This window comes from Anabas testudineus, chromosome 5 (genome assembly GCF_900324465.2).
Source record: "Anabas testudineus chromosome 5, fAnaTes1.2, whole genome shotgun sequence".
Classification (NCBI taxonomy): Eukaryota; Metazoa; Chordata; class Actinopteri; order Anabantiformes; family Anabantidae; genus Anabas; species Anabas testudineus.
The window spans coordinates 14,020,650-14,295,969 of record NC_046614.1 but is presented as its reverse complement, the minus strand read 5'-3'; the positions used below and the strand labels follow the sequence as shown (position 1 = coordinate 14,295,969).

At 38.7% G+C, this 275,320-nt stretch overlaps 31 protein-coding genes and 1 long non-coding RNA gene across 53 annotated transcripts in view; 18 read left to right on the top strand and 14 right to left on the bottom strand.

Moving 5' to 3' along the window:
- Positions 1-18,185, top strand: part of LOC113153385 (sodium- and chloride-dependent GABA transporter 2-like) — a 20,300-nt gene extending 2,115 nt beyond the window's left edge. The window contains exons 1-15 of one of the 2 annotated variants that reach the window (XM_026346986.1): positions 3,005-3,297; positions 7,194-7,378; positions 7,963-8,097; positions 8,629-8,769; positions 9,504-9,591; positions 9,680-9,812; positions 10,548-10,682; positions 11,771-11,874; positions 12,144-12,268; positions 12,588-12,700; positions 13,125-13,262; positions 13,357-13,459; positions 13,537-13,637; positions 15,031-15,201; positions 15,290-18,185. In XM_026346986.1, coding sequence (XP_026202771.1) covers positions 7,198-7,378; positions 7,963-8,097; positions 8,629-8,769; positions 9,504-9,591; positions 9,680-9,812; positions 10,548-10,682; positions 11,771-11,874; positions 12,144-12,268; positions 12,588-12,700; positions 13,125-13,262; positions 13,357-13,459; positions 13,537-13,637; positions 15,031-15,201; positions 15,290-15,400 — 1,779 coding nt within the window. In that variant the 5' untranslated portion in view covers positions 3,005-3,297; positions 7,194-7,197 and the 3' untranslated portion in view covers positions 15,401-18,185. Of the gene's footprint in view, positions 1-3,004; positions 3,298-7,193; positions 7,379-7,962; positions 8,098-8,628; positions 8,770-9,503; positions 9,592-9,679; positions 9,813-10,547; positions 10,683-11,770; positions 11,875-12,143; positions 12,269-12,587; positions 12,701-13,124; positions 13,263-13,356; positions 13,460-13,536; positions 13,638-15,030; positions 15,202-15,289 lie in introns of those variants that run through there. The other variant, XM_026346985.1, reaches the window with a different exon arrangement.
- A 45-nt stretch (positions 18,186-18,230) lies between these two features.
- fkbp5 (FKBP prolyl isomerase 5) lies at positions 18,231-30,877 on the bottom strand. Its single transcript, XM_026346987.1, has 11 exons — positions 30,570-30,877; positions 25,676-25,808; positions 25,414-25,558; positions 24,944-25,086; positions 24,547-24,661; positions 24,286-24,442; positions 22,206-22,296; positions 22,008-22,091; positions 21,739-21,924; positions 21,372-21,611; positions 18,231-20,176 (listed from the first exon to the last, which is right to left on the bottom strand). Exons 2-11 carry the CDS (start codon positions 25,778-25,780, stop codon positions 20,075-20,077), a joined length of 1,368 nt encoding a protein of 455 aa, XP_026202772.1. The 5' UTR covers positions 25,781-25,808; positions 30,570-30,877; the 3' UTR covers positions 18,231-20,074.
- A 6,349-nt stretch (positions 30,878-37,226) lies between these two features.
- Positions 37,227-44,690, top strand: srsf3a (serine and arginine rich splicing factor 3a). 7 transcript variants are annotated; one of them, XM_026346994.1, is made up of 8 exons: positions 37,227-37,370; positions 38,835-38,945; positions 39,857-39,908; positions 41,254-41,464; positions 41,551-41,685; positions 43,692-43,730; positions 43,828-43,914; positions 44,003-44,690. In XM_026346994.1, the coding sequence occupies exons 3-8, from the start codon at positions 39,902-39,904 to the stop codon at positions 44,028-44,030; spliced, it is 507 nt and encodes a 168-aa protein (XP_026202779.1). In that variant the 5' UTR covers positions 37,227-37,370; positions 38,835-38,945; positions 39,857-39,901; the 3' UTR covers positions 44,031-44,690. The 7 variants fall into 7 exon arrangements, 6 of the variants coding, with proteins under 6 accessions (XP_026202779.1, XP_026202775.1, XP_026202778.1 ...); XM_026346990.1 differs by having other exon boundaries at positions 37,243-37,370; positions 38,835-39,018; XM_026346993.1 differs by lacking the exon at positions 38,835-38,945 and having other exon boundaries at positions 37,259-37,370.
- A 554-nt stretch (positions 44,691-45,244) lies between these two features.
- Positions 45,245-49,938, top strand: LOC113153437. Its single transcript, XM_026347065.1, has 3 exons — positions 45,245-45,301; positions 45,561-47,306; positions 48,382-49,938. Exons 2-3 carry the CDS (start codon positions 45,576-45,578, stop codon positions 49,936-49,938), a joined length of 3,288 nt encoding a protein of 1,095 aa, XP_026202850.1. The 5' UTR covers positions 45,245-45,301; positions 45,561-45,575.
- A 3,864-nt stretch (positions 49,939-53,802) lies between these two features.
- Positions 53,803-66,499, top strand: rab44 (RAB44, member RAS oncogene family). The gene is made up of 9 exons (XM_026349007.1): positions 53,803-61,166; positions 61,830-61,903; positions 63,353-63,429; positions 63,515-63,652; positions 63,736-63,817; positions 64,760-64,874; positions 65,250-65,348; positions 65,463-65,539; positions 65,639-66,499. The coding sequence occupies exons 1-9, from the start codon at positions 54,261-54,263 to the stop codon at positions 65,724-65,726; spliced, it is 7,656 nt and encodes a 2,551-aa protein (XP_026204792.1). The 5' UTR covers positions 53,803-54,260; the 3' UTR covers positions 65,727-66,499.
- A 384-nt stretch (positions 66,500-66,883) lies between these two features.
- Positions 66,884-70,492, bottom strand: trub2 (TruB pseudouridine (psi) synthase family member 2). The gene is made up of 8 exons (XM_026350225.1): positions 70,008-70,492; positions 69,720-69,854; positions 69,196-69,270; positions 68,786-68,847; positions 68,602-68,683; positions 68,294-68,366; positions 68,020-68,156; positions 66,884-67,931 (listed from the first exon to the last, which is right to left on the bottom strand). Exons 1-8 carry the CDS (start codon positions 70,123-70,125, stop codon positions 67,705-67,707), a joined length of 909 nt encoding a protein of 302 aa, XP_026206010.1. The 5' UTR covers positions 70,126-70,492; the 3' UTR covers positions 66,884-67,704.
- Positions 70,493-70,572: 80 nt separating this feature from the next.
- hdhd3 (haloacid dehalogenase-like hydrolase domain containing 3) lies at positions 70,573-72,390 on the top strand. 2 transcript variants are annotated; one of them, XM_026350226.1, is made up of 3 exons: positions 70,573-70,650; positions 71,137-71,471; positions 71,787-72,390. In XM_026350226.1, the coding sequence occupies exons 2-3, from the start codon at positions 71,142-71,144 to the stop codon at positions 72,177-72,179; spliced, it is 723 nt and encodes a 240-aa protein (XP_026206011.1). In that variant the 5' UTR covers positions 70,573-70,650; positions 71,137-71,141; the 3' UTR covers positions 72,180-72,390. The 2 variants fall into 2 exon arrangements, with proteins under 2 accessions (XP_026206011.1, XP_026206012.1); XM_026350227.1 differs by having other exon boundaries at positions 70,584-70,650; positions 71,087-71,471.
- Positions 72,391-73,691: 1,301 nt separating this feature from the next.
- Positions 73,692-80,216, bottom strand: tgfa (transforming growth factor, alpha). 2 transcript variants are annotated; one of them, XM_026346582.1, is made up of 8 exons: positions 79,911-80,216; positions 79,163-79,192; positions 78,861-79,034; positions 78,469-78,630; positions 76,959-77,073; positions 76,292-76,441; positions 76,031-76,122; positions 73,692-75,260 (listed from the first exon to the last, which is right to left on the bottom strand). In XM_026346582.1, the coding sequence occupies exons 1-8, from the start codon at positions 79,948-79,950 to the stop codon at positions 75,253-75,255; spliced, it is 771 nt and encodes a 256-aa protein (XP_026202367.1). In that variant the 5' UTR covers positions 79,951-80,216; the 3' UTR covers positions 73,692-75,252. The 2 variants fall into 2 exon arrangements, with proteins under 2 accessions (XP_026202367.1, XP_026202368.1); XM_026346583.1 differs by lacking the exon at positions 79,163-79,192 and having other exon boundaries at positions 73,693-75,260; positions 79,911-80,215.
- Positions 80,217-82,125: 1,909 nt separating this feature from the next.
- On the top strand, positions 82,126-91,146 carry slc2a11a (solute carrier family 2 member 11a). Its single transcript, XM_026347822.1, has 12 exons — positions 82,126-82,384; positions 82,780-82,878; positions 83,635-83,795; positions 84,358-84,482; positions 84,650-84,779; positions 84,860-85,008; positions 85,152-85,339; positions 85,907-86,017; positions 86,550-86,651; positions 87,894-87,969; positions 88,216-88,343; positions 89,513-91,146. Exons 1-12 carry the CDS (start codon positions 82,361-82,363, stop codon positions 89,729-89,731), a joined length of 1,512 nt encoding a protein of 503 aa, XP_026203607.1. The 5' UTR covers positions 82,126-82,360; the 3' UTR covers positions 89,732-91,146.
- Positions 91,147-93,608: 2,462 nt separating this feature from the next.
- patz1 (POZ/BTB and AT hook containing zinc finger 1) lies at positions 93,609-101,445 on the bottom strand. 4 transcript variants are annotated; one of them, XM_026347818.1, is made up of 6 exons: positions 99,843-101,445; positions 99,017-99,080; positions 98,730-98,901; positions 98,139-98,297; positions 95,618-95,830; positions 93,609-95,198 (listed from the first exon to the last, which is right to left on the bottom strand). In XM_026347818.1, the coding sequence occupies exons 1-6, from the start codon at positions 101,087-101,089 to the stop codon at positions 94,720-94,722; spliced, it is 2,334 nt and encodes a 777-aa protein (XP_026203603.1). In that variant the 5' UTR covers positions 101,090-101,445; the 3' UTR covers positions 93,609-94,719. The 4 variants fall into 4 exon arrangements, with proteins under 4 accessions (XP_026203603.1, XP_026203605.1, XP_026203604.1 ...); XM_026347820.1 differs by lacking the exon at positions 95,618-95,830; XM_026347819.1 differs by lacking the exon at positions 98,139-98,297.
- A 943-nt stretch (positions 101,446-102,388) lies between these two features.
- Positions 102,389-113,045, bottom strand: eif4enif1 (eukaryotic translation initiation factor 4E nuclear import factor 1). Its single transcript, XM_026349065.1, has 19 exons — positions 112,682-113,045; positions 111,872-112,017; positions 111,678-111,751; positions 110,261-110,388; positions 109,645-109,919; positions 109,237-109,435; positions 108,933-109,090; positions 108,170-108,308; positions 107,595-107,768; positions 106,599-106,870; positions 105,894-105,968; positions 105,505-105,691; positions 105,130-105,218; positions 104,817-104,953; positions 104,521-104,602; positions 104,304-104,427; positions 103,906-104,220; positions 103,612-103,782; positions 102,389-103,300 (listed from the first exon to the last, which is right to left on the bottom strand). Exons 2-19 carry the CDS (start codon positions 111,968-111,970, stop codon positions 103,113-103,115), a joined length of 2,886 nt encoding a protein of 961 aa, XP_026204850.1. The 5' UTR covers positions 111,971-112,017; positions 112,682-113,045; the 3' UTR covers positions 102,389-103,112.
- Positions 113,046-113,658: 613 nt separating this feature from the next.
- On the top strand, positions 113,659-123,286 carry sfi1 (SFI1 centrin binding protein). Its single transcript, XM_026349270.1, has 31 exons — positions 113,659-113,991; positions 114,075-114,146; positions 114,243-114,353; positions 114,725-114,819; positions 114,918-115,035; positions 115,145-115,247; positions 115,340-115,496; positions 115,651-115,812; positions 115,931-116,001; positions 116,094-116,186; positions 116,282-116,379; positions 116,551-116,617; positions 116,985-117,115; positions 117,649-117,730; positions 117,800-117,978; positions 118,091-118,166; positions 118,517-118,612; positions 118,721-118,797; positions 118,908-119,010; positions 119,111-119,207; positions 119,459-119,619; positions 119,691-119,765; positions 120,016-120,090; positions 120,182-120,358; positions 120,447-120,658; positions 120,747-120,830; positions 121,020-121,287; positions 121,387-121,456; positions 121,546-121,690; positions 121,780-121,879; positions 122,283-123,286. Exons 1-31 carry the CDS (start codon positions 113,813-113,815, stop codon positions 122,454-122,456), a joined length of 3,708 nt encoding a protein of 1,235 aa, XP_026205055.1. The 5' UTR covers positions 113,659-113,812; the 3' UTR covers positions 122,457-123,286.
- zgc:172271 (PBP2_transferrin domain-containing protein) lies at positions 122,945-129,121 on the top strand. Of its 2 annotated transcripts, XM_026349271.1 has the most exons (17): positions 122,945-123,054; positions 123,438-123,601; positions 123,736-123,835; positions 123,932-124,108; positions 124,231-124,393; positions 124,504-124,568; positions 124,836-124,993; positions 125,115-125,301; positions 125,409-125,557; positions 125,668-125,758; positions 126,495-126,542; positions 126,635-126,817; positions 126,922-127,069; positions 127,461-127,543; positions 127,630-127,814; positions 128,251-128,431; positions 128,517-129,121. In XM_026349271.1, exons 1-17 carry the CDS (start codon positions 123,000-123,002, stop codon positions 128,558-128,560), a joined length of 2,181 nt encoding a protein of 726 aa, XP_026205056.1. In that variant the 5' UTR covers positions 122,945-122,999; the 3' UTR covers positions 128,561-129,121. The 2 variants fall into 2 exon arrangements, with proteins under 2 accessions (XP_026205056.1, XP_026205057.1); XM_026349272.1 differs by lacking the exons at positions 122,945-123,054; positions 123,438-123,601 and having other exon boundaries at positions 123,676-123,835; positions 124,250-124,393; positions 128,517-129,120.
- A 206-nt stretch (positions 129,122-129,327) lies between these two features.
- Positions 129,328-131,810, top strand: sirt4 (sirtuin 4). Its single transcript, XM_026347042.1, has 4 exons — positions 129,328-129,470; positions 129,900-130,390; positions 130,673-130,967; positions 131,054-131,810. The coding sequence occupies exons 2-4, from the start codon at positions 129,900-129,902 to the stop codon at positions 131,204-131,206; spliced, it is 939 nt and encodes a 312-aa protein (XP_026202827.1). The 5' UTR covers positions 129,328-129,470; the 3' UTR covers positions 131,207-131,810.
- A 329-nt stretch (positions 131,811-132,139) lies between these two features.
- Positions 132,140-132,996, bottom strand: c5h1orf74 (chromosome 5 C1orf74 homolog). Its single transcript, XM_026348783.1, has one exon. It carries the CDS (start codon positions 132,961-132,963, stop codon positions 132,172-132,174), a length of 792 nt encoding a protein of 263 aa, XP_026204568.1. The 5' UTR covers positions 132,964-132,996; the 3' UTR covers positions 132,140-132,171.
- Positions 132,997-133,113: 117 nt separating this feature from the next.
- On the bottom strand, positions 133,114-134,491 carry tomm6 (translocase of outer mitochondrial membrane 6 homolog (yeast)). The gene is made up of 3 exons (XM_026348787.1): positions 134,355-134,491; positions 133,406-133,540; positions 133,114-133,257 (listed from the first exon to the last, which is right to left on the bottom strand). The coding sequence occupies exons 1-2, from the start codon at positions 134,450-134,452 to the stop codon at positions 133,444-133,446; spliced, it is 195 nt and encodes a 64-aa protein (XP_026204572.1). The 5' UTR covers positions 134,453-134,491; the 3' UTR covers positions 133,114-133,257; positions 133,406-133,443.
- LOC113154528 (ubiquinol-cytochrome-c reductase complex assembly factor 2) lies at positions 134,452-136,322 on the top strand. Its single transcript, XM_026348784.1, has 4 exons — positions 134,452-134,740; positions 135,411-135,485; positions 135,787-135,853; positions 135,929-136,322. The coding sequence occupies exons 1-4, from the start codon at positions 134,462-134,464 to the stop codon at positions 136,033-136,035; spliced, it is 528 nt and encodes a 175-aa protein (XP_026204569.1). The 5' UTR covers positions 134,452-134,461; the 3' UTR covers positions 136,036-136,322.
- A 218-nt stretch (positions 136,323-136,540) lies between these two features.
- Positions 136,541-139,136, bottom strand: tspo (translocator protein). Its single transcript, XM_026348785.1, has 5 exons — positions 139,010-139,136; positions 138,702-138,926; positions 137,504-137,679; positions 137,283-137,421; positions 136,541-137,149 (listed from the first exon to the last, which is right to left on the bottom strand). Exons 3-5 carry the CDS (start codon positions 137,674-137,676, stop codon positions 136,976-136,978), a joined length of 486 nt encoding a protein of 161 aa, XP_026204570.1. The 5' UTR covers positions 137,677-137,679; positions 138,702-138,926; positions 139,010-139,136; the 3' UTR covers positions 136,541-136,975.
- A 2,809-nt stretch (positions 139,137-141,945) lies between these two features.
- On the top strand, positions 141,946-163,069 carry LOC113155064 (sodium- and chloride-dependent GABA transporter 2-like). Its single transcript, XM_026349560.1, has 21 exons — positions 141,946-142,009; positions 143,364-143,489; positions 143,996-144,135; positions 144,309-144,495; positions 145,206-145,367; positions 146,173-146,294; positions 146,376-147,148; positions 155,725-155,843; positions 157,397-157,531; positions 157,613-157,753; positions 158,000-158,081; positions 159,235-159,367; positions 160,355-160,489; positions 160,580-160,683; positions 161,015-161,139; positions 161,361-161,473; positions 161,572-161,709; positions 161,863-161,965; positions 162,465-162,565; positions 162,665-162,835; positions 162,918-163,069. Exons 3-21 carry the CDS (start codon positions 144,070-144,072, stop codon positions 163,032-163,034), a joined length of 3,027 nt encoding a protein of 1,008 aa, XP_026205345.1. The 5' UTR covers positions 141,946-142,009; positions 143,364-143,489; positions 143,996-144,069; the 3' UTR covers positions 163,035-163,069.
- A 1,549-nt stretch (positions 163,070-164,618) lies between these two features.
- ppil1 (peptidylprolyl isomerase (cyclophilin)-like 1) lies at positions 164,619-166,661 on the bottom strand. Its single transcript, XM_026348815.1, has 4 exons — positions 166,384-166,661; positions 165,965-166,119; positions 165,364-165,432; positions 164,619-164,958 (listed from the first exon to the last, which is right to left on the bottom strand). The coding sequence occupies exons 1-4, from the start codon at positions 166,437-166,439 to the stop codon at positions 164,738-164,740; spliced, it is 501 nt and encodes a 166-aa protein (XP_026204600.1). The 5' UTR covers positions 166,440-166,661; the 3' UTR covers positions 164,619-164,737.
- Positions 166,662-166,835: 174 nt separating this feature from the next.
- Positions 166,836-173,723, top strand: eno1b (enolase 1b, (alpha)). Its single transcript, XM_026350090.1, has 12 exons — positions 166,836-167,714; positions 168,976-169,070; positions 169,295-169,390; positions 169,997-170,055; positions 170,144-170,213; positions 170,747-170,880; positions 171,005-171,227; positions 171,645-171,842; positions 172,263-172,464; positions 172,736-172,844; positions 172,991-173,049; positions 173,354-173,723. Exons 2-12 carry the CDS (start codon positions 168,986-168,988, stop codon positions 173,421-173,423), a joined length of 1,305 nt encoding a protein of 434 aa, XP_026205875.1. The 5' UTR covers positions 166,836-167,714; positions 168,976-168,985; the 3' UTR covers positions 173,424-173,723.
- Positions 173,724-174,646: 923 nt separating this feature from the next.
- On the top strand, positions 174,647-186,078 carry rereb (arginine-glutamic acid dipeptide (RE) repeats b). 2 transcript variants are annotated; one of them, XM_026348225.1, is made up of 17 exons: positions 174,647-174,955; positions 175,862-175,910; positions 177,763-177,887; positions 178,139-178,238; positions 178,330-178,428; positions 178,744-178,824; positions 178,933-179,086; positions 179,215-179,301; positions 179,434-179,627; positions 179,793-179,951; positions 180,581-180,691; positions 180,906-181,999; positions 182,756-182,954; positions 183,048-183,750; positions 183,867-184,007; positions 184,118-184,292; positions 185,076-186,078. In XM_026348225.1, the coding sequence occupies exons 1-17, from the start codon at positions 174,930-174,932 to the stop codon at positions 185,107-185,109; spliced, it is 3,531 nt and encodes a 1,176-aa protein (XP_026204010.1). In that variant the 5' UTR covers positions 174,647-174,929; the 3' UTR covers positions 185,110-186,078. The 2 variants fall into 2 exon arrangements, with proteins under 2 accessions (XP_026204010.1, XP_026204009.1); XM_026348224.1 differs by having other exon boundaries at positions 174,648-174,955; positions 179,790-179,951.
- A 59-nt stretch (positions 186,079-186,137) lies between these two features.
- On the bottom strand, positions 186,138-194,024 carry si:ch211-157b11.14 (uncharacterized protein LOC799552 homolog). Of its 2 annotated transcripts, none has more exons than XM_026349067.1 (4): positions 193,940-194,024; positions 187,774-190,649; positions 187,564-187,680; positions 186,138-187,258 (listed from the first exon to the last, which is right to left on the bottom strand). In XM_026349067.1, exons 2-4 carry the CDS (start codon positions 190,622-190,624, stop codon positions 187,176-187,178), a joined length of 3,051 nt encoding a protein of 1,016 aa, XP_026204852.1. In that variant the 5' UTR covers positions 190,625-190,649; positions 193,940-194,024; the 3' UTR covers positions 186,138-187,175. The 2 variants fall into 2 exon arrangements, with proteins under 2 accessions (XP_026204852.1, XP_026204851.1); XM_026349066.1 differs by lacking the exon at positions 193,940-194,024 and adding an exon at positions 191,136-191,299.
- Positions 192,131-198,037, bottom strand: c5h1orf159 (chromosome 5 C1orf159 homolog). Its single transcript, XM_026349069.1, has 9 exons — positions 197,822-198,037; positions 196,374-196,454; positions 196,203-196,287; positions 195,182-195,274; positions 195,037-195,093; positions 194,683-194,817; positions 194,516-194,541; positions 194,396-194,420; positions 192,131-194,069 (listed from the first exon to the last, which is right to left on the bottom strand). The coding sequence occupies exons 2-9, from the start codon at positions 196,443-196,445 to the stop codon at positions 193,966-193,968; spliced, it is 597 nt and encodes a 198-aa protein (XP_026204854.1). The 5' UTR covers positions 196,446-196,454; positions 197,822-198,037; the 3' UTR covers positions 192,131-193,965.
- A 1,242-nt stretch (positions 198,038-199,279) lies between these two features.
- On the top strand, positions 199,280-202,610 carry iho1 (interactor of HORMAD1 1). Of its 3 annotated transcripts, none has more exons than XM_026347111.1 (8): positions 199,280-199,336; positions 199,649-199,714; positions 199,961-200,099; positions 200,584-200,720; positions 200,814-200,862; positions 200,933-201,017; positions 201,321-201,436; positions 201,533-202,610. In XM_026347111.1, exons 2-8 carry the CDS (start codon positions 199,662-199,664, stop codon positions 202,004-202,006), a joined length of 1,053 nt encoding a protein of 350 aa, XP_026202896.1. In that variant the 5' UTR covers positions 199,280-199,336; positions 199,649-199,661; the 3' UTR covers positions 202,007-202,610. The 3 variants fall into 3 exon arrangements, with proteins under 3 accessions (XP_026202896.1, XP_026202897.1, XP_033181857.1); XM_026347112.1 differs by having other exon boundaries at positions 199,295-199,336; positions 199,953-200,099; XM_033325966.1 differs by lacking the exons at positions 199,280-199,336; positions 199,649-199,714 and having other exon boundaries at positions 199,721-200,099.
- Positions 202,611-202,971: 361 nt separating this feature from the next.
- On the bottom strand, positions 202,972-206,525 carry kbtbd12 (kelch repeat and BTB (POZ) domain containing 12). 2 transcript variants are annotated; one of them, XM_026347091.1, is made up of 6 exons: positions 206,424-206,525; positions 204,749-205,908; positions 204,405-204,675; positions 204,097-204,247; positions 203,692-203,889; positions 202,972-203,584 (listed from the first exon to the last, which is right to left on the bottom strand). In XM_026347091.1, the coding sequence occupies exons 2-6, from the start codon at positions 205,819-205,821 to the stop codon at positions 203,415-203,417; spliced, it is 1,863 nt and encodes a 620-aa protein (XP_026202876.1). In that variant the 5' UTR covers positions 205,822-205,908; positions 206,424-206,525; the 3' UTR covers positions 202,972-203,414. The 2 variants fall into 2 exon arrangements, with proteins under 2 accessions (XP_026202876.1, XP_026202877.1); XM_026347092.1 differs by lacking the exons at positions 202,972-203,584; positions 203,692-203,889 and adding an exon at positions 203,909-203,995.
- Positions 206,526-207,335: 810 nt separating this feature from the next.
- slc26a6l (solute carrier family 26 member 6, like) lies at positions 207,336-213,163 on the top strand. The gene is made up of 19 exons (XM_026350073.1): positions 207,336-207,602; positions 207,734-207,873; positions 208,009-208,119; positions 208,194-208,369; positions 208,449-208,613; positions 208,869-209,021; positions 209,339-209,421; positions 209,517-209,664; positions 209,776-209,889; positions 210,119-210,196; positions 210,300-210,395; positions 210,476-210,582; positions 210,745-210,814; positions 210,892-210,984; positions 211,327-211,437; positions 211,638-212,066; positions 212,477-212,531; positions 212,628-212,773; positions 213,043-213,163. Exons 1-19 carry the CDS (start codon positions 207,463-207,465, stop codon positions 213,067-213,069), a joined length of 2,442 nt encoding a protein of 813 aa, XP_026205858.1. The 5' UTR covers positions 207,336-207,462; the 3' UTR covers positions 213,070-213,163.
- On the bottom strand, positions 213,163-218,394 carry p4htm (prolyl 4-hydroxylase, transmembrane (endoplasmic reticulum)). 3 transcript variants are annotated; one of them, XM_026350071.1, is made up of 10 exons: positions 218,237-218,394; positions 217,610-217,989; positions 217,421-217,502; positions 216,554-216,744; positions 216,365-216,461; positions 215,802-215,964; positions 215,404-215,589; positions 215,048-215,138; positions 214,758-214,881; positions 213,163-214,126 (listed from the first exon to the last, which is right to left on the bottom strand). In XM_026350071.1, the coding sequence occupies exons 2-10, from the start codon at positions 217,940-217,942 to the stop codon at positions 213,909-213,911; spliced, it is 1,485 nt and encodes a 494-aa protein (XP_026205856.1). In that variant the 5' UTR covers positions 217,943-217,989; positions 218,237-218,394; the 3' UTR covers positions 213,163-213,908. The 3 variants fall into 3 exon arrangements, with proteins under 3 accessions (XP_026205856.1, XP_026205857.1, XP_026205855.1); XM_026350072.1 differs by having other exon boundaries at positions 218,241-218,394; XM_026350070.1 differs by having other exon boundaries at positions 217,610-218,394.
- A 2,278-nt stretch (positions 218,395-220,672) lies between these two features.
- Positions 220,673-232,894, bottom strand: LOC113153179 (myosin heavy chain, fast skeletal muscle-like). Its single transcript, XM_026346664.2, has 41 exons — positions 232,875-232,894; positions 232,628-232,681; positions 232,120-232,335; positions 231,675-231,818; positions 231,434-231,590; positions 231,311-231,338; positions 231,108-231,222; positions 230,926-231,018; positions 230,769-230,832; positions 230,580-230,678; positions 230,398-230,501; positions 230,123-230,261; positions 229,892-230,010; positions 229,570-229,719; positions 229,291-229,461; positions 228,900-229,206; positions 228,331-228,401; positions 228,142-228,229; positions 227,936-228,053; positions 227,715-227,838; positions 227,490-227,626; positions 227,117-227,372; positions 226,780-227,022; positions 226,498-226,674; positions 226,263-226,408; positions 225,959-226,049; positions 225,298-225,687; positions 225,089-225,215; positions 224,864-224,982; positions 224,576-224,772; positions 223,408-223,591; positions 223,158-223,323; positions 222,817-222,941; positions 222,420-222,728; positions 222,004-222,207; positions 221,802-221,927; positions 221,552-221,722; positions 221,357-221,461; positions 221,141-221,236; positions 220,923-221,054; positions 220,673-220,825 (listed from the first exon to the last, which is right to left on the bottom strand). Exons 3-41 carry the CDS (start codon positions 232,321-232,323, stop codon positions 220,805-220,807), a joined length of 5,817 nt encoding a protein of 1,938 aa, XP_026202449.1. The 5' UTR covers positions 232,324-232,335; positions 232,628-232,681; positions 232,875-232,894; the 3' UTR covers positions 220,673-220,804.
- A 1,015-nt stretch (positions 232,895-233,909) lies between these two features.
- Positions 233,910-236,478, top strand: LOC113155151. The gene is made up of 4 exons (XR_003298107.1): positions 233,910-234,059; positions 234,232-234,276; positions 235,196-235,271; positions 236,252-236,478. It is a non-coding gene; the product is annotated as an uncharacterized LOC113155151 (long non-coding RNA).
- Positions 236,479-240,377: 3,899 nt separating this feature from the next.
- On the top strand, positions 240,378-252,823 carry LOC113153759 (myosin heavy chain, fast skeletal muscle-like). Its single transcript, XM_026347538.1, has 41 exons — positions 240,378-240,385; positions 240,549-240,585; positions 240,713-240,923; positions 241,052-241,195; positions 241,279-241,435; positions 241,558-241,585; positions 241,687-241,798; positions 241,889-241,981; positions 242,098-242,161; positions 242,250-242,348; positions 242,442-242,545; positions 242,697-242,835; positions 243,149-243,267; positions 243,355-243,504; positions 243,643-243,813; positions 243,898-244,204; positions 244,466-244,536; positions 244,932-245,019; positions 245,251-245,368; positions 245,455-245,578; positions 245,687-245,823; positions 246,756-247,011; positions 247,119-247,361; positions 247,448-247,624; positions 247,745-247,890; positions 247,977-248,067; positions 248,181-248,570; positions 248,679-248,805; positions 248,909-249,027; positions 249,124-249,320; positions 249,402-249,585; positions 249,666-249,831; positions 250,015-250,139; positions 250,262-250,570; positions 250,653-250,856; positions 250,954-251,079; positions 251,300-251,470; positions 251,661-251,765; positions 252,184-252,279; positions 252,441-252,572; positions 252,712-252,823. The coding sequence occupies exons 3-41, from the start codon at positions 240,720-240,722 to the stop codon at positions 252,730-252,732; spliced, it is 5,814 nt and encodes a 1,937-aa protein (XP_026203323.1). The 5' UTR covers positions 240,378-240,385; positions 240,549-240,585; positions 240,713-240,719; the 3' UTR covers positions 252,733-252,823.
- Positions 252,824-260,181: 7,358 nt separating this feature from the next.
- Positions 260,182-271,725, top strand: LOC113153758 (myosin heavy chain, fast skeletal muscle-like). Of its 2 annotated transcripts, none has more exons than XM_026347537.1 (41): positions 260,182-260,211; positions 260,418-260,466; positions 260,893-261,108; positions 261,705-261,848; positions 261,933-262,089; positions 262,185-262,212; positions 262,300-262,414; positions 262,510-262,602; positions 262,696-262,759; positions 262,850-262,948; positions 263,042-263,145; positions 263,501-263,639; positions 263,756-263,874; positions 264,005-264,154; positions 264,304-264,474; positions 264,559-264,865; positions 264,967-265,031; positions 265,122-265,209; positions 265,309-265,426; positions 265,517-265,640; positions 265,727-265,863; positions 265,943-266,198; positions 266,283-266,525; positions 266,620-266,796; positions 266,886-267,031; positions 267,136-267,226; positions 267,307-267,696; positions 267,773-267,899; positions 268,192-268,310; positions 268,394-268,590; positions 268,672-268,855; positions 268,936-269,101; positions 269,227-269,351; positions 269,732-270,040; positions 270,128-270,331; positions 270,417-270,542; positions 270,620-270,790; positions 270,889-270,993; positions 271,071-271,166; positions 271,321-271,452; positions 271,595-271,725. In XM_026347537.1, exons 3-41 carry the CDS (start codon positions 260,905-260,907, stop codon positions 271,613-271,615), a joined length of 5,811 nt encoding a protein of 1,936 aa, XP_026203322.1. In that variant the 5' UTR covers positions 260,182-260,211; positions 260,418-260,466; positions 260,893-260,904; the 3' UTR covers positions 271,616-271,725. The 2 variants fall into 2 exon arrangements, with proteins under 2 accessions (XP_026203322.1, XP_026203321.1); XM_026347536.1 differs by having other exon boundaries at positions 264,964-265,031.
- Positions 271,726-275,320: the final 3,595 nt, after the last annotated feature.

The window sequence follows — 275,320 nt, the reverse complement described above, 5'->3', positions numbered from 1 at the left end:
TTCCACTTTTGACTCTCTTTTCTGCTTATTTTCAGCCATCAATGTGTATGATATACAGTTTAATAGTTTGAATGATTATACTTTGTGTTGCTGTAACTTGTATAAGTTTGATACATTACCTATTATTTGTACTTAAAATTGAGTTAAAAGAAATTGCTCAAAATAACTCTTGATAAAAAAAGAAACATGTCCTAACACAAAAGAGAGGTGTTTCCATCCTGTTCGAGCAACTCTGTAGATAGGTTGGTAAGATAACTAACAAAACATTAGATCTGATTTCCCATTTTACTCTCACGCAAACACTGTGGTAATGTTTTTTCAAACCACTAACATCTTTGTTTCTGATTATGTATGTAAATAGAAAATCTAACTTGTTGGTGAGAGGAAACTTATAAAATCAGTTTTTTCTATTCTAATTGACATTAGTGCCAGGTCTGTCAGTTCAGCAGTATAACTATTATGGTTTAACCACCTGGCTGTGGTTAAAGTGGTTAAAATCAGCTCCATATATTGTTCGGCATAGCTGTACTGTAGAGACTACTGTACCGTCATCTTAAGATTCATTTACTAGTTGATTCCTGAGCATTTACATGTTTCTCACATTTTCCCATCTGCTGAAAAAACTAGTACATGGACGTTAAGATTACTATTACAGCAGGATTGCAAAACTAAATAACTAAAAGTTAAGTTAAATTAAAAATTAAGTTTACTATCAGCACCATTGTGGACTGGTTATAGATATCTGGTGTCTAGACTACACAACAGTAAAGTAATGGTCTCTGATTTAGATTGGCGTGAATCTTGATACTAGTCCTATAGACAAGAGGCTCTGACGGAGGCTCATGGAAACCAACAAACCTTCAACGTGCCATTAGTGCATTTTTCATGCTGTGCAGTGAAGTAAATTCATAGTACGGCAGCATAGCTTGAATAGTTGAATCTGCTTACAGCACAGCTTGCCACAGGTACAGAACAACCACCCCCTTTAAAATATAGGCCCAGAGCAAAGTTGTCGTGGGAGACACACTCTCCTATACAACTTTGCAATTACACTACATATAATTATATGTAGTTACATATAAATAAAAGAAAAACTAATTTCTCTATAACAAAGGATTACACTCACACACAGAAACAAACAGCAATCAATTTTTTTTTTTTTATGTTTCTTCCAGTTTCCTTAATCTAGCTCTTTCACCTGGCAAGACATAGTCCATAATATGACACCAGCTATTGTAATGTCCCACTTTCCTCTAATGCACCACTCCTGTGTTAACAGACACCGTGAGGTCACCCCACAGCAAGTTTAGTAAGTGTAACTGACAATACACTCATCCTCAGCTGTGGAAAAACGCTTACAATACTACAACACCCATTTTCATCATTTTGGGGCAATGACGAGAATATACTAAAATTAGAAAGCTGGATAAAACCACTGTACTGAACAAGTATGACATGATAAAGCACCATAGGATAATTGTCAAAGTGTTTCACTTAGTAAACGTGTCTGGTGGTCTCATCAGAGCAAAGCTGCTGTTAGTTTCTAATGCTGTTTTAATTTGTGTAATACAGTGTGTGTAAAGTGTTGAATGTAATATACTGTTATTGTAGAGCATTGTGGACTGGGCTTCAGGCTGACGCAGAGGGAGGGAAAGAAAGCATGATCTGGGGTCACCAGCTGTGGTTATGGTCTGTGATATAAGAGGCACCAAAGCCTGCATGGCGGCATACAGAGAATGCCCACTGTCGACCAATAATACCAATCATCAGTCAACACTAATATCAGTTTACTTTGGCACTGCCTGCCACCATCCCTGCAGCTCGTACAGCTTCCAAGGAGGCTGGGAGTTTAAAGTTCCATACGAGAATAGAGTTTACTTAAAAGAATATTTCAAAATGACACACTCAGTTGTTGTCCCTCAGAAGACTTTAACACCATGTGATTTAACATGTCCTCATAATTATAATGAGTTAATATTATAATATTTTTGTTATTCACTTATTCATTTCTTGTACAGTACATTTGTGTGTTAACCCTTTTTTATTATAACAAAATACATATTAGTTCCACAATCACATTTCTGATTATTTTAAACACAGCAAATAAAAACAGAAAGTTTCTGTATTAGTTATTTTGCTCTGACCCCAGTTGGCTGGCTAACTAGATCAATTCATAAAACAAACTACTGACTTAACCCAGTGTCCAGGCTGGTTTGCAGTGAATGCAGTCCTTCTTATATCTTATCTTATTAAGAAGCACCACAAAAGCAAAGATATCTATTAGTAGTAGTGGTAGTAGTAGTATGAATTTCAAACTTAACCATTATCATAACCTGTAGTTTTGCTTCTGTTGCTTACAGACATTAGATCACAGTCCACACAAAAAGTAAATTAACACATGTTCAATTTTAGGTGTTATGTATGTGAAGTTTTATTAACAGCATCCTGTCACGTGACAGCTCGGTCAGCTGATCTTCCTCTGTCTGATCTTGTTTCCTCTTTCTTTCTTTCTTGTCGTTAAAATGTTCTGGCGGTTTCCGTGCCTTCTTGCAAAGGGCTATTTCTCCTTTGTCTGTCATTAATATAATTGGAACCAGGTTTACCATGTTTAGCGTTGTTGCTAGCCTAGCTAGCTGCTTCTCTGTAGCTACCGTAAAGTCGCAACTACACACCGGAAGTAGTACTACAAAATAAGAGGTGGCACCGGAAATCCGGTAGACCTCAAAATAAAGTGGGCAGCCACTGTGATAGAGGAACAAAAAATGTTGATTCATTTAAATTGATTTAATTTTTTGTTTTTATTTCAATAGATTTAACAACAGGTAATTTTATCTTTACCTGTGTACAATTTCAACAATAATAGCAGTACTTTTACTTTAAGGTAATTCAGTACTGTTTCCTCCTATGGCGGCTGACAAAACCATGTGGCCGTTACAGGCAAAATGCAAATGGCCTGGCTGTGCTCTCTGCTGTGAGATCATAAGGCCCGGTGGAACAGTCCCCGCCTTAAGTTGCTCATTCAGAAACCCACAGCACCCGCCCCTCCTGCCTCACTCTGTTCCTCTTAATGCTGTCTCTCCTCCTCACTGTCACACAAACACAGCCCTCTGAAACTCAACACATGGACTCACTCTGGGCAGCTGGGAAGAACACTTGTCTCTGAGAGGCTTTTCTACACTTGCATTTCTCCTGAAAAAAAAAAAAAAAAAAAAAGAGGCACCAGATGATTTTCCCCTTGAGCTAAATGGAAGCATAACACAGAACCACAGTCTACAGCAGTGTGGGCATCTTTGTCAGGTATTCTTTACCAATTCCCTAAATGTCACAAGCATTTCTTTGTGTTTGTGATTTTTCTGATTGTGCACTACTGTGGTTTGCCTTTTTTGAATGGAAACAGCTTTAGAGACAGCTGGGCTTTTCTAGTTGCACTTATGGTTAGCTCTTGTAGCTGAATTAAGTAGGCCAAAGGTTACTGGTTACACAGCAGCTATTTCCCTTGTTTAGACTAACTGCAGGCTGCTTTGTGATCATGGCTAAGCTAATGCTAATGTTGTATTACACCAATTTGTTTGCTGTGTGCTATTATTTGCATAATACACTTTTTTAGAGACAACCATGTTTCCAGAGACAACACTGGAATGATTATTGATTTTGATCTTTTAGGAAAACATGCAGCTTCTGCACATGCCAGTATCTGAAACCTAAAGACTAATCAGCTTGTTATGTTAATAACCAGCACAGCAGCAGACGGGAATTTAACAATACTACAGTTAACGGGGTTGTTTTTGGTTTGTTTGTTTGTTCAGCTACCTCATCTGTTAAGATGAGATAATCAAACTAAAGGCAGAAAATATTTACCACTGAGCTTTTGCTTCCCTCTCATCATGGGGCTGGAATTAAAAAAAGGAACATAGTCAGTAGGTGTGATCAACAAGTTTTCCTCTCACCGCCAGGTTTCTCAACATTTGGTTACAAAAGTATCACAGGTGATATTTAAAAAAAAACCATGTCAGGTTGTTCCTGGAACCTGGCCCCCTTAAATCTGGCCTCCTGCTTATATATTTACCCACCTGTCAGGTCAGTTATTTTAGGTGTAAATAAGCTGATAGGGAGAGAGGGTCTACCCTGTCTCCCACAGATCAGCATGTCTAGAGGCAGCACAGGTTGACCATTTTGGTCCAGACTAAAATATCTGGACCATCACTGCATAGATTGACTTGCAATTTTGTACAAAAAAAAATCATGGCCCTAGGTTTATTTATGTTTTCCTCTGTATAGCACATTGTGAGTGTCTCACATTTGTGAGTGCTTAACTTTTTTGTAACACTATAAGCAGGTGGAAATTCAAATGTCCTCATTACTTTATTATATGACTAGTTGTAGTTTTGAGCTATTTTAGTTTTAAATTTTTTATAAGTGTTAAGTACCACAAGTGATAACACACTAATTAACATTGCTTCAATGACGTCAGCTCGTTAGCATTGCCATTGTGAATATGAACGCATTCTAACATTAACATTTAGTCATGCGGCTTCACAGAACTCTTTGTCTTGTGTTAACCTGTATATGCGTCAAACTGTGATGGACAGATTGTAGCTTTGTTTTGATTTATGATTAAAAGTGTAATGGAAAATGATTGGAAATGGGCTTCAATCACATTGTGGAGGGAACTTAAGTACTTACTATCATGCAGACATGAAGTGCAATCTCATGCTTTTATCATCAAAGTAAAGAAAGTTCATCAACCAGGTTACTCTAGGTTAAAACATCTAACACCCGAGTGTTGTCCTCAGCTCCTATATTCATGTTGCATAATTCATGTGCTGGAGCCAGATAAAAATATCTGGATCAAAATAGTGTCAGGCAGTAGAAAAACATGTACTGTATGAAGTCTTCTCTGATGCCCACGACCAACTGGCCTGAAAATGTAAAGCAGTCACTATAGTCAACAACTTCTACTGCAGCTGTTATTTTATATACTGTATTATGGGATGTTGATTTGGGTGGTGGCAAGCAAACAGGCACAACTGAGTTTTATAGACACAAGCAATTTGCAATTTTACACCTTTAGACAAACTTAAATTTGAATGGTCTCAAACATTAACCATGTATGTGACTATTTGGAAGCTGTATCAACATCATTTTCTCTATCTTACTGCTTTTGACTTCATGCACCCAGCAACATATAAATGTCTCATTCTCTGGCCCCTGTGTTTGATCAAGTTTGTAGTTTTATTATTACTAAATATAGTTTTTAAAGTGTTTTACTGTTCCTTGTGTTTCATAGTCAATGTTTTTATAGTCTTAGTCTAGACAAAACCTCTTTCTGGTCCACATGATTTTTTTTTTTACCTCTTTGTGCTGGACACTGGGACAAAAGACAGACTTGGTTGGTTCACATTAGGCAGCGGAGAGCTGCAGTTTGCCTAATGAGTGAAAAATATTTTTGATTACAGGTAGTTTTGTAGCTAATGTAGTGTCTAGTACTGCAGAGTCCTTGAGATACAAGATTTGAGGTTGCTGCTTTCGTTTGGAGCTCTAATCTGTCACCTTCAGCACAAGAAAGCTTATGATATCTTCAAGCAGTCATCACAGTAAAACATCTGGGGCCCTATTTTCCTGCAGGCGCAATGCCAGCAATTGTTCAAACATAGCTCTTATGCAATTTTCCTCGGTAGTGTGTGTTTTTTTTTTTTTTTTTTTTAGGTTAAGCCTGCTGTTTTTTTCCCAAAACAATTTTCCAAACTTGATTCCTCTGCTCCAAAAACAATACACAACTTTCACTTATCAGGTGTGGTTTCTTTCCATTGGCTGCACTTTTGATTAACTTCTGATTAATACATGCTTGAAAAGACTCAACTAAAAAACAAAAATACCAACTATTTCATAGTTATGAGTTTGATTCTGTGGAGACAGCTGCTCTGAGTGGTGACGTTGTAGAACGTTGGGCTTTTTTGTTGAGTTGGTTAAATACTTTTTTTGTGTTGTTTTTTAATCACACAGCAATTGAAAATATATACAGAAACTATATCTAATCTCATATGCAATCTCTGATTTGGCAGCGAGGCCTTAATTTTGGCACAGCAGCCTGATTTCATTCATTCTAACCATTACTACAATACCTGACTTGTAAATGAATACAGGCTCAGAGCTGCTGCTATAAATAGTTCTGAATAAAGTACAGAGCACAGGACACTGTCAGGGGTATCAATGAGATAAATAAAAGAAAACATATAAAAACACACTCATAGTTCAGGTGAAGAAACACCTCCATAATTTCAGTGGATTAAGTTCACTTGTTTTTCCTTCCAGTCAGCATCATGGTCCCTCTCTAAAATCCTTCTGACCTTATGCACTGCAAGCACATGCATGTCTGGACTGGACCTAGTCAAAAAACACACAATATACTATTTTCTACAACTTAAAACATTTGTATTTGTTAACATGTGCATCATTTGCTATTTGTGCATAAAATAAGACCTTATGTACAAAAACATAAAGGAAAGAGGCCTAATGTTACTCAGCCTACATGCCGACAGCTAGGCCATTTGCTGTTATTCACTCACTCAGATGCAGCATCAGAAATGACCTGGCAAAAGGTCTTTCAAACATCACACAGTGCAGTAGATGTTGTTATTACAAAAAAAATGATAAAATTGTTATGATGAAAAACTCTCTTCTTGTTGATCCCAGAAAAACTACATTTCGTACATACATATAATTACAGTCTACTGGAATTAATAACCCTTATCCTGATTTTCTTAATTCTCCTTTTGGTGGACGCACTAAAGCACTTCAGGAAAGTTGTTTTTAGCGTCTGATGATTTAAAGCTTTTTAGCAGTAATATAGTAGCACACATATTTTCCAGTCTATTTGCTTCTCTCCCACATCAAATCCACAGCAGCAACACAAATGCAGCATTGATAAAAGCATTACCCTTGTGCCAAGCAGCAGTGGCCCTCTGTTGACCTAATGCAGTAAGACTGCTGGCATTGTGTGGATTGTAACCGTTATTAAACAGTGATTAAATCATGTCACTATTCCTTCTGTGGTTAATTATTGCAGTGTTACGTGGTCTGACTTCACTCCACAAAAGTGACTTGTGAACACTGTTTTTTAGCCATTGAATGCTTCTGAAATGTTCTGTATCCCAAATAATGGTATATTCTCTTAATGTTTCTACTTTTCAAAGTGTGATGAATAAGGACCCAGGGCCAGAGTTCAAGTTTAAGCTGGACATGGAGCACCCTGCACACAGCACACTGCCCAGAGGACAGTGGTCTAACAAAATGGAGTTCCTCTTGGCTGTTGCGGGACAAATTATAGGCCTGGGAAACGTCTGGAGGTTTCCATACCTGTGTTATAAAAACGGAGGAGGTGAGTGTCATTATATTCAAAGATTAAATATTTCTTCAGTCTCAGAACTACTATGTTAATATTAGATTCATTTTACGTACACAGTAGTTGTCACAAACTATAAAGTTAGTTCTTGTCAAAACCCATGAAATCTGTCAGGATCATCAAACTAAACAATCCAAAGTGACTAAATATCTGTTGGTGTTATAAAGTCATGTACAATCGCAATACACTTGATGCAACTTGATGATGAAGCCTTCGGGATGGAAGGTAACGGATCTTTAAGAACTTAAAGCAGGTCCAGTTGCCACCGAACTGCAATTTTTGGGATTACTGTGCCACATTACACTATAGAGTGTGGGAAAGTTAAATACACCACACCTGGACACTTCACACCCACATCACACCGAGCTGTGATGACGTTTTACAGTATCTACGACTACTCCCAGGACTGCAGTTTACGAAACCTTAAGAAAATAGACAAAACATGAGCATCTAAAGAAAACATCTACACTATTTTAACAGCGCAAACATTGTATTTAAGATAAAACTTAATATTCAGTTTATTTCTATTGATTACGGTTGTAACTTTCCATTTTCCCAAGGTGTGTTCTTCATCCCGTATGTACTCTTCCTCTTCACTTGCGGCATCCCCTTGTTTCTGCTCGAAACGTCTCTCGGCCAGTATACCCAACAGGGAGGTATTACATGCTGGAAGAAGATTTGTCCCCTGTTTTCAGGTAAAGATCTAGAAATACTCATCATGTGAAAATACACACTGAACTGTGAGTGTATTTAAACGTTTTATAACTTGTGTGCCCACATTTGCCACAAATGTGGGATGTGAGATGTAATTCGCCTATACAGAACAGGAATCTCAGAAATGACCTGTCATTTATCTCAGGTTTATAATAAGCGATGTACTGTACATTCCACACCAACATGTCTGTGGGACATATTATTTACCAGAGCAATTGTTAAAGTTAAACTTCATTCAGCTTCATCCAGTTTCACACTGGAGCAAAAAATCCATCAGGTCTGGTGAAAACCTGTGACGGCATTTCATCTGTGACCTGCATTGACTAAGTATTACCTCATCTCAACTACAGCATTTGGATACAAATTCAATAACACTTTGTTGTACCTGTATTATGTGAATTATCATATATCAGTTGTTTTATAATGTAAGGGAGGAAACCCAGTAAGGTGTAATGGATGATGGATGAAGGCTTTCTGTTTAGTTTTTATGTGCTTGTTTGTATGTTTTTCAGGGATGGGTTATGGCAGTCAGGTGGTTGTTTTATACTCCAGCATCTATTATATCATCATATTAGCCTGGGCTTTCCTGTATCTCTTTTCCTCTTTTACTTCTGAACTACCCTGGGCAAGTTGCAGAAACAGCTGGAACACAGGTATGTCCAAACAAGCGTACTGTATAACTGGATTATCATAAACCAAGAATAACTCATTGCACTTTACCAAACTGTAACTGTAAGGAAATTATTATGTTACTGGATGATTAATTCATTTTCAGTGAGTCATATTATTGGCTGTGTTTCAGCTCATTTTAGGAGCTGATTTCAGACCTTGAGAACAAAGTTCAGGTGCTATGAACATGTTAAGTTATGACTTGGCATGTTTGCTCTGTCTATTACATAAGACACTTAGAGGTCCTAGGCACATGTGTTTAAGTATACAGTCTAAAAGTTTGTTTTGTTTTGTTTGTTTGTTTTTTCACAACATGTTGCAAAGGTAGAAAGTCTGAACATTGTGTTCACTGAAATCCCCAAATCCATTTTAAAGCCGCTGGACTGCTTCTTATCTCACTGAAAGTCAATTGTCACTGTCTCTGTACTAGAGGTTTCCACATTACTTTTCTAAGCTGATTACTGGACCACGACAGGCCAAAATTGCTCAAAGTAAATTCATGTCTTAAACAGTCAAATGCTGCATGAGCATCGTCCATCACAATGAAAGTCAATACAATATAAACTGTAGGCTAAAAGAAAATACAAGACTTGAAGTACAACAGACTTTTCCATTATTCAAAGTGAAAATGTTGCTAAATGTTTAAATGCTTTGACAAAAAATTTAATTTGATTGTATTTGTCTGTAACTTTTAATTGCCTGTACGTTTTTGCTACAGGGAACTGTGTGGAGTTCGATCACAAAGATCAGTATTTAAACTGGACTGTGGAAGGCAATGCTACCTCACCAGTGAGAGAGTTTTGGGAGTGAGTATAAAAAACAAAATCCAGAATCAAATAATCAAGAATGACAACATTAATGAGTATTAATGATACCCGGACATGTGGTTTGCAGGAGAAGAGTACTGAATGTCACAGGAAGTATCCATGAGTTAGGAGGTCTACGATGGGAGCTAGCTCTGTGTCTTCTGTTATCCTGGATTATCTGTTACTTTTGTGTCTGGAGAGGAGTAAAGTCCACTGGGAAGGTACGAGGCAGAGAAAATTTTTATTATTATTATTATAAAATATGTTACCAATCATTATTTAACATTTATTATTATTACATAATACACAAGCCTGAAATAACAAACCTTGTTAGCTGAGTTTTTACACATTGCACAAATTTTGCATCTATCATTACTAATTATTCACAGAGTGAGAATACAAAAATAAAATAAAGAATACAGTTTTAAAATAAAAGTTTAGTTAAATAACACCCCTACAAAGGAGTTAATTGTTACTTAACACTGACATTTGCGGAGTATTTACAGTTCAGCAGCTGTAGAATTGATTGTTATCATCTCTGATGCTCACTTTTACGAGCTCTTCTGGATGAATTGTAATGCGGCCCTCTAATTTAATGTATGAAATTCTATTACATTAAAATGGTAAAACACCCACATCTTACCATTGACACTGTTACATGCTGTTATCTACTTCTATAACTGCAGCTGATTGTCTGGAAGATGCTTCAAATAAGACAGTAATCTCTAAATACAATGTGTTTATTAATAAATAAAATACCTAAACATTTCAACTGTACCATTAGGTTTTTAATCTGTGTACTGTACCTGTGATTCCTATATTTCTGCAGACTCCACAGGATACAGTGTAAGTGAGGATTATTAGAGTGGCTTTAATTCATGCCGGAATATATACATATACACATTAAAACCATCCTAACACAGCCAGCATGACCTCATCTCTGACCTTTTCCACAGGTGGTTTACTTTACGGCTACATTTCCGTACGTGATGCTGGTGGCGTTGCTTGTTCGTGGGCTGACATTACCAGGAGCCATAGATGGGATTGTGTTCTACCTCTACCCAGATCCATCACGCCTCACTGACCCTCAGGTATGAACAGGTTTTTATCTGATCATTTGTTTACTTAACCCACAGACACATTGCAATATCGCAAACACATGTTGTTTCAACAAGCACTGTTCAAACACAGCAACATAGCTTGAAATGTTTCCAAGTTACAAAGCTGAATTATACTTATTTAAACAGTGTGATATATTCTATATAATATTTCTATATGAATTTATGATGGAACCATACAACTTGTACTTTGAGTTCATCCATATAATCATTATCAATGTAAAAATACTGCAATACTTCTATTGGAAACACCTACACGCTTGGTTTTATTCAATGAAATGGTTGTAAACACAAAAAAATGAACATCAATTAATTTGTAAGCATATCTGAGCACAGCATAATTGTCAGATTTTGCCTGTTAACTTTACTTTGACTGAAAGAAATCCCCCTTTGCAGCAATAACTGCACATTAAATCTGTGACATTCTACTGATCAGTTTTTCCAGACATTCTGGTGCAATTTCTTCAGCACCTACCAAAGGTCTGTGCTGGCTGGGCAGTGTTACTGAACTTTTCAGTCCATCTTCTCCGACACTCATTGGGGTTCAGATCTGGTGATGAGCAATCATAGAGTTTTTCAGCTGCTACATTCAAGAATGCTTGGAGTCAATGTCCTGCTTCAGAATGAAGTTATCCCAAATCAATCACTGCCCAGAGAGAATGTCATGTCTCTTCAGTATGGAGTGGTCTCTGTGCTGAGGATGTTTTGCATGTGATGCAGGTCGCCCACTCTCCCATTGATAATTAATAATCCCCAGATCATCGCGTTTCCACCTCCATGCTTCGCTGATAGTGTTAAGCAGACATGTATTATAATTTCCATGAGTCTGGCATCTGTGCTGTTCGTTCTTTGCTAAGACCATGCAGTACTTTTTGTTAAAACCTTCAAGTTTAACACTGACTGAGTAGCAGATTATTCTTTCACTGAGTTGCTTAAGTCCACAGTGTAAAACATTTACAAATGTTCATGAGCTGGTTCAGTCTTGACCCACAGCCAACACCCACCAAATGCTCGTTTGTTACGTATTGTAGATGTAAAAAATTCCTTTGTTTGTCTTGCAGGTGTGGATGGACGCTGGCACACAAATATTTTACTCCTATGCTATTTGCATTGGGTGTCTAACTGCACTTGGCAGTTATAATAAATACAACAATAACTGTTACAGGTAAGAATTATATATCTACTAAGATGTTTTTTTTTAACACTAGACACATACCAGAGCAATGTTGTCACATGGCACCTTAAACTGATCTCTTTCAAGAGCAAGAATACTTCAAGATAGAAAACACACTCCATTTGTAGTACCTTAAAAATTTAACTAATATAAAAATTATTTTTAATTAAGCTGTTTATGAAAAACACCTTGTTTAAAATTTGGGACTATGACCCAAAGAGGTGTAAAAGTTGATACAAAATAATGTTGTTTGTTTTTAGGGATTGTGTGTACCTGTGCCTTCTGAACAGTGGGACCAGTTTTGTTGCTGGATTTGCCATTTTCTCAGCACTTGGATTCATGGCATATGAGCAAAATACAGACATATCAAAAGTAGCAGAGTCAGGTCAGTAATTCTAAATAAATGTTTAGTTCATAAATGATTTAGGACTCCACTGTGGGGCAGTGGTGAGCAGCATTACCTCATAGTGAGAAGGTTCTGGTTATAAATCTGCCTCATGTGTGGTTGTTTGCATGTTTGTGAGTTTCCATGGGTACACAGTTTTTCTTCCCAAAGAAGTAACGGATGAATGGATAAATTAATTAATCAATTAATGATTGAATCAATTAACATTGTACCTAAATACACTTAGACTTACAGGTAGGAAATATTTTGGAAGAAATTGGCCGGATGTCCATTATTACTTTTGAATATCTTGTTGTAGGACCGGGTTTGGCGTTCATTGCCTATCCCCGAGCAGTTGCCATGATGCCTTTTCCTCAGCTCTGGGCAATTTTCTTTTTCATTATGATTATCCTCCTGGGACTGGATAGTGAGGTAGGCTGACTCATCTTGACTAAAACAAATACAGGCAGACGTTTTAAGTTTCAACGCAGAGTAATTTCAAACCAAGAGAATGGGAAACAATATGCAACAGATATTTTTGAAATATATATGAAGCCGGAATATTGTTGTTACGGTCAATCAATATGATGTCAAAGGAGCAAACTGGGATAATTGTGCACTTAATGACTTGTTACTCTAAAGGACTGAGGCTAAGGCTGCATGCTTGATATTTGTTTTAAAAGACAACAATATTTTTCTCTATTGCTTTGTGCAGCCTTGGTGGAGGTATTCACTCTGTGAGTTACTGCTGAACTACTCAACTACCCATATTCTGTGATCAGCTCTGCAACATTTTAATCCTACAGAGCGGGGTGCATGGTGTCTTTACTGTGTAGCTGAGAAGTCTGTGTTTTAGTTTGTAGGTCTGGAGGCTCTCGCAACAGCAATTTCTGACATGAATCCTTCGTTCTTCCACGTTGGCCATCGACGTAAAGTTCTTCTTCTTGCTATCAGTGTTGTCAGTTTCTTCATCGGCCTTGTTATGGTCACAGAAGTAAGACCTAATTTAAATGTCACTTTGTTTGTTGACAATATCATTTTACTTATGCTAAGAGACCATTATGATATATATCCCATATCACAAACAGGGTGGACTATACATCTTCCAGTTGTTTGACTACTATGCCTGCAGTGGGATGACTCTGCTTCTCTTTGCCATTCTGCAGTCTGTCTGTATTGGATGGGTTTACGGTGAGTTAATAAACACTGTCGATGGCATATCCACAGTGAATTTTGATTTACTGACCAGTGTTTTTATTCACTTATAGGTGCGGACCGATTTTATGAAAATCTGGAGGATATGATTGGATACAAGCCGTTACCCATAATTAAGTACTGTTTGAAATACGTCACTCCAGTAATATGCATGGTGAGTTACAGTGAAAGTTGACATAATTTACACAGCACATGATTGAATTATTCCTTGATTTGGGTCATAAGCAAACACAACAGGTTTCTCAACTCTGGAGTGCAGCCATTAATTTTACTCGCTGAAACAGCAGCTGTTGCTGGAAGACTGTCTGTAACTAAGAAGTTTTAAGCTAATATTGGCTCCAGTAAGTTAAACACTATCTCTCATATTTTCCACAGGTGACAGGTTTAGAGTGAGTGAATAAACAATGATAGGTGTGGTGATGCAGGCAGTGGGGCCATCTTGTGGCTGGGAGTGCCAAAATGTGACGATTAGGCACATGATGGTTGCTTCAATCAGAGGCAACATCTAGTTTTTAGGAAAAGGAGTAATTCATGTTTTAATTTTTTTAACACTATCTCAAAAAGAGAGACTTTGGTAAACAGGCAAAGGCAGATATGTTAATTTTAGCCTAAACTATGTCAGACCACATTTCACATAGTCGGGAAACACTACACTAACATGAGCATGTTTTTACATAACCTATAGCCCCACAAAGTAGTGGTGTCAGCTAATGATGTTCTAACTTTTGGCCTTTCAACTAACACTGGTTAAAGCCTGGAACATGCTTCCTACAGAGGACCATTAGTGTAGGTCAAACATTAGCTGCATGTAGGAACAATTACAGATTACATTAAAGGAGATAAACACACTGTTTCCTCATGTTTCCCTCACATTTTGGTTCTGGAAAGATTAAAAACAACATTTTCTGCTATGTCTGGTCTGACTCCTTAGAGAAGAGATTTACCCCTATAAATGACATGCTGATTTAGTCTTTAACTTGTCATAAATTGTTTTGCTTTATCTGCTTTCAATCAATCAAACACACTTGCTTTACAGTTGACTGAGAAGTTAAGAACAAGACACAGCAAATGAGGGCAGTAAAACATATAACTGAGATAAATGGCACACTAACATAACGATAATAAAACAAATTATGACAGACTAGATAAAACATTAAAACTCAGAATTAGTAGAATATAGGTGAAGATCAGTAAGACCTGGTCCTGATCAGGACTCAAGCAGCAGAGTTTTGAATTAGCTGTAACTGATTTATAATGTTTTTTTGGGTTTTTTTTGTGTAGACCAGATAGGGGAGCATTAAACCAGCTCAGTCTGCTGAATATAAAAAGCAGGCATTAGTGTCTCTGTGTTGCTCCGAGAATAAAGGCTGCAGCTTGGTAACATTTTTAAGATGACGGTAAACAGATTTGGTGACAAACTCCACATAAGTCTTCAAGTTGAATCATAAACTTAAGTTATATAGTTAGTTATATATAAAATGTATTTAAAACATTGAGTAGACTGTTCCAGAGAATTAAAAAGCTTTTTTTCTCCTGACTATTTACAGGGAACATTTATTTTCTCCTTGGTCAAATACACTCCTCTGAAGTTCAACAACACAACTGAGTATCCATGGTGGGGTTATGCTCTTGGTTGGTGGTTCACTCTCTCCTCAACACTCTTAGTTCCCATATTGATGCTGTACAATCTGAGTGTCACTCCTGGTACACTGAGACAGGTGAGCTGTTATTATATAAAAATATGTCTCCAGAACTCCATATGCTTGTTGTTATTTTTATTAAAAACACAATATTCTCCTTTGTTAGAGGTTCTCCATCCTATGTACACCAGCTGAAGACCTTGCTTTCTCCAGATCAGAGAAGAAAGCTCTCGAACTGCTCGACTTGGCCTCATCTCCTGACACCATGGTGTCCTAGTGTGAACAGAGAAGTGAAGCAGCTTTACATAGGCTACATTTGAGAAAACCAGTACAACAGTACAATGGCACTATGCCAAGTTTCTTATAAAATCACAATATCTTTTGTTTTTACCCCTTAAAACAAATAAGTTCTGTAACCACCCAAGTCACTGATTGGATGCATATTCTGTTGACAACACGTTCAACCAAAGACTCATTTTTTCTTTAAATGATTCTGTGAGAAAAAATAAACTTTGTGCAGTATAATTTACTTCTTGATATACGGTCGAACATGGCAATGACATGTTGTTTAACATGTTGTTTAACATGTTGCCACTCCATAAAGCACTGAAAAGGAAGCAAGGAGAGTCTAAACAGACACATCTTATGGTTTTTCGTGCACAAAGTGATGTGTTATGTGTTATCATGTGTTTCAATCAGTGACAGACAATTTTACTATTGATTTATATTGATATTCAATAATGTGTTAACCCTTTATTTATAATACTGTTTTTATAAAGGCCTTAAACAATCAGTTATTAAAACTGTTGCTGAGGAGAATAACAGCTTCCTAACTGGCCTCTTTCACTTGCAAGTGGCCTCAGAAGCTTAGATTTTCTTAATGAAACTAAGTTTGAGGGTTCATTGGCCTATTTTAATTTGTCAATCATTTATAAAAAGGGCTGTTTGTCAATGTCGCATTGTAACCGTCTATTGACTATTGGTCACACCCTGAATGCTGTGTGCTCCTTAGATTGAGCCACGAGACTGTGTCAACATTATGTAAGCGTTACTGTCATGTACTGACATAAACAGTTACTGTAAAACCTACACTGCTCACACACGTGCTCTTAGATATTTTTGATGGCAGTAAGAACAAGGTCAATTGTAATGGTGGAAGCACCAAATGCAGGAAGTTATATAGATTATATTTTTACTGTAGCTCCAGCTTTAAACATTTAATTAATTAAATCTAGTTTTTATATAGAATATGCATTTATTTAAGTGTGTTTATGATATTCTGTATTGATTTAAAAAATCTTTTTAATTGAAATGTGTGATATTTGTTATTTTTGTAACAGATACATGCTGTAATATGATATTTTTCAGATTTAAGGATCAGTTAGTCATTTTTGTTTTTGAAACAAAATGTCTGTTCTAAACATCTGTCTTTTGCATTTGTAACATAAAATTGTGTAAATTCATTCGTCGTCATTTTAGCCTATTTTAATAGTAAATCCAACATGAACAACCAGCTAATGTAATGTTAATGATTATGTGTGTGAATCATTGAGTTGTTATTGTATAGAATAGAAGAATTCAACTGTATGGTTTTAGTTCTAGTAAAAAAAATGAACCATTCTTTAAATACTCTCCATTACTAAGGGAACAGGTTTTATGTCATTGCTCATTAACAGGTTTCAATAAACTGATAGCACATCATTATTAGTTATTTAGTAAATACTGACATAAAGTATTTTAGATTTGATTTTTGAAATAGATATAAATTATGATTTAGTAAATAATGTTTGGCAACATTACAAGTTGCTTGAGAGAAATGTTTTGTTTTGTTTTTTTGTTTTGTTTTTTTTAATGAAATGCAAGAACATTAACAATCTTTAAATACAATATATAATAAAGTGTTATCATAATTGAAAAATGATTTGTGAACACTACTGTAACACTGCATAAAAGTTATCTCTGTGTTAACTCAAGCAAAAAACAGCTAAAAAAGTCTACAAGAGAAAGAATATTACAAAATGAACAAACTGCGGTCTTGAAAAATAGCTTGATGTCCATTTATTTTGTCAGTTCCTTTCCATGTAGGCTCAGTGTCTTTAGTGTATACATAGTTTCTGTACACTATGATATGGTAACATATTAGTTATGTATATCTCACGACAACAGGACATTGCTACATTGCTTGCAGATGAGGGATATGCTCACTGTAATGTCTTTAGCTCAGATAAGTCGCCTGAACAGCATCTGAAGTCTGAAGAGTTTGTTGATCTTGGCATGTTAAATGTGATATCTTTTTTTTTTGCCCCTGTAATTTTTAATGGGTCTGTAAGGCTGAATATAGTTTACTTGCAGCATCTGCTATGTGAAGGGGATTTAGGCTTGAAAGAAGTCAATGATCTGCTATACGAACATCACAAGTATACATCTACAAAGCTGCATAAAACCTTTACATTTTCTTAAAAGCCTAAAATCTGATTGATGTAATCTGAGATGGAAATGGACTTTTGATCCCAAAGTTAAGAATAGCTGACAAAATGAGCTATACCTTGAAATATGACATGTTTCTTTAGTTGCATCTTTTGGATTTATTTAACATTGTAAAGTGCAAAAAATAAAAAATATATATAAAGAAGACATGAACAAAGGTACCATACATGTTGTTTGTCTGAAAATATTTCTTTTGCATAAATGTTGGTTTAAAACATTGACCACATTTTGCTTTACGCAACAATTATCTTTTGAATACATGTAAACATTTTGTATGACAACACTTCGGTTTCTAATAAAATCAATTTAACATCGGCCGTGCTGCAGCTTAGCCACCCTGCTAGTTTATCAGATTTTTCCAAATTATTAGAATAATTAACATTTTCAATTTATATAGAGGCCTGTAAATATTTTAATATTTGACTGTAGGTTCTTAAATACAATTCATTACATCTTGGAAAAAAAGTACATCATGCTCATTTCCACTGTACAAAATATTTGAATGTTTAGAGCCAGCATTACTTGAAAACATTTACCTACAAGCTGTTTAAAAACCTTGCTAACATACATAACAATATATAATTACCACGCACACACACACAGATAGACACACTGATTAGATTTTTTTTTTTTTTTTTTTTACACAAAATGTTTAAGACAGCTATGGTTTTCATTCTGAACCAACCAATGTTTATAAAACATTGTGAGATTATTGTCTGGATTTCATCCAGATAAGTCATGAAACGATAACAGTTGGTTTGACAGTCACCAAAGTTCATCATTGTCCACCATTCACTGACATTCACACATTGGAAAAAAAAATGAAATAGTGAAATAAAGAGACTCCTTTTCTGAGGCAAAAGGAACCCCACAGATGTACAATGATGTAGTTAATCACACCATCGGCGCTGTTAAATGCATGAAATTTGTGAACGGTGCCTAATTTAAACTTGATTTGTGTCCCTCTGCCACCTGCACTCATAGAGTCAATACTAGCGCGTCTGTCCTGTCAGATTGGGTGGTTTCATCATCCCTCCTTTTGTGGGAAGTTTGAATCATGAGGATTTCTGACAGTCACTACAAGTAATGCTGCATGTATTCACTTGTTTAATGCAGATTTTGTGTGCACTGAAGATTGTGCCGTGCTGTTAGCTGACAGAGCCACGTACAATGAGTGCGACAGATATACAGTCCATAAAAACAATGTTGTCATCTGTTCTCACTCCTGCAGAAGCTTGTTTTACTTGATCAACTACAATACCAGACTGTCATTAAAACGTTATGTACTGCTTGATGTGTTGTTGTAGAGAAAATACAAGATGACAACAAATGAGTAATGATCTACCATGCATGCATTCATGAATAAATTATTTTAGTGCATGTTCGTTAACCCATCTTATTAAAACAGTGCCTTATTTTTGCCGAAAACATTTGACTACATTAGAATTGTTTTTCTGTAAATAATCTCTTTACACATCAATTAAAAAAAATGATTTGGCTTTATAGGTAGTAGCTAACCAAATACAGTAAACTGTGATATTGCCAGAATTACACATTTACAGCTGTTTTGGTATTACTTAGTATTTGTACATTTAGTTTGTGCCTTTTTCACACTCTACTCTGTGCCTCTGATGTCCGACATATGGAAACTTGTGCCAGTACTTTAATACAACATTTAATAATTCATGGAGGAACTAGGAGTATGATTCAGTTTTGTTAATTTGCAGATTTGTAGTTTGTTATTAGTCTGTATTTCCAAACTGAATAATTTCAGGTTTGTGTGGACACCTACATTGTGATTATTCATTATGTAGCAATACTTTGTTAAACCTTTTATCCAAAGTACATATTGCACATTTAATAAGTAGTAAATGTTTAAGTCTGAATCCCAAACACCTTTTTATACATGCAGACTGTGGGAATCACACAGTACAGTGGCAGACCTGCACAGCCTGATTATCATCACATCTATGTATTTGAAACTAAATGCATGCGCTTATCACAGCACACTGTGATAGGCACATGCAGCTGCCCAAGAAAATGTTTATTACCAAAGACAAGTCAGAGGTTTGAAACCAGAATATAGTTTTGGAATCTGAAACACACTGGAGGCACAGCTCAACTCTACACAGTAGCCTAATCACAAAGAAAGTGGACTTTTTTTTTTTTTTTTCAAAATGAAAGTTGTGCAAACTAGAAGTGTTCAGTTTGCTGATTCTACAGTACTAAATCCACTGGGAGGTTCATCCTGGCAGTTGCGCAGTCCATGCAACAAGGGCAATGCTGTTTGGCTTGCAAACGTCCCTGCTTAAACTGTTTTATATGCAGGAATGGTAACGCTGGATTTTGGGATAAAGAGGTTTGGATTAGAGGCTTTTATGCGACTTCACTCCTGCCTCTGCTCTGTGGGCTTGGAAAGCCAAGGGAGGCATGTCTTTCTCTTTCTCCCATTCAAATGCCACTGTTACGATGGACAGTCCCGACTTCTCCTCCGTCGTTTAATGCCCACTTCACCATTCATGCTGCTCTTCAGACTCTCATCCCGCCTCCTCCTTGTCAGCCCAGTCTGTTGAAAAGAGACAGTCTTTTAAGAAGCGCAAATTAAAACATTTCACCAAACAGGACATAGTGATGGAGAAAAATATTCTGAAAATTACTAAACTGATTAACTCTACACGTCCCGTGAATCTAGGAAATGCATTTAAAACAACAAAAACTCAAATAAGTTGTTTTAGTAAAAGAAAATCCTCATAGAGGCATGATTTCTTCATTCACTGAGAAAATAAACAAATCCATGAGTGAACACTAGAGGTCAGTAGTATATTACTAAAGGACTAGAAAGGACAGAGGCACACAAGAGGACAAAACACCAGACAATTTATACTGTGAAAATGTAACTGAAATATTAGTAAGAAACAACAAAATCAGCCACATTAATGCAATAAATTTGTTTTTAAGGTAATTAGTATCAAAATATTTTAAAGTACATTTAAATTAGTGGTGGGATGGATCTTCATTTTTATCAGTAATTTATCATACAGTAAATGTATGATAAATAGTTAACTATAAACATGCACAATAATATTAGTCAAATACATTTAAATTTTAGTGACTGTACATAAGGAGGATAAATAAGGCAGCAGGACCAAAGATATCCCACCCCGGTAAATCTACAGTTTGGTGAGTAAGAAATGTGAAAGAAAAATTCTCATTTTCTGGGATACAAAACACAAAACAAAATTCCCTCATAGTTCACATAGTTTGAATAAGTGATTCATTAAAATGTTTCTACTTGTTTTAATGTTAAATCATACAAATACATTTGCTTTTCTCCTGTTGTCGAAAAAATAAATGTCGATGTCAGTGGAAAATTATTACGATGAGTCGTTTTTTCAGCAACACAATATTTTTGTGACAAAACTGTGGAAAACAAGATGATTTCCTAAATGACTGCAAATAACTGCGTGTGTGTGTGTGTGTGTGTGTGTGTGTGTGTGTGTGTGTGTGTGTGTGTGTGTGTGTGTGTGTGTGTGTGTGTGTGTGTTGAGGGCGGTGATGACAACCACATGTTAGTATAAATGACTGTAATTAAATAAGATTAGAGCTAATATGTAATTCACTTAGAAAACAGAAAAGAAAAGAAAAGAAAAGAAAAGAAAAGAAAAGAAAAGAAAAGAAAAGAAAAGAAAAGAAAAGAGCAAAACATAGAAACAAGTGAGACTGCTTTTCAACATTTAGCCAAGAACAGTGCATTTACAGACCTTGGCGTCCCGCTCTGCAAATTTCTGGAACATGTTGGCGTAGGTCTTCTTGTCCTGTTCATGATGTTCCTTAATCTTGTTCTGGCAGTTGGAAATCTGAGCACGAGCCGCTCGATTTGAGGGGTTCACTTGAAGCACTTGCTGAAAGTCTTCCATGGCCAGGCTGAACTCATTTCGGAGGAGACGTGCCTCCCCACGGCGATACAAAGCCTTCTCATTATTCTCATCAAGCTCAATCACCTTGTAAAAAACACATACAGGGTAATTAATTAGAGATATCTCCAGAGCAGCACCAGCTACAGAGGGACACCCTTGTGACATTAAATGGCATTTAGATGTGGACTATGATCAGGGGCGTGAAGCTCACCTTATTGCAATTCTCCACTACTTGTGAGAACTCTTTTATCCGGAGGAAACACAAAGCTAAATTGAGGTGGGCTGTCAAAACAAAGTCCTGAATCCTCTTCTGCTGCTCTCTTCCAGTACCACACTCCATCTCTAACCAGCAGATGATGCGCTGGTACTGGACGAGGGCCTGGTAGTATCGCCCTGCCTAATAACAGACAATTTAAAGCAATTAATGACCATGTGAACAAGAACAAAATCATCTGCTGAGGTAAAAGAGTGAGACTGTACCTTAAAATACTGATTCCCTTTATGTTTCACTCCAACCACCAAATCCAGCTTTTCATTTAAGTCCATTTCCCATGATTCTTTAGCCTTAGGAAAACAAAGTATAACAGAAAGTGAGCAGAACAACACATGTATTGATCTCAATCCACTCTTCTATAATGTAAAATTTAGCTGTTTTTTTCATGAAAAAACAATTCTCACCCTCTGAAAGTCTTTGAGGGTAACTTCATATACAACATCTTTGTCTGGTCCAATTTTGTACTCCGCTTTACCTTCACTTCCAAAACCATACCTGCAAGACAAGAGAAACTGTGAAAAGTCTGTTGGCGATACTGTTCACAGGAGCAATTAGAAACAAAAATAACTGTTAAACCTGTATTTTGGAAAACTTCAGTTCTACATATCATTCAGCCAAACTGGGTACAAGGATAGTGTCAACAGTCAACTCAAACCATTTGACATTTTAGGTACAACAAGAATGTTGTGACAAGTAACAGTGAAAGTTCCCTCATCAAAATTCATAACATTTATAGATATATAAAGGAACATGTTTACAGGAGAGAAAAAAAAGCACTAGAGAAGAGCTTGTTTCAATGAATCTATACTAACAGCACCAGAATGTACAGCAAACAAAGAGGCTGTAAAAAGTATATGTTAGTGACACGGATTATATTCATTATGGCATCAGAAGAAAAACAACACTGATACTGATAAAAAAAAAAGGATTAGAGCAAATATCACTACTGCTATCAGTAGCTGTAATTTGTCTGTATGTTGTTCTGCCAGACTTTCCTGTGTTAGTTTTCTACGTGTGGGCATGTGCTCTGTTAAAATGTTAGTGTCCTATGAGTTCCTGGTACTTATCACCAGTACTTTGTATTGCATTTGCCTGAGGGTATAATGGGGAGGGTTGGCGTAGGCGGGGTTAAGGCAATGATACAATGGGTTTTGGATAGAACAATATGTTCTATTCATTTTTATAACTCTATTATATCTCTATTACATTTATGCTCAAATGTTTGTTTTTTCTTTTAATTAGGAGAATGATGTGAGGCAGGTTTGGTTCGACTGCATGTTCTCTTTTTATGTTTAAAACAGGAACATACATTTTAAAAATGAATAGAGAAATTGATTTAGTTTAGAAAAGCACATAAGTCTGTTTTTATATGATCAGCTCAGAACAGTAAAGAGGAAACAGTAAGCATTTAATAATATTAATTGTCTTTATTTTTTATTTTTCAGTCAGTATCTAGATCACGCATGTTCCTTTATGTATCAAGAGACTGATTTGAAACTTAACATTTAAAATATTCAAGGCAATGTACAGTATATGTAGGTTATTGACTAATACAGTATGTCATTCCCACTAGACCAGGTACCATAATCACACTATTATCGAGCAGACGTTAGCCGTTCAGTGCTCATACTGCTACTGTCAGTGATGTGTCTTCATCCTCTGAGAAGACAGATACAACACTGTTCAATAATATCTGATAATGTGATTAATATCTGATAATGTGATAAAAGTACTGTGGAACTGTGACCACAAAATTTACAAATTTACAAATGATGTACTATGGAAGTAACAGCTGTTTTTAAATGCCTTTTTGTCAGCTAAGACAAACACTACTGCATTTGAGAGTCATCAGATGAAGTTCTAAAATGCAGTTTTCAACTATGGTTGATATGATATGCTTCCTAAGGATGTAATTGTATTTTGGCTTTCAAGTTAGGGAAGGACAATGTTATGACATTTTTGAAGCCTCACTTTTTTCTTTTCTTAGCTGAAGTGAGACGAGATGATAGATACTATTTTTGTGTGCACAATAAGCAGAAAAGTGGAACCTGCAGCCTAGATTGGTCTGTGGCTCTGCCCAAACAAGCCAAACAAAAATCTTCTAACCAGCACCTCTAAACTGTAAACTGTAATTAATACTAATTATATCTATGTTTTTTTTATGTACAAAAACATTTTGTAAAATGTAAAAGCAACTTTGGTTACGTCCAGAGAGGTTCAGACCAAGAAGTGGTCTGCACTCTGTAAAAACCACAACTTGTTTCACACTTAAATTTCTATGACCATTAAACAAAGACAGTTTTAAGGGAGCTGGATTAGGACGAGGCTAGCTGTCTTCTCCCTCTTCAAGTCTTCATGGTAAGCTAAAATAATTAGCTGCTGACTATAGCTTAATATATGTGACAGTGGTTGCCTGACCTAATCTAGCTTGTTGCAAGAATTTGAACAAGCATTTTTTTCTCTTTATTATTTTTAGTCACTTACTTTGGTTTTAAGTAAAGTATACAGCACTCTCCTTTCTGCATTTTGTCCATGGCTCGATCCACTCCCAGAGGAACGCCTTTATCTTCACCCTCACCAACAATAAAGCTGACGTCCCTGCTGTCGAACAGTCGACCACCACAGCTGCCCTCCAAGTGCACTGTGGGACACACATGACAAATCATGACACGATTTAACCTCTGATGTAATCTACTGGATATACGGCCCAATATCAATATTTATCCATGGAGAGAAGAACGTTACCATCAACACTTGCTCCATCGTTGGGATTAGAGTAACCGTCACCTTTGACCTTTATCCTTCTCACGATGCCACCGTCGTCTGTGAGCATCTCTCCCTCGAACTTGAGTAGCTCCATCTGTTTTGTTGCAAACATTTATTTAATCATTCCACTAAAAGCATAATACAAACTTAGCTCTCGAAAACTAGAGTTATGATGTTACAGCAAGTGTGGGAAGAGAATATCAAATGCATGACAAAAAAAACAAGTAGGTGTCATTTAACATTTAAATTGTTTATAACACTTTATAAACATCAACACCTGACACATTCAGACTATCGCAGGCAGTGATGCGCTTTATCATCATCATTTAGATGTATTTTGATGTAGAAGTACAAATAGCACCACTGGAATACATACCTCAAATATTACTGTGGAACTGGGAGGAATTTTGTTGGGGTTTCCAGCAGGTCCATATGCATAATCTGGTTTACAGAGAAATGTGCAAACTTCCCCTTTCTGCATGGACAACACACCAATGTCCCAGGCCCTCAGGACTTGTCCTGCGAGTGGACGGAGCAAAACAATAAGAGAAGATCTTGCTAGTCCTCTGTCTGTTACGTGTGAAGGTGGGGCCAGCAACTGGTTAGCTTAGCTTAGTAAAAACAGTCGCCAGACCATCAGCAGTGACTTGAGGAGCAAATAAATAGTCTGACACATAACCACAAAACCCTCTGCACAACCAGAACTTGTCCTGTTTTCAATTTAGGCTTCTTACAGACACTACAAACATGACTGTACATTATTAGTCTTGTCTTTTAACTCTCAGCTAGAGTTGAAGTACCTCGTTAGGTAACCTAATCTAAAGGACTATGTATAAAGTCACCTACCTTTGCCTACATTGAAGCAAAAAGGTTCTTTGCGATCTCGACTGCAGTCAAACTTCTTCCCACTGAGCAGCTTTCCAGAGTAGTGGACAGTCACTCGGTCCCCAATCATTGGTCGCTCTCCATCTAGTCCCGGATGTTTCACAACCTACAGAGAAAAAGACCAGAGTCCAACATTTTGGGCATAATAGGAGCTGGTAGATCCATAAAGAGACAAAAATCAAAAGTCATTTAGTGTTGAAATTACAGCAGTGACAATAAGTACCTTGATAACTCCTTGGTCTTTATTGGGTGTTACATCAATGCCTTTTGCAGCAAACACGGCTGTGGCTGACTGGGCATCCATTGGCAAATCCTGATCAGTGGTCATTTCTGCGTGTGGGCATCACACAGTAACACTGCGAAAAACATGAACAAGCCTACGTGTTAACAATCTGAGCACCACAAATAACATGTCCTTATGTCTCATGTTTTCACATTGGGACAAACTGGTAACAGGGAAAATGACACATGCAACAGCTCTAATGTGTGGATTTTGATTCACAAATCATCATCTTAGACAAGAGCATCACACTAAATATTACGTTTCCCTTAAATTATGTAACTTGTAGCTATTTAAGTACACATCTTGTAAATTCATGTACTCCCCTCAAGATACGGTTTTGCTGCATTAACACTGGTCCTAGTTGTATGTGAAACTTTACTTTGCACTGGAGATGACTTTATATCACACCTTGTCTGATCCCCCACAGATGAAGCAATTACATAACCACAAATCTATGTAAAATGCACAGTTGCTTACTTTCATTTCATCTTGTAACAAGCTACACTACTACTAAGGTACAGTGTGTTCAGGACTGTCATTTTATGGCCTTTTGACAATATGTAAATAGGACCTGGATGAATTCACCAAATGATATCTGCAGTACAGTAGAAGCTCATTTAGATATCTGCACTGTTCATTTTTAGGAGTTATAAGCATTCGTCTGCTTTGTGAAATCATCGGACGCGCAAGAAAAGTGTGGGCTCAACTCCACTCACACACACTCACTGATGAAGCTGCGCCATCACAAATTCAACTCATTTAAATCATGTATGTCTCTCAATGTGTGTGAGAGGCAGGTGAAAATCTTAAATGCGATCACACTGGTAACAAAATATGTACCTGTTGTGGCTTTCAAGCTGTTACATAAAAGTGATCCAGTTTTTTTAACAGGCCTCCAATTTTATGAAAGTAATATCCACATTTATCCTCTAAAACCTCATAAATTAAAACTGACCCACTGTTGGGTCAATGCTGCACCAACATAGGGTTACATTTACCCAGTACTATGGGTGGAAAATTACCCATGGGTAGAAAATGGGTTCTTTTGATCCAGTGACCCAGTGGTGATATATAAATAAACTAACACTGGGTCACAACAACCCAGTAGTCCCACTGGTGCTTTTTCATAATGTATCATTAACTTATCTATATTAAAGAATTATGTCAAAAGCCTACATTTGCTTTTTGTGTACTTTTTCTATGTCATAGAAATGTCACAGAAACAGACAGACAAAACAGACAAATAAGCTCAGTCATTATTAGAACAAGTACAAATACATCGTCATGTTCAAGAAGCAGAATTATGATTGTTGGTGCCTTACTTTGAAAAACACAAAAGCTTTTTTTCTAATAAATAAAAGACCCAACACAAACAGCTTAAAGAATATGTGCAGCTTATGAACTATAGTATCTGATTAAAGAATAACTAAAGAAGACTAGCAAGAATGTCAGAATATCTGACCATTAGATACTTGGCTAGTTTTTGGTCTGTATAAATATTGCTGGTTTAAGACCCAGACATTTGATGCTCTGTGCTTTCACACAAACAGATAAAAACAGAAATGTGTCAAATTTTTTTTAACATTAGATGAAGAATTTTAATATTAACAAAAACAAAACAAGCAAGTACAGTTTAGAGTCAGACAGAACCTGGGGGGAGTTTTTCCTGTTCTGATTCAGGGGACTAAGGACAGAGGGTGACATATGTTGCACATTTTGAAAAGCCTCGTGAGGCAAATCTGCTCCGTGCTACGGTTGCTGGTACCAAAAAATGTAGTGAGACTTGACACCGAGCCCTGACACACTGACAGACAGGCACACAGACATATTACTCATGTTTGCTGCCTCTGTCTCACACATTCATGTAGAAGAAAGAATTTCACCAGCAGCTTCGCCAGAGCAATAAAACTGTAATGACCTGTTGGTGTTGGAGCTGCTAAACGCTGCCTCTTTCATCAGAGCAGCAATGGTTGTCGACATGCATAATTACTGCCTCGGTACACGTGGCTGCAGGCATTTTCAGTCTGCTCTTGCACAATAATCTTGACATTGTTTGCAAACAATGAAAAAGCCAGTTGTTAGCCAGTTAGTTATGTGCCCAAGCTGGCAAACACTATTCGGTGATTGTTATCACACGCAACGACTAAGATGTTAACACTTGCTCACATAGCGTCAGATGACAGGTGTTCTGGGACTGTGTCGGGATGTTATAGGCACGTTCGGCTGGACTCACGAAGTATGATTACAAATAAAAACATATGTGATGTGACACAAAACAAAGCGGAAGGCATTCCTTTAAAACATTTCTAACTTACAAAAGAAGTAGGCTACAACATTTCACGTTCAAAGCAGGTTCATTATCAGATACACACATCTCAAGCCAAATTAATGTAAGCCAAGCAGAAAATGTTACATGCTGATAACCCACCAGGTAAATGAGGTTTATATAAAGACAGTGTTTTGTTTGTGTTGTCAGTGTTTGTCTATGTAGTAACTATATAAATAAAGATAAGCGAGTAGCCAATGTCGCAAGCACAACTTTTATCACATCACACCTTCGACCATCATTCAAGCTCCTGGAGCACTGGAGATCGTTAAGGACAAGTTTAGGTACACACGGACCTTCTCTGCTCTATTTGCCCTATTTATATCGCATTTAAATCAGCTTTTTATTTGGCAGCCTAAGTCGACTCATACTCATATTTACTGCAAAAGCTAAGGGGAATAATGTGGCTACTTAACATTTCCACGCAGATGATTTAAGGCTTTGCTCAAGGCGGTGTGATCTGACAGTGAGGAACAGCAGGTCTCACTAACAAATCGTTTTTCTAGATTTTTCCATCAGTTGACTTTCACACTGTGTTCCTAAAAGGCCTGTAAATATGAATATTAAGCAAGATCTTGGCGTGTAATGTACTATAATGTTAATATGCTCATAAATATTGAGGGAAAAATAGATTTTAACATCATTTTTTGATCTTAAGAGCAGTAAGAGCTCAGGCCAGTCATGCCTTAAACCACAGGGTAAAACCATTGAGATGTTTTTTAATGATATCGGGTCAATTTCTTCTGCTTCTTCAATTCTGTGTCACCCTCAAAGATTAAGTAACTCTTCAACGCTAGCACAAGCACAAAATGTCCATCTCCTCTGCAGCTACACCTTGTCTTGTGTGTTTTAAATTTCATGGTTTTCATTTTAGATGTAACTCTGTGTCTGTGTGTGAGTGTGTGTGTGTATGAGTGTGTGTGTGTGTGTCTGAACAAAATGTTCCTTCTATTCACAGTTCCCCGCTGGCAAAGCCTGATGGTGTTCACCAATCTAAGACCCCCTCACATACAAGCCAGCTTACATTTTTTGGATGAAGACAAGCATATTGTAATTAGTCAAACTGACCACACCTTCACTTTTACATTAACACATGGTTTTAAATGAAATAAAGCAAGTGGAGTAGCACATAGAGAATCACCATCATTACTGAAATCACACAATTAAAAGTTGCTCATTCCACCAGGTTTGTCATTTAACTTTGCAGTTTTTCCTCTGTGAAAATAGTATTTATAACAAAAGGCAAAGTAGCTACAAATAGTTATGACACAGATAAGATGACATGTAGGCTACATGTACCTAAACTCAGATACCCTGCGTAGGAATGCAGGAACAGACTACAACGAGGCAAAGACCATGGCCACAGTGTATAGATGTGTACATTCTGTTTCACATCTGTACTGCTGATTCATATATGTACATGTGAGTACACAATGTTCGTGACAAATCTTAAACACAGACGTCCTTAAGCGGAGCATTATCTGATATGGGAGACTCTCTTTTAGCCCCACCAATACATCACAGGGTGTTTAAAAGCAAAAAAAAAAAAAAAAAAGACAAGATGGCAAAGTTGCCTTTTGTCTATGTCTCTTTTTGAGAATGTTGCACTGTGCAGCTTGGTGCTGTACGTACTCTGGACGTGAAATGACTTAGCAAAACCTTAAACTATTTTTGTCATGTTTTTGGCCAAGGTAAAGAGCTCGTCACCCTTGACTTTGCTCGTCAGTGTATTTGGACGAGAGGTTATGTATCTTCACAAATATCTCCCTAAGACAGTCTGCCAGTCATCTCTGGGACTTTGCCTCAGCCCATATGCATTTCAGTAGGCCTGTGTTTCCATCTCACCCCCTCATCTAAATGCAAAATCCATGTGTGATAACAGCTGTATTTAAGTTATTCAGAGGCTACCTTTACACCCTGTAATGCACACTTTGCTCCAGAGTGAATAACAATCAGCATCAGCAAAATGAACTACAATTAATGTTACTCATTCTCCGAAACATAGTTATACAGTACGGCCTGTCATTTATGAAGATACACCTAAGCCTAAAGGGATTCTGGATATAAACTGTTGTCCTCATCCGCCTCCACTGGGAGCCACAGCCAAATGCCACATTCACATACACACTCACCTATAAAGACACACACACACAGACACACACACACACACACACGGAGGGAGTCTTATCAGCCCCTATTTTCCAGAGCTGTAACCTCAAATGTCCCCACACATGTTCAACATTAACATCCAACCCATTACACCTTACAACAAGACAACCTCAGCTGCACATCTAGGTTTTTTATTTTGTTTTGTTTTGTTTTTTTTTTTTTGTCACTATCTAGTTTCATGCTCCAGACAAAGGGTACATCTTTATAATGTAGAACAAGTGTCCCTTTAACTCAGCCAGGCATGTACAGAAAGCACCAGAAAGCCGGTAAGCCCTATGTCTTAATTAACTCCTCAAGTAAGTCTTAAAGCAACAGAATAAAGGAAATTATAACACTTACATATCCTTGCGCTCCTGTTTTGAAATTCTTGACCCGCTGAAATCTCCACCACGCGTCTATTCGTCCAAATTCAAGAGCGCCTCTCTCATCTAACATCCAGGGTACTTCATGTTCTGCCTTTGTGATTAGTATGTGCCGCTGTTTTTGTCTCCCCCCCCTCCTCCTCTCCTCTCCTCTCCTCTCCTCTCCTCTCCTCTCCTCTCCTCTCCTGCCTTTATCTGTGCGCTCTGCAGACGCGCCGGTGTAGCAGCCACATGGAGCTCAGACTTCAAAATGACACTGGAGTGAAAGAGAGGCGGACACACAGAGAGCATAAAAAGACAGAGAGAGAGAGAGAGAGAGAGCAGAGTTGTAGGAGGGCGTTTAGTGTAAAATTAAGGGCAGGTCTTGGAGAGCAGCCACAAAGTAACACAATGTTCCGGCTGTACTGTAGCTGTGCCGCTGCCGCTGCTGATGAGAACACTGTGTTCCAATAGACACCCTGACCTGTAACCCGTTCTGTGCCGAGCAGGCCGGGAACAGCCTGTACCGCAGCAGGCTGTCCTCTCCGCTCAGCTGACAACACATATCATCAACACTGCCGTGCACCAGCCTGCAACACACACACACACACACACGCACGCACATGCTCACACACACACACACACACACACATACACGGGGCGTGTAGGCACCGAAATAAAAGCACAACTCACAGCGCGGTAAGACGCGCAGCGACACGGATTACTGTTTCAGTAGGAGACGGTAAAAACTGCTTTTTATTTTTACTGACCGGACGGTTTTTTTTAATGCTTTAAGTGGTGTTTCTGTAACTTATGTGAAGGTAGGGATTTTTTTAAAGCGTGTTTTAATGTTTGCTTTCTAGCGTCAGTGGCCTGGTTGCACTTGCTTGGGGGTTAATTTCAGTGTGAATTGGGATTTTTACTGGGTGTCACTTGTTACCCCCAGAAAACTGTGTTTATATTGCTGCAAGTATTAAAATCCTGTATGTAAAGGTTGAAATACTGCAATAAAAATACTATTACAAGAGAAACATGCACAAGCCATAATTTGGACTTGATTAAATGTGCATACATTTATTAAAATGACTCACCAAGAAGGATAGTTGGTGTATTAAGTAGCCTAATAAACACGTGTTTTTGTAATTTGAGGAAGTGTAATTTGTAGAGTTAATTCTTAATATACAAAGAAAATATTAGCAGAATGTCAAAACTTTAAGTTCACAAGTTTTCACCTCCCACTCTACCTGGTTCTGTAGTCTAATTATGTTCTCCCTTGGAAGTACAAGTAAATATTAAGGCATTTACAGTGAACAATTGTCACTAATAAAGTATTAAATGACTACTTAAGGTGTCTGAGTAACCACTCCAAGATAATAATTTCAAATAAGACTGGAAATGAATAATTAATCATATAACTGTTATGTCCGACAATAAATATCAGTAAAATGTTAGTAAGTAAAGTAAAAACTGAAAAGGAAAGTACCAGCATGTCAGTAAACCATAACCAAAATATGTTTGGTTACTTCCCACCTTAATCCCTTAGGCTACCTGTCATTGTTAATTTAATCATCCTAATGAGATCAGATAACAAATATTAAGCACAGGCATGTATTTATAAAAGTATAATTAATGCTGTAATTAAAAGGACTTACTGAAGAAGTAATAAACAGTGTGTTCAGTTTAATTACTTAATTATACGGTTTGATAATTGTCATTAGGAAAAACAATAAAAAAGAGGAACTTCCTGTTCTAGAGTCAAAGATGAAAACCATTGGGAATTAGTAAAGAGCTCACAACTTTACTTATAAGTAAACATGTTTATTTCCTTCCTTACTGACCTGTTAGTGTAACTTAATTCTTTTTTCTAAGTTAGATGTGTTCAGGATTAGAAAGGTATTTGGTGTAAGTGCAGTTCCTGTCAACTTTGTAATAAAGTAATAAACCTGTGCCAGGTGTTATCATGGGCAATTAGTGCTTGTAATTGTGGGAAGAAACATGAGTTCTCATTTTGCAAGTAAAATCTTAATCTGCAAAGAAAACACTGAAGCTATTTGTGTGCACGTGTGCAATGTTGCAACAAACCCTTTATAAAGGTAATGGAATGGATGAATATATCATGAGGAGTTTTGGCTAAAATGTCCTAATTATTATCAAATGATTGGACGTGTGCAGGGTTTGGGTCTGCACAGCATGTTTGTAGTATGCAGTATTAGTCTGGACGTGTGGATTTTGTCTGTATATATTTGTGCTACACTTTAAAGAAAGAGTATTTTACCAATGGTTGAATACAAGTTGAGATGTTTTAAAAATGAAAACTCATGCTGAGATTCTCTTTGATGAACTCAAAGAGCTCTAACTGCAGCAGGACTTCTACTTTGTGGAAATGTGCAGGAGCAGCCGAATTTCCCATAAAAGTCATAAAATATTTTTACTGCTTCGCTTTTATGGTCTGAGGATACTGATATTGTATGTTGTTATACCCATATACAGATGTTTGTTGTACACAGTGTTTTATTGCTGCTATCTGTGTTCATCATACCTTTGCATTAAAATGTTTAAAAACCCAAATATGTGACATCAGTTCTTGGTGTGTGCATCTCTGTGGCACTAACAGAAACAAAACAGCCACTTCATGTGCAGAACTTAAACCTCTGTCCGTTCCTTGTGCTTTCAGGCAGTTTTTATTGCAGCTTACTAGTTACTACTTACTAGAATCCCACAGTCATAGATGGTAAAGACGCTGACTGTCCACACTGATGGCAGATGGCCAGGCCAGCTATTGAGGGGAACATAATGATCCCATTAATTATAAAGGTGACATAACAACACAGGCAAACCTGACTGCAAATCCGCTCAGATGCTGTCACCCTGATGAGTAATCTTCTGAGCACTCACTTATCGGAAGAAAGTGGGTTTCACACCTAGTCACGTTTGAACATTTTATTTACATTCAGAGCAGAAAGTAGCACAGACGCCGAACAACCGCGTTGTTGTGATCTAATAGCCCAAGCAGCCTTCGCCACCTGCAACGCAGCCCACCTGCTGCTAATAACAATAAGCCCACACAGCATCAATTTTCTTTTAACTAAACTCGTTGAGATGGTTGACTGCAGCTCATGCAGACATTTGTTTATTTTCCTAACCTCTTGGCCTGGTAGCTTTGTTGGTTCTTCCTCCAGCTTGTATGCTAAAGTTGAGATCAAAAAAAGAAACCAAAGTGACCTTAGCTGAACTGAAATGCATGAATAGATTTTTTTATTGACACATGGTCGGAGCTGGTGTTTCCTTCCTGAAACACGGTGAACATCTTGTTTCTTTTCTGGTTAAACCACCGACCCGGTAGGAAACAGGAAAATTAGATGGTTGAGGTTGTTCGAAAAGGCTAACTTAGCAAAATGTTCACTAAAAAGGACATGTCTTCATGTTAAAACGGTCTTCCTGGTAATTGGTTAACACGTTTGTTGTTGTATGTTGTATGTAGTACTACAGTCTGACAGACAGTCGTGAGAATATGTCAGTCTGACTGAGTGTCTCAGTGTAACCAGAAGCACGCGTCTGAGTTCATACAGGGATACAGGCTGCACAGTCATCAGGAAGTGAAACAGAACAGAATGTGCTGTACTAATCTGATTGAAAAACACTGCCCAGAGTGGATGCACGAAAAAAATAGATGTTTCATTTAAACAGCTAAAAGGAGAATCCTGCAACACAAGGGGGATACGCACAAAGAAAACTATCTAATCCTAACCCTGGCGATTTAAAAGACCAGTGAGGATAAGGTTAGAGGAGGACTGTCCCTCACAAACATGCACACTTCAACTAAAATAACGCTGAGTAACGTAATGCTCTTTGTTTGTGTTCTAGGCATCCGCGTTACGTACATTTGAGTAATCTCCTGAGTGATCCCATTTATCCATGAACCTTTGCCCCATGAAGCAAGAGTTCTTTACTGTTCCTCAGCCGTGGACCCTAAATAAATGACAAAAACTTGGACTCTAAAAGATTTTATTTCCTTAGATCATCAGTAAAGATGAGTGTTTTAAAAATAACATTGAAATCATGACGATCGAGATTAAATTCATGTGACGTTTGTGGTCACACCGTACATTCATAAGCCTGTGTGTATTTAAAGAGAAGATATGTAGCAACATACTATAAATATCATTTGGTGCAACATTCATTCGAAGTTGTTATGTTTGCTGCAGGTTGGTTTGGTTGTTTGGTATCTTTGGCACCTTGTTACGCTCATGCCTGATGGCTCCACAGTTAGATTAGACGAGTGAAAGTCTTCCAGATGTGCGGCTCCTTTTGTCTTGATGCTTTTATGTTTTGTCTGACGTTTTGTCAGTTCATACTTTTTAACTCATTTTACTTTTAAAAGACAAAGAAACTTAATTTCTATGATGAGTTTGCAGGTCTGGACATCACTTAACTCAAACAATGCTTAAGGAATTTTAGCAATTTTATGACTATTGCAAATAAATGTGAACTGAACTATTTCAGAAAATGATGCATATTCCACTTCTGCATATTGATTTGAATGTGGTCTCTGTATACAGTATGTGATTGGTGTTGATGCAACATTTTATGCCCCCTCAAAAAACCAACCTAATATGTTTTTTCATATTTCTACAGAGATGTGTTTCTACAGATTATTGCAGGACTTTTTTTACTATGCATTTACTCTGCAGCATTATTTTTACATACAGTAGATCTAGCTGCACCTACTTGACTTCTGTGCTCATGCTTTTGTCATGTAACACATAAAACATGACATGTTTCCTTATTTGGTGTAAAAAAATATGTTTAGAAAAAAAAAATGTTTATTTCCCAATTTTTGGGTGAACACAGTTTGTGGCCATGGAGAGTTACCACTTCCCTACTTTTATATGTACTGGGTTTTAAAAAGAAATAAAAATGTTTAACAACAAATGGATTGATTTTGCGGTAATTATTTTTAACTATTACACATTCAGCTATTTTTTGTAGCTCACAGCAATGAGGAAGAAAACACAAAGGTTGAAGTCTGAAATTGAAACAACTGCCTTCTTCATGGGGGTATAACTTTCATCAGACCTGCGCTATTGGGAGGCTATTATTCTTCATTAAAGTATCTGGCATCTGTTGCAGGGAAGCCTAGCAAGTAGCAATTTCATCCACCACATTAGGTAATCATTAATCTAAGCCTGGGATGAGTGACTAATTGCTTAATTATAAATCTGACTCCTCACAAAGGCAGTTATTGCCCCATCCAGAGCCTTGTTAGCAAGTACGTACAGTAAACAATTACCACGAACAAGACGTGTCAATTTGGTTTACAAAAGAAATCACAATGAAGGTCACCAACATGTGTTTGTTTAGCGCTAATGTGGTGATGAACAGGTGAAGGCAGACTGAATGTAGATTTCCACTGACGTGAACAGACAATGTTCCTTAGTCTGATGTTTCATTTTGCGATGTCCAGATTGCTCTGTGAGTCGAGGCTCATGGTCAGAGACACACAAAGGCTTCTTTTGCTTCTTGATGTCTGTGCAGAAAGCGTGCATACCGTATCTAACCACCTGAACACGTACAAGGGGTCATTTGTGGTGTTGTCTCCTGTTGAGCAATAACCCTCCCGCTCTGTTGACTTGCTTATGTTCCCGGCAAAGTAGTCAGTAGCTGTTTTCTATTTTTAAGGTCAAGCTGTATGAGTAAAATTCATACTTCCTGTCAATATGAAGCATAACAACTGAATGACATAGTGCATGTATGCAAGGCCATGAATTTCCTCAGGGACACTGTTAAGTTCATAGAGTTATTACTGAAATGTGAATAGTTTCTTATACAAAATTAGAGTGTTGTTTGTAGTTGAATCTCAATGATTCAGAACTTATGGAAGTAATTTTCCTATTCCTCTTATTATAGTTAGAAAGTACTCAAATACTTTATCATGTAAAATACCCCTTAAGGAGTACTGAAAAAGTATTGCATTAAAACCCTAAGTAAATTATTGTCAGCCAAATGTAATACTTGTTTTACATAAAACAAGCCCATGTGAGAGATCTAATAATTTACAGTACTGGAGGAGAACACGCATTTAAATACAGCTTGGTAGTTTAATGCCAGACTGATGTTTCTCAGAGGTTTGTGAGATGATAAATGTGCAGATGTTTCTTTTTCTTTTACTTGAAATAAACAGTATTCAGTGTTTTACTCTAACTAGTGAAGTAGAACTGTGAAGTAGTATAAAATGGAACTGACCTCTACAGCCACCTCAAAATTGCCAAACAGTACAAATAGTACTTCTGTGCTGTTTTTAAGCATTATTTTTTCCTATTTTGTTTTCTATCATGTCAGTATCGCTGTTGAACATGTTTATTGTTTTTTTGTAACAAAACAGAGTTTGATGTATTACAGAAATATGAGTATTCTCAAAAATAAAAGGTCGACATGGAAGAGAAACCACATGGTAATGTAGTATTTGACTTAATACAGTGACAAAACAAGTATGTGAACCCTTTGAAATTTCACAAACAACCATAACTATCCACTATCACTATGAAGTTCATAGTGATAGTGGAAAAAGTATGTGAATCCTTAGAATTAATAACCAGTTGACCCCCCCTTAGCAGCAATAACCTCAACCAGGTGCTTCCTGTAGCTGTGGATCGGATCTGCACATTGTTCAGGAGGTATTTTAGCCCATTCTTCCTGCAGAACTGCTTTAGCTCTGTCATATTCTAGCTCTGTCTCGTGTGTGGCTCACGGTTTCAAGTGGTTCCATTGCATCTCTATTGGGCTACTGCAACTGCAAAAGGTAGATTTTATTTTTCTGGTTAGTTTTCTAGTTCAATGTTTCACCTGCTGTAGACTCATGAACACAGATGTGAGCTAGTTCCAATGACGCCGTCAAATCTTTAGCCGTCACTCAGGGTTGTGTCTTTACCTCACTGATGTGTTTTTGTGGTCCAAGGATTCACATACTTTTTCCACTCGCAATATGAGGTTTTATGGTTGTTCTCAATTTTTTTTGTGTTATCATTTTAGGCACATTATATGTGTTAATACTCTTTATTTAGATGAAGATCAGGTCATGTTTTTAAAAAAAGAGTAATGCAGAAAACTATGAAATTCCAAATGGTTCACATACTTTTTTTTACCACTGTATTTAAAAACAAACACACACACAAGGCCGGTACACAGGAAGAAAAAGGAGAGTGACATTTGCCAAGAGAACACCCTGTCTGTCACGTTGCATTGTAACCTACTTGCAATAATGTGAAGTGCACTCTCCCACTGTAGTTGTTCAATGTGCATCAAATACATATCAGGGAGTTAGGAGTTCTGCCTTTTAGTTGAGCCTCTGTCCCATGTTGATTGTTGATTATTTATAGCTTTATTTGGATTGAGGGTTTTTACCTCTTTTGTTATGTGATTTATTCAACTGGGTTGTTGTAATTCTACAAAACCACTCTACTGTAACTATCTACCTACGGTATCTATGAACAGAGGGTGGTGGATGGAGATGGGAGAAAATATCTCTGGTCGCTTTGAGGGGAAAAGAGATATTGTTGGTTGAATAATTAGTAAAGCACATTAACATTAAAAGGTCTGTGTACAGCCCAGGTTTTGTTTTGTGTTAAAACATCAACATATTATAAAGTTGAGCCCTGTTTGTTCACTAGTTGAATAAATGCTGTGTATGATTTAGAAGGAATTCCAGATTTGCTTATTCATGGACTGATTAAGAGATAATGTGTCTCTTAGAGTCCATGTCTTAACAGACTGGAATGAAAATGCTGCAAGGGGGCTGTCAGCCTTTAGTTCTTGAGCAAGGTTAGTTACTTTATCATGTGCAGGATAATGTTGCAAATCTTCTACCACTCTGTTGTGGCCAGTGCAGGGACAGCAGCATCAGAGTCAATGAACAAGGAGTACAGATAGTGGCTAAGCAACCACACATTTGATAGGAGACATGGAAGAGAAGGCAACAGCGGTGACAGTATAGCAGCTCCAAGTGACAGCAACATTAGGAAAAAGAAGAATTAGAACAAGATTATAAAATAAAAATTAAATAGATGCTGGAGAAGTACCAGAGTCTGAAAGAGGAACTGGAGAGAATGTGGAAAGCGAAGGTTAAAGTGCCACCAATGCTGCACTTTACTTTATAGCTTTTTAAAACTATCAAATGCATTCACAGTCTCACTAACATGCAGTGTAACATTAAGTAGTTTAGTATCTACCTATGATTACATGTAATGTGACAAACTGTCCACTCCAGTCCAGTGGGTGGCGGTGTGAACACACAACAGTCGTTTACAGTTCACCAATAAATGCAGAAGAAGAAAAGGGGCCTGTTCTCTTCCGCTCAGCGCCCAGTGCTAACAACAAGGTAAGCTAGCAGCCGGAGCACACGGCGTGAAGTCTCCAGCTCACGCCTTTGTCGAACTGCAGCTAAAGACAAGGTAAACTATTATTTTCACATATTAGCCTGTTTGGTTCCTTCTACGATAACTATTTTATAATGATGATTGCTGATAGATATTAGTTGAATTAAAAAGTCGTTTGTTTCTACTCTTTCGTCGTGGTAAAATGCTATGTTTGCTAGCGGCTACATTCTCCGCTCGGTAGCTTAGCTTGATGTGTGCATGGCTGGCTGTTCCTCTGGAGATCCTGGCTCGATAAATGTTGAGAGATACTTTAGATACAAGTAATGGCTTGTATTGTGAATGTATAAATCAAACCAATACACGTCTTAATAATCAAAAATGATCAAAATAAAGCTAGTAGCATTTGCTAACGAAACCAAATCACCGCTAGCTACTTTAGTATCTGGGCCTCTTTACCGTAAGAATATGGAGCCAAAGATACAAGTTAAATAAACTTTTACTTTATTCTAATTAAGTCTATTTCTACACTACAATATAACATCATTAGGAATACAGTGAGCAGTTTCTATCTATACAGACTGAAAACTGTTGATTCAGTGTTAACATACATGCTTTGCCTTGTACAGAGAGATGTTGCTGTTTAGCCCAATTTCATTGATATGGTCGGAGTTGATAAAACAGACACTGTCATATTGTAGTAGAGTTTAACAGCAGCCTCCAGAATTACCATTTGATTGAGCGTATAATGGATTTCCATTTATTGTGGTCAAACATGCCCTTGATCAAGCTATTTATGTGTAATCAAGCTCTAATACTGGGACTCAGATAACCCCAGGATAAACCTAAGACAACTGTATTTATTGTAATAAAAGGTCGGGCTCCAACAAAACCATATGCCTTTCTTTTCTTTTAGACACACTGGACTGCAGGACTCTTAACTCTTAAGAAGATACACAAAATGGGAGGTATGTAAACTATACTTCTTTTGTTTTTAGTTCAACACACTACAGGCTTTTCCCCATGAAATTGTATAAGAAATGTATGCACTCCTTAAATATAGATATGCCAGCGTGAAATAAAAGTAAAATTGTGCTTTTCATCATTTTTAAATCAGAGGTCGACTTCCTCTGACTGACATAATTCACAATACATGCAGCATTAACACAGACACAGCAAGGCTACCAGGTGTTGCCTCATTTGAATCAACATTAGATAATCGGTGACAATGTTGTCATAAAGCAGTGTTTCTGCAGAACTGCCAAGTCTGCACATTTTATCACAGTTTTTTTTATTTATCAAAATGACTGCCAGTAAATTTTCTTTTGATTGCTTATTCGATTAACTAATTAGTTGTACACACATGCAAACAAGAATCGCACTATCTTGCAACTAGGTATAAAAATGGCTAAGAATGTTTTGTTATTGCCTTATTCACTTGCTAGTATATTTGTTATTTTTAAAAATTGCAGTTTTTCTTTTGTTTTGTTTTTTTAAGTTGAGCCGGTTAACTGTTGTCTTGATCATGATAATTAAACCACACATCACCACTACTGCCGTGTCACACAGACTTCCTCCATCCATCAGATTATTTTCATGTAGTGGTTTCACGTGGCTGTATAACTAATTTGCTTTAATAAAATGTTCTGACAGTATCTCTCTCAGTATGTTCTATTGATGTTTAAATTTATATCATGAAGCTAAATTCCCTGGCCATCAATGTCATAAACTGATAATAGAAGAAATAACTAGGTAGAAATTTATGCTAACATCTTGTAAATGAAGTGATGTCATTCAACAGTTCTGCTGAATATTGCTTTATATAGCCAGAGGCAAGAAACATGTACCCACTGCAGTATAAACGGTATGACTAAATATGTGATGGGTTACAAATGTTTCACAGTGCTTATTGTCACATTGCCTAATACTAATTTTAACACTTCCGTGGTAGCCTTCAGTGTAGATGGCACAGAAAGCCTAAACTTTGAGCAATTGGCAAGTACAATAAACCTGGGTAAGCCAGACAGCGGCCTATTGCAGTAGCTCTCTTTCTTAATCACATTTCTTGATGGTTCATAAACGAAAATTAAGAATTTTCGTTTATTTTTTTTTTTTACAGTCAGCCTTCATAACAGATACTTAATACTTTAGGGTAACATTTGAGAAAGGATACAAGTCTCGTCATGTGGATTATATATGATTGTCCACCTGTTCACAATAAACTTTAGAGAAGTCTTAAATGGATGTAATAAAATCCTGTATAGATAACATTTATTATATTGCTCTCTGTTTTTGTTTCTCTTTTTGTTCCAGACCCTTCTCTTAACAGAGACTGTCCACTTGACTGTAAGGTGTATGTTGGAAATCTGGGAAACAATGGAAATAAGACAGAACTAGAAAGGGCTTTTGGATACTATGGTCCATTAAGAAGTGTTTGGGTCGCCAGGAATCCCCCAGGTTTTGCTTTTGTAGAGTTTGAAGATCCCAGAGACGCATCTGATGCTGTGAGAGAACTGGATGGAAGGTAACTCAGTGAACACATTTCTTATGTCTTAGTTCTTTTTGTAGTGTTTTTTATGCTCTATCTCACCTAAGAAAACTTCTTTTTAGAACTATGTGTGGCTGTCGTGTGCGTGTTGAGCTGTCCACTGGGGAAAAGCGCTCCAGGAGCCGCGGCCCTCCCCCATCCTGGAGTAGACGCCCTCGAGATGACCTTAGGCGACGAAGTCCTCCAGTCAGGCGCAGGTATGTACTTCACGGCTGATGATGCATTTCAACATTTTAATGATCTGTCTCAGTTGCAGACTAACATATATTTCCCACACACTGTGTGAATCAGCTTTTTTTTTTTACTCAAATCAAAATATGATTTTGGTAAAGCTGTTTAAATCTGCCAACCACTTTGGCAAAAGTCTCAAAATTCTGCTGGACATCGTCATAACCTAATTGTTAGCATTCCTAGGACTGCAGATCACATTGGTACAATGAAATTAATATTAGCTCACATACAATGAGTTCATCAATAGATAATCAGTGGATCTGGCTGCATTATGTTTGACATGTTGATGTCACCTCCTTTGTTTAAAATTTTAATCCTACTTTTAATGTAGTGACACCCTGTAAGCAGGATTTATGAATTATATTAGGTTATTATAAGGTTATTTTTATCTTTACTACATTTGAAAGCCAAGTCCAATGGCAGCTTGTGTCAGTTTTTGACTATTTATGAACTCTTACAACGCTCCACCAGAGTGAAATTGCATTACGGGGACGAGGCACAGTTAGCACTTCATCATCCATCAAACATTTGAAGGTACTTATTAGAATGGCTTTCTGCAGGTGTAAGTTTTGTTTTCTTTATGAGTTCAGTTGCCATTTATTAATAAAACTGAACCCCGTTGCAGAGTCACCACCACGCTTCTCACCATCTGAGTCAGTCAACTAGTCCTCTTTCAGCATCATGTGACTGCTGACCAGCGAGCCCCAATCAGCTTGGCTGGTGTTGTCACATGACCCAGGCGCACCGCCAGTCGTCAGGTTCCACCAACCTTTTGGTTCCTGAGCATGCAGTTCCCAGCATCCTCCTCTTCTTCCTCCAACCTTAACCCAATCGTCAGCGGTCCACTTCACATTATCAACCAATCAGCGTCTTTACTCGTTATATTCTCCACACAACTACTGTATCAACGGGGACAGCCCTTGGCTTACATCCCTCCCCATCCTTCCCCCCAAAAAAGGCAGGGAAAAGCTACAACTACCCCCTCCAACCAGCCACCAAGCAACTTCATATCTCCAACATTTGCATCATGTGGCAAATCCTCTCTGCAATTCGACCTCCCTCACCATCAGTCTGGCTTCCTTGCGTCATTTCTATCTTGTCCAAACCCCCCAAAATAGTAAGTTGCTTTTATCCTGCTCTTTGTAGTTGTTATGCATAATCTAACTTTCAGCACTGCTTGACAGTTTTCCCTCAGCAGTTATGTCATTTAGAGCAGAGCAAAAATCTAAAAGTCCAAACTTATGGTCAAGGAACTTGAATAAGAACAGTATTTTAATTTTCATTTACAAATATTAACTATATTTATTGGACATTCAGTGTAATTGTGCTGCTGAGTGCATTTTCATGGCTCGACATTAAGCCATCATCTCTGAGAATCCATTGGAATAAACTTTTTTTTTTGTAGTGTTAATGCTTTCCTCCTTTCCACTGAAAATAACATTTAATGTCAAGTACATGTCTCCTAATTTTAGAAGTATATACATTTTTGTGTTCTCAGGGTTGAGTTGCAGCAGTCTTTAGCTCTAACACACATTTTGCCACAGTCACAAGTCTCCAGGTTTCTTTAAACTAAAAGTAACAATACTACTGCTAGTGTAACAGTAGGCAATAACCATGTTTTCTTTTTCAAAATATATAAAATGCCTCATATTTTATTTGGTGTTTCTTCCAGGCGAGCCTTAATGTCGAGCCCTGATTTTTGTTCTATATTCTCAAATCTGGCTCCATGAGTGATCCTTATTGGACCAAGTTTGCTTGTAATGAGTTGATCTTGATGCAGTTCTTGGATGCAGATGATCATTCTATTAAGAGACAAGTAACTGCGTGTAATCACATTCCAACTGTAACCCATGTCTCTTTACGGATCAAAGAGTACCAAAGGTTTCATTACTGATGGGGAGGATTCAATTATCTGTCCTAATTTTGGTCTGTTTTTTATTTTTATTTTTTTATAATTTCACCTGCAACATAGATCGCCGAGGAGAAGGAGCCTCAGCCGCAGTCGAAGCAGGTACGCCTGTAACCAATCTTCTTTCTTTTTTTTTTTTTAACTGCATTAATGATTAATAACAAATTCAGACAATGTGTCTTTTAATTTTGTTCCCAAGGTCTCTTTCAAAAGACAGGCGCAGATATCGGTCTCTCTCCAGAGATAAATACCGTAAGCGATCAAGATCTTTCTCACGGTCAAGGAGGCAAGTATTATTCCTCACTGATAATTTACTGTACAACTTAAATGTGATTTTTGATTCATGGTCATTTACTTGTTAATTTATTTTACAGTCGTTCCAGGTCTAACGAGAGGAAATAAAGACATCGACAGGATGGTTCATCTGCAGAGTCCTGCTATTATTGTGAAAATAAAGATTTTTATAGTCATTAGATTTTCTTTTTAGATTATGATTGCCAGCTCAAGCCAGCCTAAGTATGGCATGTTTATGTAAGGTGTATTAGCAGGATGCTGGATTAACAACAACGGGCTGAAACGTTTTCTCCTTTTCTCAGTTCTCATGGCAAGTTTTTCCCTTTTGCTGAAACAGTTTTTTGACTTCGAATTTACTGTTCACATAAATCATTCTGGATAATTTTCTGCATGTTGAAATAGAGTTCTGAATTTAGTTTCACGTTACCAACGCGTTATTTTAACTGTTGAATTAAAGTACATATGTTTTTTTATTTGGTTTTTGTTTTGTTGTTTTTCTTACTCTTGGGTGGCTCTTAAAACTACTTTCATTGGGTTACTGTGACATGCATCACTAGTGGGCGGAACATATTCTATACCAGTGACAGCAGACTCAACATGCAACACTGGTACTGTTATTTGCAGACTATCCTTGAAGTCTAAACATCATCTGTAATTCTGTTTTTTAACTGTCACTTTTGCAAAGACAGATATTTCTGTGCTTCTAAGCTCTGACAATTGTGATGTCATTACAGTTGGTTTAATAAATGTTTTTCCAGTGTGGCTTTATCTTCTTGTTGCTCGTGTTTTAAATGTATTACTAGTTTAGGCTAATAAAAACATAAGTGAAAATCTCATCATGTAGAATAATGAAATGAGATTCTATTAAATATGCTTGACTATACGTTTAAATTTAATCATTTGGCAGACAATTTTATCCAAAGTGACTAATAAGTGACTTACAAGGCAAGCAGAATATCTAAGTGCTGTAGGAGGAAATGTTTACGTTTTATGAGATGTGAAAAGATTTATTATTTAGATATAAGGGCCCAGAAAGTTGGGCAAGAGTTCTTTCTTCAGCAGATTTTTGAAAAGTGGGAGCGAGTCTTGTCTCTGATCGTGCAGAGTTAGGTAGGTTCCCCCATCGTGGAACCACCGACTGAAAGCTTCCTGTGTACAGTAAATATGGAAAATTGAGGTTGATTCAGTTGAGGAAGTGCTGCATGCTAATGCTGTTTGCTGAAAAATAATGTTGCAAGCAAGCAAAGCCCACACAGGAAGCGATCAGTCATGGTTGCAATATAGATACACCCCCATGTGTGAAATGTAAGTACTTTTCAGGCGGGGAGGCTGATGACATTACAACGCAGCAGAAACGACAGAGGTGCCATATTTTGGTGGTATGTACATGTGGTATCATAGCTATTTTATAGTACTATTAGTGAGTTTTGCTTTGAAGTTAATATAATTGTTAGAGTTTAGTGAGGTCCTTTTGAAACAGGAAGCAGTTTTCACTCAATTGCGTTTGTGGGTACTGTGGGTTGTTGGGGAAACTATTGTTTTGAACATTTAGAATTTTCTTTAAATTCAGTTATAACCTGATGTTTAGTAGAATTGAGCTTGATTTGCTGACATATGACTAAATGTCTTACACTTTAGGTGAGTTAAAAAATTATGTCTGCTCCAAGAACAAAAAAGGACAACAAAAAAAAGAGACTTGGTTCACGTCGCTACGTAGCAACTCAAAATGAACCACTTGAGGATGAGTGTAATATGGACAGTGCTTCTGTTGCACAACACCACACATCAGAAGAAAATACTGAATCATTAAATGTATTATCTAAACCTGATAAGTCACAATTTGAAGACCAACAGCAGCTATCATCAAGACAGTCAGAGAACAGAAGAAGGCTCGGGTCTAGTAGAATAAATAAAGGAAGGCAGCATGTAAAGGACCCTGAAACTGAATCATACTACAAACCTAGAGAGGAAGTCGAGGAAAGAACCAGAGGTAATGAAGGACTTGAAACAACACACATGTCACTGGCAACACAGTTTGAGAAACAAGAAGAAGTAAGTCAAGAGAGAGAGCATGATCCACCTGCAAAACATGACTTTTCCTTGTATTCAACCACTATGTCAGATTTTTCTTCTGAGATTGAGAACGCCACTGTAAACTATCCAGAAGATGTCCTGAAAATGTCTATTCCTCAAAGTAAAACTCTGCAAGCAGAAGACACAAAGTGCAAAGTGGTGTCTGATTCTTGTAAAGCAGTTGAAACCGTAGGGGCTGATAAATCTGACACTCTTCAGAGTGAGGGAGCCAAAGAAAATGCACATCATGATGATGTCTCTGACATAACTAGTTTAAGTCTAATTTCATGTCCCACAATAGATCTGCAAGTAATTGATCGGTCAGATTTGAGGAACATTACAAAAGAAGTGTATTCTGACACAGAAATAGAAAGAGATGCAGAGCTGCTACCACAGGATGGAAATTTGCACAGCGCTTATTTGACAAGTGAGTCACAAGTGGAATCAGTTATACAGTTTTCTGCCACAGCAAAGATGGTGAGCCCCACACAAACAGAGGCGTTGCCTGCAGAAGATTATTTCTCCGCTTCTTTGGCCTCCCAGTTTTCAGAAACATCAGTGAGCGCAGCTGAACATGCTGACACCATCAGCTTCAACCCCCATGGGGACAAGAGAAGATTGCGTGATAAGAACTCTGTTGCTGCATCATACCACAAAACTAAAGAGGAAGTTGCAAAAAGTGTTAATGGTAACGTGGCCTTTGAAACTGAAAAAAATGTACTAATACAGACAGTGGAGCAGGTAGAATCAACGGAAAACAGCTTGGAAGGAATGGATGGGGAGAAGCCTGATAAAGTTCCCACTGTGTATTCTGTAATAGAAAAAGAAAGCAAGGAAAGAGACGACACAGACTTTTTAAGAGAGCAGGCAGTTTTACAGGCTGGTGGTTTCATGAGTAAGTCACATGTGAATTCAGAAAATATAGAATGTCCTATCACACCAGAGATAACCACAGAAATAAGCAGTTCTGGAGAACGTAAAGGGCTTGAGTGCAGTGTTGAGCAAGCAATGGCTGCATCAAAAAAAGGGTTACCTAGAAGTGAGGAAGAAAATGAGCATTTGAACTTATCTGAAGTCAGAGGAGCATGTCATTCTGAAGATGCTGTAAATAAAGTGCATGAACAAGAGCTTAAGCCAACACAAATACAAGAAAAACATGAAATTGATTACTTCTTTGAAAACACAATACATGATATTATGGAAATGTTTGATAACGGTTCTGGAAACCTGCAAGAACAAGCTGAATTCAAGGACACACAACAATCTGAGTTGATTGTGCAAAGTAGTTCTAACCCTTATGTCATTCAGAAAGTTTCATATTCTGATGAAAACCAAGCTGAGAATTCTCACAGAAGAAAACAACTCTGAGCCTTTAGACCAGCTAAATGAAGTTTATCATACATATGATACACACACCAGAGATACAGAAAGAGTGGACACTGGACTGAGTCAGGTGTATGAGATTGAATGCCAAGTAGAGGATGAAATAAAGCCCAGTGCACAACATATCAGTCACGAAGAGAAGGAAGGACTCCTCTCCAAAGGTGAGGAGAGGGAATCTTCTTTGCAAACTCTGGAATCAGAAATTCATACTACGTTTGGCTCACAGCTTCAGGACACTTCTGTGAGCATAGAGAAGCAACATGACACTGATTCCAACCCCATTGGGAACAGAAGGAAACTGGGATCTAGACGTAGAAATAGAGGACAACACCAAGTCAAAGAGTCTTTGGCTGAATCATATCGTGAACACACAGAGGAAGATGAAGCAAATAACACAGTCAATGATGCCCTTGAAACACAAAAAATGGAATTAGCATTAGAGACAAAGGGGCAGGAAGAGTTAGGTGAAGCTAATGAGCACAATGTTATCATCTCTACCACAAATGACAGCTCTTTGTCTATAGTGTCTATGTCTGGTTCTTCATCTGATGTTCAGGACCCCACAACAACAGACTCTGCAGAGACTGACCTGGAAGGGTTAAGTAATACAAGTGAAAATGTTCAAGAAAAACATTATAAAAAAGAAGCTGACTTTAAAGTGGAGGCATTTGATGAATCAGTGGAAGTCAGACTGGAAAAGGACGAATCTAATAAAATTCAGAGTGATGTGGAGTGGTCAACAAATGAAGAAAAACAAGAGCATTTCATTCAAGTCAGAGGAGCTTCTCATTCTGAAGATGCTGTAAATAAAGTGCATGAACAAGAGCTTAAGCCAACACAAATGCAAGAAATGCATGAAACTAATTACATGTTTGAAAATACAATAGAGGACACGATGGAAAATCTGGATGCCCGCTCTGGAAATCTGAAAGACCAAGCTGAATTCAAGGACACACAACAATCTGAGTTGATTGTGAGAAGTAGTTCTTATGTCCTTCAGAAGGTTTCATATTCTGATGAAAACCAAGCTGAACATCTCACAGAAGAAAACAACTCGGAGCCTTTAGACCAGCTAAATGAAGTTTATCATACATATGATACACACACCAGAGATACAGAAAGAGTGGACACTGGACTGAGTCAGGTGTATGAGATTGAATGCCAAGTAGAGGATGAAATAAAGCCCAGTGCAGAACAAAGCAGTCAGCAGGAGAAGGAAGGACTTATCTCCAAAGGTGAGGAGAGTGAATCTTTGATAACTCTGGAATCAGAAATTCATACTACGTTTGGCTCACAGTCTCAGGACACTTCTGTGAGCATAGAGAAGCAACATGACACTGATTCCAACCCCATTGGGAACAGAAGGAAACTGGGATCTAGACGCAGAAATAAAGGACAACACCAAGTCAAGGAGTCTTTGGCTGAATCATATCGTGAACACACAGAGGAAGATGAAGCAAATAACACAGTCAATGATGTCCTTGAAACACAAAAAATGGAATTAGCATTAGAGACAAAGAGGCAGGAAGAGTTAGGTGAAACTAATGAGCACAATGTTATCATCTCTACCACAAATGACAGCTCTTTGTCTTCAGTGTCTATATCTGGTTCTTCATCTGATGTTCAGGACCCCACAACAACAGACTCTGCAGAGACTGACCTGGAAGGGTTAAGTAATACAAGTGAAAATGTTCAAGAAAAACATTATGAAAAAGAAGCTGACTTTAAAGTGGAGGCATTTGATGAATCAGTGGAAGTCAGACTGGAAAAGGACGAATCTAATACTATTCAGAGGGACGTGGAGTGGTCAACAAATGAAGAAAAACAAGAGCATTTCATTCAAGTCAGAGGAGCTTCTCATTCTGAAGATGCTGTAAATAAAGTGCATGAACAAGAGCTTAAGCCAACACAAATGCAAGAAATGCATGAAACTGATTACATGTTTGAAAATACAATAGAGGACACGATGGAAAATCTGGATACCCGCTCTGGAAATCTGAAAGACCAAGCTGAATTCAAGGACACACAGCAATCTGACTTGATTGTGAGAAGTAGTTCTTATGTCATTCAGAAGGTTTCATATTCTGATAAAAACCAAGCTGAACATCTCACAGAAGAAAACAACTCGGAGCCTTTAGACCAGCTAAATGAAGTTTATCATACATATGATACACACACCAGAGATACAGAAAGAGTGGACACTGGACTGAGTCAGGTGTATGAGATTGAATGCCAAGTAGAGGATGAAATAAAGCCCAGTGCAGAACAAAGCAGTCAGCAGGAGAAGGAAGGACTCCTCTCCAAAGGTGAGGAGAGTGAATCTTCTTTGCAAACTCTGGAATCAGAAATTCATACTACGTTTGGCTCACAGTCTCAGGACACTTCTGTGAGCATAGAGAAGCAACATGACACTGATTCCAACCCCATTGGGAACAGAAGGAAACTGGGATCTAGACGCAGAAATGAAGGACAACACCAAGTCAAGGAGTCTTTGGCTGAATCATATCGTGAACACACAGAGGAAGATGAAGCAAATAACACAGTCAATGATGTCCCTTGAAACACAAAAAATGGAATTAGCATTAGAGACAAAGAGGCAGGAAGAGTTAGGTGAAGCTAATGAGCACAATGTTATCATCTCTACCACAAATGACAGCTCTTTGTCTTCAGTGTCTATGTCTGGTTCTTCATCTGATGTTCAGGACCCCCCAACAACAGACTCTGCAGAGACTGTCCTGGAAGGGTTAAGTAATACAAGTGAAAATGTTCAAGAAAAACATTATGAAAAAGAAGCTGACTTTAAAGTGGAGGCATTTGATGAATCAGTGGAAGTCAGACTGGAAATGGACGAATCTAATACTATTCAGAGGGACGTGGAGTGGTCAACAAATGAAGAAAAACAAGAGCATTTCAACTTATCTGAAGTCAGTGAAGCTTCTCATTCTGAAGATGCTGTAAATAAAGTGTATGAACAAGAGCTTAAGCCAACACAAATGCAAGAAATGCATGAAACTGATTACATGTTTGAACATACAATAGAGGACACGATGGAAAATCTGGATACCTGCTCTGGAAATCTGAAAGACCAAGCTGAATTCAAGGACACACAACAATCTGACTTGATGGTGAGAAGTAGTTCTTATGTCATTCAGAAGGTTTCATATTCTGATGAAAACCAAGCTGAACATCTCACAGAAGAAAACAACTCGGAGCCTTTAGACCAGCTAAATGAAGTTTATCATACATATGATACACACACCAGAGATACAGAAAGAGTGGACACTGGACTGAGTCAGGTGTATGAGATTGAATGCCAAGTAGAGGATGAAATAAAGCCCAGTGAAGAACAAAGCAGTCAGCAGGAGAAGGAAGGACTTATCTCCAAAAGTGAGGAGAGTGAATCTTTGATAACTCTGGAATCAGAAATTCATACTACTTTTGGCTCACAGCTTCAGGACACTTCTGTGAGCATAGAGAAGCAACATGACACTGATTCCAACCCCATTGGGAACAGAAGGAAACTGGGATCTAGACGCAGAAATAAAGGACAACACCAAGTCAAGGAGTCTTTGGCTGAATCATATCGTGAACACACAGAGGAAGATGAAGCAAATAACACAGTCAATGATGCCCTTGAAACACAAAAAATGGAATTAGCATTAGAGACAAAGGGGCAGGAAGAGTTAGGTGAAGCTAATGAGCACAATGTTATCATCTCTACCACAAATGACAGCTCTTTGTCTATAGTGTCTATGTCTGGTTCTTCCTCTGATGTTCAGGACCCCACAACAACAGACTCTTCAGAGACTGACCTGGAAGGGTTAAGTAATACAAGTGAAAATGTTCAAGAAAAACATTATGAAAAAGAAGCTGACTTTAAAGTGGAGGCATTTGATGAATCAGTGGAAGTCAGACTGGAAAAGGACGAATCTAATACTATTCAGAGGGACGTGGAGTGGTCAACAAATGAAGAAAAACAAGAGCATTTCATTCAAGTCAGAGGAGCTTCTCATTCTGAAGATGCTGTAAATAAAGTGCATGAACAAGAGCTTAAGCCAACACAAATGCAAGAAATGCATGAAACTGATTACATGTTTGAAAATACAATAGAGGACACGATGGAAAATCTGGATACCTGCTCTGGAAACCTGAAAGACCAAGCTGAATTCAAGGACACACAGCAATCTGACTTGATTGTGAGAAGTAGTTCTTATGTCATTCAGAAGGTTTCATATTCTGATGAAAACCAAGCTGAACATCCCACAGAAGAAAACAGCTCTGAGCCTTTAGACCAGCTAAATGAAGTTTATCATACATATGATACACACACCAGAGATACAGAAAGAGTGGACACTGGACTGAGTCAGGTGTATGAGATTGAATGCCAAGTAGAGGATGAAATAAAGCCCAGTGCAGAACAAAGCAGTCAGCAGGAGAAGGAAGGACTTATCTCCAAAGGTGAGGAGAGGGAATCTTTTTTGCAAACTCTGGAATCAGAAATTCTTACTACTTTTGGCTCACAGCTTCAGGACACTTCTGTGAGCATAGAGAAGCAACATGACACTGATTCCAACCCCATTGGGAACAGAAGGAAACTGGGATCTAGACGTAGAAATAAAGGACAACACCAAGTCAAGGAGTCTTTGGCTGAATCACACTATGGAGACCAAGACGAAGATGCAGAACAAAGCAAGGCCAATAAAGTCCTTGAAACAACAAAAATGACATTAGCATTACAGACAAAGGGACAGGAGGAGTTTGATAATGCTTATGGAAACCTGCAAGACCAAGCTGAATTCAAGGACACACAACAATCTGAGTTGCTTGTGAAAAGTAGTTCTAACCCTTATGTCATTCAGAAAGTTTCATATTCTGATGAAAACCAAGCTGAACATCTCACAGAAGAAAACAACTCGGAGCCTTTAGACCAGCTAAATGAAGTTTATCATACATATGATACACACACCAGAGATACAGAAAGAGTAGACACTGGACTGAGTCAGGTGTATGAGATTGAATGCCAAGTAGAGGATGAAATAAAGCCCAGTGCAGAACAAAGCAGTCAGCAGGAGAAGGAAGGACTTATCTCCAAAGGTGAGGAGAGGGAATCTTTTTTGCAAACTCTGGAATCAGAAATTCTTACTACTTTTGGCTCACAGCTTCAGGACACTTCTGTGAGCATAGAGAAGCAACATGACACTGATTCCAACCCCATTGGGAACAGAAGGAAACTGGGATCTAGACGCAGAAATAAAGGACAACACCAAGTCAAGGAGTCTTTGGCTGAATCATATCATGAACACACAGAGGAAGATGAAGCAAATAACACAGTCAATGATGCCCTTGAAACACAAAAAATGGAATTAGCATTAGAGACAAAGGGGCAGGAAGAGTTAGGTGAAGCTAATGAGCACAATGTTATCATCTCTACCACAAATGACAGCTCTTTGTCTTCAGTGTCTATGTCTGGTTCTTCATCTGATGTTCAGGACCCCACAACAACAGACTCTGCAGAGACTGACCTGGAAGGGTTAAGTAATACAAGTGAAAATGTTCAAGAAAAACATTATGAAAAAGAAGCTGACTTTAAAGTGGAGGCATTTGATGAATCAGTGGAAGTCAGACTGGAAATGGACGAATTTAATACTATTCAGAGGGACGTGGAGTGGTCAACATATGAAGAAAAACAAGAGCATTTCATTCAAGTCAGAGGAGCTTCTCATTCTGAAGATGCTGTAAATAAAGTGCATGAACAAGAGCTTAAGCCAACACAAATACAAGAAATGCATGAAACTGATTACATGTTTGAACATACAATGGAGGACACGGTGGAAAATCTGGATGCCTGCTCTGGAAATCTGAAAGACCAAGCTGAATTCAAGGACACACAACAATCTGAGTTGATTGTGAAAAGTAGTTCTAACCCTTATGTCATTCAGAAAGTTTCATATTCTGATGAAAACCAAGCTGAACATCTCACAGAAGAAAACAACTCGGAGCCTTTAGACCAGCTAAATGAAGTTTATCATACATATGATACACACACCAGAGATACAGAAAGAGTAGACACTGGACTGAGTCAGGTGTATGAGATTGAATGCCAAGTAGAGGATGAAATAAAGCCCAGTGCAGAACAAAGCAGTCAGCAGGAGAAGGAAGGACTTATCTCCAAAGGTGAGGAGAGGGAATCTTTGCAAACTCTGGAATCAGAAATTCATACTACGTTTGGCTCACAGCTTCAGGACACTTCTGTGAGCATAGAGAAGCAACATGACACTGATTCCAACCCCATTGGGAACAGAAGGAAACTGGGATCTAGACGCAGAAATGAAGGACAACACCAAGTCAAGGAGTCTTTGGCTGAATCATATCGTGAACACACAGAGGAAGATGAAGCAAATAACACAGTCAATGATGTCCCTTGAAACACAAAAAATGGAATTAGCATTAGAGACAAAGAGGCAGGAAGAGTTAGGTGAAACTAATGAGCACAATGTTATCATCTCTACCACAAATGACAGCTCTTTGTCTTCAGTGTCTATGTCTGGTTCTTCATCTGATGTTCAGGACCCCCCAACAACAGACTCTGCAGAGACTGACCTGGAAGGGTTAAGTAATACAAGTGAAAATGTTCAAGAAAAACATTATGAAAAAGAAGCTGACTTTAATGTGGAGGCATTTGATGAATCAGTGGAAGTCAGACTGGAAATGGACGAATCTAATACTATTCAGAGGGACGTGGAGTGGTCAACAAATGAAGAAAAACAAGAGCATTTCACTATCTAAGTCAGAGGAGCTTCTCATTCTGAAGATGCTGTAAATAAAGTGCATGAACAAGAGCTTAAGCCAACACAAATACAAGAAATACATGAAACTGATTACATGTTTGAACATACAATAGAGGACACGGTGGAAAATCTGGATGCCTGCTCTGGAAACCTGAAAGACCAAGCTGAATTCAAGGACACACAACAATCTGAGTTGATTGTGAAAAGTAGTTCTAACCCTTATGTCATTCAGAAAGTTTCATATTCTGATGAAAACCAAGCTGAACATCTCACAGAAGAAAACAACTCGGAGCCTTTAGACCAGCTAAATGAAGTTTATCATACATATGATACACACACCAGAGATACAGAAAGAGTGGACACTGGACTGAGTCAGGTGTATGAGATTGAATGCCAAGTAGAGGATGAAATAAAGCCCAGTGCAGAACAAAGCAGTCAGCAGGAGAAGGAAGGACTTATCTCCAAAGGTGAGGAGAGTGAATCTTTCATAACTCTGGAATCAGAAATTCATACTACGTTTGGCTCACAGCTTCAGGACACTTCTGTGAGCATAGAGAAGCAACATGACACTGATTCCAACCCCATTGCGAACAGAAGGAAACTGGGATCTAGACGCAGAAATAAAGGACAACACCAAGTCAAGGAGTCTTTGGCTGAATCAGATCGTGAACACACAGAGGAAGATGAAGCAAATAACACAGTCAATGATGCCCTTGAAACACAAAAAATGGAATTAGCATTAGAGACAAAGGGGCAGGAAGAGTTAGGTGAAGCTAATGAGCACAATGTTATCATCTCTACCACAAATGACAGCTCTTTGTCTTCAGTGTCTATGTCTGGTTCTTCATCTGATGTTCAGGACCCCACAACAACAGACTCTGCAGAGACTGTCCTGGAAGGGTTAAGTAATACAAGCGAAAATGTTCAAGAAAAACATTATGAAAAAGAAGCTGACTTTAAAGTGGAGGCATTTGATGAATCAGTGGAAGTCAGACTGGAAATGGACGAATCTAATACTATTCAGAGGGACGTGGAGTGGTCAACAAATGGAAACATGAAAACAGAAGGACTCCTCTCCAAAGGTGAGGAGAGTGAATCTTTGCAAAATCTGGAATCAGAAATTCATACTACTTTTGGCTCACAGTCTCAGGACACTTCTGTGAGCATAGAGAAGCAACATGACACTGATTCCAACCCCATTGGGAACAGAAGGAAACTGGGATCTAGACGTAGAAATAAAGGACCACACCATTTTAAGGACTCTACTCCTGAGTCACACCATACACCCAAGGAAGAAGACATAGAAAATATTAGGGTTAGTGAGGCCCCTGAAATAACAACAGCATCGGCATTACAGGCAAAGGGGCTGGAAGAAACAACTCAAGATGATATTGTCATGTCTATCACAGATAACAGCTCTTTATATTCTGTGTCTATGCCGGGTCATTTATCAGAGGTTCTGAACTCAACAAGAGCAAACTGTCCAGAGGCTGGCCTTGAAGGATTAATTAATACAAATAAAAAGGTTCATGAAACCCATAATGAAAAAGACACTGATTTTGAAGTGCAGGCATTTAACGAATCAGTGGAAGACACATTAGGAGGAATGGACAAATCTGACATTCTTCAGAGTGAAGAAGTCAGAGAAGTTATTTATTCAGGCAACGGTTTAATTAATGTGCATGACGAGGATGTAAGGCCAACACAGATACAAAAAATGTCTGAGACTGATAAGTCAAGTCTGAGGAATGATGCCACAGAAAATTATGAAACAAATTCTGTCACATCAGAGCTCAAGGGCACTCACCAATCTGAAACACAGATCAGTGACATAGAAAGTCTAGACACTGTACTGTTCCAGGTGATTGAAGGTCATCAGGAGAAAAAAGGACTCTGGAGCTTTGGAGAATCTGAATGTAGTATTGAGCAAGCAATGTATTCATCAATACAAGAGGAGTTGTCTACAAATGAGGAACAAAATGAGCATTTCAACTTATCTGAAGTTAGAGGAGCTCAACACTCAGAAGAAGTCGTAAATAAAGTGGATGAACATGAAGTTAAGCCAAAAGAAGCACAAGAAATATCTCAAATTGATTATTCATCTGAGAGTGTGGCAAATAATGCCACAGAAGATTCTGCAATCCTTTCTGTAGACCAAGAAGGCCAAACTGAATTCAAGGACACGCACCAATCTGCGTTGAGTGTGAAAAGTATTGAAGATCCTGGTAACAAACAAGAAGTTTTAAATCTTAGCAAATATACAAATCCCACAGTAGAAGACAACTTTGAGGCTTTAGAACAGATGAGTGAAGACACTGCTGAATGCACAAATCATCAGGAGAAGGAGGGACTCTTCTCTGAAGTTTGGGAGAGTGAATGTTCTTTACAAACCCCGAGGTCAGAAGTACATGCATGTCTGAACCCCCTGACTCAGGACAACTCTTTGAACGCAGAAGAGCAAAACAACACAGACTTCAAAGCGATGGGAAACAGAAGAAAACTGGGTTCTAGCCGTAGAAATAAGGGAAAGCATGCTAAGAACACTGTTACTAAATCATACCAGAGACCTTCAGAAGTTAGAAATACTGTGGCTAATGAATCATTTGAAACTACAAAAATAGCATCCACAAAAGAGGCAGTAAATCAGGAAATATCAACGGGAACCATGATGAAAGCAATGGACACTCATACAGCTGAAGATGTTAGTGATAATGTAGAAGAAGATGCACATGTTGGCACCTCTGACTTAACTAGGATTCATGATCATCCAAGTTTTACAGTAGAGGAACAGGTCAAATCAAATTTCATAGAAATGCATGATGAGGATGTGGAATGTCCCCATGTGTCTTCTGTAACAGAAACGAATGACGCAGTATTGTTAAAGCAGTGGGGGATTTTACAGGGCAAAAGTTATGAGAGTGAGTTAAATTTGAAATTAGAGGATATAAAGCCTTCTGTCACACTGGAGAAAGCCACGGATAAAAGCAGCCCTGGGGAACATATAAAACTTGAACTGCCTGTTGAGCAAGCAACATTTCCATCACCAAAAGAGGAGTTGTCTACAAATGAGGAACAAACTGATGCCAGCTTATCTGAAGTCACAGTAGCTCAACATACAGAGAATGCTGGAATGAAAGTGCATGAAGAGGAGCTGAAGACAACACTGATGGAAGAGATGCATCAAATTAATTACATCCCAGACGAGGAGAAAAGATTATCTGTTCAAACTCTGCAGTCAGAAGTCCATACGCCTTTGGACTCTGAGCCACAGGACCATTCTCAGAGTATCAAAGAGGAAATTCACACCTACTTCAAACTTGCAGCACACAAAAGAAAACTGGGGTCAAGTCGAAGGAATAAAGGAAAACAACATGAACTCGACTCTGCTACTGAAACATGCCATAAAAATAAAGATGATGTTACTTCAAACACAGAGAAAGATGACTTTTTCAAATTCAGTGAAGAAGTCAATAAGGAGGAACAGAAACACACAGAAGAAACAAGTAATTTAACTCCACTTACAGGCTATGGCATGGCCAAAGTGGATTTGACACAATCACCACAAGTCATCAAATTGGATTCAGAAATACAGAATATTCCATATCATTATGACAATGTCACCTCCAGGTCACCTCCTCAGTTTAGACAAGAAAACACTTTCAAAGCCCAAACTATGGAAGCTTTATCTTATGACAGAGCCTTACTGGAACAGGAAATCGATGTACAAACAACACAACAATCAAATGACATGATAGAAACTGTGGGGGTTGTCACAATGAAAGTCTGTAGTCCAGGAGCAGGGAGTTCAGTGGATGTACGAGGTCCTGAACAGGATGACGTGGGAGAAAAATGTGAAGGTCCCACAAAGGAAGAGCAAAGAAAGGTTAATGAAGCTCTGGAAACAGCAAAAATATCAGTATTAGAGACAATGAGGAAGGAAGAATTAAGTAAGGACATTGACCATGATACTATCATGTCTGTGACACGTGACAGCTCTTTGTATTCAGCATCTATGCCTGGTTATTCTTCTGAGGATCAAAACCCCAACACAACAAAGCATCCAGAGGCCTACCTGGAAATTTTGATTGATAAAGGTGAAACTGACTTTAAAGAGGAGACACTGGAAGATAAAGGCAAGTCGGACCACCTTTTGAGTGAAGAGATGGGAGGAGCCAATAATTCAGATAAGGCTGTAAATAAAGATGTTGTGAGCCTACAGAGCAGTGACATAGAAAAAGTAGAGACTGGACAGAGTCAAGTTAATGAGACTGAATGCCAAGTAGAGGATCATATAAAATGTAATGCTAAACAAGCAGATCATCAGGAGAAGGAAGGCCTTATCTCTATTCAAGACAATTCTGTGAGGAAAGATGAGCAAAATAATGCAGAATTCAGTACCATTGGGAGCAGAAGAAAACTGGGGTCTAGCCGTAGAAATAAGGGACAACGGCATGTTAAGAAGTCTGAATCATACCAGAGACCTACACAGGAAGTTGTTAGAAATACTGTGTGTAAAGAACTCTATGAAACAACAACATCTTTAACAGTAGAGACAGCAAATAAGGAATTATCAATGGGAACCATGCTGGAAGCAACGAATGCCCTTCAGACTGAAGAAGCTAGTGATCGGGTAGAAGAAGATGCACACATTGGCACCTCTGAATTAACTAATTTTTGTGTAAATTCAAGTTCCACAGTGGACCAACAGGTAAATGATCAATCAAATTTCATGATGACAATTCATGATGAGGAACATTCCCATTTGTTAACAGATACAGGCGATAGAAAGCCTTCTGTCACCCTGGATAAAAGCAGCCCTGGGGAACATACAGAACCTGAACAGGCTGTTGAGCAAGCAACACTTTCATCATCAAAAGAGGAGTTGTCGACAAATGAGGAACAAAATGAGTATTTGAGCTTATCTGAAGTCACAGTAGCTGAACAGTTAGAGAGTGCTGCCAAGAAAGTGCATGAAGAGGATCTTAAAACATCACCGATGGAAGAGATGCATCAAATGAATCACTCGTCGGTTGAGGAGAAGAAGTTGTCTGTTCGAACTCTGAAGTCAGAAGTCCATACGCCTTTGGACTCTGAGCCACAGGACCATTCTCAGAGTATCAAAGAGGAAATTCATACAGGCTTCAAACTTGCAGCACACAGAAGGAAACTGGGGTCAAGTCGAAGGAATAAAGGAAAACAACAGGAGCTAGAATCTGCTGAAAATACTTGGGGTGATGAAGCGTCTGCAGAAACACAAGTGTCAGTGGCAACAGAGATAACAATGCCGGAAGAATTAAAACAGCGAACTAATCCAGGTGTCAAGACTACTGAGAAAATAAAAAGCATTAATGACGGAGAAACCACAAAAAAGATAACAGAGGAAAAGATATACGCAGAAGAAACAGCTAATATAACTCCACTTACAGGCTATGGCATGGCCAAAGTGGACTCAGAGGTCTCTGTCTGCAAAAGTGATTCAGCTTCAAATCATCATGACAATGTCATCTCCATTTTTGATATAGAAGCTTTATCGTGTGAGAAAACCTTACTAGAACATGATACTGACGTGGATGTGTCTAAGAAAAGTGGAGTTTTTACGGCAGTGGATGTCCAACAAGATGTACAAGAAAAAACTCATCTAGATAGCACTGGACCTTTGGAAGGAACATCCAAGCAGAAGAGGAGAAAGATGGGCTCCTCTCGCAAGGTACAACTGAACAGAAAACAAGACGGAGAAATGGACGACAAAGATGATACAAAACATAGAAACGTGGACACAGACACTGACGAGGCAAAAGCTGTGGAGGAATCTCAGAAGGGAAAAGCACAACCATCACTGAGTAATGAATATCAAAAACAGCAGGAAACTGATGATATAAGTTCTGTTTGTGATGAAGGACAAAAGCTGGGAAGCACTACTTCTGACCTGCACATTGTAGAGAGTAATGTGACACTAGCAACAGATCATTTAATGTGTCCTGACCAGTCTGCCTCCCACAGTGAGGATGTTATTCCTATTACGTTTGTCCAACAAGATGATGCTAAGTATAGTGAGAAAAATGTTGGTGTGGAGCCACCACAGCCAAATGAGTTTTCAAGCACTGAGATGCAAATAACCTCTGTTGTTACTGGAAGAAAGAGACGCTCAGCAAATGAGTTGCTGCTTCCACACACTGAGGATGCTATAAACCCTGAATGTAGTACTTTTTGTGAGACTGCACAAAGTTCACGCACTGACGAGCAAGGTCCAGAGGACATAAACATGACACAGGACCACGTTTTGAAATCAGCTGGAGCACCTGGTGTGGTGGTGGCAGATTTGGAAAAAGAGAAATCCATAATAATCCATAAGACTGCCCAGGCAAGTGAAGGAGAAGAAGCTCACAACGCAAGCTTTGATATGAAGGATGCAAGCCCGAATTTTAATTCAACCAACAGGAGAAGAAAGATGGGCTCCACTCGCAGAAATCTTGGATCACAATTGAAAAGGGAAGACTTGAATCAAAAGCAGGAGATGGATATTGAAATGCCTCAAACAGTTGGAGATAATGTAGATGTTTTGAGTGAAAATGCCTCCGAAACCAAAGAGCTCCACACTCACAAAGAACACCAAGACTCTGAACAAAGGAAAGAAAAAGAAAGAGTGGAGGACAGCCATGTTAGTAAGTCTCCATTAAAACCTCTGACTCAACTGACAGGTGAAATAAATCCTGTTTCCATCAGCCACGTAGCAGAAACAGAGTCTCACGTGAGTCCAGATCTACCTGCAAAACTGTCCACTTCTCCCAAACAAGATGACATGTCGGAGTCATTGTATGAAGGGAGAAGAAGAAAGCTGGGATCTCATCGGAAGTCACGTGGAAATCCTAACGCCGCAAGAGAGGACAGAATAACAGAAGCAGAAAAAGGCCAAGATCTTGGAAGTCTCACAGAAGAAAGTGGCATCAAGACAACTGGAGAGTACAGCGAAGAATCTTTGGTCCTGGACAAAACATCTGAGGTAAGCAGCAAACCAAATATTCATTCAGACCTTTTTCTTTTTCAACAACAAACAGCTTTCCCTGCATTTTAATTAGTGTGTGTAACTTGTGTAATGAGTGAAGTTACTTGTTTCAACTTTTTGTTGTTCAAATTATCTTGATTAAAAATCTTTTCTAATTAAATAAAAATATTTTAACCTAAATATTGCTGGCATTACACAGTACCATAACAGTATAGGTGTATTTGTACAGTGGGTATAATTTCATACAGTTAAACTTAACTGGGTTCTTACTTTAGTGCCTGTATTCTGCAGTGAATTATTGTCTATTTGTAGCAGTAGCCATGTTTTTTTCTTGCATATTGATCAAGTGTTTTTGCAAAAAGAACTAAATGACACAGTGAATCACAATGAGGAACATGTGGTCTACACTACACCACACCACAGGTTTCACATGTTGAAAAGAAGAACACAAACATATCTGTGTTCTTGATCTGAAGGCCGGTTTCCCAGTTTAGCATTTATTCTGTAACATGACAAAAAAAGAGTCACCCAATGTTTTTTTCTTGTAAAGCACGTGTTTAACAAGTCATCTATTTTGTTCTTGTCCTTGTACACTGAATATAACAGAGTGAGGATTACAGTAGAATCTCCCAATTAGATTCAGTGGTTTTGTCTCTGCAGATAGGTGAACGTGACAAAACACCTTTATCTAACATCAGCTCCTCAAAGATAGAAGAGGCATCTAGGCCTGTGAGGTAAGTCCAACACTTACTGTTCAACACTGTTCAACAGAGATACAAACACTGTGGCAGCCTAGTAAAATACATTTTAAGTCTGCCTGTTTTGTGTTTCTAATAATCTTTTTTCATTTTGTTATAACTTTAATTAAGGGCCTTTTGGACTTGGAGTACTGTGCAAACATTGTTGGTTGTATGTGTCAATTAACAAAAAAACTAAATCAAATTACTATTTAGTTACCATCCTTTGATTTTAAACAAGTACCAAATCAGGAACACGTGCCCAGTTTCACAAAGTACATGGCAGGAAGGTTATTCCAAGCATCATGGAGAAAGCCTGATAGTTTTTTTAAATGTAACTTCATCACAGGCTGATTAAATGTCTACAGGGAATTTCTTTTGAAGGGATATAGTGAAATACATGTACAGTGGCAAGAAACAGTTTGCTCTACTAAGTGGGCGGCCAATCAAAATGACCCCAAGAGCACAACAAACACTCATTAATGAGATAAAGACACAACTCTGAGAGACAGCCAAAGGTTGGAAGGCATCATTGGAACTAGTTAACATCTGTGTTCATGAGTCTACAGCAGGTAAAACATTGAACTAGCAGTGTCTAAGGCAGGGGACCATGAAGAAAGCTGCTGCTTACTGAAAAGAATATTGCTGCATGCCTGAAGTTTGTGAAAGAGCACATTGACACTCCAGAGCAGTATTGGCAAAATGTTTTGTGGACTGATGAAACAAAGTTTGAACTATTTGGAAAGAACAGGCATCACTACATTTGGTGTAAAGAGGGCACTCTCAGTAAAGACATGAAATATCAGATTGTTTTGTGTTATTATTTTAGGCACATTATATTTATTAATACTCTTGACTTTGATAAAGATCAGATCACATTTAATAATAATGCAAATCATGCAAAAACACATGAAATTCCAAGAGGTTCACATATACTTTTTTTTGCCACCGTATATAGTGTGAAAGTCTAACCAGCTTAAACGTAGGGATGTAAGCGGTTGTGAAAATTTTTAATTTGTTCTTCTATCAATGAAACCTGCAGCTAATGGAGGATAGATGAAAGAATAGGTGACAGGTAAATAATGTGTCCTCACAAATCTAATTTTATGCAGCACTGAATACAACCCAAGACCTATTTCCCATTTGAGGGACAGTGACAGCATTTATTTATCTGTATTTATATTTATTTATTTAGTTTTTTATGTTACAGTACTTGTTTTCAACACGATTCTTAATTTAAGTTGATTATGGCCCTGAGTTTTAAAACACAATTATATCACAATTTAAGTGAGCAATAGATTTAAACCACAAACCAAATCATACATTACATTGTTATTTTCTCAAATTCAAATAAAGGTTGATGGTTATGTCATTAGTATCAAAAAGAAACATAAATGTGGTTTATAACATGATGTTCATTTTATTTTACCGCTGTTTGTTCCACAGTGAGAAGGCACCTAAACAAGTGACTCCTCATGCTGAAATCCACCTGGGTCAAGAGAGTCATAAGAACCTTTCTTTAGGTAAACATAACTGACTAAACAGTCCAGTCAGCTGATTGTGTTGTATAGACAAATAGAAATATGTATGTTTTCATTTTCCTTTCAGTGGGTGATTCCACGGGAGCAGATGTCAAATCAAACGGTTACAATGTTTTGATGGTTGGAGACACGAGTGTTGGAAAGACCTCCTTCATGAAAAGAGCTCAGAGTGGAAAGTTTTCTTTAGATTTACCTGCCTCTGTTGGTAAGATCCCGATCTTTACCCAATGCGAATTCTACAAATATGCAGAAATAGACAGATGAATGTTACATAAATATGTTTTGTAGGCCTTGATTCTTGCAAGTGGACTGTGGTTGTGGATGGAAAACCAGTAGTGCTATATTTATGGGATACAGCCGGTCAAGAAAGGTGAGTTTCCTCTTTTTGCTTTTACAAAATATTGAGATACTCGTACTTTTAAATGTTGCAGTTTCAGTTAAATATATTTATACTGACACGGACCAAGTGCACATTTATGGTGCACATTAGTTTACTGTCTTCCTCTTCGGGCACATAGATTCTGAACATGTGTGAGAAACCGCCTTCCAGTAAATTGTGATTATCATGAGCAGTGTATTAAGAGAGATTCTAAGTGGTTGGGCAAGTTTTTTAGCCCTAGAAGTCAGTTTTTCGTTTACACTTCACTTGCTATATGAAAAAATATAATCATGCTGGTGATTCTGACCCGATCCACAACCTGAAAGATGTCAGTAAGAAGAAACTAAAGCTGATCAGATCATTTCCTGAACAAAAGTACATTTTGATGTCAGACAGCCTGATGTGGGTTCTCTTGATGTCTGCTGTGGGTAAGCAGAGCACTTAGACAGTGGCACAAGGGAAGGTCACAGGCGAGAACAGGCATTGCTCACCAAAGTACAGGGTTTTATTCTTTATGACAGCCTGACTGTTCATCCATATGCATGTCGTTTTTTATCCCAGGAAGTGATGTTGGTTTGGTGTAGGTGTACTTTGCTTCTCTAGTGGTTTAGGGTAGGATGTTTCTCTGTCTTGGAGGCTTGTCCTTAAATCTCACAGCAGCCTCCTGCATTTTCAGCGTTATGTACACCTCATCCGTCAGAGAAATCTCAGCAGTGATTACTAGAATTAGCCCAGCACACTTGGTCCCAGCAGTGGAGGTTGGCTGGTTGTACATATAGTAGGAAAATGTCACACTTTCTAGTGATGGTACAGTGTTTCTCACTGCAATGGGATGGTCACTCTTGAGTGTTATGTTTATTAGCTTCCTTTTTATTAAAATGAATTACATCTTATGCAGAATGTCTTTAATTAAATAGTTTACTGTCATTAAAGGTTTCACAGCATTACAAGACAGATCTTTCACAAAGCCCAGGCATTTGTCTTGATGTACGACATCACTTCGTCTAAGAGCTTCTCTGCAGTCAGCTACTGGGCAAACTGTATTCAGGTACGGAGCATTTACAGCTTCAGTCTGTGTGTGTGAAATGCTGAAATGTGAAATGTTGCTAATGCGGTATATGTTTTTTTTTTCTTTTTGTTTTACAGGAATATACTTAGTATGTTAAAATAGAAAATGTGTGTAGATATGTTTGCAGTGACTGCAACACTACACTGAGTCGATGCTGTTCTCTTAGATTTAGTTGTGGAACTTGCTTCTAAAAGCAGGCAGAGTTTGACCCACAGACAAACGTCAGATTTATTATACAGTTATTTTATTTATATATCATATAAGTTATACTGTAAATATAAATAATACAGTTCAATATGTCTGTTGTACAGTTTCTGGAGCATCAAAATATTTAAACTCATCCATATTTTGCAGGAGGGAGCTGGGGAGAATGTGACCATTTTGCTCCTTGGAAATAAGAGTGATCGCACAGAACGGCAGATTAAAACTCAGCAAGGAGAAATTCTAGCTAAGGTATAAATAAGGGGTATTGGTTGTTTCATGCATTCAGTTAATCCAGTTACACCAGATTATAATAAAATTGTTTTATCAAACACCGCACTAAAAGCAGCTGCTCTATTTACACAGGAGTACAACTTTGAATTCATGGAGTGTAGCGCTGCCACAGGTGAAAACGTGATTGAGTGTTTGGAAACTATGGCCAGGTAACACAGCTCACACATACCTCACTATTTTCTCATGTTTTTTAATGTCACTTACCAAGAAATCGGCTGACTGTGTTCTTGTTGTTGTGTTGTTGCCAGAATATTGAGTCAAAAAGCTGACACAAAACAGGAAGCCGTGGTGTTAAACCAAGAGCCCCAACAGAAGAAGAGATCAGGATGTTGCTGAAATGAGACAGAACAAGTGGTGAAATCCTGCACACAGTGAACTTTATGTACTGGCTGAACTGTTCTTTCATTGTTTTTCTTTTAGATATTTTTTTTCCTACTAAACCTAAACAATTAAATTATTCATTTCAAGGATGACATTGCATTTTGCACACTGATACACCATATCCTTTTGCACTTGCTGGATTATTTTTCTTTCTAAAATATTCATTACTGGCAGTACAGTACCTTGTGCAATTTCAAATAGTCCCCTGATAATTCACTATTTATAGAAAGATTTGAAGCTCTGTTAACTAAACTCAAAGACTAAAAACTAAAAGTTTGGTATTCTGGCACTTTATGTTCAGACGTTTGTCAGAGAAATATTTGTAAAAAAAAAAAATCCACAAAGAGAATCTGTACAAACTCTGTTGTATATATCAATGTTTCAAAGCAACTTGTGCAATTTTCGTGTAAACAAGGGCAACGTTCACTTAGTACTGTCTTGTCCAATCATTACATTGAGTTTGTTATGATTGTGTGTTTACCATCTGTTCTAAATGAATGTCTTGGCAGTCGTTCTGCTTGCAGCTGTCATGTAGCTGCCAGAGAATCATAAATCAATTTCATGCCTCCATAGTCTAATGTAGAGGTAGTAAAATATTAACAGGCTTTCAATATAAATGTTGTTATTTTTTATGTTTTGCCTAATACCCTGAAACCTGTACTGTTGAATACATGTAATCAAATTGTTCTGATGTCATGTCTCATGCTTAATAAACCCTGAGCACAATAGTTTGTGTGCCAACGTAGTTAATTTGCGTTCTCGTGGAAGTTGTGTGATTCCAGACTGACAAAGACAACAGTGTTCCCACTGGAGCAACAAGTCTGTCAATGGAATGAAGAGCATGACAATAACGGCGCCACAGCAATAACCTCATAACAACCCCAAGGAGCTTTGGTCAGAAGCAGAAAACAGCGAGACAGCATCTTCCCAATGTCATCCAGATGATAACACCAAATCTGATATTAGTGGTTGGCTCAGACTTCATTGGTTACATTTAAACACCAGAAAAGTAATTTTGCCTGCCTCCAGCTGTTCAGATAATTGTTTTAGGCTCCAACATGTTAACACTGTAACTCTGGTAAACATCAGGCATCAGAAAAACTCACCACACTTTATTTTACGGGTTTGTAATGTCAGAAAACATATAACTTAATGTGGTTTAAATATGGCTTTCATTTTATTATGTTATTTATTCAGTCAATCATTTAAAACAGAGCATCTATTATTATCTGTCTGTTAGTCTAAACGTTATCATTGTTTTGAGATGACTGGTTGAAAACAGCATCAGACAAGTCACTGGCATTTCAGTATAATAAGTGAATACAGGAAGCAGTTTTTGCCACTTGGGGGAGTAATTGTGCTGATAAAGCAGGAAGAGTGTTAACTTAACTTCACAGCTTATTTCATGGCACTGACCACATTTTACAAATGCACTGTTCCACTTCGACTCTGTACATATTGAAACAAGCTCAAAGTGTCTAAGTACAGCAATGAAACAACATAAATTACACACATTTTAGAGAAATTCTTAGTTTTTTAATTAAAAAAAAAAAAAAAACATAAATAATTTTGAAATTAAGTCAGTATTAGATAAACTACATGTTACAAGTAAAGTATAAACATTCATAAGAGAAGGAATGTTTCTCTGTAGATGGAGAGAAGTATACATACTATATATACATAGTACATATTAAACATATGCATAATGAATGAAATCCTGTCCAGTTTGATAGTTACTCCCTCTTTTAGGATCTCAGAAGTTCGGGATCATAGAGTCATTGATGTAGTAACGTCTTTTGTGAAATTTCTGAAGATGGCAACATGTCTCAGCTCAAGTTATTTAACTCTACCTGCTGCTTCTTTTGTTGACTGACTGATGTATCCTCCTATCCATCCTATCCTATAAGGTTTGGCATCCTGGTTTGTTTCGAATCTACGAATGGGAGTGGTTTATATCTTTCTTAGAGGAGTGGTAGTGCCGGATGGCCTGCATGATATCAGTAGCAGTCCAGTGGTGATGGATCAGGGCGTCCTGCAGCATGAAAGGTCCATCTCTGGTCCGTCTAACTCCTTTACACACTGCTGTGCTGCGCAGCTCAAGTCCTATCTCATGAACAACTTTGCGCAAATATTTTTGAGTTTCATTTAGACACTGCACCTCTGTAAGCAAATAGAAAAATATCAAACAAGATCAGCACGTAAACAAGTGAAATTTGATTTCATCTGTAATCAATTGAAGACCATTTACCTATGGTGAAGCTGGGAGGCTCAAAGTGAACGCAGCGCAGGCCTGTCAAAATAGGGACTGACTTCCCCTCCGGACCCAATAAACCTTGCGCGGCCTTTTCATAGGCTTCCTGTGAGCGCATGTCTACATTGGAATACCTATATGTGGAAAAAAACAATCAATAAGACATTGACAGTCTAAGCAACGGTGAAGTCACATTCTTAAGCAAAACTGTGAAAAACTGCCAAACAAGAGGGAACTTGTCAACGTTTATGAAAAAATATAATTGGCATACATTAATAAGGCTTTTTGATTGGCTCCTTGCAGAATTGCCAAAACCCTGTCCAGCTTATCCTGTGTGATGTGACCTGTTGAATACAGCAATGTTTCAGGTTCAGATCAAAAGAAATGGGAAAACAAAGAAAGCAAGGTATTCAAGTTACCTTAATATAATAGATAAATAATATACCAGATAAATTTACAGTATCTCAGTCAGGCTCAAGTTCTTTTAGATGTCATACTACTCAAATCTATTTTCTTAAAATATATGACTTTAGGTGAATGAACTCAGGTAACAAAAAAGTTTAAAGCAAAGTCTCCTACCATAGGTGGACCTTTCCACAACTCGACCCGTGTGAGAGAAATCATGTGTTGCAATCCCAAATTCACCCTCCAGTGTATAATCCTGAAACATGTCAAGCAGCATTAATACCATCTAATGTTTATTCTATTAACTTAACTCCAGCTTTTAATTTCTAATAAATAGCCAGCGGAAAAAAAAAATTACCCTTGTGATTCGTGTTTTGTAGAGATCATTCAGGACCTTGCTTCCATTCCCAACTGCAAGAACTTAAGAAAAAAAATGGGTTAAATATTCTGAGTGATATATAAAATAATACAACAGTGAAACAGGAGCACACTGGTAGCTCAATAGTTACAGTGTCATGTAACCACAGTGAACCTGGGTTGAGTCCAGCTGAGGATCTGTGCTACATGTCATGTATCCTGCCTGCTCACTAATAATATCAAATAAAGGCAAAAATGCCTTTAAAAAATGAATGGCAATTAAAGACATTCAAATATATACATGACATAACTTTACATAAGATTCTTGGTCGCCCTTGTAAAGAGGATCTCTACTCAGTGGGATCTCTACCTGGTTAATTGAAGGTTAAATACATAAATTTAAAATAATACCTAGAACGCCAGAAGAAAAAGCATCCAGGCGGTGTCCGACTCCAACTCGAATATTACGGAATTCAGGTCCAGTTACTAAAATGAATCAAATAAAAAAATACATTTGTTTTACTCATATCCAGTCCTTAATTATTTGTTCACAGACGTAACGAAGCACTAACATCAGTGTAAGTAATATAATATTTTATATTATTTAAATGCTGAAACAAAGTAATCATTTATGTTATTAGACTTTTTTTAGCTTTGGCCCCACAAGCATGTTGAATCAGTTCATACATTAAGCACAATTTAACTGAATTTAAGGACAGAGATTATAGTGGTAGAGGTGCTGTCAGTCTCCTTGGGTGGTTTATCAGACAATAAAAGAATTAAAGTGTTACATTTACACCCAATTGCAAGCCGCCTCTCACCACTCCTCTCATCCTTCATGATGAGCTCCCTGAAGAGGGTCCAAAAAGAACAAACACGTGAAAAACTAAAAACAGGAGATGGAGCTACACATGCAGGAAAGTAGACACACATACCAAGAGTGTGATGGGACAGCACAGGCACAGAGACTGCAGACAGCCTGAGTCCCTTGGATTCTTCAGTATTAACTCCTGGCTGTGCCAAGAAGCGGACCTCCTGAGGAAGGGGCTGGGGGGGTGTAGCGTTTATACCTGTAGGGTGATGGATACAGAAGTATCCAAGGTTAAATACTGTTCAAGTGCTGATGTGAGCATTAGCTGTATGGTGCCTCTCTGTCAGAGCAAACGCAGCTTTTAAATATGTTTGAGGTAGAATATAGTGAGTCCTAAGGATACGTTAATTACCTTTAAGAAGATTTGTCTCGATGCTGTCTCGTACGAGTTTCCAGTGAACACCTGGGGGTTTGTAAACACAAAACACACCCTCTAACTTCCGAAACATGCGAACGGCTGCAGTTGCCATCCTGTTAGTTCCGTCTGGTCCTCCAGATTTCTTGTTCTTGTGTTAAGTTACATATTCTAATACGTTTCCGAGTGTTATCACTAAGACGTGTTTTGCTTCTGCTCCACTTGACCTCACTACATGTGCACCTCTGACATGCGCACTAGGCTGGCGCAGCAGCTAACGTTAGCTCGGAACATAACGTTACCGCCGCCTGCTGCACTGGATGTATGAAGGGCAGGAAAAAATGCAGAAAAAGTAGATACTAGGCTGTAAATAAAGCATTTAGTGTTGCGAACATGAAGTAGGATTAAAAATGATGTGATGTGTCGCTTTAGATAAAAGCGTCTGCTAAATGACTCGATGTCAATGTCCAGAAGGTGGCAGCAGCTGGTGTACAACCCCAGAGACGACGACGAAGAAGAAGAAGAAGAAGAAGAAGAAGAAGCAGCAGCAGCAGCTGAAGAAGAAGAAGAAGAAGCTGAAGAAGAAGAAGAAGAAGATAAACTTCCCCTTGTTTACACTTTTTGACGCTCTCTGTCTTCGGTAGGTTAAACCTGTTGGTGATTAGGGTTCTTTAACCCCATGTGCAAAAGCAGACAAGCACATAAATTAATAATCGATATGTGTATTTAACGTCCAGAACCAAAACCAGCACTAAGACGGCTGTGACGGTGGTTTGTAGTTAAATGACGTCACGTAGGGTTAGTTACTGTTACGAAGAAGCTGCAACATGTGTCTTTACATGGGTTCAAATACGTTTCCAACTTCCTCTGCATATTAATATATGACAATTTAGAGAGAGACAATTTACACTATTTATACTGTCCACGGCCAGATAATCCCTAGTGGGCCTTTTGCAGTTTGACTCGACTGTATATTGTTTAATAAGAAACACTACAAAACACAGTGAAGTAGACTGTAAAAAAAAGGTTATGACATTAAGCCTTTTGAGGAACATTGCTAACTAATTACTTAACAGTTTCTTGTCAAATTCTGAAGTGAAGCGGTCCTGTGGTCTTACCTGTGCAGGTAAAATGCGAGCTCCTCTGCGCTGGGTGCTATGGGATGTGAAGGACACCTTGCTAAAGGTGCGTTTGTCTGTGGGAGAGCAGTACTGCAAGGAGGCTGAACGAATGGGGTTGAGCCTCAATCCTGAGGAGGTCACCGCTGCTTTCCACCAGGTGTATCGACATTATTCCAGCAAATATCCAAACTATGGCCTCGCACAGGGCCTGAATGGACAGTCTTGGTGGATAGGAGTGGTGCGGGACACTTTCTCCCATTGCAGGGTACAGGATCCATCCCTGCTAAATACAATGGCTCAGAAACTTTATTTGAATTTCTCAAATGCAGAGAACTGGGAGGTAAGTGACCTTTGATAGATTCATACATATACTCTTTGTTGTGTATAGTGATCATATATTTAAATTTTTTCTAGCAAACTTTATAAAATGTATACTTCTGATTAATTGTAAGGATATGCTGTAAGTATATATTTTCTATTCAAAATCTCTTACTAATGCAGGAAGGCAGTATACACAGACATGGATCTGTTTAAATATATAGCTTTGTAGAGCAGTTTTGCACGTTACTTCTGATTTTTGCCTCTTCAGCTTGTCTACAGTAGTGGATACACTGGAAAATGGCAGCTTTAATTGTATTATGTTCTTTTGTTTCAGGTATTTCCAGACTCAGTAAAAGCCCTGGAGAGTTGTACTGCTTTAGGACTAAAACTGGGTGTTGTATCCAACTTTGACAACCGCTTAGAAACTATTTTACGTGTTTGTGGCCTGCTGCCTCACTTCAGTTTTCTGATTACTTCAGAGAAAGCAGGAGTAGCAAAACCTACTCCAGCCATATTTGTTCAGGCTCTACAAAAATGTGGTGTACCAGCTGCTAGTATAGCTCATATTGGAGACCATTATGTGAATGATTACCTCTGCTCTCGGTCACTGGGCATCCATGGTTTTCTTTTAGACAGACACAACAAAAATTATCCTGATGTTCCTCAGGAGCATCGGCTGAGCTCACTGGAGGAGCTACCGTCCCGGCTTCAGCAGCACATAAGTTGATGCCAAATAGTCATGTGCTCAAATGCAAAGCTATGCAGTCTGACTGTGGTTCAGTAAAGGAACTCATTACTGGGACGTAACCATAACTCAACCTTGTGTACATGTAACAAAATGAGTTGTAATGCATAACCTTTGTGTATAGTGTGTAATTATCACACATTTGTTGTAAACAAATAAGCAGCAATGAATATATATTAAATTGTACAGAGTCTGTCATGTGAAACTTCTTTTTTTTCATCTCATGACAGGGTTTTTGAAGGGGAAATGATATGAAGAAATCACATTATAGGAATGCTAAAAATATATATGATGTAGTTTTAAGTGTCCACCGCACCATGGTGAGAGGCCACCAAGGTTGCAGATTTACTAACTCAATGAATCATTTTGGTCAACAAAGATGATTTATCTATTTTATAGATTTTTATAGAACAATCATGACACATTCATGTTCTCAGTAACCAGTGAAAATTACCTTCCTTTGCACCTTTTAACTGGAACTACTTAGCTTTCATCATTCCTAATGATTTGTTTCAAAGCTTAGCAGTGAGGAGAGCAAGGCAAGGTTGCTTATCCCTAATACCTTTGTAAATACTCCTGTTTGAAACCATCTGTTTAGAGGGAGATACTGTGAATGTTGGGCAGAGAATCTAAAGGACTAGAGGAAGTAAAAGACCAGAATGGCATTGTAATTCAAAGCAGCACTCCAGCCTCTTATGGGGAATAGGGATTGACACTTGTCCAAATCAGATTTAAAGAGTGTAAAAGAATTTCCTGATGTTCACAAACCTGCCTTCTACTTTCACAAGATGTGAACAAACGGTCTACACTGCGACTTTATTTCCATTTTCTTTGCCTTGTCACTGGTTTTTAATTCGTTTCTTCTTGCACATCTTTGTATGTTGAGGTTTCGTGTATCTTTAGGGAGTGCCCATAAGAGCTGCTTAATTCAAAGCTGGTTTAGAAGCTCAGCCAGACGGCTCTAAAGAGCTCCAAAGAAATCCAATTGCTGACATAATGGGATTGCAAAACAAAACGAAGCTTCTCGTGCAGAGAGTAAAAGGAAGAGCGCACAAGAGATGCAGCACAGTATGAGGAAAGATGCCAGCCCAATGATATATAATGCCAATGAAAACAGTATGTATATAGCACAGTAGACAAATGCTTTAACATGAATGAGTATAGATTCTGTAAACTCTAAAGACAAATAAATAAACTGAGTGGCAGCATAGAAGAGTGAATTATTTCCTTCAGCTATAAAAGCACTCAAGAGTTCAACCCTTTGTTCAGTTGTGCCTGGGGTTCAGGATTTCATGTTGGCATTTGCGCATCTTGAAATATTCAGTGGAAGAAAAAAAAATAGAGCATCGTGTCAGAAAATCAGAAGGGAGCAGGAAAAGCTTGAAAAGAAGGTCACGCAATAGATGGATAACACACTTGAGATGGAACAGCAATTATTAAGCACATAAAAAAAATATATGAACACACGCACGTGTACATTTGCATTTTTAATTCTTCATCGGAAAACAAATGTATACAATGAAGGCTTTCCAATTGCAACAACATAAATCTGACAATGCAAAGGGTCAAACATCATGAGGATCTCCTTTTCAGATGATTCTGCACTGACACTATTTACACACAGAATATTTTTGTTTTCGATATTTACACATCAATGCTGTAATAATAAACATATATACATATTTTGAAGGTAAATATCACAGGCTGTAAACAAAGACAATCATATGATCCCCTCAGAATCTTTTGGCATATAAATACCATCACATTAGTTTCATGGTGAATTTTCTTTTTGTCACACAAAGCTTGTACACATTTTTTTTATCTCTGCCAGTTTGTAATCAACGTTTTATATTACTTCACATACTACTACTCCAGTATTTAGAAAATCTTACACATTTAGTTTTAAATGGATCTTCAGAGGCCCTTCTCACTTTAAAATTTACTTTAAATTCAAAGCAGAGGCAATACTATAACACACTTTAAATAAAAAAAAAAAAATCTTGTGCCTACATTTAAAAACCATGTCCCGCTTCCCATCTGTGCTTATTCAGGCAAAGTTACAAAAGAGTGTATTTGGACACTTCTTCAAGTGACTACATCGTGTATTAAGGGAATTCCAATTCATGATGAGCAAGCAAGCTTGCAGAAAAGTGCAATATTATAATTGTACAATAGAACAATGTGGCCACCCAGGTTGTGCGTGTGTCAGCGTAGTTATAGCTTGCAAATCAAGAAACCTCTGAGGCAGGAACATGTTCAAGTACAGCTCAGGACTAAAAAATAAAACTGGATTATAGCTTCAGTAGCAATACTGGAGTCATCAAATCAAATCACCAATATACAGTATATCAAGTTTAAGTTTCAACCTTTGTGTATAGCTAATGGAAGTCCAGGTACAGTATATCCAGGATCTTTAATTCATTAGCAGTCAGTCCAATTACAATTCCTATTCGTGTCAGGTAAAGTGAACGACTTTAAAAACAGAAAAGCATCAGTTTCCCCACCACCATATTACCTTTAAAAAGTCCGCTGTGTTTGTAGAGTTCATGAAAAGTGCACATAGATATTAAAAGACAAAAATAGGAATTGGAGTCTTCTGACTTAAGTATGTGAATAATTGTTGTCCTGTAGCCCAAAATAAACTTCTTTAACATCCACACAGGATGATTAACAGCCTTGTAGATCATTTCTCATGTTCTCTAGGCCAGCTATTAAGAGTAATCAGGACACAGGCAGTTCTTCCTGTGTAGGATTTGGCAGCAGCGTCATCCCCAGAGCTTCATACAGACTGTTGCAGTTCTGCCTATATTTCCACAGAATCAAAGTAAACACGTTCCTAGGTTGCTGCCGTCCAAAAGTCCCAGTCAGTAGGAAAAAGATGTCATGGAACATTTCACCTCCCACATCAAGGAGGCCTACCTTAGTCACTTTGATGATAATGCTGCTTCTCATCTGGCCAAGTCTGCTTGATCTGAACATGCAATGCAGGCCAGACAGATGAGGAAAACTAAACACGCCACGGTGCAAACTGCTCGTGTTCCAGCAAGATGTCTTCTCAAACCACTGGAAGGCATAAACAGTAGATAAATATTAGTAGAAGTTCAGGATTATTAAAAGATAAGGCTGCTAAAATACTAAATTGTTCATTAAATCACAAAATGCGTCTGGCCTGTAGCTAATTCCTCTGTGCCTACAAAACCTCCATTGTTGTCTTAAACTACTACATGTCGCCTCAAACTGCATTTTAATGTTTTTTCATTCATACTGATAAATTCTATTGAGGTTAAAAAAACTTTTTCCACAGGGATATTTGGTCAAGACAATCCAATAAGAAACATGTAATAGCAGAACCAGGCAACAATGCAGCAACTAATACAGATAAGCAGATAAATACATAATTTATTCCTGTACAAGTTGTGTCTTTTTCAAAAGGAAACATAAACTTAATACTTTTACAGGTTTGGACTGCTGAGAGCAGAGTAGAGTAGGGAGAGAGAGTAGGAAATGGATTGAGATGAGCACATCGTTGTTTTTTCAGATAAAAATAAACACACAAAATAATGTTACCTTTATACTCTCTACGAGTCTACAACATAATAATTCACCTTTGCAACCACATATTAAAAAAGTATGACATACAGATCTGTCCTATTTGTATTACATGCAGTAAATGCTGGGCTCTTCACTCTTTTCCTAAAGTCAACCAGTATAAGCAATACATACTGAACATGCACATTCATACAATTCTTCACTGCTATGCCTTCATTTAATGTAGTTATTTACATCCACAACTTTGGGAAGTGCACTTTTTACACAAGAATTAAGAAAAGTACCACTCTCAGACGGATAGCAGGCTGCTCCATGCTTCTCTGGGGCATAGTGATGTGCATGGCTCCTCCTGCGACAGTCCTGCCTCCACCAACAGCTGCATGAGAGAGGTAAATACTCAAAATCCTGAAAATCATCAAGTCATCACTTAATTACAAGAAAAATGCACTAACCTCATATTACTCTGTTTGTCATCATGAGTATGTACATCAAGTATATACAGTATGTATCAAGGGACGAAAGAAAAAAAAAGTCTTGTTACTTACTGTAAAAGTGTACACAACACCATGATCAGAACACACCCGATCACACACAACACCAGCATTGTGGCAACCGTCTGTTGCCTGTGATTAGTTGCTACTACAGCCAGCAGGTCCGCATGCTCACACCTCATCCCAACAAAGCCTGGATGACACCTGCAACATGGGCAGTGGATAATGGGTTTTTATGTAGATGACAGGTGGAGATTTTAATACGCATTTCATCATGTTGAGGCTCCGTCCCTGAGAAATGCTTCAAGTGCTACAGTTTACACACAGATATGTTAGGTAAACAAATAATCTAATTTATAGTAATCATAATCACTTCTGTTTAAGCCTTGGTGACTTTAGATGATTAGATTTTACTAATGCTCCTTTTTAAAGATGGAAGCACTTCATCTTTAGCTCATAAGGTAAATTTCAGATTTTTAAACTGTCTAGTAGCCAGACCACAGTGTTGAACAAAGTTTAGTCCATCAGTTAGATAATAAATATAAGGTGCTCGCTTTTTTATGTCTAAAAAAGTATAAGATGATAGTGCATATTGCTTTTTTCAGTATATGTGGAAAATTAATGTACTAAACAGTGTTTATATTTCCAAAGGTTTGACTTCAAAATTCAAAAAAAAGATTAAAAAAAAAACTTTATTAATCCCAGAGGGAAATTGACTTACACACATGCAGGCGTCTCCTCCATTATCAGGAAGCGACACGTGCCATGGAAGCAGAAGTGACGGTGGGAGTCTGGACAGTCATCGAAATGAGACCGAACAGCAGCAGCCACAAACTCTAAAGACGTACAAGACATTTTCAGAAACATGTACAGAGGGTTTTAAAAGTTTAGGCCAGTGACTTAGACTTTTTGGCAAACCTCAAATCCTTGTAACCAGCAGAAATGTAATCATTGTACTCTAGCTGATTGGCCAGTTCTCTTTCACAGTAAACAAGAAACGTGTGTCAATAACTAGGTGAACTTCTGAAATTACATTAACCAGAACTGGAACATTTCTATGTATAGCGGTCTTTCAGTCTTGCACGGACTCTACCCTTATTTACAACATAAGATGTAATCTAAGACCAAGAATACACAATATGACACATGTGGATATCATAAATCTAAAAATAACTTAAGCCTGCAGATACCTGAAACACCAACATGCATTAAATCCTAAAGCTGACACCCACGCCACCTACGACATAGACTTTTGTTCTCACTCACACATGATGGCTCACATCTCTTACTGTACCTGGGAGGGATAATCAGAGACCAGAAAACTCAAAGAAAACTGACACTGCAAACAAAACAAACTCTATCCATCAACCTGGGTTAGAACTAAGGAAAGGCACATCCCTGCAGGAGCCCTAATTCTTTAGGAGAAACGTAAGCCTTTACTGTGAGTGGCATTTTCTCCTGGCAACCATCTCAGTTTTCACTCTGACAAACAAAATAACCAGACAAAATGTCTTAATAAGTGAATTCCCAGACAAAACAGGACATTTCTTAAACGTAAGCTGTACAGTCAGACAAATTCTTAAGTTACTGACTCAAACAAAAGTCGATTTTCTACAAGCAGCCAAAACAGATGCCACAGTGTAGTATTCAGGGTGAGGAGGAGGATGAGCATCCAGACAGATAGCTGCATTACAGCCTTCGTCACACACTTCATTCCAACGGTAAATGGGCTTTTGGATTGCAGCCTACATGTATTGTCTCCTGCTTTCAGACTGTGAAAGCCCTCTGTTGTCCCTGAGGCATCTGCCTACGAACCCCTCTCTCTTTCCATGTGATTCTGGCAGTCGAATGACAACAATATTGAGACAGAGACTGGCCTTTGGGGCAACTAAGGTTCTTTTCACATAATAATTCAATACTGTAGGTGCATCTTTTGGGAAATTGCTGAATGTACTGCTCATAATCTTTTATATACCACAATTGCTGCCCTCACTCACGCTAAGAGGATCAATTATCAGTGTGCGCCACACTGTCTGCATAATGTTGATGCACTGCAGCTCAATGCGAAGCTTTACAATGTAGAGAACTCCTGCTGAGAAGCGCTGTAGTGAGAGTGGATCAGGGAGTGCACAGAGGACAAGTGGCACATTTTCTCTGAAATACAGTGTTTGTTGTTCTTTTAATGCACTTTTCCTTGCATCTTGGCATGGCATCGCTGTACGGAAACTTACTTTTAACTGGGGGGATGCCAGTAGTGGTAGCTGCAGTAGTGGTGGTACTTTGTTCGCTGTTTGTTGAGATGTATGGTGTTTCAGAGGAATCAGAATCAGTGGAAACGCCAGTATCAGTGATTGTTGAATTGGTGTGCCCAGCTCCAAATGTAAAGAGGGAGCCTGTACAGAAATACATAACCACCTGTTAAAATATATAAAATTATAGGAATAACAAGCAGTGCAGGAACAACATCAAATAAAGAACTCAGTCCAGGACAGTGGATTGACTCACAGAAGGTCAGAGAATATTTCAAGCATAAAATGGGGATTTTTTTTTTCCATAAATAGGTTGATGATGACCTTGAACCTCCATTTGTATCATCACAAAACATGAACGTTCTGAGACTCACTATTATCCACAGGGATGTCAGTAGCAGGTGCAAGCGTTGTAGCTCTTCTGCTGCTGGTGGTTGTAACGCTGCTCGTGGAGGGGCTTGGAACAGCAGTGGAGTTTGTATCAATGGAAATGTGAGGTTCAGTCAATGTGATATTGCTCGGCCCTGCTCCAAATGTAAAGAGGGAACCTGCAACAAGGGAAATCACCCTCTGTTAGAATGCAACATAGTCTTGATGCCAACAAATATGAGAATAACTACAAAACCCTGGAGGAGTCAAACAAAAAATAACAAAAGTAAGTTCACTGTAAACTCACCATTTAGCATCACAGACATACTAAAAGTACCTAAAGAAATATAAAAAATAAATATTACTATAGTGTTTTTCTTCGGGTGTCTTGTATCCTACTATATGATGAACAACCTGAGGGTTATACCCATCTGCCCCCTGCTGCTATAATCATGCGATCTGGTCTTCAATGAGATATTGATACTTCATTGAGTAACTGGTACCAAACACTATAACAGGCTCAAGCCCCCACTAAAAGGATGAGACCAAAGCACTATAAATACACGAGGTCCTGCAAAGACACGCAATCACAACTAGAGACCAGAAACTGTTCAGAAACACAACGTACAAGAGAAGTTTGTTGTAGAAACAGAAATCCATCTAAATAACACACCGACCTCAATTTATACACATATATACACACACACACGAACATATATATATAGAGAGAGAGAGAGAGAGTTCCCTGCTGAAGGCAGATTAATGAGACCATGAACAAGACTATGAAGTACCGACAAGTCAAACAATAAAATCAATATGGGGTCCCACGGACACAGTAAAAGGCTTAATATTATAATAAAAGTATTGTCGTGAGTGATTACAAGTCCTAAAGTGAACCACAGAATTAATGTCAATTAATCAATCAGGGAACAACGCTGAGTTACGTCATACTACATTCAACTCTTTAATCAGTACTTTCTAAATGACGTTCACGATCATTTCACAGGTCAAAGTAAGATGTAGACTCAAGTTAAAACATTTTTCCTGCTACTCACCGCTTATGAGAAAAATTGTATCCCAGAAAATCCGAGTCATCCTGAAGCCCTGAGGTCTAAACGACAGTAACCTGACGAGCAGCTTCTCTGAAATGCGGGCGTGTGTTGAGAAACCGCATTAGTGTTTGGTGTTGCGGGCTCCGGGACGAGCAGCGGCCACCATCAGCACAGGAAGCATCTAATCCGTGATCAAACAGCAGACCTGTGGACTAATGTCAAGCACAAGCATCTGATCACCTCACGGTTCGGACGTAGTCGCCGTGTTTCCCTCCTTCTCCAGGATGTCCGAGCGTTTAACTTCACTGTGTTCAATTGAGGAAACTCGTGTAATCCTGTCAGAGGCTGACCAATTAGAGACAGGGAGGCAGTTGGGGGGGGGGGGGGGGGTCCTCATCGCATTATGACCTCAATATGACCTCAACATAAGTGGAAATTATTATTATTATGTGTGTGATGCACCCCAGTCTAATTATCTGATCGTCTAAATAATTCAATTTAAAGGCAACTAAAGTTTATCTGAAATTATTTTAAATTAAATCAATTTGAATTTAACATGCTCATATGAATCAGTTTTCTCTCTCTCTCTCTCTTTTGTTTGCTTGTTTTCCATTACTGCAGTAAGGTCTAAGAATAGCTGTGCTGCTCTGTCTGTCTGTTCATTCGTCTGTCAAACGTTTGGTCCAAAGTTTCTACACACAACTTGGCCACTCTCTTGTGAAATGTGTAGATGACATTCATAGGCTCCAAAGGACAAGTTGTAATGTTTGATTGATTTTTTAACTTGCTGTCTATTTGTGTCACTGTGTCTTCTATCAGTAAAATGTTTTGAGACAAATTCTCTGACACGTCTGTTTCTTCTCCACAACACCAGCAGAACTTATTCTCCACAGTCCACAGTGTGTCTCCATCCCTAATTTGATTTGCAGTTTTGACAGTTTTATCGCTGTAAGAGAGGAAAACATTCCCAGGTGGGACAGATTCAGCTAAATATTCTCGTTGCTTCTTCACTTATGTTTAAAACAATCAGCTGAAAACGCACATAGAAGGTATCAGAGGGGAAGTAATCGTAGTCCTTGTGTTGAGATCTGAAGTTTGAAATGCAGCTGAAACTGCTGATTGCTCCCTTTAATTGTGATGTGCCCTCTTTGATGATGTAGGTTGGGGACTTTTCACAGTTCTACACAGTTGTTTAATTTTGGGGCCAAGTCTCGTAGAGAGGTCCTGTGTCCACATCTGTAATTGACATCTTCACTATTTCAGTTTACAATGTAACTTTGCATTTTGCTGAATGAAGTTGTGTTTAATTAAATTACCACCACTAAAGAGGAAGGACTACTCACAAGAACACTGCCTAGTACACATACAGAAAGTGTTTGCTGCAGGTCAACAGGGTATTTACAGTTTTTCTCTTTTGAAACAGTTTGACTTTACTTTTTCAACACAGTTAACACGGAGACTGAAAAAGAAGTCAACTAAACAAAAGGACTCAGTGATCTCACACTAACAAAATATTCACCTTCAAACAACACAACTTGAGATTAATCCTAGTCTTTCAAACAAAGGACATAAAGATACAAAATACAGCCAGCAATATAAACCTCTTCAACCATAACGGCTTCTTTTCCACCTCCGATAACATGAATTATAGCTGAATCGGTGACTCTAAATTACCCATAGCTGTGAGTCTGAATGGTTGTCTGTGTCTTGATGTCAGCTCTGTGATCAACTGTGTGTACTCTGCTGCCCAATGACAGGTTGAATAGGGTTCAGCACTTCCTGACCCTTAAGAGGGAAAATTAGTTAGGATGATCGATGGATGGATGAATATGACACAGTGTCCAAAGTTAGAAAACTATTTTTATTATGTTGTACTCATCAGATTTCATTATTTAATTGGATAATTATTTGCAGACTGTTCCATATACAGTGGCAAGAATTTCATATAGGCAAATTACATTAGATCACATTAGACAAAAACATAAACTAGATATTTTTATGAACGTTCAACAAGAGATAAAGGTATAAGTGGTGATGAAATCATGTTTAATTAACTTTATCCAGTGAAATCACAGCACCCACCTGGTCGTGCACCACCTGAACACTATTCCTCTATGTGGTTGATGGGAAAACCCTCATTTACCACACTGCGCATGTGTGACTGTCCTTACAGTATGTGTAAGGACGCACATGTGTCACCACACAGTTGAACAAAGAGCAAGTGCCTTCAGTAAATCATCAGACATCAGATTAGTATTTGGCCACTTGCGCGTTAACCGGCTGATTGTGTAACTGCGGCCAATCCTGAGAGGCGGACCGGCGCCTCACGCACGCTCCTGGGCACGTGTGTGGTGCTGTGCAGCGGAGGATTGGTATTTGGGAGGTGGACTGCACCTGTTGTCGGGCTTCATCGACTCACTTCACACCTCTTTTACTGCCACCTTCGATTAGCAATGACGTATTCTGCTGCGCCAAAGGTAAATGAGCTAATTCTGTTTTTCAAAAAGTGATCTGATGTAAAGTGGAATTGTTTGTTTTGGACTAACAAGTAGCATTATGCAGAGAAGTGCGGTTAGAATTTAGTTTTAGTTTCTTACTTACTACAAAGTAGATGAGACAACATTAATGAATTATGATGCTGCAAATATATACTTATAATCGACAATAAAACAATGAAGAACAAACCAAGGAGAAAAATTAGGTCAGAGTGATGCGTCATATCATATATATGTCATATTGACAAGTTTACAGTCAACAAAAAAACCCAACATCCTTTGGCATATGTAATTCTGCAGCAAATTGAGGCCTTGATCAGATGTTAATGTATGTGGTGATTAGCCTACATTTAATAACTATTTGTGTGTGTTAACAGAGTGGTACTCTGACACTGGTGCTGATGGTTGCTTCTGCAGCCATTGGAGGAACTCTTCAGTATGGCTATAACCTGGCCATAATGAACGCCCCCACAACTGTAAGTTTATTGAGTTTCACAGCCACTTTTTCTGAATTGACTCTAAATGTTTGCGTGTCACCACTTGTCTGATTATTCAGTGAAATATACAAATTGTTTCATGAAATGTGATCTGATGTTTACCAAAGTAACAAATATCAACAAACACAATATTCCTAAGCTGATAAACACAAACAGTGTGTTTATATAGTAAAGGATGTATTTAAATAGGTCAACTGGTTCAGCAGTGTTGATCAGTATGGTTTTCCATTTATGCTGGTGTTGTTATTTATACAGTATGAGTGTTTTGTATTGCTTGTGCAGACCAGCATCAACATTATTTCACATTTAGGTCACAGTGTAAATTGGCCAAACACAAAGTAGGCTATTTGTATCGGTGATTATTGCTCTTATCAGTAGCAAGAGGAGTAGTAGGTGTAGAGTTGGTCTGCTCAATGTTTTGCTACAGCACTTTGTTTTATTTTTGATTTCTTTTAACGTTTATTAATATTTCAGCTGCTGTAATATCTGACTTCTGTAGAAACTAATTCTTCTTCTATCCCAGTATTGAATAAATAGAATTATAATAAACAAACACAGGCTTCCATCACAAAACATTTTTTATCCTGTGTTAAACAAGTCAACACTTCAAATCACAAAAACTCCTTTGGTTAAGGTAATAAGTAAGTGTCAGATTTAACTGGCGCTCTAGTAGGCATGTGTGTTTAGTGAATCCAGTGAAACTTTAATAGTTGACTGTCTTGTCTTTTGTCACAGTTTGTTCAAACCTTTATCAACGAGACATTCCTGGAGCGATGGGACATACAGTTGGAGAACTACCAGGTCACACTGGTGTGGACAATAATTGTGTCCATCTTCTCTTTAGGAGGTCTTGCAGGAGCTCTTATTGCAGGGCCTATGACAATACGCTTTGGAAGGTAAAATATAAAATACCGTATCGTGCTCCTGTTTGTAAACGTACTTAATGTAGAAGTGCAGCCGATTACAAGTTAAGAGTTTCACAGCAACGTGCAGATAGTGAATGATCAACCTGTTGACAACCACTTGGATAAATGCATAACCGTTATTAATTTACTGTCATCTGTCATGTTTGTACATGTAAATTATGCTGGTTTGTGTTTTGATCAGTTACACACAAAAAGTGTGTATCAATTAATGGTAGCACACTAAAAAACCTAAGTCATTTCCATCTCAACATAAATTACTCAAAGATGAGTAAATGGTGCAATTGTTGGGGCTATTTTTAAAGATAGACAACAACAATGTTCTATGTTATTAAGAACACAGATAGTGCAGTAGTTGTTGGTACACTCTATTTATTGCTAGCCTGGACATTATATTAATGATTGTAATGCAACAAATCTACCCACATGTTCCTGCAAGATGGCCTTCAAGAGGGCCAGAAAATTAGGTCCAGCATTTCTTCACACATCAAACTGTTAATGGTCTAATAAGTTTGTCCACTTTTCCCTTCCCAAGGAAGAAATGTCTGCTGTTGAACAACATTTTCCTCATGAGTGGTGCACTCTTAGCTCTGTCAAGTAGAGCTGCCAAGTCCTTTGAGATGATCATTATCTCACGTTTCCTGGTTGGAATAAATTCTGGTATGTTAGTTATGCTAAACAGATGGACAGTTTTTCCTCTTAAATGACCTGCTTGCAGTAGACTAAAATTAGAAATAAACTAAATTGAGACATATAAAGATAATAGAGCCATGGAAACCAGAAGGTAAAAATCTAAATTTGACATAAAGCTGTTTTGTGTTTTGCAGGAATCAGCATGAATGTGCAGCCCATGTACTTTGGAGAAAGTGCACCGGTGCACTTACGAGGAGCGATCTCCTTGTCATCATGCGTTTTTACATCGTTTGGTGTAGTTTTGGGACAGGTTGTTGGCCTTAGGTATGGGGAATACACAATAAAATGTTTGATATGTGATTTCAAAGATTTCTGCAGTAACACTCTGGATTATTTATTATTAGAGAGATTTTGGGCAGCGAGCCATGTTGGCAGTACCTTCTTGCCAGTAATGCCATTCCTGGCTTCATTCAGCTCCTGACGTTGCCGTGGTTCCCAGAAAGCCCCAGATACCTGCTCATCGACAAGGGTGACAAAGAAGCTTGTATCATTGGTGGGTACTGTGATGTGTCAACCAAATATTTATTTCTGTTCCACTACATTTCAGAGGAAAATAATTATGTAGAAGAACCGCCTAGAGGGACCTAAACAAAACATCCTCAAGTATTAAAGTAGCGTTTTTTTTTTTCTGGTTAGCTCTGAGGCGTCTGCGTGGTTGTGAGGTGGAGAACAGCGAACTCGATGAGCTCCTTGAGGAACGGGCTCAAGTCAGAGGCATGAAGCCCAGGAATCCTTTGGAGCTTTTCACTGACCGCTCAGTGCGCTGGCAGCTTATATCCGTCATGGTCATCAGCAGCGCCATGCAGCTCTGTGGCAATGACTCGGTAAGCAGAACTGGCATTAATGTTATGATTTTTTTGAATACGTGGTGGACAGTCTTCTTTTAGAAAACGATGCTTCGGTATGTAACAAAAGTGGACCAGTGTTACTAATACTGCTCTGCAGTAAAGATATCAGATGTCCCCTGCTAGGACAGCTGATGAGAAATGTGATCTATCAGCAATTTGTTTGTCGTGCCTGTGTATCTTTACATTCCTGCAGGTTTTATTAATAATGCATATTAGTGGTGCATCATCCCTCGCCCATGGAATAAAAGGCTTTTAGTATAAGGCCATTATATTATTGACATTGAATCGTCACGTTTTAGCTCTTTTATAACAGATCTAAGCTAAGTTTCAGAGCTGCCTTCTTATCAGAAAATGCTGAATAAATAAATACTCCTGTGTTTCAGGGCTTATAACCACATGCTTGGCAGGTTTAGGGAGGGGGCTGGGTTGCTCTGTGTATTGTGTACAAAATGTTTGCATAATCAGCTTTAACAATTGTTACACGCTTAAAACAAGCAATGAAGCTCTGCAGTAATCATAGCTTCCTCTGTTCTTATCTTTCAGATTTACTTCTACGCATCCTATGTATTTAAAGAAGCTGGGATACCTGATGATAAAATCCAGTATATTACAATTGGCACGGGTACATGTGAGTTCACAGCCTGTATATTGTGTGTAAGTATACATTATTAAAGCATATGTTATGTAAGCAGCTAAAGGAAAAGATTGATCATTGCATGCTGTATGGCGTAGACTAGATATGTGAGAACAACCCTGTGCACTGTTCGGGTAGTCGTTTTGACATTTGTTTTTATTGTTGAAAAGACTTGATGTTATACTAACATGATACTTTAACACTTTAGAACAGAATTCATTGTTCAGAACACACAAAAAAGATATAGCACGTTAATTAAGCCAGGTACAAAATGTCAAACTAGGCTTTTAATAAAACACTGTCTGTAAATCTACCCACCAAACATATTCTGTTTATCAGTCATAAATAACTAAGTAAGTGAATTAGTTTTATCACCAGGTTCAGAGTATCTATACTGTACATTATAATTAGCTACTCGTTCAACAACACTAAGTTCCTGCTTTGCTCTTTACCCATTCAGTGGTTACTACTACTGCTACTAGTGGATTGCACAATAAATACTTCACCTTAAGGCTTTGAATATAACAAGAACAAACTCTGGTGTATTTTCAGAACCTACTGATCGAGCTCAAGGGTCGGAGGTTCATGCTGATGGGAGGATTCATCCTCATGACCATCTGGGCTATTGTCTTCACAGTGGCTCTGTTGGCTGCGGTAAATCATTTCATCATGTAATACTCATAAAATTAAATGACATATACTTAATCATATTGTTGTACATAACAAACATTTAGTAATGACTTATTGGTAATTGTCTGGATAGCATTAAAACAAACCAGGGATTTCTGGAATAGTCAAAACTCAAGCAACAAGGTATATGTGTGAGCAGCTTTATTGGAGAGTTAGACTTTGTTGTTAGACCTGGCACCATATTAATAATCAACACCGAGTTTCAAGTGAAGCTGATTTGCATTCTGATAGAAATTCAGCTCAGGTTACTTTGTGCAACCGTGTGTTCTTCTTCATGGAGCAACCGCATCCTGCACAGAGCTGTCACAGAGCTGTAAAAGATCTGTGTCATTAAGTATAAGAAACATCTCCGTCACACATTTCTGCCTAATGCCATCTCTGGACTCGTACACCTACATTTTGGTGGAGATAGGAGGTGATTTCCTAAGTAAAATTTATACTCCTACTCCTAAAACTATGCCCACAATTGCATCACTCTGAAATTTTTTTCTTGGCCAGTTAAGAGTGGTTTCCTACTATGAGATGCTTGGTAAATTCAGCCACTGGCTGCTCTAAAAACACATTTGTTCAAGAGGTTACTTCAAGTTTTGCCTTAGGGGTCTGTTTTCAAGGGTGTTTATTGACTTTGTGGGTACCTTTGACCAAATACTAACAACAGGACTGGTGGACAAACAGTAATGAATACAGGAAAACCTGCAGGTTTTCTGACTGACTGCGGACTGAGCAAAGGTTTATTACTCATTGGTCTGTCTCACTTGCTGTTTATGAAATCACATTACGCAGCTGTATACAGGAACACACTAATCATAAGAACTGGGAAATCTGATGATGTTGCTCACACATTGCTCACATAGACCAGGGCAGTTAGTGCACCAGGAGACATCACCAGTCAACATTTAGACATCAGTTGATGTTTATATGAATACATGCGTACAGTATGTAAGACAATTCTTGGTTGGTTTACTGTAAATAAGTTCATAGCTTGATTTCACCCCAGTAGAAAAGGTTATTGTTCTAGTTAAGCAGAATATTTACATGACAATGTTCGTAATGTGAGGAATTTAATGTCCATACTAACATAAAGGCATAAATCTATGGCTAACCGTTGAAATATAAAAGTGACAGAATGTCTAATCTGGTTTATCTTCTTCTTACTTGGAAGTTGTTCATTGTGGCGGTTTTACTTTCCTGCCCACATGCAAACAGAACTATGTATCCTGGATGCCGTACCTGAGCATGATGTGCATCTTTACCTACATTCTCAGCTTTGGCATAGGACCAGGTCAGTTTAACACTTTGGAGACTTTTCTCATTATTTGCTACTACAGTAAACTCTTTAAACACTAATGTATCCACATAAGCTTTCAGAAACTTTCAAATGAGCCATAAGCAAATTCTCAGTCTCAAACTGTGATCATAACAGGTGACAGATGAATATCTTATTATTATTATTATTAGGAACCATTACGGCCTCTTGTTCACCTGTACTTCAACTCTGATCAGTATGTATTTTTTGTATTTTTCTCAGCTGGGGTGACCGGTATTCTGCCCACAGAGATCTTCAATCAGAGCGCTCGCCCAGCAGCCTACATGATCGCTGGCTCCATGATGTGGCTCAACCTTTTCATTATTGGAATGATCTTCCCGTTTCTCGTGGTCAGTCTGTCCATCCATACATCATCAAGGCCTGTCCTTTGTTTAAACCAGCATTTGTTTAAACCAGAGTGGTGTATTGAGGCTTCCTGATACCAAGCTGATGAAGGACACGGTGTCTGCCACATTATTCTCTTTCCATCTCTGTTTCCTACCTTTATCTCTGGTATATTATATTAAAATGAGGGAATGTCAAAACAATGAATATATATTATACATATATACAAGCAGGGTAGTAGAGTTAAAAATAACTTCTTGAATGAATTTCTGTCCATCCATCCATTATCCTATTTCCCGGTTATAGGGAGCCAATCCAAGCTGTCATTGGATGAGACTAAACGTAAACTCTGGACAGCTCGCCAGTCTATCAGAAGGCTGACGTAGAGAGTCAGACAAACATTCACACTCACATTCACACCTATGGGCAATTTAGAGTCACTAGTCACCCTAACTGCATGTCTTTGGATGGTAGAAGCTGAAGTCCTGGAGGAAACTGGGGAGAACATGCAAACTGCAAAGGACAGGCGCCTGGCCACTTCAACGTCAGAATTTTAATAGATTGGGATACTAGCACCAATGCTTCACAAGAAGCTCTTTGTTTGAATAGCTCAGGTCTTTCTTTGTTTCTCTCTTTGCCTGCATGTGTTTCATCTGAGTACTCAGATCGTCTTTTCAGTCAAAAGACGTGCAGTTAGGTTCATGGGTGACTCTGAATACTCGTTTGTTGTGACTGTGAAGGTTTTTTTGAGTGCAGGCTAACTGGAAGGCTAACTAACATCACAAAATGTAAAATGTGAAATTTGCAATAGTGACCTTTACAATCTGCTCACAGTGACATCTCCTGTCCTTAAACTCTCAAATAGAGTAACTCCCCAAAAAACCTAACGGATAAAAAGATGCCCTATGGCGCCTCCTTCAGTTCAGGGTCTCAAACTGAGTAAATAAATCTTTTCTGGACAATTGTCAAGATGCCCATTTCTTTGCCAAGATATGAAATCTAAGTTTTATTTAATCTGCAGTTCAGCTCATATTCACACAAAGTATTAGAATTAATATACAGATTTAAGGGAAAACTGTTGAATTTAATAAATTAAACAGTTCATTGCAAATAAAGCACATTTGAATTAAGTCATACATCAGTCTGACAGTTTCCCTTTACCTTTCTTTCACAGAATGGGTTGAGTGAGTTCTGCTTTGTGCCTTTTGGATTTGTCTGCCTGTTGTCTGCGCTGTATGTCGGCGTGTTTCTGCCAGAGACCCAGGGAAAGTCGCTGTCAGTCATCACAAGTGAATTCCACGAGCTCAACTTCAAAGGCCAGGACAAAAAGTGTCCACTACAGAATCAAGCAGTGTTTCAGAAGGGCACAGTGTGTTTCTCCACTGCTTTGTAGAAAACCTTTATCTGCCAAAACACTTTGACTTACTTTGACCTGAGCTTCTCGATCTAAAAGATGTCATGAACAGTCTGGCAGGTATAAAGTTTCACTTCTCCGAGGCCGCCCTCTGTGGAAGTTACTTTGAGAACAACTTTGCAAGCTGAAGTTCCTTCACAACATAAGAAACTGAACTATAGAAAATCTATTCTAAGCGGAAATCTGCTGTAGTTTGGTCGACTAATACTACTTAGAAAAAGTACTTCGAACTTTATTTAAAAAAACAACAACAAAAAAACAAATTTAATGACGTGTAGATGAAATTAAAATACAAAAAGTCCATCAGTCAGACCCCTGCCTGCCAGAAACAAAAGTCAGTGCAAAAACCAGTATCACTAGATTAGTCAGGTAACATTTAAAATGGCATGCAACAACTCCTCTGAACATTTGCCAATAAATAGCATAAATACTAAATACTGATATTCTTCGCATAAAAGCTAAGAATCCAGTTTAGTGTGAGAAAACCACTGCGACCAAAATGGGTCCTAAACCAAACTATCCCATTTCTGTGTAGTTTTAATAGTTAACTACACAAAAAATGGCAAAAACTATTTGAATCACTATGCAAATACTAATAGTTATTAGTTTAACTACTAGTTCAATTACATGTAGCTCACTATTGTCCAAAACTGACTATAACTATTCTATACGGTGTGTTTTCTGTGTTATTGAGAGGAATTGTGATTAGCAAATGAACAGCATTTCACTTTTTGATATCTCACAGATTTTCTTGTAATGTAGAAAGAAAACAAAAAAAGAAAACACTAGGCTTCCATGTCACCACAGATTGCTATTTCCTTTTACTTGGAATAAAATAAAATCTACCTCTACTTCTACTACTTTATCGTGTTTGGGAGGTCAAAGGTCAGACTGTGGCAGATGGAGTGTGTTTTCTTTGGTCACTTTAAAAATGGTGCCTTTGTACAGTGCATATTGAACTATTTTTCATTTATTAAAGGTACTTTTATCAAACAGAATTGTTGAACAAGTCAGTTTAACTGATTTTACGTTTTTTAATGCTAATTACTATATTCTGTATCAGTACTATGCAATAACCTTCACTCAAGCCTAAAATAATTTACATCACAGCATATATTGAAAAATGGCCTTGAAAAGATTTTTCCTTGGCTTGATTTGAATAATGAAGGGAGTTCAGAACATGCAGGCCATGCTACTTTATCACTGTAAGCTTTGCTTTTAAGTACGGTATGTAGCCTATGTATTTATCCCATGTTGTTTCTTTTCATATTGTTATATGTGAAGGACAACAATGGAAATAAGCCTTATTTTTTATTTATGATTATTGTGACTGTTAAATAATCAATTACCTCAAATAAAAAAAATCGAAACGTGAAAATGTATTTAAAAGGAAATTCTCATGCTGTTGAGTATTATTGACCCACTGTTTACACATTGAACTGGAATATGTTGTTTTCAAAATGGTGACAAGTCAATGAATCACTGTTGCATGGCATGAATGTGTTAGTTTGAATATATATATAAACCAGTAAATGAATTCAATGTTTTTCACATCTACCAGCAATAATTACACACAACTGTTAGGAGCTTTTTCATGTGCAATTTATTTGACACTCATCTCTGTACCAACAAAAGAGATGAGGCTCAATAACAGAGTACAAAAACAAATATCTATAGAAAAGTATGCTTATATTGAAATATGTCCAAAGACGTTATAACAAAACATGTGGCTCACATGTTTTAAGAGCAATCTTGTTGATTATGATGATAAAATACCAAGTTAACATATTGTACATTTTCTGTGTTTTTATACAAAAGCGTCAATGTAAGTCACTCTGTACAATTCTTAACCTTTAGAAAAGAGGACCTTTTTTAATCCACTGCTGTGCACAATCAGTATTTGGAAGGCACTTTGCAACAGACCAAAAGCAGAAAGCAAAACATTTAGTCCTAAATAATCCATGAAAATATTGTTTACACTTTAGTACCAACATGAGCGAAACAAATCATTCATTGCAGTGAAGAAACCACTGAAACAAGGGCTCATATTTCCTAACTTTTTCCACTTGATTTCAAATAATACCAACAACACAACCCTTATCTTTTAAAGAGTAAATGCTAGTGCAGAGTGGATCAAATAAAAAAAAAAAAAAAAAGAGGAAACAATTGGTGAAAGATGTGAGTCATGCAGCTAGCAGTGTGAGCGCTACCAGAGCAGAGTGACAGTACAGTGAACAGAGAAATTATTACTGCCACCAACCAGTGATCGACATTCAGCCCCCAGTTCAGCTCACAGGCCAGAACATGCAGTCTACACTTTAAATCAAAATGGCCATGACTTAACATCCCTCCACAAAACAGACAAGAAAAAAATGTCAATATGTACAGGACCACCACTGACAGACACTGATCATATTGGTTGGTTCATATATATTTATATAATATTTATATTTATAGAATGTGTATATGAATGGTATATACACTTGTTACAATCACAATAAAGCCATAAATAATATAGGAATGTACTGAATTTAAGAGACTACTTACAAATAATAATTAAACAGAAAGCAGGGAACACAGAGACAAACAGGCGACACTGTTTTTTACAGTCACCTTCTCTCTCTCACACACACACACGCGCGCACACACACAATTGGACAGTTTGACTTGCATCATGTTACAAACTTTACAACAAAAATCTGTTCATTAACTCGTGTGTTTTGTATGGGAGGTCCATATGGCACCAAGTAATTACATTTTGCAACTGTATTCGAATATAATGCTGACCTAAACAGGTCAGGTCAAAGATAAACAGGACGAGGAGGGAGCATCGTGAATCATGATTATGAAAAGAGTGTTTGCACTTTTTAATCCTTTAACGGTAACCGAAGTAGAGCTGCAGCAATTACGCAACTAACAGTTATTCATCAAGACGCTTTTTATAATACAATAAATTAGTGATTTAATTTAGTTTATTTTTTTGTAAACCCATTCTCTAGATTCAGCTTCCCAATTAAAAAAAATGCTAAGATGGTATATAAATATCTTTGGGTTTTGGATTGTTAGTAGGAGAATCAATTTAGAAAACAATTGAGGATCCCATTCAGAAAGTGTTCACTTAAGACAGGGATTACGTGAATTCAAGAATATGAATTAAACCCATTGTCAACAATACACCCAGATGATCATATGTGGTTTCACTTTGCGACCACTAGTGTGAACTCAAGACACGTGGTCTAGGAACAGCACAAGTAACTCTGACAGACAGGGCAATGATTACTACAAGAAATGCAGGTAAGGAAACAACACTGCAGGATTAAAGTGAGCTGCTTCACTGGACTCTGTAACAGTTACGTTATGTTTGAGGGGCAGTGGATCCAGGATTGAATCCTTTATCTAACCCTCTACCTGTTACACAGCGCGCGCACACACACACACACACACACACACACAGCAATACACATTTAAATTTAACATAATTTAGAATGAACAGTTAACAAAACAAGCAAATCACAAGACTTTTGTTTTGACAAAAAAAAAAAAAAAAGAACCTGTACACAAAACCGTGGGCATGAATAAGTTAATAAAATATAATCTACATTTCTCAAAATATATACTGAAAATATACCTGACCTTGGTCCCTGTTCCTTTTACACAACTGATTTAACACCTAACAAACAATATTTGGAAACATTGTCATTAATATTGGGGCAGGAGGTGCAAAGCTGATTCCGAACAAGCTCGAGGCATGTTTCATCACCAGTTGTACATTATAGATCACAATAGCAAACACCTTTCCTCTCTTTACTTCCAGAAATGTACAGTTTATGAATAATCACATAGAAAAATAAAACAAAGGGAGTTTTACATACAAACAAGCTGCCAGTAGAGTTGCTTCATATAGATCAAAGATTAATAAAGATATTTTGAAAAATAATTAGGCAAAAGAAACAAAACAAATGTATTGTGAAAGCACTTTTAGACTCTATAGTTGCTTCATTTTCATTGTGACTTTTTATTGTCTAAATTTTATTATGCTAGTAGAGAAATTAACCCTGCCAAAAACACCAGGGTGTCATTTTGTTCTATGAGGTAGCTTAATTATTCATTTGTGTCAGGCTTAATAAAGATTTCTGCCAGTTTATGGTGCCAAATAAATTGTGTAGATGCTGTAACAATTCAAATCAAAGTTTTAATCTTTTTTTTTTCTTAAGTGCTTGCGAACTGTCTGTCGCGACTACAATCCCTAATAGTCAAGGACCAGAGCTTGTCAAGGACTACAGTGAATTACCAGAATTGAATTATCAGCACTGCTCAGCAGCATTCACTGTGTCTGTACAAAGCCTTTGCTTATAACAAATGGGTAAATGAAACATGCCATGAGCCTGTTAGGGATGTGGTACACTATTAACACCTAAAGTCCAAGCAAAGCCTGTCATCAAGCGCGGCCAATTGAAACCCCTGTCCTTAGGAAAAACAAAAGAAGCACAGAACAACATAAATACAGATCTCAGCCCTCTTGTTGCTCTGAGGTAATGACAGTTACAGCCTTTAGGGGAATGAGAAATATTAAACTGTTGTAATGGCCAAGGGTTGATTTACCAAGTACATCAGAGCAGTTAAAGTGGGCAACAAGACACCATATTAAGAACGCAGTAAATAATTCATCTCATGTCAATAACATATGTGCAGCTAAGAAAGTTAAGTTACACACAAGCCAGAAATACACTGACAGCCTACCAAACAGAAATTCAACAGATCCACACGAGATAAAGGAAAAAAACCCTTCATGTCATTTCTTTATAAACAAAATTAACACCATACACACACTTTTCATACTCTGAAAAAGTAGAAAAATGAACAGAGAAAGTAGTCTTGAGGCAAAGTTATTCCCAAATACAGAGGATCTTCTGTAGCCTGGCTTTGTCCAGCAAACAAGAAACTTTGTTAGAACTCTAACAAATGTGTCACTTCCCTCCAAAGTCAATTCCACTTTGACCTGCCTCAGCGTCCACAAGTGATGAGGCAAAAGCAGACTGGACAATCTGAAAGCCAAAGGACTCAAGCAGAGACATGTTTTGTTGAGGTGAGAAGGGAGAGGTCAAGGATGGGGCCAGCTCACTTAAACCAGACCCTGAAATCCCCTGGACTTTCTGGGCTTTGTGAACTCTGTGCTGGTGCTTGTTGAGGTAGGACTTAGTGCGGAAGGCCTGACCGCAGATACCGCAGGTAAACTTCTTCTCAGGGTCTGTCTTGGCTTTGGATCCCTCCGGAGACCCCAAGGACCCAGCAGATGCTCCATTACAGGCTAAAGAGGGCATCTCGAGCTCTGGCCCGTCAGGTTTGTGTGGAGATTTAAGCTCATCACCGTTAGGTAATTCCCCAAATGAAGGATCGGATTCTTCTGATTCCAGATGAGGACATTTCCCAGCGTTTTCCCGCCCATCTAAGGTAAACACAGCACGGACAGGAAGTGGGGAGTGAGGTAGAAGGACGAAAGACGGAAAATGGGAGAAAAGAGAGGCATCAGTTAGGACAAATGCATAATAAAGAAGTATATGCCAAGTACAACTTTAATCCAGTTGCTTGTTCCCTCCTGTAAATGTCATGTGGTAAGTGAGGAGACAGCAAACACAAGCAGAACAAATTGTAAGAGTTGATTTTACACATCAAGAACTAAATATAGAAAAAAAGCTCATCACACAAAAAAACAAGAACAAAAATACTGGCTGTAGCATTAAACCAAAAAATCATCTAGCTCAGTCCATTTGCCCAGTGTCCACTGACAACTGTACTTTGCTCATCCAAGCAGTGGGTCATGCTTGCACCATGCCCCAACCCACCCTCCTGCTGGACTGTACTGACCTGCGACAGGCCCATGGACGGGGAAGCCAGGCACCCCGCCAGAGCGACACTCCCAGAAATATGGACCCCCACCTGGCTTCCCCATGAGCAGCTCAGGCTGCAGGCCCAAGGCTGGAGGGCCAGGCTGGGGAAGAACTGGGTGTCCAGAGAGCCCATGAAAGCGACCCTCTGCCTCAGACGAGGTGAGAAGCAGCTGGCGACTGGCACACAGGTCTACACGACACGCAGCCGAGGAGAAAGGAAGGGGGAAGGACAGGGAAAACAGGCCAGCGGAAACCATACAGACAGAATTACCTTCATTTCATCACTAGTATTTGAAATGCTGTCTGTAAACACAGTATGCTACACAGGTTTACTAATATGAGTAGTATTTGTGCTGCCTGAATCCCATCACTATGCTGCCAGTGACAGATTAATTTAATTATTCCCCTTTTCCCTTTCAGCAAATACCAAATGAATGAACTTGGTTCATAATTATCAAATAATGTGAAATAGTTGAGGCCTGGGAATAATATGCTGGATGTGAATCATCCACCTTTTTAAAATTGAAGTACAAAAATTGAGTGTACTTTGAGTACAGGCCTTTCTCACAGTCGACATCTTGACTTTTTAGATAGAATTAAAAACTATGCCAGTACCCCAGTACTGTATGTACTGGCTCACTGATAGATCCGTCATTTTTGTTCTTAGTACCCTGTGTATCTTGCTGAATACGTCAGAATATGTTTCTGAGAGAAGCCAGTACTCTGTATGACAAACTACAATGCTCACATACACGCAGTTTGTTTAACACATGGTATGACACTAAATGAAGACTACAGTGAAAACTGCAGTAAATATAGTGACAGTACACATTTGCTGTAAATCATATTTTAGCCGTTTCTTCTCACGCATGAATTTAATAATTTAACACAATTATTTCCACTTCTTGTGAGTTATAAGTTTGCCTAATGTTAATTTTTAGTCATTGTGTCTTTCTGTTTCTGCCATTAGTTTTAGAGAAACTCCAGACGGATGCTCAGCTGTACTTTAGCTGTTGGTGGCTTAGCTAAAATCTGCAAGGTGACTGTCAACCTTGCACTCATTTATAGTGCCCGAATTGCTGAAGGAAAACATATTTACTATATACTAAGTGTAACAAAAGACCTGTCAATTTAGTGGCACAATACTGGAAGAGTCACCAAAACCAAAGGAAAAACACTAACTTGCATAAAACAAATAAAGAAGCTGCCAAAACTACAACCATAATAACCACGACTACTTACACGTAACAAATAGAGAGCTCTAAGCCAAGATAAAAACTAATTCATGTTCCAACACCTCCTCTTTTGCTACCGGTAAAATATACAGATAGTTTCAGTAACAAGTTTATTTTATGAATGCTTTCAAAGCATAAATATAAAAAAATACTTTACTTTCTACTAAAATGGTGAATAAAATTCAACTACATAAAACGCACACACAGCCTGCAATAAATCACTTAGCTTACTGTGCACCAGGCCCAACACTGGAGACAAGATACCTTGTCTCCAGTGTCCAGTTTACTGTGCAGGTTATCCCCTCAGTTACTGACTTACTGACTCATCATTTCAACTACACTTAATCAGTAGAAAAAAAAATTCTAACATTGTTTTGTGGTTGTGGTTTATGGTTTGCTGTGCACTGTCTCTATGCTACTGGTTCTCCCACAAGATGGCATAGCTGTAAATATTTCAATGAATACAGGGTAAATGGAGCACATATTAGACAATCATGCAACATTGTGCATTGCTGAAAAAACGTCTGATTGACCAGCCAAGCAGGAACAAACACTGTTAACCATATGCGGCCATGGCCATGCTGAACACACATACAAAACAATAAAGACAAGGTGAGTCAGCACTCCATATTCTCATGTGGGTACATGTAATAACGACTGACTAGAATAACTACATGCTCAGTGATGTTGTGAACTTAAAATCTGACCACATTATATTCTCAATTTCAGCATCACTCTAAGTAGGAGGGATTTAGGAGAATATAAGGGGAGAGAGTAACAGGTGTCCCTACTTGAGTGAGTTAATGAACTATATGCTTATTCACTTATATTTGTTCTCAAGCAATATATGCATTGCTTATAGCCTAGGAGAGTCTGTGAAAATACTGTGTTATCCAACAGTCTTCCAGTTCTCCATATGAGAAACTCTGGAGTTAATTGTGGGCTAATTAAGCTGCAGTTCGTAATACAAATCACATAAAATGTCCACATGGAGATGTGCAATTCTCCCCTTTTACAGAAATCATATGCAAGTACTGCCCCAACTGAGTGAAAGACTCCTAAAGTTACCCAACTGAAAGACAACCAAGAGATGAAATTGCACAGTAGTGTAAATGATTAAGCGAAAAATCTTGGCAGCAAAGATCAATGTATGCTTGTGTTTAAAACATACACAAAGATGCAGCAGCATGTTTCTCCAAAAAGCAGCAGAGCAAATGAAAGCCAGAAACATGAAAATCTGGGATGGGGCGGGCGGCTGCTTGCCTTCCACTGAGCACTGGCGTCCTATGTGGTAAGGGGTGCCGTTGTGCATCTGCAGTTCTCCCCTTGGCTCAGGGAAGGTGTGCATTGTGGCAGAGGGGGGCAGTGGAGAGCCATGGTGTGTCTTTATATGTACCTTAAGGTAGGACGCAGTGGAGAAACCTGGGACCAGAAGAACAAAGAACAAGGAAGTTGTTTCACACACTCAGGGCCTTGGCTTTGAGTGGGGCATCCTGTCAACAAGGACAGGCTTTCAAATGCCAAGTGAATGGTTTGGAGACACATTCAAAGTGATGAAGGCCAGAAAAACTCTGGAAGACTGATGGTTAATCAGAGGTGTTCAATTAATATCCATTTCTTTGAATCGTAAATCAAAGAAATAATGAATAGTAAAAGGCAAGGTCCCACCACAAACGGACAAATTCTTCTCAAATGTCTTATGCCCAATATTTTCCACTGAGCATAAAGCCCTGCCAACCACAAAATGGCATCCTTTAAATGCTCACACCTACAGATGACAATCTCTGAATCAGGACAATGGGGCAGAGTTGTCTGTGTGTCTGTATATAGTGTGGTGTATGCTGAAAAGACTACCTTTGTTGCAAATGCCACAGTAGTTATGAGTTCCTTCACTGTGTTTCTTGAGGTGGTCCGTCATGTAGGCAGCTCGCAGAAACTTGCCACAGACTTTGCAGGGGATTTTGTCCTCATGGCATGCAAGGTGTGACCGGAGGCGATCTCTTGTAGCAAAAGAGGCATTACAAATCTGTAATAGAGAAATTACCTTGTTAACACATTTCTGAAAAACAATGATAAAAAAAACAACATTCACAGAGGGCTTTCGCAACACATTAATTCTAATAAATGGAGCCTAACGTTACCTGGCACTTGTGGGGTCTCTCTGTTGTGTGAACTTGCTTGATATGTCCATTCAGGTGGTCTGGTCTGAAAGGGGAAAAAATTAAAAAGCTTACTGTGTCTGTCGTCCAAGGTAATTCTGGTGGGACTCGACCACAAAAATTGTGACGATTCTACCACAAACATTAACTCTCTTGATGGATTTGTTTTTGCTGGATGGCTGTGTTTTTATTCTGTCCTGTATTTAAACCTCCAAAGCAGTAGGTGGTGACACAGAGTCTGTAAAAAAGCCCAATGAACACTGACTGAGCCTGGGAAACTGGTGTTTTTGTTGAAGCCATGATGACAGTCACTCCAACAAATCTGAAGCTATTAAAATACAGAAACAGAAAGCGGTCACAACTTTACTGTTGTAATATTTGCGACGTATTGTCACACAATGAGTTGTGCAGTGGCCTTAAAATGACTTTAAAAATACCTAAAAGCCTTTCCCTTGAGAATTTAAATTTTTGTTTCTATTAATTCTACCAACTCAAGAATGCATATCTATTTATTTGTTTTTTACTTCTTGCAGCTGGTAATGAGGTAGCCAAGTGCATTGTGTGCATCTGTGCATCTCAAACGTTGACTCACAGATTAGAGTTGTTGCTGAACTGTGGTGTCGGTTTTAAGGTCGTGAAACTCACTTCATTCGTGGTTCATCTCTAGAACTGTATTTGGAAACCACAGTGCAGCTTGTGCATGTGTCCTGGATTTTTTTTTTTATTTTTTTTTTAATAACAGACAACAAAGCAGTCACGTGTTTACAACCCATCAAAACACATTTGGTGGGTGTAAAGCTCAACTCACCTTGAAAAGCCTTTTCCACAACTTTGGCACACATATGGTTTTCCCACAGACCCGTCGTGGGACCGCACATGGTAAGACATCCTGTCCTTGCGTTTGAACCGGAGTCCGCACACATGGCAGGCGTACGGCTTCTCGCCGGAGTGGGACAGCTTGTGTCGGTTCAGGTGGTAAACGTCGCGGAAAACTTTCCCGCAAATGTCACAGCCGACGTGCCGCCTGGTCCTTTCCCGTTTGCGCCCGTTATCCAGCGGCAGCCCTCCGTGCAACAGCACGCCGTTCTCCACCAACCCTGGCTGAGACATCAGAGACATGGCTCCCGCCGCTGACAGGCTGTCACCGACATTGTTTACACCGCCGACGGAGGCTCCGTGCTGCGCCTCGTGGTTCTTCAAGCGGGAAGCTTCTGTGAAAGCTTTACCGCACGTCCCGCAAGGAAACAGCCCATTGTCTTTCTGTGTGCCGTGATTGAAGTGCACAGCCTCCACTAGTCCGCCAGCTTTCTTTGGTCTCCCCCTACCTCTCTTTGACCCCGGGGAGCCAGCGTCGTGATGAAATGTGTTCCCCGTTATTTCCGCTGATGGGGACACCGACAGTCTCTCCACAGGCTCCAACATTGGCACCGACGACGCGCCGCCATCCTCCAGCAAGACAGCGGCGGTCTCCTCACTCCCATCCACATGCATCTGTGCATTGTTAGCGAGGCTCTGACCGTTCACCAGCATTCCCGTTCCGTTCACCAGATCCTGCTGTGCCACCGGGAAACCCAGCTCCGTGGCCCCCGTGGCCTGGAAAAGGCTGGCGTCTCCCCCCCGTGAGGTCGGGACGAGGATCTGAACATTGGACTGCTTGATCACCTCTTGACAGATCTCGATGACTGACCGCATCAGCAGAAACTTGGCAGCCGTCATCAACTCCGGGAAGCACTCCAGTCGCACCACGATCCTGGAGGTGTAGGCGAAGTCCAAGATGTCTTTAAAAACTTTCGGGCTGATCGTGTGCATCTCCAGCTCCTTGGCGTCGCCGTCGTCCTCCGTCTGGCGGCTGAAGACCGACTCGAAATACTCGCTGCAGGCTGCTAACACAGCCTTGTGGGCAGGGAAGCTCTCCTCGCCGACGCGTAAGACCACATCGCAGAACCTGCCTCCATCTTTCCTCTGAACGTTGAGGTTGTGTAGCATCTCCGCACTGTGCTTGCTCACCTGGTAGGTGTACGAAGAAGTCCAAGACGGCTCCGCTACTTTCTCCATGCCGAATTCATCCAATAACAATGGTTGTTAGCGACAGCAATCGGAGGAATGGCGTGTTTTATGTAACGATTTCGGTGTGTCGATGCCAGCTAGCTTCAAAATCCAAAACCAACCGCCCCTCCCCGTCGGTTTAGCATCTAACGTTAAACGTTAGCAGTAGCAGCAGGGAAAAATGGCAGCCCCCCAGCTTCCTGTGAACTTTGACCCCGGTTTCTTGAGGGGTGGGGGTCGCTCCTGTTCCGTAAAAAAAATGTTTCTCTCGGGTTTGATAATATATCTGTATTGTTTAGTGACCATTTCATGATATTGGCTGTCCCTTAGAGGAATAGAGCCCCAGCACCGCAGGGGTCTTTCACGCCGAAATGTTACCAAGCAGGTCTCTTCCTGCCGGGTGTGTTTGTGAGACAGACCCCTCCCCCCACAGCCAGAAACCCTTTTTCCTCTGAGAGCTCAACATATGTTTAACACGACACTGGACGAGTCGCTCCAGGTAAATCTGGGTCGACTAAAGGGCAATAATGTATAAAAATATATATATATATCAAGTGAGAATGGACGCTCATCAAAAATAACTCCACTACCTGGGCATATAATTTAAGTTTGTTTATAATCTTGGACAAAAAAAATTTAGTTTGTAGATAATTACCTTATTTTGTTCATTTACACCTTGCCTAGCCACCTTGATGCCACTTTTTTTTGAAAAGATACCATTTATATAAAAGTCCAATGAACAATACAGATAAGTTGTGTTAAAAATCCTATAGCATGTAAAGTGTTAATTCATTGTATTGTCTCCTTAATAAAAAGACAAGTTGGCCTACAGAAGCCCCCCCCCCCCCCTCCCCAACATTAGTATATAAAAAAATCCATTAATTATACTGGTGCATTCTCAAATAACCTACAGTGACCAGGAAAATGACCAGTTTTCTCAGCAGCTCTTACAAATTAAAATTTACTAAATCTTTGACAAATGTTCTAATTAACTGTTATTAAGTTTATCCTGGTGTTGTGCCTGACTACATTATGTTGAGAAGGATAATAGTCTGCTACCCTCAAGTAAATGGAAAGGATAAAACAAGCATTTTTGAATCTAATAAAGTCCAGTGCATCACAATCACAAGGTATGTCCCTAAACATAGGTTAATCCCTTAGTGTCACAAGCTTCATGTGCTCTAGAGCTGCTGTATTACATGACATACATTTGTGGTAAGGATCCAGTGCAGATAGTCCAGATAATATCCATCAAGGTTGCAGGACATGCAATAGGTAATAAACAATTTGAAGCAATTAAACAGTTTTACTCAATATTTTATTTATTAATTCTATTGTGCTTTAACTTTATAAGCACAAACTGATTCCCAACCACCCTCAAAAAAACAACAAAAAAAGGAAAAAATGACTGAGCAGTGCTGCCCCCCCTCCCCAGTGACAGGTTGGATGGAGAGGATACAGTTAGAGGGGAAAAAAAAAAAAAGGCACAATCATCCTCTGGAGTTGTCTTGAAATGCTCCAGCCAGTCACCTCTACAGAAAAGAGCCACTACAACAGTAAACACAGAGTTACTACCCAACATTCCTCACTGCCAGTGGCTCTTCCTCAGTGCAGGTCAGGGGAGAAATTAAGGTGGACAAGACAAAGGAATGCTACTAGCTCTTGGTGACCTTGTCTCAGTTTTGAGTTGATTAGCAGAATAGTTTCACCTTCCTGATAGCAAGATAAAGAAACCACATCTATATACAGGGAGAATAAGGTTCTTGGTCTGTACAATAGGGCCTATACATTATTTACTGAGCAATCTAATACAAAACAAAAATTCACTCAATTGCAAAAACAAATCTCCATATCTCGCCTCTTGAAAACTGTGACTTCAAGATTGAAGACACAGAATGGCATGGTTGGACAACACACTTTTGTGCACCGTCTTTCAAATTAAAGTTCACATTTTTAGTGGTAACAAAGAGGTGGAGATGGGCAAAAAAAACAAAAAAAACAACAAAACTCTTGCTATCCAGCATTTATATCCTTACGGTCGGAACTCCAGTTCATCAACACTTATGACCTTGGCTGGCATGGAGGGGAGTGGCTGTTCTAACACATCTGAGCCAAACCATTTTGCAAGGCCTAGAGGGGGGCTGCCTCCATGTCGCTGGGAGCCGTTTGTCCGGTGGGGGCCTTGGCTCTGTGATTGAGAGCCTGGGACACTTGGATGTACTGTAAAAATGAAACAATACTGTTTAATCCAAGAACCAAGTAAAGTTCACACTTTTTTCCTACATAAATATGTAAGTATGAGTATTCACTTTCAGATCTTCATGGTAAGGTGACACCAGGGCTGATATGTCACAAATACCATAGATATGCAAGACAAACCTTAACTATACCAGTTTGAGCAAAGTTATGTTGGCACCTTGTGTAGATAGAGAAAATTACAAAAATACTACAGTCAGAATCTTCGAGGTAACTTAATGCTGCCACTACCATGTACCACATCAGACATAACATTTGACAGTGCTTCAACTCACTTGGTCTCTGTTGCTGAAGTTGCTGTTGCATTACTGCCAATTGCATTTGAGTACTGGCTCTGGGAGGTAGAAGTGCGTGCCCTGTTGCATTTAGAGGGTACAATGGTTGTCCAAGAAGGGCAGGAGGCAAGCCTTGAAGTTGTGCAATGTCAACGTGTTGTGGAAATACACCTGTGAGTACAATTTATAAGTTCCATCAGTTATTAATGTCTGTTTAAGATCAGATATATTAAAATAAGCCTTTATACATAAATAAAGTATTACTACAGATAACAGGTGGGAGACAACACCAACCTGCTTGCACAAGAGCAGGTCCAATTTGCTGGGGCTGGATACCCTGTGCCAGCATTCGCTGAACCACATTTGGGTGGAGCTGGGGATGAGGGCGCACCATAGGCACATGGGACAGCAGGGGTACCGGATAGATGGGTCGAGGGAAAGATGACGAAGGTACTGGTGGTACCATGGTGGGTGTGTTGTGTCCAGCAGAGGCAGGCCTGAGGCGCTCCTGGTCCTTGCTCGGAAATGTCTGCGAGTTGGTCTTTACTGCCCCAGACTGGGCAGCACTCCCATCTATCGCTTCCAGGTAGAGGTTTGGAGAGCTGCCGTCTGTTATCACAACACAAATCACATGTTACAGTTTTGTACTACATCAATTTCAAATCAAGAAGTTCTGGTAAAATTCTCTGTACCATCCTGAGAGTGTGCTGCTTGCTCCTCCTTTGCATCTGGAACACTCAGTGGTTCATCTCTGCTCTTCTCTTTTGTCGCATACATTTTTCGGATCACAGATGTTGGTGTAAATGAAGGGGACAACTGCAAGAAGAAAAACAAAAACAATTGACCAACAACGTGTTTAGAGATTAGACAGTCTTCAATGTGAGATGGGGAAATATAGTTTATGCTCACCATACTGGTGACAGCATTGCCTGGGGAGTTTCTCCCAGCAGGCTGAGGGCCTGGACCAGGGGAGCGATTAACACGCTGTGGTCTGTGGATTACAAACACATCAGCAATACATGACTAGTAAATACCAATCCATCCTTCTTGGGTGGGGTGCATACACTGAGCGCAATTCATTAGAATTAACTGGTAAACATTTGGACCAAAGATCCCAAACCTTTAGGCATAAGATATTTTCCGTATTACATTAGTAATGACAAATTATTAATACTGCAGCATAAATATATGTTTAGAAAACTAACCGATTACGGAAAGACTTGTCCTGTGGTGGCTTGTTATACCCAGACTGGAATGAGTGATGGCCTTGTAGAGCAAGGTCTTGCTGGAATGCCAGAGCTTCCAGATCTGCTGGATTCACCGACATAGAGATCACCCTCATCTGTACAGACAATACAAAGCTGAAATCTCCAATAGCTCTAATCTAACAAATTGTATAATAAAGCAAAAATATATATTGATGTAGCTTAAACTAATACTACAAATAAAAATGTGCCCATAAATGTGGCGTCCGTTCCAATTAAAACTGATACACATACATGGGTATAGTTACGTTACCTGTTGGTGTGCAGCAGTTCCAGGGCTGATAGACCTATGTACATCAGCAAACTGTTCTGGTAGCATTGGCTGAGAACCCACAGGAAATCCTTCAAGTACAAGAGGGAAAAAAAAAAAAAAAAAAAAAAAACTTAGAGAAAAATTATTTTAAACTCAAAATGTCAGATATAAAGGCTACACAAAACCCTAGAATAGCAGACATGCCACAACACCCTCAGAAAACTTTGTTCAACATTTTTGGATAAGGGGAGTTTAGCTTAATGATTAAAACAGATCAGCTCAATGCACTAGACAGTCACATCAATTACATGGTATTCTTTAAGTCTTTTTAACAATGCAACCATAAACATGCAGGTCACTTTTTCACCAACTTACCTGTTGAAGGCTGCAGTCGACTGTTGAAGTAATCAGGTGAAGGCGCCCTTTGTGGAAAGAGAGGTGGTGACGGGCCTTTGTGTAGTAAGCCATGCAGAGGAGCAGAGGCTGATGGGCCTTCAGAGTTACCCAACAGATTGCCAAGCAATTGAGGGGAGCCACTACGAGCAGGACCTCCCAAGAGCTCCTACAATACAAACAAATGCCTTTTCAGTTTTGTGTCTAATTAATTGTCAGACAAATTAATTAAAAATGAATCTGACAGGAACCAACGATGTTTTATTTTGGACCCCACTAGACTGAATAGGAGTCTGTTAGTAGCAACCAATTATACCCATTACACTATAAAAAAATAAATTAGGACTACCCTGAAAAGTCAACATACTTACCTGGAATATATTCTTCTGCTGCTGAGTAGGCACCTGAGCTTCAGACAGTGTCACCACAGCTGGGTCAGAAGGATTCTGTGTCGTTTAAAAGAAAGAATTTGACATGTGCAAACCATTCACATAGTTTCTTGTAAAAACCCATCCCAGTAAGGATTCTGCAGTGTACACAGCTTGTAGTAGGGATTTTGAAGTGCACCAAAATAGCAACTGGGACACAAACTTTCTAATTAATAAATACACGTTAAACTTGGGAAAAACAGTCTTTGCTAAAACCACCAGCTGCAACACTGCACACACACCGAGATGGATTAGTACATGTAAGTCAACAGTGTCTCTCGTGCAAGTCAGTTATGGTTCTATATGATGTAGTGGCACTGTCCTTAATGAACACCTTTCCAAAGATCATTGAGATGTTTAGAGCCTCAAAACGAGGACACCAATTCAGAAACTGACTTGCATAAAAAGGACACTAGCAGGTTTCATACTTCAAACATATTCACAACAAACCAAACAACCTCCAAACAGTGGAGAAGTAAATTTATGCCCATCACTTTCTATTCCATAGACTTTTCTCTGCAACTTGCATGAAGCCAAGATCACACAGGAACAGATTTACCTGTTCCATTTTAACATGCACAATGCTGTTAGTTATCCAGTGTAAGGCAGGGGTTATATAAAGAATACAAAACATGCAGACATACTTACATTGTTTGTGTTGGTTTTGGGATGAGTTGGCAGAGTTCCACTTGCCTTCATGCTGCTAACCAGTTTATTAAAGGCTGACATGTCTGTGTCACGTGACCGGGGGCGGGTGCTGGAGCCACCTGTTAAAGCCTCCTCCAAATGCTCAGCCATGAAGGGTGTGCCATTTCCTCTCTGGGGAGGTGTCACCTTTTGTACTTGTGGTTCTGAGCCCAGCTTCATCCCCTTCATCCCCCCCTCAACCTCCTCTAGGGACAGCACCACTCCTGAGTTAGCTGGGGACAGAAATATAATTCAACTTTAAATAGCTGTTCTAAACAAAAAGGTTACCCAGTGCTTTACAAGTTGAAACAAATTACAAACCAATAAAAATAAGTTTGTGATAAAAATGAGTTTCAAGAAGATTTAACAATTCTCCACACTTGGGAAATCAGCTCAGATCCTTCAACACGATTAACACAAACCCCTTAGCCCATTCTTGCTCACTGTGGACATACCAATGATTGCCACCTGACATTAGCATATGGTTGTAGTAATACCAAAAAACAGGAAATGGTATGTGCCTGCACTTTTATCAGCATTTTACAATTAATTTTGAGAAAGTTCTGCAAGTAAAAAAACATTTTTGTAACAGCAGTGCTGTTACTCCCAGTTTAAAAGTTTGATTTTGGATAATCCAAAACAAGATTTTTCAGATTTTGCAGAATATTTCTACAGAATCAGAAACAGTATTGCAATGCAGTGTCGAAGTTGTTGAGCTGGACAAGTGTATGACAATAATTTAGAGATTTATTGGAGTTTTCATAAATATGAAGCACGGTATTGATATCACCAGATTAGCCAAAAACAACTTCTGCGGATAAATTTATCCAGTTGCATATTCAGTAATGTGATAATCATAAATTCGTTACGTAGGGCACATAGTCCCAGTATAAATTTTGATTCATGGTATAACTCATCTAATCTGATGTTCTAAGGGTTTAGAGAACTGACACTCACTGCTTTCCCGCAGACGAGCTTTGTTGACAGACAGGGTTGAGAGAAGGGGCTTCAAGTCTATTTTGGCCTTGTGCAGAAGCTCCAGGATATCCACCTTCTCCTTGCCTTCTGATTGAATAGGTGTGAAGTATGGGGCAGGACCTTTATTTGGTGAAGTGAGGTGTGGTTCAAGCCCTTGAAAGAAGCAAAGCAGTCGACAAAGCACTTTAAAAACCTGTTGTGGGAGCATGGACATGACATTAATTTAGTAAACTAGCAGTCAGTTGGCATTGAGTGGTCGTTTTAAAATAGCAATGTTCATTTCCAAACCTTTGTACTTAAATCTTTCTCTGCACAAACCTTTATACCTTTATATATTTTAAAGAAAATTTACTCAAATTTAGTCATTTGGATACCTTGAAAACGTAGGATCCTTCAGTTCTAAAGTATGGAAGTTATTCTTTAAGGCAGTGACTAAGTATGGAAGTCAATGCCTTAAATATACTTTAAAAAGGCCTCTGTTCTTGCATACTCCCATATGCATGTCACATAAAGCTCCTTCACAGAAACAGTGAGACAGCAAGAAAATCATTTACCTGCTAGTCTTTCTAGCTCCTCATGGGGAGTGGATCTCAAACTGCTGGACCTGCTGCCCGAGGGGCTCATGTTACTGGAGAACCACTGACTGAAGCGACTAGCAGATACAGGACCCTCACCCAAAACGTCCTCTATCATCTGTAAGACAGAAACAGCTGCCTGTGAAAAAGTTGAGGACACAAAAAATTGCAGGCCGAACAGTATAGGGACAAAGATGGCACTTACGTTTAGAGAGCTTTCCATCGATTTAGCACAAAATGTGCCAGAAGACAGAGCAGTGTCATTGAATGCATTGCTCTTTGGCCTTTCGCTGGCTAAATGTCACAAACCCTTGAGCTCACAGCTTTGTTAAGCTTGTAGCCAATTTATATTCAAATTAGTAACAACTTTAATATAGCTATAGTGATGGGCATAAATTTTACAAAAATATTTCAAATGCACCATTCAGTGACAATACCCAACACCACAGAGCAGGTTAATTGTGATTCAAGCCAGTGCAGCAAAAGGTAATATCTACAAGTCTTCTGCAAACTTAATGGTCAGATTCAAAGAGGCTTGTTGAACTTTGACACGAGTGTCATCTGTCAGATTGAATCTGTGCCTGCAAGATATTTTTAATTATGGTATAATCTTGAAAACCTCTATAGTTTAGTTTACACCATTTAGCATACAGAATAAGGGAGGGGGAAAAAAGAGCCAAGAGCCCGTGAGTGATGTTCACACCCTTAACCCAAATTAACCACAGTGCATCCCAGTACTTACAGAGGCCAGTCCAGGCATGGTCTTTTCCAGATTGAAGAATTCATTAAAGTCAAAGTCTCCAGTGGACTGTTCTGGTAGAACATCAGGGTGGGGAACCTCCTGATCAGCTGTAGACTGCAAACCCACTTGCTCTTCGGCCTGTCCCCCATTACATTCCACTGGTGCACATTAAGACAAAAATCACAATCTTAGGTATCACCAATATGATCATTGTTTACACCATCCCACTAACTGGCTAAAACAAACAAAATGTATTAGGTTGATATAATTTTGAATCACAATTGCACACAAAATTTTGACATGCCTGCTTTCGCCGACTCTGTCCTCTTCCTTGACCGCTTGGACTTGCGCTTGTCATCTTCTAGGATTTTGTCGTCAAATCCAATGAGCTCAATTGTCTCAGACTGGCTTGTGGGACCCCCAGAGAACCACTCTGGCTCCTCCTCTGCATACGAGTCATTCCTTCTTCTTTCGCTAAACACACGTTTGTCACCAAAATCTCTCTGCAAATGACAAGACAAACCCATGTTGCTAAAAATCTGACTTGAGTCAACAGGACTACTGACATGTCTTTAAAAATATGAAGTAACCACACTGATGAAACATGTCTCTAGTCTGAGCAGGACGTTTACAATTTTACTTGTTTTATATAATGCAACAAATATATGAATGAGCCAAAACCCATTAGAAAAAATAAACTGCAAACACCAACCCTGAATCTTTTATCCTTAAAGTCTCTCTCCCGTTCCCTCTCTTTCTCTACACGGGCATCTCTCTCAAACGCTCGAGCAGCAATTATGCGGCCACTGCCGATTCTCCGTGTTCCACCTAGACGAAGAGACTCATTCTCCTTATTTTCCAGAGGGCTGATTGGGCGACGGGTGTGGGGTACAAGTGCAGCATTGCCTTGACATCCACCACCAAAGCTGCGTCGCTGTGGGCTCAGTATGACATCTAGATCATCCTCCTTTAACCGCTCACGAGGATCTGAAACCAAACAGGCCAGGTGTTAAATGTTTTCTGTACACAAGAGTTGAACTACACCTAACAATACAGTGTAAGACTCTGGTTATAAAGAAAATATTTCAGTTCAAGAAATTTAACTTTCTTAACCTTCATATCCCCACATTTATGAATTGAACCATTTAAATAATTGGTCATAACCCAGAGGGCTACATATTCAGTTGTCATGCCAATTACAAAAAACAACCTAGAAAACATTTTCCTGAGTTTCATAACATCCCACAAACATTTTATTACAGATCACAGAATAACTTAATATGGTTTAAATCTAAATCTGTAGACTATGTGTCTTTAACCACGTTTACCTGGGATTCTTCGTTTTAAAGGAACTCTATCGTCCACATACTCCTTTTTAAAACCTTCCACTGGAGAGCTACGCTCTGAAGTAGGATACAGTGAGGCATGCCATTTCTCCGGGTCCCAGACACCATCACTGTAACGGAACATTAAAAAATTAAACAGATTTCCTCTGTTTATTTTTCCTTGTTATTCTGAGAATCATTTATAGTTCAATCCAACTTCTGCCAGAAAGATAAGGACGGACACACACACACTTATATTACTTGTTTTACTTTTCATTTAATTATTTAGTTATATCTATTATATTTTTATTAGATATGTGAACATATAGAGTGGACTCGAACTATTCAGACCCCTTGATATTTCTGTGTGAATTCCACTTGTTTGGCATTTGAAACTGCATATTTCAAATTAATGTTAAAGAAAGCAGAGCAAATTCATCTCAAATCTGAATGTGACCATAGGAAGCAAAAGATATAACTAAAAAGGTAGAGAGATGAAGAGGCCTTCTGAGGGGTGGGAAGAAGGCACCCTCTCTGCTTTAAGACTATCCCCCCCCAAATCTTTTCCTTTTTTATAGAGCTTAAAGTCAGAGCTGGCTCAGGTGACTATAAACCACCTTAATTATGCTGCTATAGACTTTAATTGCTTTCTTAATAATAAATATTCCATGTCATTGCTTACTTTCTTCAGCACTGAACAGGCACTACCAACGTGCACTTAAGCCAACACTGAAAGCATAGAGACTTAGTAGTTGTTTTTAATGTACCTATACTCCCAGAAGGTGTCATCAGAACCCATTTGTCTCTACTCTTCTAACAAGAGACGTGCAACATTGTATGTGCCTAGAATACTTTAACTTTCTGTAGGTTCCACACACATGTGATTTAAGTAAATGATTAAAAAGCAGATTTGCAGATTTCCAGGCCACCTAATTTATAAATTATTTTGGATAATTTAATCAAAGTATGTGAATAGCTAATATGCCAAAAAGCAGTGCACGTCATTGTCATTAATCTACCTGCTGTCCTTCAAAATGTATTTATGCCAAGTGACATTTAAAGAGAACAATCTTATCCTGCGTACAATGGCTGCAGCCCACACACACACCTTTAGACAACGCTATATTTGCTGCATAATTTGATCTCTACACCGATATGTGGGTTTAACTTCAGAGATGTGAGAAAATGTCACTTTGTGATGTATAATTACATCAACCCCTGATGAAAAATCCACAAAACTATAAATAAAGAACTTCAATGGTGTCCCAAAATTAACCTCATTAATAAATGTCCATTATTTTGTCCAACGCAGTCTTTTTGTGGACTCATCACCTCAGATGAAAATAGATATTCCTATAGCGAGGCCACATAAATGCTACAACAGGGTGGATTTCTCTCATTTAAGTCAATAAACTCATACCTGTCATATTTTTCAGAGAGACATTCTGGCCTTTCATTGGAAAGTGGCAGTTCTTTTATTTCCAGAAGCTCTTCCTGTAAAAAAAATAAAAAATATATATATATTATATATAATTTTTTTTTTTTTAATAGGGCAAGTAATGTTAGAAGACCTCTATACAACCTCTCAATCATAGCGTTCATATTTTCCATCACCTTGGTATATCTGTATGGAGATGTGGTTCCTGGCTGTTGCTTCACTTTGACCACGGCAGCGTCATCGTTCTTCTGTGCTACACAGGTATCGTTCTCCATGATTTTTCAGACACTGAGCCGATTCTAGCCAAACAATGATTTTGTTCCTGTTGGAAACAAAGTTAAAGTTAAGCATTAAGAGACTTTTGCCCACTTTACACAATGCAACCTTAAACCTTATCAATGCAATTAAACACGACCTTTAACAAATAACAGCATTTTTCGAAAGCAAGACGGAGTCCCTCTACTTCTGTGCCTACAAAGTTGTTTTGCGTTAGTATGTATGGAAAAGCAAAACATACAAAATGTGGCCTGACCTCAACTATAAGCAAACGTTAACCACAAACAGTAAATACCTGACTGAAACAATTTTGTAAAATCAAGCCAATTTAAGTCGACACATTTTTAGCAAACGACACTAGCTAATTAGCAAGTTAATTGACAACAGCCAGAGACCGCTGGCGTGAGACGTGACATGTCAATTAGCTGTAGCAAATTACGTAGCATTAGCATTTACTGACAAACTGCGTGTAGTATAATGACTGCACTCTAGCAAATACAAAACAAAAAACACAATACAACCGATCCTTAGTGAAATACATTTTTTCACCGAGTTTCAAGCCAATATATGCTATATAATAACCCACAAACTGCTGAGGGTTTGGCTAGGCTAACGTCCCACCAGATTAACATTAAACCCTCGTTTGTGGACCGTTTTGTAAAAACAAACTCATATCTCGCACATGTAGAAAAACACAAAGGCCAACTTACTTTAAATGCTGCGTGGTAAGCTGGTTGCTAACGGCTGAGCAACGGCAGTTCACGTTAGTTAGTTAGTTAGCTAGCTAGCTAAACTAGCCTAGCACTTTAAGCTAGCTAGCTAACTAGCTGGGGAATGGGAATAATGCCCACCCAGCGAGTCCCAAATCTTAAGCCGGTTGAGTTGTTGCAGTGATTTTAGCAAACGCACACTATACTGGGGTAACTTCACAAAATAACACAGGTCCAAATAGCAAATGAATCTACTTGGAGACTGCGTAATCTCAAATAAACGTCTGCTCTTTCTCTGTTTTCTAAATCGTAGCAGCAATATTCCTGAGCACCGCTTTAAGAAGGTCCTTAAGAAGATTACAGTGTGCCCCTGGCGCCTTTGTAGAATTTGTAAGCCTGGTGTGCGTCAGTCGTATTACATTTTCAAATTTAAACAATAATATAGAATGTATACGAGGCGTTTCTATGTGACTGTATATTGGCAATATATTGACAGTGGCAAATATCTAAGTAACTTTTTAGAAGCCTAACGTTAGATTATACAAATTGTAGAACGCTAACAAGGCATTGTTTGGGGCAGCTACTAGCTGTACTGGGGTTTGCTCCATTTATCCGCCTCGTACATGTGACCGGCTACACTTAAAGAGAGACTACAAAGAGCATGACGTTCCCGCCCTCGCGGGCTGTTCAGGACCACATATCGGTTAGTCGTTACTTTGTAAGAATCATGCTTGCGCTGTCGATTTTGAGGACTTTGATTGCGCCTCACTGCGAGAATTAAACACGTTACAGCTGTTGTATAGTGTACATTTTTACGTGTCTCACTTAAGCGCCAGTTTGAAAAGATTATTAGTAATATCGTGAAAACGCCAAAGAGGAACCTCTAATGTCTTAAAACTTAACCAAATGCTACGAGTGTACTGCGCAGAGCGTCGGCGCAGCCTGTTGCCGTTGACAACAGAATCTGTGGAACAAGCCCCGCGTCACGTGACTAGGAAAAACAAACGCGCGGTACCCAAGCAGTGTGTGGTACACACGGATGAAGGATATATATATACAGACAGGCTTTAAAGTACAACAGATTGTTGGCCTTAGTTTCAAATCTGCTGTGCTTCGGTTCTGTAACTTGACATGTCGCGATTCAGCGGCACCAAAAAGCCAGATCTAAGAGGGCCCCGACCGAGCGGCGCTGTCATCGTTGTTCCTGAAGCTGAAACAAAACATGTCCGTAAAGTTCACTACAGAAAAGTTCATTACAGAGTTGGATATAACTGGAACAAAGGAGGACGACTCAAGGAGCTGAGAATAAGGTGCTGTGGCATTTTTTATTATGTATTTCTGTTTCCACTAATTTACCAATAATCACTTAATTTGTCGTTTTTAACTTTTGCAGGCATTTGGCAAGAAAGTTCCTGAAAATATGGATGCAGAATACCTTTGGCAGAATTCTTCCTCACAAGGCCAAGTAGTTTATATCAGTTATTTTCTATTTGGCACTCCAGCAGTAAATGTCCTACCTGAGCCCCACTTCTCTAATTTAAGGAAATATTGCGTTTTGCAGGTCTCACTATGACCGTGTGGTCCTGAGACGAGTGTTTGAGGGATGGAGAGACGAGTGGTGGACGTCCAGGAGGGAGTGGAGTCTCACAATGAGGGCAGAGTGTCACTACAGGTCAGAGAGGCGGTTTATTACAGAATGAAATTTAATGCAAACACTTCATTTGAGTGCTGCAGTCAATTTAGGCTGTTACAGGGCAACAAGCAGGACTTGTAGAAGAACTTGTGTGAGGATAGTGTCACATTCATATGAAGAATGCACTTTCCACTAATCACAGGCCAACAAATCTAAACCTACAGTTGTTTCAGTCAGCTGCAGTCTGAATCCAGTAATAATTAGATGTAATGAAATGTATTTAGATGTTTAAAAAACGGTGCTTTTCTTTTCTTTTCTGTTTTCCTGCAGGGACCTGTCCCTGTCCAGGACATTGGCCTGTTCACAGAACGTGCTGTGAACATATGCTAATTGTGTTTTCTGTGTTTCAGGTATTATCTGTATAACTTGGTAGTCCATAGGTGGCGAACATTTCTCTCTTTGCAGGGGGAAAAGAAGAGGAAACTGCAAAATGCTCAGTCATTTGGTATGATTTCAGTATATCTAACCTTACACAACCTCTTGATATTAGATACAACCAAAAGCTGCTGTGTCGTTAATCACTTTTCTTTTTTCCTTAACCAGCTGACAGACAACAGATGCGTCTTGTTTGGGAAAAGTGGGAGGTTTTCACAGAGATGAGGCGAATGAAGAACAGGATGCTTGAATCAGCTCTTGAGCAAAACAGACTCGCAACTCTGTGGTAAGTTTACTCTATTTACGAAGTAGAGCTGCAATCATAATTCATAGCAAGTTATTAGTTTTAATCCTGTTATATTTTTTGTTTGTTTGTTTTTTTTGTAACTGTGCAGTTCTGCGTGGAGATTATGGCAGACTAGGCTGCAGCAGTGCCATGACCTTTACGTTTTGGAGGACCGAGCCATAAAACAGCGTGCTCTGACTTTACAGAGAAGGGTAAAGATGTCAGACTACCTGAACATATCATATATCTGTCATATTTCCTTTAGTGCTTTGTGTGATGTGTTCCCTGCTACTTTTCTTCTAAGGCTTGGCTTCAGTGGAAAGAAATGCACACAGCTGCCTGTTGTCAGAAAGAGAAAGAGTCCAAGGCTTCATTTCACTTCATTCTCAGACTGAAAAGAAAAACATTGCATCAGTGGATATGTTATGTTTCCTCTTGCCAAACCAAAAAAAACTCTGAAGGTAATTTTTTAATTAACTGGCTTCCTTTCATCTTTAACTGAATTCACAGGATTATACATGCAGTACTTCTCATTTAAATTCTACAGGCTGTACACATTTTATACAGTTACTACATTTTCTCTTACTATTCCCTTGATATGATTTTTTTTATTAGCTGTGGCTCAGCATGCGTATTATCTCCATCTGGTGAGGATGTGTTGGAGTAAGTGGAGCAGTGTTTTGCATCACAGATGGACAGAGGAACAGCGTTTGCAAGCTTCAAGCCATTTGGCCAAACAGAGTACCCAGCGCAGAGCACTGGAGCGATGGAAAGCTTGTATCCTACTAAAACAGAACATTAACAAATCTTTCCTTTTCATCATAAGTGTTCGCTGTAGGATAGTAAGTGCTTGTAATTATCAGTGCAGTTGTTTGATTCTTGAGCTTATCAATAGATGTGATGCTGTGCAGAGAAGAAGCTGAAAGAAACCAGATAGCAAGGCAGCATCACCATCATCATTTACTGGTAAAAAAACAAAAAACAAAAGATAAAGCAACTGCAAATAAGTACGGAGAACAGTTATTTTATGTGTTGATCACTGTACATTGTTGTTGCAGAGTGCTGGATTGCAGGGACTTTCTCTTAATGTCATCTGGAACAGAACACACAGACTGAACAACAACGTGGCTGTGCAACATTACAATCAAACTGTAACTGATGAGCACTCCTCCTAAAATTACATTATAAGTAAAGTTGATGCGAGTTTGCACTGAATGCTAAAGTTTTATGCTTGTGTTTTGTGTAGACGTTAAGTAAGTATTGGAAGCTGTGGCAGGACCGCCTGGAGGAAGCTGAAGACAAGTGTTTTCAGCCACTTACAGAGATGGCGCAGAAAAACTACAGGTACCTTTTACATTTTTTTTTCATTCTGTCTTGTTTTTTTTGTGTGTCTACTCATTGGTATACAGAATTAAAAGTGTGCAATTAAAAGTGTCACAAATATACCTGTATTTCAATAAATTAGTTTTCCTTTAATTTGGAATTTATTACATTCAGTATTTTTTCTCTTGACAGTACGTCCCTGTTGAGCAGCTGTTTTCACTACTGGAGAGAGAAACTTGCTGCACAAAGACACATGCAGGTATTTTAAGAAGGTCAATCAAACACACAGCATTACTTAAAGAGCAGAAATTTATCTGCTCAGAAACACTTAGACCAAATTGGCAGTACAGTATGGTATTGCACTGAGTTACTTCCTCGAATGTAAAATTTCTGAATACTGATATCTTTCAGCTGTAAAGATTCTAACAAATAATGAATCAATCAATTAGTCAATCGTTAAGTTTTTGACTATTAGAACAAGGAATATATGCTTATTGTCAGTCTGACTACAATTCAAACACAGTGTCAACATTAACAATTTCTTCCTAAGTTCTAGTTCAGAAGAAGAGTAGGTAAACACATGAATGATGTCTGTGTGACTGCAGTGCATAAATCATTTTCCACAGGAGTTGGAGCACCATGCAGACGTTTGGTTTGCAGAGCGCATGTTGCCTCGTTGTTTCAACTCATGGGTTGAGTTTACGCTGCAAAGGAGACTTCATAAACGAAGGAGACACACTGCAGAAGTCTACAATCAGTGAGTTACTGTCTGTGCTGTAATTCCTGCCTGTGCCTGTCCATCTTAGACTTCCTTTTTAAATTATTTTCTTTGTTTTTAAATCATCAAATGTTTTTGCCCTGCCCTGACCTCTCTGAGCTGCTATCTGGGCATTTCCCCTCCCTGTCGCCAGCTGACCAGCTGTTCCCCGACGTGCTGAGGACACGGCGTAAGCTCACATGGCTTTTACTGTGGCAGGCGCTAACTTGTGGAATTCACTGCCTTGACAAGTTAGACAGGCCTCTTCACTGTGCATATTTAAATCACAGCTGAAAACCCATTTCTTCTCCATGCCTTTTGACCCAGTATGACCCACCTTTTGGTATTTGTATTATTTTGGTCCTTTTAGGTCTGTGATACTTTTAATTATTTATTCATATTTATTTTAGCCTTCGCTTGCCTTAAGTTCTTTATAAATAGAGTTGGCTTTGCTAATTAATTAACAAGCCAAGTAGAGCAAAGCAATCTGTTGTCTACACAGAACATGATTTGTTTCTCCTCTGTGTTATCAGGCAGCGCCAGTTCACATGGGTATTTTACACCTGGTGGAGACGGTCAGAGAAGCACAAGGCACAGATGCTTTCTGAGCGGATGGTATGCCAGCTGCAGATCAAAACTGTACTGTTGATTAAAATAAGACACTGAGAGACTCATTGTTATCAGGCAATTCTTCATGAGGAACGATGCCACATGCAGAGAGCCTGGTCTCACTGGAGGCAAAGGACAGAGCAGCAGATCAACGAGGAGGAAAAAGAGAAAGCTTCAGACCATCTGTACCTGCGCAGAGTTCTCCACAAGACGATGACACAGTGGAAGGACAACAGTAATGAGATTCGAAACAGGTGAAGCAAACTTATTGCTGCTGAAGAGCTCGTGATCTGCAAGTACATCAGAGCTGTGAGCTTCCAGTGTTGTTGGCTGACAGACCTGTGTGTCTATTTGTTCACATGTTAGAAGATACCGAGAGCAGCAGGCCTGTCAACAGGGTGACCTGAGCTGCAAGAAATGGGCAGTGGAAAAATGGAAAAAGGTGCTTTTTGTGGCCTTTGTCCTATCCGGACTGTACTTGATCTTTTTATTCACCCCTCCTCTGTTTTATTTTAGCTGCAAATAAATTATTTTTATCATCATTTAATTCTTCAAATTAAATTATTTGATTGATTGATTAAACATATAAAATCTGTGAAAATGCATGTAATATTTCCCTCAGCTCACAGTAGCCCTCTTGTTTGTTTTGTGTGCCAACAGAAGTAACAACTAATTGTTATACCCCTTATATACCATTAAAAAAAAAAAAATCAAGGAAGCAGTGGATACAAATGTTATGCTCAGTTATTTGTATCAGGTCTGTGCTTGTCAGTGATTCTTGTGTTTTATCAGTTTGTTCAGAGCCAGCGAGTCACAAAAAGCACACTGGAGCAGATGAAGCGTTACCATGACGTTAAACTTCTCAAACGCACCTTTGATGCCTGGAAGGTACATAAGAATCAGTTACAGGCAATACATGTAATCTCTTAATTTCATAAGGTGGGAGTGATAAAGTAAATGTGAAAGCTGATGGACTGTGACCTTCTATATTCCCAGTTACACCATGTACAGATGTGTCACATCTATGCTCATGCAGAGGAACTTTACAGACGGCAGACACAGCGCTCCCTCAGGTATTAAACACAAATACATACTGTCTAGATTCCCTTTAAGAACCTGAAGTCAGATACTGTCCAATTACAAATCAGTGGTGTATGTCAGCGTCATTAGTTTGTCTCTCCAGGACAGTTCTCCTGGTGTGGAGGGAGAATGCAGTGCTGCTGGCAGAGGTCCAGCTCATGGAGCGACAAGCACAGAATCACTTTAAGCATTTCCTGCAACTGAAGGTTGTAAAGCGGTCTGGTGCTGCCATCCTGATAAACTACTGAAATTCTTCATTTTCAGTGTCTTTGCTAACTACTTTGTTTTTATGTAAAATCTTTTAAGGTGTTTCTTGCTTGGAGAGAAGTAGCAACACATGCAGTGTCAAGACGCCACCAGCAGGCGGAAGCATTCGGCAAAGCTCAGAGGTCCATAAATCAAGGTAACAATTAAACTTGGTACAGGTTAAATGTTTGCAATGTTAATTTCTGAAAACAGATTTAATAGTATTTATTTACAATGTATAGTAAACATCATGTGTAAGTAAAAACTACCCAGTAGTTCTCTCACACTCACAATGATGTTTTCATTTTCTTTCTACAAAATTTGAGCAGTAACATTAGTGTTGTGCTGGAATCCTTGCATTATTGTGTGTATCTGCTCAACTTCAAACTTGATGTCTTCTGTGTTTAGTGAGACTCCTGCAGTATTTCAGACAGTGGAGGAAACAAACCAGAGAGGCTCGGAGGGAGAGGATGCGTATGGAAAAAGCCAGACTTCACCATAACTCCAAAATCCTCTCTAAAGCGCTGAAAGCATGGAATAAACATCACTACCAATACCGGAAATATAAGGTTTATACTTCATTATCACATTAATGTAGCACATGCTGTGACATGCATTGTTAAAATTATACTTTTCACAGGTGATGAAACGACATGGAGTCTTGTTGCTGAAATTAAAGATGTACCAGACCTATTTTGAACAGTGGAGAATAAAGGTTTGTTGATGCTATTTATCACATGCTGAACAAGTAAACATCAGTTTAACTGTCATTAGTAGTACTCAGATAAAAACACAATCTAAATTACAACACAATTAAGAGGTCAAGAGAAGGGAAATTAGAGCATGGGCATTGTTCTCTTTGTATGATGTTGAAGCTAATGGTTTAGTTCACTCTCTGGTGATATTAATACCAGTGGTTTGATTTGGTTCAGTTAACCTGTCTTTGGTTTACGTCCTGCTAACAGCTGCAGCACAGACAGAGAGAAGCTAAACAGACAGAGCGAGCACTCTGGCACTGGTCCCTCACTCTTCAGGCCAAGGTAACACATTCTTTTCCCAGGGCCTCACAAGGAGAGAATTTTAGAGTTAGTGTTTAATGTGTCTTAATGTTTCTTGGCGAACTTTGTGCAGGTGTTGTATGGATGGAAGCTGTGTGTCACAGAGCAACGCAGGAAGCAGGAGCAGGCAGCCAGAGCTGCCCAGGTCTACAGAGACCACCTGCTGAAAGAGGGTGTGACATGCATCCTCACATATGCTGCTCACATGAACGAACTCACAACGAGCCTCACGCAGCACAGCCAAGAGCAGGTGGGCCTTTACTGTGTGCATTTAGTATGTTTAATGTCATTGTAGACTTTTTGAGTACTATTTCATCAAGGCTGTCTGTGTCCTGCAGAGACCACAATCACGTCATCTTCAGAGAGTGGTTAAACGCTGTGCCATGCTGTGGAAGCAGCGAGCACTGTGTAAATCACAGCAGGAGCAAAAGGTCCAAGGGAAACCACCAAAAAAGAGTGTCACTTTCTGTTTGACAACGCCTGGAATCAAGAGCGTTTCCTCATCTGACGCAGTGGAGCAGGAAGCTGAGGATGGAGTGCTTATCAAACTGTGAGTCTGAGACCCTGACCAGCTGTGACTATGCGTTCAACACATGGAATCTTACAATTAATCTTTTTTCTTTGTCTTTTCTTTGCAGGATTCCTCCCCGTACACCTCGGCGTCAGCCACGCCGCCGCGAGGAACTGTTTGAGTCTCCACAGACAATCTTGTCACATAATGGGTAAAGCATTTGTGAATGAAGCAATAACATTTTTATGTTTACTCCTTTCTTTTTTTTAACATTGCATCATTGCAGTATTTATTTAATACGCCACATGTTTTTCATCGTAGAAATGACCTTAAATTGAAACAACATGTTTAAAGTCTTTGAACAGGCATGACAACAGTTTTTTTAAATCATTTTTCCTAGCACCCAAAAGACATCTGACCTCCTTAACACCGAAACAGCTTCGAAACCCATGGAGTTCACTTCTCCTTCACAGGAAAATCATCCCACAGACGTATCCTGCCTCCATCCTGCTACTTCCATAGATCAGAGTACCATCACATCTTTCATGTCACTTTCTGATCCTCACATGCTCAATGTGGACTCTCTTCAACTCAACCAATCCTCAACCCAAACCCAAGACCTTCTTTTACCTCCTTCTGCCTTCATGACGACAGGGACTCAAGTTATGGTAATAATTAGCTTTTGACTTTGACACATATCAATAAGAGCTGAGTGCTAAAATAGGTAACTTGACTTTAATTATATCGTCTGTTTGGTCTTTTTAAAGTTGAGGAAGGCCAGCAGCTCAGGTCGTAGAGATCCTTCACTTGTCACTCCCTTTAACTCAGTTTATCCAGGTATGGTACCTACACTTTTTCTCCCACAGTGATTGGTTTTTGTTTCATAAACACCATGGTCAAAACAACCCTTGTGATGCTTTTTAAAGAGCCACATCTGAGAGCCTCCAGTGGAGAAACTAAGGTTCCTCATATAGGAGATGCAGCAGTAGATCCAGCTTCAGCTCTGACGAGAGAACTGCTAGACATTCAGATGGACATGAAGAGTTTCCAACAGGACAAGAAGCAGCTCCGGTAAGATTAAAAGAAAACATACATTTTCTTCTTGAGTTGTTGAACTTGTCAATATATTAACTGATGTTTTATTATGTGTGTCCATTCAGTGCATGGCAAAAACTGAAAGAGGTTTTGGAAAGCTGGCTGCAGACGAGTGGAAAGGAAGAACAAATGGAAAAAAATGACATTTGTCAAGAGTTGAAGGAGGTAAACAGAATTTTCTTGTGTGTTATTTACAGGACTAGAGTAACATGAATTACAAGAATACAGTCGATCGATACATAGTTAAAAAATATTGGTATTTATATGGTATTTAATTCTTTGTGTTATTTATCACTTCATTTACTAATACTTATATTACTCTGGGAATAAAAGCTGTTTATTGTTCACAAAAAAGTGTTATGTCAGTCTGACGTCTGCGTTAATTGAGATATGTAGAGACACTTTGGGTGCGTTGCCAGTTGCCGATCTACTTCAGTTAAATTTCCCAAATTATTTACACTCATGGTTTAACTTTTGAATGCATTCTTCTGTGGCTTCATTCAAACATTAAATCTCACATGGGAAACTTTATGATGTCACTGTGACTCTTGATGTTTGACGTTGACAGCTGGAGGAGCGCATCAGCAGACTGTCCACCAAACTAGCAAAACAGAAACCAACAATGCTACTGCACGCAGAGAGGATCCAACATCTACAGACAGTCCTCCAGACTTCAGGAGCTTGTCTTCTCCTTCGACAAACAGAAGAGATGGAAAGTGCACACTCTGCTTTTGCAACATGAGAGGAAACAGTGCTGGTCTGCACATACCCGTAAAGTGATCGCACCTGTTGGTTGTTTGGACTGTTGTTCAACAGGCACCATAACATTTCTTAAAATAATGTGAAGACTGACTTGTGAGGAAATGGATATGATAATGTCCAGGAAATGCTGTATATTATTGTTGTTATATAATGCAAATAGTTTTAATATTGACTCAACACATCCAAAAAACATTAAAGCAAAGTACATTAAAGCAACCTTCACCTCTACATCTATGCTTTAAATTTACGAAACATTTCTTAGGGGTCATCTTTTTAGCAGATGGTGCTAAATATTTTCCATATGTGAGCAAAAAGTGATCCTACTGTTTTTTTTTTTTTTTGCAGGCTGCTCTTACGCAATAGGTTTTCTGTTTCCCCGTTTGTATCAGTGCCTGTAACACTTTGGAAAAATCTTTTCGGACAAATTAGTTATTTCAGACGAACACAAAAAGCAGCGGTCTTTTGTGCCCTGCAGACTGCATGAGGTAGATTTGTCTGAATCAGTGAACTACAGCAGAGCAAAATGCGAGGACTTTATCCTGTTGTACTCTTTCTCATCTTTGTCTGCAGCTTCAGGGGTACGTTTTGTTAAGTTTTGTTAAGTTATTGCATGCTCACTTTCATCCTTATTGTGTCAGTGAATGCTGCACATCTGATTGTTTTCTTTTTTATAGCTTTCTACATTTCAACAGACATTAAAACAGATTTTAGCATTGTAAGAATAATTTAATAGTTCACTGTAATGCAAAGTTAACTCTAGATTATCTTGGTAAATTAATGTTGAAATAAATATATCAAATATCTGCATCTTGCAAGTACGTGTGTAGTTGCTGCACAGTTTCTAAATGCTGCATATATATATATATATATATATATATATATATATATATATATATATATACACATATATTACTCTTCTGACTGGCTTCATGGACTATTTCAACTATTTTTTGTATGACAGCTAAGAAGATACGCTGGTGCACAGTGTCGGATGCTGAACAAAGGAAGTGTGCAGAACTAGCTAAAGCTCTGGTTGCAGTGTTGCCACCAGCCAGTGTGGCAGCCTTTGGCAGACTCTCGTGCATAAAAACATTCAGCACAACTCAGTGCATCGATAAGATCAGGGTAAGCCATCTTGGATGTAGTTTCATAGTGTTTGCCCTTGTTATGACTGAGCAAAAGAGTATAGTGATGGTAGAAAACTTTCTACCAGTAAGACAGGCCCACTCACCCACCTACACTTTTTTTGTTGAATTCAGGGAAATGTTGCTGATATTGTGACATTAGATGCAGGTGAAGTCTATTCTGCTGTGAAGCAGTTCGGCCTTACAGTCATCGCCAAGGAGCTGTACCCTGAAGGTTTTTTTTACTTCACTTCTGATTCTGATAGACTTCAGCACCAGTGTCTGAGTCAGTATCCGTGTCTGAGTACGTCCTCGTGTGTCTACACTGCAGGAGGCTGTATTCTCTCCGTGGCTGTGGTGAGAAACAGTAGCTTGGATATACGAAATCTGCAGGGCCACAAAAGTTGTCACAGTGGGGTTCGATGGACGGCTGGATGGAGCCTTCCCCTTGGCTTCCTGTTGTCCCGAAACTTGCTGAACTGGTCAAAGGAGCATCCACTCAGTCAAGGTAATGAGAGCATTATCAGCAGCAACTAATGAAAACAGCACAGTGAGGAAGTGTCCTCTTCCTTTGTTGTCCTCCCATTTCTTTTCTTTTTCCTCGACTTGTTCTTTTCCCCTCATGAGCAGATGTCAGTAACTTTTTTAGTGCCAGCTGTGTTCCTGGAGCAGGTGCCATGGCATCTCCTCTGTGCGCTCTGTGCCAAGGCGAAAAGTCCTACATTCGCCATCAAAATCAACACTGTGAAACATCCCACAATGAGCCCTTCTACGGCAGCCAGGGAGCCCTCAGGTCAGGCATAACAAAAGATCATAGCTTGATCTTCACTATGTTTCCCCAGAACACAAAGCAATGTTGATAATATTAATGATGTCCCCCTGTTACCCCATGTTTTGTCACAGATGTCTGAAGAACAGGGCAGGGGATGTGGCATTTGTGGACCATTTGGCCCTTGAAAGTATTGATGGTGAATAATTTTCCAGTGTTACATCTACAGTATCTTACTATTCTTTCATTCTGTTGCAGGAAAAAAAGAAAAACATCTTTGTGACATAGGGCTTTGAGACACTAACCATGTTATGAATGACATTCTCAGATCCTTTCCTTTCCCAAATCGCTCTCTTCTAATTTCATGTCAGCTTTTATCTGTTTACTAAATACATAACACCACAAGCTGTCAAAATACAGTCAAAATCTGCTGTTCACGCTCTTCTTACTCTGTCTGTTCTCTTAGAGAGGGAGAGAGATGAGTTCAGGTTGCTTTGTGCTGATGGGACACAAGCTCCTCTCAGCCACTACAGGACCTGTAATCTGGGTCGTGGTCCAGGAGGGGGTGTGGTCACCAGAGGCAACTTTCGCAAGGCCGCTCACAAATTTCTAACAAACGTGCTGGTAAAGTTGTTGTTCGGTCCTTTTCTCTCAACCCACCAATACCACACATTATCTTTCCATGCTCTATGTCCACAGTTGTTCTTTTATCCTCATAATTGAAGCATTCCTTATGATGATTTAGGAACTGTTTGGCAATGAAGGAAAAGAGAGGCAGCGCTTTCAACTCTTCAACTCATCAATTTATGGGAAAAAGGATCTTCTCTTCAGAGATGTGACAGAGAAACTACATGTTCTTGCTAACAGCGCAGACGTCAGCCAGGTGCTGGGGCTGGATTATGTGGCTCTCCTCAAAGGTCTTGGACATGAAGGTGGGCATCACCATCTTTGTCCTATTGTTAATATTGATATTCAAAACTGATTTTGATTATAAGGTGTCACTGAACCTGTGTGTGTGTGTGTGTGTGTGTTTGTGCAGGAAGCTCACTGGAGGACAGCGTTGTGCGATGGTGCTGTATTAGCCATGCAGAGCAGAAGAAATGCGAGCAGTGGGCTCTCAGTATAAAGTCAGACCCCCTGGTGTGTGTCACAGCGGCCTCAATGCGTGACTGCATTGAGAAAATTAAGGTAAATCATGTTACTGGCAAAACATGAGGTTATTCTGTTGTGTGTGTGCTCTGTAGAGAACAATATTACTATACAGTCATCTGAATGTTACCATCTGCATTTCACTCCAGAAGGATGAGGTGGACGCTGTATCATTGGATGCAACTCACTCATTCATTGCAGGGAAATGTGGTCTGGTCCCTGTAGTTACAGAATATTATGGTAAGACACATTGTTTACTTAAGTCTATCCTGAAAATGATAAACACACACAGCATCTTGTTGCATGGAGTTCATGCAACAAGCAGATGTTCATTCATGACTCTTCTGTGTTTACTAGTATATGTGCATATTTATACTGCTTCGGTCCTTTAGACTGCTTATTTACTGTGAAGTGTGGTCCCTAATCGAGGTTTCTGATTCTCCACCATGTTGGTCAGTACCATCTAAAGATGTGATAGTAAAAGATGACATGTAGATTGTAGTGTCACTATTGTGTTTTTCATTACTGGTAAACAAATGGAGAAGCTGAATCCAGCAAACTCAGACAACCAGAATCTAAACAATGTTCGTTCTCAGCTGGTGAGGTAATTCAGGCAGCACAAAGACGTTTGGCTGAGATTTCAGAAACATTTTTATATTGTGTTTTTGATATAAACAGTAAATGGGTGTCTAATGCCTGCAGTCCTGCCGCTTTTGAAGCTGCTCTGTGTTTGATGATGTTGTTCTCTAGAACTCAGCACTGCTAATACGTGAGAGTTGCAGCAGGAGATACCAACTCAGATGAGGTCCAGTAAATTTTCAAAACACTTTGACGCTTCTTATGTAATCGTAGACTGATAGAGACAGTTTAGATTCACCTTTAGCCTTTGGGGGGAAAGATGTTCTGGTACTTTATGGACTAAAGCAAATGACTGGCATGAAAATGAATTGTCCCGTGTTGTTTCGGTCTCACTCAGGAAGAAAATGTGTTCCTGCTGAGGGATCAACCCACTTAGAAACAGATGGTAAAGCGAACAGAACAATAAAACAATAACAATCCTTGAATCTGTTGTGATTATTGTCTGTACATTAAATCCACCACTGTTTCTCTCCTCAGTGTTGCCGTCAGTGGTGGGTGTGGCTGTGACAAAACGTTCCAGCAAGAACTTATTTATCGGAAACCTCGGGGGACGTCGGTCCTGTCAGGGCCACATGTACAGCCCTGCAGGCTGGCTGCTGCCATACAGACACACACTGAGCCTGGAGCATAACAGCAGCTCCGCCTGTGATCCCAACAAAGGTGCTGTTGTCAAACCAAGTAGAAAATTATTTACAGATATTTGCTTTAAATCCACTCTTATTATGGGAAAATCATGTTGCAGTCACTCTGTTTGTGTTTCTCAGTGTACAGTGAGGTGTTTTGGAAAGGCTGTCTTCCTGGTTCACAAGGGAATCTTTGTAAAGTGTGTATGGGGGGCACCGGGGAGGCTGCAACCAAACGCTGTGCTGACCACCACAATGAGCGTTACTATGGCAACATGGGGGCTTTAAGGTGACTTACTTGAACGAGAGGTTTCTGTTCAAAACACTTTATCCAGCCACAAAGTTAGAAGTGGTTGATTTGTTACAGAAGCAGTGTAGTAAAGTGTTGGGTAAATGGTATCTCTGGATCATCACTAAATGCGACCCACTTCACAGATAAGTAGCCAGCTGACTGCAAATGTAAAAAAAAAAACTGATTGTAGTTTATTTAAAAAATTCAACACTGGTCAGTACAAAACTATCAAAGGTTTATTTTCTGTAGAAATGTAGTGTCTACAGAGATCAAATATGAGGAAAATAAAACTAAAACTATCTCTACTGCTGGATGCATTAAGGGCTATGTGAGAAATGTGTTTTTATGTAGTGTACTGACCCTTTAATCCTTTACTCATTATTCTAAGGTGTCTGATTGGAGATCCAAGTGGAAAAAGCTTCGGAGATGTGGCCTTCCTTGAGCAGCACAACCTTCAGTCCAACATCCACAGTGAGAAATTCAAGATGAATCTATTGCCAAATCTTCCTGCATGTTTATTGTCATGCAGTATGTTGTGCTTTTATCACGTGCTTTAGGTTTGAGCTCCTCTGGTTGGTCAGAGGGATGGACGTCATCAGATTTTGAGTTGCTGTGTGCTGATGGTCGTCGGGCTCCATTGTCAGAGTGGCAGAACTGTAACCTTGGAGTCGTACCACCAAACGCCGTTATGACGCGGCCAGTGCTCACAGCACGAGTGTACGACTTCCTCATGAAGTCACAGGTGCGACTTTCGTTAATAAAGTGTTTTATATTGTGTTTTTGTCCTAAACAGTGGATGGGTATCTAATGCCAGACGTCTACCATACAGTCCACAGTTCTGCTGCTCTTGAAGAGGTCTTTCTTTAAAGCACAGAACCACTAATGTGCAGCATGGATAGTCTGTGAGAAGCTGAAAGATACCATCTCAGATGAGGGTGGAGTTGGGAAAGCCAATGGTATCTTCCAGCTTCTGATTGCCTGAAACTAAACTGATCCAGGTAATCAGCAGTGGGTGAAGGGATAGTAGAAAACAAGCAGGACAGTGGCTCTTACATACAACTTTCATACAACTCTCACAATAACCAGGAATCCACGAAATGATAATTTAGTTTTTCTTCTTTGATGTTGTGCAGGGTCAGTGTATATTTCTATTTATTCCCTCCAAATGTACCTCACAGGAAACACTGTCAGCAAACGCAGAGTTCAAGCTCTTTGAGTCTCAGCAATATGGAGAGAGCGATCTGCTGTTTAAAGATGCAACGCAGTGTCTCGTCCACACAAGCCACATGGATTATCGCTCCATCCTCGGAGAGGAGTTCTACACTCACGCAGAAACCGTCTTCAACTGTACACACTCTGGTACGGCTCAAGCACACATTGGTTGTTATGCACATAGATGATATAATTCAAGCTGATAATGTTCATGTGCACTTTAATTTTCCAGATACCTTGAAGTTTTGCAACCAGGATGTGTGCAGGATGTTCTAACACAGGCTGAAACAACTCGATCATTTGCTTATCAGTGGTTCAACCCTCCATGCACATATCAGCTTTACTTGCATCACTGCGTTAGTGAAACACTTTTCACGTACAACGAGGGGTTGGGGATTTCATTTCAAATGGAGCACACTTGCTGTAGCAAATGATTCAAGCCTTAAGACTCACAGTGTCCCATAACACTGCAGTATCTCTTATACAACACAAAAAGTATGAATGTAAAAGCAAAGTATGTAGAATATGAAAATATATTTGTGTGTAAGGTATCTAAGTTGTGCCTAAATGTCTACATGCCTCCAAATACAAACCTTTGTCACTGAGTGTGTTAATAAATGTTCTGTGCAAATGTTTTAGGTGTTTAGATATTTTTATGTGATTACCTGAAGTGTCTAGTTGGTCCCTGATTCAATCTGCAGCAGAAAAAGGAGATTATCTTCATGCACATGAAGAACAAGGAGTCCAGATGATCTGACACATCTCTGAGTCAGATTACATGAGGGATGGTGGAAGTTTACATTTGTTGAGAAAATATTTGATATTTGAAGCTTCAGTTGCCTCAAATAATGTTTGTACAACATTGTTGTTGGTCACTAGCAGAAAATAATAAATACAGATAGAAATATTGATTTAAAGTTGTTCATTTATTGCGGCAGACTTTCATACGGGCTTCATCATGACTTTGACTACATGTCCCAGAGTGCAGCGCAACTTTATTTGCGTGTGTTACATAAAATAAGGTATTTCCTGTTGGTGTTGCTGTCAGCCCGATAGAGGTTCCTGTCTTATATCAGCCTGTTTTGTTTTTACGTCGTTATTCAACCAACACTTTGTAGCAGCTGAGACTTTTTCGTGACTTTGTTTTTACCGCGACGTTAAACAGCAGCTGTGACCTGTAAATAAGGTAAAGTTGTTAATTAACGTAGATCAACAATGTGAACTAAGGTTACTGAGCTTGTAACTAACGACAGCCAGGTGTTAGTTACCTGCTTTTATAGAAAGCAGCAGAGCGACTGTATCAGGTCTGTTTTGCTCTGTTTTAACCCTTAGTTCAGATTAGCTCTCATATTAAAGCAAAGGTTTTCATGAGCAGGTGAGGTAACATGTTCAGCTTCTCTATACCTGCTTGTTATGACCTCTTGGGTAAAAGGTTGGTTACATCCTGTTACAGAGGTCACACACAGACAAGTGACCAATTAAAAGAAACCAAAATATCCTGTAATTGACATTGAAATTGTACAAATTCTGCAGGATCCCTGTTTCTAGCCGTCACTGACTCTCAGTGGAGGAACATGTGATTTTGTTTATACCCATCTGCACTGTATTTTTCCAGATGCAGATGAGACTGCCATGGCGGACCCTCACACTACACACAACACCTGTAAGGAGAGCATCCTCAGTCCCTGCAAGTGTGTTGAACTTTGTCCCTGCCTGCAACACCACTGATGCACACTCACTGGACCTGCTGCAGGATTTTGTGTCCCAAGCCAGACGCCTGTTTGTTATCAGTGGGGCAGGACTTTCCACAGAGTCAGGGATCCCCGATTACCGTTCAGAGGGTGTCGGGCTGTATGCCCGCACTGACAGACGACCCATGCAGCATGCAGAGTTTGTTCGCAGTGCAAAGTCCCGCCAGCGTTACTGGGCCAGGAACTTTGTCGGATGGCCCCAGTTCTCGTCCCACCAGCCAAACACTGCACACAAAGCCCTGCAACAATGGGAGGAGAAGGGGAAGCTGCACTGGCTGGTCACACAAAATGTGGATGCACTTCACTCAAAAGCAGGACAGAAAAGAATGACTGAGCTTCATGGCTGCACCCACAGGTGTGAAAATATCTGACATGTCTGGGTCTTCAGTGGTCAAATAAATTAAGATAATTTGCTTGAAAAAAAAGTTTAAATGGTGCATGTAAAAGTCCTTCACTGAAATTGTCAGGAAACAGAAATATGTGAAATTATCAGCATCATAAATCTAGAAGTATCTGTGGGGGGCATCACCAAGTTGCAGACAGATTATGTTTTGAGTGAATTGACCCTTTAAGTCAGTTTACACAGGTACTAAAATATTTAAAAATGTGAAAGATTATTTTGCACGTGTGTCCTCAGGGTGCTGTGTCTAGGCTGTGGAGTCATCTCAGCGAGGGAGCAGCTCCAGAGGAGATTTGTAGCACTAAATCCGGACTGGGGAGCTCAAGCAGGCGCTGTGGCTCCAGATGGTGATGTCTTCTTGGACGACGAGCAGGTTCTCCATTTCAGAGTCCCTTCCTGTGAGGACTGTGGAGGAATACTGAAGCCTGATGTCACTTTTTTTGGAGACAATGTGAACAAAGCAACGGTGCAGTTTGTGCAGGACAGACTGGCAGAGTCGGACGCCGTGCTTGTTGTGGGGTCCTCCTTACAGGTAGGTTTTGGAAAAATGCACCATTGTTAAAAAAACAGAAACCTTCATTCCGTCCCTTTTATCTTATCTTATTTTTTATCCCACAGGTGTACTCAGGCTACAGGTTTGTACTGGCAGCAAGCGACAGGAAATTGCCAATTGCCATTTTGAACATTGGACTTACGAGAGCAGACCACCTGGCCAAACTGAAAGTGAGCGGCCGCTGTGGTGAAGTGCTGTCCGTCATTCATCCCTTCTGACTGCCGTACGGTTTAGAAACTCTGGATTCAACCTAAAAAACTACCTCAGATTTAACAACGTAACAGCCGACTTCAGGTTTATTTAAGCTGTTTTTTTAGTAAAAGGAGACAGAAGCCTCTTCACTTCTGTGTATGAAATAATCCGTTTTTCCACATGCTGTGTGCAGAACAACAGAATGGTACTCAGACAAAAACAGTAAAAATCTTGGTAATGCAACTTCTCTGCACGCAATAGATCCCACAAACAAACAGACTCTTATTTTTTTAAGAGGAAAAAAAGGATTCAGACTTGACTGTATCTGTCGTGTCACTGCTGCTGTAGTATTTGCTACCATAGATTGGGAGGGATTTGAGCGATGGAGGCATAGTTTATCATCATGTTTTTATATATTGTGCTGCTAAGATTGATGATCCATTTTGAATGCTAACAAAATCAGGAGAATGGACTTTGTGACAGTTTGTTAATATAGCTACAAGTTAGAGGCTTGAGACTATTTGTTCAGCAAACACTGAACCAGGACATCATGTTTTACTGAAATTATTTTTCCTGTATTTAAAATGTCATGACAACAAATCAGTCTTTTAGTGCATTTAAATAAATTATTTTAACGTGTGTCAAGACGTATTCTATCATTCACCACAAACTTAAATTTAAAGTATTTTCTTAAAAACTTCTTCACTCTAGTTCTGAAAAGTGTTTGCTCATGTTTTTCCTTGGTCTTACTCTACATACCCAAGTATGTAGACACATCTTTGTAATACTCAATGCAATAGTTTGTTTTAAATTATTTTTAATAATTTTTCTACAATGTTTTTAGCCACGTCCATCATTACTTGAAGAAAGTACTGACACCAAGGGTTTAAATCTTTTTGATCAGATTTGTCACCATTAACCATTCAGAGCACCACTGCACTTAGTCATGAAAGTCCACATATTTCATAACGGTTTATTGTAAAGACGTGAATCACAAACAGACTGAGGGCAGAGTGACTGTCATTTGACAAACTGTAAGATCCTTTAGGGCATTTTGTTTCTGAAAGTTTTCTTGTAAACGAAGCCTCCAGTACTCCAGGTTGGAGTGCGTCTCTTCATGCAGAACATCTGGAATGCTAAAAGAGTACAGACAACATTTGTGACCTGCAGCATCTGCCTGCCATGTTGCTGCAGCTGTAGTCACCATCAGGGGAGTCATAGACAGACAGTTTTCAAAGCTCTTGGTCTGATCAAACCAATAGGTGACAGGAAAACCCAGTAAAAGACCAAAGACAGTGCACAGATTCCACTGGTGACATTCCTCCCCAACATAAAGATGTTTCTCAGCCTCCATCAGTTCTTCAGACTCTCTCAGAAGAAGCAATAAATCTTGTATTATGCTCTTTAGCTCGGCTGTCAGAGGATCAGCGATGATGGGCTTCTCCAGTGAGTGACCGACGTCAATCACAGCCACACTGCTGCCACAAAGCGCCTGTTCTAGGTTTGATATTACTGTAACTGGGTTCAAAATAAGACTGCTTCCATTTAAATCCAAAGTAAGAAGTGATTTGGACACAAGCTGGGAAGTCTGCAGTGAACTCAAATACTGCTGCACCTGCTCTGCGCTGGCACTGTTACTGTCATAAAGCAGAGCGGGCTTTAAGCCCAAATCAACAGCCAAGACCTGAACGGCCAGTTCTATACTCTGACGAACAGACAGAGATTTTTTGCCAACACAAAGACATTTACGAGCTGAAGCGAAAAAGAGCTCCTGAGTAGACATACTGCAGCTGCAGAAGTCACACGATTCAATAGACAAATGTACCAAATAATGCACCTCGGTAACTAGACATATTTTAAAGATATTTAAACATTAAATTAAAGCTACTTCAAAATCTATAAGACATCAAGAAGAGAGACACTGATTGTTTTTTTGTTTTCTTCAGGTCATCAACACTGACTTAAAAAAAAACAAAGTAAAAGTGATTTCTAATTCGGGATGAGGTGCCTTCAAAATATAAAAGTTTTATGATCATATATTCATATCCCTTGTTTCTTCACCGTTGGACCAAGACACCTAAAAGACAATGATAAGAAAAAGATATTAATTAAAAATGTGTTTAACTCAGTTAGAAATTTGCTCTGCATACGAACTGAAGTTCACTATAGCTGTGATCAGAGAATCTGCTCATTAACCAGAAGCACAAACAGAGACGCTCCCTCACCATCATCCTGGTTTTAGTGGGGCTGTGTTGTGACCAGGTTATGTAACAGGCTGAGGAGACATCAGGTCAAAATCTGACAAGTTTCTTGCAACCCAAACACCAGCCGCAAACAGACCCAGGTTGACCAGAAGATTCCTGAAAAACAAAAGGAGATGAGTATATTCACTGGGTTAGAAATGGTTTATTTTCGGAAACTTAAAGCTTTAAGCAAAGATCACATAGACTGTAGGACTGGGTCATATGAAAATAAAAATACTACACAGCCACTATGGCCAGATTAACTTCACAGGGGGCCCTGGAGAAAAGAACTAAATGTGCAGTGCCCAATAAAACATCCTTACTTTAAATCCACACCAGTACTGTATATGTGAAACAAAAATCAAACTAGGATATTGTGAATGTTTCACAGACAATGGAGCCATCACTGAGCAGGATGACATGCAACTAAGAACTTTCTGAAGACATACTATTCCTAAACATGAACATATTCAAATATCCCTTGAAATTATGGTTTTATTTATTAACATACAACTAAGCAAGTGCAGAACTGCACATTTAGTTATAAAATAATAGACTAATAATACTAACTAATAGCGAATAATAGACATGTCCATCATGATTTATAAAGGTCGTTTCTTTAAAGGATTTAATTTTGTTCTATCAAACTGTTGAAAACACAAACGCAACAAATCTCAACTTCTTGGAAAAAAATTAACTAGAGGTCGTTTGGTGTCTTTTCTTTGTGAACAAATAAAACATTATGAGACTAGTTGGCTTTGTGTCAAGTAATTAACCCTATTTATTCATTTTTATAGTAGTTTTTCTACATAAATCCGAGAGGGACGAGACAAGGACAAATCACCCCCTTGATGCCGTAGTGTGCTAACGTTAGCTACGCGGCTAACGACCACACAGTTCACATACAAATCATTAATCCACATTAACTCACCTCCTGAAGTCGTTTCTGTCTGCTGCGAACCTACACGCCGAGCTGAACCAGTCGACCACACTGGATGAAGAGCCCTTTTTCACGTTTGGTCCGCTCATCTTGCTAAAATGCGGCGTTTAACGACAGCTGCAGCAACGAGGGGAACGGACCGGCGGAGGAAGAGTTTAGATGTGACACCGGTACGGCATCCGATAAAGCTCAGACCTCAGACGTCCGCGTTGAACGCGATTATTAATACATGTCCGAAGATGTCTGCGACCAGATACCGTCGGTTTTTAAAGCTTTGTGAGGAATGGCCCCGAGACGACGGCAAGAAAGTCCGCGATTTGGGGACGTTTCTGCGACAGAGAGTAGCTTCGGCCTTTCGTGAGGGCGAAAACACACAGGTAAAGGTTTTAACGTTACACAGGCTACGAGCTAAGCTAATGTTAAGAGGGAAGCGACCTTCACTGTTCAGACTGAGTGGGTTCGAGAAGCAGCTGAACAGGATCCTGCTGCTGAATGTCAACAAGTTCATGCAGTTATTTATTGTCCACAATGACAGATGTGAAGCATCTGTATCTGTATTGTTAGACGTGGGTACTTCAGTTTCATGATGCTTCACACTCCAGTATGTTTCAGAGGTAAATACTGCACTTTATTAGATACATATATACATGCAGGATTAGTTTCTGGTTAAGTTTCAGATTATTTTCTGGTTCTTTCAAGTCAATTGAAGTTTAATAACTGGAAACCTATAGTACACTTGCTCAGGTACTTCAATGCCATTATGCTTAAACAGTTAGATTTTATGATTTATATTTCACTATACTGTATGTCAGAAAAATATTGTACTTTTTATTTCACTAAGTTCATTTTGGGACTAGTTATTATTGTTATTGTTGTCTGATTGGTGAATTATTTTTCTAACTAAATCTCAAGTGTTTGTGTAAACATACTTTATTGTATTAAACAAATAATTTCAAATCCTAACCTGAATTATTATAGCACACAATAAAAGTATTTCTTTTTTTAATTTTAAAAGTAATTTTTATCAATTGGCGTTTTTTCCTCCAGATCTCAGATCCAGAGAAGTGCGACCAGATGTATGAAAGTTTGGCTCGTCTCAACGGGAACTTTTACAGACAGCGGGTAAGAAAACATTCAAATAGCTCGAGTGGTTTTCAAGCTAAATCTGCTGCATCTGTGAAAATTAATATTTTTCTCGTATCAGTTTCTCCCTGTTTGCTTGATGACTTTAAAATCTATTTTGTAGTTGATACAAAGGTTTCATTAGTGTTGTGCTAGAAAATTAAATTAGATTGTTTACGAACAGAATGATTATTGACACTGAATTTAAACTAGAAGGCTACAAACATGGGCTGGTAGATCATCTGTCTCCCTCTTCTGGATGACTTGAGACTAATGCAAACATCTCTGTCAATTCACTCAGTTTCCTCGTGTGAGAGACACAAGCTTTACTGGAGTTACAGTGGAAGAATGTAAAGTGCTCCTGTCAGGTATCACAATATCGCACGTTGCACGTTCATCACTATTTATGAAGCACATTGATTTATTTAGTTTTCATTTTACAGGGAATATGCAACACATGGATGATGAAAAAAAGGGTTTGTGGAAGACGTTAATGGAAAGATTCTCCAAATCCTCAGAAGATGTTCCAGAGAAAACTCCTGAAAAATAACTTTTTTCACTTTAATCTTTTTCCATTAGTTGCATAGAAATAAAGCTTCTTGTTTGGTATCTGTATGGAGCACTGTATTGTTAGGTCTATAATGAATTGAACAAAATATTTTATTATTTTGTTGTGCTCATTTTACAGCATCTGGCTTTCACAGTGATCAAGGTACAAATACAGATGTGAATGAGAAATATTGTCATGTCAAACATGGTTTTAGTTTTTTAACTGTTTTAAACGGAATTCTGAACAAGTTAAGATGTGAACAAAAATAAATCCGATCTAAACAGGCACATCGCTGTTCATATTAATTTAGAGGCAGATAATTAAAAATATCTGAACATTTAACTAGAACATGTTGGCAGTGCTCTGAGCTGCAGAGTATTTAGTTCGTTGTCTATTATTTCAAGTAGATTATAATTTACTGAAACTTTATTTGGGTCACCCTCTTGCCTTTGTTGTGGAAATAACGGCTAAATGATAAATTCAAGTGAAATCTTACAGCAATAACTACAATACAAGATTTTCTTTATTATTAATGCACATGTGGGACATTCTACATAACAGTGCATTTTGTTTTACACTTGAAAAACACAGGTTGTTTTAAAAATCCACAAGATATCAATTTGATCATTGAGCCTCATCATTATAGCATTTTTTTGTGTCCAGTACAGATGTTGATGAATTCTGATGCAAACAAAGCAGCTTGTTTACAGCTGAACGTTAAATCACAGCTCACGTGAATCGCTGCCAGTTCAGCCGCAGCAACAAAACTACATTTCTAGAACAAACTGACCTCATCGTAACATTTTAAAGAACTGTTGCACACCGGGAATGAATGAATATTGTCATAGAAAGTGGTGACGTTTTATAGGAAGAAAAAGATTGTCAACATTCAAATGATTCAAATTTAAGGATGTTTCTTCACAGCACACAGGATTGCCTCCTACTCTTTCTTCTTCTCAGGGTTGTCTCTCCATACACAGTAGTTGAGGGAGGTGGCAAGGCACAGCCAGGACAGGTAGGGCACCATGAGCAGAAAGGCAGTGCGGTTGATGGAATACCAAGACCACATGGTGGCTGCGACGGTCCCATTGAGAAGAAGAAGCTCAATCATTGCCTAAATTGGGCAAAGACAGGACGTTTAATAGACAGCGGTGCAGGAGACTGTGCTGGAAAACTCGCTACACGTCCCCTAACATATCCTATAGGACATCCCAGTTCCAAGAATTATTATTATGTGCTCAACGTACCCATTTAAGCTTGTGTGCGCCAAAGAAAATAGGAGTCCAGGCCCAGTTCAGAGACAACTGCAGCCCATAAAGTCCAAGTGGAACCAGTGCATCCTCAGTGAAACCTCCAAGTTCTTTCCAAATCAGGTAGGAGCCAAACCTGCGTAATTCACAACAGGACAATATAGACGAGCACAGTGCGATACAGGGAACAGGAAACTGCAGGTCAACATGATGCTTACCCCATGCCTGTGTACAAGCACGTCCACGCTACTGGGAACGCTGCATTTGGTGGACACCAGGATGGTTTCTGCAGGGCTGTGTACCAGGTCTTCACCTCTCTGCGCGTGACGTAACCTCCGTACAAACCCCCCAGGTGTGGCAGGGCCGTCAGTCCGATCATAGGCAGCCACATATTCTGTGAAATGAGCAGGATGCATCACAGCTGTTTAACATCTGCTAGGAGCAGGTAGGAAACACTGCTTAGTGACTCTGTCAGATTAGTAAAGAGTAAGTTAAATCTACAAAAACTGTTCATCACTATGAGCTTTTATTTTAGTCTGTGAGAAACCAAACCACAGTGAAGAAGAACCACGAGTGCTTCAGGTCTGTCTCACTATCTCTGACCACCTCCATCACCACTGATGGGTGTGGTTGGGTGTGGTGGCATGTGCGCTTAGTGGCACCCCCGACAGTGATGCAACATGAACCTGGAGACCACATGATCATCAGTGTAGGTAGGTGAAAAGTGAAACCAGCAGGGAAGTTTTTACAGCTCATTACGTGACATTTTAAAACTGAACACAGCTCTGACATGTTCACAGTTTCTGCAAGAGCAACACGAGCAGCCGCTCTTCACTCTGCTGCCAGCTCTGTTTTGTTTCTGCTCCTCTCCTGGGGGAAATATCCGTTTACCTGCTCAATGCTCCACTGTGTTCACCAGCTGTCTGCTGCTTTTTCACATCTTTTAGAGCTAATTTGTGCACCGAGTTCAGAGAGAATGAATCAAAACGATAAACTTGAAGACTCTGCAAAGCTGCTGCAGTCCTGGATTTTACACACAAGCATTTGCATACAACTAATGACGTAATTCATATAAAAATATTCATTACATCTGTTTTAAACTCGCAAAGAAAGACACAGATATATTCAATGAGCTATGAGAGAGCTATTTTAGGGTAGTTCAGATCTACTGGAGATTTTTCCAACATGATAACTTCACTTCAAGCTGCAGACATTTCTTAAATCACATGAAGCTGTGAGCCAAATCTTAGGCGTTTTGAAGATTATTATTATTATTATTATTACATAAGTATTTTAAGAACATGCAATAAAAGCTTTCGAAATTAGCTATTACTGTTTGGTAAAACCTTAAGACCACATAACACCATTCTTTCTAATACATACACAGCTTTTCTATTGGAGCTGCAGGTTACTCACCGCTCTCTCAGTTATCTCCTCGCCACAGTATGTAACGCTACGATGAAAGGTGGTGTGAAGCTACACAACTGCAGCCGAGTGCTCCAGCATGCTGTGGTACCGTGATATAAGTTAGTTGAACGTCTTATCTCGGCTGTCACCCTCCTCGGACACTCCCAGCCTGCGCTGCGCTGCGCTGCGCACGGAGCCAAACGACGTCGGTCACCAGGACAAAACCAAGAGTCCCTGTAGCATTTGGCGATTAAATAAATATGTTGTGTAACGCCACAGTGGCTCAAAGGTCAAAACTACATACGCTTATACATTACCTTTGTTTCCTGCACGGCCTGTTTTAACACGTTTCCTCCTCGCTGCTTACAAAACGCACACAGCTGGAGACGTGACTGGAGACGCGACGGCGCAGATTACAAAACCGGAGCTCCCCCCCCCCTCTCTCTCATAACCAGCTCCAGCTCCACTTGTGCAACGTCCCTTTCCCCAGTTCCTGAAACTGAACTGTGTTTTTCCTGCAGGTGAATCTCCACAGACACGTTCAAGTGTTTTGCATGTTAAATATTCGAAGGTCATTTTGGTTAAACAAGCTAAATAGGACAGAAACAACAAAGTAAAAATGGTGCTGGGTACTTTATATATATCCATAATAATACATCATCATTTACTGGTTGAATATGTTTTGCAGGACTCTGCACCTGCAAAAAGTTACTAGTGACTTAAACTCTAAAATAAAAATAGCATATCAGCATATAGTGTAATGTAAACGTCACATAAAGTGGAAGTACTTCAGTGAAGTAAAAGTACCTCAAAATTGTACTTAAGTACAGTTCAGTAAATGTATTTAGTTTACTAGTTGTGTGTAATTCAGGATTCACTACATCACACGACTTTACTCAGATCATGCATTGAGCATCAAGTACACAGCAAAACATAAAAAACGAGTAGGACAGGACAGACAAGACCAAACAGCAACACTGTACACAGTGGTGACAAGTGGCACTGGTCATGTGTAACACTGGATGAGCTTTGTGTTGTGTCATAACGTCGCCACAGAAGCAGAAGCAGTGTTCAGAGTTCAAGACATAAAGCAGGGAGGGATTTTTCATGTAAATTGGATTTTGGGACAGACTTTAATCAGGGTTGGGTGGTGCAGGTCTTGTAGAAGGTTATTATGACAAAGTCACGATCAATTTCTAGAGTCCAGGAGATAATGAAGGAAATGTTAGTGCTTTTTGAAGTTGATCTGAAATACTCACCAGCATCAAGTCAATTAAACTTCTGGGATATTGATCTGGTCAGATAAGTAGCAGAGGGGGTCGTTAATCAGATTCAGCTGCTTTGGTGTTAATGAATTAACAACAGGTGAACTAGAGGAGCAACAATGAGACGACCCCCAAGACAGGAATGGATTTACAGGTGGAGGACACCAACACTTTCCCCCCTCTTCATCTTCTCTGACAGCATAGCATGAGGCGATACCTGGTCCCTACAGAGGTTAAACAGGTGGTCCAACCCCTCCAGGATGTCACATCAGTGCCACTGTCAGAAGGTTTGCTGTGTCCCCCAGCACAGTGTCAAAAACATAGAGGAGATTTCAGGAAACAGACTGGACAGGGCCATAGAAAGTCCTGAACCCATCAACAGGACCGGTATCTGTTGTGTAAGGAGGATGAGAATGAGCACTGTCAGAGCCACTACTGACTACAGAGCTACAAAATGAGCTCCAGCAGGTCACTGGTGTGAATGTTTCTGACTAAACAATCAGATACAGACTTCATGAGGGTCATGTCCAGAGGACCGGATGTCCTCTAGTGGGCGATGTGCTCACTGCCTGACACCATAGAGCTTCATTAGCATTTGCCATAGAGAATGGGCAGGTCCACCACCGGAGCCCTGTGCTTTTCACTGATGACAGTAGGTTCATCCTGATCCAGATCTGGGAGGAGATATTCTAGAGAGATATTCTAGGACAACCCGTCGTCTCATTAGGAGCATGACCCGACATTGTCATGCATTCAAGGACATGACGTCCATCCATACTACTGAGGAGCATCTTGAGTTGCTGCAATGAAATTTCAGTAAAATGCAACTAACCTCATTTCTTCACTTTGATTCTCAGGGTGTCTTTGAATTCAGCCCCCTGGTGGTCGATAAGTTTCATTTCCATTTACTTACACATCACCCAGTCCATATCAGTAGAAATATCTAGAATGATTTTTTCCCCATTGAGATCTGATGTGTTACTTTATTTTTTTTTGAGCAGCCTATAATAATATAAGTAGCCTGTAAGGTAATTACGATTATTAATTAAAGTGCCCGTATTTAGGTTCCCAAAGTGTGTCTGTACACTGTCATGCTGAAAAGCTGTGTAGATTGATAAATAGTCTGAACATGTGTGTGAACAGACTGGGACTGGATCCCAGACACTCGACAATACGTCATTTTGAGTGCAAACTTTAACATTTTAAAACCACTCGGGGACTAGTTTCTGCAAAAGCATGTAAAAAAAAAAAGGACAGTGCACTTCTAACATACCTGGTCTTGTCTACATGGACCATAGAGTCACATAAATGTCTCAAAATGACCAAAAAGTGGATTTTGCATAACATGGGCTTTAAAGTCAGCTCCAACATCACAGGCTGCAACATTAAAGTCATTCAATTCCAAAAAGATGTGTTTTTACTTTTGATGCTTTTATACCATTTTCTTTATAATGCAAAAAAAAAAAAGACTTTTGTACTTTAGGTTATATAACATTTATGCTTTTATGGGGTATTTTTTATGCTATGTGATAGACACTAATTCTTATTCCCATCCTAATATTTATACTTATACAGCTAAATAATTGATATTTTCACTTCACTTCTGTAAATTTCCTATCAGATTTTGCAGGATTGTGCTCGTACAACAGGAGAGAGAGGGGTTTTTTGTCCCTCCTCGTCGTCTGTCGGGCAGTCACACCTTTCCTCCCCGGTCCTCCAGCGTTTCTTACCTTCTTGCCGCTCCTCTCAGCTTCGTTGTCTGGCTGTGAACTCTCACCCCAGCTGCTTGGGAAATGTCATACAGGCAGAGGCCCGTGCTGCAGTAGGGGGGCGTAATAGGAGGAAAAAATAACAACATTTTTTTTTTTTTTTTTTTTACTGCTCTCACTGCATCTTCTATTCGCGTCTCTGTCGTGCAAGAGCCACATCTCTCCACCAGCAGCAGCAGCAGCAGCAGCAGCAGCAGCAGCAGCCGCCGTCGATAACTAATCGCAGGCTCGATGCTTATTTCGCATTAGGGCTAATATAAAAAAAAAAATCCGTGCCAGACATGTGAGTAACAAACCATCGCTGTCGATGTCTGCTATGTGCTATTGTGTCCTCACATCATTGAGAGCTAATGGTCATTGGACCGTGTCGTTGTGCATTTCGTGTCAGTGCGCTGCCTCCGTGGTGCTGAACCATGGATGTGCAGCAGCAGCAGCAGCAGCAGCAGCAGCGTCTGCACGTTGACGCGGCGCACGGAGCCGCGCTGTCGGCTTGTTTTGGGGGCTCTGCGTCGGCTTGGCTCACTGAGCTCAGTGCTGTGGTTTTCTGCTGTGAGTGGCTCAGGTGGAGGGGAAAGTGCGTTCAGCCACTGGCTGCATGACAAGTGTGTGCTGTAGCTTAGCTCTGTGAGGCTGCTCGCACTGACTGAAGGGAGCAGTGTGCGAGCTGGTGTGGAGTCCAGCCTGGCATCTCCAGTCAGATGTGGAGGCCCAGGTTAGAGCGCGCACGCACACACACACACACACACACACACACACACACACACACACACACACACACACACTGCGGCGTTGTGCTGCTGTGAGATGTGTTTGGAGCCTGTGTGAGGCTGACAAGGAGCAGAAATCCCATGAGGAGCACAACAGACTGGAGATGTTGTTGTATGTTTGGTGTGCAGAGAGAGAGTTTACTGTAGATTTGTTATTTTATCTGAACTCCTCCTCTGAAGATGCCCGTTCACTATATATTGTCTTTTTATTTGGGATTCTCAGGAAGGACTTTGCAGGGAACTCTTTGTACTTTTTAAAATAAGTACATGATATTTTACCATAATTTGTAGAACTGGGTTTTTTGTAACCGTGCACACACACACACACACAAAATGATGACAAGTTAAAGAGTTCAAATCTGCTACTGTCAGGGTTGGACTGCTACTACGTTTGTTTTCATTATAGATTTGTTTATTATTCACTCTGTATGTCAGAATATTAACAAACTGATATGAGGTATGATATACGATTTGTTATACTGAAGCAGTGCATCCAAACTTACAGTAACCAAATAAAAGTGTAATATTAATGTTGACAACCGGGGAAAACAAACAAACTGCTGCTAAATAGTCACGTTACTGTACAGGTTTGATCATAATTTTAATTTAAAGATTTTTGCAAACTAGTGGTTGATGTTGCTGTCGGATATAAAGTCAGAATTAAGAGCATCGTGTCAGACGTCTTTCTGTTTTGTGTTTTGGATTTTAGTTAGACCTTTGGTCCGTGGCTAGTAGAGACAGGAGAACGAAGAGCAACAACACACATCCTATGGCTTTAATCTTTTTATATTTGATATTTGATATTTGGTTACATGTGCAGTTTATGCGTGGACATGCATTATCTGAACCTAAATGTTGTTTATGCTCCAGGGGGGAGAACATCGTGCCTCTTGTGAAGACGTCAATCCAACAAACTAAGCGGCTTGTGATGCCGATGCCCAGTAGAAGGTCCTGGGACTGAGCCGTGCATCCCTTTACACTGATGGCCTGGACTGAGTAAGAAGTTAAAGTCTTCTGTAAAGTAGAGGTTATGTGTTGTGTTGTTGGTGTTACATAAATACTGTAGCTTTGAAAACGTTAGTCTGTCTTTACATTCCTCTTATTCATATTGGCCATGAAGAGATCACTACCTAAACAACATGTCCTCCTGCAAAAATGTATTCAGATGTGCATCTAAAGCTAATGTGAGGGTTCAGCAGAGTGACAAATCAAATCAAGTGGATACCTCCAAAGTATTTTTAGTATAAATTTTCCTCCTTGTGTTTTTGCAAAGTTGCAGTGGAAGTAAAGTAGCAAAGGAAGGACTTTTGTACTATAAAGGCTGCAGCTTTGGAACAAATCAACTTAAGGTGACTAATTTAAAACAGTCCACAGTAAGAGGACTGTGGATTTTATTGGACCCTTTATTTACATAAGAAACGTCTCTTGAATGTCTCTTGAAGACTAATATTGATGACAGCAAATAATACCTGTTTCAGTGTCTATGTGTCTTCTGTTTTAAGACAGACTTGAAAAATTGGGCAGTGGGTGATGGTGTTTGCTTCCTGCGACAGGTTTCAGCTGGCCTGCTGAAACTATGGGGAGCTGTTGGAGCTGTCTGTACAGAGACCCCATCCGAGACAACCATCTCACCAAATTTAAGGTCAGTGATCCTAAATATCTTTGGTTGTTTCCTTTGTTGTATGTTGCTTTGTGACAGCACCACTTACACTGATTGTTTTCATGTTTCATTAATCAGTCATAATTACAATATGTTCAAAAATATGTACTTTTGATTCCATTCATTTAATGTTTGATCCTTCCTCCGTGTCCTAGGTCACCAATGTGGACGATGAGGGTAACGAGCTGGGCTCTGGCATCATGGAGCTCACCCAGACGGAGCTCATTCTTCACACACGGAAGAGAGACGCCATCCGGTGGCCGTATCTCTGCCTGCGACGCTACGGCTATGACTCCAACCTGTTTTCTTTTGAGAGTGGTCGCCGCTGTCTCACTGGGCAGGGTAAGTTAACATCTCTGCTTCTGTTACACAGCTGTGGAGTCCTGATGGCTGTGGATTTTCTTTTATCATGCACGCTTTATGACTTAAATGTGCATGTTTACTTGGTTTCTGTTATTTTTCCACAGATAACATTTTGACACGTCAGTTTTTAAAAATTAATTTGAGCTCAGTTACATTTAGCTGCTTTAGTTTCAGTCAGTCGCCCAGGTACAGCACTGGACTGTGTTTAACCTACGTTGATGCAAAAGCCTTTTTCCTCAAAAGAAGCGGGTATAAATAGGTGAATATATTTTTCTGAATGTCACAAACTTTTCTGTTATTATTAAGCAACTCTTTATAGAATTTGATCCGTTTAGTTCAGCATCATTTGTAAAGGGTCAGTGGGCTCAAAACCTGGAAATATGAGGATCATCTGGTTAATTTTTAATGCTGGCAACTTTTATATGAGTGAATGGGTGTTACGTCACAGCTACTTGCACTATCCAGTTCAGTTTCAGTTTTTTTGTAGTTTGACACTTGAGATCAATCATGACATAAGATCATCAGATGCACCCCTAAGTGAACCTTAAATCTAAATAGTCAGTTGTAAGTTTATTGGTACAGTGTGTTCTACATTTATAAATCACTCATAAAACCATCTGTCCTACAGCCGTGGCGTTTTTGGACTTTAATTCTGACTTACAATGTTGTTATTTTGCTCATTCGATCAGGAATCTTTGCATTCAAGTGTTCTCGGGCAGAAGAGATCTTCAATCTGCTCCAAGAGCTGATGCAATGTAACAGCATCAACGTGGTGGAAGAGTCCATGATGATGAGTCGCAGTGGTCACACACCAGAGATGGACATGTCTCGCACACCACAGACTCCCAACAGTGAGTCATGCAGCCACACTAATACAATTAGGAGTCCTGCTAATTATGCACCTGATTTGAGATTAATTGTAGAACTTGCATGCAGCACTACAATGGTAAATTTAGCAGAATTTGTAATCTATTATTAGACACAGTTCAGACTGAGTCAGAGATACAAAGATATCTAAATAACACCAGGTGTGCCCAACGCTCGGCAGATCAGCCTGCCGCCAGGGACCATCTCTTCAGGGCTGGGTGACAACTTACTGTTATGACTAAATGTTTCTTTTTATAACTGTACTGTCACATAATTATCATATTGCTCATCTAAACTAATTCTAGTTGAATCTGAGATTTAGATCTGAGAGGTACTGAGAGAATTTATGAATTTCTTTTATTGTTCACGTATTTTTTATTTAAAATTACATCCGGTCTATAAATGAATGTTAATTTCCTCTTAGAAGATGATCATCATTGTTACTATTATTATTAAAGTATTTAATAATAATGCTATGAGCTAGCACTTAAACTGAGCATGTAAACACTACATACACAGTATCTTGTTTATTTTTGACATTTTATATTTGAGTAATCCTAAAAACAAACCAACTGGATTATAAGTGACAATACACATGGGAGTATATTTAATTTCCTATCAGAAGTATTGACTTATAAAAGACATCCGGTTTGATACAATTCATGACATCCTCATCATCATCTCAGGGTTGACATTCTTGAACATGTCGAGTTCACCTGAACATAGATGTTTTGATGAATTACATTTCTTTGTCTGTGTCTTAATATTGTCCTATGATTGTATTTGCAGCTCCAGCATTCCCTGTTCAGGCTTTTCCCAATGGGTACCCTGGTTATCCAATCAGAGGCGATTCCTCTCAAACCCCTCTCTCCGATGATCATGGACATAGCCTCATAGGTTTGGAAGACCAGGTAAGACCTGTTCTGGCTTCTCATAAATCCCTGTGTCTGTGCTGGCTCACAGTTTGACCCCGGATTGTTTTTCCCTAACAGACCCACACCTATGTAAATACTGTTAGTATGGAGGGGGACCTCTCTATGCGTCACTGTGTACACTCCCTACCTGAGGTGCGGCCCAGCACTTTCCCTGAAACAACACGCGGAGCCATGCCTGTCGGGGGCCAAGGAAACCCACAATCCAACCTGCGGTGTTGTCCCCTCGAGGAGCATAAAGATCCTCAGGTGTTCTTGCAGCCGTCCTCACAGGAGGTCAAATTCATGCTGGGTCCCACTCCAGCACAACGCCATCTGCTGGAGAGAGAGAGGGACCGGCACGGGCACAATCCTCACAACCTTCAGCCAGTAGAGGGTGCAACAGGCTCAGAGACGGAAGGAGATGAGCCCTCTATGCACCTGTGCAACTCTCACTCCTATCACCATTTTCATCATCATGCACACCGGCACCCAGGCCACGAGCACCCGGATGGCTGCCAGACCGGCGAGCTCACCTATGAAAACATCAATGGCCTACGAAACAGCCGGAAGCAAAGGCTGAGTCCCAGCAGCGTGTCGCAGTCTGTGGGGTCAAGCAGCAGCAGCAGCACTGGGGACAGTCACTCCCATTCCCTCCTGCACCCACATGCCCACGGCCCAGTGTCTCTACCCCCGCAGGGCTACGGTTGTGAGAGGGGCATGGGCGGAGGTCACCGTCGGACAGCTCTGCTCAACTACGAGAACCTTCCCTCTCTGCCTCCAGTGTGGGAGTACAGCGCTCTTCAGCGAAATGATGAGCAGGAAGAGGAAGACGATGAGCAGGATGAGGAGGAATACGAAGAAGAAGAGGAAGACTTTGATGAGTATGAGTTTTCTGAAGGCCCGGGGACACCCAATGGGTACCACCAGGATGGTCGAGGCATCCACAGAGATGCACTGCAGAACTATGTCAACACTGAGCAGGTCCAGCCGCCCCGGCTCCGACACGCCTGCGCTCCGCATCCACGGCCATGTCAGCCAGATAGAGGGGGGCGAATATTTAGCTTTGATTTCCGCAGACGATCGAGGTCGGGGGTTGGAGGCTGTGAGCACAGCCACATGCCTCCATCGCGGCAGCTGAATTACATCCAGGTGGACCTAGAGGGAGAACCTCCCTGCCAAGCCCTCAGCAGCGGGGGTGCCCAGAGCCAGCCACAGCACCAGCGCCTACCACCCAAAAAGTGTGGCCCACAGGCACCCCGGCGCAGTGAATGCTACGCAGTCATTGACCTAAAGAAGACCGCTGCCATGTCCAACCTGCAGAAAGCTCTGCCCAGGGATGATGGGACTTCCAGAAAGACTCGCCACAACAGCACAGACCTGCCTCTGTAAACGGTGTTTCAAACTGAAGAGGAACGACGGAAACAGATGAAAGCTTACCCTCATCATAGCACACTGGACCCTTCACTGTCATCCATCCATTCAACCATGGGGCTTACTACGGTCCATATACAGTACAGGTATCTAATTAGAAACTTACTGAAACTATCTGTGCATATAAAAGGAAATGAGAAATCTCTGAGGAGAATTTGCCATTTTATTCTGTGTTATTTATTAGATTATATGTGGTGTGAAGAAATCTGCAGTCTGTACTGCGAATACTGTTTGTTGGATATATGGATATTTACACATAGGCAAAAAATCATACATATGTCTATGTATGATTTTATGCTTCGCTATGACTTAGAGAAGAGACCTCCATTTTCAGTGGCCATTCCGTATTAGCAAATTTTAATTCTTAAACCCATCACCATTCACAAATCATAATAGTCACTAAATCTACGTTTTTTTTTTTTGTTTGTTTTTTTTTTACTCAATCGCTAAGAGAGTCGGAAATGTGACCCTCATTACAGAAGACTCAGAGAAGCTGTTGGCATGCTGGAAGGTTAACGGTTCCTCCAAGACAATATCCATACCTCATTACAAGCACCTAAGTCTAATGTTGTGGCTGGTAGATGAGACCCTTCTTTGTTACGATATGCCTACAGAGCATTTTGCACACAATCCTATAGAATTGTATTTTAGCATATTTTAAGAATAGTTTTGTCCAATTCAAGTAAAAAAAATTGAATGCCATTCATAAAACAGATGGTGATATTTGGAAAATTAGACTAAACTGAATGATGGTAAAAGTAGCACACATGGATTAAACGAGCTTTGGCTCCCTCCTATCCACATGCAGCAATTGAAAAAGTAGCATATCATCTTCAGTCACACCTCTTGCATATCATCCCAGACCCGCAGGAGGTCCACGTGTTTTTGTCACGTTGCACTTTTAACCTTGGTCCATTGAAACGCTCTCACTGCTCCAGATCCACTGGAGCCACAGGTTTGACCATGTCCTTTTACCAAAAGCAGGGGAGCAAATACTTCATTGTAGATAGGGTTTAAATTTAAATGTTTTAATAGAGTCATCAATAACCTCAAATAGTGGCATTAAGCTATAACCTCACAGAAAATGTGCTGAATCTATAGTTTGTCAGTTATTGGGTGTGAATGGTCTGTTTAAAGGGTAATCGAGTATGTTGCAAAGTCATGCGGTGAAGAGTTAAGTGAGGCTCATAGTCAAATATTTATTTATTTATTTCGTTATTTATTTATTCATTCTTACTCTTACTGTAATAATTGTGTTTTCCATGTGATGACCAGCGTTTTGTAATCCAGTGGTTAATATGGAGACCAAAGTTTCACCTCAAATTATCACTGGACACTGGTGTCTTGCTGTTATAACTGTGTTTAATTATATTTTGACAAAAACAGAGACTGTATTTATATTTTAAGTGCCAAAACTGAATTGCAAACTGTATGATGAATAAAAATCAAATGTGCCATTAGGATTCATAGAACAGAGAGGCATAAGGTCGGGATACCAACTTAAAAAAAAAAAAAGAAGTGTGAATCCAACTTTTTAAGCTTATTAGAATTTAAAATAATAAATAACACACATTCCACCTCATTCACATCGACAGCCACTTTGGAGTGAGATTTAGAAAGGCAATGTTGTAGTCTGATAATCACAGCTAGGGTGGTTTTATGCTGCTACATGTACATACTGACAGTAGCCCACACTCGCTACAGGTCACAGTGAAAACCTATGTGATGTCAGATCTTTTACCATATTGTTAATATAAGTAGCATTGTTGTATTTCTCTGAGATTATGTCTGAGCAGTAGAAATGTAACCTACAATTTCAGAGAAATGTTTCATTTGGCCAAATCTTTTATTTAATTGAGATTGTTTTTCTGACTGGTAGGAGAAGTAATGGAAACCCATGGAAATCATATTTTGTTTGAGCTCTCATATCAATTTGATATTTTCAGCTGACGGAGACGGGCCAGACTAGACTCTACACATGTATACGATTTAGATGAAGGTGATCTTTTTTTATGGTTTGTTTTTACAGAGCATTCAGGACATGAATATGAGACACAAATAGAAACTCTGAGCTTCTGATGAGGAGGGTTTTTTGGCCTCTGTGTAACTTGGGTAAAAACAAAGATGACCGAGCACTGCCAAAAAAAACGAAATCTGTCAAGGGAAATACAGTAACCAAAGCTGTTTTGACTTTGACAGGAAAGTTAGGTTAGAATTAATTTTGTTTTACGACACGGTATTACTTTCAAACTATTCTATTACCAATATATTTTAGATATCTGGTAAAGTTATTTGCTTTTTGGGACTTTTATTTAGTATATGTCAGTACTTTATCTGCCAGAAATGACTTTGCAAATTTTTCAGTTTTGTCAAACATCAATTTGCAATGATGAAAAAATATATTAATTATAATGTAATAGTAATAATTTAATCATTTTAGCTCAACTAATTCCATTGTAACGTTAATGTGAAAGTAGAAGGAAGTTTCTGATTAACATTCTCAACACAGAAGCCGAAATAACCCAAAGTCAAAAGCTGATTGTTTTGTGTTTTTGCTTGATCTTCATACTTTGCTATGAAAAATGTCTCTTCTATAACAACAAAGCCAACTCTTAGCTTGTCCCAATACTTACATTTTGACTTTGTTTGCAAAGATATTGTCATGATGCATTGGAGCGATGTTTACATTTTTGCAATAATAGTTGAATTCTTGTTTTGTCAATCTAAATCAGACCAGTGTGTGAAGTGTGAAATTTAAATAGTAGTCTATAGAGCTGTGGGCTTAATGTATTTAATCGCCTGTTCTTCTGTGAATCAGCAGTCTTATTATTATTATTATTTCAGATACATTGGTTTCTTTTCACTGTTCATAGTGTGAGTTTAGCTATGACAAAAAAAAAATTCTTGATTGTCAGACTCTGTGTTTGCTTAAACCCGCATTAACAGTGCCACATAGTAGGGTGACCATTGCCAGTACTTAAATGAAAATTTCTTGTATTAATCCTTTCAAACCAGTGGCGATGTTGCATAAAGGAATCAGCAAATGGTTCTTCTAATTTCTCTGAGTATTGTTACATGTGGTTTTATGGTCACTTAAAAAGGACAAAAAAAAAAAAATCATGTTTAAATGTGTTACCTATGTTTGTTATAACGCAGTAACCTCACCACCACCCAAACCAGTTAACAGTGACTACAGCATCAATACTACATACTCCTGTGTTCAATAATCTAAATAAATAGATATGTTAACTAATAGTTTTTCAGCACCAAAACCTCTCATGTGATCTCATGGCACTTGTGTTCAATTAAAGTGCAACTGCCATCTCATTGCTCATTGTGATCGGCTTGGTGTTGACGCTATGTCAAGCATTTAATTTTGATAACCTTCAGTGTTTACGTTCGAGGTGTGATTCACACAGGTGTCTGTGAAACTGTTTGCGCTGCTCATGACTGGTTCTGCTGGTGCGATCTGAAGTCGAGATATCATCTCTTATTATTGAGTTTAAACTGAGTTTAGTGAATCGGTTGTTTGGGGAAAAAAAAAAAGGGCTTGCGCTGTGTTGACTGTACAAATGTGAACGTGTCTGATGGAGTCCATTTAAAGAAAATCTTCACTGTGCCTTTCATATTCAGGCTAGAGAACATCTTCACTTATAAGGGTGGCTGTTTAGCTGTTGAAAGTTTAAAGACTGATGAAGTTAAAAGGAGTTTCATACTTCAAGTTGTGTTTTAACAAAAATGTGCCAACTCCTGCTTGTTTGATGCCAAACTGCATTTAAAAATGTTGATGTCTGTTTGAAGGAATTGTTTGACATTTCGGGAAAATTCACTAAAATGTGCTTCAAATGAGAAGATTGATACGACTCCCGTGTGTGCGCGGTGAACAGGAAGCTACAACCTGCAGTAAGTTAGCTTAGCATAAGGTAAAACGCAGATGTGTGTTTCTGTTACTTTCCAGGTTCTGTGAGGTGCATTATGTTCCTGTTTTCAACCTTTATGCTAAGCTATGCTAACTGTGTCCTGACTGTAGCTTCATGTTTTCATACAGACATAAGATTGCTATCAATCTTTACATCGATCGAACTAAAACTCCAAAAGCGTGTTTCCCAAAATGTGGAACTGTTCCTTTAAGTTGTAGGACTGAAAATTGAACGGATCACGAGTTGTTAAATTTACAAGAGACAGGACATAACCTTTATAACGTGTTCAGCGGTTTGGGACATGCAGTGAAATAGCCAAATTCAGTGTGACTGAAAAGGTGTTGAATGATGAGTTGTATGTTGTGTAGCATATGATGTTAATTATGAGTAAAGACTATGTGTTTGTCATTACAATGTGGCTATGGTGCACTCCATGACTATCTGATCTCTCATCAGCTGCCATTTCTTCTCATAGTGCTGAAGAATGTGGAAATAAACCTCATTTCAGATATTTCTGTTTTTGTGTACTTTTCTATCGAGCTTCTCAAAATGTGTAAGATAATGAGAAAATACAAATAAGAAAGATTACAGGAGTATAGTAAGAACAGAAAGAAAGCCAAGCACCACGGTTTGCACCATAGTGCTACACCTCCTCCTCCTCCTCCTCCTCATCCTCATCATCATCATCACAAATCATCTGGAGTGATTTTGGATCATCATCAAAAAACATCTCTTATAAGTCATCTTGATCTAAATGACATATTGTAAAACCTCAACTTCCTGTTCATGCTACAGTATAAGATAGATCTCTGTCAAAATACTGACAGTATCAGAAAACTGTAATATCTTATTATTATTATTGTGTATTATTATTATTATTATTTTTTATCTGCTTTGTTTTTGTCTGGTATGAGGTGTAATCAACAACAGAGGGTGACGTACATGTACATGTCCGGGTCTGAGCTGTACATTTTTTGTGCGTTTACATACAGGATGCGTTGGCCTAACTTTGTGACTATTGTACCAATTTATGAATCGAATGAGTGCCAAATATGCTTGAGCATGACAAAAGCGAGGACCCACGAGGAACCGCAGGTACTCTGTAACTCATCCAGTGAGACGCGAGTGACTCACTGCTGTTGTAGACTCTACTTATGATACAAACGCACAGCTGAAAGTTTGACCATGCTAAAATATTTTTGCTGAAAAAGGGGAAACTGCTTTATGTTTTTGTCTCAGTTTGGGAAAAGTTTCTTCAAATATTTGTTGTATGTTTCTGTGTCCATCCATGGCTTATAAATGAGTATGCAGTGCTGGTCTTATCATGCTGCCATTAGAGGTGAATATCAAAAGCTGATTTGCTTAATTTGTTGGACTATCAAAAGAAACACTCGGGTCATTTTCATTCTGAAATCATTCCACACGGAGACGAGTTGTATGTTATCTGACCTCCTCTTCATCCTAAAAACAAAGTGAGCCTGACATTTGGTGAATTTTACCCTGAATTTTATCAATTATAGAGTGTGGATTTGTCCAAAATGTAAAAGTAAATGTCATTCTAATATTAAAATGAAGCTATGAAAATAACATATTGTGCACTAAACAGTGTCTATTTCTTTTTCTTTAAGTCAAACCTTTGAATATATCTGAGCAAACAAAACATGTTACCTCCAGGATCATGTGCCTCTTTACTTCATGACACAAACAATATTTAAAATGACACCATGTACGAAATATCTTTAAGGTTTGTGTAGAATATTTTTATTAGATATATCAAAACTGTTGTAACTGTATATTGTGCAATCAGAACAACACAACAATATAATCAAACCTGGTCACTCTTGGAGCTGAAATGCTTGTTTGCTCAGGTTTATTTATGAACATAGACAGACGTAAAACAGGCCTGTTGAATTGTATTAAATATAGTATTCAAACTGTGGCGTGTAAATCAAAACTACGCTGTGTGAGGGATGTTTCTGAGGAGAGAGATGACGTTTCCACCATTTAAAATAGATTCTTTATTTGTTGAGTATGTGCAGTTGTTTAGAGCTCAACAATATACCCAGGATAAATTACACATTGTCCAAGTGAACATGATCACGTTTCACATTTTTGCTTTAACCAGAAGTTTAATTGTGATTTTAATCAGCAACAGTTTTTCAGGTGAACATAAAGTTATTTTGAGCCTGTACAGTACTTAGCATCTGGCTGCATGTAAACAATTTTAATAATCTGATGTACAGAGCATGGCCCTTGTACAGCAAACTGTAAATACATGCTTCAAATGGTAGCTGTCTTGTCTTGTGTTTTTATGTCTGTATGTTTTATTGTTGAGGGATTATTAGCTCAAAAAAAAAAGAACTTCACAAATAAAACATTGATTGTTCCGACACTACTTCTAGTCAGTAGTGTCCAGTCTGCTGGGTTTTATCTTAAAACTACAGTATGTAACTTTTTTAGTTTTACCAGTAGAAATGCCTCAAAACATATCGTGAAGCATTTTTATCATAGCTCAAAACCTATGTGGAAAACTGCCTTCAGACTCATTGAACAGTCTATATTCCCTTCTCAAGGTTTTTTAGTGGGAGTTTAACCAATCAGAGAGGACCAAGTATTTCTGCTTGACCGGTAAGTTTTATAGCTTTTTATCTACTATAAATTGTTGTAAACAACTAATAACTGAGTGGATTGATTCAGAGTCTAATGCTACTGTCTCAGAGTAACCCAGACCTGCTGAAACAAGGTGGGGAAAGGGCTGGTTGTGAGAGATGCACTGATGATCTCTGTAATTGCTGGGGTTAATGTGGGTGCAATTGGGAAAGGAATGGGCTCTGAGGCAAAGGTGTTACTTGGACTTTATTGTTCCCAAGGGGAAATTCTTATCCACAACACAGAGGACAACAGTCACAACAACACAACAGTAGGATGGTTAGAGGGGAGCAGCGTGGATGTGTTGTTTTCAGTCAATGCTGGCAATGAGAGTGATGTGCTGTTTGATGGAGGCAGCAGAGTTTCAGAGTTTACAGTAGCTGATGGAAGCATACTGCTTAACATACTGATCTGCAAAGAAAGAATCCTCTTTTACATCCACATTAGACAGAGAGCAAACATAAACAATGTTATACTTGGATTTCAGATGACACAACTGCGTGAAAGAAAACACTGGGGCAGCTTAAGTAAATGAATATGGTGGTCTAATTCTCTAAAGAGTCAGAAACTCAGCGTGGAGAGAAGATATTCTTCAAGCCTTTAGGGTTTCTAAAAGGCGTGCTCTAATATAATTTCCAAAAGAGGACCCGCCCTCATAATCTCCATAAAAACAAAAACAGGTGTTGACCCTGTGTTAGACATCCCATCTTAGATTGGTTGTTTAGGCCGCTTGTTAGTCAGTAAATCCTGTTGGCAACCTCAGAACCCACCATCTGCTACGTCTCTTTAGGCCACATCTTAACAACACCCTTTAGGGATGTTGACCTTGAGCTCTCTGTCTCTCCTCTGACTCTGAGTAAAGACTTTATTCATGCATTTGTTATTTTGTGGCCTAATTTATTCTGTTCTCTCACATATACTTTACTGTGTTAAATGAGTTTTACCTTGCATGTAAAAATCTACTGGCTACTGAGCTCTAGCTGTCTGTCCACGTTTTTTAGACTGACTTATTCTTGTTAACACCAAAATGCTTTCTACATAATTATGTAAACAGTTTTACATTTTTTTACAGTTTTTACACCGTGAAGTGTCTTGAGATGTCTTCTGCTGTGATTTGGCACTATACCAATAAAATTTAATTGAATCCAATTCAATTGTTAATACTTAACAGGTGACTTAAATAAATATACTTCTATTTTTCACTTATTATCACCTTGCGCGAGGTGCAGAATGCTGCTTTCAAAACCTTCAACATCATCTAGACGTCCCCCTTGTGGCTAAAATACTTAACAGACAGTCCCCAGTCAGTCAGTCAGTCCAAAAACTCGGTTTATGCCAGTCCTACCATTAGACAGTTTTTCCCTCATGAGTATGGCAGGTTTTCTACGCAGGCTGTGTCACCTTCGTCAAGAGGCTGCTCACCAGACAGTCAAGGAACGCGGCAAGTGGAGCAACAAAACAGAGTTCATCCTCTCTGTGGCTGGTGCTATTATTGGTCTTGGAAATGTGTGGAGATTTCCATATCTTTGCTACAAGAATGGTGGTGGTGAGTATTTGTAAATGCTGTTTGAACCCCACTTCATAAAAGTGCACATGAGTCAGACACTGCATGTAACCTCTCAATATAGTGTATAAACTAGAGAAAAGATTTAGTTAGGATATTGATTTATTATTAATGTTCACTTCTGTTGCAAATTCTAGTCTTAAATTGCAAACTGTACTTTAGTACATACAGTACTTTAGATGTGATAATATTGTTTAGTAAATTCATTCAAACTCATGTTTTAATCCTTGTATTTACAATCTCTAACAATGGAAACTGTCTACTGTGAAAGTCTCTTCCCTCTGCTTCATGCCTGATGAATAAGGATTTGACAGGTTATGAAAGCCTATGAAAAAATGTGCTGCCCGTGCTGGAGCAAAGAGCAGTCACATTCTTTGTGAAATCCCTGGAAGTTGTCTTTACTTATGAAACAACTTTGTCCTTTAAACGGAGATCATTTAGAAAATTCAACCATGAGCACTTCTCCCACTCTCTTCTTCACACGCAGTGTAACATGTGTTACTGGTTACACTGATAAGAGCTAAAAACACATCAGTATGAAGTCGCTCTAAGTCTTTTGGGGTTTTTTTGGGGTTGTTTTTTTTGTTTGTTTGTTTGTTTGTTTAGCATTTTGTTTAGTTGTGATTTTGGTTCATGTATTACTAAATTAATGAAAAGACTGAATACATGTCAAGAGACATTTCTTCATTTAGGGAAGATTATTGGGGGGATTTACATCAGTGCAGCCTGCTCAAGGTGAACTTATGACTAGGAAATGAATTTTATTGTGGAAATAACCTTTAACAACCTACTAATAGGTTTTAAAAGTAATAATTTATAACTACTTTCTTAATATGGCATATTAAAAACATACCAATTTTTCCAAAAGAGAGATTTATCAATGTCCTCTAGACTACAAATTTCTTATGTGACTCTTAAGCTGCATTTAACTGTGAACTATATTTAGGGGGACTAAGTTGCCTTCACCACATGATGTTAAGCTGTTATTGATCACTTTGAAACTCTTACAGTAAAAAGGGAAGCAACAGATGTTTCGTCTGTTTTCATGATTTTATCTTATTTTTCTTTACTCCCTTCACACTTATTTAATATAATTCTCCTTTCCTGTCATAAAATATGTATAGTGATGATCCTTAAAAGTACAGTCTGTCCTTCCCTTTGAAGGACAGGTTTTAGGGAAAATGCACACAAAATGACATATAATGTTAAAAATAATGCATTATATAGTAATGGGGAGTGGTTTTGGTTACAGCTGAGACCTTTTTCGTGCCCAACATTGTGTTATGGTAGAAAAAGCACTATGGACATCAGTGATAGCGCAATTGCAGTCACTTAAAATTACAAAGGGACAAAGAGGGTACAACATTCCCAACAAAATGTCTTGTGTACCTGAAGTGTAGTGTGCCTTTTAAGTGCTCATGTGGCGTTGTAGTGTTTGGGTATTATTTCTAGTGTGTATAGTACGACATAATGATTAACTTACTCTTTATATGTGTGGTTTAATACCATTTACTATGCGTTATTCACACATGCAGGTGCGTTCTTTATTCCTTACATCCTGTTCCTGGTGACCTGTGGGATTCCTCTGTTCATACTGGAGACAGCACTGGGCCAGTACACTAGTCAGGGGGGAATCATGTGCTGGAGGAAGGTCTGCCCCTTGTTTGAAGGTGAGGTGACTGAGCAGACTTTACCAAATTATTAAAGGGATACAGGAAAAATGCAATGTTAACACTTTATTTTGTTTGTAGGCATAGGATATGCTGGCCAAATAATCCTTTTCTATGGATCTATCAGCTACATTGTGATTTTAGCCTGGGCCTTTCTCTACTTTTTCTCTTCCTTCTCCGGAGAATTGCCTTGGGCCTCCTGTAATAACACCTGGAATACAGGTAAATTAAGGGTTAGTTTGTTTACTTTAATAGCATACTGATTTGGCAACACTGTAAGGTGCCATAGCAGTACAAAGAAAAACTTAGTAGCAATAATATATTTACTGCTGATAAATGCTGCAGTAAATTAAGTCTTAAAGTCATTGTGTTGTTTCATTGTTACTTCATGTCTATGCAACCGCTGCATGTACAGTTCTGATGTAATAATGTGTTAAGTGAGTATGAATACTTATATATATATTTCAGATCTATGTGTGGTATTAAACAACCATAACACCAGTGCGAACGGGACCTCGAATGCATCATCATCTGTGCTAGAGTTTTGGCAGTAAGTGTTCATTTAAATTATCTGTGAGTGGATAACAACATAAATATAGCCCATTGCTATTAGAACAGTTGACTGTTTACACATTCACAATTAAGACATAACACTCTCTATATCTGAAATCACTGACTTTATAAAAATGATTTTACATGCTTGTTCATAAACATTCATGTATTGAAGCACTGTAGCTCTGACAGTACATGTTCATGTTCAACCTCCACTGTTTTCTCTTAATTTGTCAAATTGCATATTGGCACAGCACCTGTTGGGTGTGTACAAACATAATTCATCAACATCTCTGTTCATCTAGTTGCACATGTCAGGGCAGGACAGCTTCCACCTTTTCTGCCTTCCTCCCTGTTGTGGTATGTAGTTTGCTGCTGTCACATGCTCCTGACATAAGTGCACTGAATTTGCACCTGAGCAGGCGTATAATCAGCTCAGGTGCTGATTATAGATCATTCAGAGTCACTAAAGGTTTCACAACCTTCAGCAGCTCTGAATGATCACAGTTAAAAATGGAGGTGGGAAGAACCTTTATTTGCACATTCAAGTACAAATAGGTCCCTAAATTTTGACATCATTACATCTTTTGTGAAGACCTTTCTTACTTGTTGTCCACGCTCTCACACTTTATCAAATGTATTAGAACCTGAAAACATAAACAAAAATTGGCACACAAACATTTTAACAAGTTTCTTTTTAAAAGGTGCTAGTGCTGTTGTGAATAGGCCAAAGTTAATATTGTGGTCTGTTAACTGATATGACATGTATTTATACTGGGCCCAGGAAACAGAAATCACAAAGTGTACAGAATCTGTAAACCAGTTTCTTATGTCTAAACTGCGATGAGGCCAAGGTCAGAAACAGCATCTCATCTCTGAAAAGCAAATTCCTGTAAGCATAGTTTAGATGAAGCCTTGAGACACTACAATCTCCATGACCGAACAGGCTGACACTAGGCGTTACAATGAACCTTAATATCACAAATGACAGTTTAACAGTGACTGAAAATGTTTTCATATACAATCCAGTAAATTCTAAAGCATGGGTTCACATACAGGTATTTCAGACTGCTTTCTTCAGTCTAAGATAAATCAGAACATATACATATTAACATATTTATTTAGTTTCATATACACTGTTTACCTTACAGACGGCGTGTGTTGAATATATCCACTGGTATAGAGGCCTTGGGAACCGTACAGAAGGACCTTGCTTTATGTCTTCTTCTGGTCTGGGTCATCTGCTACTTCTGTGTCTGTAAAGGTGTAAGATCTACAGGAAAGGTACAACTACCATCATAAATCTTTTCTCAGATATGTCAAACTATTTTTACTTCCATTCACTAATTTTAAACTTGTTAAAAATTTCCCTTTATTTTGCTTTGATGACTTTGGGAAGAATGATTTTTTACAAGGTTGAATCTGAAAGGTTTATTCTGGTTCCAAACATTTGCAGCATAAAATGAAGAATTCCCTCTGATCCAGTACATCATTATGGTGCTGAAGTGGAGGTCTAAAACACCTACTCTGAAACTACATATCTGGCTCAATCTGGGCACAAAGCTTAAAGAAAAAAAGAATAATGAGAAGTTATAATGGATTAAATAGGAATTTTTTCCCTCAGGCAGCTGCCAAAGCACCGATCTCTTGTGTGTACAAGTCTGCTCCACTTTAACACAGATTCACAGCAGATATCAACTACATGAAGCCCAACCTGTTAGACAATATAAAGGATGTATATTATTTTGTGCTGGTGTGAAAAGTAGCTGCAGGCCAACATTGTGACCTGCTGAGGGCTCAGTTTATCAGCAGGCCTAGTGTGAGGTCTGTGATTATGAGAAAACAAACTGGAAATACTAAGTGGCAAACCGCCCTGTTAGAGTAACGTTTGCAGTGGATCCTGGGTGCTGGTGCCCCGTAGTTACACCTGCAGTTACACCTGCAGTGTGACTCAAGCCTGACAGGTTTAAATTATATCCTCTGGTACTTCGCTGACACCTTGTCAGCCTCCTTCAACTTTAAGCTTAATAATGTTCTGAATAACTGCAGCCAGATTATAGGTTTCACTCATAACATATAGCTGGATGTGTTCAGGCATGAACAAATATGTTTTACGATTCTGCCAGGTGTGTCAAGGTGGGGAAAAACGTCTGACAATGATCAGCAGACTTTGCAACATTGCATCTAAGCTGGATGCTAAACCTCCTCAGTGTGGCTCCAGAAAAACTTTACAGTGTGCTATTCTTCAGCAGTTTTTCTTGTCAAATGTAGGCTACCTACTTCACAGCCACATTCCCCTTCATCATGATAGCAGTGCTGTTTGTCAGAGGAATGACCCTTCCCGGGGCCCTCCATGGTATCAAGTATTACCTGTACCCCAATCCTGCACGGCTCGCTGACCCACAGGTATCATTCAGCCTATACTCTACTGTCTAATTTCCACTAAATTGTTCAATAGCTTAAGTGATAGTGTTGACATCTTCTGCTGCTTTGTAGGTTTGGATGGATGCTGGGACCCAGATTTTTTATTCTTATGCCATATGTTTGGGATGCCTGACTACACTTGGGAGCTACAACAACTACAACAACAACTGTTACAGGTGAGTAGTTCACAAGCTTGTTCAATGTGACAGTGCAAAAACAGAACAGTCATGATCTGTGCCATGTTATCTCTCTGTGGTTATGGGGGTTCCTGCTACACACATGTAAAATTTTGATTATTTGTCAAACATTTTAATCAGTGTAATCTGTAATCCGTGTTACTTACATTAATTTCAAGTCATTTTAATTTAGGTTTTTCATTTTTTAGATTTTGTCCGTCAGCAGCTTGTACGGCATTACCTGTGTCATTTTTGTTTAACATGGTATTTATACACATATATACTTTATGAAGCAGGATTAATGTGCTGTTGCATTGTTTCTGATTTGCAGAGACTCTTTCTATATATGCTTGTTGAACAGTGGGACCAGCTTTATATCTGGCTTTGCCATCTTCTCAGTTCTGGGCTACATGTCGCAAAAACAAGGTGTTGACATTTCTGCAGTAGCTGAGTCAGGTACAGATGTGCATCTACTTCATCGTAACTAGAAAGCATTAAACTCTCTGACTATAGAAAATCTACATTTTTCTCATTGTTGCGTTTTGATCATGCTGCTCAGTTATGTGCTTATGAAGTTATATAAAACAAAAAGAATATTTCTGACATTGTCATCCCAAAGTTCCAGCATCACAAAATAAGACAGAAATGATTTACTGACTGTTGGTTTCCCTCTGCAGGCCCTGGCCTTGTGTTCATAGTTTACCCACAAGCTGTGACCCTTCTGCCGTGGCCTCAGGTCTGGTCTGTGTGTTTCTTCACCATGATCATCTTGTTAGGAATAGACAGCCAGGTCTGCTATAGTCTTTCTTATTCTTAAAAACATGTTTTTTAAAAACAACCTTTTGTATTTTTTTGTCCACACTAACTTGTCTTTCTGTCATTCTCCAGTTTGTTGGGATTGAAAGCATTATGACTTCTATAACAGATGTCTGCCCTTCCCAGACCCGGATAGGACACCGCAGAGAGTTTCTTCTGATGCTGCTCTGTGCTGTTTGCTATGTGTTTGGCCTGTTACTGGTGTCACAGGTGAGCTGTAAGATATAAATTCATGTTCGGTACATTAGCACTTCATGTTTTCCCATGTATTTTACTGTTGAAACCAACATCAGTTTGAGTTATTGACTTATATTAAAATCTGATTGATTTTGAAATGATTGAGATTGCCTGATTTCATTTTAGGGTGGGCCATACATTCTGCAGATCTTCGATCACTATGTGTGCAGTGGTCCGACACTTCTTCTGATGGCAATCTTCCAGTCAGTGATTATTGGATGGGTTTATGGTAAGATACAATTGTTAATTCACCACTGCATATCGATTCAAAAGCAGCTGTACTGATAATGATGGAAGCCGTCTTAGTTGCCCCGAGTTCAGAGTTTACTGTTTTCCCACAAAGCAACATAGCCTGGTAGAAACCAATGTAATTATTGACGGTGTTGTTTCAAGTCAACTCAACACAGTTCTGTCTTTACTGGAAAACCTTCAAAGGAAGCAACTGGCAAACTGGGAAAACTAATTAATAATTATACTAAAGTGAAAGTACAAAAGCATCAGCTGGGCTCCATATGTTTGATTCTCTGTCCATGTGAAGTGTAAGTGAGAGGAATTCAGAGGAATAACATGACTTACGTTGTTGTCTATTTCCTCTGATATAAATCATTGGGGTTACATTTTCATAAAAATGTTTAAATATATAACAATATATACCTCTGTACCATGCCACCTTGCCAAAACCTCTTCACACCCCCAGGGCTGAGGAAGTGTGTTTGTGTATGTCACAGGTGCTGAGCACTTTGGTGACAACATTAAGGACATGACTGGCCAAAAACCTCTATCACTGATCAAGTACTGCTGGATGTATGTCACCCCTCTTATTTGCATTGTAAGTGACCACAGATGTAGAAAATGCTACAGTAACAGTATTATAGTATTTTCCTTTTGATCCCACAAAGTTTCCTTTCTACTGTGTTTCTGTCTAAAGGGAACACTTGTATATTTACTCCTGAGATACACCCCTATGAGGTTCAACAACTCTTACGTGTATCCTTGGTGGGCTTACTGCATCGGCTGGTTTCTGGCCATGTCGTCTCTCAGTATGATTCCCGTCGTCATGATCTGGAAAATGGCCAAAGGAAAAGGAACTCTCTGGCAGGTCAGTGGGGTTGTTAGTGATGATTTTATTCTTTTTGTCTGTGCATACTGTGCTCTTTAATAATATTAATATGGTCCCATAGCGTCTCAAGACAAACTCCCAGCCTGCAGTTGACCTTCCAATGATCGCAAAGGAAATGGCAAACATCAGCGCTCCACTAAATGTCCAAGATGAAAGAAGAAACAGTAATATTGAGTGAAATGCCATGCAAATGGCATGCAAGGTTAAATACAGTATGATGGGTTGATATGTATTTGTTTCTAATGACTGTTTAAGGTGAGATGACCCTCTATATACCACACAGTATATCATCAGTTAATTTAGTTTAGAGATGATGGGATTTTTCATGAAATTTAATTTTGAACTGTGACAGATACTTAACATAAAAATACTACATTGAGCTGCATCGTCTTTTTTATAATCTACATCTGATTCCCTCAAAACCTTTTTCCTGCTTTTATGTGAGTAACAGAGAGTATACCAGCTACAAGAGGATATAGGAAAATACAACAGCCAGACTTGAACTGTGGACATTGTAGTTATGTGACAAACACTGTAGTAATCATTCAGCTACAACTCACGCAGGATTCACTTGCAGTAAATGGCTGATCAAGGAATCTGTTGTTTATGATAAATAATTCAACATTCTGTGGAGTGCACCTGAAAAAATTATATCTGTAAAGTGAACAGCTGGAACAAGCTGTTGGTTTGTCTTAGCTGTGAGTGGAGAGAAAGAATCTGCACCTAACCCCCATTTTTGAGGTGAAAGGTACCGTAGATTACCGTAGCCAGAATCGCTGTTTGATGTCATTTCCACCTCTGTGATCTTTGGATCTTTTCTCCTAATTTTTTTCTTTGTTCAGTTTCCAGTTTTTATAAGTGAACAGGTCTGAGCGGCGGCAAGTCATTACTGTGAATTCATGGGATTTCATTGTCCAAAGCTCCTTACATTATGACATCAGCAGGATTATCAGTTGAGAGAAAAAGTGTTTAACCAGTTAATATTTTATCCATGCAGGTTATACTAATATATACCTATAATTTTCACATTTTATGGAAAAACTGAACATTAAATAAATAAATAAATTACTTTCTGCTTGAGTTGAAACTGATTTTAGACAGTATATATTTACTTACTTTCTAGATACATTGTCTTTAATATGATTAGAAGTTTTTACATAGCTTTTGCCCACCTTACTGTATATGAAGTATTTTCATATAACATTTACGTTTAGTCATTTAGCAGACGCTTTTATCCAAAGCGACTTACAAGTGAGGAACAAGGCAAGCAAACAAAATCTAGTGTGCAACAATTGGAGTCTTGCTTAAACTATTCCTCCACAAACTACACTGAATAGCCAAAAAAAAAAAAAAAAAAAAAAATATATATATATATATGGATATCATACGCTCAAATAACAGAACAGATTTACAGTGGTGTAATTTCAATAAACGTATGCAATGTCACCATATATGGCATTTCTTGACAAGAGCTTGTGTGATAAGACTTCTCTAGCACATCTCAGAGATTCTCAGCGTGGTTAAGGTCTAGACTCTGGTGGCGAAAGTTAGAAATACAGAAAAACTGCAACATTTAACCTGCTTACCATTAGCTTTTTTGTCTTTATCTTACTCTTTGGCATTATTTTCAGAGGTACACTCAAAGCATTTTACAGAATAGCCTCTTATTTTTACATTAATCTCTGGATGGATTTTAATATTTTTATTTTATTTTATTTCTTACAAATTTAAGTTTTCCAGCCACTTAATTAGAGTAAGTCAAAAAATACATGGTTAGCTGTGTGGTATTATCAGAAAAAATAAAACAGATTCTTCAGATTTAGAAATCTAACTCAAATTTATTTTAAAAAAAAATTATAAAAGAAGAAGAAGAACATTTGTTTAATTGGGAACAGTAGCTCGGACAATTTTGATATCATCGGCCGGACGATCTTGACCATTTGTCTCCACCATCCCAATCCGGTTCAGCACTCCCATACCCTGGTATACTCTTCCAAAAATACTGTGCTTTCCATCCAGCCACTGCGTGGGTCCCAGAGTGAGGAAAAACTGGCTTCCATTGGTGTCTGGTCCTGCATTGGCCATTGCCAGAATACCAGCACCTAACATACACAAATTCAAGGAATTAATTTGTAACTTTTTTCCTGTTCCTCAATATCAACCATCCCACTGATATTAGAGGTTAAGGCTTCAGTAACAGTGCAATTGTCCATTTCATCAAATTTTAAATAAAGAAATGCTTGAGACAACTTACTGTTTTTTGCACAACTGTGGTATATACACACATTATTAAATATATGTCACTTTAAATATTTTCTAAAATTTCAAAAACTAAAGCAGCTTGGCCCTGGAATAAATCCTACTTTCATTTTTGTAAAAATAACATTAGGAAATCAGTACTGACTGACAAACTAAACCAAAGTTTAACAAGTTCATTTTAAAATCTACAATTATCTCCTTCCCATCTGGCACACAGTCTTCAATAGGGTTTTATAAGCTGTGATTACCTGTGAACTTCAGTTCTGGGTTCAGTTCATCTTCAAACTGTTTCCCATATATGGAGGCACCACCCCGACCTATTGGAAAAACAAAGATAATAAAAATCAATTGATTACCTAATTAATTGCTTGAATGATCAATCAATATTGACCAAACCAGATTTTATTTGAAGAGATTGCTATGGCATTTAAAAAAAAAAAAACTGAAATTGCCCTATCATAATTTGTTGGGCGATAAGACCTGGTCCACAGTCAATGTTTGATAGGATTTGTGTCAAGACTTGGTGCAGGAAATTTCTTTAACATCACTATAAATCTAGCACTAGCTTAATTTGTAAATATTTTGTTATGTACCACCTAAAATACTATAGGAGGTTTCACTCGTGATTTACTACATTTCAAGTTTGCCAACTTCACCAAAAATTGTTGTAATCTCAATAAACTTCCTCTGAAACAATTTGGACTGTGAAGACCTGCAGAATAAAGCATTTATACCAGTTCCCATTTACTGGACACATGAGACCTAACTCAAAACATGAAAAACCTCATCAACTTGTGTTCAGAGGTTTTCACGCGTTTTTATCTGTATTAGTGTTTGTGATTAACCCACCTGTCCCTGTAGGATCTCCTCCCTGCACCATGAAGTCTTTGATTATCCGGTGAAACTTTGTGTTGTTGTAGTAACCTCTTCGGGCCAGTTCTGCAAAGTTCTTGCATGTCCTTGGTGCATGTTTCCAGTACAACTCCACAACAACAGTCCCCATCCTGCAAAGCAAAACATTCAAACTGGAATGACTCTTGACTTGATTTTGAATTTATTAAACCACACAAACAAAACCAGTATGGTGACCAAGACATGACACTCCTATTATGCAGGTTCAGAAGCACTCAAATTTGATGCTAAAGATTATATAAAGTCTTAAAATAACTTCAACTAAAGCTAGTTAACAGCACAGCTAACTAACTTCACGTTACTGTGAGCTAGCTGAGCTAGCAGAGTTAGCATGCGGTGATTTCATAAACACTTACGTCGTTTCCAGAGCCACTGTGGGCGGCTGCCATGTGTCTGGAGGTATCCCTGACATTATCCCTCCAAAAATTAACCTTCAATTGTCTCTAAAGAAATAACTTTGACTTAAACGTGTGTAATTTATCAGAGTAGCACATTCATTCAATATGATGCAAAGGCAGTTTCTTCTTCTGTGCTCGCCGCTCTTTTCTCTGTATGTTGGAGGAAGTGAGTCACGATTGACTGCCACCTAGTGGACATGTCGGTTTACACCACTCAAAATGAACACAGAGACTCAGAACAACAAAGAGTTCAAAACAATACAAATAAACCCAAAGTGACACAAGTGTAATATATATATATATATATATATAAAATAAAATGTGCAACATAAAAGAAAGTTCACTGTTGATGATGGTTAAGTAATGTTTTGTAAACATTCACAGTCATTGTACATATAAAGTGTCTAACAGCAACACATTGCAGTATATCTTCATATATAAACATATTTTGTGTATTTTACAGAAATGACATAAACATTACATTAAACAAATAAATATGGTGTATTCCCATTTTTAAAATTTGGTACAATGTAAACAGTGTTGTGTGAGACACTACACTATTAAATGGAACTGAAGCAAAGCTAGATAAACAAATATATATATATCACAACAAATGCAGCAGATGTGATGGTCTCAGCAATGTAACTAAGCTACGTGACTGCATGGCTGTTCCAACATTTTCTCAAATTAAATTGAAATTAACCACTCAAAGCCCCAGACGTGCTTAAAGGCTTCCATCACTAGTTGTTCTCCTGCTGGAGTAGACTGATTGATTTCTTGATAGGCCTGTTACATATAGGGCTGAAACTAAATTGTGCTAAGTTTGAAATGCAACAGCAGTATCTTAGTCACATAGCTGTTGTAAAGCGATATTTAATTTAAGTGAAAATGTAATGTGAAGTTTGCCAAAGTAAGCAAAGTTAGAGTACAGATGAAAAAGTGAAGAGTAATTGTTTAAAGCTACTGTAAATTAAATCAAGATCATCTGATCAAAGCTCATACGTAGTGGTGGAAATTAATTATGTACATTTACTTGACTGCTGCACATAAGTATGATTTTGAGGTATTTCTAATTGAGTATTTTCATTTTCTGGTTCTACATAGTGCAAATTCACACTACATATGAGTATTTCACCACTAGCTTCACATCCAACCCACTGCCAGTGACAGATTTCAAACTGTGGGGGCAGCAGCACGTACACTGCGCGTCTGCTCTGCCGGATTAACTATAAGTAGAAGAAGAAACTCTTCTTCTCTGTTTCTCCACGTTTCTCCAGGTTGACAGCGAGGTAGAGTAACTTGTTTGTCTACTATCTACTACTGTTTACTACAGTGTTGCACTTTGTTTGTTTTTCTTTTTGGGTGTAGTCTGTCTACAGACTCGTGTCCTAGTTTTACTTGTAACATCTCTTCTGTTCAGTTGGGTAGCTTTAGCTAAAGTTAGCCAACCACTTATCCCTATTGATGATGATGTTAATACAGCTACTGTAAATTAACAGCACGTCTTACTCGTATTAGCAGTTACATCCACTACCAATTAAATTAGCACAAGAAATACAAATACATTAGTTACTCACCAAATATCCAAAGGGTTTTGCACAGACACAACATATTAACAGAAAACATTTTGCCAAAAGTTGCTGCCCATGCACGTGAACAAATCTTGTTTTTAATTTCCAATTCTGATTATTTTAAATCCGATTTCAGCTTAACACTTGGCAACAACTCCACGTGGTCTCCATGCTGGATGGAGTTTAAAATGTCAAATTAACCCCCCCCCCAAATTATTTACAAAACTAAATTAGTAATTTAATAAGTAATTAGTAGTTTCTGTCTCGCCTGTTTCATACAATTAACCAAACCATATTCATTAACATATCAAAGAAAATGTATCCACAGCCCACGGCTGTCTACAGTGAGTAACTAAACAGTTACTGGGTGGAGTTTGTCTTTCACCTGCTGGATTTTATGCCGTGAACCTGCTTTGCCAGTTAGATTAGGTGTGTCTGAACCAGTCTCTCCTTTAATCCAGTGCCAATTCATTCTGGGAGTTGGAACTAGAGGTGTTTTTTTTCCTTAACGTTGTTCTCACTGTTCTATAGAGAAAGAGTTGGTTAATTTGTTTATCTAACAAACCAAGTGGAAAATATTTTTGCTGATGTCATGTGGATATTTGCAGAGTGACTTAGCTACGGCAGAATTTGTGTAGTATTATCATTTTGTACAAAAATTCATGTACAATTTTCTGCAGCAACAGAAGAACATATAGCGTCATGCTTAACCTTGCTTTCACAGTTGCAGCAATGTCTGCGTTCTAACTGTCATGTGATTAATCAGATGAGGGAGCCTAATCCAATTAAGATGGTAGCATGCCTGACAAACACTCCTAAGCTTGTAGCTTTGTCAGAATACTTGAGAGTCAGCTTCAAGGAGGGAAGAATATAAAGGTGCAGAGATGTGTTTGATATAGATAACTTTGAGTTTGTCTGTAAATTGTATTTTGTGTCTCAAACTAGAGTTGACAGTTCAGCTTATTTGTTTCATTTCCAGGTCCTGCATCATGTCTATTGTTAAGATCCATGCCAGAGAGATCTTTGATTCTCGTGGAAACCCCACTGTGGAGGTTGACCTTTACACTGACAAAGGTAGGCCTCAGTATATGGTTTTTGTTGGTACTAAACATCTTAAGTCGTTTCGTTGATTAAAAAAAAAAAAAAAAGTAATTTTGATTACAAGCAAATGCACCAAATGCTCCTTAAAAGTATTGATTTTAATATAATACAAAGTCAGCTCCTCTCATTGCTTGTTTTACAATGTTTTATCAGTGGTACTTGGTGATTCTCTTTCTATCCCTGTTTTTATGTCTCAGGCTTGTTTAGGGCTGCTGTACCAAGTGGTGCATCCACTGGAATTTATGAAGCCTTGGAGCTCAGAGACAACGACAAGTCTCGCTATCTTGGGAAAGGTTTGTGCTGTTTTGTGTTTTCATTTGATAAAAAACATTGTTAAATGCAAAGTGTGGTTTTGATCTTTATCACCAAATATAACCAAACTTGAAAGCAGAATTCAGTTTAAAGGAAAAATCTATTTGTATTTTTCTGTTTTCTGTTAATGTTTTTATCTTCTCCTGTGTCATCTTTACTCCCCATCCTCTCTTCCTGTTTAAGATGTGAAAGGGTTAGTGAGTTTCCACTGCCTGTGCTTCTTCTTCTTCTTTTTTTTTTTTTTTTTTTAATTCAGCAGAATAATTAATTACTCTATAATTTAATGACATAACTGATTTCAGAATGGTTTGGGCAATTGAGCAAACATGGTGTGCATGATGAACTGTGCAGCATGCTCTTACTTAAATGTTGATTTGTATAAACTCTGGACTGTGCTGACAAGTTAAACTATCGTTTTGAAAGGGGGAATGAAATACATAACAAAATAAATAATCTATACTGACTGTTTGCTGTTAAATACACACAGTATGGTGGAAGTGAGTTGCATGACTTGCTAAATCGGTGGCTTTAATAGTAACTTTACAAGGTTTGCTCATAATGTGAAGTAACACTTGTCTCTGTCACAGGAGTCTCTCAGGCTGTGGAACACATAAATTCAACTATTGCACCTGCACTTGTTGGCCAAGTAAGGAAATGATCCTCCTCACTTATTTTGTAGTAACAAAAAACTGTAGAGGTTTCTTCATTTTTGTTGTAATTACTTTGTTTCTCAGGATGTGTCTGTGGTTGAGCAAGAGAGAATTGACCAGATAATGATTGATCTGGATGGCACAGAGAACAAATGTGAGTGATAATGATCCTGTTGTGACTGCTTATTCTATAACAACCACATACAATGTAGGCCATACAAGTATGTAAACAGTGACATGTAGACTGTAATTATGTGCAGCAGGGTCAGAAAAACTGTTCATCGAAGCCTTAGATTCTGACTTTTGAAGAAACCACTTTCTAATGTGCAAATAATCATACACAAAATGTTCCTCTACCATCGCCTAACTATGGCTTGGGCATGAAGTTAACTTTTACTATTTTCTCAGTGCAAAAACATGTGGATTCAAACTTACACATGCAAAGCTCTGCAACAGACCTGACCTATTACCAGCACTTCTTCTAAATTAAATTTGTTCACATGTTGAAAATCCCTTTTTTATTCTTAAAATGGTACATTTTCTCAGTTTAAACATTTGATGTTTTCTGTATTCTGTTGTGATTTTAAAAATGTGTGAGATTTGCAGGTCATTGCTTTGAGTTTTTATTTATATGTATTTTACACTGTACAACTAATTGTTATTATTTATTTTTTTTACCTAAAAAAGCCAAATTTGGAGCAAATGCTATACTGGGTGTGTCTCTGGCTGTTTGCAAGGCTGGCGCGGCAGAGAAAGGAGTTCCCCTCTATCGACATATTGCTGACCTCGCAGGAAACCCTGAGGTCATTTTGCCTGTGCCGGTGAGGATCTGTATTTTCAGACTAAATGCAGAAAATTTTTGTCTCTTCTCATATTTCACTTCACCTTAAAGTTTACTGCATGTTCACAGGCAGGTCTCATTTCTTCCCTCTCTACCTCCACCAGGCCTTTAATGTGATCAACGGTGGCTCTCATGCTGGTAACAAACTTGCCATGCAGGAGTTCATGATCCTGCCCATTGGTGCATCCACCTTCAAAGAAGCCATGCGTATAGGAGCCGAGGTGTACCACAATCTTAAAAATGTCATCAAGAAGAAGTATGGACAGGATGCCACCAATGTGGGTGATGAAGGTGGCTTTGCTCCAAACATTTTGGAAAACAAGGAAGGTAAACATTAGAGCTACTGATGTACTAACTTTGTGTGAGAAGCATTATTGTATAGTTTTGACTTGTCCTTTCAAAATATGTACATTTGCAGTGTGGTAACATTAACACTTTTCTCTTCTATATGATAAACTTCACTAAAACCAAATCTATATTCAGTAAAATCAATTCTAAACACAACTATGAAGTCTCAATTAATGTAATATTTATAATTTTTGTTGACTATTTAGTTAATTTGTTAAATGTGTGTTGAGGTGGTTTGCCTTATAGTGCATATTTGTTGTTTTTTCTTTTTTCTGGTCTCTGTAGATTTTATCATCATCCATCCATCTGTAGTTCATAAAGTTCCCTACATTTTATAGCATACATGAGTAATACTCTGCAACCCAGACATTTGATATTTATTGTCTGTCTTTGCAGCTCTGGAGTTACTAAAGGAGGCCATTGCCAAAGCTGGATACACAGAGGAGGTTGTGATTGGCATGGATGTCGCAGCATCTGAATTTTACAGGGAGGGAAAGTATGACCTGGACTTCAAGTCTCCTGATGACCCGAGCCGTTACATCACTCCTGATGAGCTGGCTGATCTCTACAAGAGCTTTGTGAAGGATTATCCAGGTATCCCTCCAACACTCTTTCTACACATTACTTAGCATGAGGAGAGCAGGACGTTGTGTTTCTTGGCTAACAAAGGGAAGGGATCCACTTGTTTGGGGAATCCCTCCTATCTGTATCTGTTATAAAAAGTGGGCCAGATAAATTGTGTGTGTGAGTAGAGGATGTGCTTTATAATAGAATCTCCAAAGTAATTAATAAAACAAAGTTCTGCCTGCATGGTCCACATATTACACTGAGATGGATCACTTGATAAGAGCATTGTTTTGTATGATTCCAAATCCATTTGAATTTAAATACTTTAAGAGCAAAGAAATGTATGTGATTAACTCTTCATCTGTCACAGGCTATAAAAACCACATGCCTGTTATTACTGATTTATTATTATTTTTTTATTTTATTTTATTTTTCCCCCCCTCCCAGTGGTTTCCATCGAGGATCCTTTTGACCAGGACGACTGGCCAGCTTGGGCCAACTTCACTGGAAGCACAGACATCCAAGTTGTTGGAGACGATCTGACAGTGACCAACCCCAATCGCATCTGCAAGGCTGTGGAGGAGAAAGCCTGCAACTGTCTGCTGCTGAAAGTCAATCAGATCGGCACTGTCACTGAATCCATGAGAGCGTACGTCAACGTTACAAACTTCTAACAGATAAATATGGGTTTTTGAAAGATATATTTATATAATCTCGTTTCCTAGCTCAACCTCCTGAATGGCTAGAATATGACAAGCAAAACAGAATAACTTTCCCTGCTAATAAGAACTTGGTAGGGTAGACATGGACATAATGTCAGACTGAACAGTAGCAAAATTACAGTTCAATGTGACTGTCAAGTATTATCTGATTGTTTGAGGATAATGACCTCCCCCTAAAAATTTTATTTGTCCTCACAGGTGTAAGATGGCACAAGAGAGTGGCTGGGGTGTGATGGTCAGCCACCGCTCTGGAGAAACTGAGGACACGTTCATAGCAGATTTGGTCGTTGGTTTATGCACTGGACAGGTAAATTCGAACATTGCACTCCCTAAGATGGCGTCTACTGAAATAACAAATGGGTGAAATGTTATTAACTACCTAATAGCGTCTGAATAAGAGGCAGCTACCAGAAATGTGTCATATGTTGTTTTAAATGATCGTATATGTTTTAGATCAAGACTGGAGCCCCTTGTCGCTCTGAACGTTTGGCCAAATACAACCAGATTCTTCGGTGAGTCTCATTCTTTTACACACTAAGAAGTATAATTTTTAAAACTATAAAATGCAGCCTTGGATGTAGAATTGTTTAGTTTGTGAAGTAAAATGGCTTCAGTACTTTTGTGCTACGCTGTTGGTTAAACATTATTAGAAAACAAACTGAAGTTTCCTCTGTTTTGTTTAATACATTTATCATAATTTGTACCCATGTGTTTAACATGTCTGTACTTGGCTCCTATCTTTAGAGAAAAGGCCTATTTGGTACAATGACAAGAAATGAACTGACTGAAAACGAACTGATCTGTTCTTTAATGTAGAATTGAAGAGGAGTTGGGAGACGAGGCTCGTTTTGCTGGAAAGAACTTCAGAAATCCTCTGAGTGAATAAATGGATGAAGCACTTCACAGATAAATGTAAAACAGCAAATTGCATAATAATAGAAAACATTAAGAGCAAGTGTTTCTGTTAAAAACTTTTAGTGAATTAATGGAAATAATGTGTTTTACATACTAGAATTGTGGCACTTTACAATCAAATCTAAATTCTACTGTTTTTTTTTTTTTTAACATAGTGGAAAATTTAGAGCTGACTAGAACTGTAACTAATATATTTATTTACCACAATGAAAAACTGTAATCACAAAAGATGCACTTGGAGACACAGTTAATAAAAATGTTTTCTTAGTGACAGATTGTTTTGTTGATTGATTGAACCTGATTAATAGGGGAAGATGCAGACTCATTCACCCAAAGAGATAAATGTTTAGTATGTTACTAATAGTACCGTATTTCCCATTGTAAAATATTATAGTAATACAAAACTAAGCTGAAATGCAAACTCAAATGTCCTTTCTGCTAGGAAATGGAAATTACTAGAAGTTCAAACTACATCCAACATTTTGTTTGTTCTTCTACCAGATCCTTTTTGCAAAAATAGTGAGTAAAATGAAAGACAAAGAATATAAGGAAATACAAATGAATTACTTTTTAAACCAGCATCATAATTATTTAGTCTGATAAATAAATAGTCTGATAAATAATTAAGTCTGCTTTTTATAACTTCTAAATTGCAACTTTGCATTAGTAATATGAAATGAGTAAATGTATATAAGTATACATTTATATTTATTGTAAGTATATAATACTGGTAAGTATATAATAGTTACAATCTGTCTTTGGTATGATTACAACTTTATTTGTAAAATCTTTTTTTCAAAGCATTGAATAAAAAGGAGAAATGATAGGAAATAATTTTTTTTGCCTCCATCAGAGTTGTATCTTTATTATCATTAAACTGATCTTTGTGCCTAATTCACAGAACACCGACATGTCGGACTGTATTTTGTGATTTGCATTAAATTACTATTTAACATTTGTTCTATTTACGTTTGGCAATCGCACATCCACCTCAACACCCGGTGCGTAAAACGGATAAATCTATTATTACTTAGTGGTTTTGCTCCACCACAGTCGTGCATTAGTAATGAAAGCCGAGCAACAGGACTGCTTCTTCCAGTGGTGGGTGAATGTAATGGCTTGCATAATGTTGTGGAGCCGCAGCCGTGCACAGACTGGGGCTGAGATGTTGTTTGCTTCATGGACGCCTGTGCAGCAGCAGCAGCAGCAGCTGATGATGAGCGGCCCTCAGCGGCTCCTGCGCTGCTGCTGATCCGCGGCACATGCTCAGTTATGTACACCGAGACAACTTTGAAGGCTTAGCTGTGGCTGCTGAGGTCATTGCACTGGGAAAAAAAACAAAAAAAAACAGAGTGACTCCCTCCACTACACCGCCTCCATTTTGAATAGCCATGTAATAGGGGATTCGCATAGTTTGTGTGTGTATCGCCCACTGCGCTGCATAGTGTCAACAAGCCACATCCAAACATCCTTCGACATGGACGACCTGTTCAGTCCGCGGAGGTGAGTGGATTAACGCAGCTTTTACATGTATAGTCCAGTTGCGACGGGTTAAACGTGTGTTTGGTGTTTTTGCAGCGTTACTTTGAGATCGGTTTGTATTAAATAGTCGGAGTGTCAGTGGTCACGAAGTTCATGTCTGGCTAACGAGCTAGCCAAATATCGTAACGTTACTGTCTCGTTAGCAGCTAGCAGCAGCAGCTCCTGCTGGAAAACGGGGTTTTTAGTCGCGTTAATGTCGATAACACTTATTTCTCCCCATGTTAATGTAAATAATGTCAGTAAAGCAGCTTGACCTTATGCATCCGATGTTACATTTGTATTTGACGTCTATTCACGCGTCGCTAAATGTAACGCTATGTTAAACTGTGCATGCTAACATTAATATTTATTATCGATTGCACACTTTGGTGAAGATTAACTACACGGGGCGGTCATCCAGCGACTGTCAGCCTGTTAGGATCCGAAGTAATTAGCACACACTGTTCTCGTAATGGTGACCGTAAAAATTAGCAGGTCGTGTATGATTGATTGACGGTGCTTTGCGGCGGCTGGCGTCGGATTTCATTCATGTAATATAAGGAAACATCGCAGGTCACAGCTGAGATTGGTTCACGGTGGTGGAGGGGCGGGAGGTTTGTCTTTCTGCTGCTGAAATCAGTGTGCAGAGGGAGGAAAGCTGCTCCGACAGCAGCAGCAGAGGAGTCACACACGTATTGATCATCCGCCTGTGTGCACAGTGTTAATTACACAGGCACTGACAGCCCATATATATATGAAACAGGCTGACTTTAAAACTGTGTCAACACAGCTCAATTAGCTTTTCGTTGATTTTCAACATGTGCAGAGGTCAAGACTTTGCAGATTTTTGATTCTAGTGATGTTTTATTTGTTGTTGTTTTATTTCAGGAGCCTGAACAACACGCAGGGCGAGATAAGAGTGGGGCCAAGTCATCAGGTAAAGTTATTTATGTTGTATTTGAATAAAATGTGTTATTTGGCATAACATATACATTTCCATATTGAGAAGTCAATTGTTTGGCTATAGAAATGTATTGGTCTCTAAATCTGTAGGCAGGTTATCATAAAGAAATACACTCCCCGTCCAAAAAAAAAAAAGTCACCACCTGGATTTAATGAAGCAGTCAGTTTCAGAAGGATCAAATTATTGGCATCAAGCAAAGAAAACATCTAAGGAGATTGATGAAACTACTAAAACTGGGTTAAGAACTGTCCAGTGGAAGAAGGTCATGTGGTCTGATGAGTCCAGATTTACTCTGTTCCAGAGTGATGAGTGCAGAGAGATGAAGTGAAGCACCCATCACGCCTAGTGCCTCTGTACAAGCCTGTGGGGGCAGTGCTATGATCTGGTTCAGCAACACTATGCCTCCAAAGAATGAGGTCAGCTGACTACCTGAATATACTGAATGACCAGGTTATTCCATCAATAGATTTTTTTTATTCCCTGATGTCACGAGCATATTCCATGATGACAATGGATTCAACAGGTTTCATCAACCCATTCATTACCCAAATTGTAAAAGAGTGGTTCAGGGAGCATGACACACATCATTTTCTCACATGGATTGACCACCACAGAGTCCAAAACTTAACCCTATTGAGAATCTTTGGGTGGCAGTGTGACTCTTTCATCCTTACAAGATCTTATACAATACAAGATCTTGGCAAAAGAATTAATGCAACTCTGAACAAGAATAAATGTTGTGACATCGCAGAAACATATTGAAACAATGCCACGGTTAATGTGTGCATGAAGGCAACGAAATATTAGTGTGTGACTTTTTTGGACGGGCAGTGTATAGTGTATAGTATTTGCTTTAGACTTGTGGTTTATTTAGCTCATAATAAAACTGGCCACACCTGTCTGTTCAGTGTGAGGCTGCTACTAACAATTAGTTTTATTGTAAATTTTAAATAAAAAAGTCACACCTGAATGTGGGATGGGTGTGTTGCAGTAAAAACACAGACCAGCAAAAAACATTTTTTCACCTATAAAGTGGGAGCCAACAACAATTACCCAATCAGAAAAACAGTTATCATGCTGTTGAGCTGAATCACCTTGAGTAAACACACCCATCTTCATGTTTCATTGTGTTAAACCAAAGGACACAGATATCACTTCACTGAAAAAGTAAGTAGTTTAGATAACAACACAAACATCTAACAGATGTTATCAATGGCAGTAGCCACGAACCCCAGAGTTGGTGATTCAGTTCCCGGTTCCTCTTGGCTACCAAAGCCCAAATATATTAAATATGTATTAAATATTTTTTGCAGCATTAAGTTAAAGTTACAGTGTGTTTCATATATTTCTGTGGGGAGGTGCTCTCAACACCTCCAGTAAAGTCAGATTCACAGAACATAACTAGCAGCAGAGCAAAGATATTCATCTAATGCTTTTTGAGTGAAGCTCGTCCTTCTGACCCGTCAGAGAACTGCCATAGATTTTGCTTGATTAATACGTTTTGCAGCTTCTTATTTATTGGATTTGATAATGATTAACAGTCGCAGCACTGTGCAGAGTGTGACGGAGCATCGCAGATGGTAGAAAAGCGTGGCAGGGCTGGGCAGAGCAGAGAGGATTGATTTTGAGTCTTATTCTAGCTACAAATTACCAAAAAGCAGCAACATCATTGATCCAATAAATACTTTCTCGCACACTGTAATAATAGAGCAGTTAAGTTTAAGTTGTTCATTAAATCACTCCTAAAAATAACATAACATAAAAAACATAAATGTTAGCAAAGTACACAGTCCCTAAGTGTTCTCTACCTCTTGTCTCACTGCAGGCCAAACTTCCAGAGCTGCAGCCTCGTCCTGCTCCTGCTTTACAAAGTCAGACGGAGAGTGAGGAGCTGATGTGGACGCCTGGGGTCAATGACTGTGACCTCCTCATGTACCTCCGAGCTGCAAGGTCAGTGTCTGCATTTTCTAGCTTAAATTATTGGTTCTTCAATTTCAAGTTCAAGATTATTGAAGAAGTATTGATCTGTGTACAAAGGAAATATTAGCCAAAAATGAAGAGAAACTCCATTAACACTGTTTCTGCTGGAGAATCCAGATCCTGTTGTTAAGAATTACAGAATCACTTCTTGAAATCAAACTAAAAATCTTACATGAAAAATGTAATAAATTTTAAAAATAATGTTTTGTTAATTTTTCAAGGAGCATGGCAGCATTTGCAGGAATGTGTGATGGTGGATCCACAGAGGATGGATGTTTAGCAGCCTCTCGTGATGATACCACACTCAACGCTCTCAATATGGTGAAGAGTTTGAATTTATATTCACTAGCTTAAAAGAACAATATTGGACTGAATATGTACAAACAATTGTGTTTTTCTTCCCCCATTCTAGCTACATGCAAGTCATTATGATGCAGCAAAAGCTCTTCAGCGTTTGGTTAAGAAGCCTCTGCCAAAGCTTATTGAGAAATGCTGGTCGGAGGATGATGTGGTGAGAAGCTGATTTTTTGTTTGTCTTAAATGTTTGTGCAGACAGATAAAATTATTGGGGATTAAAACTGATGGAAAGCTGTTTGTGTTTTAAATGTTTAATAGTAGTAAATTGAAGAAAAGTAGATCAGTTGGCTCACTTAGACAACTGTGATAGTAAAAGGGTTTCTAACCAGCTTAGTACTAGTATAATTATGTCAGACACATGTTTAATAGATGTTACTATATTCAGTACAATAAGATTAGCATTATGTATTGGAGCTTCTTGTTTCACAGTGTAATTATACCCACCTCTCTCTTTCCTTTTTCTCTTCAGAAACGTTTTATCAAAGGCCTCAGACAATATGGAAAGAATTTCTTCCGCATCCGTAAAGACTTTCTGCCCAGCAAAAAGACTGTAATTGTTTGATTTAGTGTATAGAACCAATTCAAATGCATGAGTCATGAAGTTTTCATCAGTAATATATCTTATATTGTTCCTAAAAGCCAATGTTTTTATTATCAGGGAGAGCTGATTACTTTCTATTACCACTGGAAGAAAACTCCTGAGGCTGCAGGAACAAGAGCTTATCGACAGCAACGACGACAGCCATCCTCCCGTAAGGCAAAGACTCGCTCTGTTGCACCACCTGTGAGCACCCCATCACGAAATTATTCGGGTGAGCACTTACTGTTCCTCAGAAATATGTTACTATTTAATTAATTAATTTTTGCCTCTATTCATGCAAAGGACATTTGTGGCAGTCATAAGATTAGACTTCATGTGTGCTGATCTTTTCTTTTGCAGTAGATGCAAGCTCTGCCAGCGAGGATGATCTTGATAGTGAAGACAGCGAACAGGACATTAAGAGCTGCAGCCACTGTGGTGCAACAAGTGAGTACAAGTTGTTCATTACTTTATGCAATACTAATGTTTGCGTAAATTGTTTAAACGTGAGAAACAAAAGCTTGAATTCCGGTGTGGAAAAGTCCTTTTATATTTTGTTAAACAATTTTTCTCTAACAGGGTCTAAGGATTGGCATCAAGGTGGAAGACACAATCCTTTGCTGTGCACGAGTTGTCGCACATATGAAAACAAACACGGATGTCTGCCGCCAGCTTCAAAATCTGCAGGCGCTCCATTCATGTTTAAACCTGTCAAAGAAGAGGAAGAGGTGAACAGCAAACATGGCATGAGGACACGGCGAAGCAGAGCACCTGTAAGCCTGAAGCCATCAGCACAGTCACACATTAGTATTTGTAATGAACAAGTAAACATTTGTGCAAATACATTATAAAATGCATTAAGAATAGGTTTTGCCTGTAAAATCTCTTTCTTGTGGTTTTTGCTTGATTTTTATTTTATCACATAATTTTTACAGCAGCTGTCGTCTTTAAGAAGTGGCCACCGGAGGCTTACAGGCTCCCCCACCAGTGAGGATCAGCGGTCCAATAACCAGCCCTCACCTAGTGGAGTGACTTCTAATTCTCTGAGATCATCTTCCATGGACAATAAGAGTGACACCAGTAAGAGGGCAAACAAGGTGAACATAGTCATTTGACTCTTGCATGTGTGTCCTGTTGTCATTGCTTGGTGTTAGAAATAAAGAGGTTTTACAGTATAGCTGCGTTTCCATTATGCTGCTCCACAGACAGTCCAACTGGGCTGATCTCAGCTGTCTCATAACAGCCTGACAAATACTTAATTATGGGGCGTATAGTTTTGTGATATGTAAACAGGTTTGTGTGCTGGAGTCTCTTTCCAGAAATGCATTCACTCTTATGAAACAGCACTTTATGAACAGTAAACACAACCTTTTTTTTCTTTTTCTTCTTGGACCAGTTGCAGACTTCCAGTCAGGACAGTTGCAGATATATTTTGTGGTGCTGTAAACACCTTGGAGAGACATGCAAATTCACAGGAATGTTGCTGTCTATTGCAAAGCAATATAAACTTGTTATTTCACTTGGGCCAGGCAATAACCTTTCACCAGAAGAATTCACCACATGCACTGATGGAAGTTTAGTTCATCCCAACCCTAAATGTAACTTCTGCAGCCATTGATGCATGTTCATTATCACTCATTTATTTATTTGCGTTATCTCCTCGTCATCTTCTGTCAATTAATGTGCCCACTGTGTAAATATGCTCTGTCCAAATATGTGTCCACAGAAGATAAAAGAGGAGGTAACATCACCAAAGACAACAAAACGTTTAAGGGAGAGTCCAGCTCAGGAGCCTGACGAGCCTGAAAAAGTTACACCTAAAAGGCCAAAGACACAGGTGAGAGGAAACGCCTCATCTCACATATTATTGCAGTGACAATGTCTCTAAGGCTGCTGTTTATAAGATTTCGTGCAGCGGGGGTGGTAATGTATAGTAAAATCCGCTATAGTAAAATCAGCGGTAAAGTTTGAGAGCATATTGAATTAATTTATTCTGTATAACATTACTTGAGCACAGAGCACAAGAACACAAGTTTTGTTTGATCTTCCAGGATCCACAGGGCTCCCGGTCAGAGGCTGAGGCAGAGGAGGAGAGCTCTTCAGAAAGCCGCAGTGCTCAGGATGATGGCAGCAGTGACACCAAAGATATTGATCAGGATAACCGCAGCTCCTCTCCCAGCATTCCCAGCCCCCAGCCGGGCAACGAGAGTGACTCTGACTCATCTGCCCAGCCGAACGGCATCCCGTCAGAGCCCGTGGCCTCTGCTGCCGTGTTGGCTGATGCACCAGTCCTGCAGACCCTCCCCTCTCAGGTTCCCCCCATCACTCCTCAGTCACCGCAGACCATCCCCACTGCTGATCCTGGTCACAGCCCCTCTCCTCCTTCTCCAGACCCCCCTCAGCCAGCCGCTGGTCATTCACCAAACATCCGCCCACAGCCTGCCTCCCACTCTCTTTCTGGTCCATCTCCTCTACCACTGGGTCAGGACTCTCCTCATTCTCCAGCTTTCCAGGTCCCACCTGCTCTCAGCTCTGCACATGGTTTGTCACCTCAAGCTCCTCCCCGACTCCCACCCTTCTTTAGGGAGTCACAGCTCCCCCAGCCTCCTCTGTCTGGCCCACAAATCAAGCCTCCTCCCACAACCCCAATTCCACCTTCACACAAACAGCTACCACACCAGTCTCCTACACCTTTCCCCCAGATGCCCTCCAATCTCCCCCCTCCACCTGCTCTAAAGCCCCTCAATTCTCTGCCCAACCAGCATCCTCCAGGTGCACCACCTCCCCCTCTTCAGCTCATGCCACAGCCAATGCAGTCGCTTCCAAACCAACTTCCAGTGATCTCTCAGGTGCAAACCCACCCTGGAAAGAGCATGACTTCTTCTCATCCATCTTCTGCAGCCTCACACCCTCTCACCTCTGTAGCATCTTCTGCTATTGGCCCTGTGCCCAGCCTGCAGCCGTCGTTCCCACCTCTTTCTCTGAGACCCACTCCGAACAGCATGGCAGGGGTATCACACATTCAGATTAAAGAGGAGCCACTGGATGAGATAGAAGAGGCTGTGAGCCCCCCGCCTCCACCTCGGAGCCCTTCGCCAGAACCCACCATTGTTAACATGGCAAGCCATGCCAGCCAGTCTGCACGGTATGACCGATTCTTGTTCAGTTTGAAAGGTATTGACATTCCCAAGTACTGCAGTGAAAGCAGCGCTACATTGTTTGAGCACAGGCCACGCTTCCTAGCTTAGTCTTCTTTTATAAGTATTTTTATAAAGTAGTTAGTTATAAGTATTAAATCTAAAAGTAAATTTAAAGGACTATTCCACAATTATGGTTACACTCACTAAAAAGCAAGCAGCACGACTGTCCTAACCAACTGAGCATTAATTGAAATCACTCACTTTCACATATCCACTTGTTTTTATGTGAAAACCACAGTTAACCAATCTAAAGTCTGTTTAATTTGTCAGGTGGACTGTAAAACAGCTTATGTGCGGGAAAGAGCTCGGAAAGTTCCCATGGCTTGGAGATTATTTTAGTGTTTGCCTTTGATTTAATTTCCAAATTGTTGGTTTACATAACATGTTTAAATTGTGGACTTATTAAATAGTTCTGTTACTGTTTGTTGTTGCCACACAGACTGTGTTGTAAAGCTGCCTTGAAGCCCAGATTTCAGCCATAAACCTTGTGACTGTCAGAAGTGATAGAATTTATGTAGTGGAGGTTTAATGTGGTGGTTTAAGTGACACCAAAGAAAGATCAAGGGCACATAGTAAATTACATCTTGTGCTGTATTAGGTACAATATATGTGTACTGCTAAAAGCTCCCCAGTCCTTTCTGACGTTTTGATTTTGTGTGAATGAAGTTTGAGTAATAATGCACATCTGTTCTTACCTTCAGGTTTATCAAACATTTGGATCGTGGTTACAACTCTTGTGCTAGAACAGACTTGTTCTTCACTCCGCTTTCATCCTCTAAACTGGCCAAGAAAAGGGAGGAGGCCGTGGAAAAGTCTAGGAGAGAGGCAGAGCTCAGTGCTCGCCAAGAACGCGAAAGGGAGAAGGACAGAGACCGAGAGAGGGAGGCAGACAGAAACTCTGTGAGTGCAAAATTTATTTAATTTGTTTTTCAATTATCAACTCAGTTACACAAACCATGCATGGGTTATCTCTCACACTGCTTTTGCTTACAGAGAGCCTCCAGCTCCTCCCATGACAGTCGTATGAGTGAGGGCCCGATGACAGCTCAGAGCCATGGGCGCTCCTCCTTTGAGCAGCCACCTACCACTGTAGCTGCAGTGCCCCCCTACATTGGCCCAGATACACCAGCTCTGCGCACCCTGAGTGAATATGCTCGACCACATGTCATGTCCCCTACCAACCGCAATCATCCTTTTTACGTGTCACTGAGCCCTGGGGACCCCTTGCTAGCCTACCACATGCCGGGCCTGTACAGTGCTGAACCCAGCCTGAGAGAGCGTGAGCTGAGGAACCTCAGGGAGAGAGAGCTCCGTGAGAGGATGAAGCCTGGCTTTGAGGTCAAGCCTCCAGACCTGGAAACCCTACACCCCTCAGCCAACCCCATGGAGCACTTTGCCAGACACGGCGCACTGGCTCTTCCCCACATTCCTGGGCCGCCCCACCCCTTCGCAACTTTCCATCCGGGGCTGAACCATCTGGAGCGGGAAAGGATGGCGCTGGCAGGACCTCCGCTCCGCCCAGAGCTGAGCTACGCCGAGCGACTCACTGCCGAGCGGCTTCACGTAGAGAGGATGGCCTCTGTGGCGACTGACCCTGCTGCAAGGCTGCAGATGCTGAATGTGACTCCGCATCATCACCAGCACTCTCACATTCACTCTCACCTCCACCTGCACCAACAGGACCCCCTCGGTCAGGGTAAGTTTGGACGTCTTGACTACATGGATTTTAAGTTCACTGGTCAGTAGTAATACTGTAAATGTGGTAGTGGAAAGTTCAGTTGTATTTACTGTAGATCTTATTTTTTCATAAAGGTTCTAGTCCACATCCTTTAGTGGACCCTCTGGCAGCAGGACCACGTTTGGCTCGATTCCCCTTCCCTGGTGGCCCAATCCCCAACCCTTTACTCAGTGATCTTCCTCATGATCCTGAGATGCTGCGCCACCCATTATTTGGTTTGTAATCTTAAATCTTTAATTACAGCCCACAGTTTGAATCTTGTTAGTATCAAGCTTTTCTAATTGTTTTTTTTTTTTTTTTTTTGCTGTTAATGTACCTCCCACAGGAGCTGCATATCCACGAGAGTTGCAGGGCCCAATTCCTCAGATGTCGGCCGCTCACCAGCTCCAAGCCATGCATGCTCAGTCTGCAGAGCTGCAGAGGATGGCTATGGAGCAGCAGTGGCTGCATGGACATCACCTGCATGGAGGCCCCCTACCAAGTCAGGAAGATTATTACAGGTGAGCTGTTTGAATGTCGGAAAAGCTTGTTTTTTGAGGGTATTATCTAGAACTAGGGTCAGAACATGCCAGGATATTCTCAGTCATCCAGTTATCACAAAGCTGCTGGTTGGTGACAGCAGGACTTGATTATTGAAGATGTTTCACCTTTTTTTTTTTAAAAAGGCTTCTTCAGATCTGAAGTAATTTTTTCCCTCGGATTGCTTAAGTGCCAGGGGGGAGGAGGCTTAAATTTCACTCAACTACACACAGAACACAGACATGTTACTGTCTAATGTGTAAAACCAGCATTTTCAACAACACTGTTGTATACAGGCACATGTACTGGAAAATTAAGCAAGTCAGCATAGAGCTTAAAATCATGTCATTATTATTTTACCCAGGAAATTTATTCTTTACACTTTAAAGGCTTACTCTTTTTATTATGGTTGTTCCCTTTAGGGGTCGCCAAGGTGGATCATTCTTTGTTTATGATCTCCATATCTGATTTGGCACTGGTTCTATGCCGGATGCCCAACCCTTGCCATTTATCCAGGTTTCTAAATGGCAATAAGAGAGCTCTTGTAACACACTGCTGTAGCACACTTGCAGCCTCAGTGTCTTTGAGGCTGCACAAGCTTTGGACTCAGGAATACTAATGTAACTCTGGAATTTACATTAGTATTTCTGAGTGATTATTGGTTGTTGTTTGGTTAGGAGCCAAACTGGCTGACTCATACTACAAACTGTGTGACAACCAGCTGCACAATAAGTTTACTAATTTTTTGCTTCTGTTTCTTGAAGCCGGCTGAAGAAAGAAGGTGACAAGCCATCTTGAGTGCCAGGTGGTGCATGCCCTGAGACCCTACACTTACATCTAATAGAATACTGTGTACTTTTGAGACTGTAAGAGAATGTGTGTGTGTCACCTTTTTGTTTTAATATATTTTAGAAAATACTTTGTGGAACTTTATGTGCATTCCTTGTTCAGCACTTACTGGGACTTTCAAACTCCGTCTGAGGTCTTCATATCACTTAAGACTTTATACTAGATATGTGAGATGTAAAGTGACATATATTCTCTAACAAACTGTAAAACAGTTTCTTATGCAGTGATATAAATTTGCTCAAAGCTCTTATAAAGGGTATGAAAACCGACAGACTTTGGTGTTAAGTTTAAATATCCCTATAATGATTTCTAAATGATTTCCTTGTACAGAATGACATTTAAATCAGTGTTTGAATGATTGTAACAACCAAGCTCAGTCTTTTGTTTTCCCTTAACTAGAGTAGCAAGTTGCATTGTGGTGTTTTAGACTCTGAAAGTACAGTAGAGGTTGGTTATACTCTAAAAATCAGCTAAATATTTCTCTAAATCCTAAAGTTTTATATATCAAGATATCTTTTCACAATATAACCGAAGCTTTTATCTGCTAATTTTTGAGACTGTGAATATTACATGTTCACAGTATTCTATATGAATGAATACTAATGATATAGCAGTAGATGTGAACACTTGACCCTTGATTCAGCACGGTAGCAGTAAATAATAAGCTAAAAGCATTATATAGTATTATAAAGTGATAGAATTGTTAATTGGATCATGATCTGTCAAAGTTTTATAAAAACAGCACATTTTACATCATTTTGAATAACAGAATTGGATAGAAACTACATCTTTGGCATTTTAATTAAACTATATAAGAACTGCCTCTAAATTCAATATTTATGTCATATAATACAAAAGTGTATCAAATTGTATCCATTGCATATTTATTTCAATAAATATTTCTGCAATTCCACTTTATTTTCTTTGCATTTGCCATTTTTCTGTGAAAAAAATGATATAGACCAAGAGGACAGTCACATATTTATGGTTTTATTGGATCAAAGTAGTTATTACAACATCTGTAACACACGGAAAATCAAATGTTTGTGGCACTAACAACGGATAATTTAGCATTTAACATATCATAATGGAAATGTTATTTATTGAGTCATCAATAGTCAAAGTTAATAAGAGAAAATCCTATTGCTTGAAATCCTGCACTTAAAAACTATGGTTCCTAACCTGAGGATCTGGGCTGATACAGTCAGGGGTCCTAATAAGAATTTAAGGGGTTGTGAGTTTTTTCAGAGTGTGCATCAAAAACTAACTTGTTTCAGACCTTTCTATAAACCTTTTCCTTACTCTTTAGCACTTATACTGTAAATAAGTTTACTTCTTCAGGTCAAATTATTCAAATGAAACTGAAAAATCTGAACTGCTCACAACTCTGGAGCTTATCGTTAAGGATTAAAAGCAAACACTGTTTTGTATTTAAGAGGACAAACCAAAAAAAAAAAAAAATTCTAACCAACATAACTCAGTAAAATTCACAACTTGACTTTCATTCAGAAGTTCACCCTCAAGTGACATCCTCATATAACCACCATTAAATTAAAAAAACAAAGCACTAGTTTTGTTAGTATTGTCAATGAGCCTTCTGTTGTCAACAGTAACTGTTGCACTGGGTGACATGTTCCTCACTGCTGTTTATCATGAGTCAATCATACACAAATACACCATCTCCGTAGTTGAAAATAGTCCCAAATAAATACACTTTACACATGTTTGACTGTGTAAACAGCTGGTTTTAAAATATGAATGTCTTCAGTAGGAATGAATAAGCTACATTGAGAAATGAACTAATGCAAGGTTGGTGTTTGTCTTTTGAAAGGATTTGTACACAGTAAACAAAATGTAAAATATCACAAGGCTTATGATTTAAACATAAGTTTAACGTACCTTGTATAGAGATTCGACAGATAGGTAGACTAAACAGACATACACTGCATATGTTTTTATGAATGGACCTAGTTGGAAATGTTTGGAATTGACATCTCTTATGTGAACAATACATATCAGATATCTTGAAGAGGATTCTTCTTCACATACTGCCGCAGGAACTGGATGGCTGATAGAGCACTCATGTTTGCTAGCAGAGCTGAACAAGATTTCAGTCAAAAGGTTACTTGATAAAAGTGGTTGTCAGACTTATTTGCTTCTCTTTGTCTTCAGTAACTAACATTTTATTTCAGTTTTGAGAAAAAATCCACTCATAGGACAGTTGTCATCAGATTTTAACACACAGAGTTGTGTAAAATAAAAGACTTTTCTTTTGAGGCTCTCTTGCAAATGCATTGAAAATGCATTTTAAGCACCTTGAACATTGTATTTCTGACATATTTGCTGAATAACGACAATGTAACTGCAGAATACCAATATAAGCTACCAGCTAGAGTTTCGTACCTGCTTTCCAGGCATCAGCAGCCTCTGGATCAGATGATCTCAGCACCCAGGAGGCAAAGGCAATGCAGACCAAACACATATCTGATTGCTTCAGTGTAGAGAAGATGCCCTCTTGTTCTGTATAAGACAAACAAGGACAAAAAGTAGATTTGACTCTAGCTTTACTTTAAATGTGTATTTCTTTCTTTCATCCAGAGATTAGATGCTTACTTGTTTTGTGTATAGTTTCCCAAATCCTCTGCTGCACTACTTGCTCTTCAAACAGCTGAGTAGGAGTTGTTGAGACTCTTCCCTCAGCGACCGTAGTGACTGGTGGATCCTTTCTCTTCTTGAATGTCGTATCAGCCTCAACTGGAAACACCCAAGCACCAGACCTTCTGCACCAGACGCTACCTTTGTCATGAAAGCAAATCTTTCTGATTGACAGCAACCTTTTCCAACTGTCACCGGCCTGGGCGAAACAATGAGACACTACTCTGATTGGAGAGAAGTCATCCTCCTCACGCTCATTCAAAAAAACATAATCTGGTTTTGGGAATGTTAGTTCTCGAACGGTAGGAAGACAGCAAGAAAAGATTGGGATGGGTTGTGGCTCACTGCAATGGGAATCACGCAGGGAAGAGAATGGTGTTTCACCCCTTAGTGTACAAAGAGTGCAGTCAAACACAGGAGCTACTGGGATGTCCTGGGGATCATAGACAGTGACACACCTGGAGTCACTGTTTGCTTCATCTTCTGTGAAAAAGTATTCAAACACTTCTGGGATGGATATTTGGTAATGTTTATCCATGGATAGAACAGGGGCTGGTATTGGTGTTTCCAGGCTATCACTTGCTTTCAAACCCATGTTTTCCGACTGACTGCGGCAGAGAAAAAGACTGTGCTCATCATTTCCAAACCAGGATTGGAAGGTTAAGTCCTCTGTGTTGAGAGCTTGTACATTGTGCACAGTTTTACTTTTTGTTATCTGCTTCGACCATGAACATTTTGTTGAAGCAGATAAGTCCTCATTCTCAACACACTGTCCCACAGAGTCCTCTGAAGGCACAGGTGTCTCCTTTCCCTCAGAGCACAACTCCTCGGATGGTTGGTTTTTGTCTTGGGGATCAGGACTGGCGTTCCTACTAGTGCCAATAAACTGCCAGTACTCCTCTTCGAAATCAGAGGTGGAAAACTCACAGCTTGAGCATTCTGGCTTGGATTCGTCAGGCTGTGTAAAGTAGTCTGAATCAGCAGTGTCTGATGTATCGATCAGACCTCCATCAGACATATTATACTCTACAGTGTCAACCAGAAAGCTAGGATTTGTTGGACAACCGTGTACATTTGGTGTAACGGTTTCTTCTGTTTCCCTAAGAGGTGTGCTTCTGCCCTTCCTAAGATGCAAAATGTCATTTATCGTCAGTTTTTCCATTTCATCCCAAAAGGCAGAAATAGCATACACAGGTCGAGTGCGGCCTGCAGCTTCTGCATATGTTTCAGAGCTGTTGGCCACAGAGCAAGGTGTTAGAGTTAAATCAGGAGCAGGGAGAGGACTAAGCTGATACCCTGAAGAGCTACCAGATGCTGAAAGATGCATTTCTTGTTTCTGGAGTCTGAGTGTGTCTGAAGGCGTGCAGAGCTCCTTGCTGTGTGTGTCGTTATCACATGTGGAGTTGTCATCTGGCATTTTGTTGGCTCTTAGGCCAGCAGATGGAAATGTCAGAGTAGGTTTAGAGCCGGTGCTTTCATAACCATCACAGTCGGTGGCTGACGCATCGCAGGAGAGAGTGCTATCATAAAAATGTGTTTCTCTGTTCTGCGTATGTTCAGGATTTATTTGATGGCTCATGGTCAGAAAGAACGGTTCATTTTCTGTGGGATGGTCGTCAAGATGATCTAAAGGTTCCCCCACCGATTCAGCAGCAGACAAATAGCTTTCAGAGTCATAACTGTGAATGGAGAAAAACTCAACACCATCTTCAAGTTCATCTGATTCTGCACTCTCTGCCTGTGAAGGGTCTTTGAGGGTAAATATCTCCTGGGAAATGAGAGCTGAGCCGCCTGGTTCATGTTTGGTTCTGGCCATCACTGGCTGAGTGATATGTTCCTTCAGGAAATTAGAGATGACCAGTTTTTCTGACGCTGTTTCTTCTTTACAAGACATTTGGGATGAATTAGGATTTATGTCCACACTTGGAGCCCCACCTGAGTTTTTAACCAAGGTTTGCTTTAGCTGACTGAAGTCCCTCATGTCCCTTCTTTCCTCAGATACATTTCTATCTTTTATTTCCAAACAGAGTTCAACACATGTCTCCTGCTTTGAGCTCTGCATGCTCTTACAAGTTTTTTTTTGTCTTTTGTGCTGCTTTTTTTTTACAGACGAAGCAGGTACCCACTGTCGTGCAGGACTGTCGTTCACTGTCACAAACCAGCGCTCCTTCTCCGCTCTTGAATTGACACTGCTCACATCCTCTCTCGCAGCTCCTTCTGTAGCATGTGGCTCATTCACATTTAGTTGTGTTTGCTTGAGAAAAGATGAATCAGGATCATTAATGGAAGTATCCAGAATTGTTTGCAGACCTTCATCATCTTTTTCCAGTTCATTTGATGCCCCTGCACTCTGAGCATGTAATAGTTCAGCTTGTGATTTGTTTGTATCATTGTCCATTGGCTCTCTGCCCTCTACAGTCTTTACATGCATCTCCTCTGTGTTGAGGGTATTTCCTGCAGGGTAAACAGGACATCCAAAGTTTGCTTGTGTGACACTCTCTTCTTTAGGTTTCGCTGTAACATCATCTTGTTCTCCTCTTCTACCACTCTTGTTCACCTGCGTTAGCAACGTTTTATAGCTCTCTCCTTCGATGCTGCATCTTACAGCATTGCTTTCAGGACACTGTTGTGTCTCCCACTGATCTGTGCTGAAGACTGGACTGGAGTTTTCCGAATCCTCTGAATCACTGAGGCTCAAGTTGTCAAAGTAGGCGATTGAAGGCTTCAGGAGACTGCACTCCTCACTGTCCTCGTAAAAGCTTGTCCAATCACACTCTGCAATGTGTATGCTGTGATCTAAATCGTCCATTTTGCTGCCTCACGTGCTCTTCAATCTGAAAAAAAGGTTATTGAAGGTTACATGTTTAGATGTTTATGTTTATATTTTAGAGCACATGCTCTTGTCTGAAGCTTAATGTTGTTTACCCATCTGTTACGAAGAAAATAGGAAACTGGCGTGCTGCTCTTGTAGTAGTTCAAAGTTTGTGAAAGTGAATCCACAGCAACACCAGAGCACCTTGGTCACAAGGTCATAACAGACCCCAAAATACTTCACTGCTCTTAGAAAACAGGTCATGTGACCTGATATGAAACATTCAGATGTCCAATGTCAGTATACAGTACAACTTAACAAACTCACTGCAGGTTTTGGTAAACAGAGTGAAATAACTAAAATGGTAGTAAGTAATATAAACATTAAAAATTATCTTATTGCTCTCTACAAAGCCTTCAAAGATCTTATATTTCTAAAACAAAAAACTCAAAATGTACCACTTCCGGAAATTAGTGTGAATGCGATTCTGAATTAAAGAAAGAACTACCTGTTGCAGAGGGACAAAGTGTCCAGTTTGAAGGTGTCATAACTTTCTCCGTGCAGGGACATTTCAGCTCTGATGTCTGCTTGTCCTTGCATGTCAGGGGCCTTGCACTCAGCTGTTATAAATAGTGTCCAGTCACATGTAGCTGCTGGTGAAAACGTCGTTCCCCTACATTACCAGAGGTTTTGACATTTCAGTACCCTAAAATACAAGCCCACTTACATTTATCAGAGGTAAGATTAACAATGGTTTAAATACACATTTTGTCCAATAATCGATATTTTATACTGGAAATAGTCTATTTATTTATTACTAAATTAGAACTCTTACACATATAGTGCTTATTATTTAACAGATGTTTCATCCTTGTTTTAATTTGAATTTCTTTCAAAATAAGTGGTTTTACCACAAAACCTGCTCTAAATACAATCCCAGAGTACTTTCAGCCTCAGTCTTCCATCCTGCACAAAAGCACATTTTAGCATTTCCTTCACACAGAAACACAAACAGAAAGTTAGTACAGTCGGTGCTTCAAAATACACTGGCTTTACTTTGCTGCAAATCTGATGACGTTCACTGTTGTTTAAATTGACTTAACTTATTAACTTTAAATTTACTATAAACAAAAAGAAAAAAAAAAGAAAAACACTAACAAAAATGTCTCAAACCTGAAAATCTGAGCATTAAGACTTGCATTGGTATATTTTCTCTTGGTATAAAGAAATAATGTAATACAGTGTTGTATTACCAAGTGACATTAAGTGTTAAAATTTCTGGTCTGGCTGTTAACAAGCAAAGGAATCAGCATCAACAAGCAAAGGAAATTAAAAAGTAATAGGAAGAATAACAAGGCACGCTGTCTAATATTAGAAATAGGAATCACAAGACCTTCCCAAATTATTTAAGTTGATCTTTAAACAATATCTAGTTTAAGGTAACTAGTGTCATTCATACAGAAAACTGCAGTATGAGAGTTTATATAACTGCACAGAGGAAAATTATGACTAAGTAAAGGTGCTTTATTTCTGCAAACATTACATACGTACTCAGAACATTCTTTATGGCACTGAAACTGGAATATGTACATCATTACAAAAACAATACATTATTTGTAAAAAACAATATGTACATGTATTCAGCTTATACTTTTATGAACAGCAGCAAACATGAAGCAAACAGGAATTTTCATGGAATGATCTCTGCCATTAATCTGGTTAACTTCAGGTTGCTCCACATCCACTAAAGATGGAAATTATTTCTTATAGCCTTAGTGCTGTCAAGATATAAAACTATATGAAATAAAACATCATGTAGCAAATAAAACTTGGTTAACTAGCCTTGGTTTAGAATTGTGCACAGTAAAGGCCACTGGATATTATTCAAATACCCAATTATTCATCACGCTATGATTAAACATTTCACAGCTGCATTTAAAGCTCAGAATGGCACAGTAATCTTATGGCATACAGAAAGAGCCATTTTCTTCAGACAACATTTGGCAAAGTTAATAGTAGTCAGGTAATGCTCACAATGTGCATCAGTTACACAACAAAACAATCTCAGTCACATTTGATGTTAAAATTATTTTCAGTTATTTCCTTTAAAAATGAGCTGATGATCTCAGAGAAAGTGCAATATGATTCAAATATGTTTTGAGAGAAACGTTGGTTGGAGTTAAAATGTACTTCATGAAACAATAGGTTTTGTAGTGTCACAGAACTTCATATGATATAAAATGTGATTTTTGCTTTTGAAAGTGACCTCTGCCACGACCAAGTGCATCTGCTGGGGAATGTAATAAATGATGCATGCAACTGCAATGCATTGTTTGTTGTACATGTAAAATACATTCACCTCGGTTGAGCTAACAAAAATAATAAATACACACCCAACAATAAAAACACAAATTCAACCATTCACTGAATCAATCAAGCGTCCCTATAGTGCTTCCAGCAACTCTCCCTTCTGGTGTCCCAGTCCACCAGAGGAACCTGAAAGCTATTAGACATAAATTTTACTCTGTTGGCCTGTTTCAAATCTGTAAAATTTTGTTCACCGTGAGACAATGCAAATATAATATATAATATCACATATCATAAAAAAACATCTTAGTTGGTAAAAACAACAAAAAAAAAGGCTTCTGTTAAACTGATTATAAAATCACTTGCTGGATTCACAGACATTAATGAAACCTACACATTTTTGAAAATATGCTTTTCTTTCTTGCAGAGATGAATGGAGCCGTTTCCACTTATTCTAGTCTTTGTGCTAAGCTAACTGGCTGGTGGCTCGAGCTCCATAGTGCACAGATATGACAATAACAATGATCACACTTCCCTAAATGTTGAACTATACCTTTAGCGGACAGGTTCACATATTTATGAAATCCATTACTTATGTTTTACAAGTCCACTAACCATGCTTGTCAAACAGCAGTAATTTAACAGTGTTTACACTGAATGGTGTGTGACAACAGCGCTACGTAAGTGGGTATAAAATAATGTGATGTTCTAAACTCAAGAGAGACATACTGAAAACTGCTTATTTTCAAAGAAAAAAATAATTTAACGTAAACAAATGAAACACTGTCAATAAGATGGTAATAACAGTGACTGGGTACTTTTTTCCCCCCATTATAATAATCTCACTACATATAGAAAAATGAAATCCCAAATGACAAAAATGTTCCACTAGTTGTTACCGTTACATTTGGCCACCTATACAACCAGTCAGCTGGTCTTTGCTCACACTTCTGTGCTTAAACATAATGTGTAAATGAAACATCATTCCTGAGCCTTCTCTCCTACCTGCACCAGCACTCCCACCCCTTCTCCTACACATTATGGACTTGGGTAGTGGATGTGGTGGGTATGGCAGCACTGTTTACTGCTGATGATGCAGAAGGCCGCTCCCTTCTCACATATCTTGGCTTCCGGACTTAAAAAGACAAGAACAAAACACAAAAACTATAATCATCTGTGACAAAAACAAGAGAAGACAAGTACTGAAATTGCACATAGGATATCTGAACTGAGTTTTAAGACATTTTTGTTTCCTTCAAAAACAGCTTTCATGGCCAATATCACATTTTGTGTGAACACAATTCCACAACAGCCCTAAAAAATGCAACACACCTAGCCAACATTGCTAAATACTCCTGAGTAATGTTTTGACGGCTATGTATTGCTCACTAGCTTCACATCATACTATAACCTGTTCAGCAAGGTGACTGATATAGTTTACACAGAGTGTTGTCATCTTACCTGACGAGGAAGGGATCATAACAGCCTGCATGGGAAAATTAAAAAAAAAAAAAATCAAAACTGTTCCTTTGAGAAACAAACATTCAAGCAATGATTTATTTTACTATAAAATCAACTTACCGTCTCACTTGGTTGGAATATAAAGGCTGTAAAAGTACACAAAAAGATGTTAGAGTTGCATTTATTGGAGAGAAATGATAACACTGTGTTTCCTATGGCTCAGCAGGCGCTTCTTACTTGAGGTCTGACAAAACCTTGCTTATATAATGAAGCAATGCAGTGCTTACCCTTGTTGCGCCGGTAGAAGATGCTCGGGAGTCGGTTGGAGCGTTTGAGGTAGAAAAATGAGGCAACAGACAAGATCAGGAACAGGCTTATCAACAGTGTTCCCAGAAGAAGAGAGGCTGCCACGCCTGGCCCTCCTGCTCAAAAATGTAGCACAAAACAGGAAACAGTAAATAAGGAACATTACAAGTATCTTATTGGCTGTTGCAGACATGTACTCTGTGTGGGTGTGTATTTGTTAAATATTTATGTCTTTATCTGACATTTTAAAGTTATTACAACGAATCAGGACTATATATACACAGAATAATAAAATCAGTAATCAGTACAGAATGGCTGTGGATATGATACCTTACCAATTTTAGGAATGACAGTAGTTACAGTTGTATGATTTTTCTTCTCTATTGTGTAGTCTAAAAAACACATACAAAGAGCAGATGACAAAAGGTCCAATGTAACATTAATATTTTTTTATGAATTTAAAAACAGACACAAACTTACTGTAGGTGCAGACTGTTGTGTTCTCTAAATCCACAGCTGCTGAGTCACAGAAGATGCAAATTGTCCTGTTTTCAAGGACACGTAAGAAGCATCCTGACGAATACAAAAGAATAGATTTCGTATTATTTGCCAGTTTGTTATACTTTTTTTCTGCAATAGAGAAATTAAAATTTACTAATTATTTTTTCACTCAAAAATCATTAATATTATACTGCATACATGTACTGCCAAAGTACAGCAGTACTTTCGGTACAGTACAGCGAGGCATACAGTACTTGTGCATCACTCATAATTTTATTATGTTTTTTCTTTTTATTTGTCATTGTTATTTAACGTATCTGCTTTATTTACATTTAGGCAGATGCTTTATCTAAAGGGACTTACAAGTGAGGTACATGGTACAAGGCAAAGGCAGGGTAAGTGTAAGGGAGTCTTGTTTAAGGAAAATTAATAATGGCAGACAACTGCCAGATGAAACTAAAGCTTCAGGTGAGATTTTAACAGTTTCAAACACAGAACAAGATGATAAGGAAAAAATGCAGCCGTATCACTGAGATGGGAGACCGGATAGACTATTTTGAAAATAAATCTAGGCAAAACAACCTCTACATTTTCAAATAATAGAGAAACGGTTAATAAAGCAACAGGGGGAGTCATACATTCTGGCCCCAACAACACTGTTCAGTGAGAATAGTATATATTCATCATATAAACATATTACAGACAAATGGACTCAGGTGTTTGGAATTATGAGCTTGACAGACTTGAACTCTTATATTTATATAAATGGTAGCCTATAAAATCGTGTGAAATTTGAAATAAAGACTTTTGAAAATAGAACAGGCATACTGAGATAGTATCTCTCTTTCTTGAAAACAAAAGGATGAAATTGATGTCAAAAGCATCTTGAAGTTGTCAGACGACATACACTGGGGCTTAATGGATTTAGGTTTACACAGTAGATTGTGTTATGATGGTGAACCAAAATCTTTTTAATGGTCGATCTATATACTGACATTACCTGGTTCACAGTGAGTGTCGTTTGAACATGAATTGTTCACTCTCTGTTTCTCAGCGCAGCACTCGAGTGAGTTCTGGAGTAAGGCCTGTAAACAAAGCGGCGTTCACAGATAAACAAAACAAGTAGCCTGAACAAAGCAGACACTTTGGCTGAGTAACATCCATCTTGTACCTTAGTTACAGGTGTCTCTGGTCTGATAAGAATCACAGTGGCAGCCAAGACCAAAAGGAAGGACAGAGCCATTTTCAAACCCTTAAAAATCAGACAGACATGAATTAGAAAAGTATCATCAGAATGATCAAATACAACAATTCTTTTTAATAATTGATTGGTTGAAAACAGAACAGAAATGCTTCATACACCTTCATTACAACGGTATCCAGAATAATTTGAATAAGCTTCAGTAAATTTTTTGGTCTTTTTGTCTGGTGTTTCTTGTCATCACAAAGTGTATTAACTATGGCTGGGTATGATTTTTTCGCAAACATTAAAAATGTGTAGAACTGAGGACTGTCAAGTATGAAAGACTGACATCAAATACCTGGTCAGATTCACAGGGTTGATTATTTTTCACATTATCAGATATGTAGTGATTTAAAAAATATTAATTTGCATTTTTTATAGGCAATGTCCTTTTTTAATTTACTTAGTGTGTTTATAAAATTTGCTTAAATTGAATTAAAATTGCCCAAATTATGCTTAACGTTTGCCAAAGTAAAGTATCAACTGCAATGACACAAGCATTGAAACATTTCAAACAATATCAAAGCCCATTCATAATTTTTAGGTTTTTTTTTTTTTTTTAGTCCTTTTCTTTATTTATATTTAATATTTAAAGTCTATTCTAACTTTGCCTCTTATAAACATAAAGATTACTCTAACTGGCTGTTAAAAACACATCACCGTCTAACTGGAGTTAGACATTTGGCCAGTTAACATTTTTGATGTGGTCTAGGTTCATTTATTAACAAGATTGTTAATTATTGATTATTCTTCATATTATTTATGCCAGTTAGTGGATTTACTCTTTATGTTAAGATTTAATTTCAGAAATAGTGGAAAATATCACAGTCAAAACAAAAATTACAATCATCATTTAAATTATGTTTGCTTGAAAAACTGACTGAATAGTTCTCAGTATTTTGTTTATTTGTCGATCAGTTGATAGATTAATGGACAAATTGTTTCAGCTGTTGAGTTTTCCGCTTTAAAATCAAACTCTAAAAATGAGTCACCCAGAATCACAAAATATTTACGAGGGGCCAGTTTTCAACTAAACACATTTGAAGTAGCTACTGTTCTGTTTCCTCTCTGAGACGTTCGTGTTCATATTAAGTCTTGACTTTAGGGTTAAACATTAAGTAACACCTCATAAAACAGCATGAAAGGTGGAAACAGGACTCAACCTAGGTGTTTAGCTAGCTAGCACCTGTCACCGGGAGGAAGTTAGACCGTGATTGTGCTAGCAGCCAGAGCTAAAATAACGATGTTCGTTCATGAAGAAGATCCTCTGTGTGAATTTGTTTTACTTAAGCATTAGTGGTGTTTACACTATGTTTACAGCCACAGACAGAGCACCTGCACGTTAGTGCATTTAGGAAAACGAAAAGTTAACTCACAAGCCAAACACCGGGATTTAGCCTGGCCAAAGTCCTGGTTGTGGTTTAATCCGTTTCGGGTCTGGTCCGCCGCAGAAGGATCAGCAGACAAACACTTGTGTTCGTGGTCAGGTTTGTCATCAACGCTGCTCCTCAGCACCAGTTCACCACAGCTGAGCCCACAGAGCGGAGCTCGCTGCTACTGCTTTCACTTAGCGTCCACACGTCCGGCCAGGACTTTCACAATAAAACCACGTCCTCTATATGAAAACGTCAATAAAAGCCAAGAGTGAATTATAATTCTGGTGCGTCACAAATTAAAATGCTGCAAAATGTAAAAAAAAAAAAAAAAAAAAAAGAGATATGTCCGCTAACATTTTATTTAGGTAACAGTTTATGAAATTGCACAGAATCATACTTCAAGTTGGGTTTTATGAAACCCATGTATTTTTAATGCAATTAATTAAATACAAGGTTTGTTTCTGGATCAGTACTGGCTATTTTAAAGTAAAAAGAAGCAATAAACAATACTGATGCAGACAAGACATATGCTGTAATGCATTTGTATTATATGCTTAGATAAAAAGCTAGACTTATTTAACTTCGTCATCACAGAAAAATACATTATTCATCCTCCATTTTCTGTAGTTGTGTCAGCAAAAGCAAGGGTCATGGCACCTAAATACTATTCCAGTATTAGTTACGCTTGTGCTCATGATGTCACACTGTCTGAGCTTACAGCTACCATGGCCAGATTAACCTGTTTGGAGGCCTTAGAGCAAATCTTGTTGCTGAACTCCTATTGACATACTTGCAGCCTTGTATGCAGTGGATGTACTTCTGTGAAAAATAGTTTTACAACTAGAATCTGACAAAAGACCCAGCTGCAAAATTTGACAGCAATAACATCAACCAGGCGCTTCCTGTAGCTGTGGTTCAGACCTGCCCATCATTCAGGAAGAACTTTAGTCCCTTCTTCCTGCAGAACTGCTTTAGCTCTGTCATAATCTTTAGACGTCTCAGGTGTGGCTCTCTTAAAGTCATCTCTATAGCCCAAATCCAAATACACTCACACTAGTATTTCCATTTTATGTTGCTTTTACTTTTACTCTCATTTAGAGGGACACTTTTGAACTTTTTTCTCAGATGCAAAACTAAGTAATATAAATTTTCTAATTTTGAAAGTGTGTTGTTTCATGGCTGTTTATGCTTTGTTTTTGTTACTAATATGAATATCACGGAATATATATTTCAGATTTCTTGGGCAAATACTTTCAGCTATAGTAGGCTATTGATTTTGTCTCATATTGACCCCATGGATTATTAAGTATTAAGTATTAAGTATGATTAACTTGCTGAATAATAATAAGCCTCCCAAGTGATGTTTGAGTTGGTCCTTCATTTTGTAACTTGAACTTTTCCGACGGTACCTGAATGCAGCGTTGCCTGGTTCTGAGACGTCATATGGCGGGAGATTTGGTCCTCACGAGCGCACTTGTTTTCAACGTCCCCTTCGTCATCGTATCTTACTGAACCGTGAGTCAACAGAAAAGTGTTTTATTGTTAATTATTAAATACAACCACTGTGTTTTAAGAAACATGTATAGATTAACTGGTAATGGTAACCCACATTCAAACACACCACTTGTTTATTAAGGTAAGCTTTATGTTAGCTAATGTGGCTTTGTCTAGTTTAACGCTAATGCTAATGAAGACAGCTAATGCTAGCTAGCTAACATGAGTCCAGCACAGCTGTACGGTCAGCCGCTGTGCCGATGCTGTTAAGAATTACTATATAAATAATTGCTGCAATTAAAACTGCTGCTAACCTGTTACCTTTGTAATCAGGTAATCAAAAGCAATGAATCATCTGAGGAATATAAAAGAAATGCTGAGTATCCCAACCGGAACCAGGTGATCACATAACTATTACTATTTACCTAATAAAAATTAACTTGTTACTTATCACCAACTGTATATATAATATAGTTTAATCATTGGTATTCTGAAAACGGTGCACCTTATCACAGCAGCATGACCTATAACAGTTACATAAAATAATATATTGCTCATTTGCCAAATTTTCAGAGGTACTTTTTTTTTTTTTGCTTGATGAACAAATTGTTTTCTTTACTCGTTAAACATGGCGGAGATAAACAGAAATGTGTCCACCAGCGGATACTCCAGTTTCACAGACTCTCAGATGTTTTTGGGGTCTCAGTTTTGGCCTGAAAATTCTCAAGGCACATCTCAAGATATGAGTGTATCATCCAGGAACTCCCAGCAAAGTTCACAAGAGGTGAGATTTCCCATTTTCATCTTGTAAATTCTTGGTGTTAGTAATTATAATTAGTAGCATTCAGTTACACAGACAAGCATAATTACTTACATTTAGTTTAAACTTGCACAGAGAAAATTAAAAAGCTCAAGTCGTGTTATTTTGGGGGCTACCATTGTGTGTTTTAATATGTTTATTATATCCATAACAAGTGCCCTACAATATAATAGTTGGTTGTATTTGTTATTGTTATTTATTCATCCCTGTAATATTACTGGTTGTTTTGGGCCATTGTGCCCAGTGTTGCAAATCAACAAAACAACCAAAACACTTCAGTAAAGGTTACGTTTTCCAGTAATGATAATGCCATGATCCATTACATTTATGTTTGTATTTAAAATGTTTGTATATTTGCATGATTATAGTGGAAAATGTAACCTGTGGGACCACACAAACTTTTGTTAATCAGATTTTGTCTCTTTTTCTCTGTATTTTGTCACGGTAGGGAAGTGACCCAAAGTTTTCAAGTAGTTATCACACTAAACCTCTCCTGTTTGGAGAACTAAAGGACAAAAACAGAGCTTTTGGAATTCTGGATAAATTTGAAGAGGATAGGAAAAAGGCAAAAGAAAAAAAGGACAAGTAAGAGTCTATGTGACTACAAGCATGCAGCTAAAGTCATTCTTGTGGGAATATATAAAAGGCCATCATTATGTTTGCTTTTGTACTTTACAGTGACCTTTTAGCCAAAGCATGTCACAATATAAGAGAAACTCTCAAAGAGGTAAGTGAGCAGTCATTGATCCTTTTTTACTGGTCATTATTTCTTGCAGTAATGTTGCAATGTTTTTCAGATCCAACAACTGGTCACTGGCACTGAGAAAAATACTTTTGCATGCCAAACAGTCCTTGAAAGATTTGACAGTTTTTCATCGACATGTAGGTTTTCTCATTTATATTTATTTAAAAGCCTTTTTTAAATTATTGATTTGTTTTCTGGTTATTGTACATCTGGGTAAGTTATAAGAAAAAAACGTAGTGAGCAAACATTACTTATCACCAGTAGATGGCGGTCTTTTCCTATTGCTTAAATATGGGTCACCCATAAGCTCCTCTAACTGTGGAAATTTACTGTGTGCTTTAGTACATTTTTAAATTTTACAGGCTTCAATACAATAAAATGACATGTTTTTTTAACTTTATATACTCATGTTTATCTTTGTATTCATTCATTCATTTCAGTAAAAAACAACTTGACCAGTTTTCAAAATGACATTTCCCATCAATTTGAGGCTTTGCTGAATAAAGTGAACTCCCAGAAAGAGGTGATGACAGAGCTGGAGGAAAGGTTGAAAAAGGTGAATAGAAGCAGCCTGTGTAGTAGCTAGCTTTATTTTCGCTGACATAAAAACCTCTTATTAATGATGAGTAAAATTGTTCTTTTTTTCCTTAAGGGTGGAGAGACTGCAGCAGAACATGATTCAAATCTGCAAAGTTTAAAGAATACTCTGGAGAGTCTTAGAGAGGAGCAAGAAAGGGGACGAAATATGCTCGAAGAGGCTCTGAAGCTGCTTAGCACACTAGTATCAGAGCATTCAACCAAACCTAGTTCTGAGAGAATAATGAACAGTGCTATTCAGACGTCACCAGGGCTGGAACAGTCACTCTCCAACATCCTGGATGATGTCAACCTTGAAGGCACACAGTTTGCAAGTGCGTCACAGAACCTTCAACACACTCAAGTTGAAGTTCAGCCTCAGGATCCCAGCTGCGTCATAGGAAAGAGAAAATTCACTGTGAGAAGCCGTAAGAGGCGCAAAAAGAGACCACTTGTGCTTTCACACAGGAGAAGGTGCATCTCAGATGAAAACAGTCAATTGTTCATGAACTGCAACAATGAGCAGCTAAATTTCAACACCTTCCTGTGATCACTACGATCTCAACGCAGTAACTACTCAAGACAATGTTAACAAAGACTGTCTGATAACACTGAACAGAGACATGAGGTCCAGTGAAGCTGCAGGTTGTTTAATCACCCCTCTCAGCTGCTGGTCTCAGGACAGCAACAGCTCTGCGTCGCTTGCAGGAATCAAACCCATCTTAGAAAAGCTGTCAGCTGAGTCCACGTCAGGAACCCCAGTGAAACCTGAAAACTTCTGGCAGTTGTTTGACATGGACTGTGATTCTGATTTAGGCTTTTAGAAGATGAGCGAAGGACTCAGGGAACAGTGAAGCATTTCCTTTCTTATGCTTTGTGTAACAATAAATGTTATCATATATTAGTTTAGTAGTTTAGTACATTGAGTTTATTTATTGGATGAGTTTTTGACAATGAACACTGATGATTTTGGTCGTATGTTAGAAGAGCTGTGGGTGGATGTAAAAAGTACTAATGACAAATATGTTAAGAACAGACATATTAAAAGCTTTTATTTTGCTCCTTTTTTCAGTGGGTATTTGTAACAGTTAAGTGTCTCTGCTGACTTAAAATCTGACTTACTCAGTTTTTAGTGCAAACTGTATATTGAGAATAAACAGGTACCTTTCCAATTTGCTCGTCATGTTAATTCCCCTACAACTTGCACTTAATTAAGCAGCTTTCAAAACCACTTTTATCATTAAATATAAGTAAAGGTAGGATTTTATTTAGACAGTTTGAACCAGATGTATGTAATCAAGTGGAAGATGGATTTAAATTTAAAGTACAAACTAAAAAATGTCTGTTGGAAAAACAACAATCTACTACTACTTAATATATTATGACCATGTTTATTACCAAAAAACAGCTTCATTCTGCTTTAACAAGCATACTACAAACTCATTTATACTCATTTATTTATTCATATTGATTTATAAATAATGACAATGATATTGATGAATAAAATAAATTCATCTATACATGTCCTAGGTCTGCTAGTGTAAATATATTGTAATGAGTTTCTAAAGCTGTAATAGTTACTCTGTAATAAGAGACAAATACCAGTATTTTGGTACAGTTAGTATTAAGACCATAATAATACCCACAGTTTTCTAATTGTTCTCTACATTTTCCTAATGTTAAACGAAATAATAAACACTGCAGGTTTTATATGAGCAATCTTTGCAGCTACATTACAAAATAAAATATATTTTTTAAATCAAACTAAATTAATGTATTTACAAATGATCTCTTTTCTCACAGCAAGCAGATCATTAACCAGTGATTCCTCTTTGATGAAGTGCACCAAACCTTTTTCTGCTTGGGAAAATGAATGCCTTTGGCCCAGCAATAAGTGCACTAATAATTAATAATTAATATCCTAATTTTCTGACAGAGACTTTGATCTGACAGGGTTGTCACAGTTTTACTAAGTCTGCAGGTGGAGACATGAGTCCCCTTGGGTTGAGATTTGCCACTAAGCAGACGTCATAGTTGTCATGCATCAGAGCACGCCGAGCCACCACTGTCCACCGGTTCTCCCAAGGGTCCAGCTCCAGTATGTCTTTGGTTATATCATCATGACGATCTGAAAGTCATTGACACATAAAAGGAAACATCAAAACATCAAAGTCACTATGACAAAATCTTTGAAACATATTTCTTTCATTGCGTCAGATAATGTTTATTGATTACCTGCCCCTTTGTAGTATCCACACACATAAATCTTTCCTCCCACCACTCCTGCATTAGAGGCATTGGTGCGCAGTGAGAGTTGTGCACATGGGAGAGGAGGTCCATCCCTCCAATAATCTCCATCTGGGTTGTAGATCTCCACAACATCAAGGCAGTGCCTCGATTGCCCGCGGTCCATACCTTCACAGCCAATGCCTCCTATAGGTGCAATGTAGTTCTTTTTCACCACATTTTTTACAAAAACTTTTTTCAGAAATCAGTGCATTTTATTTTAACATCATGGCAACACTTTGTCTACTTGTACCTGAAGAGGATTCAAATGAAAAAAAAGAAAACTCAAATAATGTGCAATGAAATAGACCAGTTTGCGAGCAAAGGTATTGTTTACTGACCAAATATTCGTACCTGTTACATAGATTTCACCATTTAGTACCATGGCACTGCAGCGGTACTTGGAGTACTTCATGGGAGCTAGTTCTGTCCACTTGTTTGTGTTTGGATCATACTCCAGAAGGCGGTTACTAAGACGGTCTGGCTCATCATCTGTCCGGTATGACTGGAAGGTTGAAGGAGAGGAAGGGTATGACAAAGCAGAGCAGGTGCAGTCAAACAAAACCGACACTAATAGATCCGAGATTTCACAGGAATTTAAATAAAGGTTTTAGGACTAATATCTCTCAGAAATGTAACTCATATATTTGTTTTCACATCACCTGTGGGGTTCGACCACCCATGACATAAAGGCGATCTTTCATTCTAACCACACTGTGATAGGCCAAGGGTAAAGGCAGGGGTGCTGCACTCCGCCAGGGTCCACCCTGAAGAGGCCACCGTTCCACGCAGTTAGTAATGATAAACTGGTTCTTCAGTTTCATCTGCCCACCCAGCAGGTAGAGAGTGTCACCCAGTGATCCCAGAGCATATGAATCACGATACTCTGCTGATGTCAAGTGCTCCCAGCTTCCTTGGGCCTCTACTTTGTACCTGCCACAAAAGGCAACAATCACTGTCATCTGTACAAGGCAAGAAAATGCACATGTATGTCAAGAAATTCTACCTGTAAATCTCAACATTCATGTCCTTCTGTCGAGCCATTCTGCGTGCACTTGCCTCTCCTGCTACAATAACGACATTGTTTTCAGTTACAACCCCAGTACACACATAACCCAGAGCCTCTCCATAGCGAGGTGAGGTAATGTAGTAGGTTTGGCCTGTGGATGGAGCATAACAAAAGCTGCGCTCAGCGTAGCTGCCATATCTTGACCTAATCCCGCTGCTGTCATTACCGATACATAGCAGTAGGTCTGTGGTCTCCATGCCATAACGCAGCTTTAGTTTGCGCGGTGCGGCTGATGGATGCATTGCTGTGGCATCCAAGGCTTGATTGATCATTTCCAGACATTCTGCATCAGCCAGCAGGGCTGTGTTTCTCTTCACTGACTCTCTTAAATAGTCAGGGCTTATTAGCGGCAGGCGGACCTTCCTCAGGAGCTCTGGAAGGTGCCGAATACGTATCTCTCCTTCCATCAGGGCATTGTGTTTAACCCAGCAAAGGACCACATCTAGGATGGTCTCTTCTCTGGAAACATTAAGGTCATCAGAACTCAGGAGTTTTCCCAACTGATAGGCCTCCAGTTCCAGGATCTCTTCACTCTGGCACACTTGGACAAAGTGCTGCCTCAGAAAGCGCTGGGCATGGTCAGCCAGATCCTCCGCACCAAGGTCACGGGCAAAATAGTACACTCCAAGGCAGTTGGAGGCATCCATGTTCTCGGTCATGTGCTGCTGACAGCGAGTAAAGACGTCATCCATCTGCAGGAGAAACGCTGCAATAGAGATTCCTTGTACATTGGTATTAGTGAGAGGAAGATCTGAGCAGTACATGTAGTTCAAGAGGAGAGCCAAGCTTTCTGCAGGGGTGTCACGCAGGAATATTTCCCTGTTGTTGCACTCACGCAGGCCACATGTGAACATAACACGGAAGTAGGGACTGAAGGCAGATAGAACAACTCTGTGACAGGGGAAGCTGATGCCCTCAGCCACTAGTACCACATCTGTCAAATGCTCTGTCTCCCTCATCCTCCTCAACTGGTCGAGGAGCACTAGCCCATGTTTAGCTGTAAGATCCATTGTCTTTTAAATGTATGGTAAAAGTAATATTTAGAGCGTTACGCAGGAGATTTTACCAGTTATGGGCAACTCATGGAGAGGTTGTATCTGAAAAATAAAAAAAACAAAAACAATAAAACAACAGAAACTTATTGAACCAGTTGTCAAGCTTATCAAACCACATTTTAACAAGTACACAGCAATATAAAATATGTTTGCAATATGTAATTAATCATGCTACCATACTACCAAGTCATTTACCAACTCTACTTTTGATTTTACAATGGCCTCTTAACGATCTTGACTTGAAAATATATTAAAAGGTAAAAATAGTTTTACTTAACTTAATTACAAGCAAGGCACAATTTCACCAATATTTTAACCTTCAAAAGTTATTAAAACATTAACAAAAAACATCCTGATAATATCTGAAGTAAAAATAAACCTTAATGAGCTTCACATTTCAGCAGCCACCATTCCAATGACCTACATTTCATGATTAGCTTTAAACAGCATATCACCAACACTAGCAAAATACAGCTGTCTCTATACAACATTTAGATGTTCACTCTTACAATTTAGTATTAGGTGATTACATATGCAGTTTTTAGAAAAGGTCTTACCAAACCATTAGCACCTCTCTGTTGTTCTCTTCAGTCTAAAGAGACCAGTAAATATCCATGTTTTTCATCAGGCTACATGTGTTGTTGTTGCTAAGTGTGTCAGTCAGGGGGATTAGAGAGCGTCTGAGCAATTGCAAGAGACAAAGATATGTACCCCCTTCTCTGCTGTGACCCTCTGAGCTATTAACCCAAAAATAGACAGTGTTGTGGCAGACAGCAAGTGGGTCAGAGGGGTTTCTGTGATAAGGAGAAAGTAGGGTTTCAAGTTACAGAAATTGTAAATTATTTTGGCATTTAGATGTTCATTCTTCTTGGTGATGTTATTTGATGTTAGATTATTCTCCAATAAAGTGTATTTGCCTCAGTCACGTGTGTGCCGCTCTGGGATGACCAAAAGAAAACATTGCTCCCAGCTTGGATTCAGATTTCATGACAACTCTCTCTTAAAGGCCCAGTATATACTTTATGCCCACACGTTATAAAAAAACAACCAAAATTCTGAGACTGTTGTAGCACCCACAAGTTTATAATTAAATTTATAGATCTAACTTTCCGACTTGCCAGCATTTAGTTGGATATTAATGAACCAAATTTTAAGTATTTTGTTCAGTATTAAACCTAAATAAAGACTTGACCCATGTTATTTGAGCTTAAGAAGGCATGTTATGGTTCATTGCCTTCATTTTTGCTGTCACGATGGAAATACACCTGTCAAACATCCTTTGAAATTAAACACAGTTAATCTTTTTCTGCTTTAGACCACAATTACATCCTTTTGTTCTTCAAGTCAGCTAATGTTGTTATGAAGAGGCTCTGCCCATAACATCCTGAGTGTAGTTAACCATTAGTCGATATGATGTACATATGCAGATACAGTTGTTCTTGTGACAGTTGTAACTGGAGTATCTGCTTTTGGTAGACAGTTTGGTGGACAGTTTGTGGTAAACAAGTGTCCCTCTACTTAAATCATATAGTTCTATACTGACTATTAAACATCTAAACTAATTAAAATTACAGAGAGTCTGACAGATTCAGTCCAATGGATGCTACAGGCAGATTTGTAAAATACAGAGTGGAAAGGCAAGTGCTGGATGAGCAGAGATTAGAAGAGTTAACACAGAGAAAACCATACTCTGACACTCATCCTTCTCTTACTGAACGACTTAAGGACTCCTTACGGTAAGGCAAACTATTGTGACTTCGACATTTATTTTAGATGTATATGTCTGATGTTCTTGTTAAAGATGAAAACAGATCAACTGTCAGCACATGTATGCTTTACAATATTCAATATTTCAAATCTCTTCAAGATGTTCAGTACCCAAACTCAAAAGAACAGTGTTGAGCAGTTTGCCTGTATTATACTGGCTGCCCAAGTATTCAGTCTGGGACTATGGCATGCCTGACCTCATTGCCGGCATCAGTGTGGGCATAATGCACCTGCCACAAGGTATGAGAGTAGTACATCGTGGTTGATTAAATATGAACATTATATTATTTCATACTATTTCTGTCATGCACAAAATATAGAATATTAAAATTTTGAAAGCTGAGACAAGAATAGCAACACTCCTGCTTTCTGCAGGTATGGCGTATGCGTTGCTGGCTTCACTACCTCCCGTATTTGGCCTCTACACATCGTTTTATCCAGCACTGATATACTTCTTTTTTGGAACATCACGTCATATCTCTATTGGTAAGTAGAGAAAGAATGAAGTAGTACTATTGCCATTACAACCTCTATAGTAACAACTTTTCTTGTCTGTTCAGGTACATTTACTGTGCTAAGCATCATGGTGGGTAGTGTGACAGAGAGACTTGTTTCGGATGGGGATTTCCTCAAAATGAATGGCACTAACATTACTGCAGAGGTGGACGTAATTGCTCGGGACTCATACAGGGTGCAGGTGGTAGCTGCTACTACTGTCCTAGGAGGGCTAATTCAGGTCTGAACACAACAACTCACACAATAATGCCCTACTTTGCTCCCAGAACTCATGTTTGCATTTATGGTTGTTTACTTAGGTGCTACTGGGTTTGGTAAAGTTTGGATTTGTGGGAACGTACTTGTCTGAACCTCTGGTGCGGGCTTACACAACAGCTGCTGCAGGCCATGCTGTGGTGGCACAACTGAAGAACATCTTTGGAGTTTCACCCACACGTTTTAGTGGCCCACTGTCACTGGTATATGTGAGTACTGTCAAGTATTTGAGAATTATTGTTTTGTTTTTTTGTTATTGAACTGAGTGAGTTCTAAGTTTATATATAAAGTTTAAACACTGTGACTTTGGTTATTTAACATGTGTCCATTATACAGTAACTCAGAGAATAAGCTAACAAGGTGATATTATACTTTTTTACTTAATTATGATTTTAAAATAACAACACCACTATGACCAAACTTAACACACACTGCTAATTTAATTTACCTTTCTTTAATTTCAGACTCTAAAGGATGTTTGCTCTTTGCTGCCACACACTCACATCCCCACACTGGTGGTCAGTGCTGTATCCATGGTGTTTCTTATTGCAGCTAAGGAGCTCAATTCCTTCCTCAGTCCAAAGCTGCCAGTGCCCATCCCAGTGGAGCTCATCACAGTCAGTTGACATTAGGACACACTCTCTGGCCTCTTTACGTTATCATTTCTGTGCACTGTGCTGATGCTGATGTTGCAACACTAAAAAAGCACAGACACAGTGGAACCAAGCTGCTGAATCAGCGACAGTGGCAGGGCCTCTGTATTTGTACAGCAAAAATGAGTTATTTAGGGCTAATGATTAGGTCCAAGTGTAGAATATGATTTACCACATTTTAATGATTGATATTAATGAATTTACAACATTTGTCTTTTTTGTGTACATTTTAATTTATTGTCTGAATCTATTGTCTGTATATTTTCTGTGGTTGTTTTTAGATTGTGGCTGGAACACTGATATCAAACTATGCCCAGCTCAACAGCAATTATACAGTTTCAGTTGTTGGAGAAATCCCTAGTGGGTAAGCATCTGGATTTAGCTTATACTGATGTCATTAGTCACATTCCTAGCTTGACTCATACTAACTGATCTTCTTGTCATCTACCTGTATGCCAGTTTAAGTCCCCCAAGAGTACCAGATGTGAGCCTTTTTGGAGAAGTTATTGGTGATGCTTTTGCACTAGCCATTGTTGGATATGCCATATGCATTTCACTTGGTAAAACGTTTGCACTAAAGCATGGATACAAGGTGGACAGTAATCAGGTGAACTACATAAATTTCATTAGCATTTAATAGCATACAGAAATTACTATCTTTTGTACTTTTTTGTTTTCCTCTGCTAATTCTAGTGTTTATGTCCTCACACTGCTGCAGGAACTGGTAGCTCTGGGTCTCAGTAATGCAGTAGGAGGCTTTTTTCAGTGCTTCTCTGTCTGCTCGTCCATGTCACGAAGTCTCATCCAGGAGACCACTGGAGCAAAAACACAAGTGAGTGAAAAGAAGTAGAACAACACAACAAAAGTAACAAAGTACAAAGAGAAAGGGAAGCCAATACTGACTCACAAGTTAAAGTTGTTGCAATGATGATGAACTAGTTATGGTTGATTTAGGATGGGAAAAAAGAAAATTACGTTGAATTACACATGTGACCACCACCTTATACAATTTATTAAATGTTTAATTAAAGCAATAAACTAAATTTTGGCTGTTTTTGCAGATGGCTGGAGTGGTCTCATCTCTAATTGTGTTGGTGACTATACTGAAACTTGGACCACTGTTCCAGGAGCTTCCAAAGGTTCTGCTACTACACTTCTTATATGTTATGTGATACTTAATTTGTGTATGATAGATCTGTGATGATCTGTTCCGTCTTACATTTATGGGTATGTCTGTTTTAGGCAGTCCTTGGAGCGGTTGTCTTTGTTAATCTGAAGGGGATGTTCAAGCAGTACTCTGACATTGTTACACTGTGGAGGACCAGCAAGATTGATTTGGTGGGAGGATGAATTAAGTTTATACTTTTCGTTTTCATTGTCACACTTGCGAGTGAGTAATGTCATGCTGTGTCCTCCAGGTATTGTGGTTGGTCACTTGGGTCTCAACAGTGCTCCTCAATCTGGATCTAGGTTTGGCTGCATCGATCACCTTTGCTGTGCTTACAGTAATCTTCAGGACTCAGATGTAAGGCTAATCTACACCTCAGCAATGTATATTTCTTACGTCATACTGTGTGTGAGGTAACATTAGAACTGGTGTTAGGCTCCAAGCTCTGCCACATTATACCCATTACTCTACACAAACATAATGTACAACTACATTAATCTTTTTTGTTCCATGCTCCAGGCCAACATACTCTGTTCTGGGAAATATTCCAGGTACAGAACTGTATGTGGATATAGAGATGCACAAACAGGTAAAGCAGAAAGATGGAAAGCCAAAACTTTTCCACATTGATAGCATAACAGCTAAGAATATTCTTCTTTTTGGCAGGCAAGAGAGATTCCAGGTATTACTATATTCCGCTCCTCTGCTACAGTATATTTTGCTAATGCAGAGCTCTACGTCGAGGCCCTGAAAGAAAAGGTGTGTTCTATACCTTTACAATCTAGTTTAGGATAGTAGCTAGTGATTATTTTTATTGTTTATTAAAGACTGATTGAAATAATAAATCAATAATTCTGTCTAAAAGTTTACTTCCTTAAAGTCCAAGGTGGTGACTCCAGATTGGCATGGCAAATGACTGAAATGTATTAATTGATTATAAAAATAATACCAGATGAATTAGAATTGAACTAGACCACTTCTCTGTTGAAATACTAAGAATTTTGCTTTCTCATCTTCAACAAAGCAACTGACACAATTGTTTTTGTGTCATTTGTTAAAAGATACAGATGATGTTTTGTTTTTTTTATTATTTGCCTTCAGAGTGGGCTCGACATCAGCAAAATGATTATCTATAAAAGGAGGCAGGAGGCCAAACAGAAACGCAGAGAAAAGAGGGCTGAGAGACGGGCAAAGAGGCAAGCCAAGAGAGAGGTAATATAGATAAAAAATGTAAACTAATGAAGAATTAACAAATTATTCAAAGCACTACAATGGCTTTTTGGTCTAATACACACCATATGACAAAATCTTCTTTGTGAGTCGTGTACAGTACAAACAGCTAATCAATGGTCAAAGTTGGAAAAGGCACTTTACCGTGGATATCATTATTTCCTTTGATTACTACTCCTCAGAGACGAGCAGAAAGAGCAGCTAAAAAGCTGTCTGTATTGTCGAGATTTTCTGTGGAGGAAGAGGCTGGTTCCTGGAGGGACACATGTATTGATGAAAATGTCACAAACACAGAAGATCACTGCTGGACTCAGAAGGAGAACGGGACAGTGTTTGTCATCCCTACCACTCCCCGAACACCAAATGAACACTGTAGATGGGAGTATCTGAAAGGAGGAGATCCAGACTCAACCAGTTTAGGCTGGATGTCCGAACCACAGGACGGGGACACCATCACTATAGGCTCCAGCAGTGAGGACACACTGAGTCATGACCTGGAGCGGGTCTCTCTTGGATCTCTGGGAAAGTGGACCTGGGACATTCACTCTATCATTCTTGACCTCTCTACAGCTAACTTCATTGATACAGTGGCCATCAAGACCTTGAAAAATGTAAGCAATAAAGGCACAGATGTCCTTTAAACAAAGACCGAACTGAACATGTCATGCCATGCCCTATTTTTTCCATTATTAAGGGATTAGAACAGAACATTGTGCTTCACAGTATTTATTTTTATTAAATAATGTGTCATTTCAGAAGCATGAGCAACATATACAGGGTGCAGTTAGGGGTCCACACACAAAGATTTATAAACAACAAATTTTACAATTTGCCAATATTACATCTAGATACAGGTCTGCAAGCACCCGACCGTGACACACAGTGATTTCTATTAGAGAGTTACTGGGCTGTTTAGGATTAGTGACTCTATGATGGGGTACAAATGTGAATACCTTCATAAAGGTTGGTTCAGTGTTAACCGTTTGTAAAATTAAATATTCAGTATCTGTGCTATTGACAGATTTTCAAGGACTTCAGTGAGATTGATGTGAATATCTACGTGGCTGGCTGTCAGGGTAAAGGAATACCTCTACAGTATATTTACTTTAGTCTGTACTAAAGGTTTTTTTTTTTTTTGTAACATCTATACTTTACCACTATTTTCTCTTCAGCATCTGTGGTGGAGCAGTTAGACCTTGGTGACTTCTTCTCCCAGTCAGTAACAAAGACACAACTTTTTGCCTCCGTGCACGATGCTGTGCTCTACTGTCTGGAACACCATGGAGTGACATCGTCTCCCAGATATGAGCCATCTGTGGTGTGTATGATGTTCAGGTGAAACTAGATTTGATGTTTAATGTTGATCTCCAACTGCCATTGAACGTAGTAAAAGGATAAATTGCCATGTGTATCTGCCTATCTGTACACACACTCTTTAGAAACACATTACAATTTGTAAATAGTTGATCAACATTAAACTATTTAAAAAATGTAACAGATACACATATTAAAGGATCTATAAAAACTTTATATCATGTAATTTTAACTAAAGAACTTTCTAAAAATTTTCTGGATTTTTTATTTCAGGAAATAAACAACAGCACAAAACTTTAAGCAGTTGAGCCAAACAGGACATCCAGCCCAAAGAATGAAAAAGAATCTCAACACCTACAAGAGCGGATATCACAAGCCGAGAACTTTTATTTTTAAAAATGTTTAAAGATGTTAGCTCTGCGTAAAGCATAAAACAATTCCATATCAATTACTCATTATATTACTAAATATATTAGCATGTCTTTTGTTTTCTCATCTTTTAAAACCTATATTAATATTTATATATTTTGTAAATGTAAATGAATACAATTGCTACATTCTCACAGCATGTGTGAATATATTTAACTTTATTCAGTGTTGGAGGCTGATACAGTTAAAGAAAAACAATAAATTTATAACCTGAAACAGCCAAACAAATTTTGTATTTTCATCTGGAAGAATCTGGCACAAAAGGAATAATGAATTCAAAGACAAGGTCAAAGACAAGGCAACATGCATCACACTGATAATGTGTGTGAGCGTTTTTTGGTAATGGCAGCAATAACAAGGTAGGACACTGATACTGTATGTTTACAGCAGCCATTTCAAAATTCAAGTGCAAATTTTTGCTTATAGCAATAGCAAAAACTGTGAAGGTAAAGCATGCAAGGTTTTTGTCTCAACTGCTTTAATGGGTTTCTAGTGCAACATTCCTTAGATGGGAAATTATAATAGATAAAAATAACAGGATAACAATATCCAGTAAAACAATCTGTCTTTACAGTTGCATAAACCACGTGACCTCATTCCCTGAATGAATCTTGTCTCTACATACTGGCCACAGAGGATGGTACCAAAAACATTGTGCACAGGACTGAGGAAGTCTAGGTAGATTTTTTTTTTTATATTTGGTTTATGAGCTACAAGTCCTCATGGATATCATTACTCTGTATGTCAGGATTAAGAGTCAGACCTTCGTTAACCTCGTCCTCTGGCTGCTGTGATACCAGCTGCTGGTAGCGAGCCTGCCGCTGGTAATCTGGATCAATGTTGATCCATTTATTGGCGATCCACTTTATGCCCTTGGTGACTACACAGCCTCCGTGCACTGCATATTCATCCTGCTCCCCCACCCAACCTATTAAGGCAAAAAAAAAAAAAAAAGATGTTAACCTTCTTTATATAATTCATCCTTTCTATAATTTGATTTTTTTCAGGGCTCAACCTGATGCTTTGAAAGTTAAAGTATCTGCCTCAACAGATCAAGATAGACTATTTTTGTTTTTAACTGAGTGAAAAAAAAAAAAAACGGATTAATTTCAAATTATTGCAGTAACATTGCAAATGATTTACATTATGGATTTTTAGAAATATATGTAAAATGGAAATAGCTGCATTTATAAGTTGGACAAAAAATTTGTCTAAAATATTTTTTTGCTGAGTTAGAAGAGAAAAGTAGCAACCAGTTGACATCAGCACAAACTCCCTATCATGTGTATTCATTGAACAAACCAGATGCAAAGTGTTAATAAGTTAACTTTGGAGACAGTGATATGTGTCACCTTTGACCACGGGTAGTCTAGCTGTTGCTCTGTTTAAGTTAATCAGCTGCTTGCTGTACCTTCATATTCATTGTCAGTGCATTAACAAGCATGGTATCAATCTTCTCATCTAATACTTGGCAAGAAAGTGTGTTTCCGAAATGTCAAATAATTTTTATTGTAACCATATACTTATAAACTGAGCTCTACTTGTAACGGGAAGCCTACCTCTTCCATCAGAAAGATAGTTGTACCAGAAAACAGCTGTTCCTTTGGTAGGTTTCACCCTCAGGTTACTCTTGTCACAATTCCTTCTTGTGTCCAAGAGGTCCACATCATTCTGTATGAGAGACTACAACACACAAACAAACTCAGCAACACAGATGTTTAACGTCGGGCGCATGCACAGACTGACAAACAAGTGAGCTAACACAGATGTGAAAGACATGCACCGTATGTACACAACACTTCTGCAGGGCTCTCTGAACTTATTTCAAAACCCACACACAATTACGCACCACTTCATCATAGGTCCTGTTGTCTGCCACAGGGAATGCGGTCTCCCCGCCCCCCTCAACAGAGTTCAGGTAGAAGAGAACTGTGATGTACCTAAGTGTGCAACACAGATTTAAATTGACACACACATATGGTGCAAACAAACCCTACACAAACACACACAAACAAGTGGCAAGCACACAAATGTTTCCAAGTTGGCAATGAAGAGTCACAGATCAACATGCCAGCTGTCACAATGGCATGTCAATGCACGGTTAAGTAGTCACACTGGACAGATGAACTTGCATCTGAGCATTCACAGATTTCAATCATCTGTTTCAGTCATTCCAGTCAACAGTGATCAAATCACTGATCGCACCTGCAAGATGTCTCAAAAGGAGTGGAGGTGTTAGCTGCGAGGCGTGTGTGCGTGCAGCCAGTTTCGGGATAAACAGGGCCGCTGTCGTGATGGGCGTGGTAGTGTCCTCCCTCCTCGTAGCGAACCACCTGGAGGGGCTCACTGAGGTCCACTAATATGGGTGGGAGCCGGGTGAGACGAGTTACCCTTAGTTTGAGAAATGTAAAGGAAAAGATGTGAAAGACTTTGGGAAAAATTTGGGATAAATCTCTCTAAATGACCCACATTTGTTAGGCTGCCAATATTATTTTATTGATTTTTAGAAACATAAATTTTGTGTTAGATTCGTAGCAATTTATTCAAAACAAGAAATGCAGAAACACAAAAATAACACAATGTAGGGGTGTTGTTGTCCTAACCTCGTCTTGATGTCTTGGAGGACTTGGTGTGCTCCTTTTCCTTGATAGAGCCACGTGTGTCTGCTGTTCCTCACAAGCTGACTCCGTTTCACCCCTCGTTGCAGCAGAAACCGCTGGAAGGCATCATTGTTCAGAAGCCTGAACTCTTCCAGACTCAGCAAACCTGTCCAAAATACAAGAACATATTTAAATTCTGAAGCCTTGCTTTCAATAATCCTCATAACCTACATCAGTGGTTCAGTTAAATCGACCCCGTTATAACACCAGATTATAAAATACCACACGTTTAAATTGGGACTGATGTGGGATCGCTATATGTATTTATTTAATATCAGTTCACATTTAGATCCATAAACTGCAATATAATTGTTACTGATGTTGCTGATTTTTCTGTTAATCAATGTGTTAATGAATTCATCATTTAGCCTGTGAAAGCCTGTTTGTTGATCTGTCTGTCACATAAGAAAAGGACCTAACAAATGGAAACTCACATAAACAACTTGTACATTTCTATAGTAAAGCAAATCATCAAGATAAAATTATGAATTAGGTTGATTCCTTACCATTACCGTCCTTGTCAGCATTGAGGCCAGCATAGATTTCTCGCAGATTCTCTGGTGTGAGCCAGATGCCATCCCTCACTCGGGAATGAGTCAGTATCTGTTGGAGGCACAACAGTAAAGACAGGATGAGTAAACTGACTCCGAACCAAGAAGCTGCTGTGTATCAGACCTCACAAATGAATAAAACACCTCATGCAGCTGCAACTGTCCATCCTGGTTGATATCAAGAAGGTTGAAGATCTCCTCTGGGCTCAGGTTGAGCTCCTTGGCCAGTTCTTCCTGGCCATCTTGTACCATTAGCTGACTTTCCATTAGACCCTTGAGCTGTGCCAGCTGCATCACTACACGGCACTCATCTTCTGACAAAAACCCAGGGATCTCTGCAGAAGGAGACAAAGAGACAAAGACACAAAGTGAAATAAAGCTACAGAGGAAACACAATGGCTGCATGAATGCATCATTTTTGCTTCATATATCTTTGTACTGTACAATGTTATGTCATTGGTGGAATAACTGGTCAGCCCATCAAGAATGGGTCACCACTGCAGGATTAAATCTGCAGATTAACTAACACTAAATACAATATTTGGGTTTAGCCCTGTAACAAGGCAAATCAATGTCCTCTGCAACGAATCAAGTTCTTTGAATCTTGAATCTGTGGTTAATAATGTCTTCAGCAGACACTTTGTCGACCTATCGGCCTTGCGACTCCATTTTCCACTTCAGAATGTTTGTAAATGATTATTACTCCATTACCGTATCCATGTAGTTACTGTAAACAGTGTGTTGATACACTGATAGCTGTGCTCTTCAGGTACTGATGTTTAGATGTCTATTAAAAAGTCTGCCTCAGGACTTCCTTGACTATTTTATGTGGATGTGATTGATCTTAACATACACACATGTTTACTGTGTACTGTTTGGGGGTGGTTGTGATGTGATGTGAGAGGAGAGTATGTGGTGAAGATATGTAAGTTCTCTCTCTGTTTGACCACTAGAGGCTCATGTTCGTGCACTGACAATTTTATTTTGCTACACGGATGTCTTGGCTCTTACCAAACAACAGAGGTTTCATACTTAAAGTCCGCATTTCATGCACTTTGCCTGGCACAAGTGACACCCTCTGGACATGTCCCACCTAAAGAGAAATCAGAGAGGTGATTTTGTGGTGCGCAGTGACTGCGTAAGAGAGAAAGCCGGAGCTGGTAAATGAAAGGGGGAGTGATGCATCATCGTACTACTCACTCTTATTCCCTCGATTCTTGTGAGGGAAACATCACGCTGAAACTCGGCTTTTGATGGCGGACGTCGCGACTCGGGCCGCGGTTGGTCACTGCCGGGAGCATCACGACTCCGGGTCGCATCTTCCTGCCCGCTGCTGTAGTGCACGTAAAACAGCAGGGCTATAACGTTGATGATGTACACATGAAAAAACACCATTACCACCACAAAATAGGAGCGGGAGCACACGCTGCTCTTGTGGGAAGAGTGGCGCTCGCACGGCGGTCGGAGCGGCAAGGTCGCGCTCCCGGACGGAGTCGTGTCCTCAGCATCTGGGGTTTCCTGGTTTTCAGTCATTTTCCTGAGAGGGAAGGAGTCGATACTTCCTCAGCAGCAAAGTCCATCTGATAAATGAAATGATAAGATTACCGTTTGCTGCTTGCTAAGAAGTGGCACGTGTGCTGGCTAAATGCAGTTTAATTAAAAAAAGGAAATCCTCAAACAGCGCTCAGGCCAGTTTCTCCGCTGCACGAATCGAAATGAAGTCGTTGCGCACTGCGAGATCATGGTTTTGTTTTTCCCCCCCAGGACAACAGGCTCCTGTTTAAAGCCGATAAGTCACTATCGTGGTTATTGTATGAGGTCTGTTACCCACTGACAGCAGCGTTGAAGCCTCGGACAGTGTTGTTTACACTGCAGCAGTCTCCGTCAGCAGCGGCAGCGAAGCGCACTGCGTATCCCGAAACCAGAGAGCAACCCATCCTAGACCCTGATCCATGAGCCCGTATCAGATTGATTATAACAGTTAGTTTAAGAAAAAAAAAAAAAGCCAAACCCTTCTGTTTCTTGCAATAATCATAATATTTACACAAGATTACCCGAGCTTCACTGATGACACTGAACAGTCTGCCTGCAGTGCAATGCTGACCTCTTGTGACCTAAACCAATAACCCCCCAATCCCTCCATTTTAAATAACTTACTTTAAAGTAAAGGCAAATAAATAAGTTCGTTTCTATTAGTTACAGTTACACTATTTCGTTAAACCAAGAAGGTTAAATTACACCTCATTCCAGGTGTTGATGATTACACTGCATGTTCACAGGTATGGTACTGAATCATTGACACCTTTATCCAAAACAACTCACTAATATAATGTACACACCAGGAGCACCACTTCCATGTGGGGTTCACACAAGCACATTTTTAATATATGATGTTGGAAAATATGTTAAATGAAATCTTTAAAATTTGTGGTATTATAAACAGGACCACAGTTTTCACTGTGCAAATATTTAGAGAAGGAAACAGAACCAAAGGCTTAAAGCACCAGCTGCTGATAGAGAATTCCCAAATGATCCACGCAGACCAACATGAGCACAGTCTAGACTCTAGACTATACAAAGTTAACAGGAAGGAGAAGGAGAGACCTTTTGTTTTGTTTGGCCACCACACTTAAAACCACTTCTGTGGTTTGCTTTTTTCTCCACTGCAACTGTTGTAATTTTTATTTGCATCATAACAGATGAAACAATTTTAATATCCCTTGTTTTTCCTAGATGAACAGATCCCCGAATTTTAACTGACTTGGTGTTATACTGTGATGAATAGGTATTCCCTTAGTGTTTTTAAAAGTGACGAAATTATTAAAACTTTTACCATTACTTTCTACAATGTAAATTGTGTGCATTCAATAAAGACGTGAAAGATTGTAAGTGTTTTACAGCACCAGCACCTCTGATGACCTTAAACAGCATGGACAAAAAGAAACCTAAAGTTGAAATAGCTAAAGTAAGTAGTAGACTAAGAATATTGTACACTTTGTTCTTCTTTAAATTACCATTTCATTAAGCTTAACATTACAGACAGCTTATATGTGGTACCTCGGATTTTCCTGTAGTGATTTACCCTATTATAAAAATATGGGAAATTTTCACACTTCCGGCTGTCATCTTAAGGGAAGAGTCGCCACCTAATGTGAGTAATCCTGCAGTCCAGTGAATATGTTTGTTCTAAATGAAAAACTGTGAAACTACTGGGAATATCTTCAAAGTAATAATAACGTTACGTGTTGCAACATGCAGTGTTTGGTTTGCTTTCAATTCTTAGTTTCTATGAGTGAACACTTAATTTACCGTTAGCTAGCACTGTGACCTCAACACACCTGAGCTAGCGTTTTTGTTAGTCTGCTAAATACGATTTAAAAGGTAAGAAAAACAATTGTTCAAGAGCCATAGACTGGAAATAGACCTTACAACGACCTTAATAAATGAAACATTTAATTTTATGCTCGTAATTAGCAAACGTAAACTATAGCAGTCGGCTAATACACGTCATGTAGCGTTGGTTAACTAGCTTATACCGCTAGCTTTAATCTAAGCTAACGTTAGCTTATAACATCTGTTAAAGACAATGACAACCTGTTTTTAGATTTAATGTTTTAACTGTTATTACAGGTTCGTGTTTTTCATGTCATTCATGTTTTAAAATCAAATTTTGCTACTAACTTACTATAAACAAATAAGCAAGTAAGTAACAAGTAAATTAACTTAGTCAACTAGTAAGTCCTCAGTTACTCTGATAATCAGTTATTTGTCAAGCGTCATCTGGTTAAACAGAATAATTGAGAAAATAATCTTTAGTAGTTTTCAGTGATTCATTAACACATTAGTTATTAAAGCCATATTTAAAAATGTATAAATGCCAATTCTGTATATGGTGTATGCCGGTATGCATTAACATACTATAGGCTAATTTATGTTCTAAAAATGATTCTGTATGCATTAGAAGGCAAGTATAATGGTTCATTAGTTTGTTTTTCTCTGATTTGTTTGATATAATTAAGATGAGTATGGACCAATGTGCTCAAACCATGCTGAGTTTTGATCAGTGTCGCCTTCCTTAGGTCTGTGCTGTAATAACGTGTATTTCGTATGTCTGTATAACGTTGACTCTGCGATATTTAATTTTCCAACTTACTACTCTAGCATCCAATTTATCTAAATTACATGAATTGCAATCTAAGCACTTAGAGGGTTGAAATATTAATATAGTAAATCATTAAAAAGTGAAGGGGCAGGCACAAAAAATATGCAACGAACTATATCTTTTATTAACTTACAGTGTCAGCATGCTTTACATGCTTGAACTACTGAGGTGAACATGTAACAAGGTCCTCATATTATATGACTTCTTATTACTGTATAAACTTGATGTCTTCTTCACTCCTCTGCCTCCTTAGTCTGAAATGACAAAACAACCATGTGACCAAAACATGTGACCAGAAAATTTAAATGAACACGTCTTCAAACTTGATTAATCTTAAATATTTATTTTTACCTTGACAATTTCACGACTCTTTGCCCTCAGCTTGTTGACCTGAGACTCAGCAATGTCAGCTCGTTCCTGAGCTTCCTCCAGCTCATGCTGCACTTTCCTGTACCTGGTCAGGTGACTATTGGCCTGCTCCTCCTGTATAATATTCATAATTAAAGCTAAACATATAGACAGACTGACATTTTCTTAATTTGTGTGTTATGAGAATTGACTGTACTCACAGCCTCCTCAGACTGTCGCTTGTAGGATTTCACTTTGAGCTGCAACTTGTCCACCAAGTCCTGAAGTCTAGCGATATTCTTCTTGTCCTCTTCTGTCTGTAGTTAATCAGAAATGATAGAGCATTGTAAAATAAACATTTGCAAACATAAGCCTACTGTTCTCATTACTGAATATTATTGTGATTGTTAGTGTTTGTACTGTAAGTGGCAGTTTACCTGATATGTGAGCTCCTTTACTCTTCTCTCATACTTTCGCACTCCCTTTATAGCATCAGCACCACGCTTCTGTTCAGCATCAACTTCAGCCTCTAATTCACGAACCTTGAATGAACAAAAAGGTAGTAATTTCAAAATGTGTAATATTTTCCCAGCTTGCATTAATATGAATAGGTTGATTCTTGTGATACTTACTCTAGCTTCCAGTTTCTGGAGCTGCTTCTTTCCGCCCTTCATTGCGAGGTTCTCAGCCTCATCCAGGCGGTGCTGCAGGTCTTTCACTGTCACCTCCAGGTTTTTCTTCATCCTCTCCAAATGAGCACTTGTGTCCTGTTCCTTCTTCAGTTCTTCTGCCATCATGGCAGCCTGATATTTTGAAGAGTATGTATTACATCACCTATCAGAGAGTTATATTTTCTTTTAGAAAAACCTCAGGATGACTCACATCAGTGATGGCCTTCTTGGCCTTTTCTTCAGCATTTCTTGCTTCCTGGACAGCATCTTCTACTTCACCTTGGATCTGAATAAGATCAGCCTCCAGCTTCTTTTTGGTGTTGATAAGGCTGGTATTCTGAACAAAATTAGTTTGAATTATTTAAGTAATTTTCACATGTCAGGTGTTTCATATTGTTTCAACCTTATTTTACCTGGGAGTGCAGAAGTGTCACACGCTCGCTGGCATCAACCAGTTCCTGTTCAGCAATTTTGCGGCTTCTGTCCGTTTGCTCCAGTGCAGCTCTCAGCTCCTCGATCTCAGCCAGCATGAGGCTGTTTCTGCGCTCCACGATGGCAACCTGTTCTCTCATTTCATCCTGACCTCTAATTGCTTCATCAAGGTGCAGTTGTGCATCCTAAACATTTACATTTACATTTAGTTATTTGGCAGACGCCTTTTTCCAAAGGGACTTACAAGTAAGGAACAGGGCAAGCAAAATATCGAAGATAAGGTGAAACTTAAATATATAATAGTAGTAAATACTTGATGCAGTACAATGAGTATAATAATAGTAATAGGAACAACAAGTAAACTATATTTACATTTGCATTTAATACACTACCGTACCTTAAGCTGTCCCTGCACATTTCTCAGCTGTTTTTGGGCTTCAGCTGCCTGGCGATTGGCATGGCTCAGCTGAATCTCCATCTCATTGAGGTCTCCCTCCATCTTCTTCTTGATTCTCAGGGCATCATTCCTGCTCCTGACCTCGGCATCCAAAGTGGTTTGCATAGATTCAATCACTCTCTGGCTGTTCCTCTTGATCTGTTCGATCTCCTCGTCCTTCTCTGCAAGCTTTCTGTCAATTTCACTCTTGACTTGGGTCAGTTCAAGCTGAACACGGAGAATCTTGGATTCCTCATGCTCCAGTGTAGCCTTAACAAAAAATTAATATTTTATATATGCTGGCTGTAGTATTATTAACCATTATGTTTAAAAAATACATATAGGTAGGAGACATTACCTCTGCCTCTTCAAGTGATGTCTGCAGTTCAGACTTCTCTGTCTCTACAGTCTTTTTTGCTTTCTCCAGTTCATGAATGGTTTTCCCACTCTCACCAATTTGCTCGGTTAGATCCGAGATCTCCTCTTTAAGAAAATGTATGTGATTTGAATTAATTAATAAATAAGTATTAATTTTTAATATACAGTATTGTACATGCATATGTATTACACCTTTATACTAGACGTTAGTTTAAAATATTACACACTCTTCTTAACCTGTCCTATTGTACAAAAGTGAAAAAACATTCCAAAAGGTTCAAACGGGTGAGATGAGGTAAGATTTTGTAAAATTGCGCATACGTTGTAGATTTTTGTTCTCTCTCTTCAAGGTCTCTAAATGGTCCAGAGCTTCTTCATATGAATTTTTTAGCTTGAACATCTCAGTGCTGAGAGAACGAGCCTCTTTTTGAGCTGCCTCCAGCTCAGCTTGGCTTTCCTCATACTTTTGCTTCCACTCTGCAAGAACCTGAAAACATAAAAAATCGTGTGTTTCAGCAGTTTACAATTCTATGGTTTAATTTAAATTTAAAGACAGAAATAACAATCTTACCTTGTCAAAGTTTCTTTGCTTCTTGTCGAGGTTAGCAGCAAGAGCATTAGCTCTCTCCACATCGATCATCAGGTCCTCAACTTCACCCTGCAGTCTCTGTTTTGTCTTTTCCAGAGAGGCACATTTTGCGTTCACAGCCTCAATGGATTCCTCTGCATCCTGAAGACGCTGTGCAAGCTTTTTCCTGTGAAAAACTTTATTTTTAAAACTTATGGTATAATGTACATATATGCATATATATATGACTGTAAGATTCTTAACTAGAAAAAGAAAAAATGAAAATATTACTTCTTTCTTAGCTTCCTTGCACTGGCTTCCAGTATTTTAGGATAGATTATAAGATTTTATTAATAACTTTTAAAGCCCTGCATGGCCTTTCCCTCAGCTATATATCCCAGCTGTTTAGGCCTTATATCCCGCCACATAGCCTGAGATCCTCTGGTGTAGAGATCTTCTGTATGTTCCTGATGTTAGAATGAAAACTAGAGGTGACATAGCTTTTGCTGTTAGAGCCCCCAAACTCTGGAACAACTTACCTGAGGAAATAAGATTAGCTGATTCAGTTCTAATATCTTTTAAATCTCTTCTTAAAACATACTTCTACCGGTGAGCCTTTCCTGTTCTCCTTTAAACAGGGACAACTCCTTACTTAGGACGACTTCCTATTTATTTTGATGATTGTGATTGAGTTTCCCCCATCTATGTTTTGGAACTGGTTTTAGTAGTTGTAAATTTTCTTTATGGTTTGCCGCTCCCCAACCAGTCGAGGCAGATGGCTGACTAACCTGAGCCTGGTTCTGCTGAAGGTTTCTTCCTCTTTTTCTTCCTCTACCTTTTTCCTCTCCACTGTTGCCTGGTGCTTGCTCAAGTTGGATTTGTTGGATTACCTGCGTTTTTTGTTTCTTATGTGAAGCACTTTGTAACTTTCCACTCACACCAACAGGTTGAGGCAGATGGCAACCTACCCTAAGCCTGGTTCTGCATTACTTCTGTTAAGGGGAGTCTTTTTTAGCTCAAGGGCCATCTGTTGTATTTTTTATTATAGTTTTATAAGGTCTTAACTTTACTATGTAAAGTGCCTTGAGATGATTTTGTTGTGATTTTTTTGCTATATAATTAAATTGAATTTAATTCAATAGTAGATGTTGGTAATTATGTAGAGACTTACTTAGCCTCCTCCAGCTCCTCAGTGCGCTGAATGGCATCAGTCTCATATTTGGTTCTCCACTGAGCCACCTCACTGTTGGCCTTGGACATTGCACGCTGCAGCTCAGCCTTGGCCTCCTGCTCCTCCTCATACTGCTCTCTGAGCAGGTCACAGTCATGACGAGAGGACTGAACAGCATGAGCCAGGGCATTTTTGGCCTATAATCCAAAGAAAACCTAATTTATAATTGATATTAATCAACGGTAACCTTTCCTCTGTGATTATTGTGCTGTTTTCCTAGACTGTTACCTTAACTTCCTCCTCAATGTGCCTCTTCAGCTCCTCAATCTGTTGAGTGTAAGCCTGCTTGCCTCTTGTCAGCTGAGAGATAAGAGCTTCTTTCTCCTCCAGCTGGCGGCTTATCTCACCTATAGTGTAATAACATGGGAATTGATCCAAATGCAAAATAAGCATTGAATTGGAAAGATGATTATTATAATATGTAAAAGAAATGATAAAATATGTGTTTCCCACCATTCTCTGTTTGGAGTCTTGCTCTTTGTACCCCTATATCATTTAGTTGTCGCACATTTTCATCATTTTTGGTCTTCATCTCACTCAGTTGATCCTCAAGAGTACGACACATTTTCTCCAGATTGGCCTTAAATGAAGTTGTCAATTGAGTTGTAGAGCATTTGTGTGGACTCAGTTTCATGACATATTTTACTTTACTGTATTTTTACCTTTGCTTTGGCAATAGACTCCATATTGCTTGAGAGGTCATCAATCTCCATCTTGTATTCACTCTTCTCTTTCTCCAACTTCTGTTTGACTCTCTGAAGGTTATCGAGCTGTTCTGCCAGCTCAGCCACGCTGTCAGCCTGCTTCTTACGGAGCGCTGCTGCAGTGGCCTCATGCTGCAGTGTGGACTCTTCAAGATCACGACGCAGCTTCTGAAACTCGGCCTCACGCTTTTTGCTCATCTCAATCTGAACAGCCGTTGCTCCACCAGCTTCTTCAAGTCTCTCACTGATCTCTTCAAGTTCCCTGGAGAGATCAGACCTCTGCTTCTCCACCTTGGCCCGAGCAGCTCGTTCAGCCTCGATCTCCTCCTCTAGTTCCTCAATGCGAGCCTGTCGGCACCAAATCAAACAAACTTAATAATAATAATATAGAAAAACTTGTATAAACCTCCTTTCTCCAACAAAACTGTTCAGATCAGTTTTCTTTCCACTTATCACTAACCCCACTGTTTTCAGTGTATATAATTTTTAAGATCTATGTGAAAGAAAACATTTGTTGCTTTTGTGTGTAAAATAACTGTGCTCCTGAATCACATCCACTCAATCACTTTATCACAAACCAGGGACACAGTTTGTTACCGAAATGGTTAACCGAACTAACCTGAAGTTCCTTAATCTTTTTTTGAAGTTGAGCACAAAGAATTTGCTCATCCTCAATTTTGCCAAGAAGCTGGCTTGTTTCGAAGTCCTTTCTGTGAAGGGAAATAATTCAATAACAATTAAAACTATGTATATTTTGTCTTATAATGTTCTTAATTTCTTAAAAAACTTGAAATTGTTGACAAACTTTGAATTGTGCCATCATTTAAAAATAGCAATCTAAGTATGAGAATATATATCTGGATGAATACAGTTAAGTTGTATTTGAATACAGATTTTAAACTGATTAGTTAAATGTCACTCACTTCTTTATTTTCTCCTCAGACTGCTGCTTGTCATTCTCCAGATCCATTATTGATTCATGGGCCAGTTTAAGATCACCCTCAAGCTTTCTTTTAGCTCGCTCAAGATCCATACGAAGCTTCCTTTCTTGCTCCAAGGAGCCTTCAAGCTGTTATGAGATGAAGAATAATTAACAAATTAATTTTGTTTTTTAAATGTCAGGAGAACTGAAAATAACTGTCTCATGTTAATACTCACATCATCCACTTGCTGCTCCAGCTTGGTCTTGGCCTTCGTCAGAGTGTTGACTTTGTCTTCCTCTGCCTGGAGATCATCAAGAGTCTGCTGATGGGCCTCTTGGAGGGCTTTCTTCTCTTTAGTCAACTTGGCAATGGCCTCATCTTGAGAAGTCATCTCCTCTACCAGGTTTTTAACCTATATTTGCAACATTGTGAAAATAATTTTAAAAAGTTTTTTGTTTAGTTTTAAGTTTCTTGCAGTGAGCAGATTGTACTTTTATCTTATGAAAGCTATACCAACCTTGTTCTCAGTGGCATGTTTCTCCTTTTCCACTTTGGCCAGGGTAAGCTCCAAGTCGTCAATGTCTTTCTTCAACTCAGAGCACTCGTCCTCCAGTTTCCTCTTCTTCGCAGTCAGCTCAGCATTCATTTCTTCCTCATCTTCCAGTCTCTCAGACGTCTCTTTGAGTTTGGCCTCGAGCTGGATTTTAGCTTTAATGAGCCCCTCACACCTTTCCTCAGCGTCAGCAAGGTTTTCACCTTCCTAGATTTACATTGACATACAGATGAAATTATATTTTATTTTTAAAAACCAGCATCACTGAAAGACCACACTATTTTTTTTTTATTTTACATACAGCTTGAATTTGTAGCTGCAGGTCATTCTTCTCCTGCAGCAGAGAAACCATCTTCTCCTCCAGTTCCTTCTTCTTAGCCAGAGCTTTTGCCAGCTCCTCTTTGGTTTTTTCAAAGTCCTCTTTCATTTGAGCCATCTCTTTCTCAGTCTCTGCACTCTTTAGCAAAGGCTTAATTTTGAAGTACAGTTTCATCCATGGCCATGTTTTGACATTCATGAATGAGCGAATGTTGTACTGGATGGAATAAATGGCCTCCCTGGGGTTAAAATATCATGCATTTATAGTAATTGTAGCTGCATTAATAAGAAATTGGGTTTTCAAAAATATGTGGCTTGAAACACTTTTTGAGCATGTAGCTAAACATTTACAGTACCTCCTTTCCATCATCTTGACAAACTCTCTCCTCATGAGGAAACCTCTGCAGAGAGCCTGTGTCATTGTGACCAGGATAGCAAGTTTTTCATCTCGCATCTCCTCAAGAAGACCCAGCAAACCAGCTTTAAAGAATACCTAAAAGAAAATAATACTTTACATTAATTTTTAAGTTTATGTGTAGTATCAGTGTGAGTAGATTACCCATAATAGACAAACGCATTACCTTTGTGTGTCCAAATTTGTACTGAGTATGGTCAACATCAATAGACCCCAAGAGTTTCTCTGAGGCCTTTTTGTTGTCAATGAATTGTCCCTCTGGGATGACACTGGCATTTAATACTTTGTATCTGGTAGGATGGCAATTAATCACTGATGTATAATTGATCTGTTATTATTCATCATAATATTTTAAGAAATTATTTTCTTATTATTCTTAATAATTACCTCTGCTTAAAGTCACCATAGAGGATTCTGCTGGGAAAACCTTTCCTGCAGATCCTAATACCTTCCAGCACACCGTTGCATCTCAGCTGATGGATGACCAGGTGGTTCTCCATAAGACCTAAAACAGTTAGAGGGACATGCTAAATTCAGTTTTAAGTTGCATGAGCACAATACTTGTAAATGAATAGTATTGAAACTGGGATTACCTGGAGTCTTTGTTTCATTTGGAATAAGGCAGCGTACAAAATGAGGATGAGTGCTCCTCAAATTGGTCATTAGCTTGGCTAAATTCTCCTGAAATGTTGAAAAGTTCAGCTTATTATCTAAAAGACAATTCTTTGGGGCTGTCTTAGTGCTATTTGGCAATATAGTGGTGACACATTTGTGATGCTTACCCTAAACAGAGCAGATACTGTCTGGAAAGACCCACCCTTTTTCTTGCCACCCTTTTTGCCACCGCCCTCAGCTATAACATGAAGATGAAAGTAGAATCATTTACTTAATATGTTTTAATTTCAGCTTTATTTTGTTACTTCGTTTATATACACATCAGTATGTTGTAAACTGTAATTAAAACACCAAAAACACTTTTGTTAACTCCCTACTTCTCTTCCCTTTTTTATTTCCCTTATTTAACATTTTAAGACACAGTAGGAGTATAGTAAGGGGCATTTTATTGAACTGCTTTGTCCAAAAACTGTATATTTCTTTACAGTGATACACGTTTTACTAAACTGTCAGCAGCAGCTTTTTATACACCTACCTCCAGTTATTGTTACCCACACCCAAAGTGGTTTTACAATGCATACAACAATACAAAACTTCCAACTGCTTTATACAATGACATTGCAGTGCATTATAAGACATTTATTAAATGTGCATTTACTGCTTATGAATGTTAAATATGGAAACATAAAATGTTACAAACACCTTCACATTATTTCTTCAAAATGATGATTCTTACCTTCTGAAGAGGCATGTGATGCATAAAGGTGAGCTAGCAGTTTGACTGAAGACTTCTGGTAGAGCTGAACCACAGAGTCGTTCAGGGGGTCTTTGTTCTTATCCAGCCAGCCCAGAACATTGTAATCCACAGTGCCAGCATAGTGCACCAGGGAGAAATGGGCTTCAGCTTTTCCTTTGGCTGGCTTTGGTTTCTGGAAGGGGGCACTTTTACCAAGATGCTGGTCATACAGTTTGTTCTTGAAGGTCATGTCTGTTGCCTTGGGGAACATACACTCCTCTTCAAGGATGGAGAAGATGCCCATTGGCTGTCATGATGAAATGGTTGTTTAAACATGGCAAAACTTATCGGACAGGCTTCTATATTTGTGAATATCCAGCGTGTGACTCACCTTCTCAATAAGCTCAATGCAGGCAGCCAAGTCCATACCAAAGTCAATGAACTCCCATTCAATTCCTTCCTTCTTGTACTCTTCTTGCTCCAGGACGAACATGTGGTGGTTGAAAAACTGTTGCAGTTTTTCATTGGTGAAGTTGATGCAAAGCTGCTCCAAACTGTTGAACTAAAGAAAGATTTCAGTCAAGATTACCTTGATATTAAAACAGAAACTATTTGCAGAATAATTAATATTAAGCTGTAGAAGATTATATGTAGTGTGATTTAAACATACATCAAAAATTTCAAACCCGGCAATGTCCAGGACACCGATGAAAAAGCTTCTGGGTTGCTTGGTATCCAGCATCTCATTGATTCTGACGACCATCCACAAGAACATTTTCTCATAGACAGACTTGCAGAGAGCCATGACAGAGTTGTTGACCTGATTTTTAGAAACAGTAAAAAATAATGTGGTAAAAATTCAAATTTTGGGAGTGAAACAAGCTAAAGAGCACACAGAAGAACTTTATGAGTGCCAAATAAACCCTAATTAAAAACAAATAATTAATACATACTGTGTCTTGAAATAACAAAACCGAAAAACAAAACTATACCTGGGGGACAGTTTGTCCTTTGGTCACATACTCGTTCCCAACCTTCACTCTGGGGTAACACAGTGCTTTTAGCAAATCAGCAGAGTTCAGGCCCATGAGGTAGGCGACTTTATCTGCCACTGAATAAAAGAACACAGTCATCTCTAAAACCATTATGGATTTGGTAAAATTATAAATGACCCTTTAATAAAGGCTTTCTTTCTGTTTCTTTAAAGCTCAAGGGTTTCATACCCTCAGTGCCATCAGGTTCAGCCTGCTCCTCACGCTGCTTCTGCTTGAACTTCATGTTTCCTTTATGCATCACAGCTCCAGTCAGTTTGAAAATGCACGTCTTTTCATCTGCAGTGAAGCCCAGGATGTCTATGGCAGTCTGACAAAGACAAAAGAGGTAATGCACAAAATATTAACATTATTCTTAAGATTCATAGTAATTGTGAAAGTCAACATATTGTATATCTGATCTGTTATTGCTGGAAATACAGTAATCAAAGTGAAGTTGTACTTACATCAGTGGCGATGAATTCTTCAATGTCGTTGATACTTTTGACAGTGATTTCACCATGACTGATCATTGGATAGTCATACGGATTTGTGCTAATCAGCAGAGCCTCTGTAGAAAAAAAAAAAAAGTATTGTAATCTATTGTTCAATTTAGAATAACTGACTGTATTGTTCACTTATCACACACCTATTAGCTCAGGTTTGTGGCCTGTTGTGATTTGATAAAAGATGTGGTAACTTCTCTCAGCAGAGAGCTGGAACGTCACACGAGATTTCTCCAGTAGATCTATGGATTCAAATTATTCACAAATTAAGAGAAATATTTTCTGAATCACATCTGCAGGAGATGTTAGAATTATAGACAATCTAATCTTACATGTTTCAATATCAGCTGAAGCCAGCTTTCCAGTTGACCCAAAGTGAATTCTGATAAATTTGCCCTGTGCAGAAACAGATTAACATTACAATCAAATTTATGTTGAATTAAATAGTAAATTATTAAAATATCAAGGATAAATCACAACAGAACTTACAAAACGTGAAGAGTTGTCATTCCTCACAGTCTTGGCATTACCATAAGCTTCCAACAGTGGGTTTGCTGCAATGATTTGATCTTCCAGTGACCCCTAAACAAAAGAGTCATTAGTGCCAGTCTGTCAGCATCCAGCTTTGTTTGATTTTAGACTTTGTATGAATATTTTTTAACTTCTCTTACCTGCATTTTTCCAGGAACTGGTTCAGACTTTTTGCTTCCTCCAGCCACTGCGATTGTCGCAAAGTACTGGATGACACGTTTGGTGTTGACAGTCTTTCCTGCACCGGATTCTCCACTGTATTTTGGAGGTGTGTTCATAAATATATTTTAAAATGACTTATTTTCCTAATACTTTTGAATAATATATATATTTTGGCACTTACGTAATCAGGATTGACTGGTTTTCTCTGTCTGTAAGATATCAAAAAATATTGCATGAGTTCTAAGAGTTTGCGTCTCTTGAAGTGTAGTTGCTGTATTTCAGATAGTATCTTACAAAACGATACCTTGGAGCATGAACTGATAGGCATTATCAGAGATGGAGAAGATATGGGGTGGAGCTTCAACCCTCTTTTTGCCTCTGTATCCAGCAACAACCATTGCATCATACACTGGGAGCCACTTGTAGGGGTTCACAGTGACACAGAACAACCCCGAATAGGTCTGTGGAGGCAAAGAGAATCATTATTGGCACACATCTTCACACATCATTGTTTCATTTGCATGTGTTTACTAGTTCAAACTCACATAGATCATCCATGCTGCATAACGCTCTTTGAGGTTATACAACACAGAAGGCTCACTGAGATGGGTCATCATGGCCATATCCTCAATTTTATCGAACTTTGGAGGGTTCATGGGGAAGACTTCATCTTCTTTTACTGTTAGAGTCTTATAAAGAGACAGAAAAAGATTTAAATAGATTTTAAAGTTAAACTAGTGGAGAAACTGTCATTAATATGATTCTTTACAATGTAGGCTACCAGTCCATTTTTTAGATCTTACAAAAACAGACCCGACTCTCCAAAATTAGCTGAAAGTCTGTTTAGCTTAAGACTGGGACGATTAGAGAAACGTGACACGGCTGAACAACAAAAAGAGTTCATGGTCAGTATGTTGTGTGTCACTCTCCATCTAGTTCTACAGCTAGTTCACTGCGAATTTGAATGTGAATCTGGCACCACATTCTCACCTTTCCACAGAGAGTCTCCACGGTGGCTTTACCACCCTCTCTTTTAATGAGCTTTCCCTTGAGGTACATCTCACTGGGCTCCGTCACAAAGTAAGCTGTTTTAGCATCAAAGGGAGTGTTTTGAGCTTCAATCCTCTCTCTTTCTGGCTTCCGGAGGTAAATGGCCGCCGGGCCAAAACACTCCATTTCTGGGTCCAAACTCATGATGACGCTTTACTGCAAACAAGACAGTAGTCATTTGTTTTAATAGCCAATGATGTAAACAGATAGGTGCACAAATATTAGCTTCTGCAATATCTATTAATATTGTAGCCAGTCAATGCTCTGTTGTACCATGAATACTAGGTAAATACAGGCACAATAGCTACTGACATAACATAATAGTACCACAAAAGTTATTGATGTTATTTATAGAAGATGACCACTACATTTTAAGTACAGTATCAATTGGTTAATAAATTATATTGCATGCATTCATTCTTCAAGATAAATATGTAGCCCAGTTTACCTTTGAAGCACACCAGGTGAGCAGGGTTTTTCTGGCAGACTTCAGTGCAGACTTCTGAAAAAGGTAGAAGGATGTAAGGTTCACAATTTTATGTAATAGTTTTGGTAGCTTTTAGATTATTTTGTATTCAGTAGCGTTTAATCTAACAAACACAATATTGACTTAATTTAAATGATGGCTGGCAGTAATATCGTGAATTGGAGTAGTTTAATGACTCTTAACACATCTGAGCCAATAAGAACCTTACCTTTTGCTTGGTGCCTTCCTTGGTGGAGGTTTGCTGTGCCTTTTATATAGAGGGATAAGAGCCTATCGCACGTGTCTTGCTGTATTTGGTCATGTTGCCTGGCATTATGCTTGTGCAATAGTTCTTACCTCTAGCTGTCAAATACAGTTTCAGAGATTTTTTGCTGGCCAGATCATGGACAAGCCAACTATAAAAAATATTATTAATACTCTTGTGGTTATAGCAAACAATTAGGCTTTTGTGTTGACTTAAGCATTGACTTATTAATAATTGTCAGAAAATCGAAAGATGGGAGCAACATTTTGAGATTTACACACTTTTTTTTTACTTAAGAATTTAAACCAAGCAAATGCAGCATACAGATGTGAAGTTGGTTCTGTTCTTGCTGAAGGTCAAGTCAGTGTCATCAAGTCATCTTTGTAATGCTCTCTGGCACAACAGTAGCCCATTGCTATGCTTTGGAGAAGCTTTAAAAAGTCATGGATATACTATTTCAGAGGCCTTACAAGTCATAAATGATTAAAAAAATTAAATGAGTGCCAAAGAGCTTTAAAGAAAAGGAAGGATTGCCAAGGGATTATTTATCCTAACAGTGCCAACAGCTGTTCTTATTCTTGTTCTTAAGGGATACACAAGGGAGAGTGAGACAATCCCTAAAAGTAGAGCAACCAACTGATGATTTTCAGCTTCATGTTTTACAAATATTTATATATATATTTATGTTTTTCTCCACATTGTTTAGGGCAATCGATTCCAAGAAGTCCATTACATGTCTTTGTCTTTGTATGTGAAGATATTCCCATAGATGGCAAGTGTACTTGTGTACAAAACATTCTTGGTAAGGATGCTGGCACAGTTTACATGTGTGACTAGACAGCCTTAAGGTACTGTTTCCAATGGAAAGAAGATCTACTGACAGCAGTGAATAAGAGGAAGAAATTCTAAAGTGGTTACCTCCAAGATATAATGAGCCTCTGTCTTCAGTGAATGTGTGTTACATGATACCTTCTCTGAAATCTTCTGTCTTATTAGGGCAAAATTCAAATATAGCACAAGCCTTGTGTTGATGCTCAAGCCAAATGCCACATGCTCAAGAGGCATATTGTTTTTATGGCCTTTGATCTCAGCCTGCCAGTTTCTCGATTTGTCAAACAGGAACAACTGGACTCAGGATAACAAACCAAGGTGAGTGTTGACTAACATTCCAGTACCGATTGATGGATATACGTTTATTGTAACAGTAGCATCCATATTTACCATTGTAAGTACATATATTTTAGTGTATTTATATATTTGAATGTAGTTATGCATTTGCATTATTGTATTATAACATGATTTTAATGGTACATTTCCACAGATAGTTTTGGTGTACCTTTGTTTCAACTTACAATGGAAGCCACAGGTAAACAGTAGTTATCCATGGACTAATTCTTTAATCTTATTACAGAGTTTGATTGTATGTTATGCCATGATGGATTGAAAAAAGTATGTCTAGCTTATTAACTCTGCAGCCTGAGGCTAAACGTCTTCAACAGTGCCAAGGATATGTGTGCGTTTTAATAACTTATGTATTGAGCTGTTTGAAAACTACTTGAATGTCATTTCTATTTCAGGGTATATTATTATTATTAAGCTGTCCTCACATATTGCCCTATGAATCAGTGGCTATACTTGATGTCATTTTGAAGAGGGTCAGAATCTTTTGTTTTTGGTGTGCTTTAGCTTTTGTTGGCTAAATTTAGGACAGTGTGTTGGATTTTGGATTAGGCTGCTTGTCCATCATGTAATAAAGCTCCTGGCATGGTGTGTGAAGGTGAAAAGTCTGAATCTGCAACAATCTGTTAGTCATCCATAATATGTCTGATGCTAATGTCCTATAGAATACATACACTCAAGTGAATAAAAACCTTTTTTATAAACTGTGATTCGCCTTTTGTCGCATGCTGGTGATGTAAATTAATAGCTGATTCAAATACTGTGAACCACGTAGAAACAAACTTTGCCATATGATCATACTGTTAATGGTTGGTTTGGATGCTGTCAGCTCCTGGTGGTGCTAATGACTGTCACAAAAATGTCTGTGTATTAATGTCAATGTGTGGAAATCAGTGGCATCTTATAAACACCAGAGGGAGCCTCATGTTGCAAAGGTGCAAACACGTTGCTTATGTTGCCAGCCCCTTAACATTACACCAAGTCACATTCTCTGGCTGCAGGCATTACATCATATGTTATTTAAAAATACAACATAATATTGAAAATGTAAATATACACCTTTGAAAGTGGAAATTTAGAGAACTCTTTTATTTTGTCCTTTCCAGTTGTCTGTCCCACCATGTATTGGACAGGAGGCTCTGATGTTTTCTGGACTATCCATCCTAACAAGCTGAAAATATGGTATGCCACATTTACACATCATTTTTCATCTTGGCAAGTTTTAGCACATACATGTCACTTCACTGCTAATGTGTTAAGTGAAATATTTTCTGTATCCACTGAGTTCTGTATCCACTTGCATTGCTTACATACATTATTCTTTTGATATGAATTCAAGATACATTTTTCAAAGATAAAATTGATTTATTTTATAAACTGAACCAACGTAAACTAAACCTTTCTTTAACATGAATTTTAATAATTTCTTTGTATTTTGATTATTTTGTTTTGCTCATTAATAACTTTTAAAACTGCAGTTTGTTCTTTTTAATCTTTACAGAATATTACAAAAAATGATACTGATTTCTGTGACATACCTCCACAGAAGGGCAGTAGTGACCACAAGCGTGGCTTTTGCACTTGTGCCACATAGAAAGCACTTGCTGCTGCTGCTGTGTTCCTCGTAAGCAAGGCCTTTAAACCCAGCTGCTCCGGTCTAATTACTCACCCGCTACAGTTAAGACTGCTGACTTGTACTGGGCAGCTTCCAGGTGTGAGCCAGTCTTCCCTAAACAAATAAAAATCATTCAAAAATCGATTTGTACATAGGATTCAAAACAATCTGTATTTTCCTTTGTGAATATATGATTTCAAGGTAGTTAAATGCTATATTTCATGGTGAATTGTTCACAGTCCCAGGGGACCATTAAAGGGGCACTTTTTTTTTTTTACTGTGAAAAGCTCATTGCAAAAGACATTGCACAACTATTTTTACAGTGTGTGAAGCCAACTTAACCAAATATCTTGTGTAGGCTTAATACACAACAGTGCATTTATGAAAAGTAGACAGCACAACTGTTCATAAGTGCAGTTTACTCTTCACATTTTTAAATGTTGAATTCCATTTACATTTTAGTTAGATTTTCACTGTTACAGTCAGAAAAACTAATCAGCTGATGATCAAAACTGATTAACTGATGCTATATCCTTCATCTGCACAGGATGTGGAAGAAGACAAACACAAAGAAGACCCGACTGAAACTGAACATCCAATCATTATCAACTGTGGGAAATATCAAACCAAAGTTTAGGTATAAAACTAAAACAGTTGTAAAGCACTTTGTCCAGAATAACATCTGCCTGTAATCTAATAATAATATACTAATAATTCTTAGAAAAATTAATCAAATGACCTTAGTTTGCATTGGTATGCACAGCTTACAGAATGACTGAGATTGTATAATAAAGCATTTTAGATAATAAAAAAAACATTGGTATTGACTGTGGATTGGGTTAATATTGATGTCATAAAATCAATTGAAGTGAAGATTTGGATACCCACCTACATGGTACATGCAGAAAGATAGGATAGGTATAGGTTATTCTTGCTTCACTAGTGTAAAAATGTAATTGAACCCTGAACTTTGCTACCCGACAGCTTTAATTTTATTCCTTCAGAGTCCTTCAGAGGTCAAATTACTCTTATGCTTTGTCTTACTGCATAATTCAGTTCTGCATGAGCTTAAACTCACAAAAGTCATGACCTGATGTTCTCCTCCAGGATTCTCTGTTGCAGAGCAGATTTAACGTTTAAAATAGAGAAGCATCCCAACAACATTACACTGTCACTGCCATTCTTGACCTTAGGTATGATGTTATTTTTATGAAATTCTATGTTTGGTTTACACCGGTTCTACCAGGATCCATGTCTCCACACAGTTCAATGTTGATTCATCAGTCAATTTCTCTAAAAAGGTTTGAGGGTCATCTAGGTTTGTTGAGGCAAAATTCAAATGACGGTTAATGCTCTGGGTTAGCAGCGGTTTTTGCCTTACCACGCTGCCATGGATGTCATTTCTATCCAGTGTCTATTGGCTGGTGAGGCAATGATAACTGACCTTTATTGAGGTGAGAGAGGCCTGCAGTTCCTTGGATCCTTTTGCAACTTCCTGGATGAGTCATTGCTGTGCTCTTCTACTAATTTTGGAAGGTTGGTCACTTCTGGAAAAGTTCACTAGTGTTCCAAGTCTTCTCTATTTGTAGATAGTTTCTCTCACTGTGGACCTGTGGAGTCTCAGAGCCTTAGAAATAGCCATGTAAACCTTTCCAGACTGATCAATGTAGTTTTGTGTTTATATATATATATATATATATATATATATATATATATATATATATATATATATATATATATATATATATATATATATATATATATATATATGACAAAAGTAAATACTTTTACTTCCACAGGCCTTACAGGCTTACATCACTTTTATAGAGACATGAAACATTATATTATGATATATAAACACAAGGCAAGAAATCAGGAGGTTGAGTAGTTTTTCATAACACTGTACAAAATGTGTGTATATGTGCAAAATATAGAGAAATCCACCAGTTTAAAATATGCAATATATGCACAGCATGAACATGATATTTTAGCCTTACTAAGACAACTAGTGGAATTAATTTGATAGGCTCATTTTAATTATTAGTAACCTGAGGTAAACCTACAGCTACATTAAGCACTTAAACTAGTGCTAGACTGGATCCATCCACTCCTCCCAGCCTACCCTCCCTCTGCTTTGCTACACTTTGCTACATTCTGCCCAGCGCTCCAGGATGTTGTCATTATCAAATAACTATAAATGAGAATATGCTCCATTTACTAGAATGGTGAGCCTTGTTTTATAGGTCTACTGGTGACCATTGAACTGATGTGCTGTTCAGTGATCTAGATCACCAAAATCTTTGACAGTAACCCTCCGTAGTAAGATAAGTTTTGGAGCATATTTATAGAAAACGTTATTTAAAAAAAAAAAAAGAAAAAGGCTTGAACTGAACTGACTTGAACTGATATTTAGTAGAGTATATTTAATAAAATGCATATTCAAAACCCATTATTTGAATTGTCTTAGACAAGCAGTACACTTCACTATAACTATAATAAAAATGCAAAACTTACAAAGGAAAAATTACTTTAATCGAGCATTTGCACTAATTGCAAAAATTAATTGATGAACTGATGTTATGCACTTGAAACTTTGTTCAGGCATTCTTAGAATTTAAATAGCTAAAATGAAAAATACAGACTGTATATTTATGTTTTACAACATCATGCTAATATGATGAAATATCATGAAACATGTCCACAAATGTGCATCATTAATGCAAATATGAAAATAGAAATCGAAATATGATTTAGTTTAAATAATATTCATTAGCTAACAACTAGCTTTTGTTACTCCTACCTATTGGTTTCTTGCTACTTACGTTACTGCTGGTCGTATCAGTATGTTGAAATCGCTGTAGAACAATACAATCCTGCCAGTCCTACAATCCTTGAAATTTGGCTTTGATGTGATGGAGACTGATGGTATATTTCTCCTGATTCTAAAAAGCAAATCACAAATAGTGCAGTTATTCTTCAATAATAATAATAAAAACATATCTAATCTTATTACATTTTATACTACTGTATGAGTGAGAGAAATCACAAGGGTGAAATTTTAAACCGGAATTACATTTTCCGCGTCAAGAAAACGAACTCACTTTTCCTTGTTCCCTTTCTGCTCTTAATAATTTGAATATCCTTTGCATACACACAAAAATAGTTCCAGTGGACTGAGTAACACCTGCATAGAGATGTCTTATTTATCACACACAAGGGAATTCTTGCTTGTTTTGGATTCAGAAGTGTCTTGGCCACCTTGAAGACTTGACAGTGTTTAAGCCAACAGGTGATGAATTATGTGAACAAGTTGATAATTTGTTTACCTATAGAAACGTGCAGTTTAATTTTGGCTTTATTTTTTAATTTAATTACTACAATGGATTCAATTGATATTGAGCTAAAATATGCTAATTCAGAAATTAGAGCTATGGTATAGACCTATATGTAGACAGTGTTTTTATTATTATTCTTCCCAACGATTGACTTTTCTGACTGAAGTGTGCAAAGCACTTTAGTTAATTTGACCATTGCTGTCATCTTGTGTCATTAAGGATACCAATTAACTACAGTTAAAAAAGATAATAGCTTTTTTTCTTTTCTAAACTATATTAATTATAAGCACCAAAAACCACAAAGTTACACATACCTCATTTGGGTGTCACATTTGTCCAGATACTTAACAGCTTAAACATTTGTATCTTCAGAGGCCCCCACAGGAAGCAAACAATAAGCAGCGCTAGCCATTCCTCCATAAAACTTATGAAACTACAGAGGAATAGAAACAACAAACTTTTATAGATATGTACTTACCAAGATACAGAACCTGACTAAATTGAACTTGATAACTTGATGAGTTTATGACCTAGTGACAATACCGTACTGAACTAGGAATAAGGAGCCTGACAGCCTGGACATTTTTCAGAGGTGCTTAGTAACATGATGCTGAAATAAATCTCACATGTAATTAACAGAAGCGTTCAGTGCATTTGTCAACAATTGGAATACTAAGTGCTAGGGCATTTCTGAGCTGTAGGCTATATTTGCTTTAAGTCCTAATAAGACTGCAGAGAAAGTCCTGGCATATTGAATATCATCTTTTATTGCAACTGAATCAGACCACAAGAGAAAACTTGGGTGTCGTCTTTCTTTGTTGAGAAAACACAACTTAATGGAACCCTAAATTAACTTTAACTAAACACTTGTGCTTAATACATGTGGGAGAAAAAGTAAGCAGTTTGCTATTCTCTATATATATCAACCCAAAATCCTGTGTAATATTTTGGGACATACATACACTTTTAGAAATTGCTTAACTCCTAATTTTATTTATATTAAAAAGGCACTGAATATTTCAAATACAGTATATACAGTATATTTTGATTATACTAGTTAAACCATTGTGCGTCAAGTGCAAATTACTGAGATAAAGTTCATGCAATAGTTGATTAATAGTTTTCAGGCAGGATTCTGCAGCTTTGAGCTGGGGTTTCAGTTAATGGTTGTTTTTGTAAGATGACACTGGTTGTGATGATGAGATTGGGAAGACATCTGGTACAATTTTTCTAAGCTCAGTGACCTAAACGGGAGGGTTGCTCCTGCGCAGTAGTCCGAGGTTTCAATATAAAATAAGCTCTCCCAGGCTCCACAGAAGTTTTGAACTCATAGGCTGCCAATAAAGGTGAGTGTTCTGCAACGCTTTAACAGTGACTTGTCGTTAATGTCGTTAAAATCATTAATTGTTCTAAAGTGGATCCACTGCAAGCTTTCAAAGATTTGCTGATTTACACTTTAGTGTGGTTTGCATATTTTCCCTTTCTAACTTGAACTTGATTCTGTTTCAGCATCCCAACCGCAACAGCATCACTTGACAACAAAAAGGTAAGTGGCATTCATGCAACTATTGACTTGAAAGAAAACTGTGTACTAAATTTAACATGTTTTAGCAAGACAGAAACTTTTTTATTTAATTGAATGTAAACCTAATGATAAATAACTTCTTTTACAGAATTGCCATGAGTCGGGACCCGGAGATGGAGTGTTTTGGCCCGGCGGCCATATACCTCCGGAAACCTGAAAAGGAGAGAATAGAAGCACAAAACACTCCCTTTGATGCCAAAACAGCTTACTTTGTGAGTGAGCCCACTGAGATGTATCTGAAGGGAAAACTTGTCAAAAAAGAGGGTGGTAAAGCCACTGTGGAAGTTCAGACTGGGAAGGTATGTAGATGTCTGTCGACATATAGTATAATCAATGTTAAAGATGTGACTGCATACAGAATTTTCACACTTAATTTCATAGAGCTTATGCAGACTGTTGTTACTAATCTTATACCATGTTGTTGCAGAGCCTCACTGTGAAGGATGATGAAATCTTCCCTATGAACCCTCCAAAGTTTGATAAGATTGAGGACATGGCCATGATGACCCACCTCAGTGAACCTTCTGTGCTGTACAACCTCAAAGAGCGTTATGCAGCATGGATGATCTACGTGAGTTTTGTTGAGAGTCATTGTCATTGTAAATTCACATATTTATATAAAATTAAATCATTCTTTCATTTCACATGTTTCAGACCTACTCAGGGTTGTTCTGCGTCACTGTGAACCCCTACAAGTGGCTCCCAGTGTATGATGCAATGGTTGTTGCAGGATACAGAGGCAAAAAGAGGATTGAGGCTCCACCCCACATCTTCTCCATCTCTGATAATGCCTATCAGTTCATGCTCCAAGGTATCAATCATTTTGTAAACTACTATCTGTGCTGTATAGCCAAGCTTGAAGAGAAGCCACCTTTTAAAAACGATACTCTGCTCTTCTGTATATGTACTACCATAATGTCATTCTCTCAACAGATCGTGAAAATCAGTCAATCCTGATTACGTAAGTCTCTTCTAAAGAGGGTTAATATGGACTCATATATATAATTACACTGGATGTTTCTGTTCTGTGTTACACCTGACTTAACATTTCATGTGTTCTAGTGGAGAATCTGGTGCAGGAAAGACTGTCAACACCAAACGTGTCATCCAGTACTTTGCAACAATTGCAGTGGCTGGCGGCAAAAAAGCTGAACAAGTCCCTGGAAAAATGCAGGTAAAGAATGTGGTATGGCATATATATGCACGATATATGTGAAAACGTAAAATGGCAAAAGAGTAAGACATGCAAAATTGTCATTTTAAGGGTTCGCTGGAGGATCAAATCATTGCAGCCAACCCACTGCTGGAGGCTTATGGTAATGCCAAGACTGTGAGGAATGACAACTCTTCACGTTTTGTAAGTTTTAACCATAGCTTATTAGATTTTAAACCCATTTACCAATGCCATGACATGAGGTATGTACACCAGCAGTGTGAATACATCCTGCCTATAATGACTACATTCTTCTGTAGGGTAAATTCATCAGAATTCACTTTGGAACAACTGGAAAGTTGGCTTCAGCTGATATTGAAACATGTAAGCATGTAAGCTTCTAGGCTGTCATTATCAAGAAGGTGTGACGAAAGGACAAACTGTAAACCACCTTATTGGCTTTGTTTTATAGATCTACTGGAGAAGTCTCGAGTGACGTTCCAGCTCTCTGCTGAGAGAAGTTATCACATTTTCTATCAGCTCACAACAGGCCACAAACCTGAGCTGTTAGGTACACAATTTAACCAAACATTATTTTCATTTTGTACAGTTAAAACATGATTCTCCAGAGTGTATATCATGAAATGCAAATAATATTTTTCAGAGGCTCTGCTTATTACCACCAACCCTTATGACTATCCCATGGTCAGTCAGGGTGAAATTACCGTCAAGAGTATCAATGACGTTGAAGAATTCATTGCCACTGATGTGAGTAAACTGTTAATGTCTTAAATGCAATAGTGCAAGGGTTTGCCAGATACCATTAATATGTCTTCTATTGGAAACTGAGACCACTTAAATAATAAGTAAATAATTCATAATCATTAAACTAAAATGAATGAAATAATTTTTTCTCCAGACTGCCATTGACATCCTGGGCTTCACTGCAGAAGAAAAGATAGGCATTTACAAGCTGACTGGAGCTGTAATGCATCATGGGAACATGAAGTTCAAACAGAAGCAGCGTGAAGAGCAGGCTGAGCCTGATGGCACTGAGGGTAAGTACCATGCTGTTTTTCACTCCATCAATTTAACCTGAGATCCACTTTTACTGAATATATTCGGTCATTCAGACTTGCTCAGTTGAGAATGATGGAATTGTTACAGGGGATTATCTGGAGCGTTTTAAGGTGTTTTGAAACAAAGGGTAAGGAGTTCTTACAACTGGGAGTTCATTGAAAGGGGAGAACTGAGTGTCTTTGGTCATCTGATAACTGCCAGATGAAAAGCAGTATAAAAGTCACTTGTGCAAACCAAGTGTAATGAACATATGTATGGGTGAATTAATTTTGTGGTTTCTGTTTTCATCAGTGGCTGATAAAATCGCCTACCTCATGGGCCTAAACTCTGCTGATATGCTCAAGGCTTTGTGTTACCCAAGAGTGAAGGTTGGCAATGAAATGGTGGTTAAGGGTCAAACTGTGCCACAGGTAGTTTACAGAAACATATTAGTTAAAGAACATAAATGTACCAATATGACTTTGTCTTGTATAAACTCCTAATCTTTCACTCTTTAGGTGCATAATGCGGTCATGGCTCTCTCCAAAGCTGTCTATGAGAAAATGTTCTTGTGGATGGTTGTCAGAATCAATGAGATGCTGGATACCAAGCAGCCCAGGAACTTTTTTATCGGTGTCCTGGACATTGCTGGATTTGAAATCTTTGATGTAAGTAAATTACACATGGCAGTGGTATTTTTTTATGGCGAACCACAAAAATAAAAACCACTGTTTCTTGTTTCTTATTAAGTTCAAGTTACGTTCTGTTTCAATATCAATGTAATCTTGATTTAAATCTTTCTTTAGTTCAACAGTTTGGAGCAGCTTTGCATCAACTTCACCAATGAAAAACTGCAACAGTTTTTCAACCACCACATGTTTGTCCTGGAGCAAGAAGAGTACAAGAAGGAAGGAATTGAATGGGAGTTCATTGACTTTGGTATGGACTTGGCTGCCTGCATTGAGCTTATTGAGAAGGTGAGTCACATGCTGGATATTCACAAATATAGAAACCTGTCCGATAAGTTTTGCCATGTTCAAACAACCATTTCATCATGACAGCCAATGGGCATCTTCTCCATCCTGGAAGAGGAGTGCATGTTCCCCAAGGCAACAGACATGACCTTCAAGAACAAACTGTATGACCAGCATCTTGGTAAAAGTGCCCCCTTCCAGAAACCAAAGCCAGCCAAAGGAAAAGCTGAAGCCCATTTCTCCCTGGTGCACTATGCTGGCACTGTGGATTACAATGTTCTGGGCTGGCTGGATAAGAACAAAGACCCCCTGAACGACTCCGTGGTTCAGCTCTACCAGAAGTCTTCAGTCAAACTGTTGTCTTTGCTGTTTGCATCTCATGCCTCTTCAGAAGGTACACACTATTTTATATTAAAGAGTACTACACAGTATAGAAGATGGAAAATTAACTATATTATGGTAATTTCAGCCAGACGTTACTGGTGCGTTTCAAGTTTTCTACAGGAGTGGAATTAAGAAAGGGCTTCAGATAAAGTTATTCCCAAACAGTTTACACTAAAACTATGAAAAGAGCATCACACTTGAAAGTAAGGTCTGTATACAAATTGAAGATTTTGATGTGAGTTTAATTTGAAACTGTAAATGCTTTTCACAGATGCTAAAGGTGGAAAGAAAGGTGGCAAGAAGAAGGGTGGTTCCTTCCAGACCGTGTCGGCTCTTTTCAGGGTAAATTTTCTTTTAAGAAACACATTTTATAGTCACTTTTAAGTACTTTTTGAGATTTCAGTGACTTCTTATTTCTATAGATTTCTCCTAATTGCACATTGTTGTACATCAATGTCGATGAAGGAGAGTTTGGTCTGGGTTCAATCTCCTGGTGCATTAACCTGATTATTCACATTATTTGAGATAGTTTGTAGAATAACTAAGAATAACTAACCTAATAACAAAAGAAGACACCTTTTTGAGTTCAAAACAAAACCTCAATTCAAACACATTTATTTGTCTCAATTTCTGTTTTTATAGTGATATTAAAATGTTATGCTTCATATTTTGAAAAATCTGAATGTCTCAATTTTACATGTTAAGCTTTAGACTTTCGTTTGCTTTTATATCAACAGGAAAACCTGGGCAAGTTGATGACCAACTTAAGGAGCACTCATCCACACTTTGTGCGTTGTCTAATTCCCAATGAATCCAAAACACCAGGTAAGACCTGGAAAAGTAGTGGTAATTAATTAAAGTCATACACACTAAGTCTTTATCCTGTTGTTATGTACATGAACCAACAATCCAATTGCATCCTTAATTCATTCATCTACTGTATGCCTGTCTGTCCCATGTAGCACCGAACCAGGATCGTTCACATATTAGACAGCATCACTAAACTGTGCAGAGAGTGTCATGTGTAATACCACATTGTCCCTTTAACTGTTTTAGGTCTTATGGAGAACCATCTGGTCATCCACCAGCTGAGGTGTAACGGTGTGCTGGAAGGTATCAGGATCTGCAGGAAAGGCTTCCCCAGCAGAATCCTCTATGGTGACTTTAAGCAGAGGTAAGGAACTATTTCTGTCACCGTTTGACCACATATGGGCATAATGACTGGTTTCATAATGATCTTATTCAAGCAAATCTTTTTAGATACAAAGTGTTGAATGCCAGTGTCATCCCAGAGGGACAGTTTATTGACAACAGGAAGGCCTCAGAAAAACTACTGGAATCTATAGATGTGGACAGATCACAGTATAAATTTGGCTTCACTAAGGTAGATAAAATAATTTAACTAGAGTCATGAAAGTCAATATTATTACATTTAAATGCATCTGTGAAGAACTTTGTACGTTTAGAAAGGTGCTCTGTTATTTTTCAACAGGTCTTCTTCAAGGCTGGACTTCTAGGTACACTTGAGGAGATGAGAGATGAGAAACTGGTTGAGCTGGTCACAATGACTCAGGCTCTCTGCAGAGGTTATGTGATGAGACGAGAATTTGTTAAGATGATGGAGAGAAGGTAGGTTTTGGATTAGCTAGACTTCAAATATACTCTGGCACATATAACACTGCTTACTTGCTTAAACCAGGGACATTATGTCAGTAATTAGTAAATTCATGCCACACAAAGCTATATATTCAAAAGATGACTGAATATGTAAAAAGATTGAGACTATGATTTCAAATATCTCATACTGTTTAAGCAGTAGTGAATACAGTTTCTGGAGGCCTAAGTTGCTGTTGTTCAGGTTGACCTAGAATTTGAAGATATGTAGGGTTGCTTCTGGCTGATATTTTACACACAGTCTGTACTGTAGCAGTGTTGGAAGAAGTACTGTTTACGACTCACATACTAATGAGGTCCAGTGAGACGCAGGTGTCTTTCTGCTGCTTTACAGACCCAAAGAATAAGTGTTATAAATCAGTTTGGACACATTTCCTTACTACATTTGTCATAGTTATTGCATATATGTTATAATTTTAACTTAATGGTTATATTTTTATCTTTTTTTTAGGTGCCTAAGTTCACATTATAACTTTTTGCATGTGTTATATCATGTCTATAGGTCAAGGACTTCCCTAATTATCTTTTGAAGCAGAGTAAACTCTATGCATGTGTGCTAAATCATCTTATTTTCAAGTACTTAGTTTACATCCTTTAAGAGACAACAAAAGTGAGTGTGCCAGTGTGTACTGGGCCTTCCAAAGGAAACTACCTGTTAGTTAGACCAGTAGGTGGACTGGACATCCTCAGCTAATACTTGGTCAACATCACAGTAACATGTTTTCACAAAGCTGTGTTGTTAAGCTCCTGAAAAGTTACTTCTTCATTCAAAAATGGATTTTAAGGGCTGATAGCTGTGCTATTATCTTAATGAGTATGTGTAATAATATATCGCTTACTGTGCTTGCTTGCTAGAAACTTAGACAGACTTTGTTTTGTATTACCAGAGAATCCATTTACTCCATCCAGTACAACGTTCGCTCATTCATGAATGTCAAAACATGGCCATGGATGAAACTGTACTTCAAAATTAAGCCTTTGCTAAAGAGTGCAGAGACTGAGAAAGAGATGGCTCAAATGAAAGAGGACTTTGAAAAGACTAAAGAGGAGCTGGCAAAAGCTCTGGCTAAGAAGAAGGAACTGGAGGAGAAGATGGTTACTCTCTTGCAGGAGAAGAATGACCTGCAGCTGCAAATTCAGTCTGTACGTAAAATAGAATGTGGGGATATGTATTCAAGTGATTTTCTAGTTTTAAATTCTAGTTTTTATAATTATTAATATTAACCCTTTTAAATAATTGTATTTTTTAGGAAGGTGAAAACCTTTCTGATGCTGAAGAACGGTGTGAAGGGCTCATTAAAGCAAAAATCCAGCTCGAGGCCAAACTCAAAGAGATCTCTGAGAGACTTGAAGATGAGGAGGAAATCAATGGCGAACTCACAGCAAAGAAGAGGAAACTGGAGGACGAGTGCTCTGAGTTGAAGAAAGACATTGACGACTTAGAGCTCACCCTGGCCAAAGTGGAAAAAGAGAAACATGCAACTGAGAACAAGGTTGGTATATCTCAAAAAACATTAAAGTCCATTCTCTGTTAAAACTAAAAATCTTTAAAATTATTTTCACAATATTTTGACTACAGGTTAAAAACCTGGTAGAGGAGATGACTTCTCAAGATGAGGCTATTGTCCGGTTGACTAAAGAGAAGAAAGCCCTCCAAGAGGCCCATCAGCAGACTCTTGATGATCTGCAGGCAGAGGAAGACAAAGTCAACACTCTGACGAAGGCCAAGACCAAGCTGGAGCAGCAAGTGGATGATGTGAGTATTTGTTTGACTTTGTATGAAAAGGCATGTTTTAAATGGACAGTTTGGGTTCAGGTTCAGCACAGGGTTACAGTTACAGATATACATTACACTATTGTGTATGTGGATTTCTAGATTGAAGGTTCATTGGAGCAAGAGAGGAAGCTTCGTATGGATCTTGAGCGATCAAAAAGAAAGCTTGAAGGAGATCTGAAACTGGCCCACGAAACCATCATGGATCTGGAGAATGACAAGCAGCAGTCTGAGGAGAAAATAAAGAAGTATGTATAAGAGGCAAACTTTATTTATGACTTCCACTATTCCCACAGTGTATATCTAACATTTTTCATGATTTTTGGTATTAAAGGAGGGACTTTGAGATTAGTCAACTTCTCAGCAAGATAGAAGATGAACAATCAGTTGGTGTTCAACTTCAGAAGAAAATCAAGGAACTGCAGGTAATGTGTGACTGTGTTTGGTCTTTGTAGGGAAACTTTCTTGAAAGTTAGGTATTTCTATCACAATGACAATGTGCAGGAACATCCTGTGACATTTGAATTTTGCATGACAGGCTCGTATTGAGGAACTAGAGGAGGAGATCGAGGCTGAACGAGCTGCTCGGGCCAAGGTGGAGAAGCAGAGGTCTGATCTCTCCAGGGAACTTGAAGAGATCAGTGAGAGACTTGAAGAAGCTGGTGGAGCAACATCTGTTCAGATTGAGATGAACAAAAAGCGTGAGGCCGAGTTTCAGAAGCTGCGTCGTGATCTTGAAGAGTCCACACTGCAGCATGAGGCCACTGCAGCAGCGCTCCGTAAGAAGCAGGCTGACAGCGTGGCTGAGCTGGCAGAACAGCTCGATAACCTTCAGAGAGTCAAACAGAAGCTGGAGAAAGAGAAGAGTGAATACAAGATGGAGATTGATGACCTCTCAAGCAATATGGAGTCTATCGCCAAATCAAAAGTAAAAATTTACAATTTTCCATAAATAATCATATTTACTGCAAATAATTTTATCTGCTGTCAGCAGATAGTACAGGACACTAAACTTTGCAGTCATTTGTGTCTGCAGTGTAACCTGGAGAAGATGTGTCGTTCTCTGGAGGATCAGCTAACTGAACTAAAGACCAAGAATGATGAACATATACGTCAGTTAAATGAAATCAGTGTTCAAAGATCAAGACTTGTGACTGAAAATGGTAAGTGTAACACTTTAAAATGAAAAGACAAGCCTGCAAACACTAGAGCATAAGTTAAATAGCTAAAGATTTTGAAGAATTATTTTCTCTTGACTCCATTTAGCTGAATTTGGTCGCCTGTTGGAGGAAAAGGAGTCTCTCGTTTCACAGCTTACCAGGGGCAAACAGGCTTTTGTTCATCAGATTGAGGAGTTCAAAAGGCACCTGGAGGAAGAAATCAAGGTAATGTAGGAGCTCTTGTTGAATGGAGCAACAAAATCCTGAATTTATTTCTTAGTAAGAAAAAGTGTAAAGTGTGTCAATTTAATTTGTTATTAGGCGAAGAATGCCCTGGCTCATTCCGTTCAGTCATCTCGTCATGACTGTGACCTGCTTAGAGAGCAGTATGAGGAGGAGCAGGAGGCCAAGGCTGAGCTGCAGCGTGCAATGTCCAAGGCCAACAGTGAGGTGGCTCAGTGGAGAGCCAAATATGAGACTGATGCCATTCAGCGCACTGAGGAGCTGGAGGAGGCAAAGTATTGACAATCTTGAGATCATAAGTTTTCTACATGAATTGTAGAATCATTTAAATACCCCTTTATTGTATGGTTTGATAGGAAAAAGCTTGCCCAGCGTCTTCAGGATGCAGAGGAATCTATCGAGGCCGTGAACGCAAAATGCGCCTCCCTGGAAAAGACAAAACAGAGACTGCAGGGTGAAGTTGAGGACCTGATGATTGATGTGGAGAGAGCTAATGCTCTGGCTGCTAACCTCGACAAGAAGCAAAGGAACTTTGACAAGGTAAGATCATTTGTAATATATAGTTTCTACTGCTTAACATGAGGTGACAGGGAAGGCTAATTGGTTTGTAATATGTTCAGGTTCTTGCTGAGTGGAAGCAGAAGTATGAGGAGAGTCAGGCTGAATTGGAGGGAGCGCAGAAGGAGGCTCGGTCATTAAGCACAGAGCTGTTCAAAATGAAAAACTCATACGAGGAAGCTCTGGACCAACTGGAGACACTGAAGAGGGAGAACAAGAACCTGCAACGTAAGACAAGACACCCTGTTCAAGATTCAGAAAAAACAAACATACTGTGTAACACATGAACCCTCAAGAAGCACCTGATGAAAATGAGACTTGATTAAATAGTATAATAGCAAAACTAAACGTTGGTGGCAGATAAATATAAAAATATGAATTCTGTTTTTCTTTTTTTTATCTTTTCCACAGAGGAAATCACTGATTTGACTGAACATATTGGTGAATCAGGAAAGACCATCCATGAACTGGAAAAAGGGAAGAAGATAGCAGAGAATGAGAAAGCAGAAATCCAAACTGCCCTAGAGGAGGCAGAGGTATTTAAAATGACACTTGACAATGAAGCACAGACAATGAAGTAAGAATGTTTATTGTCAAGATATTGCAACCAAAAATAAATAACAGGATGGAAATCTTTCTCCCCACCTTCATTTTGTAGGCCACATTGGAGCATGAAGAATCAAAGATCATGCGTGTTCAGCTGGAGCTCACACAGGTGAAAAGTGAAATTGATAGGAAAATTGCAGAGAAGGACGAGGAGATCGATCAGATCAAGAGGAACAGTCAGAGAGTGATTGAGACCATGCAGAGCACTTTGGATGCTGAGGTCAGGAGCAGGAATGATGCCCTGAGAGTCAAGAAGAAGATGGAGGGAGACCTCAATGAGATGGAGATTCAGCTGAGTCATGCCAACCGCCAGGCAGCTGAAGCCCAGAAACAGCTGAGAAATGTGCAAGGACAGCTTAAGGTTGGCACAAGCACATATGTATATAAGCATCAAAACACAGCTACTCTACATGAATGAAACTGATAAATTACCTTTAATTTAGGATGCACAACTGCACCTTGATGAAGCAATCAGAAGTCAGGATGAAATGAGAGAACAGGTTGCCATGGTGGAGCGCAGGAACAGCCTCATGCTGGCTGAGATCGAGGAGCTGAGAGCTGCACTGGAGCAAACAGAGAGAGGCCGCAAAGTAGCTGAACAGGAATTGGTTGATGCCAGTGAGCGTGTGGGACTTCTGCACTCTCAGGTAAAAAAAACTGTATTTTTTGTATCATGTTAAAGTAAAGAAACTTTCAGAAATGTCAAGAAAACTTAACACGTCACCCTCTTTTATTTCCTTATAGAACACAAATCTTATAAATACCAAAAGAAAACTGGAGACTGACCTTGTCCAGATCCAAGGTGAAGTAGAAGATTCTGTCCAGGAAGCAAGAAATGCTGAAGAAAAGGCCAAGAAGGCCATCACTGATGTGAGTCCTGCTTTACTGCTGTATCATGCTGTTCTTACTGAATTCAAAACCCGGCTGCCTGAGACATCCGTTGTAGCTGTAGTAACCTAGTTTAGAAAATATGACCCAAAACATTTGACTACTTTGAAATCTAACTGTGAAATCTATCCTTTTTTGTATTTAGCTTTCAAATTTGGCCTTAAAATCCTCATTGACAATTTTACAATTACTCCATTTGTAGGCTGCCATGATGGCAGAAGAGCTGAAGAAGGAACAGGACACTAGTGCTCATTTGGAGAGGATGAAGAAAAACCTGGAGGTGACAGTGAAAGACCTGCAGCACCGTCTGGATGAGGCTGAGAACCTCGCAATGAAGGGTGGAAAGAAGCAGCTCCAGAAACTGGAAGCTAGAGTAAGTTTACGCTATAAAATATGTGGGATGGATTTGAACACCTGTCAACTAAGGTACATGGTACATGTGAAACTAATCAAAATCATTGTCAGCACTATGTTTGTTACTTTTTAGTAAACTATTGCCTGAGATAACAAGTCTGTTTACCTAACAAGGTCATTTCACAACAATTTTTATCTCATATTTTAAGGTCAGAGAGCTGGAATCTGAGGTGGAGTCTGAGCAGAAACGTGGAGCTGAAGCTGTGAAAGGCGTCCGCAAATACGAACGCAGAGTAAAGGAGCTAACTTACCAGGTACAGAGAAACAACACTTAAATTGGTATATTACATCCAAAAATGTCGTCAACCTTTGAAGCAGCTGGTTTATCATATTTTTACTGAATCAACTGGTGGTTCTGAAGACAAACAAGCTGTAAATTGTGTTTCAGACCCCTAGGGGGCATGAAATGCCATCATACACATGAAACTCAGGCAGTGTTCGACATTTAATCTGCGCTATTAATAAATGCACTTATTGTATGCCTGTTACATGTGTGACACTTGTAGGGATGTTTAAGAGATTTTCAGTATGAAAAACTGGAAAGAGGAGGAACTCACAATTTGTGACTCCCTAAAGGCTATCTACCACTGGTTAAAGTCCAAGTTAGCAAATGAATCTGCTGCTGACGTCTCTATAGTTTTAGTCTCAAACTATACTGTGCACCGCCTCTAGACTGAGGAGGACAAGAAGAATATTGCCCGACTTCAGGATCTGGTGGACAAACTGCAGCTCAAAGTGAAATCTTACAAGAGGCAATCTGAGGAAGCTGTGAGTGTGAAACACTTGACACACACCACACAAATAGGGGTTACACCTTTTACTAAAACTGTATTTAGTAAAGGTGATTAATGCCTTTGTAGTTTTCATCTCATACAACTGGTAAGATGGATCAGAAAATCACTACTTACTGTAAATGCTGTGCTCTTCAGGAGGAGCAGGCCAACACCCACCTGACCAGGTACAGGAAAGTGCAGCATGAGATGGAGGAGGCTCAGGAGCGAGCTGACATCGCTGAGTCTCAGGTCAACAAGCTGAGGGCAAAGAGCCGTGAAATCGTCAGGGTATATTAAAGATTTCAGTATTTCAAATATTTTCAGTATTGACTCTGTCTGTTCTAACATTTATAAAATGTTACTTCATTGACAGAATGTTTTCACAACATCCTCAATCTCTAACCTCTCACTATTTCTTCTTTTAAAGGTAAGGGAGATTGCAGAGTGAGCATCAGTCTAGAGAAGACACAACACAAGAAATCATACAATATGATCTTTTTGTCTGGCGTGTCAAATATGTAACAAGAAATAAACTTGCAAGCAACTGAATATACTTTGTTTGTTTGTTTTTAACTGTTTGCCATTTCTTAAATTAAATGATGTACTGTGTGAAGTCTAACAATAGATTAAAAATAACTAATCAAATAAAGCTACATAAAAGATCAACATTCTTCTAGTCAAAGGCTCAACTAGAGTGATTAAACTGAAAATTAATCTGGATGAATTGGATTATATAATCTAGGATGATATTATGTAAAAGTAAATGTTTCTATCAATTTGCAAAGATGCTTTATGAAAGCAATATACTATTACTAAAACTAAATATATGATAATGCAATATAAACTAGTAATGCATTCAGGTGCTAGAAATCACACAAAATTAAAATGTTTTATCATAAAAACATAAATCAAACATCTAAAAAGATTAAAAGAGTGATGTATTTAATGTGTGAATGTGGACAGTGTGGCTTTATCATTAAAAATAACCTTGTCATGTGTTGCTGTTGTCACATGAAAGTCATCCAGGTTACAATAACTGCAAATCTTTGCCTTAGGTTTAGGGTTAGGTGGTAATGTTACTGATAGTCCAGTGACCTTACACTTTTTATATGTGCTTCACAACATATGTTGCACCATGTGGGGTTGGGGTAATGTGATGAAAACAGATCTATAAATGAACTGCAGCACACTGACATCTATGCTCATGCTATGGTATAAGCAGGGATGACTCAACTTAGGTAACAATAACGTACAAGAGCATCCTTTATAAATCATAATAGTGACTACATACAGTAACTTTTCAGAATATAGGTGTAAACATATATAACAGATTCAACATATATAGCCGATAATGAGAGGAAAAACCCCTGTCTAGTGTGTGATACAAATAATAATCTGCTGTCAGGATGAAGTAATATCAGCACCTGAAATAAATGTAAAAATTGAGGTTTCATAAGGATATTTTTCCAAACAAAACCTGATTGGTGTAAGGCTTCTTTTTTTTAATTGCTCCTAAAATAAAATGTTTAGTTATATAGCTACATTACATGTTATCCATTAAAAATAAATATACAGCACAATAAAATTTGAAGGACACAGAATACTTTCTGAAGCTGCCATGTACTGCTTTTCCTAAATCTTTCTCTTGCTGTGGGATCCTTTAATGAAAAGGCTTTATGAAGAGATTACCGCAGCAGGAGCAAAGATTAACCAAACTGTTGCAAATTAAAAATGGTTCCAGATAATTTCCTGTATAGAAACTGGTAGACCACATCCCTAGTTGTCTTAGACTGTTGTTGGCAATCTGCACCTCAGTGAGTTATGGCAATATTAGATTTACTGCATACGGTCTGCCCTCTGATCTCTACTTCTTGGTTTAGTAATGATTGTAATTTATATAATGTTTGTCCTCAATAATGATCAGACAAGAAATCTGAAAACAATGACTAAATTGTTACAAGCATCAGTAGATCTATTTATTCTTTTTTCAGTATTAACCTGTAAAGCTGGACTTGTGTTAGACATGTGAGTAATAGTGCCCTTTTGTCAAACACAGACAGAGAGACCTCCAAGGAAGTGTGTGCTTTATATCAAAGGTTGTTCCACAATAAGATTTGAGACAGTGACAAATGGTTGAGCTCTGAGAGCATTGCTGAGGAGACAGCTATATTTGTATTTCTTCCAAATAAGTACAACCAGGAGCATAAGAGTATCAAGTATCACATTTTTATTGAATATATAGGCCTATGTTGTGGGGTGTGAAGTCCTCAGTATTTAGCTCCTAATGACCTCTCCCCATCTTCAACAGTTCAGTGTCATCTTTCAACAAGGAAAGAATGCAAACTACTACACATCATATAACATGATCCCCTTCTTGCCGCATATGGGGAACAAACACTTGACTTAAAGAAAGGTCAAGCTGCAAGCCTGGCCTTGTCTTCAGTTCATCTGTCAGGACACACAGTACAACAAGGCCATTTAAAGAAAGGGTTTAAAAATACATCTGCACCCCTGAGACAACACAAGTGTCCCTGAGACAACACAAGCGCCCCTCTAGAAAAACCTGGAGACACAAATATAATCACCTGTTCGCTACAGATTCCACATTTGACAATCCAGCTGTAGCTGACAGTTTGGGTTTTACTGTCCCAGTGACGGATAAACCCCAACTGTTTATGAAGTAAGGTGTTTAGGTCCTAAGAGCTGTTGGGTAGATAATATAATGGGGTCAAAAACATAAAACAGTTAACTTGTCATCTTAAACATAAAGCTGTCTGTGTCTTAAAACCTTTGACTTTCAGCTGCGCTGGGGGGAGATGCCCTGCACACCAGTTATAATGTCAGATATGCAGTGCCGAAATCTGATACGCTGCTTAATATGAAGAGAGAAAGTGATTTAAAAACAAACATATGGGAATGTGTTGTTAACATGTCAGAGAATGAAGAGTAGGAGGAAAGCGTTAGGTTGAAAATGGATTTGTTAGATCACATAGTAGCTGTAATGCTACTTACTATAAAAACATAAAAAGTAAACTGTGGTGACTAAAACTGACTGACTTCAGTTGGGTTTGGTTTCCCAGGTAAAAAAACGACGTACAGGACAACGGCCAGTAAAAGAAATCATTTATTCTTCTACAGACACATTTCTTGGTCTTGGCAGGTTAAGACACCCTTTTTGAACCCTTTGTGAAGTTACCACAGAACATCGTTCTTTTTATCCTCCTCAGGAACATCAAGATCATTTGTGACTTTGAGCGAGCTTCTGAACTTAAAGAAGAGATTTCTCATTATAGACTCAGCAATTATGGGGACCCTAGTCCTTGCAGCCCAATACATTCTCAGTCTTGGGTATCCAAGACAAGCCATGTACATGGACACTCCAAAGAATGTTTTTTTTTGTTCTTTAGGAGTGGTATTTATGCTGGCACCAGTGACCAGCACTTCTTGCCAATCTCTTCAAAAACCTTAGTACTGCTTAAAGTACTTCCAGAACAACCGGTCTTTGCGGGTTTGGGCATCGCCATCTTGCGTAGTTCTTTGTTCCACAGTGGGAATAAATCTTACATACAGAGAAAAAAGAATATTGTTAGCACAAAGCTAATTCATTTTACTATAGATGTCTGTGTACAGAATTCCTCTTAATCAGGCTAGTAGTCAGAATACCTACACACAAACTACTTCAGACCCAAAAGTAGCTAAGAAAATAACAGACTTACACTGACTTGCATAACAATACATGGTGCTTAATTGTTGAGGCTTACATGTTACTCCTAACCCAAAATGGACTACACTGGGTTTCATCTACCTCATGATTTCCATGATTTTCATCCTTTTCCTCCAGTGAGATCTCATCCTCAGCCTCTATTTCATTTCTGTCTTCCTCATCCTCTTACGAAAGCTCCGGATCTGACCCTCCACCCACAGTCCTGAGCAAGATTCTCTTTGCTTCATTTAATCCCCTGTCAGTGGGGGTACCTTGCATTTCATGTGAAAACATAGATTTAGAATAATGTAATCAAATACTTTGTACTTTATACTTTTTACTTTTTACTTTAGTAAGCCCCAATGTCCGCCATGGAGGACATTGGAAAAAAGTGTTCTATTGAGTAAGTTGAAAAAAATGTGTATGACACCAAAACACCTCCAAATATAGTTAAACATAAAAAAACATTTAATATTTACTTTTAAAAGCACAGCATCTGGATAAATCTGATAACTTACTTTTCTTGTGCCCATAAAACAAAGTAGTCGGTATGGCAGCCATTTTGGAAAGATAGATCTTCTGTTTAATTGGATAAACTCTAACTAATCAGACATCACTAGAAAGCTCAGGATGTCCTCTACATCCTGATGTCCTCTACATCCTGACCTGTTCTTCATCCTACACAGAAGAATAGGTTTTAGCCTTGCAGATTGTTTTGTTATTAAAATAAAGCTTTGAAACTATTGTCCCTACAGAGGACAAAAATGCATTGCTGGGTCTCAAGATGAACGTGTTGTTAACATGTAAGGGAATGAAGAAACAGAAAAACAAAACAAGAATTACAATATAAACAAAAAAAGTGGTGACTAAAACTGATTGTTTTAATGTGCTCCATTATCGTTGACACTTCTGCTGTTATAACTAATTTCAGCCAGTAAACAGGAAGCTGAAGCTCTGTGCTGATTGTTGGTGACATTTCTTGATGGAAGACTTTTGTTTTCATGCCAGCGGCTCTCTGGGGCTTAATGCTAACTGTTTCTCACAATGATTGTGTTAGAATGCTGATATTTATTTTACTTCAGTGCCTTATCCATCTTACCAGCACTGAAAACAAAGTACAGCTGAGGCTGAATGTTAGTAGTTTCGCAGTTGTTTAGTGATGCCACTAAATGACGAGTAGAGAGATCACTGAAATGAATAACTCTTCTGTTAAACAATATTCATTATAGACAGGAAACAAACTAATGTTTATCACATCCACTATTAAACAACTATATTAATGGATTCTCTAATAGGTTGTGCAATAGATTTCTTTATGTCAGCCACGTTTGTAGACGGTGGTGTAATCCATGTCTTTTAAATTATAATCTCGGTAAAAACGCACATTGGCATTTTTCATTTCCTTAACTCTCACAGCATATGAGAGTAAATAATATCAGATTTCAGAGTCCCTAGAAAGCTGAAGCCCTTTGACCTGGACTAGACACAGTCAGACAACCCTTTTAGGATGGACCTGTCTGTCATCAGTCTGCATTCTAGGATTGTCACACCCTCTCAAGTACCAACAGAAACTGACCATCTGAGCCTGCAGATCACCAAATGGTTGACATTCTTTAGGTTTACACGAGTAGTGTGAGGTTTAAGGCCAAAAAATGTGAAACCAAGTGTTAGAGCTCTGTGAGTAGAAGATTAGTGGAAACCTGAGACCGTTTCTCCTCCAGACATGGCAACCTTTTACTTTAATGTAGTTCTGAATCACAAGGTTATTATTGCAAGATTAAGGTTTGATACCGTCTTGTTACACTTTACTTTGAATGTTTTTATTAAATCTAGAACAGGTATGAAAAGTAGGTTTTCTTAGATTTACGTAAAATTACTTCGTTGACAGCTAAACACAGTTGAACAAGAGCGAACTGATGTGTCTACGCATCTGCTTCTATGATGGAATTAAACTCACGAGACACAACACAGACTCCCCCTTCATGTTGTTTTAGTTAACGTTTATTAGCAAAATACAGTTTAAACAGAGAAACATTAGTCTTTATAAGATTATGAAACATTTTATGAAAAACTAAAACATCCTGGAAAAGGTTGGACTGAGAAAAACAAAGCAAAGATACCATTACAATTAAAATAGAAACAGTACTGATACCAATTATTAATCTAGACTGTAGCTTTGTAGTATTATATAAAGAAATAGAAGGAGAACTTTTTCTTCACCTGTCTGTTCCTCTATGCAGTATAATTAGGCAAATAGCACTGTGGAGCCTGAATTATGTTACAGTGCTTGCTGAAATACTGTAGGATAATATGCCCTTACTCTAAAAACAGCAATGCTATTCTTAAACCAATTAAAATAATTCCTGGTTAAAAAAAAAAAAAAAAGAACTGCTCTGTTCCCAAATATCATATGGCAGAGAGGGGAAAAACATTCTTCATGCTGCTGTTTTGTGTCATGTATTGTGTGATGTGACAGTAACACAAAATGAAAAATAGGGTCACACTTTAGGTATCCCTATTTACAGTAGCATTTATAAAAAGTAAACTTTTAATATGTTTTTCATACACTGTAAGCAGATACTGTATTAGAGAATTTTTAAGTGCTATGCTTTAACCTATTGTTAGTTGTTGACAAATACATTAGACTAATTATTTTAAATACTTAAATCTGCATACAACATTACTGTGTGTTATAAACACTTTATTAAATGCTCATTAAGTATGCTAAATAGGGAGACTTACTGTGAGTGTTGCTGACATTTGTAATGATCTATGACATACAAAAGCGCACTGAGCTCCATGTCATTCATTTCTAACTCAAACATTGCATCAGTGATGTTATGGCATTTCTAATCTAATCACATAAACTAAAACAGAGGCTCTGCTCCAAGATTTCCACCCTTGGCTGCTGTAATGAGATAATTAGACACTTTGGCAGGCTGTGTTGTAGTGACCTTTTCAATGGAGGTTTTTACATCACAAAACTGTGCTGGCAGAATTTCACTCTGCATGTTTATATATATAAAAAAAACAGTATTTTAATTTAAAAATATTGTAAAAGAAAGAGATTTATGATGTTTCCATTTGTAGCATAGGCAGGTGTGTTGGTAAGATGTGGTGATGCAGTGCTTTGCAGTGGACTTTTGTATGAAGAACTTCAAAGTGAATGTCATCACCACTTGTTTGAGGTGTTATTTCTCACAGGGTGCATACTTTGTCATATTTTACCGGATACATAGGCTAATTATGTCCTGGACAGAGGAAATTAAATTGCTATATATTGTTCTACTTCCTAGTCCTTCCTGCCTACAAACAAATCTAATTAACAATGGGATTTTATAAGTGCAGACCTCAGCTAATACTTCTGCTATCGTGAGGGATCCTCATTTTCACACGTTCTTAGATTAGCAACTGCAAGGCCCATTTCTGCTCCTTTGTCAAAGGAAAGGCTTGCAATGCTCCAGCAACAGAATACCAGTGACATATGAGAGCTTCTCCACGGCTAAAGTCGGATCCTCTGCAGTGCCAAGATGCATTAAGGAGATCATCATAAAGACCAGAACAATGTCTGAACTTGAGTATCTGATACACCTGCCAGAACAATGTTTACACAAAGTTTAAAAAAAATGCTGTATTATCAGTGTTGTAATCTATTTATATATGTTTACGTTCTGCCTCCAGTTTTACAGCATCTACTGTGTGGCGCCACCACTTTTCTGGTAAAATAGTTTATAGTGAGACAAATGTTGTATGTGCATTCACTCGCCATACACTGCAGCCAAAATGTACATTATAGTTTTATATATTATAGTTATTTAGAATAAATCATACAGAATAACACAATTATAAAATCACATGAACACAGTGGTTTAGTTTGTAAAGCTGAATTAATCTGGTGATGACCAACAATGAACTTATACAAACTAATTACTTTTATTTTAAAAGGACATACTAACATTTCTAATTTAAATGCTTGTCATAACATAAAACATCTTGATGTAAACTATGACTCTGGAAGTTAAAATGACATTAGATGAGTCTTTGATAAACTGCCTGTGTTGACCACAGACAAAAGATGGCAGAGATCAGATCAAAAATACTTGAGCAAAGAATGTAAAACAGCATGACCAAATAAAGCAGGTCATTACTTCAGAGTGTACCCTGATCTCTCTATATAAGAAGGAGGGCTGGACACCCCCAAGGACTGACAGGCGACCAGTCAAGGTGAGTGAGTCTTTTATTAGCAGGAGGAAAGCCAGCAGCTTAATAAACAATGCAGGGCATGATCACTTAGTGCCAGACACCTCCAAGTGAATACAGATCACTTCTGTGTTTATGCCAGGACTAAATTGTACAGTAAGTTTATTTTTTATTTTAAATACTTAATTGCAGTTATTAACTTAAACTATTTGCTTATTTCTCTACATTAGAACTCTCATTAGACCATCTTTATCTGTTCTTCTGGGGGAACTAAAGAAGGTAATTTTATTTCTTTTATCACCAAGACATTTGTAATTAATAGTGAGGACATATTTGAAAAAGTTAGACTTTATTGTGTGAATCTTTGTATTATGTTTACTAATTAAGAATTTAATTAACAGTTACTTATAATTGTTTAGTGACCAAAACCTTCTAACACATGTAAGCAGTCAAAGCTTCAATTGTTAACTGAAAAGGTAATAATAAAAGCTAAATACTGTAATTAATGTAACTTTCTAATTAATTTTGCATGAAACATATACATGTCAATTTTTCCCTGTTCTGCATTAAATGTCACATTAATTAATTATAAGACTAACAGCAATTCCATTATCTTCAATAGCAATGATGAGTGTAGACATCATGCAAAGATGTAAAGTAATGACTGGAGGAACTGACTGCTGTCTTGGTTTGACTTGCTTTCAGTAAGGGGTCACCATGAGTGGAGATGCAGAAATGGAGTGTTTTGGCCCGGCGGCCGTTTACCTCCGGAAGCCAGAAAGAGAGAGGATTGAAGCTCAAAACACTCCCTTTGATGCTAAAACAGCTTACTTTGTGACGGAGCCCAGTGAGATGTACCTCAAGGGAAAGCTCATCAAAAGAGAGGGTGGTAAAGCCACCGTGGAGACTCTCTGTGGAAAGGTGAGAACATGCAAAAAACCTGTTTTTAAATCACAGTGTAAAGATAAAAATGGTTAAAGATTAAAAACAAGTTGACACAATGAGCTAGACCTCTGTCTGTTGTTGTAGCCAATAGTTTGGGTTTACTGTCCTAGTGACGGATAAACCTCAACTTTTTATGAAGCAAGGTGTTTAGGTCCTAAGAGCTACTGCGTAGTTAATATAATGAGAATAGAAAAAAAAGGTAAATGGTCTGCACTTATACAGCACTTTTCTACCTACTGGTACTCAAAGCACTTTACACTGCATCTTATTCACCCATTCGCACACACACATTCACACACTCACACACCAATGGCAGAGCTGCTATGCAGCTGATCTGACTCACCGGGGGCAACTTGGGTTTCAGTATCTTACCCAAGGACACTTTGGCATGTGACATCGTAGTCGGTAATAATTTAATAAAAGTTAAATGGTTAACTTGTCATGTTAAACATAAAGCTGCCTGTATCTTAAAACCATTGACTTTCAGCTGCGCTGGGGGGAATTTGTTGAAAAGCAATATCACGTTTCTCTAATCCATTCATGTCTTTATGTCTTTTCTGTCTTTTTATAAGACTCTAACAGTAAAAGAAGATGAAGTCTTCCCCATGAACCCTCCAAAATTTGACAAAATTGAGGACATGGCCATGATGACCCATCTCAGTGAGCCTTCTGTGTTGTATAACCTCAAAGAGCGTTATGCAGCATGGATGATCTATGTGAGTTTGAACTCGTAAACACATGCAAACGAAACAATGATGTGTGAAGATGTGTGTCAATAATGATTCTCTTTGCCTCCACAGACCTATTCGGGGTTGTTCTGCGTCACTGTGAACCCCTACAAGTGGCTCCCAGTGTATGATGCAGTGGTTGTTGCTGGATACAGAGGCAAAAAGAGGGTTGAAGCTCCACCCCATATCTTCTCCATCTCTGATAATGCCTATCAGTTCATGCTCCAAGGTATCGTTTTGTAAGATACTATCTGAAATACAGCAACTACACTTCAAGAGACGCAAACTCCTAAAACTCATGTAATATTTTTTGATATCTTACAGACAGAGAAAACCAGTCAATCCTGATTACGTAAGTGCTAAAATATTTATATTATTCAAAAGTATTAGGAAAATAAGTCATTTTAAAATATATTTATGAACACACCTCTAAATACAGTGGAGAATCCGGTGCAGGAAAGACTGTCAACACCAAACGTGTCATCCAGTACTTTGCGACAATCGCAGTGGCTGGAGGAAGCAAAAAGTCTGAACCAGTTCCTGGAAAAATGCAGGTAAGAGAAGTAAAAAAATATTCATATTCATACAAAGTCTAAAATAAAACAAAGCTGGATGCTGTCAGACTGGCACTAATGACTCTTTTGTTTAGGGGTCACTGGAAGATCAAATCATTGCAGCAAACCCACTGTTGGAAGCTTATGGTAATGCCAAGACTGTGAGGAATGACAACTCTTCACGTTTTGTAAGTTCTGTTGTGATTTATCCTTGATATTTTAATAATTTACTATTTAATTCAACATAAATTTGATTGTAATGTTAATCTGTTTCTGCACAGGGCAAATTTATCAGAATTCACTTTGGGTCAACTGGAAAGCTGGCTTCAGCTGATATTGAAACATGTAAGATTAGATTGTCTATAATTCCACCATCTCCTGCAGATGTGATTCAGAAAATATTTCTCTTAATTTGTGAATAATTTGAATCCATAGATCTACTGGAGAAGTCTCGTGTGACGTTCCAGCTCTCTGCTGAGAGAAGTTACCACATCTTCTATCAGCTCACAACAGGCCACAAACCTGAGCTAATAGGTGAGCAATTTAACCAAACATCACTTCTAATTTATAGAATAAATACATGATTCTTCTGGGTTTGTATAATGAAACACAAATTTTATTTTTCAGAGGCTCTGCTGATCACCACAAATCCATATGACTATCCAATGATCAGTCAGGGTGAAATCACTGTCAAGAGTATCAACGACATTGAAGAATTCATCGCAACTGATGTAAGAACAACTTCACTTAGCTGCATTTACTGCAATAACAGATGAGGCATACTTTTAATTATTATTACAATTTTTATTTTAACTTAAGCTTAACTTTAAAGATTTTTCATTGAGGGCCTCACAAAGATAATTTGACTCTGTTCAGTATGCTATTGTTCTGGATGCATTACACAGTGTGAAAAGTGTATCGCGTTGCTGTGATTTCATGTTTTTCATGTGATGTCAGGAGATGTCATGTACCTGTAACAGGCATAGAGGCTTACTAGTAATTTTACAAAATTATTTCTAGAGATAGGGGACAGCTACGACTGTTTACGTCAAAGAAAAATAATTGTTTGTTCTCATTATGTTACAGACCGCCATAGACATCCTGGGCTTCACTGCAGAAGAAAAGGCGTACATTTACAAGTTGACTGGAGCTGTGATGCATCATGGAAACATGAAGTTCAAGCAGAAGCAGCGTGAGGAGCAGGCTGAACCTGATGGCACTGAGGGTATGAAGCCCACACATCCTGAGCTTTAAAAAAACCTGTTACAGCACTTAAAGTGCTTTTTATAACTTTATCACAGTATTGATGGTTTTAGAGAAAACTATGTGTTCTTTTTTCAGTGGCCGATAAAATTGCCTACCTCATGGGTCTGAACTCTGCTGATTTGCTAAAAGCACTGTGTTACCCCAGAGTCAAGGTTGGAAACGAGTATGTGACCAAAGGACAAACTGTCCCTCAGGTATAGGAGACACCACCATAAAAACAAACTGAGAAATGCAAAAGATGCTTTTTTTTCATATTTCAAGACACAGTGTGTATTCCTGTTGAGTTTTACCACTTTTTTTTTTTTTACTATTTCTAAAAATCAGGTCAACAACTCTGTCATGGCTCTCTGCAAGTCTGTCTATGAAAAAATGTTCTTGTGGATGGTTGTCAGAATCAATGAGATGCTGGATACCAAGCAACCCAGAAGCTTTTTCATCGGTGTCCTGGACATTGCTGGGTTTGAAATTTTTGATGTAAGTATGTTTGAATTACACTATATAATCTTCTACAGCTTAATATGAATTATTCTGCACAAAGTTTCTTTTTCAATATCAGGGTACAGGATAAAGCATTTTTGTTAGTGCTACTTAGTCCCTTAGTGATCTTTGAAATCTTTCTTTAGTTCAACAGCTTGGAGCAGCTTTGCATCAACTTCACCAATGAAAAACTGCAACAGTTTTTCAACCACCACATGTTCGTCCTGGAGCAAGAAGAGTACAAGAAGGAAGGAATTGAATGGGAGTTCATTGACTTTGGTATGGACTTGGCTGCCTGCATTGAGCTTATTGAGAAGGTGAGTCACATGCTGCATATTCACAAATATAGAAACCTGTCCGATAAGTTTTGCCATGTTCAAACAACCATTTCATCATGACAGCCAATGGGCATCTTCTCCATCCTTGAAGAGGAGTGCATGTTCCCCAAGGCAACAGACATGACCTTCAAGAACAAACTGTATGACCAGCATCTTGGTAAAAGTGCCCCCTTCCAGAAACCAAAGCCAGCCAAAGGAAAAGCTGAAGCCCATTTCTCCCTGGTGCACTATGCTGGCACTGTCGATTACAACATTTTTGGCTGGCTGGATAAAAACAAAGACCCCCTGAACGACTCTGTGGTTCAGCTCTACCAGAAGTCTTCAGTCAAACTGTTGTCCTTCCTGTATGCATCCCATGCCTCTTCAGAAGGTACACACTGCCTCTACATTTTGAGTAATTAAAACTCAAAAACTCATTACATATGTTGAATCTATCAATTTCTTTTCACTGAAATTATCCACTGACAGCAGAGGGTGGCAAGAAAGCTGGTAAGAAGAAGGGTGGCTCCTTCCAGACTGTGTCTGCTTTGTTCAGGGTAAGATGTGAAAGAATTAAATGTGTACCTTATTACATGCATGTCTAATTTAGTGCCTTTTACAAATGTAGTGTTCTTATAACTTTTCAGGAGAATTTAGGAAAGCTGATGACCAATTTGAGGAGCACCCATCCTCATTTTGTGCGCTGCTTGATTCCCAATGAATCAAAGACACCAGGTACACCGGTCTCATAAAATGCATGATGTGCATTGACAGTCATCCTTTACATTGCAATTCTGTGTTTAACAAGAGATTCTATTTAACATTATACCATAGGTCTTATGGAGAACCACCTGGTCATCCATCAGCTGAGGTGCAATGGTGTGCTGGAAGGTATCAGGATTTGCAGGAAAGGTTTTCCCAGCAGAATCCTCTATGGTGACTTCAAGCAGAGGTAGAAGAGCCAGAATACCATTACAGGCAGTGAAAAGTGTTTATCTTCAAACTATCTCTGACTAAAACTGAATAAAATCTTCGCTCCTAGATACAAAGTTTTGAATGCCAGTGTCATCCCGGAGGGACAGTTTATTGACAACAAGAAAGCCTCCGAGAAACTGCTGGGATCCATCAATGTGGACCACTCTCAGTATAAGTTTGGCCACACAAAGGTAGAGTAACACTCCTTCTAGAAAAGGCTTTTTAAAAAGATGTGTACTATCAAATTTCATCAATAATTTTAAGTCTTGGCTCTCAGGTCTTCTTCAAAGCTGGTTTGCTGGGTACCTTGGAGGAGATGAGAGATGAGAAACTGGCTGAGCTTGTCACAATGACTCAGGCTCTCTGCAGAGGTTTCCTAATGAGACGCGAGTTTGTCAAGATGATGGAAAGAAGGTGAGGCATGGTTTTAGGCTTAGGTTAAACTATTTATGCCATAAACTGTTTCTAAGTCTTTTTTTCTTTTTTTAATTAGAGAGGCCATTTACGCCATCCAGTACAACGTTCGCTCATTCATGAATGTCAAAACATGGCCATGGATGAAACTGTACTTCAAAATTAAGCCTTTGCTAAAGAGTGCAGAGACTGAGAAAGAGATGGCTCAAATGAAAGAGGACTTTGAAAAGACTAAGGAGGATCTGGCAAAGGCTCTGGCTAAGAAGAAGGAACTGGAGGAGAAGATGGTTTCTCTGCTGCAGGAGAAGAATGATCTGTTATTACAAGTGCAGTCTGTAAGTTGGATTACCAAACTGCTACTAAATATCCTACATCAAATTACTGATTTGACCAATGAACCTGCTTTTACTGAACTTTAGGAAAGTGAAAACCTTTCTGATGCTGAAGAACGGTGTGAGGGACTCATTAAAGCTAAAATCCAGCTCGAGGCCAAACTCAAAGAGACGTCTGAGAGACTGGAAGATGAGGAAGAAATGAATGCTGAGCTGACTGCGAAGAAGAGGAAACTGGAGGACGAGTGCTCTGAGTTGAAGAAAGACATTGACGACTTGGAGCTTACCCTGGCCAAAGTGGAAAAGGAGAAACATGCCACTGAGAACAAGGTTGGTATTTTGCTCATAAGGCATTAAATAATCCATTGTTTGTAGAAAACTAAAAATCTTAAAAGAAATTATTTTCACAATGTTGCAAATATAGGTTAAAAACCTGGTGGAGGAGATGACTTCTCAAGATGAAACCATTGCCAAGTTGACTAAAGAGAAGAAAGCCCTCCAAGAGGCCCATCAGCAGACTCTTGATGATCTGCAGGCAGAGGAAGACAAAGTCAACACTCTGACGAAGGCCAAGACCAAGCTGGAGCAGCAAGTGGATGATGTGAGTATTAACATGAGTCAGTTATTTTCAGTTCTCCTGACATTTAAAAAACAAAATTTATTTGTTAATTATTCATCATCTCATAACAGCTTGAAGGCTCCTTGGAGCAAGAAAAGAAGCTTCGTATGGATCTTGAGCGAGCTAAAAGAAAGCTTGAGGGTGATCTTAAACTGGCCCAGGAATCAATAATGGATCTGGAGAATGACAAGCAGCAGTCTGAGGAGAAAATAAAGAAGTAAGAATTAGAGTTTGTGTATCTGTCCACAATGAGTACACATTACATGAGAGGTTCTACTGAAACAATACTTTAATACATCACTTTTTTTTCTCCACTTTCAGGAAGGACTTTGAGATAAGCCAGCTCCTGAATAAGATTGAGGATGAGCAATCTCTTGGAATCCAGCTACAGAAAAAGATAAAGGAATTTCAGGTATAATTTCAACAAGTGTCAAAAACAGGAGAATATTTTAATACTTTCAAAAAGTTTAACTTAAGTCTTCTGTGTTCAAGGCTCGTATTGAGGAACTAGAGGAGGAGATCGAGGCTGAACGAGCTGCTCGGGCCAAGGTGGAGAAGCAGAGGTCTGATCTCTCCAGGGAACTTGAAGAGATCAGTGAGAGACTTGAAGAAGCTGGTGGAGCAACTGCAGCTCAGATTGAGATGAACAAAAAGCGTGAGGCCGAGTTTCAGAAGCTGCGTCGTGATCTTGAAGAGTCCACACTGCAGCATGAGGCCACTGCAGCAGCGCTCCGTAAGAAGCAGGCTGACAGCGTGGCCGAGCTGGGAGAACAGATAGATAACCTCCAGAGAGTCAAACAGAAGCTGGAGAAAGAGAAGAGCGAATACAAGATGGAGATTGATGACCTCTCAAGCAATATGGAGTCTGTGGCGAAATCCAAGGTGACTGCGCTGTGTTTTCATTCAAGCAAAGAATAATTCTAATCAATTTGTACTAATAAATGTTTCCTTTTACCAGGCAAACCTTGAGAAGTTGTGCAGGACATTGGAAGACCAACTGAGTGAGCTCAAGTCCAAGAATGATGAGAATGTTCGTCAGCTAAATGACCTGAGTGCACAGAAAGCAAGGCTACAAACTGAAAATGGTATGAATCTCACTTTGTAGGATGGTTGTAATAAGCTGAAACACAAGACTCCACTTAAATATACTCATAGTGGCACTACATAAAAATGACATGAAGATAATGCCAGCTGTAGCAAAATCTTAAACAAAACCTGCACATATTAGTATAATAACACTAGCTGAAAAACCTTTGTTGCACATTAATATGAACCCTGCCTAGTCTGTATATACAGTAATAACTTTGCATTTCTTTAGTGTGTTCTGCTATTTTGTTCTTATATATATTACAGTAAGTTAATTATACCTTTGATTAGGTGAAACTACGCGTCAGCTAGAGGAAAAAGAAGCTCTTATTTCTCAGCTGACAAGAAGCAAGCAGGCTTACACTCAACAGATTGAGGAGCTGAAGAGGCACATTGAGGAGGAAGTTAAGGTAACAGTCTAGGAAAACTGTACAATACGGGAAAAGACCACCAGACACATTGTATTAATATTAGGTTCTCATTTGGATTATAGGCCAAGAATGCCCTGGCTCATGCTGTTCAGTCAGCTCGTCATGACTGTGACCTGCTCAGAGAGCAGTATGAGGAGGAGCAGGAGGCCAAGGCTGAGCTGCAGCGTGCAATGTCCAAGGCCAACAGTGAGGTGGCTCAGTGGAGAGCCAAATATGAGACTGATGCCATTCAGCGCACTGAGGAGCTGGAGGAGGCAAAGTATTGACAATCTTGAGATCATAAGTTTTCTACATGAATTGTAGAATCATTTAAATACCCCTTTATTGTATGGTTTGACAGGAAAAAGCTTGCCCAGCGTCTTCAGGATGCAGAGGAATCTATCGAGGCCGTGAACGCAAAATGCGCCTCCCTGGAAAAGACAAAACAGAGACTGCAGGGTGAAGTTGAGGACCTGATGATTGATGTGGAGAGAGCTAATGCTCTGGCTGCTAACCTCGACAAGAAGCAAAGGAACTTTGACAAGGTAAGATCATTTGTAATATATAGTTTCCACTAATTAACATGAGGTGGCAGGGAAGGCTAATTGGTTTGTAATATGTTCAGGTTCTTGCTGAGTGGAAGCAGAAGTATGAGGAGAGTCAGGCTGAATTGGAGGGAGCGCAGAAGGAGGCTCGGTCATTAAGCACAGAGCTGTTCAAAATGAAAAACTCATACGAAGAAGCTCTGGACCAACTGGAGACACTGAAGAGGGAGAACAAGAACCTGCAACGTAAGACAGTGAATATATTTTCCACAACAGATACCCACTCTTGAGGATTTACATGACAAATGTCTATGATAAAACTTTTTTTTTTCATTGCATAATATTCAAAATCTTATACTGTGTTTCAACAGAGGAGATCTCAGACCTGAGTGAACAACTTGGAGAGACCGGTAAGACAATCCATGAGCTTGAGAAGGGAAAGAAGACAGTGGAAAGTGAGAAGACAGAGATTCAAACTGCTCTTGAGGAAGCAGAGGTAAAATTTACTCATAGCAATAATATAATCAATGGGTTTATCAATCACAATGGCAGCAGAGGCATCTAGTTGTCCAAAATATTCAGCTATAATACAACGAGGGGATATATCGAAAGAGTAAAATACTAGTTTAAAAATACAAATATCTAAAATACTGCAAAAAGTGTTTCAGTTTGTATTCCTGTTTTTGCTTTAGCTATGAGACCGGTATTAATATTAATAACTTTAGTGTACCTGAAGATCATGCAGTGTAACTGTGAGACTGTAAATGTGGGATTTGACACCTCAGTTCTATTTTTCTTCACTATAAATCAGTTTCTGTATTTTTTATGAAGAAAGTTTTGGGCAGTCTCATTGATAAAGGTCACGGTTGTTCACAGGCTACTCTTGAGCATGAGGAATCCAAGATTCTCCGTGTTCAGCTTGAACTGACTCAGGTCAAGAGTGAAATAGACAGAAAGCTTGCAGAGAAGGACGAGGAGATCGAACAGATCAAGAGGAACAGCCAGAGAGTGATTGAATCTATGCAAACCACTTTGGATGCTGAGGTCAGGAGCAGGAATGATGCCCTGAGAATCAAGAAGAAGATGGAGGGAGACCTCAATGAGATGGAAATTCAGCTGAGCCATGCCAATCGCCAGGCAGCTGAAGCCCAAAAACAGCTGAGAAACATGCAGGGACAGCTTAAGGTACGTCCACCGAAGTATTAGCATCTATAAAGTATCTTCTTTCTTAAACTAGCTGAATCTTACATATATACATGTTTTGCAATTTAGGATGCCCAGCTCCATCTTGATGAAGCTATTAGAAGTCAGGAAGACATGAAGGAGCAAGTTGCCATTGTGGAGCGTAGGAACAACCTGATGCTGGCTGAGATCGAGGAGCTGAGAACTGCACTGGAACAAACAGAGAGAGGCCGCAAAGTAGCTGAACAGGAGTTGGTGGATGCCAGTGAGCGTGTGGGACTTCTGCACTCCCAGGTACTCTCAAAGGCTGACTAATTAGACATTTAAACGCTTCTATAGATCAACACATGGAAAATCAGTTATGTTTCTTTTATAACAGAATACCAGCCTTATTAATACAAAGAAGAAGTTGGAGGCTGACCTTGTCCAGATCCAAGGTGAAGTAGAAGATGCTATTCAGGAAGCAAGAAATGCTGAAGAAAAGGCCAAGAAGGCCATCACTGATGTGAGTTCAAATGATTTAGAAACATCTCTTCTTTTAAATTTGAGCAATGTCCTGATGTCATAATTATTGTATAATAGGCTGCCATGATGGCAGAAGAGCTGAAGAAGGAACAGGACACTAGTGCTCATTTGGAGAGGATGAAGAAAAACCTGGAGGTGACAGTGAAAGACCTGCAGCACCGTCTGGATGAGGCTGAGAACCTCGCAATGAAGGGTGGAAAGAAGCAGCTCCAGAAACTGGAAGCTAGAGTAAAGACCAATTTACTAACCCATAAAATGTCTTTTTTTTTTCAAATTAATAACAAATTTTTACTTTCATGTAATTGCGAACACTGTAAATCTTTCAGGTGCGTGAGCTTGAGGCTGAAGTTGAAGGTGAGCAGAGACGAGGAGCAGAGGCTATCAAAGGTGTTCGGAAGTATGAGAGAAGAGTGAAAGAGCTCACCTATCAGGTATCCTGTTTGATTTTTAATTGATACCGTCACTTCACAAACGTGCATATTTTAACCATTAATTCATATTCCCGCAGACTGAGGAGGACAAGAAAAACATCATCAGACTTCAGGATTTGGTGGACAAGCTGCAACTCAAAGTGAAGGCCTACAAGAGACAGGCGGAGGAGGCTGTGAGTCAAAAACGTGCTTTTTCACTGTGTTGCTTCAAGTAAATTTGCATATAATAATAACATGTACAGGACTTGTAGAAAAACTCTAGTATGAGTAAATTTCTTTATTATCAAACTTCATAATCAATGAAACCAATGGTGAATGTCCTCACAGGAGGAACAGGCCAATAGTCACCTGACCAGGTACAGGAAAGTGCAGCATGAGATGGAGGAGGCTCAGGAGCGAGCTGACATCGCTGAGTCTCAGGTCAACAAGCTGAGGGCAAAGAGTCGGGAAATTGGAAAAGTAAGTGTAACATACAAGTGGTCATTGATTGTGTCCATGTGCAGTACATATAGGATAATTGTTTGATTGTTCCAGATGTTTAAGGGGTTTTCATAATATATTAAATGGTATATTAAATGTTTTTTTTTTCTATCCATTTCAGGGAAAGGAGTCAGGAGAATAATTTGCAGCATCTTTGAGAGGCACTTATGAAAATCATAAAATATGATTTTTCATTTAACTGTTCTCACTAAATATTGTAAGACTACATTCAATAAATAAGTGTTTCCAGTGTGCTGCCTTTAAATGTTTCTTTGCACAACAAAAACTAAAAGCACTACCACTTGGTTGAAGGAGCAACAAAATAAACACACAGGCAACTATAAAAACACTATTGCTGGAACTAAATATTAGATAAATAGATCGTGTCATTACAGTTTGATATTAAGGCCAACACTTTAATTTACAACACAAACACATTTTATAAGTATTTACCATTAATATCCATAATTTGACAAGAGCATATTGTTCTTTTTTTTTCTTTTTTTTGTTTTTACATTATTTGGCTGATTCCAAACATTTCTAGGAAATATAGTTAATGAAAGAGACAAAACATTGAAGCCTTATGATAATATTTATAGTATGTGATCATTTTTGCCTTTTGACTTTGGTTGTACACCACTTAATTGTTGAGTAAGTGAACCAACATGCTCCAGTATCTAAAGTTTACACCCAATGAGTACAGGAAAAATTTTAATTAAGTAAAGTAGAAAGAAAGAAACACAAAACTAACAGAATTATCTAAGCTTTACACAAGTTTAACATTTGCAGTCCCGCAAGTAGCCACATGGTGGCGTTGTATGTGTAATGTTTGAGTATGCCCATCATGTCAGCAGGTGATAGAAGTGTAGGAGTGCTTTGATTTAAGAGGATGAAAACACAAGTCCCTCCTATAGCGCCCCCTAGTGGCTAGTCTGGATGAAACTCTACAGATGTACATAGAGTATTGTACAAAAATATGTTGAAATTCGGGAAAACGGTAAGAACTGTTGCAGAGTAGGTGGTACCACTGAATTTGAGGTGGTCCAAAGAGGATATGAACCGGACTTGAAGAGGTTTTAATAAATAATACAGAGTCAGAAGAGTGTTTTACAGACAATTAAAAATGGCGGAATATCTAGTCAGACGGAAGTGGGCGGAGCCAATTACAAAAAGTCCGGAAGTTGGGAAACTACAGAATCTGTCCACATGGCGGCGCTGTAGAGGCATGGTAGTAGTATGTGAAGCAGTTCAGCATGGGACAGTTTTAAGGAAATCACAATTTTGAGCACTTTGTAGACTTCCCATTAAAATAAAAATAAATAAATAAATAAGTCATAAAAACTCAACAATCACACAATAAAGGCCATATTAGCTTAGCATTAAGGAACCAGGAAATTTAGGAGGACAAGGCCCTCAGACCTCAAAGATATAAAACTCCACCTACCAGCAAATAAGTTGTCTAAGGCTCAATAATCACCACATATAGTTTCTTAAAACCGCCCGAAAATGCGAAATAAAGGACACGCAGTGGTTTTATGAAGAATTAAAACTCTGTACATTACTGTCAGTCGGCTTCTTTTGACTGTTGTTGCGGTTTTGCAGTTATAATTTCCCTCATTTCATCCCGACATAAACAGCTGCAGCCGATGATAAACCGGACAACACGTCTTTAACAGGACGTGCGCGCTCCCGCGGACAGCTATCAGTTACTGTGGGGTCACTTTTCGCCACAACACCTGTCTCCGTCTTTGCCCAAATGAGTGGTTGCTAGGCAACATGCCTCTGTTCTAACAGATGCACGTAAGTGACGCATGTTTTTATTTAGTGTTTGTTGACAAAACGGATTCAAGGCACTGAATCATCATCTGTCACATACCTGTGGCCTACAGGACTTCTTACACCTGTGGTGAAGTGTTCATCCAACACGCTGTCTAACAACACTGCTCATCATCTCTCAGCAGAGGCAACTTTTCTTTTTTCAGGGTATCAATTATTTAACCAGTGTTGCGAGGCGGCAGGTGGGAGTTTAAATGAAATGCATTTTGCCTGTTGCATCAATGCTCTTCCTGAAAACAGAGGAGAAACATAAATACATCAATTCCACAGTCATTTGGGCCAAAGCAGGCTGTCAACACAGTAGCATGTGTTTTCCCATTTGAGGAGTCATTTCATTTACATTGTGATTAATGACAGCTGAAAACCCCCACTGTCTAATCTTAGTGCACCTGTTTATTCTTAGTCAGATCCTCTGTCTTTATTTACTATATATTCCTGTTTTCTGTAAAGGGAGTAACTATCTGCTCAAGGTTCCTTCTTATGATCGATGTACTTTTCAGAGAAGTACTGAAATCACAAAAAGAAACATATAACAATGATTAATAATGGCAGTGTTTTATATAAAAGCACAATATCCTGATTCACACACTTGTCCATTAAAAACGTTTTATCCACAGATAATTCACAGAAATGTTCAGAGCATAATCTATTCTGCCTGATGTGAAAATCAAAAAAAAAAAAAAGAAAACTTAAGCTAAAAATAATTTCGCTATTTAAAAAAGTAAGAAAAATTGGTTGATTTTAAATTCATCTAACAGTAGTGCTGTACTGTAAATACCCCCCTCCCCCAAAACACAGGTTGTAGACATAATATGTGATGCTGAGACAGACATCTGTCCATTAGTTGTACTCACTTGACAGAGAAAGTTTTACCCAAAGAGACGTTACTCTGCAGCATTAATCCTCACCTCTCCTGAAAGCTTCATCTCTTCACCGACTCTTATGTTCAACTTGTAAGAGACAAGCCCCAGAGTGCTGCTTATACCTAACATGATGCATGTAAATAATTCTAAGATGTAATCTGCTTTGCCAAACACTGATGGTGTGATATCATCGCTAAATCAGACGGTGTATTTTGCCTTAAGCCACATGACAAGGCAGCGTGCCTACTGGAGAGAAGGTATCTTATCCAAACAAGACTGAGCAGCTGGCCTGCAGGACTGTTGTTGGTTTAGTGAACCAGAGAAGCCAAAACATTCTTCAACCCCCATCCACTGCTTTCAGGAAGTAGCCAGCAACATTTGAAGATCCCAGCCTCCTGTTTGATGTCCCTGCTGATTGAAAGTAGCAGCAAATGCACAGGATGCACATACTTGACTCTTGGACCACAATTCATGTTTTAATCCTCGACAGATGACACACAGCAGTGTCTCTACATCAGATAATGGGAGAGCTGCTTGTACTGCAGGAATAAGATGCATTGTAAACGTACTGTATAGGACATAAATGACCTCCTGCATATCTGATCATACGTGTAAATGTGTGTATCATTTAGAGAAATCTGAGGCAATACAGAGAAAAACTTTAGTGACTTACATCTTAAAGGTCATTGTTTTATGAGGACATAAATTTATGTAAATATTTGGAAATATGGTTATTTTCAATAAGTTAAGCTATCGAGAATGACGACTTAAATAAAGAAATAAAATGTTTAGACAATCAAAGTTTTGATAATTAATGGACTGCTTTTATCGGGTTAATTAAACCATTTCTGATTCAGTTTCTTATACATGAGTATTTCCAGTTTGTTTTACATTAGTAAACTGAATATGTTTAGGCTTTTGTTTATACTGACAATTAAATTGATGCTTAAATAAAGGTGTTTCTTAGTAGAATAATTTTTATACAGTATAATAGAATAAGTAATTTGTAGTGGAGTACTTTTTTGGACTTTTTTACTTTTACTCACTTTTACTAAAGTATTGGGTTTTAGTCGAGTATTGAGTATTTCTTCATCTATGCATATCAGAAAATCATCAGAGACAGATTCACTATTATGTGTTCAGTTTAC

What these genes read in the sequence shown, in the direction of transcription:
- fkbp5 (XM_026346987.1), bottom strand. Translation starts at nt 25,780, where the DNA reads ATGACCACTGATCAGGATTTGCCAATGGATGCCCAGTCAGCCACAGCC. An exon ending in CGATGGAGCAAGTGTTGATG is followed by an intron (nt 24,443 to 24,546) that starts GTAACGTTCTTC and finishes TGTGTCCCACAG; the next exon opens with TGCACTTGGAGGGCAGCTGT. An exon ending in AAGGGAATCAGTATTTTAAG is followed by an intron (nt 21,925 to 22,007) that starts GTACAGTCTCAC and finishes GTCTGTTATTAG; the next exon opens with GCAGGGCGATACTACCAGGC.
- srsf3a (XM_026346988.1), top strand. Translation starts at nt 38,799, where the DNA reads ATGATTACATGTAATGTGACAAACTGTCCACTCCAGTCCAGTGGGTGG. An exon ending in CGCCCAGTGCTAACAACAAG is followed by an intron (nt 38,946 to 39,856) that starts GTAAGCTAGCAG and finishes CTTTTCTTTTAG; the next exon opens with ACACACTGGACTGCAGGACT. An exon ending in CTCAGCCGCAGTCGAAGCAG is followed by an intron (nt 43,731 to 43,827) that starts GTACGCCTGTAA and finishes TTTGTTCCCAAG; the next exon opens with GTCTCTTTCAAAAGACAGGC.
- LOC113153437 (XM_026347065.1), top strand. Translation starts at nt 45,576, where the DNA reads ATGTCTGCTCCAAGAACAAAAAAGGACAACAAAAAAAAGAGACTTGGT. An exon ending in ACCCTTATGTCATTCAGAAA is followed by an intron (nt 47,307 to 48,381) that starts GTTTCATATTCT and finishes GTCCTTCAGAAG; the next exon opens with GTTTCATATTCTGATGAAAA.
- rab44 (XM_026349007.1), top strand. Translation starts at nt 54,261, where the DNA reads ATGTTTGAACATACAATAGAGGACACGGTGGAAAATCTGGATGCCTGC. An exon ending in TCCTGGACAAAACATCTGAG is followed by an intron (nt 61,167 to 61,829) that starts GTAAGCAGCAAA and finishes TTGTCTCTGCAG; the next exon opens with ATAGGTGAACGTGACAAAAC. An exon ending in AAGGAGAAATTCTAGCTAAG is followed by an intron (nt 65,349 to 65,462) that starts GTATAAATAAGG and finishes CTATTTACACAG; the next exon opens with GAGTACAACTTTGAATTCAT.
- trub2 (XM_026350225.1), bottom strand. Translation starts at nt 70,125, where the DNA reads ATGGCAACTGCAGCCGTTCGCATGTTTCGGAAGTTAGAGGGTGTGTTT. An exon ending in GCTGTCCCATCACACTCTTG is followed by an intron (nt 69,271 to 69,719) that starts GTATGTGTGTCT and finishes GATTCATTTTAG; the next exon opens with TAACTGGACCTGAATTCCGT. An exon ending in AATCAAAAAGCCTTATTAAT is followed by an intron (nt 68,157 to 68,293) that starts GTATGCCAATTA and finishes TTCCACATATAG; the next exon opens with GTATTCCAATGTAGACATGC.
- hdhd3 (XM_026350226.1), top strand. Translation starts at nt 71,142, where the DNA reads ATGCGAGCTCCTCTGCGCTGGGTGCTATGGGATGTGAAGGACACCTTG. An exon ending in CAAATGCAGAGAACTGGGAG is followed by an intron (nt 71,472 to 71,786) that starts GTAAGTGACCTT and finishes CTTTTGTTTCAG; the next exon opens with GTATTTCCAGACTCAGTAAA.
- tgfa (XM_026346582.1), bottom strand. Translation starts at nt 79,950, where the DNA reads ATGACTCGGATTTTCTGGGATACAATTTTTCTCATAAGCG. An exon ending in TACAATTTTTCTCATAAGCG is followed by an intron (nt 79,193 to 79,910) that starts GTGAGTAGCAGG and finishes ATATTTCTTTAG; the next exon opens with GTACTTTTAGTATGTCTGTG. An exon ending in GTGTTGTGTACACTTTTACA is followed by an intron (nt 76,123 to 76,291) that starts GTAAGTAACAAG and finishes TCTCTCATGCAG; the next exon opens with CTGTTGGTGGAGGCAGGACT.
- slc2a11a (XM_026347822.1), top strand. Translation starts at nt 82,361, where the DNA reads ATGACGTATTCTGCTGCGCCAAAG. An exon ending in CCTGGTTGGAATAAATTCTG is followed by an intron (nt 84,483 to 84,649) that starts GTATGTTAGTTA and finishes TGTGTTTTGCAG; the next exon opens with GAATCAGCATGAATGTGCAG. An exon ending in TCACAGCCTGTATATTGTGT is followed by an intron (nt 86,018 to 86,549) that starts GTAAGTATACAT and finishes GTGTATTTTCAG; the next exon opens with AACCTACTGATCGAGCTCAA.
- patz1 (XM_026347818.1), bottom strand. Translation starts at nt 101,089, where the DNA reads ATGGAGAAAGTAGCGGAGCCGTCTTGGACTTCTTCGTACACCTACCAG. An exon ending in ACGCCAGTGCTCAGTGGAAG is followed by an intron (nt 95,831 to 98,138) that starts GCAAGCAGCCGC and finishes CGTGTCGTGTAG; the next exon opens with ACCTGTGTGCCAGTCGCCAG. An exon ending in CGTCCATGGGCCTGTCGCAG is followed by an intron (nt 95,199 to 95,617) that starts GTCAGTACAGTC and finishes TGTTTACCTTAG; the next exon opens with ATGGGCGGGAAAACGCTGGG.
- eif4enif1 (XM_026349065.1), bottom strand. Translation starts at nt 111,970, where the DNA reads ATGGAGAACGATACCTGTGTAGCACAGAAGAACGATGACGCTGCCGTG. An exon ending in CTCCATACAGATATACCAAG is followed by an intron (nt 111,752 to 111,871) that starts GTGATGGAAAAT and finishes TTTTTTTTACAG; the next exon opens with GAAGAGCTTCTGGAAATAAA. An exon ending in GACAAGTCTTTCCGTAATCG is followed by an intron (nt 104,603 to 104,816) that starts GTTAGTTTTCTA and finishes TGTAATCCACAG; the next exon opens with ACCACAGCGTGTTAATCGCT.
- sfi1 (XM_026349270.1), top strand. Translation starts at nt 113,813, where the DNA reads ATGTCGCGATTCAGCGGCACCAAAAAGCCAGATCTAAGAGGGCCCCGA. An exon ending in AGCATTTCCTGCAACTGAAG is followed by an intron (nt 119,011 to 119,110) that starts GTTGTAAAGCGG and finishes AAATCTTTTAAG; the next exon opens with GTGTTTCTTGCTTGGAGAGA. An exon ending in TCAGAGGTCCATAAATCAAG is followed by an intron (nt 119,208 to 119,458) that starts GTAACAATTAAA and finishes TTCTGTGTTTAG; the next exon opens with TGAGACTCCTGCAGTATTTC.
- zgc:172271 (XM_026349271.1), top strand. Translation starts at nt 123,000, where the DNA reads ATGCGAGGACTTTATCCTGTTGTACTCTTTCTCATCTTTGTCTGCAGC. An exon ending in AGTGCATCGATAAGATCAGG is followed by an intron (nt 123,602 to 123,735) that starts GTAAGCCATCTT and finishes TGTTGAATTCAG; the next exon opens with GGAAATGTTGCTGATATTGT. An exon ending in CTTCAACTGTACACACTCTG is followed by an intron (nt 128,432 to 128,516) that starts GTACGGCTCAAG and finishes TTAATTTTCCAG; the next exon opens with ATACCTTGAAGTTTTGCAAC.
- sirt4 (XM_026347042.1), top strand. Translation starts at nt 129,900, where the DNA reads ATGCAGATGAGACTGCCATGGCGGACCCTCACACTACACACAACACCT. An exon ending in CTTCATGGCTGCACCCACAG is followed by an intron (nt 130,391 to 130,672) that starts GTGTGAAAATAT and finishes GTGTGTCCTCAG; the next exon opens with GGTGCTGTGTCTAGGCTGTG. An exon ending in TTGTGGGGTCCTCCTTACAG is followed by an intron (nt 130,968 to 131,053) that starts GTAGGTTTTGGA and finishes TTTATCCCACAG; the next exon opens with GTGTACTCAGGCTACAGGTT.
- c5h1orf74 (XM_026348783.1), bottom strand. Translation starts at nt 132,963, where the DNA reads ATGTCTACTCAGGAGCTCTTTTTCGCTTCAGCTCGTAAATGTCTTTGT.
- tomm6 (XM_026348787.1), bottom strand. Translation starts at nt 134,452, where the DNA reads ATGAGCGGACCAAACGTGAAAAAGGGCTCTTCATCCAGTGTGGTCGAC. An exon ending in GACAGAAACGACTTCAGGAG is followed by an intron (nt 133,541 to 134,354) that starts GTGAGTTAATGT and finishes TTTGTTTTTCAG; the next exon opens with GAATCTTCTGGTCAACCTGG.
- LOC113154528 (XM_026348784.1), top strand. Translation starts at nt 134,462, where the DNA reads ATGCGGCGTTTAACGACAGCTGCAGCAACGAGGGGAACGGACCGGCGG. An exon ending in GTGAGGGCGAAAACACACAG is followed by an intron (nt 134,741 to 135,410) that starts GTAAAGGTTTTA and finishes TTTTTCCTCCAG; the next exon opens with ATCTCAGATCCAGAGAAGTG. An exon ending in ATGTAAAGTGCTCCTGTCAG is followed by an intron (nt 135,854 to 135,928) that starts GTATCACAATAT and finishes TTCATTTTACAG; the next exon opens with GGAATATGCAACACATGGAT.
- tspo (XM_026348785.1), bottom strand. Translation starts at nt 137,676, where the DNA reads ATGTGGCTGCCTATGATCGGACTGACGGCCCTGCCACACCTGGGGGGT. An exon ending in TGCTTGTACACAGGCATGGG is followed by an intron (nt 137,422 to 137,503) that starts GTAAGCATCATG and finishes TGAATTACGCAG; the next exon opens with GTTTGGCTCCTACCTGATTT. An exon ending in GCGCACACAAGCTTAAATGG is followed by an intron (nt 137,150 to 137,282) that starts GTACGTTGAGCA and finishes TGCCCAATTTAG; the next exon opens with GCAATGATTGAGCTTCTTCT.
- LOC113155064 (XM_026349560.1), top strand. Translation starts at nt 144,070, where the DNA reads ATGGGGAGCTGTTGGAGCTGTCTGTACAGAGACCCCATCCGAGACAAC. An exon ending in TTGCTACAAGAATGGTGGTG is followed by an intron (nt 155,844 to 157,396) that starts GTGAGTATTTGT and finishes TCACACATGCAG; the next exon opens with GTGCGTTCTTTATTCCTTAC. An exon ending in CACGGCTCGCTGACCCACAG is followed by an intron (nt 160,490 to 160,579) that starts GTATCATTCAGC and finishes GCTGCTTTGTAG; the next exon opens with GTTTGGATGGATGCTGGGAC.
- ppil1 (XM_026348815.1), bottom strand. Translation starts at nt 166,439, where the DNA reads ATGTCAGGGATACCTCCAGACACATGGCAGCCGCCCACAGTGGCTCTG. An exon ending in ACAGTGGCTCTGGAAACGAC is followed by an intron (nt 166,120 to 166,383) that starts GTAAGTGTTTAT and finishes TTTGCTTTGCAG; the next exon opens with GATGGGGACTGTTGTTGTGG. An exon ending in AGGAGATCCTACAGGGACAG is followed by an intron (nt 165,433 to 165,964) that starts GTGGGTTAATCA and finishes TTTTTCCAATAG; the next exon opens with GTCGGGGTGGTGCCTCCATA.
- eno1b (XM_026350090.1), top strand. Translation starts at nt 168,986, where the DNA reads ATGTCTATTGTTAAGATCCATGCCAGAGAGATCTTTGATTCTCGTGGA. An exon ending in AGGTCATTTTGCCTGTGCCG is followed by an intron (nt 170,881 to 171,004) that starts GTGAGGATCTGT and finishes TACCTCCACCAG; the next exon opens with GCCTTTAATGTGATCAACGG. An exon ending in AAATACAACCAGATTCTTCG is followed by an intron (nt 173,050 to 173,353) that starts GTGAGTCTCATT and finishes TCTTTAATGTAG; the next exon opens with AATTGAAGAGGAGTTGGGAG.
- rereb (XM_026348224.1), top strand. Translation starts at nt 174,930, where the DNA reads ATGGACGACCTGTTCAGTCCGCGGAG. An exon ending in GACCTGTTCAGTCCGCGGAG is followed by an intron (nt 174,956 to 175,861) that starts GTGAGTGGATTA and finishes GTTTTATTTCAG; the next exon opens with GAGCCTGAACAACACGCAGG. An exon ending in GAGTGGGGCCAAGTCATCAG is followed by an intron (nt 175,911 to 177,762) that starts GTAAAGTTATTT and finishes GTCTCACTGCAG; the next exon opens with GCCAAACTTCCAGAGCTGCA.
- si:ch211-157b11.14 (XM_026349067.1), bottom strand. Translation starts at nt 190,624, where the DNA reads ATGGACGATTTAGATCACAGCATACACATTGCAGAGTGTGATTGGACA. An exon ending in GGAAACTATACACAAAACAA is followed by an intron (nt 187,681 to 187,773) that starts GTAAGCATCTAA and finishes TGTCTTATACAG; the next exon opens with AACAAGAGGGCATCTTCTCT. An exon ending in TGCTGATGCCTGGAAAGCAG is followed by an intron (nt 187,259 to 187,563) that starts GTACGAAACTCT and finishes AATCTTGTTCAG; the next exon opens with CTCTGCTAGCAAACATGAGT.
- c5h1orf159 (XM_026349069.1), bottom strand. Translation starts at nt 196,445, where the DNA reads ATGGCTCTGTCCTTCCTTTTGGTCTTGGCTGCCACTGTGATTCTTATC. An exon ending in CAGAGACACCTGTAACTAAG is followed by an intron (nt 196,288 to 196,373) that starts GTACAAGATGGA and finishes CTTTGTTTACAG; the next exon opens with GCCTTACTCCAGAACTCACT. An exon ending in CACAACAGTCTGCACCTACA is followed by an intron (nt 195,094 to 195,181) that starts GTAAGTTTGTGT and finishes TGTGTTTTTTAG; the next exon opens with ACTACACAATAGAGAAGAAA.
- iho1 (XM_026347111.1), top strand. Translation starts at nt 199,662, where the DNA reads ATGAATCATCTGAGGAATATAAAAGAAATGCTGAGTATCCCAACCGGA. An exon ending in GCAAAAGAAAAAAAGGACAA is followed by an intron (nt 200,721 to 200,813) that starts GTAAGAGTCTAT and finishes TGTACTTTACAG; the next exon opens with TGACCTTTTAGCCAAAGCAT. An exon ending in TAAGAGAAACTCTCAAAGAG is followed by an intron (nt 200,863 to 200,932) that starts GTAAGTGAGCAG and finishes AATGTTTTTCAG; the next exon opens with ATCCAACAACTGGTCACTGG.
- kbtbd12 (XM_026347091.1), bottom strand. Translation starts at nt 205,821, where the DNA reads ATGGATCTTACAGCTAAACATGGGCTAGTGCTCCTCGACCAGTTGAGG. An exon ending in ATGAATGTTGAGATTTACAG is followed by an intron (nt 204,676 to 204,748) that starts GTAGAATTTCTT and finishes CTTTTGTGGCAG; the next exon opens with GTACAAAGTAGAGGCCCAAG. An exon ending in TGGTGAAATCTATGTAACAG is followed by an intron (nt 203,890 to 204,096) that starts GTACGAATATTT and finishes TTGCACCTATAG; the next exon opens with GAGGCATTGGCTGTGAAGGT.
- slc26a6l (XM_026350073.1), top strand. Translation starts at nt 207,463, where the DNA reads ATGGATGCTACAGGCAGATTTGTAAAATACAGAGTGGAAAGGCAAGTG. An exon ending in ACAAGGTGGACAGTAATCAG is followed by an intron (nt 209,665 to 209,775) that starts GTGAACTACATA and finishes ACACTGCTGCAG; the next exon opens with GAACTGGTAGCTCTGGGTCT. An exon ending in TCGAGGCCCTGAAAGAAAAG is followed by an intron (nt 210,985 to 211,326) that starts GTGTGTTCTATA and finishes ATTTGCCTTCAG; the next exon opens with AGTGGGCTCGACATCAGCAA.
- p4htm (XM_026350070.1), bottom strand. Translation starts at nt 217,942, where the DNA reads ATGACTGAAAACCAGGAAACCCCAGATGCTGAGGACACGACTCCGTCC. An exon ending in GACAGTTGCAGCTGCATGAG is followed by an intron (nt 216,462 to 216,553) that starts GTGTTTTATTCA and finishes TGCCTCCAACAG; the next exon opens with ATACTGACTCATTCCCGAGT. An exon ending in CTATCTTTCTGATGGAAGAG is followed by an intron (nt 214,127 to 214,757) that starts GTAGGCTTCCCG and finishes TTGCCTTAATAG; the next exon opens with GTTGGGTGGGGGAGCAGGAT.
- LOC113153179 (XM_026346664.2), bottom strand. Translation starts at nt 232,323, where the DNA reads ATGAGTTTGGACCCAGAAATGGAGTGTTTTGGCCCGGCGGCCATTTAC. An exon ending in ATGCAGCATGGATGATCTAT is followed by an intron (nt 231,591 to 231,674) that starts GTGAGTTTGAAC and finishes TTGCCTCCACAG; the next exon opens with ACCTATTCGGGGTTGTTCTG. An exon ending in AGCGACAGTCTGAGGAGGCT is followed by an intron (nt 221,055 to 221,140) that starts GTGAGTACAGTC and finishes AATATTATACAG; the next exon opens with GAGGAGCAGGCCAATAGTCA.
- LOC113153759 (XM_026347538.1), top strand. Translation starts at nt 240,720, where the DNA reads ATGAGTCGGGACCCGGAGATGGAGTGTTTTGGCCCGGCGGCCATATAC. An exon ending in AAGAATTCATTGCCACTGAT is followed by an intron (nt 242,546 to 242,696) that starts GTGAGTAAACTG and finishes TTTTTTCTCCAG; the next exon opens with ACTGCCATTGACATCCTGGG. An exon ending in ATGTGCAAGGACAGCTTAAG is followed by an intron (nt 250,571 to 250,652) that starts GTTGGCACAAGC and finishes CCTTTAATTTAG; the next exon opens with GATGCACAACTGCACCTTGA.
- LOC113153758 (XM_026347536.1), top strand. Translation starts at nt 260,905, where the DNA reads ATGAGTGGAGATGCAGAAATGGAGTGTTTTGGCCCGGCGGCCGTTTAC. An exon ending in GTCAAGATGATGGAAAGAAG is followed by an intron (nt 265,864 to 265,942) that starts GTGAGGCATGGT and finishes TTTTTTAATTAG; the next exon opens with AGAGGCCATTTACGCCATCC. An exon ending in TGTTATTACAAGTGCAGTCT is followed by an intron (nt 266,199 to 266,282) that starts GTAAGTTGGATT and finishes ACTGAACTTTAG; the next exon opens with GAAAGTGAAAACCTTTCTGA.